Raw genomic sequence first — 267,194 nt, forward strand, 5'->3', positions numbered from 1 at the left:
CCACAGAGCAACATAGATCTACGTGAACATGCATAAAGTTCAATTTCAGTTGGTCTTTTGTGTTTGACACGACGTCGAAAGGGTTAAAAACTCCACCTATAGTTATGCCAATATGAACGCACACTGATATCAGAATGACATCTAACTGATGTGATTCATTTATCGTACATTTCGCTCGTACTTGTCCGTACGTGTACAGGAGCGGGCGAGACGCACGACGACTAAATGTCATTCAGAAGTCAGTGTACGTTCGAATTGGCGTGCTATTCAAATGGCACATTAAACTTTCTTGAAGTATACTGTGGCTATAGCCAAAGAGTACAGTCTCAAGAGTTTTTCATTTTAATACAAAATTGTGACAAACAGACACCTGCAGTAGTTGACAATATACGGCGGTATACAGGGTGATTTCGGGGTCGTGGAGAAAGAGAACAATACATCAAACAGAATTCAAAGTTGAGCATAATGATATTGCTCATTATTTATTATCACCAATAATAATAATTATGATCTTGTGAGGGCGAGTCACCGTCTGCCGGAAATAAGATTGAATACCGTTTTATTAGGCAGACGTCCGGTTTTTTATCCCATAGCCCAGTATTTAGTCCATCGCTTTCACCCAATAGCCCAGTTCATTTTAGATTCCATCAACTCTCAAATGGCCTGGCGGGTGCTGCCTCTGCGTGCGTTCCATGACGCGGGCAAGGGCAACATCCGCTAGGTGTACCCCTTACATTTCATTAAAGTGTCAAAAGGGCCTCTACGTGTTGGCTTCGGCTCCGCACACGCCTCCCAAAGGTCCGGAACACCATTGTTCCGTGATGGGAAAGACACACAATAATTATGATTATTTTTCAGATCACAAGTAGAAAAAAAAAACATTTTTGCATACAATTTGGTCACCCTACTCAATGTGACGTCTTGTCGCTTTCCGTACAGCGTATGTCGACAGTCGTAGGGTGACCATGATTACTTCGTATAAGATTAATTTTGCTTGAAAAATAATAAAAATTAAACTAATTATATTTTAATCAAATTATACCGTATGATAACGTGGATCATTTATAGAGTCAGAAAAAGTGTTTCTGGATCACGACTCAGAAATCATCCTGTATACATCGTGTCATTCACGAAGACGCGTGCTTTGACTCGTAATATCATAGTATTAAAGGTGTGAGTTGACAAATCTGCGCGTCATTGTGGATGACACGAACTATATATTTTTTATAACTGGATGAAACAGCAACTTTTGCAGCTAGCATTACCGCATAATGTATGGTGTACAGCGTCATCCATTTAGCTGCCAAATTAAAATAGTATTTTATACAACCGTGATATAATAAAGAGCTTTTCAATCGAGTACCGTGCTTAGGTAACGAAGCTTGCTGAGTTGCCTAATAAGGTATGAGATTGAAAAGCTCGATTATATCACTATTGTATACATTACTTTTTCTTTACAAGTTATCTAGAATAATACTTTTTTTACTATAAAACCTAAATAATTAATGAAAATTGGTAAGTATCTCAGTAGACAAAAATGTAATACAAAAGACATAAACGCGCGACTATATGTCACTCTGTCTTTTCTATGGGAGCGCGGCGACATGTGATTGGTTTTTTTTTTGTAATTGACTACACTGTATCGAAATAAATATTATAATTGGGTTGGGAGCCAATTCATGAATAGTACGCATTTATAGTTTGGTATACGAAATCTTAATTCAACCATTACAGTCTACGAGTAGAAAAACACACTTTGAGGACTGATAACATTTTGACGACTAAAAGAAGTTAGCTCACTCATTCACTTCACTCATCCACTCACTCACCTCACTGATGCGTCACCTGCGTGGCAGGCCCAACAGCATCCTGACTATTCTGAGCGTGTTTATGGAACGCGAAAATGCCCCCATGCGCAACCGTTGGCAGAGACTGCATGCAGTCACTGTTTAGTTTTTAGTTTTAGTTATATATACTTTTTATATTGTACTAACATTCAGATTCAGATTTTTTTCGAGTCATTAGTAATAAGATTTCATTTTAATGTTTACTAACCATGTCCTTTAGTCTGAAATAAATGTTTTTTTTTTTTTTCTATTTACTATACTAACTTGCATAACAACTTCAGGACTTCTCTAGCTGACTTCAATTCTCCAGTTTCTGTCTTGACATGTGAATTGTGATGGTGAAGCAAATTGGAGCGTCTCTCTATCGCCATCCAGCCTACAAAGGAAAATACGCTTTAAGATCATTGAATAAAGTATTATATTCAATGGTTACAATGCCAGACACAAACCGGTGGACCGGTGCACAATGTGAAGTTGGACTCTATGGGTATGTCAATAAGGTCGTATTTAGGTTCCGCCATGATCTGTGAGTTTGTCGTGTTCACTTCTCTCATCAGCACCAGATCTTGTATAACGGTTGTTATGGCGTCACAGTACTTGCCCGATAATGGTTCGAATAGATGACGCTCGCGGCAGTTAACATTCAAAACTAGACTTAAATTATATGTCAATAAGGTCACTTATCGGCTGCGCTTCCATGATCTGCGAGTCTCTTGCATCACACCCGATCGCATGCTAAAAAGTGAAATTGGACTCTAAAGATATGTTTATATTATAAGGTTACTTTTCGGCTACGCCTCCATGATTTGCGAGTCTGTCTTGTTGCTTTCTCTCATCAGCATTAGTACGACGGTTGTCCCGAGAATAGATGGCGGTTGCGGCAGTTGACAGCTAAAATAGACTCTAAAAATATGTAAATAAGGTCACCTTTAGGTTGTGCCTCCATGATCTGCGAGTCTGTCTTGTTCACTTCTCTCATCAGCACCAAGTCTTGTATAACGGTTGTCATGGCGCCAGATTTTTTGCCCGAGAATGGTTCAAATAGATGGCGCTCGCGGCAGTTAACGGACTTGTAGATGTGGTGGTCGACGGAGACGACGCATTTGCTCTCGGATTTTAGTACGGGCCACGTTTGGAAGCGCTGGGAAATGGCGGAATTCGTTTTAATATGGTATCGTTATTAGCAATTTACCGGCAAAGATAATTAACATCGCCTTGCAAGCGTTGTTAATGTTTTTGAACTTGAAAAAAATGTAATTCCTTTTCACATCACCTACTCGGAAAAGGGCTTTTTCTTCCCTGCTAGGAGGGATCAAATTTTCAGCTTCATCGGAAATAGGGAAGTGTGTCAAATTTAACTTGTAAGATTTAACCCGTACAAACATAGATACATACATACATCAAAGATAATTGATTGTAATAGAGAGGTAAAGTAAATAGTTGCATACATAGATACATTGCAAGTTAAATAAAAGCTTGTTAAAATTACTCACACTCTGGAAGTCGTAGCGCACGCTCTGCAGTATAGACATGTACTTGTACCGTGTTGTACAGAGAGACAGATCCCGTCGCTTCTCTAACACCAAGCTTGTGTCCTTCTGCCCGCGAACCGTGTAGTTCACGTTGCATGAGCCGTGGATGTCTTGCTGAAATGACAATCTACTTCAATACTTCAATAACCGGCGGTATATTACTAGAAAACAGTTATTGATTTTAAGATAGAGGTAAATTCTAAGATATAAAATTGCCTAGGAGCTATAGGACATTGTACTGCACTTTTATGTGTTGCGGTTACTGATTGCCAGCGTTATTGCTTAATGTATGAATCCATACAGCGCCATCTACGTCACCTGTCACATTCGAAGTCCGAATTTGACTATGACTTTACACATCTTACACAATTAATCGATCTTTGTTACTCCACTGAACTTGAAGGTGGAGATTCCAATCCAAAAGTTGAAAAAACCCTATTCCTCGTAAATAAACAAGTCTGATAACTGTCCTTCTATTTAAAAAAAAAACTTCATTCCCGGTTATAAAGCAGCCTGAGTTTGTGAGCTGAATCGGGCCTCCGCCACTTTCTTCAGTATATGAAATCACCGCCGGACGGAAGCCGTGGCTCCGGGCGCCCTGTACACTCCTGGCAACGGTCCGTCCTAAGAGAGCTAAGAGCCGGCGGGAGCTGGAGCGAGGCCAGAAGGCGAGCTGAAGATAGGAAGGCGTGGCGCGAGCTTGTGAAGGCCATTTGCACCTCGGGGTTGCCATAGACAACAACAACATATGAAATCTATTTAAACGCTTCGAGTTCTTATCGCTCCCGCGATCTGGAGGCCTACCGCGAAAATCGAAGTTCGTAAATTGCGGGCATTTTTCTCTGTCACTCTAATTACGTCTTAGTGAGAGTAAAATAGAAAGATCCCCGCAACTTGCGAATTTCGATTTTCCCGGTAAGCACCCTGTTGTAAAGCATGAGTGTCAGATCTGAAGTTTTAGTATCTGTGGCAACACTGACAACTCACTCTATGATTCCGGTGGCTGTGCTAAGTGTACTGAGTAATTGTTTAATAATTAATACAACTGTACTTAAACTAAGTCATCGTTTTAATTAACCTCTAAAACATGAGAAGGGAAGGGACCTCAATAGTTAGTACCTCAACAGCTATGTAAGTTTTCAATGTCTTAAGAACTTACCTCAACGCCCACGAAGTTGATATCAAACCGCTTCATGGAGTTTTGGAACATGGATAGCACGGCTCTCTTGAAGTTGAGCACCCATTCTTCTTCCGACGGATCGGGGCATACTTCTGATATGATGCCATCGTGGAACGCGAACCTGAGTTATTAAACTTAAACCTTAAGTGGTATGGAAAAGTATCTGTGTCATATAGTGTGTGTTAGTGTTGTGTGTGTGTGTGTGTGTGTGTGTGTGTTGTTTGTGTTTGTGTGTGTGTGTGTAATGGCTGACGATGGGTTGTGACTATGGAAGAGTTATCAATATCATGAAATAAATATCTGCAAGGCAATTTTTTTTAAATAACGATCTGACTAGCAAATAAAACTATCGTCACCGTGCATAGAAAAAATAGTTAAGTACCAACGTAATGGCACCAGTGACCTACAGGGCCCCATTACCCGATACTTCAATTTGTTTGATGGTTAAGATGTGATCCTGTTATCCCTCATTAGGGACATGATGCTCACAGAATAATTTTCCATTTGGCATGATCCTGAGCTAGATGGTGTTATATAGAGTACAACTTTAGCAAGCTGTGAAATTATATGTGTTGGTATACTTTATAGTAATGAGGTATTTTCTTGTCTACAAACTATAATTCCATCACCTAAGGTCATAGAGCGAGAGGGCATGTATGAACTTCTCAGCTCTCTCAACAGGAAAGCTCTCATCCTGATCAATGAGAGTCACGTCTGACAGCTGCAGCAGCCCTTCGCAGGGTTTGATGAACTGGATGTTAGCCTGGAAACAATTGTTACACAATACAAATTGGCATAAGGTACTTGCCTGGCATAATGGACCATACTAGGTTAATGTAAAGCTTTATTTTTAAATTTCTTATTTTAAATATAATCTTGCAGTTTTGTCTATGGTACTAGCGAACATGGACAGAACCCATTCACACTTATAACTCATAATATGTTTCTTTATTCTTGAAATGGAAGGAATAATATGTATTTATCGTATTTTCATCTACTAGCAAAAACGCTTCACTGATTTGAAAAGATTGATTCATATCTTTCACTTGTGGAAATATACATCACTCATTTTCGCTCAGTGGATCTGTAGTGTGTAAAAGAGATGGTTATACTACACACAGCTATAAGTGTGACTAAGGTAGTGAATCACACAATGAGATCCCACCATGTGACCGCTCCAAAATGGTTGTTACCCATATTCGCATTGTCTAACTCGTTTGGCTTGGTCAGCTCATTCAAATCATGAGTAGGAAAGAGCTAGCAAGTAACACTGAGATAGATGAATTACTGAGTGAGTTTTCAAGTAAGTTTGAGAGTGAGTGAGTTCAATCAAAAGTCATAGTTTATTTTAATCACTCACTCATGAATGATATATTGTGTCTAACATCTACATACCTCTGTTCGGATGTCAAGTGTAGATCTATTGTCACTGGAACCAGCGAAATATGTCTCCACATTCACTTTGTACTCATAATGGTAAATGATTTCTGGCAAGTATTTGAATTTCTCTGAAGCTGAAAACATGATAAATAAAATTAAACTATGTAATGAAAATGTTTTAAAATGTATAAACAGTTTTAAACTCAAATGTAGCTGTTTACTTTAATAAAAACCTAGTATCTCATACAGTTACTTAAAGTTGAAAGTCAAATGTAAAAATAGGTCCCAGAGCTCTTATGTCAGTGAATCAAGAACTATGGGGGACATATTTTTGAGTAATTTGTATATGTACTATGTATGCAACCATATTTTTATACTTGATTGAACCACATTTTTCTGCTTGTGAGCAATATGAGATAGAAGACTTACTAAAGTTTGGTTCATTGTTTTATTGAACTGAATCTCAGTGCACATTAGAAAAAACAAACTCGATTTATACCTGAGCAAGAGCTAATAAATTATATTCAAAGTAGAATTATTGCTTAGTGCGAAGCGCTAAAAAATACAAGATGCACCATAGCAAAATTAATTAAGTAATTGCACTACAGATTTTGCATTACAAATTGATTACTGAAATACAAACGTTATATTTACCTGCACATGATGGCGACCCGCAAATATATGGGTCTTTGAGCGAGTCTGAAATATTAACAAAAATAAATTAAAGAGCCGGCGAAAGTTTGTAAACAACAGCTTCCACACAACTTACACATATGACAGTGACGTGAATAACGTAACTAGTAGTGCTGCCAGATGATGGAATTACTACAAACAAGTTTGTCAGTAGAAAAAAACGCGAATTTCAAATTTTCTACGGAGTTATAAAATTATCTGGAACCCTTCATGCTTACATTTTTTAGCTTTGTCGCTTTTTTACTGACGGGAATGTCTTCACATACTATATTATAGGCACGTCTATAATGATTTGAGTATTTTTTTATGGTGACTGTACATTTACTCTCGGTAAGCACCTTTTGGTGAAGTAAAACTACTGCGGATGAAGACCACTAAATGGTTTATACTGTTATGTGAAGTAGGTTCCATTTTATTAATAATTATTTAAATAGCAAAGTCCTTCTCGATTATGTTTTCTACACCCATTTTTGCTAGAAATTGTATGCAACAGTGATGTGCCACTACCTAATAACTAAAGTAATATATATCGATAATATTTAATAGGTCCAAGTTTAAAAATATAAAACGTTTAAGAGTTTCAAGCATTATTCACTATACTATAATATCAACATACACAAGAAATCACATTAATTAACGCAATAACAAACTATATGCACAGTTTATTTGGAAAATCATTACCTAAACACACAACACACACTATCCTTAATATTCAAATTCTAATTTACGAAAGTATCAAGTTGAACATAAATCAAGGGATTTTGTTAGTAAATTAGGAAACTAAAGGCGATATTTGGTGAAATTTTCGAGATCCTTATCGCACCCTTGTCTGCGAAGGGTCAGGGATAACGGACAGAGTTCCGCGATAGGATAAGTGACGCAACGTTGTTTAGATATACGAGCAAAACTGAATGACCGCAAGCTTTAATGACATTTTTATCTTTTTCATTTAAAGTCTGATCAACAATACCCGTGCCGGGAAATTAGAAAAATGTAGGCGCTAAAAGTTGATCACTAATATATGGGTCCAGTTTTGGGTCTTTTTAGTGACGGACTAATTGACTCCACAAAAGTACCGTAATCGTCAGACCTAGTCTCAAAGCACCCAATTCTGACCAAAATGAACTCTTATCGTCGTGTTGGTACTTATTAGCTTAGTCAAAATATTGTAATAAACGTAGAAACATTGGAGCTTATTCCTAAATAATTTAGTATTCAATTTATGGATTATATGTAGTGGTTTTACTGTGTTTTTGGGGGTTTTAAATTAATCCAAAACCAAATCCTACAATGAAGTAAATCAAACGGTATCATAAAGTGTTTGTTTTTTATTTAATTCAATATAGTTGTCGCTAAACAACAAAGTTCCGGGTCTTGTTGATCAACCAATGACCCAGTCGGCATTCGTCACTGAGTAATGTAGGTACTGAAATGTAGCAATCATGAATTTCAATTTCAATTATCTTTTGATAATATATAAATAACTAATAGGTATTGCTAAGTAGGTAAGCCTGTGTCAATTGTCCACAACTCAACAAAAAAAGAATAACTAAGTAATTTAAGATTTTTAGTACTGCAATATTTCACGACACTTAATTCAAACTTAACGGCTAAGGAACTGGGGGCCTGCCGCGAAAACCGCAATTCGCAAATTGTGGGGATCTTTCTCTTTTACTCTTTAGAGGCACAGAGAAAAAATCCCGCAACTGACGAACTTCGATTTTCGCGGTTATAATGTCCCTGTCCTGTCTTCTTCCGCCTCACGTGTGTGTAATATGATAGTTTTAATGAAATATAATATGTAGCATATTATTATTAATTCTCCACAGACAATATAGGTAACTGTACGTACCTACCTAATATCGTATGTCTCCCACCATGGGGTTTTAAATGTAGGGCTCGATTCTAATCGCTAATTTGAGCTACTTTAAGTATGGAACCAACTCCGAAATTTTTTTTTGGCTTTTCCATAGAAAACATCGACATCTGATCAGCCAAAATATATGAAAAAGCCAAAATATTTTTCGCAAATTCGGGGTTTGTCCCATAATAAAAGTAGCTCAGTGTAGCTACTGGCTATACTAGAATCGAACACTGCGTTTTAAGCCCCATGATGGGAGACACATACCAGTGGTGTAGGAATCTAATCTTTTAACATTCTGTAATGAGTAACAGGATGCCCGAATTGCGAGAAATTGTGTCAATATATGACTTTTATACGCCTTTTCTAGACGCATCCCTTGGCATGTGTATGGACTAGCTATATAGCGTGTATATATAATTAATTATATAAATATAGATTAACGAACATTGGACTCCTCTAAATAAACAATCTTAGTGGGGTTCTAGTGCATCCTTGTTCTATTTTCTTATCGTAATGTTATAAATACTACCTTTTATGTATGCCTCTATTAAGTAATAAAAGTAGTTACTTCATAAAATGTATGTTAAATTATGGATCAAAATGGCAACAACTCTAAATTTAATAAAACATTTTATTTATTTTTCATTATAGTTATAAGGCATAGTTATCTACGAGTAAGCATAGTTACCCAAACTTTTTTTTAGTACCATACCGGCAAAAACATTCTTTAGACGAACCTATCCATTTAAACACTTCCGAATCATAATATGTAATTAAAAAAACATGCACAGAAACTAAAACATACTCCCAATTCCATTGACAGCACTTGCTAGGCACAAACACAGCACTAAAACACACAGCATTTTACACTTAGACCATGGTCCGACCACCCGTTTCGCACATCCGACTCCAAATGATAAAAATCCCAAACTAATTACACTATCGGAGGGGTCATAAGTAGGGTCAAATATTATCGCTGTTATCTTTTTAACGGAACTCGATGCAGAGACGTAGTAATCATGCGCTAGTAATGAATATTGTAAACCGATAGTTTGTTTGTGAGCAAAACTAATCCACAGTATTATGGTCGAACGGAACAGTAGTACAACTTTGTTAACATGTGAAGTCATTTTATGCAACTACCTACATTTTTTAGAATTGAAAACACTTGCGATTCACCAGTATACCACTGTGAAGTTGCAAAACGGTCAATAATAAAAGTAAAAACCTATTAAAATGTTGCTTATTTCATTACAAGAGTATCCACTCTTGTCTCTGTCAATGAACACATATGATAGAAGTGAATATTATATTTAAGATTCTCTAAGTACTCGTCTACTAAACACTGTGTTAAGACTAAATATGCAACGTCGTGAGAAAGATTAAACGTAGGCACTCTACAGATTACTCATATCCAGAAAGGCTATACCTGCATAGATACCAGCACTGCATCCAAAGATTTAGTTAGGTCTAATGGGACTTGGAAATGGGCCAGCGTTCTACCCTTACCCTCATGAATATGCGTAGCAATAATTCAGAAACAGGGTTCATAACAATTGGATCCGGCCAAAAATATCTGTTACCAAGCAGATTAAATTATGCAATTTACAAACTTGACAATGATATTTTATTTGCTATTTTGACCGTACTACCTAATAAAGGCTGAGAATAAGTTTTTGAGCAAAATCATTTATTAATGATTATTATAATACCAAAAATTATGCTATAACTGACGCTACATGTAAAAAATGTTGTGCTATATCTATATTGTACTAGGATAATTTACACTCTGTTAACAGAAAATTATCAAAAAAATTGTAACATATCCAAAATGTTCTGTCATGTCATGTTACATTTTAGTTTGAAATTTAATTATCAAAAACGGATATGGCAATAATAAAAATGCTTTTAATTCATGATATAAATAGTAAACATATGTGCCTAAACGATAAATAAATTAAATCTTTCCTAAATTAATTAACTATTTTTTAACCATAGAGACGATACATCTCTATTGTACTACAATACAAATAATTTTTTTATTTTGAGATTATTATAATAATGTAATGTTTACCCAGGTATTGGCTGTTGTATTTATAAATGTTGTTATGTGTTCTTCATGTCACTATATGATGTTACTATAAATGTTGTATTGACTTGTAAAAGAGCCCTTGAGGCCTACTTGCAGAATAAATTTGTAAACATTGAGAGTAAAGTAGAAAAGTGCGTATAACAAACTAAAAAAGGTCAAATATTTGCAATAAAAAAATCCTGCTTAAGCTTTCTTTGAGTAGCAAGCAAAGAAACCTCGCATTTTTTTAAAAGCGTATCTTGCCAGAGCCTTCGTAGTCTCAGGAGAAGACCGTTCCAAAGTCGAACAAATAAAAAAAAAGTGACAAGTCACAATTTATCTATCACCCATGGCGGAGCTTTGCGAAATTTCCGAATATCAAATGAATAAACAATTCTATACAAATATCGGAACAATTTACAAAATTTCACGAGTTGAGAAATGAAGTATACCACAGCACTTCACTGAAGCTGAAACGGAGACTGTCGCGACGTCGCTTCGCTCAGTCAATTAACAGGGCAATTCTAACGTACACTGACATCCGAATGATATCTAAATGATGTTATTTAGTTATCGTGCGTCTCGCTCGCACCAATACATTTACAGATAGTGCGATAACTGAGGGACATCATTTAGATGTCAGTATACGTTCGAATTGTCCTCATAAGTTCCAGAGTCATTTTTGCAGTTTTAAATTTGTAACCGTATCCTTTCATTCCATTATAGTTTAAAATGCGATTTGATTTTGTTGCTTTAAAAGGACATCAGCTTACGCTACTCGCTACTGCGACATTTATGTCATGTGCGCATTGTCAGTAGGGATCGGTCGACGGGAAGTCAGCGGAATCGTGCGGGCTCGGATTACGTTCCGAGTCCGTCAGGCCAATTCTGATTTACCAATTTGATATTGTTTTTATGATACGGCCTTGAGTCAGCCAGATGACACGAGTCAATATCGTATCAAATTAAGAACAAAACCTTATTAAATTGATACAATAGATTCAGGCTGCTATAACTCGGTACAATAACACGATTGACATGCAAAACGTAATCATTCAACAGAATTCTATGTAAGGTCCTTCAACGGTTGCAGGATCACTTTTATATATGTGCCTAATATTTGTACCTATGAACTGCTGTAAAAAGTAATGAAATAAACGTATTTGTATTTTGTATTTGTAAAGAAAACTTCGGCAACAACCCTGAAGGGGTCCATAGGTTACGGCAATCGCTTTCCATCGGCGGGCCATATACTTGTTTGCCACCGACGTGGTATGCAAAAAAAATATCCCTCTGCCAAGCCTCTGCTATTTCGTTATGAGTTCGAGAAAAAGTAAACCAATAAGTTCCGATCAAAAAATAATTTTGACTAAGTACCTACTTTTTCTAAGTAAAAATCTATTGTTAATATTGAGCAACATAGCTATGGTAATAAATAAGACGAAATCTCATTTGTTATCAAAATTGTTGACCTCAAGTGGTGTTACTAAGAATTCAAACGAAAACAATAACTTTACAATTAAGACACGTCATGTTCATTGCGATAACATAAATGGTTATGCAAACTCACATATCATTTGATGTTTTTCGCATTTTATTTAAAACGTAGCTTTCGGTCCAAAATATATGTGAAATCTCTGAATGAATCTAAACTATTCTTAGGTCATTGTGCTATGTTGACGCTTTAACAAATAAAAGAATCGATTTTTCCATCCGATCTAAATTGGATAGGCAATAGACGCGACAAAATTAGAAAAACTAGGGAGACTTCCAAGATCTAACATTAGACACAACTTTCCAATTTGCATTCTCATACATCCTTATTTGAACCCTGTAAGGTATAATTTCTAAAGTTACATTGGTATAGGTAATGTTGTAGAACGATACTTAATTGGCCCGGTTGTCCGACGGGACGCTGCCACGGGAGCATTGTCAATAATGCGATTGTGAGTCACAAGAGCCGTTCAGTCAAACAGTTCAGCTTTAATAGGTACCTATTGTTTACAGACGATGAAATTGATTAATCACCGTACGTAGGGATTATTCGGACCTTTGTAACGCTGTAGGATATGATTGGGAAATGACCGCTTTGGATCTGGTTGAATTGGATATTGATGCGAAAACTTACGCGATCGTTGCGTTAAGTTTCGCATAAAGAAGCGCTGGTGGCCTAGCGGTAAGAGCATGCGACTTGCAATCCGGAGGTCGCGGGTTCAAACCCCGGCTCGTACCAATGAGTTTTTGGGAACTTAAGTACGAAATATTATTTACCAGTAGCTTTTCGGTGAAGGAAAAATCGCGAGGAAACCGGACTAATCCCTACAAGGCCTAGTTTTACCCTCTGGGTTGGAAGGTCGGATAGCAGTCGCTTTCGTAAAAACTAGTGCCTATGCCAAATCTTGGGATTAGTTGTCAAGCGGACCCCAGGCTCCCATGAGTCGTGGAAATATGCCGAGACAACGCGAGGAAGAATAGTCATTATACAGGTAGTAAAAAGTAGTAAAAGTAGTTTAACATGTTCTTATAATCCAAAAGAATTTATTGGGATACAATTCTGCCCTAAGATTTGTAGATGGAAACAACCCTATTGGTTGATTTGAAAAGTAACGCTAGCTTAAGTTTAGAAGTAAGCACATTTATTTCAGTCTTCATTGATAGCAAGTTTATCTTGATGCCTTGACCTTACTATTCATTTCATATCTAACTATTTAATGACAGATACTGTTTATGAAACCATTAATTATGAATTAGGATTGGACCTTGTCAATTGGCATTGTTGAAGCGATTCGAATATCATGGTCTGAGGTTATTTTAATAACAAGTACACCAGCCAAAGTTTGTTACTCGGTTAGTGCCACCCAGGGGACACGAGCAGGGTGTTGGTGGCAATTCCTGCGGACGTAAACTAACTTCATCCCCCATAGCGAGATACACCGAAGTGCGACTGTGGAAAACCTGTACAGTTCATTTACTACATTGTCCACGAGTGTCCAAAAATAACTTGTACACAGGAGATCCTTTGGACTTACTTAAACTAAGCGAAAACGCAGCCCATTGAGTGAAGAAACTAGGTATTGATTTGTAAAGCGACCAAGAATTGTATTAATGCCATACGACTAAATAAATAACTTTGCATTGTCAATACATTTAAATAATAATAAGTTATACAAAACACAGGGCACGTCACAGGTATCCACGCCACGGTAAAGCCAAAAAATAAAATAAAAAAAGCGGTAGGTAAAGCCACGTATACATTATAAACATTTTTGTTCCTAAACCAGGTTTAATAAAAAAAGTTTCGTGATACCATAATATATATTTTCTGAGAAACTTTGTTTATGTACACTGTTTATAAACAAAATTGTTAATAGTGAATACTTGGCTAATGCCAAAGGCTTTTATCGATATATTTTGTAATTACATAGCACTGCACTACTTACATGATAACAAAATATACGCCTGTGACTTTGAATTTAGCAATGTTCGTTAGAAAAGATTTTGGTAAGTAAGTTTTTGGTGTTTGTTTTTAAACTCTCGGATCCGATTCGAAGAATGCTTAAGACACGTTTAAGATCTTGGAAAGATCGATAAGTAAACAACATGTCAAAATTGACATTTATTTCGATTCCGCTGTGATCCCAATAAGATCTATCTACGATATTTCTAACGTCAAAGTGACATTAGTTGCCCAAATCGAGCTGCTTCTTTCAATGAAACGACATACAAACTATATCTGAATGAGAACTTATCGTTATCTTATCTCATTCTTTGAATCGGGCCGTTTGTCCTTTATACATACCTCACTATGGCAAATAAATAACAATTTATGTCTGTATGTACGTGGGTGGGTATGTTTGGGTTTGTGCCGGATTTGATTAGATGAATGTGATGCAATCGTTTCATCTTCATCATCTTGGTCGTGGTGAACAAGAAAATATAAATAAGTACATTTAATTTAACCAACTTCAAAAAGGAGGAATGAATACAAAAAGTATTCGTTATCGTAACTTGTTATTTAGTTTCTGTAAATTACTTAAGTACCAGATTTAGGTATAATGACCTGACTATTTCCATATACCTATTGTTTAAGTTTCGAGTGGCGTTTTCTATCAACGGTTGTCATGTTGGCTAAGCCCCCTGACGGGTTGGTCCCGGACTGTCTAGAACACAAAATAACTAGTGTAATATTTTGGCTATATCCCTTTTAGTCTACATCGCAAACGGTCTAGAACACAAAAAGACTACAATTATTTAGACCTTTATAACTACGTATCGTCGATTTACCTTTACGTTAACGATGTCGACGAAGCCCCGCTGCCGCGGGGCTCCTATTTCTGTGCGGTTTGGCCTTCGGCCATTAAAAGATAACTAACTAACCTAACCTACCTATAAGTGGTCATTTTGTGTTCTAGACCGTTTGCAATGTAGACTAAAAGGGATATAGGCAAAATATTACACTAGTAATTTTGCGTTCAAGACGGTCCGAGACCAAAGCCCCCTGAAGGTGAGCCCAAACCATAGGTTCCACTGTGCTGACGGAGAGCGTGAGCAATCTTCATTTATAGTATTTATACGCGATACTCAGGCGCATGGCTCACTGTATCCGATTAACGCGCATAGCGTTTTCTCGCTCAAACTTCGGAGCGATGTGCGAATCGGATGTAGTGTGCCATGCCCCTAAGTATCATCAAGGGGGCAAGGGTTATGTTGCAACTTGCAAGTAAAACGTAGTGATTATATGCTCTTTGCTTGCAAGATGCATCCTTCAGAAAATATGCAAAATAGTCTTGGATAAAAAAATGATGGATTGATATTTTAAGAAAATGTCAGCCTTTGCTGACACCATCTGTATAATACTTATGTTATTATTATCACCACTTAGGTAATCGTACGAATAGTCTAATTATTATTTTTTACTACAAAACAAAACTAGAGACAGAAAAAACTTGTGCTGGCGCTAAGGCGCTATCGATGTAAATCTTTGACAGTTGCCAACCCCATTGGTGTTTTAGCACCTTTTGTATGCCAAGAAAAGCTTGACGTGAACACCAATGACTTTATCACAGTAATTAAACATGTTTAATTTTATATTCGGTCCTACAGTTATGTAATGTTATAAAAACTGGGAAAGAAACAGCAGCTGTAAGGAGTAAGAGTGGCCAGTTAAAAGCGCGCTTTTGCCGCACACCCATTTTAAATCAGATACTCGTAATCTACATAATGACCGTATATTGCTTTTCATTTCTCATGCTTTTAAAGTGGGTCATTGTTGTTCTAAAAAGTGTGCAGAAAATGATACGTTTCTGCTCTAGAGCACTCTACTTTCTAAGTACGTTTTTCTTTTTTTTTTTACGATAAGTACGATAAATAACAATATTTTTACCCAAAATTGTTAATTCAAAATAAAGAAATACTACTGAAGTTTATACTTAGCCGTGTTTATTTGAAATGCACATGTACTCGTATTGTATTTTAATTTCCTCGTAATGGAAATAAAAAGTACAGTGTTTAACTCGGGGAAAGGCACTGCACTCACTGCGTTCGAGCACCAAACTAACTCGACGGAAATTGGTGCCTTTCATCTCTTGGTTAACAATCTACTATTACGTGGTATATAAGCGCATTGTCATTTTCCTTACATCGCATGCGTTCAACGCTGCATTTATATATTTTAAGCTATATATTTGTCGTGCAAGATATTACGATGTAGACGACTGTACGCGTTCTTAGCAGATAGCGGAACACGTCAGATTTATCAAACACATCATTTCGTCCTGGCACCATGAAGCACCCTAGGACATCTAATTACAGACCAGATATCATTACGAATGTCAGCCAGCAAACGTGGCCCGCAAACATGAGCTGTACAGTGTACAATGCTCCTTCACCACCCAGAAACACTAGACACCCACATGCCCTTTTGTTTCGGCTCCCCGCGTAGGATAACTGGAGATCCAAGGGGTGAAGGAGCTCTACATATAATGGGCTAAAGTCCCTAGCTCTTCCCTGCACTCGGCGGCAAAAAGTCGAAACGTGTGGGCCTGCAGACGTACCCGTTTCTCCATACAAGGCACTCCTTGGCGACTCGCTCAACGCACCAGCTCACATAATATTGTTAGCCGATAGCTTTTTATGTCCAATGCATTATTCGATACTCATTTAAAATTCTAACATAAGCTTATAAAGAAAGCTCGCCATTTCGAAGCGGTCCCCTGCTGGTGACGGTCGTCGGAACAAAATAAATAACCGGCGTCTAAAGTAAAGATATCAGGCTATCTGCCCGTTTTATTAAGCAGATATATTACGCAAATAATTGAGTTTGGGAGCCGGTCTGCGCCTACGCTTCAAAAATCGCGGGGGCGATCGGAGGCTTCGACGCGTGCTCAAACGCGCAAGCGCACCGTGCTATACACACGCGTCATTAAAAAAATAAAAACAAAAAAAAACTTACGAACGTGTGACCTTTCTTTAAAGTGACAGTTAAAAAGTACGCGTGATTTGACGGTTCAAATTTCGAATTCGAATAAACTAGTGCTGGAGTTGGCGATAGTTATCGATGTTTTAGTTTATGAATGGAGTGTAGGAAGTGACGTCATGATTAGTGTTGTGACTGTGTGGATGACAATGAGCGACCATTAGAGCGGAAAGGTGAGTGGAATGACTAACTCATTAAAGCTAAGAAAATGTTTGAAAACAGTCATTAGTTTGCTTGTATATGCTAATTGCGCTTAATCCGAGATAATTAGACTAATTAAGAATGTTTGTTAGTGGGCTTTTCAAGCAATGGAACTTTTGCAGATCTTTCATAGATGTAGGCTGTCATTAGACGGCTAATCCTAATTAGGCATACTTAGCTACCTAAAGACTTATTATGAAACATCATATAACAACATTTTAAACAACAGTACTTTTCAAAAATAAAGAGATTCGTTACAGCATAAAAAAATTAAGTACTTAACTTATTCTCCTATGGTAACAGGCACATTTTAAAATATATTTAAACATGCTCCTAAGTTCTTGGCATAGTATGCATGCTGTTCAGATGTTTGTGAACACTTTGTTCGGGTCCCATGGAGGTCCTGTAGAAATAGAGAAAAATTGGGTATTTTTTTGTTGTAACTCCTGCATTTGCTCTCGGTAAGCTGTATTTTGGTGTAAAGCGGTGCAAAGGGATCTCTATTACATACGTAAGTAGGTAGGTACTACCTACGAAAATTTTAACATATGTAGGTATTTATTTATTTACAACCTTCGACCACATGTGCATCAAAATTTTTAACTCAATTCCAGAAAATTTCAAATTTCTCCCTTTACATTTATTTAAAAGACAGCTTTATCAATGGCTCTGGAACAAATGTCTTATTCAACGAGTGACCTCTTCGACAGGAACACAGTCATAATATATGTTACGAGCTTACGAGTACGTATACTTTAAGTTTAGTTTTAGTGCTTAATCTTAGTCTAGTTTTAAGATTACTTTGCATGCTATTGTGTAGCAAAATAAGTTTTTGTACTGGAATTTTTACTTACCACCACCATTGTACCATATTTTATATATTTTATGCGAATAAAGGACTTTTACTTTACTTTTTCGAATCGAATTAATGAATAAAACTGCTTAATATTTTCGTAGTCGTAGGCCGATTTGCTTGTTAGGAAATTATTTAACTGGTTTCAAAAAAAGGGAGAGGATCTCAATTCGTTGAAATTTATTTTTTAATGTATGTTCACCAAATATTGATGCACTATTTCACTTATCCTTAGCTTTTGGAGCCTTTATGTGAAGATTTGATATGTATTTGACAGTAAAGTAGGAAGGCTATGCGAATTCAATAATAATAGTGATTTTTTTAATAGTATCTGAAGTCAGGATATTAATTAACCTCTTGAGCGCCCTAGTATCGCACGTGACTAGTGATGGGCGGTGGCTTAATTCCTGGGATAACGAGATATCGGCTGAAATGTCGGATATATTTCGGAAATTTATTTACCCCGTATTTAATTTTACGGGTTAAAAGTTGTACTCATTCGTACATCTTAAACTAGTAATTCGCCCCGAACTGAGAACTCGCGGTTCGCTAAAAAGGTAGATCAGTTGAATGCACCTACTGTCGGCAAAGGATCGAAAACCGAGTGCGATTTATTGCAAGGTATGTGGAGCCCTTAACTGATCGATTTAAAGGCCATTCCAGACGGGATAGTCAGAAATCGGAAAAGAAATTGGCATCATTCACCAATTCAATTACCAAATTTAAATTTAGGGAGATATTTGATTGAGCGCTCTTAATTCAAAAATGCCTCCAAACGCGAATACTAGCGTCACAAATTGGTATTCTTGCGTTTGCATTTCGATTTCATCGGTAATATCGGTCATAATCGTCAAGCCAAATTGGCGTTTACGTCCACACCACCTGATTTTCAGATAATTTAACCAGATTGGCGAAAAATAGGGTTGTTTCCAATTTTTTGAAACGCTTGTATTACGTTCCATATTAACTAAAAGTTGCACTAAAATTCAACTTTTATACTAAAAACGGCTTTAAATTAACAAAATATATTTTGACAGATGCTTTCGCGCCCAAAACGCTCTTTGAAAATTGTGTGACGTCACAGTTTACGGTTTGAAACATAAGACACGTTTTGGGCGCGAAAGCATCCGACAAAATCTATTTTGTTAATTTAACATATTTAAAGCCGTTTATAGTATATAAGTTGAATTTTAGGGTAACTTTTAGTTAATATAGAACGTAATACAAGCGTTTCAAAAAATTGGAAACAACCCTATTCTGCCCTAAGATTTGTAGATGGAAACAACCCTATTGGACTGACCTTCAGTCACCATAGAGATTAAAATTAACTGTATCTGTGGTAAACCGTAATCTTTGTTGTCAGATGTCAAATACCTTTAAATATTATGTTAGTTTCTATCTAGCTAATTATTTTAAAATCGTAAATTAAAAATACAATATTATAAAATAATTTAACGTAATGTGTAAACCGAACACTTTTATTTGATACCAAACGCGACCATACTTTCATGCATTTGCAATATACCAGAATAGCAAGACCCCCCAAAAATTGCAGGCAGTCAGCTTTTTGGCCTTCTATAGACTGTTCTAGTGCCATAACCACATAAAAATTTGCAGGCAGTCATTAAATTAGCAGGCTCGGGATAGGTACTTAAATTAGAACACATTTGCTTAGGTACACTGACACAGTAGTCCATCAAACCAGGGATCGGAAACCGGTATTTTTTGTATGGGAACGGAAAAGGTATTTTTCGTTCTTTGTTAATTATTTAATTTTAATCGGGCAATCTAATAATACCAAGTCCTTATCTAAAAACAAAACTGAGTCCTACATATGGAGTATAAAATAAACCGTAATATATGGTTATTTGGAAGTTTTCCAAAGAAACCGGTACCGATCCCTGCATCAAACTATCCTCTGATAGTTCAGCTTATAAATATCGAAATGCCGGGACGTGCCCTAGCCAGCCGTGTGTTCCAAGTTGAATGTAAGAACTTTTCTTCGCTTTGCTAACTTGTCCGAATAATATAAATTAACTATGCTAACAGAGATCTTATACCTACTCGTATCTTAGGTTTAAGTATTTTCACTGAACAGTGTCTACGATGATATAAATAGACTCAAAGGACAATTAGGCAATTCCATGGTTATTAAACGCATACGTATTTAATACGTTGTTTTACTATTAAGTTAGTATATTAGGTATCTATTGCAGTTAATTTTAGGCATTCAGGACAAGGAAAACTATCGGCATCTTCACTGGCATGTGTTTTTGCATATTATTGCAAATAAACCGAGTTGCTTAATATCTGTAAGTTTTACACACAAGCTGGTGTACTTAAGGGTTAGTGTAAGTTGGGGTGACTTTGAATTTCAGTCATGACTCAGTGAATTTGGTTTTTACGGCAAAGTACTGGTTTGGCAGTGAAGAATTGTGGTAAGTAATTAATATAAGTATATTGACCGCAAAAACACGAATATTCCGAATTACCAGATAGATAAAGACATACAAATTTAACGGCATTTCATTTTTGGACAACAACAAATTAAAATTCATCGGGTGTTGGGATTGTGCATCCATGTAAATTAGTTAGGTTAGGTTAGTTACATACAGTTGTTTACTCCGCCAGCAGCAAAAATCAAAAGGAACAATCTAAACTTAAATCAACTTCAATTGCCCTCTCAAAGCTAAAAATAGTCACATCCAGCCCTCACTATATGCTAATTAAAATATACAACTACCTTCCGAACTCCCTAAAAAATATTAAAAAAATACTGATGTTTAATAAACATTTAAAATCATTTTTAGTCAACAAATAAATAAAATAAAAAATGTTATTACAACGTACATGTGCGATAAATATGATTATTAATGTAAATTTTATGCATGTTAGTTTTACGTATATTGCTGTGTCCTTGCAGGGTATCACATGTAAACTCACCTACTTATTAGCTCCACCTAATAATGTGTAATGTGATAAGTAATAAACATTTTTGAATATGAATTTGTTTAAGAAAGTCAGCAACATTGCGACATATCAGTTCACAACATAGCTTAGATTAGAACTCCGTTGTGGGCGGGCCAGTTTGTAATTTTACTCTGACCTCCGACAGCGTATAGTTTTTAGTTGTGTGCGTAATTCCATTCATAATTTATCCCATTCGCCTCTTCTTCAAGTGCTATATATATTGTTTTAGTCACCTCGTAGTTTAGTCGATATAGAGGTAACTATGCACATGGCATGGCAGAGTGGATTTTTAGATGGGTTAAGGCAGGGCTAGGTCTAGGGACAGCAAAGCATCAGGAAATATGTAATAAGATACGCTGTTTTGAGCTAACAGCAGGTGAACTTTTTTCGCCACTACCCCAAGCCGAAAAGTTCATTTTGATATTACTTTTTATAGGTACAGTCCCTACCGTAAGAAAGCATGAAACATAGTACTCATGTAGCATAAGTAGGTAAGACAAAAAAAAATTGTTTTGTTTGTTATTATAAAATGATTGAAGTTACAAAAACTGTCAATGAACTAGGTATAATAATATATTATTAATTAAATTCCCTATTATAGGTAGGTAAATGTGCCTTTGAGGTATGTTGCTAAGAATGATACTTTTCAAATTAGGCGACGTGCAATTTTTGATTTCCGAGACGAGATTTGGGCTGAGAAACGGGCATGAACATAGAAAATCGAAATTTTGCTATCATCGTTTCGTTATGCAATTATACGAGTCACAGAGAAGCAGATTTCCTATTTTCACAGTTCGCCGTAAGCTCTAGGCATATTGGAATAGAATAGGTAGTTACATTTTAGTTTTAGTCATCAAACATCGTTACAACCGTGTAGGCCCAGCTAGGCCACGCGTGGGCTCATTTAACTCCGAGCGGCCTACGACGTTCTAAGATATATAGGTTTGTTATGGACTGTTTGAAATAACTACTAAAATATCTTTTGTAAAGTAGATTCATTCAACATATGGAATTATATAGATACTTAATATACATATGTGTGATTAATGATATGACATATGACGATATACATTATTGAAAAAAAGTGCGTTATAGTGCGTTCTAGGTAATAAAAAATTACTTATTTATTTGTCCCATTATGTTTATAAAAAAACAGCCTGTCGCAAGTGGGATTCGCATATTTGTAAATATTTCTTTTAGCCTAATTTAGTGTCCCACAGCTGGGCAAAGGCCTTCCCTCATTTTCACCACTTGACCCTGTCATTTTCCCACCATTTCGGGTAAAATGCGTCTTTTTTTTTTTTTTTTTTTTTTTTTTTTTATTAACACAAAAAAATTATACATTCTCAAGATAATTCCAGCGAACAAAGCCTCCTAGGGCTTAACTGCCGCTGTAATCGCTCTTACACTCTATAATATTATATAAGTAGGTTTATTATTTACATTTAAAAACCATGGAGTGTTTCATATCACGAAGTCGGCAATCTTGATCCCTATTCTAAGGTGTTAGGATCTCGGTTCCGCTTAAGTCACATCATCTCCTTGTCGGTCTGCCGGGGTGTAGGCATCTATGGTGTTACGTGGGTCCCAATTAGTATCCATTTTGACCCAACTTTCCGGGTGCATGCGGCAGATATTTCCAGCTTATTCCCACTTAAACTTAAAAAAAGAAAGCCTGTTTGTCAATATTAACCGAATTAAGTTCATACATGATTTGTTAGTAGGTGACGAAGCCGTAACTGTAGTTTTGGTGTCCACTTGACGAAGCTAGCGTTGCTGATCACGAACTATGGATGCACTTGTTTCTATGAATGAATGAAAGTTTATTCACAAGAACATATGGTACAATACCTACTTATATTTTCTTTTTCTTACCCAAGTTCTGGATTAAGTACATAAGTATATTTTTAAATAAATCCGAATCATACCATGTCCATCTAATTCATTCATCCACGGCCTAAACATTTTATGAAAATATTTTTCCCACTTTAACCAGTTCCAGGCCATTCGAACAGCGGCGTGGGTGAAAATAATAGAGTCAACGCGTTGACATTTCGCAATTGTGGTCTGGCCTTTATTCTTCTACACAATCAAAAATATACTCTACCATGGGTTTAATAAGATCTAAATTACGTTATAAACTTTAGTGTAAACCTATGTATCGAAGACCACGTGTGGTTATTTGAGTTTAGAATAAATTAAGCGTCCAATGAATTTGTTAGTAGCGGACGGTTTGAGTGTTTTCTCAAAGGAGCGGTAATGAATCTGAAGAATGACATTTTGATTGTTTGTGGGCGGTAGAAATGCAGATGTTCGGTTTTGACGATAGATAAATTCAATTGATATCTAATAAAACCGGCCAAGAGCATGTCGGGCCACGCTCAGTGTAGGGTTCCGTAGTTACTCTTCCGTCACAATAAGCTAAACTGGAGCTTAAAGTATAGTAAATTGTTAACCAAGGGATGAAACGGTACCTTTCACCCGAGTTTAACAAATAGGCAAATTGACATAATCAGTATCTAATTAAAGTAAGTCTTTTACTATGAAGGGAAAACTTTTTGCGATAACTCAAAAACAGCTAAACTGATCATGTCCGCTATAGTTTTCATTTAATGTCTTTCTTAAGCTCTACTTCCACGATTTTTTTCATATTTTTTGGACCTATGGTTCAAAAGTTAGAGGGGGGGGACACATTTTTTTTTCTTTCGGAGCGATTATCTCCGAATATATTCACTTTATCAAAAAATGTTTCTTGAAAACCCCTATTGTATTAGTTTTGAAAGACCTTTCCAATGATACCCCAGACTCTAGGGTTGAAGCGAAAAAAAAAATTCACGCCCACTTTACGTGTAGGGGAGGTACCCTAAAAAAAATTAAATTTTTAGATTTTATTGTACGACTTTGTCGGCTTTATTGATTTATATATTCATGCCAAATTTCAGCTTTCTAGCACTAACGACCACGGAGCAAAGCCTCGGACAGACAGACAGACAGACAGACAGACAGACAGACGGACATGGCGAAACTATAAGGGTTCCGTTTTATGCCATTTGGCTACGGAACCCTAAAAAGGATCTAATTCAGATACATATGATTGTATTCCTAATAAGATGCCATAAAATCTAACAATGTTTTCTTTTATAAGTTTTATAACCGACAGTTGACAGGTAGGTGGGCTATTTTATGGAAAGTTTTACACTTATCTTTTTATTTTTATTTTGGGATTTCTCATGTATACTAAGGATTGCAAGCTCTTAAAATCCTAATAGGAGAAAAAAGGGCCCCAAGATTTTTATTTCCAACTTGTTACCCATTCCTCATAGACATTTTATGAAGGTATAAATAAATAAATAAAAAAATAAAAATACTTTTATTCAGTAACTATGATTTGGTATACAGTAGCTGTGCTGGTGCCTCTTTGTAAGTATTTAAGATACTTGTGTTAAGAGAACACCGCTCTTCCACAGGATGTTTTGCTTACAATATAACATGTTCGTATAGGTACATATATTATCTTTCGATGATATTGCATTTTAGCATTTTACTTAATAAAAACAAAAACAATAGAATTATAACAACTGCAACAACTTATGTATATATATTTTTAAGGTAGAATGTACAACAATTATCTTTTCTTGTGTGTTTGTGTGTGTGTGTGTGTGAATATATTATATTAATTTAACATCTCTTCAATTTCATTATAAGTTAAGTTTTTTAGCCAGTTACATACTTTGTTCTTACACTCTCTATACACGCAGGTAAGGGTTATAGATTGTAATGTGGTACGTTACACAATAAAAAAGGAAAAATAAATATTTACATTGAAGGTAACGGAATGGAAAGGAACGAAAATCTATGGAAATTTTGGGACACTTTTTTTTATTCGATCGACAAAGCTCGTGATTCTGAGGTGATTCCCGGTAAGGGCATTTATTTGTGTGATGAGCACAGATATTTTGTTCCTAAGTCCAGGGTGTTTTTGTATTTCAGTATTTGTATATTACATATATCGTTGTCTGAGTATCCATAACACAAGCCTTGTTGAGCTTACTGTGGGACTTAGACAATATGTGTAAGGATGTCCTGTAATATTTTGTTTATTTTAATAAGCACCTTGAAATAAAGCTAAGCTACCCATTAATGTTACCACTAGATTAGCATATAATTAAGCGCCAGCTGCAAGTGGTAATTACTTTAAACAACCCTAAAATGCAGCCTACTCGTTCCGAAGGCAACACAAAATAGATAAATTATAAAAACACTAACTCTTCGTAAGGCAGAGGGAAATACATTTTGAACTTTATCCTTAAGTGCTACGGTTCAATTTTGTGTGATTTTGACACCCCTATGCTTTAATATGCACCGAAATGAGCTTCAAAAACCGTAGCGAGCGGTCAGCAAGTCTTTTGTCTGTGCACAATAGCCCCGTGGCTCGTACGCATTCGCCCCGCGCGGGGTGATGCAGGCGTCCGTGATAACGCGCTGTTTACGAGGTAATTTGGTAACGTCAATGCGTTTCGTGAAGCAGGTGCGGGTTTGGAGCTGCAAAATATAAATAGTTGCTTGTAGAACAATTTTGAATCGGATCTCATATATTTTTTAGTAATTTTAATATTTCTCACCAAGCGAATAAAGGATGACTCACGGTAAAACAGTCTGGGTCCGGCCCGATGCTTCCGAATTGGAAGTTCCGACACTTCGTTTTCTATGATTAGTAATCAATGGTCACGTGATGGTTTCTATAGGAAACTGAAGCATCGGATGGCCGCACCTGGACCTATCCTGAGTCATGCTTAATAATGCGAAAATAAACTAATAAGCTCAACATGTCAAACGGAAGCGACGCTGCGACGCAACGCAATAACAAACCACTAAGCAATTCGTCTATAAGATTAGGTTTCTGGGCAATCCTGAGGTATGAAATATGCACCAGAATCCGGTCCTGTCCGTAATATTGCGCGCACGCTTAAAAGCTTTTGCGTATATTGTGTTGTTAATTATTAGCAAAGATAGTCGTGCTCCCGGGACCGAGGCGAGAGCGAGCGCGTATGAAAATTGAGGACTGTGGTCTAATAATTAAGGTTATTTTTACATTCTATAGTATTAACTATAAGCAACAAACAAAAAAATATGTTCCTTTCAATGTTTTTCTTTGCTATTAAGCACCGTGACTTTTCTATCAACAGCTATAGGATTATAGTTGTGCCTTTCTCAAGAACGTTCCCCGTTTGTATGGGGAATATTCTCGTGCGAGAACATTATATGTGTTTATTTGCAAAAAAAAATAGGTCATTGGTACACGTTTCCGGCAAAGGATACATTTTTGTTTCAGCTGCATAACGTGCCAGGAAAACAGACATACCTACTTATACAAAAAGTACACGTAAAACCCTTAAACTCTTCCACCAGTTGGTTAAAAATTGAGAAACGCATAAACTACTCAAACTCACAAATATCCAGCAGGCAAGTAAATCTACTATCAAACAAACTACTCGAGTGGACGACTAACATTTATTTGCAATACCAAGAAAACTACAGGCCGAACTTCCCAAACTTTATGATCGTCATAAGTTGCTTGTGCGAGTTATAACAGCTTAAATAGCTAGCAGTAACTTAAATCCATACTAACGTGAACTCTCCATCCATCCATCGTGCGATTCGTGCGTCATCTATTTTGGATATCAATGTATGTTTTTTCATTAAACTTTTACTTCTCCATTAGAATCAATTTTCTTTGCCCTTTAGGTATTCGATTTGTGTGATTTGACTAATTTCTTTGCGATTTCTGGCTAGGGAGATTCACTGTCAAAACGACCCAATTTTCTCACTGCCAGCTATGTAAACTGTGAATTGTGGGCCAAACTTCACCGTTTGAAGTTCCGGTAGCTCGAACGATGCATTGCTATACATACAATACAACTTGGCTAAATTGGTAGTTACCTTTAGGTATTGATTTGACTGTATTTTCTGTGGGGAAACTTCCAGTTAGCGAGATGATGCGTTGATGAGTCAAGTTTTGTTACTGGTTAGCTATGCTGACTTGCTGACCAAAGGATCCAGTTGCCTTAACTAAATGTTGAATACGTTCATGAATCCTATGATACCTCCAATTTATAGCGTAATTATGATTTAATGCTAGCTAAGGCGAAGTTATGTACTTGATCACTACCGTAAACCGGGGTTAATTTGATTTCCGGGTCGACTTTGATAACAAATTGCATCCGCTACTAAAGTATTTGTTTTAACGAGTTGAATAACACCTTAGCATTTATTTTTTTCTTTTTTGGCAACACTGATAGTTGCTTCAATGCATAGTGACCTGGTGGATGCGTAATTCTATTATTTCGACTAGAAAAAAAATTTAATGGGAAGTACGCTTTTCTTCCTGATTTTGTTGGCTAAGCAACTTTGATTGTACTTGTGTCAATAATTAATACATGTAATTTTATGGTGACTTACGTTAATCAGTATTTATTCGTGAGTTAAACAAAATACCTAAATTCGACAGCCCATACATGCGCACGTAGCCGGGGTTGCTTTGATCACTTATACGTGGTGAAAATGATCAAATGAATAATAACACCAGGAATTATTTTGGGATCTTCCGATGTTTACATGTATACTTTCAATACTTATATATATATATATATATAATAAATAGTTATCGTTTGTCTGTCTGTAGTCGAGGTAGACGAGGTAGAGGAAGTAGTTTGTATGTAGGGGTTGAACTCCGGGACTGCTTATCCGATTTCAAAAATTCTTTCACCTGTTTCTATTCTATAGAATGAGCTATAAAGCTGGAAATGGCTATATTTTATCATGCTGCTTAGCTTTCGTTTTTTTATTATATCCACTTGAGGCCCTCAGAGTATTAATTTAATAATAAATAAATATACATTGTTTTTTTATATATACCATGCCAGAGATAACAAAAAATGAATGGTACGCGAGACTACAAAAAATATCAAGAATAATAAATCTATGATGCACTCGCAGACATAATGTCGGGCAAAAAATATATTAGTGCCGCATCGGAAGCATATGCGATTTCTTAATAACTGCAAAGGCGACATATCTAAGACCCGGGTGCATATACTATATTTACTGAAACGCAATTCAAAAATCTGTTAATAAGTGCGATGATAAGTAAAGTTTCTACGTTATTTTTATAAATATAGCCTTGACGTTATTAATTTGTATCCTTTGGTAGGTAATATGTTATCAAAGTAGCCCCACACCATAAAAGTACTTATCCGACTTTTTTACGGGCTTTTCAGCGGGTTTACTTCAGATTATCAGTAAAAAAAGTAGTGGTTTCAAAGTAGCCCCATTTTTAATATAACTTAGATCGCGTTGTTCTTATTTATTTTTGAAAAAATATTGCTCTTCAGCTGTCTCTTAAATTAGCTGTTTTTTTTTTACTATGGTATCGGAAGCTATATAAACTAATTACTTTACATTTATTACTAATTACATATACCTTATCCTATTATAAGTAAAAAGTTTCAGAGTAATCTAGCTAGTCGTTATAAAATGAGAGCGTAACTACGTTTGTATGGAGAACCGAGCTTGCTGGAGACAGTAAATTATCAGATAAGACAAAGCATTAACAGCTAGTGCTGTCTTATGAACCCTTTGCAATCACTGGTGAACCTAACCTCTAGGGGTTTGCAAGGGCGTAGCCAGCCACTGAAGTGGAGGGGGGGGGGGGGGGCAGACGCCGCAGAGGGGCATACATTGTATGTAAAATTTGAGCTCCAGGGGGGAGGGCGGCTACCTGTACCTGCCTACGCTCATGGGGGTTTGCGTATTTCAATTGTGAAGTAGGTAGCTGTATACTACAGCTATTTTAAGCCATTAGGAAACTATTGTATTAGTTCAACTAATCGCCTAGTCCGGTGAAAGCATCGTCCTCGACCTAACGAGCCCTATTGTTGTCACAAGGCTTGTAGCCGAGAGCAATGTAAACTGTACTGTCTTAAACGTATCTACTTAGGTATCTACCTTCATAAACAAATAGTACTAGTGGGTCAGACACTAAATTGTGTTCGCGTCTTTCCTGTAGACATACCTAAAAGTTAAGAGCTATAAAATGTAATTTTCTTATTTAACCCTTATCCACATGAAAAGGTACTCCTTTTATTGGGATAAGTATGATCAAATCATTACCTACATGCCCAGAAGCTGTTAACTATTACCCACAGGAGAGAAAACTGTACAGTTCGGACAAACACACAAGTTTTTTCTCCTGTGGTCCGTCTAAGTGAAGATTGTACCGAATTGACAAACGACAAAGTCCGGAGCGTAGCTATAAACTTTCTTTTTCACCATAAAATGCTTACAAAAATATGACGTGTATAGTGGCGCTGTCACATCACAACACATTTGGAGTTGCAGGCGCCCATAGGCTACGGTGACTGCTTACCATCAGGCGGGCCGTATGCTTGCTTGCCACCGTTGTGGTATAAAAAAAAAAATTACCTATATACCTACATAAATCTTTAGACGTAGGTAGCCAAGACGCAACAGTGAAAATGTTCAACGTCTTCCGACTGATGGTCAACTGTAAAGGATTTGGGGACATTCATAAATTAAGTAGCACGTTTATGGAAAGGGGATGGGTCGACAATGTTTGGCAGGGTATGACATGATGAGAACAAGAGAAAGAGAGGTCATAAACATCGTGACAAGTTATCACTTAACCTACGCTAAACTTTGAAGCTCTCGATACGAGTACTCATAATCGTGTTTCTTCTACAACGTGTCCCAAAACTCAACGATAAGCCGGCACCAGAGGATGGAGCTGCTTATGATTAGTCGAGAAAAAATAAGGAAAAAAATATATCTCAATTATTTTAGAAATTACAGAAAAAAAATGAAATTCATCGAAAATCGACATCCCTAATGGTATTTTTAACGACCATGTCACAAATATTCAAATATTACTGTTTTTTTTTTTGTTTTTGGAAACTTAAGTAGCCCTGCTATCTAACACAGTTCTTAAAAATACCATAATACATGTAGTTTTTACACAAAAAATAATCAAAATTCATTTTGTCCCTACAATTTTGAAAGATTTTTTCTTACAGTCCACTTTCAATCATCATGGTGTAAAAAAATAGTATCGACACCACTATGGCAATTATTTTCAAAAGTTGACGCAACTAACCAAGATTCCAAAATGGTATAATACTTTAGGAAACCTAGTCACAAAAAAAAACAACGAATTTTTAAACAAGAATCGACATTATTTAATGTTGGCGGTAATCACTTTTACTGTACCCAAAAAAGGATTTTTGTTGTTGAAAAATGTTGAATAAATGCAAAGAAATGGTACAATTTTTTTTCCTTTTTTTTAAATTCATTTACTACATTATTAATACTACAGTAAATGTTCAAATTGCCTGCCACCGGCATTAATACAGACATGACATCGCCTTAAAAATGATCGTTTTATCCGTCGTGCATATCTTCTACCATTGATATGATCCGCAGCTTGTGTGATTTTTTGGCGAAGCTCGTCCAATGTTGCTATGAGTTTTGAGTATATTTTGTCTTTAAGACAGCCCCAGTAGAAGAAGTCCAGGGGGTTCAGGTCGGGCGAACGGGGTGGCCACAAGATAGGACCAAGTCGCCCGATCCAACGCCCTGGATACTCTTGGTTTAAGTATTCTCGCACTGCACGGGCATAGTGAGCTGGGCAACCATCATTTTGAAACCACATGTTTTGTAAATCACGTAAAGGCACGTCTTCTAATAATTCAGGCAAGTCGTTTTGTAAAAAGGTCAAATAGCCATCACCATTAAGGTTTCCTTGTAACTCAAAGGGTCCAATTACATTTCCATTTAAGATGCCCGTCCATAAGTTAACCTTGAATTGATACTGAGATTTGTCTTCTCTCATCAAGTGCGGATTTTCATTGCTCCAACTATGTAAGTTGTGTAGATTTGAATAGCCATCTTTTTTGCAGGTTGATTCATCCGACCATAGAACTTTGTCTAAGAATTGGGGATCTTCCCTGTGCTTTTGCAGCATCGCACGGCAAAATGCGACCCGATGTGGATAGTCCCGCGGTAGTAACGTCTGCACACGCCTGTAGTGATATGGGTGAAGTCTGTGACGTTTTAGAATTCGATGTGCAGAACTTTTTGGTATTCCCGTAGCTAGTTCTATGGCACGTATCGAGGTAGTTGAATCGTTTTCTATTTCATTGAGAACTTCTTCATCGCGTTCCAATCTAGGTCTTCCAGTGTGTCTCCTGTCAAATGGTAAACGACCTTCCGCAAAGGCTTGATGTACATTAATAAACACTCGATAATCCGGATGTCTTTGAACATTTGGGTACCTTTCTCGATACAATCTGCTAGCAGCGTTAGCATTGCATCGGCATTCTCCATAAATGAGATGCATATTAGCGTATTCCAACGGTGTGTACGGTAGCGGCATGATAAACGCTAAACAATCCAGAATACGGAAAAAGTCCAATACACAAAACTAGAGATGTGCCGACTATGGTTTTGGCCGACTAGCCGACTAGCCGACTAGTCGGCAGTCAGGTGGCCGACTAGTCGGCCGACTAGTCGGCGTAGCCGACTATGGTCTTCGCCTAAGTTCGGGCGTAATCGGGAACGTTCGGGTCGCCTGATTCGCTGCCGCACGTGGTTGCGTTTTCATGTTTTGACTAGTTTTGTTTACCTTTCCGATTCACTTGTTGCTCCGGTGTGTTATTATTAGAAAAACATACAAAACGAATCGTAATTGTTGTTTAAAAGTTTAAATAAACAAGTAGTGATCTTTATAAACATAATGTCTAAAAGAAAATCACGCGTGTGGACATTTTTTGACGATGTTGAAGGTGATTCAAGTAAAGTAATCAATGCCAAGTACTTATTTCGTGAGGTGGACTGGTACCAATCGGCAAACACTTCGAGTATGGTGGTTTTTTATTTTATTTCCTTATTTTTTTGGAAGATCTAGGCAGCCGACTATTCGGCTCATTTTGCCGACTAGTCGCCGACTAGTCGCCGACTATAAATGTAGCCGGATAGTCGGCTTTCCCGACTAGTCGGCGACTAGTCGGCACATCTCTACACAAAACACAATCACAGTCCAAAATAATGCCAGGTCAGTACAGTTTGCAGATCACCAGTCCAAAAAGCAAAGCCAAGAGTTGTTAGTATGAGAGCCACATCAATTAATACGGAACGGTGCACAGCGAACAAAGGATCAGAGTGTACTGACTTGAAAATTGTATTAACTACCCACATTTTCCATTGAAATTTTAAAACTTGCAACAACAACCCTTTTCAAAAGTGATTAATATCAAAATTTAAAAATGTCGGTTCTTGTTTAAAAATTCGTTGTTTTTTGTTGTGACTAGGTTTTCCAAAGTATTATACCATTTTGGAATCTTGGTTAGTTGCGTCAACTTTTGAAAATAATTGCCATAGTGGTGTCGATACTATTTTTTTACACCATGATGATTGAAAGTGGACTGTAAGAAACAATCTTTCAAAATTGTAGGGACAAAATGAATTTTGATTATTTTTTGTGTAAAAACTACATGTATTTTGGTATTTTTAAGAACTGTGTTAGATAGCAGGGCTACTGAAGTTTCCAAAAACAAAATAAAAAACAGTAATATTTGAATATTTGTAGACATGGTCGTTAAAAATACCATTAGGGATGTCGATTTTCAATGAATTTCATTTTTTTTCTGTAATTTCTAAAATAATTGAGATATATTTTTTTCCTTATTTTTTCTCGACTAATCATAAGCAGCTCCATCCTCTGGTGCCGGCTTATCGTTGAGTTTTGGGACACGTTGTATAAAAAATATTTTTCAAAAATTAAATGAAAAATAAAGAATTTAAATTTGAATAATGTATTCAAAAATACGTATTCAATCTTAAATTATTTCTAGATTAAAAGTGGCTAAATATGTGACGTCACAGAAGGAGAGGGAGGGGGAACACACAATTTACCAAGTGTAACTAGGACCGGGGAGTTATATTTTCACAAGACATTTCAGTCAGTAGAACGAGGCGGCAAATTGAAAGGTTGTCCTCCCATAAAAAATTAGATTTTCGCGCCTTTTTCAACTGACAAAGTGGGTTTGCCAGAGTATATAGGGTGAAATTTTAACATTCAATTTTTTTTTCGCAATGTCGGCGTTGGTCCCGTAATAAAAGTTGTTCAGTATTACCTATAAATTCACGCATATTATGAACGGTCGTTAAAATTTCACCTTGTATATCAAATCATGGAATTCGTTTGACGTAAGTTGTGGATGCCCCCTTTCCGGGGAATCCAATTAGGATTATGTATAATTGTTTATTCTGAGCCCCTACCGGCCCAACCCAACCAAGATAAACAAAAGTCAAGCAACTTAAAACCTTATCTTAAAGACGATAAGGATTTCGAAGTTGCACTTGTTATCTTAGCTGTAAGCTACCCTAACATTTTATATTCTTAATTCTGCGCTCATTTTCTTTTGGCAGTCGTATTTAATTCATAAGTTGGGGAATCACTTTATGACTTCAGTGTAGTAATTGTGTAAAAGGTACTAGTATGTGTTTGAGCCATATTACATTACTGTAGAGACCGGGAAAGGAAGGGTTGCAGGGTAGATATAGACTGCCTCGCTACGCTCAGCCGGATAGGGATACGCGGCCGGCAACCCCGTTTCTCACCGAGCACTATACAAATAGTGCTTTTCTCATGAGTTGCATGTACGACATACGTATGATGCATGCAAAGAAAAATACAAAGAATCCAAGGGGTCCCGTGATTAATATGTGATCCAAACATTATGAGATGAGTGCCGCCTCCAGCAGTAGCCGCGCATTAAAGAAGTTTAAACCAGTATATATTTTCGGTAAGTTGAAAGAGCTCAAATTGATTATTCCAAAACTATTTTTTATATTTTTTTAATAGTGGAAAAAAAAATTATAAAGGAAAATGTGAAACAATACCATCCCCCCATTATCTCCGAAGTTTACCGAAGAAAAATGATGAAATCTTTACATAATATTAACATTACTATAAATTATATAGGAAAAATATAGTCAGACCTGTATCTTGATAACTTTTTTTTATTAACAAAAATAACTTCCGAATTTAGTTTGCAATTTAACCAACTTTACGTGTGTTTATCACACTTTAAATTTCTATGAGATTATATTAATGACACCTTTTTTCAAATAACAGTTTTTGAAATCGGTTTCCATGATAGAGAATTATCGTTGAAAAACCAACATACGTGCATTACATCGCGCAAATTAGTTAGACAATTTACCGATAGATGACGCTGGCTGTACACAATTATAATTAGTATAGGTACTTCTGATCAAAAGTCTTTCGCCTTTATAGTTACACGAGATAATTCAAAGTTTGTACGGAACCCTCGGTGCGCGAGTAAAACAAACTCGCGCTTGACCAGTTTTTTTTCAGGGATAATTCTGATTTCAACAATTATTGTTTTATTTGAAAGAATGTGTCTTTAGTATCTTATAGGAATTTCCATGATAAACACCCAATGGAATAAACACCCGCAAACGGGATTAAATTATAAAATAATTTTTTGTTAATAAAAAAAATAGTTATCAATTTATTTTTTTCCTTTAATATTTATGATAATATTATTATTAAGTATAAAATTTCATTATTTTTCATTGGTAAACTTCGGAGATAAAGGGGGGTATTTTTTTGAATGTATATTCTCCTTCATAAGTCTTTTTTTTCACTATGATAGCCACCGTACACTGTCTTGTACTAACCGTACAATGTTAATCGTATTTAAAGCTCCTAATAAGTACCTTGATACCGAAATAGTCCCACTGGATTGAAGCCAAAATTTTAAAAGAATGAATAAATGAATATAATAAACCCTGCTACTTTAAAAAAAGTTAAGAACTACTCATGTTAAGCCCTTAATTGCTCAATGTAACCCACCGTTCCATTCAGTGAAATCATGATGGATGTGCCAACGCACGCCTACGTCTGACCCATAAATGCACAACGCCAAAAACGACACAAGTGCGTTTGCATATTGAACGCTTACGACCTTTTGTTTAACGGACGCTTCATAGGTGCATTTGGATGTATGAGGCTGTAACGCGCTCTGATTTGTTGAAATTTAGACCTTAATTTGAAAGTGTTAGAGATGACATTCGTTTTGATTTCTGGTGTGTGAAATTACTAGTATCAGTCGGAATTTGTGTTGGAGCAGAAGTAATGCGTTAATAGAATTAAATAAAAAAAAAACAATCTAATTGGACTTTGAAAGGATAATTTAGGTATGAAACGTGCTTACGAGGAACCCGAAAGATTTTAACAGTGTAGTCTGGATCATATTTAAATACTCTGTTTTTTTTTTTTTTTTTTAGCCTACTATAGTCACTGGTGGGCAAAGGTCTCCCCTCGTTTTCTTCACTTGACCCTGTCGTGTTCAGAGTTAATACCAATTTAAAAACAAAAAAAAACATTGTTTTTATTGTTAGTTAATGCCAAACGCCTTTGGATGGCGATGTTTCCACTATGAGGCCTAGTCTAAACATCCTTATTGACAGAATACCAAAAAGTGACAAGTAACACATTGCAAAAACTAAAGGAAAGGATAAATACATTTTAAGTAATAGTTTCGAAGAAAATTGCTACAGCTAAGTTAGTATGTAGCTCCATACATTTTTTTTTATTATCTGGGAACTTTGGTTGTAAAAAGTTGATGTTTGACAATTCAGTTATTTGCCTTCCAACATACAAAGGAGCCGTAATTATAGGGTCTTATATCTTAGCTGTCAAACTCGGTAGCACAATTTCTTTCTTAGACTTAACTTATCTATAGGTACATCTTCGTCATTTTGTTTTACCGTATTTTTTCTACTAAGTGTTACATTTCTAAACAAATTAGGTGCAAAACTTCAAAAAATTCTACTAACTTCAACGATAACCCTTCGCACGGATAGTACCACCAATTCACACAAAATTTTAATAAATTATACACCTAAACCTTCCTCAAGAATCACTCTATTATTCAGTAAATACCGCTTGAAAATCCGTTCAGTGGTTTTTGAGTTTATCGCGAACATACAGACATAACCGTCTTAGGGACCATCATCAATCGAAGCGACAAGTACACAAACATTGAATCTCTGCTTATGTCCCCAGTAGTGAGTAGTGAAGTCCATGGAACTTATGGAAGTGACTACGTGTATAGGTACAAAAATGAGCATGGCTCCCAGCTGGTCTATGTTAATGGTGCATTGACGCCGTGTGGGCGCTTTGTCTGTACGCACCATTCTTATACAGTGAAACCTCGACAGCACGAATCTCAAGGGAAACGCCAAAAACTTTGTGTTAACGATGTTTCGCCTTATAGAGGGTATAGGGAGGTTTTTATAGGTTTTTGTTCGTCTTAAAGAGTTACAGAGGGAAATAAATAAACAAATATTCGACATTCATACACAAATTGACATAGTAAGTTCAAAAAGACTTGTGTTGTGGATACTCAGATAGCGAGATATATAATTTATAAATACTTAAATACCTACATAGAAAATACCCATGACTTAGAAACAAATATCTGTGCTCACCACTCAAATAAATGCGGTTACCGGGATTCGAAACTAGGACCATCGGCTTCATAGGCTGGTTCACTACCCTACACTAGGCCAGACCGGTCGTCAAATTATACAAACGCGTAAAGTACAGTTTAAGTGTCTTATTAGAGTTACAGAGGTGTGTCAGTAAATAACTTGGAGATATAGAGGAGGTAAAGTAAAATAATACCCCTACTTTTTCAAATGTTGGTTACTTCGTCTTTAGAGGGAAATATACCACGTGATCGTCCATACAAAAAGAGAAAACGTTTTTCCACTTCTAAATATTTTCCATTCTCCATGATTTATTTGTACTTTATTGACACAACGAAAAACTAGGTATACAGGTTTTTTCAAAATTTGCTAAACAAAAAAAAATTAAGCCAAACTTATAAACCTATAATATATTATGCTGAAGCGATCGACATCAAAATTAAAGGGATTTGTTAAGATTTAGTTAGTAGATAACGTTTTCTACTCGTACCAAAATGGAATTTCATAGAAAATTACCGTTATTTCGTTAGATTCGAAAAGCTATTCTTCCCTCTTAATGGGGGTTAAGTATTTCGATTTATTGGAGTTTTGAGCTTTGAAGGGAAGATAATGCCATTTTATTTGGTGTTAACGAGGGTATGCCTATCGAGGTTCTACTCCACGAGGTGTAGCAGCAACGGCAACACTCTTAACTGAACATCGGTGATGGTGCACATTAATGCTTTGTTATTAGGCTTACGCTGATATGTACCTGCCTACCTGCTTAATTCTAAACACAAAAGTACAGATTCAATAAATAAATAAACATTATATATAGGAACATTCTTACACAAATTGACTACGTCCCGTGGTAAGCTCATGAAGGCTTGTGTTGTGGGTACTCAGACAACGATATATATAATATACAAAATACGATAACGACAACGATATATATAATATATAAAAACGTCCATGACTCAGGAAAAAATTCTCAAAGTCTCATCTAGTATTTCAATACGTATAAAATGCCTATTACTTTGTCGACAACTCGGCATAGGTTTCTGAAGGTTAATGCGCGCGCCTGCAGCCGCCATATTGCGCAGAAAACACAAATTGCTCGGGAAAATTTACAGGCGCCAGCGTGTACTCGACTGCGAAATTAATGAAGAAAAATATGAGCTTAAAGATGGCATCCGCCCGTGAGTTCATCCACGTACGGTCACAGATTTTAATTGTATATATATTTAGGATTCAAGCTAATATGGTTGTTAATAATAACGGTACAGTCACGTCTGAGAATATCGATACGAAAAATGTGCCAAAAATATGTATACACTACCTTAATATATGGGAAATAAAGTCATACATATTTTAGGCACTTTTTTCGTTTCGATATTTTCAGACGTGACTGTATGAAATGCCGAATGAATAAAAAATCCTAAATGACTCAACAATTAAAGTCCGGGAGTGTACAGGTCATTGACAACTTTCATTTTACGGGTTAAATTTTTCTAAAAGCGTTTCTTCATTAGTGGAGATTTTAAATAATATCATTCATCATAACATCATTCTTTTATGGGTTTAAGTTGTGCGTTGTCTGTCTGTCCGCGTCCGTGTTAAGCAAAAGGTGACAATGCCGCACATGATATGATAAAATTTTGGGCCTAGATTTTCATACTTTTTACAAACATCGAAAATAAAAGTGATTCACAGCAGCCAAGGCATAGCCACTATCACGCACACTGAGATGACTGCTAAATAGCGTAAAACGGAGCGTTAACCTAAATACCGGGCGATAACGAGCTCTAATTTGCACATTCTGATCGGGCCTACACATTAGGAATTCCACTCATACTTAGCTAAATCAAATATTACTAAGTCTCATCTAATTGTTTTGATAGCCGTCAATAGATAATAATAAACATCAATGCAGAAGTATTCCAATATGTTCGGGTAATTCCCAAAATGGACACATATGACATGCAATGGGTTGATTTTCGGAATTTTGGGTAATTCTGAAGTATTCAGAATCAGGTTAGAGTAGACAAAAAGTGTGGCAATGTCATCATTAATATCAAAGTCCTTTGAAAATGTTCTGTTCAGTACCCCTAGTGTAAATATTTTCGACAGCGAAACGTGACGTACGCGTTTGCGTTAAGTGTCATTTTGTATGAGATTTTTGACTTTCCAAAACGTCCCGCTTGGCGCGCTGTTCAAAAACCCATACAAAATGAGACTTAACGCAAACGCGTACGTCACGTTTCGCTAACGACTAAAATTACACTAGGGGTACTGTACCCCTAGTGTAACTTTGATCGACATCATAACGTGACGAACGCGTTTGCGTTAAGTCTCATTTTGTATAGGATTTTGAGGTTCCAAAACGTCCCGCTTGGCGCGCTCTTTCGAAATCCAATACAAAATGAGACTAAACGCAAACGCGTACGTCACGTTTGGAAATCGAATTTATTTACACTAGGGGTACTGGTCAGAGCAAAGTAAATTTAACGGACTCTATCGTAATATGCTATTAAAATGTGTATAAAAATTGTAATTGTGTATTTTCATTAAACGGCTTTAATAACGAAGAGGTATTAATTTGACAAGTATTTTTTTCTTCCATTACGATAAATCGGCGAAGACGTAGACGGTTGAGTATCTAATCTACTGCCTCAGATTTGATGTCATAATGAGTTCCGCAAGATATAGGGACAATAGTGTTCTTTGGTAAATATATACATTAATTATGTTCTTGCACACAAACACATTTAAAGTGATTTGTTTTACTTTTTTTTAAAGTACTATGGAATTGTCAATTTTCCATTGTGAATAAAAATGCAGGGGGAGAGGACAAAGTTTTTTTTAATAGTGCTCGTTGGTAAATAGACCAATTAATTATCTTCTTGAGACGTTTTTACTCTTGAAGATTTTATTATAGTCTTCGTCAAAAATTACTGAAAATTAATTTTCAAATAGCACGCATAGTAATTTTTGACGAGTATCTTTAAGAGTAAAAACGAGTTCAAGAAGATAATTAATCGGTCTATTTACCAACGAGCACTATTAAAAAAAACTTTGCCAATTCCATAGTAAGTACTTAAAAAAAGTAAAACAAATCACTTTAAATGTGTTTGTGTTAGCCTTTTCGTGAATGTAGATTTGAGTTATTAGTACGGTCGCCAAATCTCAAAAGCCCTCTAGAAACACGATTTAATTGACTCGGCTCGGCCTTACCCACAACCGGTATCAATGTGTTCGGACAGTTCTTCTGATCACCGTACATGCGGTAGTAAAGCGGAAAAATGGTGGAGGGGATAGTAATGACGTCACAAAGATGGCGGCCGGACCTATTCTTTTTGGCGGTGTATCTCGAAAACCACTTAACCGATTTTAATCATCGAGGTGTCAAATAATAGCTTATATTATGGAGATTATTTCCTTTTGTACAAACATTTACGTGAAACCTATAGGAAAAAAATAATCACAAAAAACAGTTTTTTTATAAAATTATTTTTTTTTATTTTGTAAAAATCTCCGTAAATATTAGCATTTCGCAAATTTTGTTTAATATAAAACATATTGCTTCATTATCAAGGAATATAATGAGCCTTAAAACATACAGATCGAGTAATAAACAATGAAGCTACACTCATTTATTTGCGCATGGGTAACGATAACTGGCTTTTACCGGTCGAAACTGTGGTGACTGTTACGATACGTATTGAATGGAATTTATAGAGTATCGGTTTTAATTACTGAAATTATAATGACAATTATAAAAACCAGACACAATAATGTTACCTTACTTCGACGTTTAGTCTCTTTTTTCGTCTTAATCATAGGTAGGTACATATTTCTTTTTACTTAAAAAATTTATACAGGGTGAACTTTTAACCACCAGTCATACTCTGCGCAGCGACTTTATAGGTCATACTGAACAACTTTTACTATTAGTGGTCCCCAAGCCGCTCCGAGGCCAGATTTAATTGACTCAGCTCGGCCTTACCCACAACCGGTATCAATGTGTTCGGGCGTTTCTCCTGATCACCGTACATGCGGTAGTAAAGCGGAAAAATGGTGGGAGGGGATAGTAATGACGTCACAAAGATGGCGTCCGGACCTATTCTTTTTGGCGGTGTATCTCGAAAACCACTTAACCGATTGTATTCATCGAGGTGTCAACTAATAGCTTATATTATGGAGATTATTTCCTTTTTACAAACATATACGTGAAACCTATAGGAAAATAATAATCACAAAAAACATTTTTTTTTATATATTTGGTTGGTAGGTTTGTCTTATGTTTTAAAGCAGTAAAATCTTTCAAGTCGAAACACAGTATAAATATACATTTTGTTGTCTAATCTAAAAGTATGATGTTCATTGTTTAAGACTGATTAGTGATTACTGAATTAAATAACATGCTATTTGTTATTTTTGTTTTATTTTTTAAATCAGGTATTAATTTATTCACTATGTATCACTATACAGGCAAAATGTGTATCATAGTTGGTCTGTAAGTACTTACTACTTGTGTCGAATATAGGTATAAGATGAAATTTTAACCACCAGCCATACTCTGCGCAGTGACTTTACAGGTCATACTGAACAACTTTTATTATGGGACCAATGCCGAATCACGCAAGAAAATTTGGATCTGGAATGACACCCACTGGCTGTGCCCTACCACACAAAGCGAGATGACATTCACAATGCCCATACCTCTCTTTTGGACGTAGTTTAAGGACGTACCCGGGTCCATGACGCATGCTCGCCACACCGCTGCTTAAAATAAGCTGACGCACCGTAAATTGAACTGCGTAAAAATCGCAAAAAATATTACACGGAGATCTTATGGCAGACACCGTACCGGTGACGTAAAAGACGCAACTGTTTTGCGAACAAAAAAGATTCGCGTGAAGCACGTCACTGCGATTCCGTACCGTCACCGTTTTTTAAACAGCGGTGTGGGGAGCATGCGTCAAAAACGGTACGCATACGACGCGTCACTGCGATTCCGTATCGTGATCGTTTTTTAAGCTGCGGTCTGGTCGCACCTTGTATTGTATTGTATTGTATTGTATTGTATTCGGGCGATTTTTCCGCAACTCGACGACTTGCGCCTATTTTGCGTGATATGTTGGGGGTGGGCTAGTCCTGCCAGCCCAGCTCCTCGAATCCTATCAAACCTTTGATGTTGAGTAGGACCTCGGGGAGGTCTCTCGGAGATCCGAGATGTTTCAGATGTTTAGCCCTGTATGGAGTCACTCCGCTGCATTCCAGCACCACGTGAGAGGCTGTTTCTTCTGTCTCCATGCAACCTCGGCACAGGGGACTGTCTGTGACACCTGTTGTGAAAAGATGTTTGTTAAATAGTCCATGACCTGTTATGACACTGGTTACCATACTCAGTCGGACCTTCCCTAGTTGCAGGAGCGCCCTTGTGAGTTTTCCGTTGATGCCAGGCATGGCTTCTTTTGCCTGTCTGCATCCAGTCTGGTTCAGCCAGTGTTCTGTGTGTAGTTTCCCTGTACGTGCCAGCAGCATTGAGCGTACCTTGCTAAATGGTATCGGAAGAATCGGTTCCGGACCAATCGCCCCCGCATTCGATCCTTGCCTGGCAAGCTCGTCCGCAGCATCGTTACCTCGGGATCCACTGTGTCCCTTGATCCATTGTAGGGTGATCTTGTTATTATGACATACCTCCATTAGTCGTTCGTGGCATTCGTGTATAAGTTTGGATGTAACTATATGGCTATTTAGAGCCATTAAGACTGCTCTACTGTCGGAGAGTATGCGGATGGAGGATCCTACTACCTTCCTTGCAGTGATGGCAGCCGCCGCGTTTATGATGCCCATGCACTCAGCTTGGAATACCGAGTTATGGGCTCCTAGCGGAGTGGTGATCGACATTTTCAGGTCTTCTGAGAAGGTTCCAGAGCCCGATCCGCTGTCTGTTTTGGACCCATCAGTGAAGATTCTCAGCTCCCGGGGATTGAGTCCTTCATGATTGTCGTCCTCATATAACTGTATTTTGTACCTTTTATCGAAGATAGCTTGTTTGTGAATCCGGTCCGTGCCTGACCTAAGCACTGGAAATTCGTCATACACCTTTTCCAGGCATTTTGTGTGAAGAGCTCCTGTGATGTTAGACCATATCTTGAGGGTTCGCAACCTTACCGCTGAGAGACTGGCCTCTTGCTGTATGTGTAGGTGCAGCGGTGGAAGGTTTAGCATGACCTCCATGGCTGCAGTCGGGGTAGACCTCGTGCAGCCAGTGGTGGCCGCGCATGCGAGCCTTTGAAGTCTTTGTAGTTTGTCTCGTACGTTGCCTAGGTTTGTTCTTGGCCACCAAACCAGAGCACCGTAACAGAGTAAGGGGCGGATTATCGTCTTATAGAGCCAGAGGGTAATTTTCGGGTTGAGTCCCCACCTCTTACCAATCATCCTTCTGCACTGCCAGAAGACAACTCCCGCCTTGTCTATCCGTTTGTTGATGTGGTTGTTCCAATTGAGTTTATTGTCGAGAGTTAGTCCTAAGTACTTAACTTCATCGGACAGCTGTAGCTCAGTTTGGAAAAGTGTTGGTCTGGTAAAGTTGGTCGCACATTTATATGGGACAGTCAAAATTTTTTTCGCGATTTCGGAATTGGTCCCATGGTAAAAGTTGTTAAGTATGACCTATAAAGTCGCTGCGCAGAGTATGACTGGTGGTTAAAAGTTCACCCTGTATAAAATTTTTAAGTAAAAAGAAATATGTACCTACCTATGATTAAGACGAAAAAAGAGACTAAACGTCGAAGTAAGGTAACATTATTGTGTCTGGTTTTTATAATTTTAATTATAATTTCAGTAATTAAAACCGATACTCTATAAATTCCATTCAATACGTATCGTAACAGTCACCACAGTTTCGACCGGTAAAAGACAGTTATCGTTACCCATGCGCAAATAAATGAGTGTAGCTTCATTGTTTATTACTCGATCTGTATGTTTTAAGGCTCATTATATTCCTTGATAATGAAGCGATATGTTTTATATTAAACAAAATTTGCGAAATGCTAATATTTACGGAGATTTTTACAAAATAAAAAATAATAATTTTATAAAAAAACTGTTTTTTGTGATTATTTTTTTTCCTATAGGTTTCACGTAAATGTTTGTAGAAAAGGAAATAATCTCCATAATATAAGCTATTATTTGACACCTCGATGATTAAAATCGGTTAAGTGGTTTTCGAGATACACCGCCAAAAAGAATAGGTCCGGCCGCCATCTTTGTGACGTCATTACTATCCCCTCCACCATTTTTCCGCTTTACTACCGCATGTACGGTGATCAGGAGAACTGTCCGAACACATTGATACCGGTTGTGGGTAAGGCCGAGCTGAGTCAATTAAATCTGGCCTCGGAGCGGCTTGGCGACCGTACTATATGCAAATAACTAGTCTAAATTTGAAATCGATAGCCCTCAAGATATTTAGGTAGCGCTGTGACAGACAGACGGACGGACAGAGATACACCATAAGGATTCCTATTTCCCTTTTTGGTACTACTGTTTTACAAATAGCGTTTCATATATTTCTTTTTCCTTCTTTTGGCCTCAGAAATGCGTGGTTAAAATCTCTCGCAATGCTCACGGGCACCGTGTACCTATATACTTCATTTATTTGAAACCTGTACCCCTAGTGTAAATTTTATCGACATCATAACGTGACGAACGCGTTTGCGTTAAGTCTCATTTTGTATAGGATTTTGAGTTTCCAAAACGTCCCGCTTGGCGCGCTCTTTCTAAATCCAATACAAAATGAGACTAAACGCAAACGCGTACGTCACGTTTCGAAATCGAATTTATTTACACAGTGTAAATAAATTCGATTTTTAGAAAAAGCGCGCCAAGCGGGACGTTTTGGAAACTCAAAATCCTATACAAAATGAGACTAAACGCAAACGCGTTCGTCACGTTATGATGTCGATAAAATTTACACTAGGGGTACAGATATGCTAATAAACCAACTTCCTAATGTAAAAACCCAAGAATAAATCAATAAAATACTAGCAAACTGTAAACAAGAGATGCTAAAATCAATCTGATAGGTATCAACCAAAAGTATTGTATGGAAATAAAATTTTACGAGCCGTGCGATTGAAATATAACAAAGGAGGAAACCAGTTTTGTGTCAATAAAATTTATGCAAAACATATGAACACATGGTACCCAGTCTCGAACTACATACGACGCTTGTCAAAATATATTGTATTTCATAAATAACCGGCCAAGAGCATGTCGGGCCACGCTCAGTGTAGGGTTCCGTAGTTACTCTTCCGTCACAATAAGCTAAACTGGAGCTTAAAGTATAGTAAATTGTTAACCAAGGGATGAAACGGTACCTTTCACCCGAGTTAAACAAATAGGCAAATTTGCATAATCAGTACCTAATTAAAGTAAGTCTTTTTACTATGAAGGGAAAACTTTTTGCGATAACTCAAAAACAGCTAAACTGATCATATCCGCTATAGTTTTCATTTAATGTCTTTCTTAAGCTCTACTTCCACGATTTTTTTCATATTTTTTGGACCTATGGTTCCAAAGTTAGAGGGGGGGAACACATTTTTTTTTTCTTTCGGAGCGATTATCTCCGAATATATTCACTTTATCAAAAAATGTTTCTTGAAAACCCCTATTAGTTTTGAAAGACCTTTCCAACGATACCCCACACTCTAGGGTTGAAGCGAAAAAAAAATTTCACCCCCACTTTACGTGTAGGGGAGGTTTAGAAATTTTATTTTAGATTTTATTGTACGACTTAGTCGGCTTTATTGATTTATATATCCATGCCAAATTTCAGCTTTCTAGCACTAACGACCACGGAGCAAAGCCTCGGACAGACAGACAGACGGACATGGCGAAACTATAAGGGTTCCTAGTTGACTACGGAACCCTAAAAAAGATCGGACAAGTGTGAATCGGTCGGTATATTCGTTAGATCTTGCAGTGTATTTATGCCGATGCCAATTTTTTTATACTACGTTGGTGGCAGACGAGCATACCGCCCGCCTGATGGTAAGCAGTCTCCGTAGCCAGAGGTGTTACATGCGCGTTGCCGACCCTAACATCCCGCACCCTCGTTGAGCTCAACCTTACTCACCGGCAGGAACACAACACTATGAGTAGGGTCTAGTGTTATTTGGCTGCGGTTTTCTGTAAGATGGAGGTACTTCCCCAGTTGGGCTCTGCTCTAGATCTGGAATGATTTCCGCTGTGCGTTGCCCTAGCACACAAAGCGAGATGACATTCACAGCGCCCGTATCTCTCCCTTGGACGTAGTTCAAGGACATACCCGAGTCTAAATATAATAAATATTTAAATAAATAAATATTATAGGACATTATTACACAAATTGACTAAGTCCCACAGTAAGCTCAATAAGGCTTGTGTTGAGGTTACTTAGACAACGATATATATAATAATAATATATAAATATTTAAAAATACTTAAATACATAGAAAACACCCATGACTCAGGAACAAATATCCATGCTCATCACACGAATAAATGCCCTTACCAGGATTTGAACCCGGGACCATCGGCTTCATAGGCAGGGTCACTACCCACTAGGCCAGACCGGTCGTCATAATTAATAATTTTTTTTTTTTTATACTACGTCGGTGGCAAACAAGCATACGGCCCGCCTGCTGGTAAGCAGAGGAGTTACATGCGCGTTGCCGACCCTAAACCCGCCCCCCTTCATTGAGCCTAAACCCGCCCCCCCTCATAATACAAATAAATAACAATAATATATTAATAGGACAATTTAAGAATCCATGCATAGATACAATCTAAGCTTCGTAATTTTGCGTACCTTAATTTTAAATATGATGCAATCTATGTTTACTGTTTCATTAGGTACCTACGATTAAACATGGATTGGAGCATTCGGGACACATATATGTGGCTTCCATCAGAGGAGGGTCCTTATGCACCCCTTCGGCCGCGTACGCGTATTATCATGAGTATCATGATAAAAAAATTGAAAAAAAAAACTTTAGGTAGATGGCCCAGACATTGGTTTCGTATAAGAACGGGAAGTGTTCGATCGTAACTGATAACTAGTAAGACGGAATTAGTTTTTGATCGCAACCGGTTTCGTACAAGGCAGAAATAGTTATCGATCGCATCTGGTTGCGTACGCGGCCGAAGGGTTATGCACATGAAGCATGAGGACCATTCTCTATGGGAAGCCACATATGGCACCGTGGATTGGAAGGGAGCGTTGTAATCGTTACTTACGGAACCCTAATATCAAGCAATATATTTTGTCCAATTTTGGCAACGGCAGCTATTATGTGAAAAACATGAATCATTGTTATTGGCTAAAATGTTTAGAGAAGACACATCAATTCAATGTAAAACTCAACTAGATTTTAATTAGGTACATAATTACTTACATTTAAGTAGTAGTAGAAGTTTAGAAAAATCTTTATTACAAAAACACATAATCAAAGTAAATTATAATTATGAAAAACTAAGCAAAAAGGCGAACTTATCCCTTTAAGGGATCTCTTTCAGTTAACCTTAGTAACAAATGCAGCATGCATGTGCAACAAGGTACCAGAAAGACAAGTGCATAATACATACAATTTTTTGTAAGTCCCTTGATTATACAACCGGCCGCTATAACTGTAATTATTTTTCGTTTGCAGCTAGACATAGTCTCCCTCCGTTGGAGAAAAGAAGAGCATATCTAGATGTTTTATTTTTATTTAAAATTATTAGAAATCACATAAATTCTAACCTTTTATTAGATAGCGTTTCCTTCAAAATTTCTCGGTTCCACTCACGCTCTAAACCCACATTTTCTATTTCCTCCTGTGGCACACAGTATGCTAAAAATTCTTTCTTTAGGCGCACTTGTTATTTGTATAATAAATCTCTTAACGATATAGATATTTTTGTTCAGTTTGTCCGTGTTCAAGAACAAAGTTCGGCAAATTTTGTTTTTTAAATATTGATCAATTTGGTTCCAGTCATATTTTTCATAGTTTTGTATGTTTTTAGGGTTCCGTAGCCAAATGGCAAAAAACGGAACCCTTATAGATTTTGTTACTTTTAGTTAGTACACAACTAAACCGGTAATTGCGTAATTTACATTTCTATGTAATAATTTTCTTAGTAACGTAGGAAACTTTAGGCCTATTTTTAGTTCATTTACTTTAGATATATTTGTAAAAGGCTGTTTGTTTTCTAAATAAAAAAAAATACGAAATTTATAGGATAAACAGGAATCTAACGATACGTCATTTTAAAAAATCCGTCCAGTATCCTTAGCTACAGGGTGTACTGAATCAGACATCAGTACTTAAACATATAACCCTACTTTCTGGTTAAGTCGCAGTCGAGTAAAATGTTAATATTGGGATAGATCACGTACAAATGTATAGTTAAAAGTGGAATTCATATTCCTCCGAGTTTCCTATTAAGATAATGTCCCCTGGAAGTGTATAAGCGTTAACCTTAGATTCAGCAAGTATTTTCTATAACAAGATGTATTTTTTCCGCAAAGATATCGTGAATTTTTTCGTGTAGAATTAAATAAGCTTTAATGTTGCATTACACTATATTTTCATAAAGAATGTAGATTTAGAGTAAAACGCGAATTTCTTCTGGATGGTACACATTTTCCAAGATAGCTGCGATTCCTCGAGGTCCCCAAATGTCAAATGGTGTGGGCATGAAAAAAGGGACTTTAATTTATATACATACCAAATTTCATGACTGTTCTAGAGATTTCGAGGTTGGTCTTAATCCGATTGTGCTATAAATGGGCCCGCTGATTACCAGTTCGCCGGACGGTTCGCGATTGTCAGGTTTTACGAATAACTGACAGGCCGATATCGTCCGACGAACTGGTAATCAGTGGGCTCTTTAAGATGACATTACATTACGAGATACGAGCTTTTTAAAGTAAGCTGCCAACAACCGTGAACAGTTAGTTTAAAAGGTCGTATCTCGTAACTTGTGTGTTGCTTCACATTGCGGGCCGAATTATTTTGTATGGTTAATATTTTAATTGTATTTCTAAGCAAAATTAAACAGATCTCTATCTCAGACCAATTGAAACAACGTTTTCGCCTAACAGTAACAACAAAGGTGGTTCCTATTACTGGTGATTTAAATTGCTGCGCTTAGCTCTCAAAAGTTTGTCGAACTCTGATATAATCGAAACATTTGCCGTAAGTAAATATCAGACATATGCTAATTTTATTGTCGGTAACTGACACAGATGCCGACTGTTATTGGTTAATCTCTGATTAGTGGCGTCTGCGTCTGCGGCGGCGTTTCATTCACATATTGTAGGGATGGGACACGCTACAGCGGATGACAGCCGCACATATTTTTCTTTTTAATTTTTTTTTGATTAAATAGAGGCGAATGCTGATAGTTAAGTATGAAGATTTTGTCTACCTATTAACTGTCAAGTAATACATTTCAAAACAATAGGGAGAATAGGCAATTAAACCATGATTTTTTAACATGTATATTTAATTGATGGTTGGGACGGTATTGCCTAAAACCGGCCCCCACGTAATACCTATTGACACACCAATGTGTTTTCGTAATGAAAATGGTTTTATATGGGAACAAAATACAATGAAACTATACATTAAAAATGTAATAAGTCTACAGTAAACAAACCAATACATAAAAATGCTGGCTGACAGTGTTACCTCTTTGGATGGCCAGGCCTGTTCTCTGACCGGGGTAACTGCTAATAGTGCTAACCTCTGGTTATCTGAGATATCTATTAGGCGCTGGGAAATCCGTGTTCTTAGCTTTTGGGTACAGAAAAAAAATATACATGTATTTTAGAACCTAATCTGTGTAAGATCCCCCATCACTAGTCTGATCCAAGCCCACACACGAGCGTGGGCGACGCGACGACGGTACACACTTTCCAATTTTGTCAACTGCTATACGTTTTACACATACATTTAATAGTGACGATTAATGTATGGGAATAAAAGTATAGTCTGAGGGCCTATCGCGAATGACGGTCAACGTATTGCCTCCCTGTCACACTTATGTACGAATTTACAAGTGCGACATAGAGGCATCATGTTGAACTTGGTTCGCGGTAGGTATCTGGTATACGGATGCTCTAATACAAATATTATACAGCATCATAAAATAGTACATTGTAGTCGAGGGATTGAAAGAAAGGCATTTACTGACCTCTTTATGTGGATCTTATTTTTTAAATATCTCGTTTTAGGGAGAGGTACATTGGATTCTATTAAAGGTACACTGAGGTACACTGAAGGTAAAATATAACTATATATATTTTGCTTAAAATAATGCAAGATTTCATAGGTCCACCCGCCATCCTGACATTACTTCTTTATCTATCTTACTGTCGATTGCACAAGATTTATTTTTTGAATGATTATAAATAATTATGAATGTGTCTATAACCCGACTGAGTAGCGTCAATGATATAAACAAAAATAGTTTTCGGCTTCTAATTTTATTCATTTGCAGCAAGAAAAGTTTATAGAGGAGAGTTGGTCTATCTAAGTAGCAGCCATACTGTAGGTTTTTCACCATCGCCAACGATATAAATGTAGGTAAATTAGCATTATTCAAACAACACTTCCTAGGGCGTCCGCTAGCTGTTGCGGGTGCACGCAGCGGGCGTACGCACGCGGGTGCCATTGTAGGTAAAATCCGTCGCACACGTCTGCGCCAGCATAGAGAAATAAGAAATAATAGAGTGCCGCGATATCTATTGTCGAGTAGCAGTACTGAGAGTTCCGCTACTCGATGCTAGATGTCGACTGCGTATATAATAAGCATTTTGGTACCAAAACTGATGTATGGAGTGAGCACTCTATTACTTCTTATTTCTCTATGGCGCCAGTTAGCGTTGCTCATACAAATTGTTCGTTAATCCTCTCACTCGCTCCGTGCAACCGCGTCATCTAGCCGACGCCCTGAGAGACATAATAATACATTTGCCATTTATTTTCCCAATATCTAACGATGTAAGCATTAATGAGGTCGTATTTAAGCTCGACTACGGCGTATGAAAATGGAAAACCATCGTCGAAACAGTTAAAAGAACAAATCGACCGCTCTTCAGTCTTACTACTTACAAGATAAGGTTTATTGTCGATCATTTTCCGTTGCTGTTGGTACAATGTGGTAAAGTCGAGTTCACAAACATCTTTACAAGCTTACGTTCCAAAAATATAATTTTCATCGCACTTGCTCCATAGGCGATGCGATCCGTAAATTCTAAATTTTAAATTTCCATATAAAAAAAATTCCATTAAAAAAAACGTAAATTTCCTAGGGCCGTAACATAATGTATCTACGTCAGAAATTATGCAGAAGTTTTATTTTTCCGTTTTCCTCACAAGTGTGATGAAAAACATTGTGCCACGGGCGCTACAGAATTTACGAACTCGTGTTATTTAAGCCCTCTCCTTCGGCTTCGGGCTTCAATACCTACTCGTTCGTAAATTCTTATTTACCGCCCTTAATACACAATCTACTATTTACACGCCTCTAAGACACAGACAGTAAGGTCGTGTAAATATAGTTTTGGAACGTTGACTTGTAAAGACGTTTATGGATTCGACTGTACAACGTGCTACAATGTATGGGAATGGAACATCATGCTGCGATCAGCCGTTATTATTTTAAATATCGATTCTTAAGAAATATCGATGGTCATCGATGTCTGTTTTATTGTACAACTTTTGTGCTGTTATGGTCGACAAAAAATAATTTCCTCAATAAGTATGCCAATTTGTTTAGAAATTAACATTTAGTACGATATAATCGATTGAAATGTTTTATGGTGTAAGTTTCTCATATTTTTATACTTAATGCGAAGTTGCATATGCATACTTTTGCATATAATCTTTTGACGACCGGTTTGGCCTAGTGGGTAGTGACCCTGCCTACGAAGCTGATGGTCCCGGGTTCAAATCCTGGTAAGGGCATTTATTCGTGTGATGAGCATGGATATTTGTTCCTGAGTCATGGGTGTTTTCTATGTATTTAAGTATTTATAAATATTTATATATTATATATATCGTTGTCTAAGTACCCTCAACACAAGCCTTATTGAGCTTACTGTGGGACTTAGTCAATTTGTGTAATAACGTCCTATAATATTTTTATTTTATTTTTTATTTTTTTTATAATCTTCGGTTATAATCGCCCAAATCTTAACAACACGGAATTTTCGCGGTTTTCTCGATTTTTGACAACGTTGCGTTCGGCGCTCGAGGTCTCAAACATAAATTATTATTCATTGGGCCAACATCATAAACAAGCCTGCAGAAAATCAGAACTACTGGATTTGACGCAAACGCTTTAAACATTTTAAAGTTACTGGAGTAATACAAGGTTTCACACTGCGCCTCCGATCCGCCACCGCAGCGGTGCCACATCGCTTCGTGGGTTCTTCGCCTAAGTGCTCCTTTACACAATGGCCCATTGTACGCCAGTCTAAGGGATGCAGCTATGCAGTGGAATGAGATAACAATATCACTTGCTCCCTCTAACGCATAAATGCGTCCCTTGGACTGGCCTACGCTGGGCCATCGTGTAGAGGAGCCATAAGCCTACTGGAACTCAGTGCAGTTGCAGTAGCTTCACGCACATGGATTCGGCCTTAAAATATCCGATCACTAAATAAATCAAATAAAACAAAAAACCTACTAATCTTCATTAAGTCAATGTATTCCCTAAACCGGATAGGAAATTCCTATCGGATGACATTGTCATTGCGCGTTCATGTAATGCTGACGCCCACAAACATACCTGTTCCGACTTGGTGCTATTACACGTTGTTCTGTGTATGATAGCTTTCGTGACATGGCCAACATGTCACTGGATTTGTGAAGTAAACCGTGTCGCAAACATGGATATATGTGGTCGAAAGCGAAGTCAAAGTATAGGATTGCATCTCGTTTTGATTACGTTATTAACGACGTAATTTGACATGAATGCTAACGTAACAAAATGAAATATGTCAATATGATACATTTTGTAAGTAAAACACAGTCAGAGGACTGTTAGAGGGTTAAATACTCTCTTTCGGACCGTTCATCTATCTAGTTCCCAATTACGATTAGTAAAAAAAAGTAGGTTATATGTATAAATACGAAACTTGCCTATACGAAAGAAAAAAAAAGAAGTGACCAAGGCATTGCACAAAACTAAAATAGTACATTACGATACAAGTGCGAAAAATAGGAAATTCGAAACGAGTGGCGATAAATTAAAACACGACCGAAGGGAGTGTTTTAAATCGACACGAGTTGTGAATTACCTATTCGCACATGTATCGTACAACGTTTTACAGTACATATGGCCCTTTAAATGTTCGACACAGTAACGTAATATGCTACTTCTCGCACTAGTGCTATAAAGTAGCCCCATATGTACTGTAAAATATTCTTTCACTGCTGCCAAAACAACAGTGTTCAGGAATGGTTAGGGCAAGTTTTGGGACTAACTGTCCCTCTTTAATTAATACAGTTAGAAAAAAAACGGTTGTCAGGGGTGACAGGGGTTATAGGTCCATCCACCATAGTTGCTTTTTCCCCGTTTCATATTGGTAAAAGTTAAAAGTATTCCATATTATAGTTCCTCTATTTTCCCCATAAACGCACGACTGTCATGTAACAAGCTGCCGATAAGGCAAGTCGTATTAGCCTCGAGGCAAGTCGATAATGTGAATGTGCATAACTTAATCCAACTTCGTAGTTTGTTGTTCAGAGCAGGTGTTTGAAACAATTGATGGTGGCTTTAGTGTATGGTCTGTAAGTGTATCATGAATATTCTAGCACGTACCAGTTGGGTACCTAACTGGCATGGCGGGGCTAAAGATAGGTACCTACCGTTCGGATTTAGACCAGGGATGTCACGAACGTCGCATTCTTCACATTCGCGAATGCAAATGTCCAGGATGCGATTGTCCAAATGCGAATGCGAGTACGAATGTTAGGGTTTTTTTTTTTTAAATATTACGTCTTTGGTAAACAAGCATACGAGCTGCCTGATGGTAAGCAGTCTCCGTAGCCTGTGGATGCCTGCAACTCCAGAGGAGTTACATGGGCATTGCCGACCATAACACTCCGCACCCTCGTTGAGCTCTGGCAACCTTACTCACCGGCAGGAACACAACCACTATGAGTAGGGTCTAGTGTTATTTGTCTGCTGTCTTCTGTAAGGAAGAGGTATTTCCCCAGTTGGGCTCTGCTCTAGATCTGGAATGATATCCGATGTGCTGTACCCTGCCACACAAAGCGAGATAACATTCACATTACCCATACCTCGCTTATATTTATTTATATTTATTTATTTATTTAGTTGTTATTGTCATTTCTAATTTAAAAAAATCTGTTAGTACATAAAACATATGTAACCTTAGAACGGGATGTTATAAAGCGTTGAGAAATGCTGTCTACTGGTCAAAATGCATTACTTGAAAACAGTTTGCGCGCACTGTCTATACGCGAGTCGACGAGACAGGACGCGACCTGCGCACATTCGCATTCGCAAAACATTCTTTTCAATGTTTAAAATGATGCGGATATTCGTATATACGAATGCGAATGTTTGTGACATCCCTAATTTAGACTACACCAGCATATCTGCTGCAGTATTTCTGAAGACGGCATTGCTGCCGCAAATGTCAAAAATCCGGGCAGCAAAATCGTTGAAATTTGCATTCTCACTGTTCCATATTAGTGCGACGGAGACAGTTGCGTTTTCGTTCTCTACGAAGCGTTAACGATTGGAATCTTGTCTACGCAACCAGAAGTAGTATGCTAGTAAAAGTCCTCCCAAATCACACACATCAGAATGTGGTTAGGACTCCCTATATGTATACAGGTATACTTGCGCATTAGCACACAATCGCACCTGACGTCCGCGGTGATAAAGATCGATGGGCGCATTCTGCCCGATATGGCACGGCGTCCCGGCCTCCTATGGGATGCGTGGAATTTATCGTTTATCGTGTCTCGCGTTATCTGACAGACGATAAAAGCATCATACCGGGTGGGGTCTGTAACACGAGTAAATAATTAAAACCTAAATTGTGTTCCTCAAACGATACGATATACACTTGTTCAATAACTTAAAAAAATTATGAAATCTTTATTTTCTATTTTTCATACAAATTAAATACCCAGTATCTTCAATGTACGCCATCATTCATTGTAATTGATGTTGCTTGTCACGCTTTAAACATAACAAAATTCACAATACATTGCGTCTTAGCATAAACTTTAAATTGTACTAAAAATCAAAACACAAGTTATTTTTAAAAGTAGCTGAACAAAATGTTAGTAATTTTGAAAAGTACAGCCTAAAGTTTAATTTTTGATCCTGTTATAGGCCCGGTATGATTTCGTGTCCGATTCAAAAGCGATAATTATTTTAGATAATAATTATCGTAGATAAGTAATACGCCTGCAGTAGGAGCTGCAGTCGAACTTTACAATTCGTGGTAATTTACTAAAACAAGTAAAACATATTTGTTCTACGATTCCAGGGTACGTAGCCAACATGGCGATCGTTTACTCTCCGTAGCGAACGAAACGCAACTGTCACTATCGCACTAATAAGGAAGAGTGATAGAGACACAAAAGTGTTTCTTTGTCGTAGCACAAGCGATTATGATCTTGGCTAGGAACCCAGTTCATTGACGCATCAAAGCCAAGTCACCAGCAATAAGTATTTAATATTTGGAGATAACTGTCATCAATAATGTGCGTTGTAAATAGCTCTGAGACATTGCCCCATTGCCCCACAATATCAATCCATAAACAAGATTAGACGATACGATGGCACGAACTATAACTCTAAGAACGTAACTTCAATTGTATGGAACCGGCTTTTTGGGGGCGTGTTCATGTGACTCATAGGGTCCACGAATGGTCACTTAAGAGTGTTGCTGTTAGAATTTTTTCCGACATAAAGAACCTTTTAGGGATTCGTATGAGTATTGCAAACGAATAAATACTTGGCTTAAATATTTCTGAGTCACTTTATAAGGCGTATGTCAATGGCATCGTTACCTCTCAAGATTAGGATGGTTAACCCTTTGAATGCCCAAAGCTGTTAAATCCGTCGTGAGTTATTGTGACCATACCACCAAGAACGGTTATATTAAGAGGAAAGTGGAGGACCCGGGCGAAATCACCTTTTCATACAAATGTAGTCCTCATTTTCCTCTCTGGATATTAACATTATTGAAAATATTTTGACACAATTTGTTGTATATCAACCACAGCTATGCTCCTACGTTTGATCTTTTTCGAATTTTTAATTATTATAGGAGGTAGAAGCATTAATTTTTTTGTATGAAATCTGTTTTTTTCGCTCCTCACTTTTATATAACACAAAAATTCTATTAAAATATTTTCTAAAAAGCGGCCAAGTGCGAGTCGGACTCGCCCATGAAGGGTTCCGTACCATTTATGACGAATTAAAAAAAAACTACTTACTAGATCTGGTTCAAACCAATTTTCAGTGGAAGTTTGCATGGTAATGTACATCATATATTTTTATTTAGTTTTCATTCTTCTCATCTCATCTTCAGTCATCATTCTCTTATTCTAGAAGTTACAGGGGGGGGGGGGGGGGCACGACGACGACGACGACATACATTTTACCACTTTGGAAGTGTCTCTCGCGCAAACTATTCAGTTTAGAAAAAAAATGATATTAGTTTACGTTTACGTTTCTAAGATTGTACTTGTCACATTTTGGCTACGACAAATAGCGTTCAACAGGTAAGGTTTAAGATGTACTAATTAAGAAATTCTGATACCTAGATACCTACGGATCGCAATCCGACTGCATGATACGAGATAACATGGTAGGTACATTGATATATATATCTAAGGACAGGCCTTACGGACAATAAGAATGAGTCGTGCAGTCTAACGCCGCAACGCAATTGGCTGATGAGTTCGCACCACGCGCGCGATTGGTCGCAACTAGTTCCGTTAGACTGCACGATTAGCTCGAATTCGAGAGTGACACCACTGAACTAGCACTAGTCTTAATGCCCGTAAGGCCCGTCCTTAGATATATATGTGAATGGTTAGGTATGTCTTTGACGCCCTAATCAAGCTTGATATAGGACCTACGCTGCCTGTCGGCCCAATTCGAACAATGAGTATAAGATGTCACATCGATACGATACCGATGTGTCAAAGTCAAAAGTGACATTTCTTCAACTAAAATCGTCACTTTTGACACTGGTAGATCGGTATCGTATCACTGTGAGACCTTATAAGTACTGTTCGAATTGGGCCGTGTGTCGTCCGTGCCGGCATTTAAGTAATTTAATTACCGCGGGCAATTTTAACGTAGGCTAGTGCTTAAGATGATGCGCTGTGATGACGGGGAGCTACGTGAGTGCATTCAGTAGCTGGCCATCAAGGGTGACCTTTATTTCTGATTCATGGCTGTTTTCCCACCAAAGTAATATCACCGTTTTTGAAAATTGATCCCCTAAGAAGAAAAGGGGGAAAAATTAAGAAAAAAACCGGACAGACCATACGCAATGCGACAAAATTAAATACACGTTTTAACTTTCCTGACAACATACCAAAAACAACCTACGTAATTTGGTCGGGTTATTTGTTACCCACCATAAACCATACTAAAATGTATGGTGGGGAATAAAAAATGAGACTGTGACAAGGACAAACAATAATAGCGCTTTCTCTGCTACTTCCACTGAAAGATACATTAGACTATCCCGTTAGGTCATTTCCCCCCACCGCTCATGCTTTATCCAGTTATACTAGATTCATGTCGTTACCATAGTTTTCATCCAAATATATCGGAACGAACGAGACGCTCTCAAAACACTGTCCGTGATTTATCGAATGTAAGTGCATGTCCAGATATTTTTGACCAACAGCCCACACAGATATTTTCGTCGGCGGCTATAATATAAACGTTCGTTCGTTAGTGCATTTCCTTCATCGGCATCTCCGGCATCGGCGGCAAAAACGGCTTCCAATCGATGTGTCAACGACCTATCAAGACGTGGGAATCTGCCTGGATGACATTACCATCGTGCATTGTCCTCTTTTTATTGTTTACATGTGACCAGTTTGAATTGAGCCCTCGTTTGGGATATTACGTGAGAGTATCAATTTTTCGTATATTTTTGATGTATTTACCTGATAAACTCACTCATCAATATACGGGTACTTTTAGAATAGAATAGAATAGAATATTATATATTAGTATAAGTACACAGTTATACAATACATATAGAGGAAGAAAGAGAAAAAATTACTTATAACTAACTTGTACACTGTATATAATTATACTGAAAAAGGTGAACACTCAGCATAATGCCAGGTCCTACTGAAGTAGTACGCTGACGCTGGTCTTCCGTGGACACCTGTAGGGAGCGTAGTTGCGCGCAGCTACCAACTACAGTTAAATTACTGAGATAACTATAATAATTACGACGGTAAACAACAAAGCGGCAATGAAGCAGTTGTCATCATATGTTAGCATGACTATCATGGTCCAGAAAATATATATATATATATATATATATATATATATATATATATATTGCATGCTTTTAGCATGAATGCTAGTAATTCTGCCACTTTTTAATAACATTTAAAAGAGTGTGTGCAGTGTTAGCTTAGACCAATGCACTAGAATACGTATAGAAGTCTCAAAAGGCTCAAAAATGATTCCACGGGAATTGTGGCGCGAGACTCAACTGTACAACACGCAAATATAGTAATGCCGCGTGAGAGGTTTGACTTAGGCGGGTCAAAATATTTTTGTTGTTTTGTTTTGGACCTATCTATTACGCTTGTATGTCTCTATTCTATAAAATAAATAGTTCACTCAGAATGGCAGAGCCTGGGGGAGGCCTATACTAAGGGAAGAGGTCCATAAAAACCGGACAAGTGCGAGTCGGACTCGCCCACCGAGGGTTCCGTACTTTTTAGTATTTGTTGTTATAGCGGCAACAGAAATACATCATCTCTGAAAATTTCAACTATCTAGCTATCACGGTGCATGAGATAGAGCCTGGTGACAGACGGACGGACGAACGGACGGACGGACGGACGGACGAACGAACGAACGGACGGACAGCGGAGTCTTAGTAATAGGGTTCCGTTTTACCCTTTGGGTACGGAACCCTAAAAATGATTATATTTAAAGTACCTATCCTATTTGTTAAAATTGTTGTTATTACACCATAATAATTTCTTTATATTTAGACAAAGAGAATTAAGAGAGGTCTTTTTAATTCTCTTTGATTTAGATGACTCCTATATCTTGCATAATCTTTCCATGATAATGTTAATGTTATTGCGGATATAATAGAATTTTGTTGAAATGGAATATTGGGTAATATTCAAGGCGGGGTATAATTATGGAAGGGATAACTTTCAGTATGTCAGATACAAAAGATATGACTGTCATATCATAGTCATAGGTGTAGCTTTATTTGACGTTCATAAGCGCATTGTAATATGCCTACTTGAATGATAAACTCTTTTTATCTTTATCTTATCTTATCATAAGGACCATTTTTCGAAGGCAAAAATGTATTACAGAGTGTCTTGTTTATATTACATATTTGGGCACTGGATACATCCTTCATTCAGAACTCATCACAGGCTTTTGCGTCTATTGCAGACGATTATGCATTGCTGTTTAGACAACGGGTTTGGTGACTGTGGAGGCCGATGCGTGAGCGGCACGATCTCCCACATTTTTGGCAGAGAAAGCTCATGCCACCTGAGGTTCCAGTCCCGGTTTGCTGGCTGCGACACCTAACTATCTATCTAACGCATTAAACCAGGCTTGGGCGCCTTCTCCCCCCCATAACACGCTTGCGCCATTCACCACGGTCCTCAGCTAAGATTTCCCAGGCATGGTGGACCACTTCAGATGCTGACAAGTCTCTCTTAATCCAGTCTTTAAAGCGCAGCATCGGTCTTCCAACGTTCCTTTTAGCATACGCACATTCAGAATTCCCTAACAACAAAATTGGTGTAAATATTTTTTGCAAGTTCCTTCCTAAAAACCCGCAGACCAACAACAAATGGTTATGCGTATCGACATGCAAACTTACGAAAGCATTTGCTATAACACTTATTCCGTAAGCAGTAAAGGTAATATTTGCTTGTGGAGTTCAGCTCATCGTTGGTTTTCCAGTATAAGTAAATGTACATACGATTGCGGTGTTTCGAGAGTGCTTCTTTGGTAATTTTCCAGAGCTTTCCTGTGGGAGACGTATGAAATTTACATTTAAATGAGTGTCGGTCAATTTTGGAACATTGCTATTCACTCTGTTTAGATTGGCATTAGGGATTCGAGTGACAGGAGTATAATCATATCGGTTTGACGGGTGCAATTGGTTTGACGTGCAAAAGTGCAAGTAAAAGTGAAAGTGAAGTGTCTGTAAAATTATCACGTAAGACTACATTATCGTTAGGTACTTAATTTTTATAAATATGCATACATACTATAATTGATTTGAATCACATCTTTTGTTATGATTTTGAATCTGATTTCTATAACAATTTATTTGATATTTAATTAATCTCTAGTATTGATACGTTTTTACCCCTAAAAACCGGGTTATGAACACAATACTTATGATTCTTATGAAACATCATCTGAAAAGTTTATGATTATGTCTTTACGATATTATTGCAAACGTGTAACGTAGTGAGTGTAGACTAGTAAACGACCGAGTAAACTGATTTTACTATTGACATATATCTAAGGAAGGGCATTACGGGCACTAAGAATGGTGCTAGATCAGCGGTGTCACTCACGAATTCGAGCCAATCGTGCAGTCCACCGCAAATACATAGTTGCGACCAATCGCGCGCGTGATGCGAACTCATCAACCAATCGCGTTGTGGCGTTAGACCACGATTGGCTTTATAAATTAAAGCTTCTTGCTTAGATACTATCGATGATGTTAGAACTAGTGTTGGTAGGAACTATTAGGTCCCACAATACAAGAAAAATTGACAGTCTATGAATCAACGGTATTAGAAAATAGAATTGAGTTAGTTTCGTTTCAAAATCGAACGGAACAGTAAAAAGCGACTTAATTCCGTTTAATAATGATTCAAATTTCACTGGCGGTAATTTGTACTAGTATTAGGACCGTGGGGCGCTAGAGGTTATAAGTTATAAAGGTAGTGGAGTGGAGTGAATAAGGCAGTAATGGGTTCAAACCGTGACTTGTTCCTGTTGGCTTATCGCATTTATTTATAAACAAAAACCTGCATATGTGTGTTAAAAATTATTGATTTGTATTGTATTTGACGACCGGTTTGGCCTAGTGGGTAGTGACCCTGCCTACGAAGCTGATGGTCCCGGGTTCAAATCCTGGTAAGGGCATTTATTCGTGTGATGAGCATGGATATTTGTTCCTGAGTCATGGGTGTTTCCTATGTATTTAAGTATTATACATATTTATATATTATATATATCGTTGTCTAAGTACCCTCAATACAAGCCTTATTGAGCTTACTGTGGGACTTAGTCAATTTGTGTAATAATGTCCTATAATATTTATGTATTTATATTTATTATTGTATGAGACCCTGTTTATAAAACGAAAAGTAAGATATAAAACGTTTTCTCAGCTTTCAGAAACCGGAAATGCGAAATTCAACCGAACAAAGCCGCTTTAGTTCATAGAATTAACGAGAAGTTTTCGTTTTTAAAACTTCCCAAAGGTAATTAAAGTAAAAGCACGATCCAAAAGAAATGTTGTCACAGCGAACCGATTGTATCGATATTTATTGATATAATTCGTAATGTCGCGATTAAAGATTAATCGGTGCCGATTATCGGCAGGAAGTTCTTTAATCACCATCAATTGGGGACAAAACAAAAGATGGGCGAATTATACTCCCAGACCTGTTTTAATGATAAATAGTGAAACAGGGCCAGATGGTTATTTTTTACAGAGCTGATCAAGCGCGTCATCAAAACGAAACTATAATTGTTTTTAGCCACATGGCGAGACGATTCATCGGTAACGTAAAACAAAATTGTTGTCCACCGCCTAGAACTACGAGTCATCATCTTCCTCGCGTTGTCCATTTTTACCACGGCTCATGGAAGCCTGGGGTCCGGTTGGGAACGAATCCCAAGGGTATTCCCAAGAACTTGCGTAGGCCCTAGTTTTAACGAAAGTGACTGCCATCTGATCTTCCAACCCAGAGGATAAACTAGGCCTTCTTGTGATTTCTTCACGACATTTTCCTTCGCTGAAAAGCGACTCTTCTTCTTCTTCCTCGCGTTGTCCCGGCATTTGCCACGGCTCATGGGAGCCTGGGGTCCGCTTGACAACTAATCCCAAGATTTGGCGTAGGCACTAGTTTTTACGAAAGCGACTGCCATCAGACCTTCCAACCCAGAGGATAAACTAGGCCTTGTTGGGATTAGTCCGGTTTCCTCACGATGTTTTCCTTCACCGAAAAGCGACTGGTAAATATCAAATGATATTTCGTACATAAGTTCCGAAAAACTCATTGGTACGAGCCGGGGTTTGAACCTGCGACCCCCGGATTGAAAGTCGCACGCTCTTAACCGCTAGGAAACCAGCGCTTCCGCCTAACTATGATTGATAAACATAATATATATCGGTCAATCGCGACGTTAGCGCGCTTAATCGTCTCGGGACAGCTTATCCTGCATTTCCACTATGTTGTAACGACAGTAATCGTACTATTCTATATGTGAACACTTCCATTTAAATACACTAGCCACGACAGGACGATTCCCGTTCTTTATGTGAACACCTCCATTTAAATATACAGGCCACGACGCATGAATATCTGTCGGTACGACAATAGTGGGGACACGGCCTTAATTTTGCACAAATCGCTTATAGAAGTGAAGCACAAATAATGGATTAATTATGTACCTACAAAAATTTAGATTTCCTTATCTATCAATATTTTACTGGTTAAATAATTTCATTTCCAACTGTTACTCACTGTCCAGTAAAATAAAAAGTAACTGGCAGGTAAAAAAATGCGAGTATGTGAAATTGGTTCACTAACCCAATCTGACTATTTCGCGCGGCGTGAGCTGTGGGCACCGGCCTAAATATTTTGGACTATGAGTAAACTAGTGTTGTGGTCAAATTTTGTCAGGCTCAGTCGGATGTGGTGGAAATATCAAAGCAGGTTCAGGAGAGTCCAGTAACAAATGAGGCTTGGAAATCGAAATAGAAGTTTCTATTTTTTATCGGAAAAGGTTGATATTTACGGCCGGACGACGACAGACAACAGAGCTGTGTTTTTAGCTGTGTAAATCTACGAATAAAACAAATTGATTACTTAAAAAAAACATTGCAAGTTTAAGAGAAGCACTATACAACTCTCGTCGAGAAACGGGGTTGCCGGCCGTGTATCCCTATATTTACTTGGCGTGCAACCCTTCGTTTCCCGGCCTCTATAGTAATCTAGGTACTATTCTATTATAAGTATTATTCCGGTCTCGGCCACAGAAGGGCTTGGACACTTTTTCCTATATGAATCTATTTCAGTTTATATCTGATGGCGTATATACAGGAAATCAGCCTGCATCCAACGCGCAATGAACCATCACTATTCTAAATTGTATCAGCGTGTCGTGTCAATAACTGATGTCCGCGCCAAAACCAATATCCGATATCATCCAATCATCGGACACAGCGCTAACGGGTTATTCACAATCACTTTCATGCATACAATAGCTGTTATTCTGCTGCATTGGTCTTATTTTCACGTTGAATCGGATCTCTAAATAATCCAGATTTTAAATCCATTCATCGCTTAACCAGGGGGTCTACGTGGTCCCGTTTTTATTGTCTGCCTGTGTGGCTAACATCTACTAACAAGCAGGTATGCAAGTTTAAGAGTACCTCTTACTCTATTATGCTAAATAGAATCATGATTCTGTGAATATGTATTACATACATGATCATCATCATCATCATCATCATCATTGTCTCCTAGCCGTTTTCGGCCACAGCAACTGCTTTCTACCGCGGAGAGTATCGCTGGTGCGCTCTCAGGTGACTGACGTAGCCAATCTTAGCAGTGAATGTGCGGCCACACTCGCTGCAGGACAGCACCCCTCCGGCGTAATTAAATGTTATGGCCATAGGTGGTCTACATGATAAAAGTGTAATAATCATGTCTGTATAGGTACAGGGCAACGTTTTATAAACACCTGTATATCTTGTACAGGGAAGGTTGAGCTGTTTTTAACTCTATTTACTAGCAAGGGACTTTGGCAAGGACTGCCTGACCATATTTGGGTCGATTTTTATCATGTTGTCGATTTTTTTTCTTTAACGATAAGACTTGGCTGGTTTTAAGAATTACTCTGAACGAGATAAATATGAAATCATAACTTGTCCCGCAAAAAATGTAAACAGGTTCCCTAGGTCCAATACTAATCGTCAATAAAATATTCGCCCGTATAAAATTTACACTCTGTATAGTTAAGTCACGAAAACATCCTATGTTTTCGTAACTCAGTGAATGTTTTTGTACGACATACAGTAAACTGGCGATTGTATTATAAAGAATAGGGAACTCTAACTCTACATCAAATTTTATACGAAAAAAAAAAAAAACTACAACAAAATAATTTCACCTCACGTAAAGAAGGATTATTCAACTTCATTATAATTATTATATTTACCAAATTTAGGGGTCAACTTATACTGGAAAAGGGCTCACATCGGTTTCATTGTTTTGCTAATAGAAACTTAGACAGGCCGACAGCAGCAGGAAAAGCGTCGACAATACTTTTTACAGGTAAATTCTGGAAAGCCGGCGATTCGACCGACCTAGTGAATGGTATGTGTGTTATTATGAGACTGTATGAGATTGTACCTGGCTCAAACACATTTTAGAAAAAGGTCCCTTCTGTGAACAAAACAACAAAAGTTAACGACCCGGGTGCATACAGTATCTAAACGTAAAGCAATTACTCAAACCCGTTAATTTTATAATGGGACCAACCCCGAAATCCCGAAAAAAGCAAAATCCCATAGGAAATTTCAACATCAGACCAGCAAAATGTATGAAACAGCAAAATTATTTTCGCGGATTCAGTTTGGTCCCATAGTAAAAGTTGTCTGAATGTTTTTACCTATACTTAATACATAATGGAATTTATATTGACTTAGATCATGTTTACTAAACCCGTTTATTCACCCAGGTGTGTGGTCCGAATCAAAATAAAAGTTCGTTTTCTCTCCCGAAGGACAGCTTTATTAGTTTTTACCTCGTCCAAACACGGACACGGACAGGCCGTATTCGATGGAAATTATTACTCACTATTGTTTTAGGGTTCATTATAGCGCCAGGGACATTTTTTTATTTCACATCGGTGGCAAAACACGCATACGGCCCGCCTGATGATGAGCGATTTTTTTTATAATTTCATTTGTCCCCGATCTATATACCTACAAATAAATAAAAACTATAAGCCAATATGGTGTCCCACTGCTGGGCAAGAGCGTCCCCCCACGATTTCCACTCGTCTCAGTTTTTAGCAATCTCCGGCCAGTCGTTGAGATATGCGTCCAGGTCGTCCCGCCATCTCCGTCTGGGCCTACCCGATCCTCGCCCGTCTTGCGGCACTCATACCGTGGTTACCTATATTGGCCCCACTTATGTAGGTGCATACGGCAGACATGGCCGGCCCAGTCCCATTTCAGCTTGGCGGTCTTAGCTCCAACATCAGTAATGCGTGTTTTAAATATGTAATGAATAAAGTAATAGGTAAATGAATATTTGGGATAATCTTATACAGGTCGACCTAGCTCTAAACTAAGCAAAGCTTGTACTATGGGTACTAAGCGACGATATACATACGTATATAGATAAATACATACTTATATATATTAAAAACCCATGACTCAGGAACAATCTGCATACATAGCACTCGTACCGGCATCAATTATCTCGCTATACTAGTAGAATGTTTTGTATTGGTGGTATAAAGGTGCATCCACACCGCATTTGTCATTTGCGGCAACGGCAACCATCCAGTCGACAGTAATGTCACCCCGCAATACTGCAGCAGTACCTACATCCCATTTGCTTTTTGTTTTTTGCCATTTGGTTACGGAACCCTAAAAATAGTTAAATTTGTACGGTACCCTACTATCGAGCAGAATTAGTTATTTTTAATTAGTTATCTATGGTTGAATTTTTTTGGAAGCCTAATACAAAACTCGGGACGCACGAGTCCAACTCGCTCTTAACCGATTTTAGTAAAACATTTGTTTTTATTGTTCAGCTCGCCAGTTCAAACGTATTTCTAGGATTCAATTTTGTTCAAATTGACAATGGCGATGGCGTTACGTTTTCGTTGCATATTACCGGCAGTTTTTGAAGCTAGATAAACTCGTTGGATTTTAAACTCTGTCTACTCTGTATTTAGGTCTAGAATTGAGAAACGGGAGGAGGACTGATGGAGTGGCCACTCTGCGACAGGTGGACGGATACGGTTCCGTTCTTTTCGTTTTTGCGAACGATGGATGTCTTGATTGAATAATGCTCTACGAGTATGTGTCTAAGTATGTGTCTAGTAGTTTAGTAACGTTTTTATGTTTATCAATATACATTAAGATTATCTACCAACTCATTACCAGATTTCCTCTTTGCGTAATTTATGTCAATTTATAAAAAAAAAAATTAAATGAATAACAATAATGCATTTAATCTGCAAGCAGCCGTGCATTTTTCTTACATATGATCTGATGGGAAAGTTGCATTTTATCTACGAGATACGCAAAGTAATTTCATACAAATTTTGAGTTATTTTTTATGTTGGCTGGTAGAATAGACTTTCAAGTGGTGATTTTGAATGTTAACAGCGTTCGTTTGGAATCCATTTGTAATGTTTTAAAGTTGGTATTTTCAACGCGTTGATGTGGTGAAGAAATTGTGTTCAATCGGCAGCAAAGTTTGTTTAACCCTCGTTCTTTGAAGCCCTTCGTAACGCTCAAGATTTCACTTTTCTTTGAATCTCTCAACCGGTAATATAGAAAATAACTAAGAATACATTTTATAAAGAAATATTAAGTTTATCTATTGCCCTTAAGCTGATTGCTTTTTGTAAGGGTCTAATACCGTCTGCCTGACATAAAAGTGGATATAAGTACCGAACCGAATAACTAAACAGTTAGTACATTCTAGATTCCATCAAATCTCAAAAGTCGGGTACTGCCTCTCGTGTCTATATTTAATATAATTAAAGTAATTAGTGTAATTTATTAATTGATTTTTTTATAGATTTTTTTTATACTATGTCGGTGGCAAACAAGCATACGGCCCGCCTGATGGTAAGCAGTATCCGTAGCCTATGTACGCCTGCAACTCCAGAGGAGTTACATGCGCGTTGCCGACCCTAATCCCCTCCCACCCTCGTTGGGCTCTGGCAACCTTACTCACCGGCAGGAACACAACACTATGAGTAGGGTCTAGTGTTATTTGGCTGCGGTTTTCTGTAAGGTGGAGGTACTTCCTCAGTTGGGCTCTGCTCTAGATCTGGAATGACATCCGCTGTGCTGTGCCCTACCACACTAAGCGAGATGACATTCACAATGCCCATACCTCTCTTGTGGACGTAGTTTAAGGACGTACCCGGGTATGGACCTGGAACATAATCATGGGATTATGATTATGTTTTTGTATATCTGTTTTGACGATCATAATATGAATTCTTGTAGATTGACATGCCTGAAATTTATAACGTAATCTGTATTATGACATAAATAAATCTATCTATCTACGAAGACCGAAACGGAAGCGACGAGAAGCATATCACCCACGCTCTCCCTCGACGACATAACCTGCCTTCCAATATTGGCTTTTAGGCTGCATAGCCGACTGATTATAACTATCCCTTTCCCATTCCAAGAGCGTGTCACTCCCTATAAAATTACGTCCCGCGGTATGCCGGATAGACCGGCGCAGACATGTCCCTGGCCGGGAGCGGCATCTCTTGTCTTGTCTAACCCAACACACTATCCCAATATTAACTCTAACTAACATTAAACTTTTTTTGACCGCTAAGCCATTTTATTTATAGTAACAGTATACATAATGGATATAAACAGTGGTGCTACTGTAAGTAACTTAAATCTAAAATAGGCCCTTGAGATATTGTACCAAAAATGCTCGCGACATTTCCTCGTTGTATCGCAATGCTGATACGTCACATTAAACTATGACATTTACGATATTTGCGTTCTTAAACTTCCCCTCCAGTTGAACTCCATATTAATTTATTTGTAAACTACAGCGAGCAATTTTCATACTCAGATAAGTTTCCGTTCCCCGCGGAGTATGGAGTATGTGAAATAAAACTGTAAACTAACCACGTACTAAGTAATATCCGGAGCTTCCAAATTTGTTACGACGGAGTTTCAAGTGTTGTTGGCGTCGGGGAGCGAGAGACGGTGAGAGATGGGTTAGCTTAAGTACACCAGTGTTTATGTGAGTATTTGTAACCTCTTGTTTTTGTATGATAAGCACCCCACACAAGCATCTTGAGCGTCGGCGTCTAGTCAGCGCTATCGCTATGGAAAATGGCGCAAATTTTGCGTCGAGCAGCAGCCATAGAGTTGACTACTTGACTAGACGCCGACGCTCGGGATGCACTATACAGTGGGGTAGCCCTAAGGATTCTGACTGAATTTCTTGTCACTTTCTTGCATTTATGGGGAAAATGAATTTAGGGCCAAATCATTGGGTAGTTTACCTAAGTTTTTTTGTTTAGGAAGGTTTTATGCTGTGCACAATCGCAATACATTATTAGGAGTATAAATACGGATCCCTTTGTTTGACATAATTATTGAAAGTCATAATGTATTGTCAGATTATCATTAGTCATTATTCTGAAACCGTTAAATTTTCAAAATTTTCGTAAGGTTATCCTATAGATAGCTTAGGTTAGGTTTGTTGTATGACAATCCTGAAACGTTACGCGTTCTGAGAAAAATCAAATTATGAACAACATTATGACTTAAAACTTTATGGGAAACAATGGAGGTCCGTATAAATACGAGTAGCATGATTCAAATATCAATATAAGTGTACGTTCAAATTAGGCTGATAATAGTGACAGATCTCGAGGTGTTCTTACACTGATCCGCCCAAACTCGCCCCACCGTTCCGAACACAGGCAGACGGTAGCGAAAAATAATTTCGCCTCGAATATGCACTTCCATTCGCGGTTAGAATCTCATCTTTCGTTCAGTATTCAGTTTAGAAAGCATTTAAATACGCTGGTTTGTTGGGTTTTGTAATTGGTTTGGTAGTTTTGCATAAAGTTGTTGTTGAATTTATTTTGCATTTCAATTTCACTGTGTGTTGTTGGGCGGTTCTCAATTTTTTTTCTTTTTATAACTGCGGATTGGACCAAAAATGCTTTTTTCGTTTTCTTTTTTAAGGACTACCTCATTGTTCAAAATTAGCTTAGTTAGACTGACTCTAGGTCAAATAAAATATAGTCTTCACCACTAATGGTTACACCTATGGGTATGGGTTAGTAACCGTATTTTCACCTCAGCTACCCTAAAATGATGAAAGTGTTGTTTGGTTTTGTGTTAAAGCGCCTGATAATATTATGAAAGCAAACGTCAATGGTCGCGTGTGCGGTGTGCTATTAATGTTAAGAGGGAAGAATAGCTTTTTGAATCTAAGGATATAACGGTAATTTTTCTATGAGATTTCATTTCGGGAGAAAACGGTTATGATAATAATATATTCCAGGTATATAGGTTTCGCTTTTTTGTAAAAAAAATTATTTATTTTGCAAATTAAAAAACAAGGAAACCTATAAACTTAGTTTTTCATTGTGTCAATAACATAGAAAAAAATCAACGAGAATAGAAAATATTTAGAAGTGGAAAAACGTTTCCTCTTTTTATATTGGACGATCATGTGGTAAAGTCATTTTTTTAGTAATTGGACGTTTCATTTTGATGAACATACGGTTACGTCTGTAAATACATATAGATCCGAACGACAAAGTGCCAAAAATATCTGTAGGTATAAGGTATAGTATAAGGTGTAAGCCTTAATATATGGGCAACTATGTCGTGATATTTTTAAACGTGAAAACAAGAATTTGCTCAGAAAAATTTAGGAAATTACATGAAACGGCTTAAAAACTTTAAATAGGTACGTAATTGACTTTTAGGTATACTAAACGGGTATGCAGAAAGTTACTTCATTATCCATATAATCTCATTACATTAGTGTGAATCATCGTCATAGCGTCCAGCGGCATGAATCCTCAATTCAAACTTTCTTCAAAACATATCACGCATTTACTTCTTATTGAATTACAAACATTATTCCAAAGGCATAAAGTAAAATTTTCAGTGACGCTAAATAGAAAGATACGAGCTTTTAAAAGGTATTGTTTAATTTCTAAATTACGTAGATTTGAGATTAAGCTCAACTCGGAGCAAACTAAAATGACACTAAAGCAATTGTAATAAGGTTTAGTTAGTATGTTGACTAGTGTTTTAGTTCCGTTATTATCTACATGCAATTTAGTTCATATTTAAAGATAGTGAGGTTGATTTTGTGCTAAAATTGCATTTAAAAATCCTAACCAAGGTAAATGTTAAAAATAATAAAAAACAGTTGCTTTGTATTTTTACTTTTATATAAACTTTCTTTTATTTGGTTTTCTAAATGTTTACTCTTAATACATGGTTAACTGGTTAGAGAATGTCTTTTGGCATTAAGTCCGCCATTTTTACTTTCAAAAATTGTGCAATAAAGTTTAAATATTTTTTTCTGATAGTAATAAAATAGCAATACCTTTTATTTAACTTGACTAACTTTTTTTAAAAATTTTGTTAACCATTTTTCAACCACTTCCTGATATCCGATTGAGCTGAAAATTTGCATACATATGTAAGTCGGGTTTGCATACATCGAGCTGATCTGATGATGGAGACAGGAGTTAGCCATAGGAACTCTGTGATAAAACAACGTTGCCCGTCGTAAGAAAAGTACAGCCAGCGACAAAAGCTTGTATATCAAAGTCATTTTTGCCAAAACTTTTTCTTTTACTTTATGAAATTTTGACGACTTTTCTTTGATCTAAACCTAAGGCCGTGCTTCCAGCCTTTTGCTCGCTTCTTTTGCTTTCAATACTGTTCCATCTCGTGATTGAAAATGTAATTAAAATTTGGATGATGGGGTGTCCTTGGTTCCTTGGAGCTTGGGACGGATGTTAGTGTGGGATGCTACCTGCGTAGACACACTGGCACCGTCCCACCTCCAACGGACCAATGTAAAAGCGGGCGCAGCGGCGGAAAGCGCCGAAATTTTGAAACGTAATAAATATAAGAGACTCGGTAGAGCGTACCATTTTGTACCATTTGGCGTTAAAACTCTAGGTCCATGGGGTCCCAGCGCGCACAAGTTTTTTGGAGAAATCGCGAAACGTCGGGTTGACGTAACTGGTGACCGAAGAGCTGGCGGCTTCCTCGCACAACGTATCAGTATTGCGATACAACGAGGAAATGCCGCCAACATCCTTGGTACAATGCCTCAAGGGCCTATTTCAGATATAAGCTAGTTATAGTAATCATCTGTATATATCCATTAATTATATTGTTATTGTCAATAAATATTATTCTTTCGTTAAAAAAACAAAAAAAAATTAAAATTTTCATCTTGGAACTTCCAACCTTGCTAATTATAGGATACAGTAAATAATCTAGTCTGCTTATTTAACTTTAACATCGAAATTTCGTGTGATTTCAGCGTAATAATTGGATTAAGAAATAAATACAGTACAGTGAACATTTTTAATGATTAAAGCATTAATTGTTACATTCATTAAATGAGCTTTTGATTATGATTATGAGTACGACACTTATACTGATATCTTATTCTATCGTAATTATAGGTACTGAATTAGTCTCCAAAGTAATCTTACTTCTAATATACATTTTGACTTATCTTATTAAACTATAGTCTAAATAAAATTGGCAGTGAAATGTAAAATTTGAGCTTAATATTTACTTACTTAAATATAACTCAGTGAAAAAAATTGCTCACAACATTTGGATGTAGGTACTTAACGTAAAAAAAAATACCAAATATTTTTATAAGCAAAAGAATTCTAAATAGCGAACTTCCGGCATCTGCTAAATGATTTTGTTAATAGGACTGAAGTTCTTGAACAATTTTTCCTATAATTGAACGGGAATTACGAAAATGAGAGATGCCAATCAAATGACGTTACATTTATAAGGGTACTGGCACGTGTAAATATAGATATATCGGTACGAAGAAGTGCCTATCAGTATCGAATACAGTGTGATCTGGGTCAAGATATAATCATTAATGTCAGGGCCTGATCTAGCATTTGGCGTCACGTCATCAATATCATGGCATGTCTGGAATTCAGTCTCTAGTTTAGCATGAATCTATGATCTATTTTCCTTTTATTATAGACCTGTATTTGTTAGTTTCTAACGTATAGCCTGGTAAATCGGGCCCTAATCATAAACTAATTCGTACCGATCAGAACGTGCCGGTACCCTAAGATTTCATTTGTCAGATGCATGGGGAGTATTCTCACGTTTTGTAAGACTGGAAAATTTTCGTATAATTCTACAAAGAAATGCGTAGTCACTATAGACAATGTTTGGCGAACGTCATACGGCACGACCTATTATTATTTGGGGAATAATACGAGAAGAGTGGAGAGGTTTATATTGAAGAATAGTTAAATTATAGAGGGTTGTTTGATAAATTAAAGGTTTTGTGGTTAAAATTAACTAGAAGATGGAGTATATAAGGTCACTCGTAGCTAGCAGACATACTAATTTTACTATAAAACCGCGTATGTTTATATCAGTTACGTCCACCGTTACGATCTGACGAAAATTGAGTTCTAGGGATAAACATTTCTAGTATAAAATGGCGTTTGAAGCAATACAAAAACAGCTCGCAGCGTATCTTTTAACAAGTAAAATTTTACTTCTAACTGCCCAGAGGCTTATAAAAAGGTATCTCATTCAATTACATTTTGAATCTTTATTTTAATAAATCAAATTTACATTCGTCGTGGTTACATTTGATTGGTTGACGGCTAGAGGAAAATATGGAGTTTATGTTCAGGTGCTGCTAAAATTTAGTGATTTCCCCTCCCGTCTCAAACCTCCCCCTACAGCATAACTTTCTTTGCGTTCCATAGAACTGGTGACAGTTCAATGAAAATGTGAAGTAGATGGAGCATGTAGAGTTAGCAACGCGACAGATCGGGCAGGCTCTTTTCCTTGCAGTAGGCGTAGGAGGTGGGCCACGCCTTGAAGCCGACGCGGTCGTAGATGCGCTTGGCGCACCGCACGTCGTCCGCTAGGTCCTCGTTCAGGAGATCTGCCGAAAAATGATATCTATTAGCATATCTATAAGTAAATACTAGTGTTGGTTAAGCGTCCTTTGAGTCCTCTGCTTTAAGAATCGACATGGTTATAATTAAATTGAAACTCAAGTCATTTCAATTTGTTAGACACCCGTCTCTTGTAGACAGTCCTTTTCAGACAATCCTCATTTTTTTTTACAAACAAAATTGCATTGTCTTTATGCAGTTAAAATGAATAGGTAGGGTTCACCATACTATAACATTATCAATTTTTTTTTCTTGCTACAAGTATTCAGATAAAACCTCCAAAATTGTTGACGGAACTTAAAAGACTCGGAAGTTTTTTTTTTCGCAGTGTTCCACCTTTACTAGGTTGATGAAACTTGAATTATGTAGATGAGATGTTGGTTCACGTTAAAAAAAGTGGCTGTGACAGAATCGGACAGACAGACGGACATGACGAATCTATAAGGGTTCCGTTTTTTGCCATTTGGCTACGGAACCCTTAAAATGGTGTTAGTACAACTAGCCGAACTTGTTATACAGAATGCTACATTATTTTTGAATTTTTTTTTAAGTGGGAAAAGGTTTAGAAGGCTCTTATTTTTTTTAAATACCTTTAGATGAAGTAATGTTTGTACAAAATATGAATAATGAATGCCGTGAGGTTCCAGTGGGTAGTAGAGGGTTAACAATTTGTATGAAATATTGTCTCCTCACGGGGCATCATCAGGTAATAGTTTTGAACAAAAATCACTGGGGGCAATTTTACAAAGGCTATCCTGCTACACCCTTTAGAATAAAAAAAACTCTAGGTCCTACAAACAGGAGTAAGTAAAGAGTTAAGAAGATTTTAACGGGATCACCCCAAGTATAAACACAAGGGTCAGGGATCTGCCATCATATTTACATGGGAATAATGTTATTATTTAATAGCTTCTTACTATAACAGAATTTGAAGTGGGGGAAATTATTAACTTACGTTCACAAGTTCAAACATAACTATATGTTTTGGTTATATCTGGAGTTTTTGCCTAAGAAATGCGGTTTTCAAATAATTACCACACCTAAACGAACATATTTGGGTAAAACATTGGCATCATATGATTACATGGTTTTCTTCCTCCATAAAATGTCTCGCTTTGTTTATAACCTTCAAATTGTGTTTATTTAATCAAATATAATTGTCATACTGGTTTTATAATTTATTGACAAGTTAATTAAACTAAAAAACTCCTATATAAAACTAAAAATCTAAATCTGAAATGGGCCCCCGTGGCAAGGTACCGAGGATGCTGGCAGCATTTCCTCGCTGGATCGCTATGCTCAAGCGTTGGGCGAGGAAGCTGCCAGCTCTCTTATCCCCGGTCCCATCCACCAGCCGTTTCGCCAATTGAAGTTAGTTAGTTTTTATTTGAGTTAGTTTTAGATCATTTTAGACTAGAACAGAATGGTTTTACGGTAATTCCCGGGTTTAAAATAAATAATTATGCAACTGTTACTGACATTTTACTTTACTAGTTTTATTTTATTATATTTATTTTAAAGTTCACCAACAGTTATTACATTGAAACATACGTCTATACACACATTGAAACATGCTGAATGTATAACTAATTACTGGTAAACACCACATGCAAGTAATTAAAAAAATAAAGTCAACAACAAAGTCGGCATTAGTGTATGATTTTACATTAATGAGTTGGATTGGACGCCACTATCGTGGCGTGAGGCGTGATCATTCTAGGTGTGCATTTTTCTGATTTTTATTTTACTTTCTTCCAGGTAATGCAAAAACTAGTACCATCACATTTGCATGGTGAAGCGAGGACTACGTTTGCATGGAGAAACAGCCGGTTTGTTTAAAGGATACCGGAGGTGAAAGGGCTCTTAAGCCCCAAATTTCTCTTGATAAACGCTTTAATCGATCAGATTAGCAATAACAAATGACTAGCTATTAGGTTCATTAGTTACTATTATTAGTACCTTCACACTTCATGTTGCAATGCCCTCCTTTGCGGCCCTTCTTGCACCAGTCTTTGTTGTTGATCTGAAAATTAACGTGCATTGGTTAATATCTTTAAAAACTGACTCAATAGATCAACAGTACCCTCCTTAGAACCAGTAGGTAGGTATTTAAGATTCTCGTATGTAAAATGGAGCTTCAAAAATTGTACATAATTTTATCAAAATGTTATTATGAATAATAAATAAGCGAGGTGTAATGAATAAGGAAAAACGCCTGGAGGTAAGTACGATTTTTTTTTAGGCTTTTTATCTCCTCTTCTTCTGCTTCTTCTTCGCGTTTCCTGGCATTTTCACCACGGCTCATGGGAGCCTGGTGTCCGCTTGACAACTAATCCACAGAATTGGCGTAGGCACTAGTTTTTACGAAAGCGACTGCCATCTGACCTTCCAACCTAGAGGGTAAACTAGGCTTTATTGGGATTAGTCCGGTTTCCTCACGATGTTTTCTTTCACCGAAAAGCGACTGGTAAATTTAAAATGATATTTCGTACATTAGTTCCTAAAAACTCATTGGTACGAATACGAACCGGGGTTTGAACACTGCAAACCCGCAACCTCCGGATTGAAAGTCGCACGCTCTTACCGCTAGGCCACCAGCGCTTCTTATCTCCTTATATAGCGCTTTATTTTATTATTTAATTCTTTGATTTTACGTAAACTGTTTGGTTTAGTTTCGTTTCAATATTGTTCATTTTGCAGATAAGATTGTGCACGATACATTGTATGAGATATTATTGCAGGTGACTGTGCCACACGCCACACCCGTACCAAATATCCAATGATATAATTTGAATAATTTCCAAAGTGTCCTAATATTCAAATTCCCGTAACGTTATCGAGCTCCGTCTCTTGATACGGTTCAGATTTCTATTACATTACGTTGCCAGTAAAATGTAACTGACATTGTATCTTGCTAGGGTTGTCTACTTTTGGGGCATTAAGAGGCTGTCAACACCCAATGTCCTTGAAATTGATGTTACTTAAACAGTTTTTTAAGAAAGACTATTTGTTTTAGTCACGTAAGAAAAATATATATGTTCATATTAATTATATTTCAAAGACCGTGGTCGTACTCGATACACGATTGAACGAAATCGGCTCGATAGAAAATAATTGCAAAGATTGGTCTTAAAATCACAATTAAACGGTTTTATGTCTTTATTGTTTTGACTTATGGGTCTGCAATTAAAATCACAATTTCAAAACATTTATATCTAAACCGTGGTCGAGTTAAATATTACACTAATAATCCACTTTTTTTTATTTAAATATTTTTCTTATTATTCCCTTGCCCAGGCCCAGTAACATGCGACATTGCTATCTCATTTACTCCGATACAAATAGACAGTGTGCGCGCTTTAGGTATTGACAGCCTCTTAAAGAAAAGTGTCGGAACGTGACGCAATTTTTTTACACTTCTAATACATCTAAGAACGTCACCATCACATATCACATGATGTGACGTACCCGACAAAGTACGTATAAACTTTTTGTGGAATGCTCCTTTTGATTTATTGTGTCGTAACAAATTTCACATGCGGTTTGAAACTTCGAAATTTGATTTCTGTTAATGTGGTTTTGTGTAACACCGTTGACGATTGTTTTCGTGTAAAACATTAAGATAAAAGGGCAGAGCAAAAAAAGGAAGAGAAAAATTACTGTCAACAAAATGAAACCTGGTATCTTATACTCGTAGTATGTTTGCCCGCAATTGCCTTCATTTATGCGTTGCATAGGGAATATCACTTATGCAAAACTCTTAAGGCAAAGTATTAAGTTAATATATGTTTTACGGTTTTTTGCTAATGCTGCCTTAGGCGGCAAAATATTACACTTATTACTCCCTTATATGATGTTTTTTAAATAAAATAAACTGGGGTCGCGGTGGTAACCCTAACTGCGCGTTATGTCGTTGTCGCTGCTTCGTCTGTCGACGGTGACAGCCCTAATTCAATACTGTTTTACTGGCGGAAAACTTGCAACCTTGTACAGAAACGGAGGGAAAATAAAAGGCTAATCGGGTCAAACGTGCATTGTGACCGAAACATAAATGGGTTTTTGTTGAGAGGTATTTTTTTTTCTTCTCTATAAGTAATACTTGTGTGAAATGAACTGACAGAAGTATAAAATAGTACTTTTTAAATAATTATTAAATTGACATTTGACGACCGGTTTGGCCTTCAAATCCTTCAAATCCCGGTTCAAATCCTGGTAAGGGCATTTATTCGTGTGATGAGCATGGATATTTGTTCCTGAGTCATGGGTGTTTTCTATGTATTTATAAATATTTATATATTATAATATATATCGTTGTCTAAGTAGCCTCAACACAAGCCTTATTGAGCTTACTGTGGGACTTAGTCAATTTGTGTAATAATGTCCTATAATATATTTATTTAATATTTATTAAATAAATATTAGCGGATGTACTGATGTATGTATAACTATAAATATAACCTATAGTACAAGCTTTGCTTAGTTTGGGGCAAGGTCGACTTGTAATGTGTAAGATTGTCCCCAAATATTTATATTAATCTTAAATATATAACTGCTATGAATGCTACTTACGTAAAAGGGTCAAAACTATTTTCGCTATCTTGTTTTTTGCCCCCAAAAAATGTGACGGAGTGGAGCTTTTTGTAAGAGATGAAATTTTGTTTTTATTTTTTCTCATGTAAAATATAATCTACAGTTAGAAATACATACAGTAGTACTCGTCTTTTTTTATTTATTTGATAGAAGACACAGATACAATCGTGACAGAGTGGTCAAAAACAAGACAACGAAAATAATTTAAACACAAAAACAAACTCACAGCAAGCTTACTTTACGTCTTTTGTACGAAAATACGACCTGTCTGGCCTAGAGCATACCCACAACACAAGCCTTATTGAGCTTACTGCTTACTTACTTTAGTCAATTTGTGTAATAATGTCCTATAATATACCTATTTATTTATTTATTTCAAATAGCATATAATTGAAAAAGGCTCATAAATTGACCATAATGAAATAAACCGTTATAATTAATCTTTTTTGAAATCAAGAATCGTTTTAGTTTCATAAAGAGAAGTAAGTAGATAAGACCTACCTAAGTAAGTTCATATAAGAAACGAAAAAAACCTTTTCCTGTGCTTTAAGTTAGAAAAAGTTCTTAGCGCTCAGACGAAGCTGCAGTTGTTTTACGACCATTCTCGGAGCTAAAGCTTCGACATAACGACTATAGTCTAAAGAAAAAAAGAACCGTTTTCTCAAAACTTTTAAATGTCATCATTTAATGCCATCATATGGTCATCCACTTCAACGAATGTCTCTTTCAGAGACCAAATGCGAGAGTCGCTATGAAAAATACTCCAAATTCTTCTTCCTCGCGTTGTCCCGGCATTTTTGCCACGGCTCATGGGAGCCTGGGGTCCGCTTGACAACTAATCCCAAGATTTGGCGTAGGCACTAGTTTTTACGAAAGCGACTGCCATCTGACCTTCCAACCCAGAGGGTAAACTAGGCCTTGTTGGGATTAGTCCGGTTTCCTCACGATGTTTTCCTTCACCGAAAAGCGACTGGCAAATATCAAATGACATTTCGTAGGTACATAAGTTCCGAAAAACTCATTGGTACGAGCCGGGTTAAATGAAAAATACTCCAAATTATATGCTTTTAACTTGTAGAGTACCAGTGTCCTGTTATCCCTCATCAGGGACATAAGGCTCTCAGAAGATTACAATTTTTCACGGTCCAGCGCGGCCTCTTCCAGCTCCGCCCAGATCCACCGTGCACCTAAGGCTAAAAATGGTACGTGGACGAACTTGCCTTCTTTTTCCGGGAATTTTCCAGGTTAGCCCTTGCTTGGGTAGGTGGTTGTTTGGTGCTACTGTCCTATTAAATAATACTAGTACTAATTACCTACAATGAAATTATACATTACTAAATGGAACAGAGTTGCTTTTGTTTTATTTCGTTCGATTTTAAAACCACACAAATTCAATTCAGTTTCTTTTTTTAAATTTGACTTTTTAGAACTAGAGGCTAGAGGTTTGAAGAGTTTGATTAATTCATCAGAATGCAACCTGATGACATCACTACTAGAACCAATAGTGAAGTATATGCCCTTTCAAACAAACAAAAAAATCCTTATTCTGTCCAGCCATCTTTATTTTAGTTAAGATCATAATTATAAAAAGAAAGATCCTAACGAATTATAAGAAAGTCATCCTCCGACAATTTGAAGTCGTTTAAAAAAGCTTAAAAATAAAAACTCCTACGACTGAAGTCTTTAAACGCTTATTTTAAATAGTAATTAAAGCAAATGCATAGATCGTTCTACTCGTATTGAAGATATGATGACTTGATGATGTTTAGGAGTGAGTCACTCGTGTATATGGAGAAAAAAAGGATTAGTGTTCCTTCGGGCATAGTTATAAAAAGTTACTTTATAATGACAATAAATAGTATTTAAAATTATTATGCAATCTTAATTCATTTTCTTCCTCCGGATCCATTTTAATATAAATATTGTTACATTTTGTATGGTATGCGGAGTGTGTATTGTCTCTTGATTCAAACTTTAGCTGAAAAGATACACCATTATTGGCTCGAAATTGCTTGGTAAAGGTTCAAAGCCAATATAAAAAAAAAAAAACAAAAACAAACAATTTTTTCACAATGTCACATTTTACGAAACTTTCATCTAAAATCCGTATTAGGCAGTAAAAATAAAATAAAAAGCCGTATTGTTCAGTAAACAAGTGTTGAATATTTAAATTTTAACACGATCAAAAAATGTTCATATAACACCACTGTCAATGCTGTTATAATTACAAAAACTGTTTATTATTTGGCCAATGAAATAAACACGTATCCATAGGTAATACGCGTGATTTCATGAATTCCATTACAAATGCGGTACGGTCAGCAAAAAATGATGGTCGCTCATTAAATGCGGCAAGTATTAATCGTCAGCTGCCATACATTATTGCTGACCACGGGGATAAGGACTCAACTAGGATTTCCGGATTTAATTCGTGTTGAAATAAAACTTTGATGTTCACGAACGAAGTACAAGGAATTAGGAAAAGAAATCTCTGACTTCCAAACCCTGAAGGAAATTATGATAAGTTAACTTAGGCTTGGCTATAAAAAGTAGGCTTCTTCATTATACCATTTCCATTTAACAAAAGCTAACCATGTTATTATTATGTATTATCTAGTTGACCTGTTGATGTAGCTCGGAAGGCAGCCAAGCTAAAATGGGACTGGGCTGGTCACGTCTGCCGAATGCCGAGTGAGTTGTGGGGCGAAGACACTACAGAGTGTGAGTCCGAAAACTCAAATCGAGGATCTGGAACACATCACCGACGATGGCGGGATGAATTGGACTCCTTCTTGAAGGAGTGGCCAGACACAGCACTGGACAGAGATCAGCCTTTTCGCACGATTACCTATTCGCACGTGTATCGTAAAACGTTTTTCAGTACATATGGCTCTTTAAAGTTTCGACATAGTTACATAATGTGCTAACTTACGCACTAGTGCGGAAAAGTAGCACCATATGTACAGAAAAAAATGTTACTATTTACCATGTCAGAAATAGTACATTATTATACAAGTGCGAAAAGTAGAAAATTCGCAATAAGTGGCGATAAATTAAAACACAACCGAAGGAAGCGTTTTAAATCGACACGAGTTGCGAATTAACTTTTCGCATGTGTATTGTACAGCGTTTTATAGCACATATGGCCGTTTAAATTTTCGACATATCGTGGGTATGTGTGTTGACCCCGCGATACAACGCCGTAACGTTGCACGACGCCGCAACGTGAGACGACGTCGTACACGTGCGTATGGGCCAACGCTGGCTAGTTATAGTAGTTACCGCACTAGGGCGGTAAAGTGAGAAGGCTAAAGAAGTGCTAAGGTTTTAGAGCTCCAATAAGAAAGAATTTCTTGAAATTCAACTCCTGACGGGGTAGAAATGAGGTATGTATTGCAAAATATGTCCTACGTGTGATTTTCGTGCCGCAACTGCCAACATAATTAAACACGGTCCAAATCGCTTTGTCAACGAACACAGCTAAAGGCGAGTCAATTTCACGAAAACACAGTTTCAATTTTTTGCAACACGCCCGTGATGAAAATGCAAATTTCGACGGTTTTGTATTTAGTCAGCAAACAGGTTTTTAATTAATTCGCTCATATTTGAGCGTCACGCTGATGACATCGGCGATGGCGTAGTGTTGTGCCAACATTGCCGGATATTTTACCCTAGGACCGTGGCAAGCAACGACGATCTGATAATTTGACGACCGGTCAGGGGGCCTATCGCGAAAACCGAAATTCGCAAATTACAGGGATCTTTCTCTTTTTACTCTTACTAACACGTAATTAGAGAGAAAAATGCCCGCAATTGACAACTTCGATTTTCGCGGTTATAGCCCTGGCCTAGTCGGTTGTTCCTACGAATGAAGCCGATGGTCCCGGGTTTGAGTCCCGGTAAGGGCATTTATTTGTGTGATGAACAGTGAACACAGATATTTGTTCCTGAGTCATGGGTATTTTATATGTATATAGGTATGTATTTATCTATGTATATGTATGTTTATCGTCGCCTAGTATCTATAGTACAAGCATTGCTTAGTTTGGGGCTAGGTCGTGTACGATGGTACTCAAATATTCATTTATATGGTACTGCCAGCTGAGCTTTAGGAATATAATCAGTTAACAGCCAAAGATCTACATAGAGATTATATGTATATAAGTATTTATGTATATGTAACCACATATTATTTTATATATTTATATTGACATCAAATCGATATTTGAATGATATTGGAATCATATCAGTTAGCTGTTATTCGCGCGGGCGTCTCGCTTGGACTAATACCTGTACGGACAAGTCAGAGTGGAATGAACGCGCGAGTGACAGTTATTGGCCTGTCAAAGAGAGACAATTTTCAGCCCGCAGTGTGCCATGCCAAGCGCAGAAATGTGGGATAAACGATGCTCCCCTAAAACTTCTCGAAGCCCAGAAATGTGGGATAAACGATGCTCCCCTAAAACTTCTCGAAGCTCGTTGTCAGTACCCATATAAAAAGTTTTATAATTAATTTAACCTATAAAAACTATACTGGCCACCTTATTTGCAATTTCCGGGAATATTGTCATACACAATATTGGCAACGTCACATCGCTACTTAAATTGCGTCACACGACATTACGTTGCATGTTGCAATTTGCAGTTATTTGTTTTGATAGGAATAGGGACCTGCGTCCAAATTTACCTATGTAGCTCATTTGGGGAGTGGTATGTTTTCTGGAAAAATACGTGTCTGATAGACTTGATGGTTGTTTTTAAACATGCGTCCCGCCGATTTTCCTGCGCTGGTATCTTCTCGGGGCTGTGGTAGGTATAGGGTTAAAATCGTAGTTTTTGACATTCATAAGTGCATTCTAATATGCTTAAATTGGAGAATAATCTTTCACTAGTCTTTGCCGTTTACTTCTTCCCTCCCATTTAGAACTCATGTAATTCTAAACCTTCATTTCATCCCCTGAAATCCGCATGAAAGTATCCGTGTCATTTTACAGGTTAAAATCTATCTTCTTTATGATATAGAAGACAAACGAGCAGACGAATTACCTGATGGCAAGCAATTACCGTCGCCGAAGGACACCTGCAACACCAGAGGGGTTGCGAGTGCGTGGCCGGTCTTAAAGACGTAAGAACGCTAAAGAAGGGGAGTACATTCGTTTTTCATTGAATGTTTGAAAGTCGCATCGATTCTGAAATACCACTGAATGCCTTTGCAATAAGTTACATAAAGTACAGTAAATAATAAAATAAATCCCAAAGTATTTTTACGCCAGAACTTCATCCAAATTAAAACACCAATTAAATCACATTTGCGAAGGACGCGGAAAAAACATTTAATTTAGTAGAAAGTTCAATCGCAAGTAATTGCTGCAATGTTGCTTCTCATGGGTCCCAAGGGTCACATCGCTGGGCTGAATGAAGAGTTAGTGCTTTGGCTGTCTGTGTACAATACATATAAAACAGCTCCGTTGCTTGATGGTGACATACTAATGCACAGCTTAAACCATTATAGGAGTTGGAAATAAATTGAAAATACATATTTTCTAAGGTTTTAGAGCTCCAATAAGAAAGGATTTCTCGAGATTCAACTCCTGACGGGATGGAAATGAGGTTCGAAATTTATATAAGAGTATGATTGCTGTGTTCTTTGCGGGTAAAGTCGCGACCAATAGACAGTAGGTCTATAAAACGACCAGGTAATGAGCGAACCACAGTGAAATGTCATCTCGCTTGAATCTGGAGTAGCAGTAGTTTATGTGATTGTTTCATAATGCTTAATCCTGTAGTTACATTCCGCTTTATCTAAATTATCTACACACACATCTCGTCGCCACACTCCTTTTTTGAACAACCTCATACTGTAGTCCCTAAGTCCAAAAGCTCACAAAATGGTCCAACATTAATCCGAATAGCTTCATTCAGAGGTGACTATTATTTGAAGTCGTAGTTCAATGAAAACATATTTTTGTAAACTGCATTACTGTTACGGCACCGCTGTTGCCGCCACTGGATCTGTCATTTCCTTGATAAAATGAGTGACATTCGCATTATGACGTATAATTCCATCACTATTTTTTTTATACCACGACGGTGGCAATCAAGCATACGGCCCGCCTGATGGTAAGCAATCACCGTAGCCTATGGACGCCTGCAACTTCAGAGGTGTTACATGCGCGTTGCCGACCCTTTAAAAATCTGTACACTCCTTTTTTGAAGAACCTCATACTGTAGACCCTCGGGAAAACCTCGGCAGGTAGCTTATTCCACAACCGGAAATCAAATTCAAAAATTCGAAAATTTTATCAAATTGACAGATACAGCGCTGCGGCAACAACGATACCGCAACAGTTAATACATCTGCAGTTGACATCCGAATGTCACCTTAAATGGAATTTAAACCTCAGACAAAACCAAAAAATCATCAGTATTTATACTTTTGCGTTCGTAATTTACTTGTGGACCATATTTGTAATTTTGTACTCGGTGGTTTTATGGTAACATAGATAGATACAATACTCTTTATTGGCACACCTCAGTAAGAGATACAAAAGAAAAAAAAGAAACAATTAATTAAATGTAGAGGCAGATAACAGGTTGTCTTATTGCTAAAGAGCGATCTTCAGTATTCAGTATATTAATTGCATCATGTTGTTCTTTATAAAGTGTTAAGCTTTTAAATATAAGTAAAGAGCTACTTTTAATTTTGATAATAAAATTTCAGTAATATTACAATAATTCTAAAACTTAAAACTTAAGGACTAACAAATAAACTTAACTATAAATAAAACTAAACGTAAACTAACCTCTAAAAAAAAAAAAACTAGTAAACCCACCCCGCGTCGCTCCCGACGCAAAGGTGCCCATCACGCTTGCTGCGTTTCCGCGTTGAACCGCGATGGACAACCTTTGCGCTAGGAACGACCCGGAGGTGTTAAGTATTACATTTCTGGATCAGACATGTACCCTGTTAGGGCACAGCAAATCTTATAACTAATATCTCATATAATTATGATAGTTTATAAAATACAATTCTCGAATAAATTTTTAAAACAATAAAAATACCATTTCCACATATCATATTAAAATTTGTTGCAAATAATATTTTAAAATAAATTTTTAAGTATTGGCTTACGCTAGATTATACATTAATATTTCATGGAAAATTCAAATTTGTCAAAATTGTACAATGAAATTATAGTGCTAATTAAATTAGGTATGAGAATAATAACATAGGCATACCTGCCTACCCACGACTAAAGTTAAAAATGAATTTGCAATTATCCGAAAAAAGTTCTTCTGTAGAATAAAAGTTATTCTGTAGCAAGTATAATCTTAATTGGGTCTTAAATTTGGATAGACTATTCTCATTTTTTAGGTTAGCCGGCAAATTATTGTAAACTTTGATGCACATTGCAAACGGACCGTTGTGTACCATTTGTAACTTTTTTTTTTGGTTTTTCCAATTTACTTCGTGGACGTAAGTTTTCTGGTCGCGAATGTTGCGGAAATAAATTCATATTTCCTTTAACAAACATGCTCGCCTCTAAGATATAAATTGATGGTAGAGTTAAAATTCCCAGCTCTATAAAACGTTCCTTACAGTTGTCTCTCATGCCTCTATTACAAATTATTCTAACGCACCGTTTTTGTTGGTATCCTAAATAAATGAATAGAATCTGTACTGTTTCCCCACAGCACTATACCATACGACAACCAAGCATGTGCGTAAGCATAATAGGCGCACGTGGCAGTTTTTGTTCATGAAGTGCGTAGATAAATTCTATTTAGTTTTTACATTATTTTGTTAATATGTTCTCTCCAGTTAATTGTGGTGTCTATAATGATGCATACAAGAGGGAGTTTGTCCACAAACTCTAGTTGGGTCCTCTAGACAACCTAATAAATGTAATGTACATATAATTATATTCGCCCTAAATAATACCGCAGTAATCCTTGCGCGGTTATTATAAACCCAATCCATCAACTACGTCTGTTGTGATACAGACCAGTCAGGCATTAATCCCGATAAATGCAGTATCGAGCCTTGTTCAGCCGAAGTTAGTTTTAATCTCGTAATTAGGCTGATTGTTCTGATTGGCGGCACGAGCGACGGTGATTTAAAAAAAAACGTGGGTATAGCCTAGAGGTAAGAGCGTGCGACTTTCAAACCGGAGGTCGCGGGTTCAAACACCGGCTCGTACCTCGTACCAATTGAGTTTTAGGAACTTAGGAACAGGATGGATTTTCTTTTTGTGTCAGTGAAGGCAACTACCAGATCCCGTGCTGCTACTCGAAAACGTTCTTTGAAGAACTTACCTCGATTTCAAATGAATGAAGATTGGCTTTTACAGATGATTTATGTCATTGTATCCATGCCACATTGCAGGTTGCTAGCACTAAGGATCTCGGAGCAAACCTGCGTACGGACAGACAGACATAGACTACGGAACCCTAAAAACAAGTCCCCAATATATACATAAATTTTGCTTTCCTTCCATTCCGATACCGTCATGCAAATTGTATGAAAAATGATAACGGGACGGAAATAAAATCTTACAACGCTTGGGAACTCGTGATTATAAGTACTTATTTAAAAAATTTAAAATCAGAAAATGAATATTAGTTTGAAACTCGAAATCGCGAAACGTCTGGTTGACGTAACTGGTGACCGAAGAGCTGGCGGCTTCCTCGCACAACGTATCAGTATTGCGATACAATGAGGAAATGCCACCAGCAATGTATATTGTTATTGTAAATAAATATGTGTTTATAACTTTCAATAAAATGGTTCAACTGACAATTTGGCAAGCGGTCGGAACGACACCTTTGTATATTGGGAATTCATCAGCGTAATTATGAGTTTCGGTTATTTGACACGCATTTGTTAATAAATGCATTACAATGCCTGAATTAGTTAATTTGTTTTGTCCCTTTTTTACAAATTATATCTGTCAGAATGACAGTCATAAATTGATGCTTGTAGCGCGTATTTGGAATAGTTTGTACAGTCGCCATCAGATATATGGGAACGTTCAAGGTGTGCAGAAATATCTGAACACGCCTCTATTGTCAAGAGTTCAAGGCGATAGAGGGCGTTATTATATATTTTTGAGCACCTCGGCTGCTCGGATATATCTGATGGTGAGTGTACATAAAAAAGGCGCTACGCTCATGTCGCTCATCTTCCTCTGATTTTAAAACTATCTTCTATTATTTGCAGATCTTTTAATTGTAATTAGTTCAATCGTCTATGTATTGATACATTATCTAGAATAATATTCCATCTGCATTCCCAAGGGTTTGTCATATATCGCAATTGGTATTATGCACAAATCACGTCCGCTCCCAATTGCACGGCGGATGGCGCGTATTAGGTGCATCAGTTCGTGTCGAATCGGGGTCGTGCATCGACCCTTCTGGCACTGATAACTTCCTACTGTTCATGGTGAATGTGAGAATCGAAATTTTACATTTTTTGGGGAATTTACATTAAAAGCTAACCAGAAATATTGAACTTTTGGGCCGTGAATACCTTTTGGACAACAAGTGCTTCTTATTTTGTATAGTTTTGTGTCGAGTCTTTCCTGAGGTTACGAGTGCAACTGATTTACATAAAGGGCGCGTGTTAGTTGCATCATTTCGTGTCGAAACACTGGTCCTTCCTTCTCTCAATGGTGAATGTGAGAATCGAAATTTTACATTTTTAGGGTTCCATGTCTCAAAAAGAAAAAATGGAACCTTTATACTCTTTATAGCACCACTCGTGCGTCTGTCTGCCCACCTTTCACAGCCGCAGCCTACGGAAATACTGGGTCAACTAAGTTGAAAACTTTGAATTTGGTACACAATATGTAAGTACATATGTGACTCAGAATAGACATGTAACGTAAATAATGAAATTTAAACATAGCCCTAGCACTTTTGGCGGTAAATTGAGAAAATAAATAAAGTTTTAAAAACTATAACGTGTCATATATCAAATGAAAGTCAATGAGTGTAATTTTTTTATAATTTTAAGATAAAAAGTTTAGAAGTTATGGGGCGTATTTTAAGAGAATAGTCCCCATTTTAAGAAACCTTTCGAACAACTACCGCTTCAGTTTTCGTATACATATTATTTAAATGTTCTTGCATTTGATAGGCCTACAGATCTCGGTCTTTTGATAGGCTTACGTGGGGATAGTAGGTACTTAGGAATAAATATTTATTCAAAAATATCGTAAATATGGATAACGCTAGTCTGAACGGGTGTAAGCGTTGTGTGAGTTACGGGTTTAAATAACGAACTCATCGGTTTAATAAACAAGGTGTTATGTGCAGATTTACTCTGGTTAATTTAGATGAAAATGGGTCAATGCAGTGACCGCATACTAGATTTGGTCGGCTTAGCACCGAATAAATAAGTCCTGTTTTTAGTTAATGATAAATTTGTCGCTAATAATGTTGTGCCACAATCGACAATTATATCGGTATCATGAGTTTTGCTATTTATATTATAGTGTGTATTGGACCTGGGTACGTCCTTAAACTACGTCCAAAAGAGAGGTATGGGCATTGTGAATGTCATCTCGCTTTGTGTGGTAGGGCACAGCCAGTGGATGTCATTCCAGATCTAGAGCAGAGCCCAACTGGGGAAGTACCTCCACCTTACAGAAAACCGCAGCTAAATAACACTAGACCCTACTCATAGTGTTGTGTTCCTGCCGGTGAGTAAGGTTGCCAGAGCTCAAGGGTCGAGAGTCTCCTCTGGAGATGCAGGCGTACATAGGCTACGTAGACTGCTTACCATCAGGCGGGCCGTATGCTTGTTTGCCACCGACGTAGTATTAAAAAATAAAGTATTTTTTACATAGTATAGTTATAGTTGTATTGAGATGACAGCTGTCACCGTACCATTTCTTTTTTAATCTTGGCTAAGAGCTTGCAAAACGAGCTGCAAAATCACATGGACACATTATATTAATGGAATTGGTTTATGTTCAAAAGAAATTGCAATCAGAACGTAACGGTAATTTTTTCGATGCCCCTTACATTTTTAAATACTTGAGACTATAATGAGTAAAGAATGATACAGTCAGACCAAGATAAGTTGGCAGCGATTTTAACAGCCCAGACAGTGTAAGTGTTATTTAAACGTCAAACTTCCATGAAATTATGACGTTTACTCAACACTTGCACAGGCTGGGCTATCAAAATCGCTGCCAACTTAGCTTGGTCTGATTCTATACATGTACCCGGAACGTTCACTTTTGTTGTATTCGGTTGACAAAAGAGATCTTTTATATACACAACCACAAATTAGTCCAAAGCGTAAGGAACCAAAGGGAAAACTGAATAGTATCTAGTTAACACGCAGTCATATCGCGCTCACTATCAAAGTGGGCAAGGATTGGCCGAAATGAAGCGGGCTGCGCATTATGGGCCGTTCATTATAATGGATAAATGGATAACGATAACGCGTTACGTTAGTTAAACCAGTTAGTTATAGTCTATTATTATTTACGAAAACGGAACTTCATCGCGTATAATCATCATTACTAACATAATATGGATGTTTTTGTCCGAAATAAATGCTTTCATTTCATTTCATTTCATAATTGAGTTTTATAATTTCGCGCATCGAGGACGGCATTCTCCCCGTAGTTTTCTCCTAAGACAGTCTTCTTTTCTCTGACGAAACCACGGGAACAATGCTGTCTTCGAAACATCGGATGTATTTCGTAAATCATGTGTCAAAATTGTTAAAATCCTAAGAATTTCACCAATTATGGTCTATTGGCTTTGAAATAAAAATCAATATCATTATGGTTGTTTCTCATGTTGGGTTGTTGAGCCATGTATAAATTCAATACGGGCGATAGATTCACCCAGATATATAATTTATCTGTGCAATCATTAATAAAGAAGTAAGGATAGGAACGTTTAAATTCCGTAATTCATTCCTGAAAAAACGAGCAGCAATGTACTCCTAGACGTAACATGACCCATAACTGACATAACATTACGAGATACGAGCTTTATATAGTAACTGCTGTCAAGCGTTGACAGTTACATTAAAAACCTCGTATCTTGTAACTTGTGTGTTGATTTGCAATTATCGCCGAATTATTTTGAATGGTTAATATTTTCAAATACCAATACAAATACGTTTATTTCATTACTTTTTACAGCAGTTCATAGGTACAAATATTAGGTAGGTAAGTAGTCCATCTTAGGTACAAAGTGTGGGTAAGTATTTATCTCAACAATGTGCAACAATTTGATTTTTTTTTTTTTTTTTTTATTTTTTTTTTTTTTTTTTTTTTTTTCACCTCACAAAGGATACATTTAACAATTAGTATTATATAGAGCAAAGGCAAATTCGATTATACCCTTTGTGAGAGACTGGAGTCTGAACTAGGCGTAAACCTGTAATACAGATCTCCAGGCCCTCACCCCGGAAACTAGGAGTAAGATTTACTCTTAAGAAATAATTTGCAATGTATTAGAATTACATTAGTGAGGTTATTAAAATAACAAAAACATCAAATCGGTATAAAAAAGATGAAAGTTAACTAAAAGGAATTTGAATTTGCATGCTAATGTATGTTGTATGTGTGTGTGTGTGTGTGTGTGTGTGTGTGTGTGTGTGTGTGTGTGTGTGTGTATGTGTGTGTGTGTGTATATATATGTGTGTATGTAGGTGACGACAAATATGGCATACATAATTTCATTTTACAAGATCCTCCAATTCATCATAGGTTAGGGTCATCAGCCAGGTAGTAAGTTTTGACTTGCATTCTTTAAGTGTTAATTTATAAATATCATTTATTTTATTAATACGATTATATAACTTTGGGCTCAGGTAGTGGAAATGACGACCAGAGTACTTCATCCTATAATTATGCACAAGACAGACATGATCCGAACGTCGCCTATTGCGTGTTAGTTCTAGGTTAAATGGTAATGTTTTATGTTTCCTACTTATCACCTGCCGAATAAATAAGCCTCGCACAGTTAGCACTTTACAGTCCCGATAAAGTTGAACCGTTGGAAATAAGAAAGGTTTTTTGGACATTACTTTTAAAACCGCTCGCTGAGCCCGTTCTAATGGCAGGAGTGACGTCTTATGTGCACTTCCCCAGACTCCAACACAATATGTTAGGACGGATTGCGCAAGTGCGAAGTATATGGTTTTAATTGTCTGCTGTCCGACCACAGATCTTATGTTTTTAAATACGTATATAAGTTTACGCATTTTTGCAGTTAAATTTTTTATATGATTCTGCCAGCGTAAATTAGAGTCAACCGTTATACCCAGATATTGGACGGTTTGGGAATGAATAAGGGACGGGCATGTACACGCAACAGAACGAGGAACGGAATTGGGTATGTCAGATGTAGCATTTTCGGTGAAATCAAGGCAACTATGGGCGGCGATTCTGAGTGTACTGGTGTGAGGCTGGGTGGCTGATGTTGGTGAGAAAGTTAAAAATTTTGATTTTGCTACATTTAGGGTCAGTAAGTTAGCCGTAAGCCACTCGGAAATGGTCTGCAAAGAATTTTCAGCCGTCTTTATGGCAATGTCCCAGTTTTTGCCACTCACAATCAGTGCAGTGTCATCAGCATATGTGATTATGTGACTATTGTTAAGTTTCAAAGAACACAAATCATTGATATATATTAAAAATAGGGTAGGCCCAAGGACGCTACCTTGTGGTACCCCATAATTAAGTTTTGTTTCAGTACTTTTTATTTGATCAATAGTCACACATTGTGTTCGCTCCGATAGATAGCTTTCGAATATGCTCAGTGCAACACCTCTAATACCAAGAGCAGACATTTTGTGCAGTAGAATAGGAATAGAGACGGTATCAAACGCTTTTGATAGGTCTAAAAAGACGCCTATGGTCTTATGTTTATTCTCTAAGTGTTTAATGATCACTTCCGTCAGAGACATTACAGCGTCCTCGGTCGACTTACCATTTCGGAATCCGAATTGGTTAGAAGCTAGGATGTCATTTTTATTTAAGTAGTCGATTAGCCGTTTGTTCAGGATCTTTTCAAAGACTTTAGATATGCAGGTCAGAACAGAAATGGGACGGTAATTGTTAACATTGTCTCTGCATCCGCTTTTATGTATAGGGTGGACCAGGGCCTTTTTAAACACAGCGGGGAAGTTACCGGTGGAGATAGACATGTTAAAAACAAACGTTAAAATCGGGATTAGTTTATTTCGAGTGGCTTTTAGTACAGCAGTAGATATACCATCATAACCGACAGAACAGTTATTTTTTAGACCGAGTATAACTGCTTCTACTTCAGTATCGTCGGTGGGTAGGATGGCCATTGAGTTGACTTGATTTTTAGGGACTTTAAGTTGATATTTTTTTGACAAGTCCGAATAATTTGAAGCAGTGCTTATATTGCGAGCGAGAGTACTGCCAATGCTAGAGAAAAAATCGTTTACTTTGTTAATAGAAGAGGTGGGGTCAGTGTTTAGCGATAACAATTCACGTGCTGATTTTTTAGAGGGTTGGATATTAGCTATTTGTTTAATAGTAGTCCATGTTTCTTTTGGGTTACCTTTAGTCTTCGCAATAAGTTGTTGTTCATACGACTGTTTAATTTTCTTTAAAAGTTTATTACAAAAATTCCTATATCGAGTATAAGTAGTTTTTAGGATAACATTGGCAGCATCCCTCTTGAATTTAGTATGAAGTTTATCACGATTCTTAATGCATCGAAGAAGGCCAGGTGTGATCCACGGTTTGATGATATTTTTTCTTCTGGGTACTATCTTATTAGTTTTATGTGATGAGATAATTGATGACAATTGGTTAATTAGGTATTTAGCGGCTAGATTCGGGTCTTGGTAAGCAAAGATAGGCGAGAAGTCTGCGCCCGATATATCGTCAACTATAGCCGTCAAATTGATCTTACTCAGTAACATATTAGAGTCAGAGTGAGTCGGAGTACAGTTATAATAAAAAACAACAGGAGCATGATCGGTCACAGAGGAGTTAAGTACCAACACAGTAGCTTTCTTATCGCCCCTTAACATAACATGATCTAGACAGCTGTCGTTACGGGTAGGAAGTACATGTGCTGGGAGAAGTCCATGTGTCGCTGTAAGTAAAAGATACTCATTGGCTCGTGGATCACTAGAATTAGGTGAGATATTGATATTGATATCTCCAATGATAGAAACTGACCGAATGTTAGACAGAAGTGAGAAAACATTATCCAGACTTTTTATAAAATTTTCGATGGAATGAACAGCGGGAGAACCGTAGACAGCTAGTATTGCAATGTTCCCTTTAACCTTGATCAGTAGACAATTTGCATCAGATACTTCTGGTTCTTCAACAGAAACTATCAACTCGTTTCTTACATAAACTATTACGCCATCATTTTGATTAGTATATTTAGACTTGTGTGATTCATAGCCAGACAAAATAGGTATAAAGGGTGATGAGCTTAGCCAACACTCTGAAAGTATGATTATGTCACATTGTACATTCGTCCTTGATAATAAAATTTGTAACCCATTAAAATTGCAATTGATGCTTCTAATATTTAGGTGAAGGACTTTGAGATAATTGTTATGGGGTTCTAGGTAGTTGCTACAGTCTTCAGGGGCACATGTATAGGAGTTGGCAATAGATAAAGTATCAATTTCATTCGATATTGTTAGTAATTCATTCATTATAAAATGGAAGAAACTGCAAGGACAATTTACCAAGGAGAATAATGTTGTCGGAGTAGATCTCTAGTAAATACAATAACTTATGTGTGGGTGTCGACTTGTGTATAAAATTTATATGTGAGTGTGTCAAGTTGCTAATAAGGTGGGATAAGTGTGTCAGAGTGTATGAGTGTATGAGTGTGCAGAAATGTGAACTGATAACAATTGAGCAGTCATAATTATACATTAATATTTTAGTACATTTAACTAGGGAAAAATACATAAACATGCAGCTTAATGATAAAAAGTACACCAGATCTAGTCATGTTGTGCGTGCTTTCAAGAGGTCCATTTTAAGGTCTGCCTCGGAATTAATCTGCAGTGGAGGTCCCCTTTCTGTAAGCCGGATATACACTTCTCCGCGGTAAGTCCAGTAAGCACATTTATGGTCTCCTGCAAACACACGAGTAAGGTATAACAGTCTTCTTTTTTTTTTTTTTTTTTTTATTGTGTAAGTAATGAAAAAGGTGCGGGAACAGCTTGCTGGATTTAAACCCGCCCTTGGTCAGCTAATTGAAGAGGTACCGCGATTATTTAGCGAATTATACATATTTTCATTATATTTCTAAGCAAAATTTTCAATATAATACCTAGGTTCAATGCTACCCACCTGTAGCCGCCGTGCAGGTCAGGATCTCGACGACTTAAATAAAACTTCGATTTATAATGAAGTGAAGTATAATCTTCCCAAAGGTACTGGTTTACAAGGGTTCTTGCCAAAACGGTTCAATGTAGAAAGTAGGTGTTGATAGTATGGAGGATGATGAAAGAGTGATTTGCAATATTTGATTTGATCAGTACAAAAGGTTTAGATTTAAATGCTTCCAATTGGCCGCGATACAGACTATGTGGAGCGCTCCTATTGGTACTTCCAAAAAGCCTCCGAACACTAGCCGAGCCCGACGGCTGCGTTTAGCTACTGCATTGATTTTTATATAATAATAAGTTGCATTCGCAACACACCGTTTAAATATTCGCCCGTATTCAATTAACACACTGTATTCCTTCTGCCTATTGTTATCGATACTTGTTAGTCTTATTCCTTAGATCAGTTAGAAAGTTTTTGGAACGGACTAATTGGGAACATCTGCCCAATTACAATTGGCGCGCGTCGATGTGCTCTTTGATCGCATTGACGTGGGTTTAAGCGTTTTCACATAGTCCGATCCGATATCAGAAGTGGGATGACCTTTAAAGAAAATAAGCTGCAAGAAAATGCTCTGTCTTCAGGTCCTTTCTTTCTTTCTTGAAAAAATGACCAATGCCTCCAGTGCTCAGGGTTGGAATCGATCCAGCGTCCTCCGTACGCGACAGATGCCTGAACCACTCGGCCACATGAGCTCGGTGGCATGAATCGAAATTTCCAAGTGCTTGTGACGTCCCCCGTATGCCCTTTCTTTCTTTGTTATTGACAATCCCACATACGATGGAATCAGGTAATGTGCATGGAATCAGTCAGAAGCGAATTTGCCTATCAACGAATTGAATTTAAATAAATTTGGTAAAACTAGGGTTTTTAGCATGCAACCGGGATAGGACTATGATGAAAAGACAGGTAAATCCCATCGATTGTTGCGACTGATAATTGATTTTGATTGATTTATCAGTCTGATAAAATCTAGGTTGAAGGGTCGATTTGACAGTCGTTATTTTAAAAACTTGCTTAAGCTAGCTCTTTGGATTAGGTTGCCAAAAGTGGATCCCATGCATCTAGGTATAGAATACGTTTGGGACTTTCTTAGAGCAAATGTACGAGATACTATTTAAATGAAATGAAATAAAAATATTTAGTTCAGTCACCTGATATCCATATTTTTGTCTACAAGTTATTAATAACAAAGAAAAAAAAACTTTAATAATAAACGTTGAACCAAATCATATGAATATGGTGCGAAGTTGGCCCGAGGGCGTCGTAAGACTCGTAAGAGATTGCATGTATATTTGAGAAAATTCGCCCTATACCACCGCCGTGGTCCGGGTAGCCAAGTGATCTAGGCATCTGCCGCGAATGCAGGAAACGCTGTCTTGTGTCGGAGGCCAAGTCTCATTTTGGGTCGTTGAGCCAACGGATTAAGTAAGTATATATTTGTGCAATAAAGTTAAAATAAATAAAAAAGATGAATTCTCCCAATTTCTCCAGTCGCCTTTGAGAAATCGTAATTGCAAAAAACCTTAATTTTCAAGTACTTAAAGACAAACAAACGTAAGGTCGTAATGTACTGAGAAAGATCATTATGCCGTGTCAACATGCAGCTCAAACAGTGCACTTCATCAGGCGGGATTAGCCCGAGAGGAAAGTATTAGCTCCAGACGTTATTTACCGACGGCTGATTTCAATCGGGGCTTCGATTTGCTGAGTCTTGAAGTGATGGACTAATGTCGATAAAGTTATCGGTGTTTTAGAAGTATTTATTTATTTACTTAATCTTTATTGCACAAAAGAAAAACAATCTTATAGTACAAAAGGCGGACTTAATGCCACGAGGCATTCTAATAGGGCATAATAAGGCAAGGCATAATAATAAGTATAGAAGTGTACTTTTAAAAGGATTTTTTGTATCCATCTGATGACACTGGATTAGTTAAGAATTTCGCTTCTGATGCAAACTTTTTATTGCTGGGTGTATGTTTCTTAGGCTATATGATACAATCATATTATCACAAGAATTACGGGAACTGGTCAAATGGTTTCTTTTAAAATTTGACCGAAACAAAATTCATAAGTTGGGATTAACCCGAGAAGAAAGTGTTTGGTCCAAAATAATCGAAAGTAATGGAGAACCTCAGACATTTTCAACTTGCGGCTTTCGAAGAACGAGATACGATAACGATAAGTTCTGGTTTAGATATCGTTTGTATGCTTTATTTGGGCAACCAATGTCACTTTGACGTTAGAAATATCGTAGATAGATCTTATTGGGATCACAGCGGAATCGAAATAAACGTCAATTTTGACATGTCGTTTAGTTATCGATCTTTTAAAGATTTTTCCAAGATCTTAAACGTGTCTTAATCTGTTGGTTAAAAACAAAATAAACGTACGTGATGTAGTCATCAAGAAGTGCTGCAGCTCAAACAGTGTACTTCGTCAGGCTGTGTTATTTACTGACGACTGATTTCAATCGGGGCTTTGATTTGAAGAGTGTCGACAGTTTGTCGATGTTTTTGAGGATTAAAAGTCAATAATTATTGGATCAATAAATTTTTTTGTAAGCTTTATAATAAACCAACTTTAAAAATGACAGAATATCTAATTTTGTCTGTATTTATGGATTTTGTACATACAAAAATCTATCGTATATCTGAAATAGGGAAAACGTATGTTATGGATGTATTCGCTTGTATCCATATATATTAAAGAAAAAATGATAATCGTTTTTTGACCGCGAGATTAAATAAAAATTGAAATCCCTAACAAGAAATTTGTCATCGTCATAATGATACAGTCTTATCAGGGTTAAATCCAATATTCTGTGTCTCAATGCTATCTGAATATGGTGCCCTGTATGCTCGCTTGCATTCACAATATTCCAAAATAACTCAGCTAACTGTAAAATCCCAAACCTCGCAAAACGAAGCAAAATTATGGAATATTTAATTAATGAAACGAAGTAAAAATTAATGCATATTTGATACGATCTCGATGAATGAATAAACGGCTGGTAATGACCAGTCATCCGGCTATTATTATGTGATAACGATGTAACAATGACTTCCACATATTTCACCCTTGTTTTAAATCTACATTCCGATTTCTGTGAAAGATTGATTGAGCTTTAAATGGAGGATACGTTTTTATTACATCCGTAAATTAAAAATAAAAATGGTCACAATATCAATACAACATTCGTTGGCTGCTATTTCATTCATGATAGATCGAAAGTTTAAATTAATTCAAGGCTTAAACTCAACTTCTTTGAGATACAATTGACGTATTCGTATTGATTTTGCGATTTACTAGACGACGACTAACTCACAAGGATCAATCAATTTAAAATAATGTAGATACATAAACTAGGGTTTTAATATCTGTCTATATCTTCAGATCTAAGTACATGTTGCTGAATCTTTACTAAGGCCAATATCATATCAAAAGCTTTTAATAAATATCGATACATGTGGTCACTTCACTATCCAATCCAACACAGATAACTTCGAAGCTCCGCGCGTGACAATGCAAATACATCGAAGTCGATTCCATCAAAACTATCGATATTTGTATTACCATCACAGCACTGGCCCCTAAGGCACAGACGGATGGATCTGAATCGATTTCGCGGTCCTCGTTACTCGTCTCAGGTGACAATGCAAATCGCAGCCTGCCCACAAAGCACCCAATACCCATTGATGAACTATTTTAGAATTAATTTCCCAGGTATTGGCGTTGGGGCTAGCTATTCTATATTTGATCTTCAATAGTTTGCGGTGTTCGATTCTAGAGAAGTAATTTCTGAATTCGATCAAATAAATTAGGATTTCAAAGCACAAAATTTGATATTTATTCCTGTTTGATCTTTGTTTGAGTGATAAAACTGCCTGTTATCTAGCAAAGTTAAATTTATATGCTTAATTGGATTTGAATGTCATGTGTCTTTGTCAATGTATTGTATTACTTTGAACTTATATTTCGATATCAAAATGGTTTAAATTTGTTAAGATTCGAGCATATATTTTACTCGTAGGTAAATGTATTGGTGCAAGCGAGATGGGTAATGATAACAAAAATTTCATCATTTCCACTTCAAACTGTAATTTCAAATTGGCCTCATGTAGCACACTCGAACTTTTAAAAACTGTACCCCTAGTGTAAATTTATTCGATGGCGTAACGTGATGTACGCGTTTGCGTTAAGTCTCATTTCGTATGGGATTTTGAGTTTCGAAAACGTTCCGCTTGGCGCGCTGTGTCTAAATCCCATACTAAAATAGACTTAACGCAAATGCGTACGTCACGTTTCGAAATCGAATAAATTTACACTAGGGGCTCTGTTATTCATTTATTTGTTATCAATGTTTATTATTGCTCGATTGCAATACTATACAGGATGATGCATGAGACGTGAGCAGGACCAAGCCTACACAATCAGTAAATGTTAATGAATCGATCATCGTCACATTAAATAACACAATCACGCTTTTTCTGTTATCTAACTTTTGTAAGGACAAATTTGATTATCTACAATCTCAATATTATGGACACACACATGTAATTAACAAAGATAAAGCTTCTTTAACAGTTATGACAGCACTTTGATTATGAAGAAAATAAAATGTCACACTTGATTGAAATTTTTCAAAAGTAACCAGACTCCGATGACATTCAATTTGTCACCTGTGATGGATAAAACAAGGAGGGTGACCATAAATGTCGTATATAAAATAAATATTTTTATGAAAAGAAAAAAATAATTTAACGTGAATCTCACAAATACCGGTACGAAATAGTTACTGATAACTTACTGAATACGCAGGCTTGATCCTGCTCACGTCTCCTGAACCATTCTGTATATACGTATAGGTACGAGCAAGGTGCTTGAACAAAATGAAATGAAATTCACATTAATTTGCAAGTCTAAACCCGCCCGGGTAGGATCCCTGTTTTCGGCTCGCAATCAATTTATGATTTGTCAATGTCAATTGGAGGAAAATCTCCGTACATTGGTAGTTCAACAAGTAAACATTGACGCTAGACATCGTTACCATCCCAGAAATGTACAAGAAATTGACATTGTCAGATAAATTAGGCGCCAGTCGCTGGCAATAGGGTTGTTTCCAATTTTTTGAAACGCTTGTATTACGTTCTATATTAACTAAAAGTTGCCCTAAAATTCAACTTTTATACTAAAAACGGCTTTAAATATGTTAAATTAACAAAATATATTTTGACATATGCTTTCGCGCCCAAAACGCCCTTTGAAAATTGTGTGACGTCACAGTTTACGGTTTGACACATAACAACATACACACGTAGAAGATACGAACTGTCATCTGACATTTGTCATTTGTTGTTTATCGCCTAACTGTCAACAGTGTCAATCCGAGTGTTGTGACGTCATCAGAATCTTCAATGACGTTTCGAGTTTGGTCACGTGACGTGTGCCAAAAGATATTTTAAATTCAATATTTACAAAAATATAGTCATTACAGGTCCCCTAAAAGTAGTTTAACATTTTTTCGGGATACAATTCTGCCCTAAGATTTGTAGATGGAAACAACCCTATTCCGCTACGGAACTCTAAATATGTAATCATGTAAAGTCAGCATCAAGAGAAAAACCGGACAAGTGCGAGTCAGACTCACCCACCGAGGGTTCCGTACCTTTTAGTATTTGTTGTTATAGCGGCAACAAAAATACATCTGTGAACATTTCAGCTGTCTAACTATCACGGTTCATGTGTGCCTGGTGACAGACGTACGGATGGACGGACAGCGGAGTCTTAGTAATAGGGTCTCGTTTTACCCCTTGGGTACGGAACCCTAATAAATATCTACAGTTCGCTGTTAAAAGTATCTGTAAGAGTCTAATAATGTAGGTATTTAAGCTTTTTCTTTTTAGAGAATGATACATTATGGACTATGGTATTAGGACGAAAAGTAGAAAATTCGCAACGAGTGCCAATAAGTTAAAACACGACCGAAGAGAATGTTTTAAAACGACACGAGTTGCAAATTACCTTTTTGCACGTGTATTGTAGCACGTTTTACAGTACATATGGCCCTTTAAATTTTCGACATACGCACGTATAGAGCTAGTTACCGCACTAGGACGGTAAATTACCACTATATGTACTGTAAAAGTACATTGTGAATTAAGGGCAGTAAACAAGATTTTACGAATGTGTGAATTGAAGCCCGAAGCCTGAAGTCAAGGGATTAATTAACACGAGTTCGTAAGTAATTCCTGTACAGCTCGTGGCATACACAATGTTTTTCATCACACTTGTGAGGAAAAAGGGAAATAAATAAAACTTTTGCCTAACATTATATTACATTGCCTCGTCCGTACATTACAGCCCTAGGTCAAAATCTAGGGTTTACGGAGAGCATTCGCCTACCTGCAAGAGTGATGAAAATACTTTTACGATCAAGTGTGTTGAAAATATTTTTGACGCGTTGTTTGAATCGCTACGATTGATACTGACTATATTCCTTTCCACACATATGTACCTGCGTATATAAGTAACATAGACAGTTGATTCAGCCTATGGGGGATTAATTATTTCTGGGCGTTAATACGATACCCTTATACCGTGGACTAGGATTATTAAGATAATAATGGAGCCTGGGAGTGTATTCAGAAACGTACATTGTGATATCAATTTAATTCCAATATCTACGTCCTACTTGAACACAATTGCTGTAACTGTAGAAAAAAGTTTATTTTTCTATGGGACAGGTCATCCAAGTCAGCCAACCCGCCAAACATTTTTCTTCTACTTTTTCCTAGTGAGATCATGATGCCTACCGAATATGCCCTTAAACTGATTCCCACTATTTTTGTTACCCCTTGTAGAAATTTGACTAGAGAGATTAATGTGGGCAGCTTGACGTCAAATATTGTCATGCCGTGGAATACGTTTGACAATTTACATTATTTTCGTCTTTACCGTCTCCATGTTTATGTATATTGTATCTTACTTTAATAAACTTTTAAATATTGTTTGACATAATATATATATATTTTATTTAAGCCAATCAAATTTTTTGTAACAAAATCACAACATTTTTTTATAGCAGGAAATTGTGTATTGTGTTATATTCAAATCTGAGGGAGGGGTATATTTACGGAGAAGCGATAACTGCAGTGATACGTGTCAGGTAAGTGTCAGTAACCGTTTGGTGAACTCAAAAATGTACCTACTAAAAGCTTCGTCCAAATATATTCCGTCGCTGGTATATATCAATAGTAAATCAAATTATATTGCAAGCATATTCAATTGTGTATATTGTTCTTATGCAATAAATTCGAAGACTGATTTTCATACCTTAGGTTTTTATGCGTAATGGAATACCTCACTAATCGAGAGAAACCTTAAATACTGATTTTAACTCTCACTTTTTGTAGGCATTATTGATTTACGGAAAATAAAAACAATAACGACGAAACGAAACAAATCGAAACGAAATTTTATGAAACTTAAAACATAAAAACTTAGGTCTGTAGTCTTTAATGGGGATAATGTCGTCCTCGAAACTTCAAAGGTAATTTTAAAACGTAATTATACGCAATTAAGTTCCGTTTTTGTAAATAATAAACCTCAAACAAATTCCAGACCTCTAGGCGAGGTGATATTAGATTGACATCATATTCTATTATTCTGAATAGGCCCACAGGTCCGTTTTATTTGATACGCACTATAAATCATTAACGAAGGTGAGGATTCGGGGAAATGTGCTTAATTTTATTGTTAGACTGCGGCTTATTATACTTAATACATTTCACGAAGGCGAATGTGAGGTTAATTATTATGACAACGGGTAAGTATGACTGCTTTTCCTCTGGGGCGGAGATTAAAGGCGACGTGCGGGAAACAACCAATATTTTTTATTGCGGGCGCAGCAGCTGAGCTGGGCTGGATCGGCCGAAAAGAGGACATTCGTACTTTTTTGAGAAAATATATATTTTTTTAATGGAGCAACACATCATACCAACCGCCAATGGTTTCTACAGTAAGACGGAAAAATATGTTCGTCAGCGCCGTGTACTTCGCCCGCTTTCGAACCGACGCTACAATATAAGCTGGATCGGCTGAAAAGAGGACATTCGTACTTTTCTGAGAAAACCATTTTTTTTGAGAATTGTGTAAGGAAGACTAAATGTAGTATACATTTTTTCAAAATAAGGCATAATGAAAGCAAAAAAATTAAGGCGTTCTTTTTGGTATGGTACGATAGAAAAAAATCACGAACATAGGTCTAAAACGTACCTTACAAATTTGTAACAATTTTTGCACAAAAGCTAAAAATGTGAAAATTGCTTCTAAAAAATGCGCAATTTTAATTGTGAATTTACAAAAAAATAACATTCAGAAACATAATATCCGCGAATTCCGCGAACCCGAGCATGCACCGTCATTTCGCTAGTGCGAGAAGAACCTGGCTGTGTAGCCGACGTACCAATCGTTAATTCATTACGCGCCCTAGACTAGAGTTCGAATGCCGATGCCGCTCCTAGTTAGGCGAATGAGTGTCACCCTAGCAAAACGTCACACAATCAGTCATTTCGGCCCGGGTTTGATTAGGAGCCGCACGCGGACGGTGATTGGTGCGTGCATGTCCTAATCAGTATCGGTCTAATCTCTCACTGTGTATCTTAATTATTCATGTGCTGCTGGAAAGTTTAAAGCGATTAAGCGCTTGGTTAAAGGATGACTTACGTTAGACCGGCTGGGGGCCAGAGGGCCTACCGCGAACCACGGAAGAAAACGAAGTGTCGGTGGCCCCGGCGTGAGGGCCTACCGCGAACCACGTTCGAAGTGTTGCCTCTCTGTCGCACTTGTAAATTTGTACGTAAGTGTGATAGGGAGGCAACCCGTCGAACGTGGTTCGCGGTAGGCCCTCAGGCCGGGGCCTCCGACACTTCGTTTTCTACGACGGGTGATCGGATTCAGACATTACTGCCGACTGCATTGCTGCTGCAAAAGTAAATAAACCGGGCAGCAACATCGATTTTGAAAATTGCTGCTGGTAATGTAGCCGGGTTCGGAGACCAATGCGTTAAAAATAAAAATGCAAGCGCAATTTTTACTGACTTTAGAACAGCTGGTATTTTGATTCATAGTAAAAGCGTTCCTGAACACTGCCTATCTTTCTGCAAGACCTATTTATGAAACAACATGCAAAGGCAAGCAAAGGAATAAAGGAAATCCGGTAGAGGAAGGATAATAAAAATAAATTGCTTCTACTTTACATGCAAGACGGTACAAAATAAATACTAGTTGGTAAAGTAATGCCGCTAATAAAATAATCTGTGGCAAAATTTAGTTAAAAGTCAAGAAGGGTAAATGTGACATACAAGTAAGGGTAGAGGGGTGTGGGGGGGGGGGGGGGGTGTGGCGGCGAGTTCATACTCCAGGAGTCAGGACATATACAGGTTGAAATTGTTATGTAGGACCATACTCTGAGGGGTGAATATATTTTTTTTTTATTTTGTTTTGTTCGGGATGCTTACTGCCTAGGATCACGATCGACCAGGCCGGGGTCGGGCCGAAGCGTCCGGCACGTCATTTTCTATGACAGCTGTTCGGTGATCACGTGGTGCTTTCCATAGAAAAGCGAAGCGCTGGAAGCTCCGGCCCGGTCCCAGGTCATTCGTAGCGTTAGGAGGGATCCTAGCAGGGAAAAGAAGCTCTTTTCCGAATAACTGACGTGGAAAGTTATAGATCTGGGTACGTCCTTTTGGACCCGGGTACGTCCAAAAGAGAGGTATGGGCATTGTGAATGTCATCTCGCTTTGTGTGGTAGGGCACAGCCAGTGGATGTCATTCCAGATCTAGAGCAGAGCCCAACTGGGGAAGTACCTGCACCTTACAGAAAACCGCAGCGAAATAATACTAAACACAGCCAAATAACACTAGAACAAATAATCTACTCGTAGTGTTGTGTTCCTGCCGGTGAGTAAGGTTGCCAGAGCTCAACGAGGCGTGTGGGGGGGGGGGGGGGGGTTTAGGGTCGCCAACGCGGATGTAACTCCTCTGGAGTTGCAGGCGTACATAGGCTGCGGAGACTGCTTACCATCAGGCGGGCCGTATGCTTGTTCGCCATCGACGTAGTATAAAAAAGAAAAAGAAAACAGCCAGTAAGGGAATACCATAAACTTTCCAACCTTTTTGTTCCGGGCAAGCATGATCGCATCGTTCGTTAGCATGCTAATGATGTATCGTTGCCGCAAATCTAAACCGGTTAGCGGTCGGGTCCAATCGGCATCGCAAATACGTGCAAATTATTTACGCTAATGACAGTTACAGCATGTGAAACACTGTCACCTATTTGTTCGTTAACTCATTGATCAGACGTATTATGGATGGTTTTATCCACGTGATAAAATATCTGTCCCTTTTTAACACCGCGGGATAGAAAGTGACGGACAAAGTTTTTATTACTCTGTCACATAGGCAAGAACGACCATCATATCCGTACAGTGCTTCAGCGACGGAATATATATGGCCCGAATCGAACATTAAGATACGTAAAATATTAGGTTTTTCTTCTTTTATAATATGACCTCCATAAAATCTATGATGATTTTGCCAATGTCAAGTGTGCTCGTAGATATTTGAGTATTAAATGGTTTTAGTTAATAAACATACTGAATTAAAGTCGGAAAAATACCCTAAACAGTTCATACAATTTATCCCTATCAGACTGGAAAAGTCTTGCTAACTTAAAAAGAAGTCCAGAGACTGCAACTAGGTCAAAGGCGCCTTTCAAAGATTGCATACACTCGAGCAATTGGGACGGGAGCCGGAAACGTTAGCCGCAAAGCTAAAGATCCCGTTACGAATCCTGACTCGGGCACTGCAGGCCTTGGTCACTTCTTTAGTATAAGTAATTACATTTATTTCAGTTATAGTCTAGTGAAAATAAACGAAAATAGATGTTATATGATGATGATGATGATGTCAAAGTGAAAGTCAATATATTCTTTATTCAAATAGGCCTAGTAACAAGCACTTTTAAATAGTCAAGTTTTACAAATATCATCTTAATCTAAATATCAGAGCAATTTATTGCTGCAGTTATTATTGTTCTTAAAAAAAATTGATAATAAGAAATTCTCAAAAGGATCGTCAAACACCAAAATTTTATAAAAAATACTAGTCTAGAAACTTTCTAGAATAAAATCAAAATGTCAAAAATACGAATTACCTAATATGTATATACATGGGACCGTGCGAATTGCATGGTGGGGGTAAGTAAAGCGATCCCAGCGCATAAGGTGGTAAAATTAGAACTAACTGCGGATAGCGTCTTTAACATTTCGTACAAGTTATATGGTTCGAAATGAAACTTTAATTTACGTTTTCTCCTGAAATATTCATTTAAATTCTATGGTGTATGGGACCATTGTAATCTGTATGAAATGTTTAATATAATATAACTTACGCATTTAATTTGATAATTGTTAATAATGTATCCATACAAATAGCTTTGCAAATGCCACATATTACGTGATCTTTTTCTAAAAGTTAAGAATGGGTAAAGTAAGTTATCCTTAAAAGATAGACATTTAACATCACGGACTTTTTTGTATATCTATGAATGAGAAACAACCCCACCATACATTGTGTTGTTATAGCTCAAACGGATTAGGCAGCGTTTTCGATTAAAGCTCCTAGCTAGCGTGATTTTTTCCGACAACATCGCTATATTCCAACCAATTTACACAAAACCTTAACAAGTTATATACCTGAACCTTCCTCAAGAATCACTCTATTGATAGATGAAAGTTGTATGAAAATCCGTTCAGTAGTTTTTAGTTTTGGAGTAGTTTTATAAGATGTAGTGAATTGACTTTTTTCCCCTAGACTTGCGGACGCTAGGTTGCGTCACAGTCATGCACATAGCGAAAAACGTATTGCACCCGTTAAAATTGACACTTAAATACTTAAAATCAAATAGTTGCATTGGACGGGTCCAAAAGGATCATGTAAGTATTGTTAAGCTTATCATTGACAATCACATGATTTAGGAATCCCAGGATTTAAAGCACTGACAACCATCAAGTATATTGTCCCATACATTAGCGTGATTTAGCGTTCTAATCACGGTGTCGCGTCCAACGCGGCACGTGACGCAATCTCTCATCGACGTGCATGGAAGTGCCACGGCCAAGTTCCTTGCACAACTTTGCAAAGCCACCAAGCGCCCGTAAGTAAGTTTGTATTTCAATTCAAGTTTCCTATTGATCTATAGTATAAAAGAAAACTGAAATGCGTTAGCAGGTAGAAGAAATTGGAAGTCGCACGGGGAGTCTGGCTTTCCGAGCCAACGTTTCAATAACGACAGACAACTTTAGAATTTTATTCTTGTAGTTTTATAGTTATTTCTTTTTGGTGTTTTTGTTGATTTTATTTTATAGTTAGAAATGGACTCCACATGAATTTTTAAACCATAAGTTAAAGGTGATTGTAAGGTTAAACGAGCAATACTAATTTATCTTTATCTTTAGGTACATGACATGTATAGCAAAAATAGCTGTTAGAAACTTAATCAGGTGAAAGGTACAGTCTCCAGCAATAATATGTTACACGAAGGCCGCAAAAATGTCTGACACAATTTTATTTGTGGAGCCATAAGAGCGTGTCACATAAATATTTGCGGCCTTCGAATAGTAACATAATATTGCATATCACTGTACGAAAAATATAAGAATATATTTAAATTAAGTAATTAGTTTGACGACCGGTCTCGTACCGGTCCTAGTGGGTAGTGACACTGCCTATGAAGCCGATGGTTCCGGGTTCAAATCCTGGTAAGGGCATTTATTCGTGTGAAGAGCATGGATATTTGTTCCTGAGTCATGGGTGTTATCTACGTATTTAAGTATTTATAAATATGTATATATTATATATATCGTTGTCTAAGTACCCACAACAAAAGCCTTATTGAGCTTACTATGGGACTTTAGTTAATTTGTGTAATAATGTCCTATAATATTTATTATTATTTATTAAGTAATATAAAATATATATTTTTAAATGGACTTATTAGGCACTGATAATATGTGTGTCTAATTATAATCATAAAATATAATCCTAGCGTTGTTTTAATGAAATCTAGTAAAAACTTAATAACTGAACAATAAAATTAGTTAGGTTAGGTATCTTATTTTTGGTATAATATAAAATTTTAAATATGAATATCAACTAGAACTTGGCTTCATTTTTCACAATAACGTGCCTACTCATTCAAACTCGTATTACTCATTCGCGTAATGAGTGTTCTTAATTTAGGCTATGACTATGCGAGTCCTGCATGTGCAATGTGTGCATATTGTGAATTTAAAATGCCTATGTATACTCTGTATCTTTAGGTATTTAAATAAAAGTAAACAAACAATTTGTACATTTTCGGGTAGTTATAACATTTGTTGGTTAACCAACCAAATACAAAACTGCCTGGATCTGTCACTGAACAACCTGTCTTTAACCTACATTATTTCATCATGTAACGTTTCTATCTACTCTCAACTGGCTATGGAGAGTATGGAGCCATTTGAGGGTACATTTTTCTTACTTTTATTTAAATACCTAAAGATACATAGTATAGCAAGCAGTAATGGGATGAGTAGTGGTATGTTGGCTAAGTTCTCATTTTAATGACATATTGAAAATCGAACAATGTAGCCGCCGTGCAGGTCAGGATCTCGACTACTCAAATAAAACTTCGATTTTGAAGTAAGCTGATGTAATATTCCACTGGTTTACAAGAAGTTTCTTGACAAAACGGTTAAATGTAGAAAGTGGTGTTGATCGTATGGAGGATGATGAAAGAGTGATTTAGCAAAATTAAACAGTAAATAAGTTGGTTTAAATTTAGGTGCCTAATTGGCCGCGATACAAAATATATGGACCGCTCCTATTGGTGGTTTTGAAAAAACCTCCGAATACTAGCCAAGCCAGACGGATGCGTTTAGCTAATGCATTAGGAATATATTGATTTTATACTAATAAAAAGTGGCGTTAGCAACAAAAAATATGCTGTAAATGTCTGAGATCTGGGCATTGACACTATAATGCTGTTGGTTGCATTACTGCAGAAAGCGTCAAGTAATTTTATCGAAGTTTATATTAGGCGTTTTCTGCAGTACAGCCTTCGGTAGCTGCTTTAGAGTTTCATATTCAATATGAAAAACTAGCTAGGAACATTTTCAGTTTGTCTGTCTGCTTGTGTTTTCTTCTTCTTTCCCCTAGACCGGTAGATCCATTTACTTGGGTTTGGTTCTCCTCGTCCGCATCCTCCACTGAGCATGATTTCGTGCGGCGTTTGTGTCAACTTGAGTTTCTTTAAGGTCTCTTTCGACCGTCGTCAGCCAAGTGGCGGGTGGACTTCCACGTCTATCTGCTTGTGTGTCTACATTATATATGAAAAATACTTACTTGAAACAGTCCATAGCTAATGTAAGCGTTGTTGTGGTTGGTCACTTTTTCAGTCGTCCGTCCGCTTGCATGCTCGATCACGCATACCCCTGCGGAAAAAAAGAATACAATTAAAATATTTGCATGATTTTTTAATGGGAATTGACTGGGACATTACCCGCCTCAATGCCGCACGAATAACTTTGCTATGACGTTGTAAGTAAGACCCGTACTTGTACAAGTAAAAAGTGAAAAATTCAATTCAATTTTTGAACTCAGAAATAAAAGACAGTTCGAAACCCAAAAATTGGCTTGGGTCTTAATGGGGATAGTAATGGTGCTGCACTCCTAAACTGAATGTTACCTTTAATTCCAAGGTTTAAACACAAGTTTCACTACTATCAGCAAATGTCAAACACGATAATAATTTTTTAATTTTATGTAAGTAGTATGTAAAGGAAATACAAACAGCCTTACACACCTAGGCCTGTAAAGCAACCTTCTTTTATTTTTAAATGTCAAATTTTGAGACAATGTCTTGGCATTTAGCCATCAATTAGTAGTAGATTCGTAATGTGTTTTTACCTAAGAATGAATAAATTGTTTTTTTTTTTATTATAAGTTTGAGAATATCACTACAAATCTCGGCATGAAACAGGGTTGACGGCCGCGTATACCTATCCAGTCTATATCTACTTGGCCTGCAACCCTTCGTTTCTCGACCTCTATAGTAATGTACTCACGAATTATTAAGTCGAATAAACGCTCGACATGTTTCGATCCGTTATTGAGGATCTTCAACAGGAGCACCAACTGCACTATCTCTACATATCGACCGCGCGACGTGTATACTAGTTATATTAATTTACCGTAGACCAGATACATGTTAGGAGGTGAAAATAACCTCGTTTAACCGTGAGCCAACCTGTGTGCATACAAAGCGTCCCGTTACACCGAAATGGCCGTGTTAGCTCAAATTAAACAGCAATTTATGTGGCACCCGCCGAGCTAGTGCATGCTGGAGCACTAAGTCTTACTCCGAAGCGCTAAGGTGTCTGCCAGACACGTTTTAGGCGTCCCTACCCGGTGTCTACTATGTAAATAGATGTCACAGATATTTGTCTAAGTTAGATCACTCAAAGCATTTCGACGTGGGCACCAGCGGTTGAAACAATTCAGGTAAGAGTTCTTTTAACAAAATTCAAAGTGTTTTGGATGTATTATTTATGTTTGTCTAAGAAGAATTGAATATACGTTACAATTACACTATTAAAATAAAAATCCTGATTATATAATTTCTATATTTGTATGACTGCCAGTTTAATGCACAATCCACAGTTCCACACTACTCATATATATAGATATAGACAATAGACATAGATATAGACAATAGACAACGTGAGTTTCAGTTTAGATTAGTTTGCACTATAAGCGTAAACTACATCTCACGCAAGCGTATTTGCACCGTGTCATATTGTAACGCATTTTCGGTGCTATATTTGAAGGAATGTAAGCGCTTAAAAATTAGTCATTTACCTAGTAAATTATAAAACCAGAGGCTTCAATACCATGGTAACATCAAAAATTTAATAACAAATTATTAAAGTATTAATGCCACATCTAAAGTATTGTCTCAGTATTGATATTGAAACCAGATAAGCGGCGTCTATTTAAATATACATCTTTGATAGACGTATGTGCATTCAGATAGCCTTATACGACCCTTTTGCGCGTTGATTGCTGACTCTGCTCAGTTTGATTTGAATTTTGTATGAGAGCGTTGCCGGGGCTTGTATGATGCTAATGTATGATAACTATCATAAGGCGATGAAATGGCTTTACTAGAGCTCTTGACAACTACACGTTCTGTTATGTAATTTGAATACTTATTTAAGCGCTTGTTTATATAATCGAGTCAGCGTAAGGTCGAGATACACGCAGCGCTCGCTCAATATATGGAAGGTTCAATATAATGACGCGTTCAGGGTGCTGTTGCGGCTGCCGCAGCATTGCAGCGCGTCCGACGGACGCGCACGTTAACGGGTGCCATGCGACGCTGTGCAAGCGCTGCGCCGCGACGCTCCGCAGAGTCCACAAAAGCCGCCATTAGCTCCTGAGCGTAGTAACGAGGAGGTGGGACAGTTGTCTAATCAGGCACTGGTCCTGGCTTCGCTAAAGTTTAGGTACTAATATAGTGATTTAAGTATTTTCTTGTTACTAACAAACTGTGGACACTTATTTGTCTGAAATAAAGGCATTTTATTTAATTTTTGTTTTTATTTATAGTGATAAGATGCCAAACCATCTTGTTAAATTAACACATAGATCTCAATTATTTTGCTGGCGAGTCAACAACGAGACATATTCTTAACATTGAACTTGGCTCTTATTTATGTGTTTTTTGGGATTAGTCTATCGCGTACGGTCAAGGAATTTGATTTCTGTGCCCATTGTCCAGTCCCAATATGAGATCCCTGGCCACTTTCATATAATATTGATTGTCACTGTGACAAGGTAAGAACGAAGCGATACAGAAATCAAATCTCCTTGACAGTCAAGGATTAGTTTATTTAGGTAAACAAGTTGTGTGGTCAATCAACCCTCTACCCCAAAACAAATTATGCCGCTTACGGCATAAATCACGTACAGTCGCATAAACGTTCTTTTTTTTCGGAAAATAGTAGCTTCTATCCCTCTCAAATCTACGGAGATTACTAGAGAATCCACATAAGCCTAGCATATTTCAGAAACGCATCCGACAAAAAACGCTAACACGGACACAGCAAACACAAACCACTTGCTTAACCAAATTGAATTCCGCGACTTCCGAATTCTTAATTCAAAATAATAACATTAAAACAAGTCGGCCGCAAACCGAATGAATTGCCGGTCTTAATAAGCCTAAACTCGGATCTTAGGGTTTATTAGCATAAAAAGGGGGGCATTCAGATGACAAAACATTCCGAGATCCCTTTCATTTAAGTTTAAAATTGTTAACAGAAACGGCATAATTGATACTGTACAGGCCGCGGTGTCCTAATCCGGAATTATTCAAATGAATGCGAACTCGCGAATCAAAAGTCGGTTATTATCATAATCGATTGTGTTGTTTTGATTGAAGTCGCACGTTTACAAAGGAGTCATTTGTTTTAGTATTGTTTTTAACGATGGCGGATGTGGGTTGGTTTCATTTGTAGCCTCATCATTAATTCCGTAAGCTGGAGTGAGTCGCTGAGTTATTGAAATAGTCATGGTTAAGTGAAAAAAGATAATTTCCAAATTCTATGAAATCGTCAATTATCATGTATAAGGTTGTAATGAAAATTCATCACATTACATGAGATCTTCCATAGTAAATCTTTAAGACTACGTATGTATATACATTACACGAAATAAAACCGAGCCTGTACCATTTTCAGAGTCAGAACACAAGTGTACATGAGCCCGATTCAGATATAACTACTTGGTATGGTTTTGATCTTATTTTGAAGATCGTTCACACTGATTGGTGCATGCGAAATGAAGTGAGACAATCGTCAAGGTATATCAAATCCAGTTAAAAACTATAACTAGTTGTTAAATGTTGGCGATTCCTAAACCTTATTGCATGGACATAAGGTTTACGGATGAGTGAATGCTTTAGCAAACAGATAAAAAAATATAAATGGGATATGAATGTTAGTGAGTGTTAAAATCGTTGTCTTATTTTTACCCGTGTCTTATATTTACCCCACTTGACCCCAGTATATTTATAACGCATAAAAGGCATGTCAAAAATTAGATCTAGATCCGATCCATATCGTAGCCAGAACTAAGTTTGACTTATATTAAAATTAGAATCAGGCGGTTATTGCCCGAACCGTCACTTGGTACTGCATCAATTATAACTATGCAATCCATCAATACAGTAAGATACTGAAAAACAGAAAAGCACTTTAAAACACTGAGAAGTTGATTGTTGATATTAAAATGAGGCACGATTGCAACATACTTTACTGAGCACGCAAACAAAACAAAAGTGGAAGCATTGTTTGGCTTTTGTTCTGGCAAGTCGGTTTTTACAAGCGTTATGTTACGTAGCCTCATATTCTGCACGTCAAATATTCTTTATTTGAATATTTCAGTTCATTCTTTGTTTGAATTATATTTAGGTATCTCTGGTTATAGGGACCGTGCGCGTTGGAGGGTCTGCCATCTTGTGGCCTTCGGAACCATAAATATGTACTTTTACACGTCACGTGTTTTCTTGTGCATAGTAGGTTCTGCCATCTTTTGGGCTACATCGGAACAATAAACATCACATATACGCCTCGCGCCAAAAATCTGACCGCTCCTGTGCTGCCTCCTATAGTTCATGCACGCTCCCTATAGGGATTCGAATTTAATTGAATTTATACCAATTTTTATTCTTTGTCACTGATATGCAGAACTTCAACATTCAAAGTTGGTTATGTTAAGCACTGGTGGCCTAGTAGATCGCATGGTCAGGAGCATATTTCGTCAGTCATCGCCTCCCGGCTGATATTTGTCAGATGATGGTTGAGATGCTGTTTTAGATTTTGAAAACCGTCAGCCGGTTGTATCGCGGTGGAAAGACCGTCAGCTGTAAAATGAACATGTAAAAAATATGCGCCTTATCACTTTATGTGCGGCAAAGTATGCGTAATGTGTAAATTGCGCAATCCGTTGATAGCTTTTCAGGGGTTAACGTCTGTGGAAATGCTACATGCAAAGTTTCATGATTTGTTTTTGCTATTATAAAAGGTATAGCGTTTATTTCTTAGATGTTCATGCGACCAGCAACTGATGGTCGTTTAACTTAGAGGTTTTCGGTCTACCTTTATATTGTCAGAAAACAGTAAAATTGCACTCGTAATAATAACAAAAAAAAAAATATATTAACATGTATTGAACGGTACCTACATACTCGTAATTGAAAATCTCATCTTCAATGAACTTTCTCTCTTTAGGTAATTTAATCATTTTACAACGTGGAAAAAACAGAATTATTGTAGAATTGTAGAAGGTTAGATACATTTCCAGTTGTTTTCCATGCGACGTTGCCAAATCTTTTGAAAACGGTAACATGCTGGCAACGTTTGGTTGTCTACAAGTCGCTAATAAATATGCTTAGTCTATTATAAAACACCCATATATAGTAAAGTCACGTCTATAACTAAAACGTTAAATAATCGTCGTCTTGTTATCAAAACACACGTTAATGTCAGTAGAATCTCCGTTTCACCTATCAACCAATTAGCGCCGTCCGCACCGTCCCGAACTTGCACAATGGACCCGTACCAAAGTTACACACGCTACGTCAATAGGGCTAGCTAAGATCCGAATAACCAACTTAGACGAATTGATTACGCAAACTCGGAATTTTGATCTAACCTCAATTAAATTTTAACTTAGAGGTTTTCGGTCTACCTTTATATTGTCAGAAAACAGTAATATTGCACTCGTAATAATAACAAATAAATAATAATAGTAACATGTATTGAACGGTACCTACATACTCATAGTCATTGAAAATCTCATCTTCAATGAACTTTCTCTCTTTAGGTAATTTAATCATTTTACAACGTGGAAAAAACAGAATTATTGTAGAATTGTAGAAGGTGAGATAAATTTCCAGTTGTTTTCCATGCGACGTTGCCAAATCTTTTGAAAACGGTAACATGCTGGCAACGTTTGGTTGTCTACATGTCGCTAATAAATATGCTTAGTCTATTATAAAACACCCATATATAGTAAAGTCACGTCTATAACTGACAAGTTAAATAATCGTCGTCTTGTTATCAAAACACACGTTAATGTCAGTAGAATCTCCGTTTCACCTATCAACCAATTAGCGCCGTCCGCACCGTCCCGAACTTGCACAATGGGCCCGTACCAAAGTTACACACGCTACGTCAATATTGGCTAGGTAAGATCTGAATAACCAACTTAATCGAACTGATTACGCAAACTCCAATTTCGGAAAGTTAAATGCAATTGAGATCTTATCTCAATTGAAACTTATTGCGGGAAAGGAATTGAATTCAGAGGTTTTGCTCTACCTTTATAATTTCAAAGAACAGTGAGTAATATTGCACTTTCTTTACTGCAGTGGAGTATCCAGTCATTATCACCAGTCCGCGGCAGCAGATCATATTAACCGAATCTCATTTCGATTAGAAACGCGATGATAAAAATACAAAACGCCGGTAAACTGTGCCATGTTATGGCCTTGTAAACACATCTTTCATGTTTTTTTTTTATACTACGTCGGTGGCAAACAAGCATACGGGCCCGCCTGATTGTAAGCAGTTTCCGTAGCCTATGTACGCCTGTAACTCCAGAGGAGTTACATGCGCGTTGCCGACCCTAACACCCCTCCCTCTCCTCGTTGAGCTCTAGGAGCCCGGATGACCTACGGAGCTTTGACGATGTGATGATATTCTTCATGGTTTGCTCTATACCATACGATGAGGGGTGAATATGTGGGTCATACTGAAGAACTTATAAGCCAACCCCAAAATAGACGAAAATAATCAGCAGCTCAATAGAAAACATTGACATATGATTGACCTGAATGTATGAGACGCAGATTTTTTTTCGCGATTTCGGAGTTGATGCCATAGTAAATAGTTTTCTTATATGTGTATGTAGACATGTTGTGCGCACATAGACGTTATAAGTTATAACGACACCCGTACTATGACGTGTCTGTTATATGGTTAAAACTACCTATAAAGGTACTAAAAATATAAGAACAAAAGGTACCACGCCATGCGACAGCAGCTATCTTGAAAGTATCTTCTAAGCTACGCTTGTTAACATTGTTCATCGTATGGCGATTCATTAACGAGTGAACTTTCATGACAATGGCAAACGAGTTGATTATAATTTTCGCGTATATCACTGACATATTTAACTAACATATTTTAAACCTTATTACAAAGGAATTAGGTTGTTAGCGGCAGTGAGTTGCTAGATTCGCGAGAGACTCTGCTGATTAGCGAGCTAATGCCGAAATGCAACTCGCGACGGTCGACTCACGATGTCTCGTTTACACTTTGCGGTTTTAAGCCGGGGCTCGTATCAATGAGTTAACTTATGTACGCTATATCTATTGATATTAACCAGTCATTTTCGGTGAAAGAAAACATTGTGAGGAAACTGGACAAATCCCAAGTAAGCCTAGTTTTTCCTCTAGGTAGGAAGCTAGAGCCGACGCAAATTCTTATTATTATGATTATTAGGATTAGTTGCCAAGCGGACCCCAGGTTCCCATGAGCAGTGGCAAAAAACTGGGACAATGCGAGGAAGATGGTGATGAGGGTAATAATACGGGGCGCATACCTCTCGACACCCCTGGCCGCGTAACCAACGATACAATCGTTAACGCTCCGTAGCGTAGCGTAGTCATCCTTCTCTATCACTCTTCCATATTAGTGCGACTGTGACAGTTGCGTTTCGTTCGCCACGGAGCGTAAACTATATGCACGTTGGCTACGCGGGCTGAGCTGGCGGTATTGCTTCTGGTCGTATTTACATTGAGACACCAGTTTCAGAGGCCCATTTTCTCAGCGGCGAGTCACCGTCTGCTTCGATCACATGTAGTAACATTGTTATGGCAGGCGTCCGGAGCTCTTTTGACCAGCCTAACTTCGATACCATAACTGGCACTCTTCTCCAAACTTTGCAATAGCTCCTACGCCAGCTGGGAGCAATTTACGGATATCTATTTGAACCCGTGAATGGGTTCTAGCTGTTATGGTTTCTATTGCATAACATCAAACTTGTTACTGTTACCGAAAGGTCTGGGACCTGATTGGTCCTGAGATATGGAAATACATATGTACTAATAATAGTCGTAAACTGAACGTGTAAGTCGGCTTCTTGGCATTTCTGAGGGCGCGCCTCGGGGACCGCCTGCATCTCAGTTAATGCAACTTTGATATGTGTCAACTGTATTATGAACATCATTCTATTTCGGGGCTTAATGTAAACACATTAAACACATGCATGTTCCCATAACAAGACTGGCGAAAAGTTTTCTTTTTATGGGGTAAGATATGACAGTATATATCGTGGTTTATTATATACGCTAGCAACTCATGCAGTACGAGAGGTACTTTCATCTGAACACTTTTCTTAAGGCACATTTTAGATATTTTCAATCGTTTTTAGATTTTTCCACATTTTTGTCAAAGCTCCTGTTTGTTCTGATCATTTAATAGTGGTCTCAGATATCTACTCAGTAACAAAAAATGCGGATAGGTTACGGAAAGCAGTTTCCGAAATGCTGTTGTCTCACGGTTTCAGGAAGTTTCTTACGATGTTGTACTGGGGTAAATTGCACGAGCTCGCAACGTGTAAGCGTCCTTCTATTGCCCTAGGAGCTGTGCACCAAGTCATAAGAGCTGGTGCCAGATTAATACAGAATTTTTGTCTCCAGTATTGTCATACAAAATCGGCGCCAGGATTCGTGAAACAATATTTACGTGTACTTACACTGCGCTATGAGGCTTCTCGGAAAGTTGTACCGAAGTAGCTCCCGGGAGAGCTGGCAACGTGTGAACGTACGTGCATGCCCGTAGGAGTTGTGAACTAAGCACGCTGCGAGCAGCAGCAGTAGGCACGGACGGGGCATCTGCAACAATGGGCTTTTATTTACAAAAGGTATATTTCATGCAGATAAAATTATATGTATAGAGAGCAGCATTTTTTATACCACGTCAGTGGCAAACAAGCATACGGTTCGCCTGATGGTAAGCAGTCACCGTAGCCTATAGACGCCTGCAACTCAAGAGGTACTAAATGCACGTTGCCGACTCTTTAAAAACCTGCAGACTCCTTTTTTGAAGAACCCCATACTGTAGACCCTAGGGAAAACCTTGGACCCGGGTACGTCCTTAAATTACGTCCACAAGAAAGGTATGGGCATTGTGAATGTCATCTCGCTTTGTGTGATAGGGCACAGCACAGCGGATGTCATTCCAGATCTAGAGCAGAGCCCAACTGGGGAAGTACCTCCACCTTACAGAAAATCGCAGCCAAATAATACTAGACCCTACTCATAGTGTTGTGTTCCTGCCGGTGAGTAAGGTTGCCAGAGCTCAACGAGGGTGGGAAGGGGTTAGGGTCGGCAACGCGCATGTAACTCCTCTGGAGTTGCAGGCGTACATCAGGCGGGCCGTATGCTTGATTGCCACCGACGTAGTATAAAAAAAGAGAGCTCATTCCACAGCTGGAGCGTCCGGGGGAGGAAGTGCCTCTTAAACCGCACAGTACACGCACATTCAGGTTCTAGGGCGAGAGAATGAGCATCCTGGCGACGGCTAGCGGTGCGGTAATAAAGAATAATTAAAACCATGGTGATTGTAATGTTAAAGGGACCGACGCGTCCGGTACACTTCGCTCGCATGGCTGACGTTGGCAAAAACACCACCAGGCTAAAATGAGACTGGGCCGGCTACGTCAGTGGGGTGACAATCATAGCCACCAAGTGGATGCCGGTAGTGAAGCGTAGGCGTGGTAGGCCCAGGCGGAGATGGCGAGACGACTTTGACACTTTCCTTTACAACTGGCCGGAAGAAGTACAAAATCGGGAATTATGGACAACAGGGGAGAAGCCTTTGCAGTGGGACACTCAAATATGTAGGCAAAAGAAAGAAGTAACTTAACAGAGGTCCAGTGGCGTAACTATACCAACTGAGTTACGTGGAATATTTATTAAATGTGGCCTATGGCATTTTGCCGCTTTATAGATCCTGTCATCCACGAAGTCGCTACCCACCATTTTTTGATTGAGTGGATGACAGGGTGCGAGGGGTTAAGTAAGTAAGTAAGTAAGTAAATATTCTTTATTGTGCACCATACATTTAAAAATAGACAGGAAATGAAAAAACACGTAAAAGTTAGGTAACAACAGGCGGTCTTATCGCTAAGAAGCGATCTCTTCCAGACAACCTTTGGGTAGCAGGAAACAATGAAGTTACAACATTGAACGGGTAGTGCCGATATACATATAATTCAACAAAATGAAGACGCAAACAATATAATACATACCTACATACTAATAAAATAAATACATATATACATACATACATATATTAGGGGTTTGATAAGAGAATGATAAGATGCACACCAATAGTGACGTTACACAGATCTAGACTAGTCGAAAATGTTGATCCACCTCATATTTTTTTAAATATCTAAATGAAATAAACCGCTTACTGACGCGCGGTAATACGACACTTGTATCTTTTTACAATTATGACACTAATTATTATTCCTTGAATGTTAATAGAAAATACTTGCGTCGAAATATCACAAGAAATTGTATAAATCAAGTAGAGCATCTTTCCGGCTGTTCCTAATGCTCTCTTCTGATTATAGTGTAGGAAATAAAGGTAGTGGACCCCGCTGTAATTCCTCTGCCAGAAAAAACTTTACAGTATGATAAAGTATCAATAAATAAAAAGTATTGTCTTAATTTCCAACGAATAATAATAATAGGATTTAAGTAAATACCTAAAGTATTAAATCGTTAATATCTTTTTACGGAAAAATGTTCCGTTAAAACTTTCTTCACCAGACATATTCATGTAACGTATTACAACAATATATGAAATATCCAAAAAAATATCCCAGCAGAAATACTAATATTAATAAAATATAATTTTTGGACGTGTCTTGGACCGGAAAATTACTCCATCTAATTTTTTCACTGAAATGCCATTTTATTGCCGTTTTATAGCTACTAAATGAAAATCTAAAAAAAAATCCATGTAACTTTACTATTTTCAGAAATTGCCTTTTAACTCGCTGTGAAAAATTTCTCTATCCATTTTATTTATTGAATTAAGATCACAGTTTTATTTCCATCCAACTATAAAAACATCCAAAAAAATAACGAGCGTATTAAAAACTTAACATATCGGGGATATATGTAGGGAGCGGGGTGTACAAGCGGGGTGCGGGAGCGGTACCGGCCGCCGCCAGCGCGCGCGCCGCGCCTGCCCGGCGGTGGCAGCTTGCTACTTCTCTATTCATTCGCGTATCGCCTAGGTGCATAGGTTACTGTTTTTAAAAATATTGCTACTTGTTTCTTTTTTGAGCTACCTAATGCCTGCCTGTCTGTGTAGTACCTACCGTAAGTATAGTCTCTATCGTACCTACAAATGAAGTAGGTAGGTTATGCGATGTGTCTAATTTAAATATTTATATTCTTAAATTCAATTTATTCAATTCGAGTCGTACGTATTAGGCCACCAAACGAAGGAAAAAACGGGGAAATAATTCGTGTATAAGCGAATTTTGGCATAGTTGTAGATAAAGGTACCTTACATAACATACTGAAAGTACTGATAGATGGGGGTGGCGCTATTGTGTACGGGGGAGGGAGGGTTTAAATGTCCCTTTTTTAGTTTATCTTAAATAACTCGTAAACGGTGGCCCATATCAAAAAATGTTCTTTCACGCAAATCATCTAAATAAAATTTCGTACAAGAAAAATTCAGTCCACTTTTTCACTAGGATCAATATTTAAAAAGATATTAAAGCGGGAAAATTAATTAAAATCAATTTTCTGGTCCATTTTTCTATATTTTCGTAAACGGTGGCAATTAGCAATAAACGCTGTAAAATGTAAATAATCTACACAAAACTTCTACAAAAAAGATTCAGTACACTTTGTGAAAGGATCAATATTTAAAAAGATATTAAAAAGGGAAAGTTAATAAAACCAATTCTAAGGTTCATTTTCTTTAGTTTTCGTAAATAATTTGTAAAGTATGACCCATAGCAAAAAAAATGTCTTATACATAAATATATAAGTAACATAAAATTTTCTATAAGAAATATCTAGCACACTTTTCGCTAGGATGAATATTTAAAAAGATACTAAAGCGGGAATGTTAATAATAATCAATTTTAAAAACCCTTTTTAGTTTTCGTAAGCAACTCGTAAACGGTAGCCCGTAGCAAAACACATTCTTATACATAAAGAATGCACATAATATTTCCTACAAAAAATAATTCGATCACTTTTCTCTAGGATCAATATTTAAGAAGTTATTATAGGGGGTAAATCAATTCATAGGTACTTTTTTAGTTGTTCGTAAATAACTCTTAAACGGTGCTCCAGTGCAATAAGAATGTTAAACATAAATACTTAACATAAAAATTTCTGGAAAAAAGATTTCTTACACTTTTTCTTTAGGATCAATATTATTGAGATATTAAACGGCGAAAGTTAATTTTAATCAATTCTGCACATTATTTGTGTTTCTCGCTTTAAAAGCTTAATAAATATTGATCTTAGGGAAAAGTGTTCCGCATGTCTTTTGTAGAATTTTTTATTATAATTGTTTATATACACATATTTTTTTTTTGCTATAGGTCATACTTTACAAATTATTTACGAAAAACTAAAAAAGAGACCTGAGGATTCATTGTAAGTAACTTTGCTCCTCTTTGACTAAAAAACCGGACAAGTGCGAGTCGGACTCGCCCACCGAGGGTTCCGTACTTTTTAGTATTTGTTGTTATAGCGGCAACAGAAATACATATAAATATAAATATTTCTGTCATAGCATGCCAAACTATAATTCTAAACGTAACCAGCGACAATGATATCGCTCGGAGCGCACGTGAGACAATTGCATGGACGCGGCTGCTAGCTTTAAATGGCCCTTTTTTAGTTTATCTTAAATAACTCGTAAACGGTGGCCCATATCAAAAAATGTTCTTTCACGCAAATCATCTAAATAAAATTTCGTACAAGAAAAATTCTGTCCACTTTTTCACTAGGATCAATAAAAGCGGGAAAGTTAATTAAAATCAATTTTATGGTCCATTTTTCTATATTTTCGTAAACGGTGGCAATTAGCATAAAACGCTGTAAAATGTAAATGATCTACACAAAACTTTCTACAAAAAAGATTCAGTACCCTTTGTGAAAGGATCAATATTTAAAAAGATAAGAGAGGGAAAGTTAATAAAACCAATTCTAAGGTTCCTTTTCTTTAGTTTTCGTAAATAATTTCTAAATTATGACCCATAGCAAAAAAATGTCTCATACATAAATAAGTAACATAAAATTTTCTATAAGAAATATGTAGCACACTTTTCGCTAGGATGAATATTTAAAAAGATACTAAAGCGGGAATGTTAATAATAATCAATTTTAAAAACCCTTTTTAGTTCTCGTAAGTAACTCGTAAACGGTAGCCCGTTGCAAAACACGTTCAAACATAAATACTTAACATAAATGTTTCTAGAAATTCTTTTTCTTTAGGATCAATATTATTGAGATATTAAACCGCGAAAGTTAATTTTAATCAATTCTGCACATTATTTGTGTTTCTCGCTTTAAAACCTTAATAAATATTGATCTTAGGGAAAAATGTTCCGCATGTCTTTTGTAGAAATTTTTATTATAATTGTTTATATTATATATTTTGCTATAGGTCATAATACTTTACAAAATTATTTACGAAAAACTAAAAAAGAGACCTGAGGATTAATTGTAAGTAACTTTGCCCCTCTGACTAAAAAAAACCCAACAAGTGCGAGTCGGACTCGCCCACCGAGGGTTCCGTACTTTTTAGTATTTGTTGTTATAGCGGCAACAGAAATACATCTGTGAAAATTTCAACTGTATATCACGGTTCATGAGATACAGCCTGGTGACAGACGGACGGACGGACAGCGCAGTCTTATTAATAGAGTCCCGTTTTACCCTTTGGGTACGGAACCCTAAAAAGGACCTGGAAACTGATTATAATGAATTTTAATATCTCATTAAATATTGATCCTAGCGAAAAAATTTACGGAACTTTTGTTGTACAAAATTAAATTTCTATTATTAATGTATAAAGAACTTTTTGCATTGGGCCACTGTTTACGAGTTATTTACGAAAAACAAAAAAAATTAGGGACTTGTAAATTGTTTGTGATTTACTTTCCCCCTTTAATATTGTTTTAAATATTGATCCTGGAGAAAAGTGTTCTGTATGTTTTTTGTAGGAAATATTATGTTAATTATTTATGTATAAGAACCTGTTTTGTTATGAGCTGCCGTTTAAGAGTTATTTACGAAAAACTAAGAAGTGACTTTAAAATTGATTAGTATAAATATTCCCGCTTTAGTATCTTTTTAAATGTTGATCCTAGCGAAAAGTTTCATATATCTTTCCTGTAGAAAAAATTATGGTTAATATTTATGTATGAGAGATTTTTTGCTATGGATAATACTTTACAAATTATTTACGAAAAACGAAAGAAAAGGAACCTTAGAATTGATTTTAATTGACTTTCCCCCTTTAATATCTTTTTAAATATTGATACTTTCAAAAAGTTTACTGAATCTTTTTTGTAAAAAAAAATGTGTAAATTATTTACGTTTTACAAGGTTTTTGCTATTTACGGGTTATTCACGAAAATATAGTAAAATGGACCATAAAATTGATTTTAACTAACTTTCCCGCTTTAATATTTTTTAAATGTTGATCCTAGCGAAAAAGTGCACTGAATTTTTCGATTAGGCAATTTTATATATATTATTTACGTTAAAGAACATTTTTTGCTATGGGCCACCGTTTATGACTTATTTAAGAAAAACTGAAAAAAGGGACCTTTAAACCTATGTCATTCTATGTGGGCGTCTAAAGAAGGTAGCTGGTAGGGACTGGATGCAGAAAACGGGAAAACGTGCTTTGTGGCGCATCTCGGGGAGGCCTATGTCCAGCAGTGGACTGCAACAGGCTGACGATAATGATGATGAAGTATCTTTCAGCTTATAGTACAAGTTTCATCAAAACTGGTTCAGTAGTTTTAAAGATCTCGACGGTTAAGTTTTAAGATATCGCAATTTATTAACGATAAGCATACAATAAGTAGGTAATCTTTATTACGTGGCAAAAATTCTAGAACCTAGTTGTTTTTGACGTCGGTTGTTATTAACGTCTTTAGCGTGATATTATTCTAATCAATGTTATATAAAACTGCGTAAGTATATATTATTCGGTACAAAGAAAACGCAAAAATCACTAAATGTAGTGTAAAGACTCACACATCAGTGACAACGACAACTCCCTTCTTAAGTGTGGACTGCGGGTCACGCGGTCGGGTCGTACTAGTAGCATAAGGACACTAATCTGCATTTAACTGCTAAAGGAAGACGGTACATTATTGCGTAACCGCGGGATGGATTTATCTTCGCTTCAAAAATTTCGGTGTTCTGGATGATATTTCTTTTGGATATTTTGAATTTAAGTGTATACGTGACTACTTAGTATATATTTAAAAAGAATACAGGCTGAGAAATTTTCCACTCTCAGTTTTTAATAGTTGTAAAATACATACATTTGGGTATGTATTTTTTTTGGATATTCTTACCCTCTACGCCAAATTATATTCTAAGATCATATAAGAAGAAAAAAATGACAGAGCAATTTTCCGATGAAAATGAGCGTCAAAAAAAGGAATTATCATTAAAAAAAAATCACATGTTTGACAAATTTTTTTGATTTTTTTCTAGTATTACATACTGATACAAATAACTTATTTGGTAAAATAATTTTGGACAGAGGAATTACTCGGTTAAAAATATAAACAGATTTATATTTTTACGTATAAATACCTAACTTAGAAGTGTTTTTTTTTTTGGATATTTATATGTTAGTTTCGACTCATACTATATAATAACCAAGCAAAATTTCATCGACTGAGAAATTAATGCATGGGTCTCCATACAACGACTTGCTTCATTTCCTACACTATTAGTCGATTTATCTTAGTGTGCGTATGCACTCACAGCTAATTAATGTGTATAGACATAACTACTACATTGCTAAAAGGTTGCCCACTTGTAATGTAAGGGATTAGATTATTAGATATGGCATGGTCTATAGAACCCAATACTTTCACAAACAACAACTGATATACAATTTCTAAATAAAACTCGTTAATCTAACCTAAACGAACATTCTGTTCCTAATTTTTCGTTTAAAATAGTTTCACGGTCCGGTTTCTGACGAACTTTGCAAAAAACACAAAAACTTAAAATCAGATCGCTTTTTAAAGCAGACAAAATATTTTGTTTATTTTCTTGAAGTGAATGCGCAATCAAGTATTCAAATAAGCTGGCTTCTGTGAAATGCAACTTTGCCTGCCGCTATTCCAGATTGTTTCGTACATAATAAGTTGCTCCAAACATTATTGTTTTTGCTGGTTTGTTTAGTAATGGCAGACTTCTTACTGTGGAATTGTAAATTTGAAAAGCAGAGATACTTGGGTTTTTGAACAAATTTTATTTACAAAAACAGAATACATAATGGAATACAGTGGTGTTAATATAACTAGCTTAAATATAAAATAGGCCCTTGAGGCATTGTACAGTCAGCATCAAAAGTAGCGGATGAAACAACCTGCCAAAAGTATCTGATATTCCGGATAACTTATCCAAATATAGAAAAATTGTTAAAATTCGCGCTGAAAAGTATATCTTTTACAGTCTTAGTTGTTCTATATTAAAGACACCACTTTTTGTTAAGCCGTTACAGATTGGTAGATACTTATGAAACGTTATTTGATCCGCTACTTTTGATGCTGACTGTACCAAGAATGCTGGCGGCATTTCCTTGTTGTATCGCAATGCTGATACGTTGTGCGAGGAAGCCGCCAGCTCTTCGTTCACCAGTTACGTCAACCAGACGCTTCGCGATTTCTGTAAAATCTAGTGCGCGCTGAGACCCCATGGACCTAGAGTTTTAACGCCAAATAGTACAAAATGGTACTCTCTACCGAGGCTCTTATATCTGGGTTCTTATTTAGATCATAGATTTAAATGATACCTAATTGTGGCGTATTCAGCGTATCCTATGGTTCAACTAGAGCTTATTTGGTTTGCTATTTTTTCGAGAATTTATTTTGGACATTTTTTTCTTTCAACTCTGAAGATATCTTAAACAGACCGATCTATCCGAATGGAACAGCTACGACTTTGTGTCTACGACGAATTGTAGCAATCTACGAGTACCTAAAGATTATCTTTCATGCTCTGCGCCTGTAGCTTGTAGGTTACAAATATTGCCCGCTTATTATAAAGAAGTGTGTGCAAAATATAAAAAACGTGTCAATTAAATAATTATGTACGTCTGTCACTAAGAAAGTAAGATAAAATATATTTGTCATATACCTATACGTCTTTTGAGAACCAAGACACATTAATTATATTTTAAGAATTGATTAACTATTTGTTCACCACATAATTTTAGCCTTTGTTAGTGAGGTAATAATTTAATGAATATGTCCAAAACCGACGTACATTATGAACGACCGCAATTTGTAACTGTAACTAAAACCAAATTTCATTTTAAACGTATCATGTTTCGTACTATTTATATATCGAACATTGGTTACTGTAGAATAGTATTTTATGCAACAGTTGTATAAGAAGGGTCAAAAAAGGCGAGTGGCGTGAGTTACATTGTAAAGGAATACGCCACGAGAATTTTTTGACCTACTTATACAACGTTGCATACAATATTTTTCCTACGTGACTCGTGACAAAAATAAATCTTAATTTAGGTAAACAAATTACAGCAAAAGTATATAGCCAAGACGCGCGAGCATACCTTGTTACGCGCCCGGCCCGCCCCGGGCCGCGGCCGGCCGGTCGGCGACACCTCCTCGTAACTCATGAGGCCCTGGTACTTGCTACTTCCTAAATTAATTTTTTGGACAATTTTTTTGGCCACCGTAGCCTACGGAGACTAACAAGCAACGCTAAGCGGTCTTCGTAGTCTATGGGTGTTGCTATATTACGGGTGTCACATACGTGTTTCTGACTTATGAAGTAATTATTTTTACTATGCAACCAAATGAATATTTTGTAAGTTGGCAGCAATGCACTTAGTTTAAAACTGTATTCGTTTTGTTTTTGTTAGGTTGGTAGTCATTAATCGCAGTAACGTTATAGCTTATAAAAGCACAAGAGCTTTTATGAGGAATAGACAATATAGACTTTTCTTGAAATCTTTTATGTATGTTCTTATATTCGTGTTAATGAATGCATAAATGACAGATAACAGTAGAGGAGTAGGAAAAATTAATAAATTTACTCTGGAAAGTCTTACGTTTTGCAATTCGCAACATACCATCTTCCTTGCGTTATCCTGACTTTTTGCCACGGTTCATGGGAGCCTGGGGTCCACTTGGTAACTCATTCCAAGAATTGGCGTAGGCACTAGGCGTAGGCCCCTACCATCTGACCATTCAACCCAAAGGGTAACCTTCATTCTCGATAGATCCAGTTTATAAATCCAAAATGGATCTAGTGATTACGAGTAGCCCTTATTGGGATTTGTCCGGTTTCCTCACGATGTTTTCCTTCACCGAAAAGCAACTAGCAAATATCAAATGATATTTCGTACCTACATAAATTCCGAAAGATTCATTAGTACCTACGAGCCGGGTTCCGAACCCACAACCTCCGATTGAAAGTCGCGCGTTCTTACCGCTAGGCCACCGGCGCTTCAGTTCAAAATTAAAATCTTTAATTTTTTTCTTCAATTTAGTTATAATTACTAATGGACCGCGACCCAGGAACAGATTTCCGTGACCAATCGTCTCCCGGGCGAAAACTCGTATACTGGAAAATGGCTATGTATGATGAGCCATCGTGGACGTCAGCAGCCGTTCCGTTGGTGGGTTGAGGAATGGCAGCTACAGGAACACGTATTTTTTTGTCGTCGCCTCCCATTTGATACTTTGTCAGATCATAGTTCAGATACTATTGCTAATTAAAAAAATCGTCAGCCGTTGTATCGCGGTGGCAAGAACTTCAGCTGGTCGCATGAACATTAAAAAAATAAGCGCTTTACCTTTTTATGGTGGTAATAACAAAATCATGAAACTTTGCATAAAGCATTCCATCAGACGTTTCAAATAAATCAAATAAATGGATTACGCAAATTGTCACATAACGCATACTTGACGGACATATCGTGGTAAGGCGAAAAACTAGCGTTTTTTTTTAAATTTAAAACAGCATCTAAATTATCATGTGACATAGTATCAGCCGGGAGGCGATGACTGACGATATATGCTCCTGGTCCGCGGTCTATAATGATTCTAATCTACATACACCAGAGCCTCAAGAAGATTCCAGTGAAATAAACTCGAAGGTACCCTTGTAACTATGCATTTAAGACTTTGGGTGATTTAATTGGTAATTATAATGCTTCAAGACAGATGCAAGCGCTTCTGTAACATGAGCTTTGTTTACAAACTGGAGAAATTGCAAGACGCAGAATATACATGAGAATAATAAGCCCTAGACCAAAGGAGGTGGTCGGGTCATTCCAAGCTCGTCCATAAAAGTAGATTTTACGACCCGGTTTATATTTTAATAAATAAATATTATAGGGACATTCTTACAAAAATTGACGAAGTCCCGGGGTAAGCTCAAGAAGGCTTGTGTTGTGGGTACTCAGACAACGATGTATATAATATTTAGTACATTTACTTCGGTAGTATGTTTGTATATTACTTAAATACATAGAAAACATCGATGACTTAGGAACAAATTGTGCTCATCACACAAGTATACATGGCGCTTCTCATTCCCTAGCTATAGCGACGTCGTCGCGGAAAGCAGCGCGAAGGCGAAAAAACGGGAAAATTCGTACTTAATGTAATACAAAATGATTACTTTAAAAAAAATCGCTTTTACCCAATGATGTAGGATATCGTTATATACGTCTTAGACAACGAACATGGATCTCCAACATATTTTTTTTTGATAAAGTGAATATATTCGGAAATAATCGCTCCGAATGAAAAAAAATATGTGTATCTACACTGAGCCTGGCCCGACATGCTCTTGGCCGATTTTTGAAGTATAAAGAGAACCTTTGTGAGCTGCTGTAACGATAAATTTAATTCTCGCTAATACTGATTGTAAAGCTAAGTAAAATAGGATTAAAAAAAATAAAAGAACGTTGAATCCAGAAGAGCCCGTTAACTAGAGGTTCTTTGAGATGGAATGAAATTTCTTAAACAAAGCTTGCTCAGCCGGAGAGCAAAAGTAATTGGAATAATTATTGAGAATTATTCGCTACGTGAATGCAACTTGACTACAACCAGAGACTAGTAAATAATAGAGACGGGAAGTCTCCACTGGAACGCTCGTTTTAGATGTTGTCATATATCTAAGCTAGCTTTCAGTGATGTATGACCGATACGACCAACAAACCTTCAAGAAAGCTTCCCATCTTAAAGGCTGGCAACGCACTTACAACCCTAACTGGTATCCATAAGGCCGGCAACGCACTTACACCCCCTCTTGTGTTGCGGGTGTCCATGGGCGGCGGTAATCGCTTACCATCAGGTTGTCCGTCTGCTCGTTTGTCTCTTATATCATAAAAAATGTATACTTTGTAAAAATAGATATCTAGTTTTTCTCTTCATAAGTACACTCTAGATGGCATTAAGGTGTTTTCATAAAAAAACTAAATATGGATTGTATGATATGAAGAGCTACATTTAAATTCTAGAGCCTTCATAAAGGTCATCTTTCTATAAAAATATGATATAAATCTAGACACGCGGTAGCGTGTCCAGCCAAGTTCAAATAAAAAGGAACTGGCGTGGCGACGCAACCGTGTGTAATATTACACGGACCATTTCGAGCTACTTTTGACCCCTTCATTGAAACCTATTTAACCTTCATTGGCACAGTTATTCAAACCCCTTAGCTTGTCTAAAATACAAAATTTCATAGACGTAGCTCAATCAGTTATTGATATATTAGAAATAATTTTCATTGACCTTTTCAAGTCTCGTGTAAAACTCACTCACGCTAGCACGATCTGGATCCGGGGCGGGTCTTGGATCTTGTTCCGACACTTCGTTTTCTATGTTGTGTGTATGATCGGTGATCACGTGATGCTTTCTAAATGGTATGGTCGGACACCTCGGCCGTTCTAGTTTGAGTCATCCTTTAAGACATTTAAGAACTTTTCGATGAAACGTGTATCGGCCCGATTTAACTTTCAACATTTAAAATGATATTTATATTTTAGATTTTTATTATTGTATGTATGTTAGTCTGTTATAGTTGCCATAGTTGCCTGAAAATAAATGATATTTAATTTAATATAATTTAATTTGCTAAAGATACTATACGGATTAGATAAATATGTCAGTGTCAAAAGTGATCTTTCTTCAAACAAAAACGGCACTAATTCATATCGTATCTTTAGGAAATTTATTAGGTATCTTAAAGTTCGAATCGGAGCTTAAAGCTGGCTTTTATATATTTGGGGACAATCTTACACTTGTAACCTTAGCTCCAAACTAAGCAAAGCTTGTACTATAGGTGTCACCATAACACCCATGACTCAGAAACAAATATCTGTGTTCATCATCTTACCGGGATTCGAATCCGGGACCATCGGCTCCATAGGCAGGCTCACCTACTAGGCCAGACCGGTCGTTGCTTTATTTATCTGTCTCTCGATAATCTTGCTTAGAATCGTATTTCATAGTACTCAGTTATTATTCCAGTTTGCGAGAATAGCTTTAATTAATACAGTTTAAGAGTACGTAGTTATTATATATACATCATGAGTAGTAAAATCTAATCAGAGCTCGGAAACCGTTTTATGTTTCAAACCGGTTTCGTTCCTTCACCCGGGAACGTAAAGGATGTCGTTACGGTTACCGGTTAAAGAACTATTCTATTGAGAAACCAGTACATACCAATTCGTTCGCCTTTTGTTTTTCTGGAACGAAATTAACCGGTTAAATTGAAACTATCGAAGCAAGATAGAACGAGTAAGCTATTGTTGTCTGTGTGCATGCGCATGTAACTTTGTCTGTCTGTTATTTTTTCACGCTTAAATTTCTGAACCGATTGAGATGAAATTTGGTAAGGAGATATATTTGAGGCTCGAGGAAGGAAATAAGAAGTATTTATCAGTAATAATAATCTCTTCTTTCTAGCGTTTTTCCCGGCTGATTGATACGGCTCATGGATGCCTGGCATCCACTTGGCAACTAATCCCTAGAATTGGCTTAGGCACTAGATTTTACGAAAGCGACAGCCATCTAACCTTGCAACCCAGAGGGGAAACTAGGCCTTAATGGGACTAGTCCGGTTTCCTCACGATGTTTTTCTTTACCAAAAAGCGACTGATAAATATCTTATTGGTACGAGCCGGGGTTTGAATCCGTGACCTCCGGATGGAAAGTCGCTTTTGCCACTAGGCCACCAACGCTTTATCAGTAATAATTCACCACCACCATAATTCCACGCTGACAAAGTCACGGGCTGAAACTAATGATTACCACGTCATAAAGTTTATCCGATTAAAAACAACGAAAGTTCTAAATTATGAAGTTTTAGGAACTCGTATAATGAAAAATATCTGGGCGAGCTTTGCTCGGAAACATAAATAGTTAGATCGATTTTTCGCCCCGGAAAACCCCCATATAGCAAATTTCATCGAAATCATTAGAGCCATTTTCGAGAACCCCGAAATATATATATACAAGGATTACTCGTTTAAAGGTTTAAGATAAGATAGTGCTTTAACAAAAGTATGAACCCAACTCGCAACAGGGTATAGGTACCTATATGCTTTCTAAGGATATTCCTACAATCATAACTACCTATGAACCTCAGATGAAAATAATATATGACACCAAAAACTTGTTACCTGAAATGCATCAGAATCTTTTGAAAAAACATTCTTTAAAAACTTGCCTCTTCAAAAACTAGCAACCACAGACGAAACGCTCTTCAAAAGCGCATTCCTCAAATGGCGTTTTTGTTTCCCGCGTTTCAATAAATAGCCGAGGGTCGTTAAAAAAACAAGAGATGCTACCGGACTCGGAGTTTTCTTGAGATTTAATAAGACGGCGGTGGTACCGTGGGATTTTGTTCGAGTTTTATGTGAGATTTATTATTGGCCGCCGCTAAGTCAACTTATAATTTCTATGAATTTAGCGACAAGTAGTAAAGTTTGTAGGTTATTGCCTCGGCACCGCTTCGTAAGTGAGACAAGCCATAAAGAAGGTCTATTTTGTCGGAAACGTGAGGTGTGATTAGCAATATGATAAAGAGAATTTTCATAAACTGCAAAGTTCTCATGAAATGTTCTAGTTCAATATTTTCTTCTGCACGTTTATTGCCAAACCTTATTACAGTTAGTTTCGATTTCTATGACATATGAAATAGACGCCAATGAGTGACGTACACTACCGTCAAAAAGTTTAAGACCAAAAATAATTTTTAGTTTCATTTTCGAGAACACGTTTGATCGGTGTGACCCATTTGTTTTGCAAGAAGACAACTATCTCAAGCATTCGGTCAATATCTGTAGAGGCTACACAGCCAATAAAGAAAAGCAAGGTGTGTAGAAAAATATGATTTGTCCACCACAATCACCAGACCTTAACCTGATCGAGCTTTCATGGAATGAACTCGTCCGTAGGGTGCGAAAACAATGTCCGACATCAGCAAAAACCCTATGGGAGATACTGCAATATGAGTGGAAATCCATAAGCCAAGAAACGCTACTAAACAAACTTGTAGAAAGAATGTCAAGATTACTCTGTAGTGGAATAGCGTCAACAATTTTACGATGAGAAACTTTGAAAAAAAAAATTATTATTATATGCCTTTTTTACTAAATTCTGGTTAATAAATTGTTTAACGCTTTTTTTTTCGGATTGTAGGTATCTACTGCAAAGTAGTATTTTCATAAAAATCATTAAAATGTTGATTATTCGTATATTCTGTGTTTGGTCTTAAACTTTTTGACGGTCATCATCATCATCTTTGTAAATGTTAAATGAAAACGTCGTCAGCAGTTCAGGACATTGAGTAATAATCCCTTATCTGAACGGGAACTTTCTAAGAGGAAACTTGCATGAGAATTTTCTCATGAAAGTTTCCAGAATTTTTGAGAAAGTCTTGCAACTTGCTCATTAGTAGTTGTTACGCTACCTTAATAATCTGCAGAAATCTGTATATACCGTTGAATTAAATTTAAAATTATCAAACGTTATCATGCTAAATATCGGCCTTTTAGGGCCCGGCCCCACTGGTACATTGCGTTACGTTCCGTCGCATTGTTTTGTTGCCTGTGTCGACTATCGACATCTATGACATGCCTAATTAAATGCGTAGCGAAAACGCAACCCAATACACCAGTGGGGCTCCCTTAGCTTTATCATAAGTGTAAAAAAATAGCATCACGTACCCAACACTTTTCTTACCCCAGGTACTATACTTGCCGCAAAACTAAGTGACGAGTCAGGTCATAATGTCATCTCTAACCCTTTGTTGGTGTTAACAAGGGTAAAGGAGAAGAATTATGATCTCAGTCGCTAGTTACTTTTGCGGCAAGTAAATCTAATAGGTTGTACCTAGGTACTCTTGTGTTTATACTATTGAATACCTATCTTCTCGTCAAATGAGCGAGCGAAACAAAGTTCTTACATTCAACTTGGAACACACCGGCTGGTTAGGGGCACGCTTGACATTTCGATGTTTTTAAACTGAAGTATCAGAGGATAGTTTGATGGGCAATAACTTAAGTATTTGTTCTTATTTAAAAGAAATTTGGTAAGCGTTTCATTATATTTTAGTCATCAGATTATGATCATATGGAGCTACAAGAGCCTAGAAGGCGAAAAAGCTATTTGTGAGGGGTCTTGCTTTTCTGGTCATTTTGTGCAAGAAAGTATGGTCGAGTTTGGTATCAAATTAAAGTGCGCGGTTTACTAATTTATAATATGGTTTATACATTTAGTGTTTAATAATAATTAGCAAGAAAAAAAATATAGGCATTTGACAAGAGATCGAAATTACGGCTTAAGTACCACAGATACGGTTTATTTTAATCTCTTTGGTGACATCAATCTATCAGTTAAGGGATCCACAGACCTTACAATAAATCGCAGGTTTTCGATCCATTGCCGACTAAGGAGGTGCAACAAATTTAACCGATCTATCTTTTTGGCGAACCACAAGTTCTCAGTTCGAGGCGGACTACTAGTGTAAACTTAATTAGACAAGATTCCTGTATTAAAATATCCGTGTACATAATTATATTCAAGGTGTACTGTTCAAATTGTTTTAAAGTGTGCTCCCAAAACCGTATGGAGAATGTAAAACTTCATCTAGATAGTTAAAACTAGTTGTGCTCGAGTTTTCAGAGTAGCGCCAGCCATTCACAGTATAATTTTACGAAACTTAAGTTATAGTTTTGAAAAAGCATTTGAGAATGTTTCATTGGCGAATGCGCAAGATTTAATCAACGTCTTTCCGAGTCTGATATTAAAACGTTTCTAGCATTAAGATGTAGTTTTGTACCTCCACGTTTCTGCTACCTTTCTGCTTTGCTATAGTTTTTTTTTCTGTTCCGTAGAAAAGTATGACGCTTACATCTACAACTCTAGTTCTGGAGCGTAATTCCGTGTTTCTGTTTGATCAGTTCTACGAACACATAACTACGCTCCATCGCTCGCTGGCAAACCTTGAGTTTCGATTTTAGAGCCTCAGTTAATGACCAAGTTTGTGCTCTGTAGGTCAGGATGGGCAGGAAGCATGTGTCAAAGAGTTTTCGCTTAAGACACAAGGGCGCCCTTTCATGCATTAGCGCTTTCATGGACCAGAAGCTCTTCCAGGCGTAAAATTAAATATGGCCGACGAAGGAGTTGGTTCCTATCAAAAACTTAAAGCTAACAGCTGCCCGAAAAAAAAATTGGTGCTTTTATCCAGCGTGTCCACATTTACGACATTTTGTTCGAGCACTCTTATTTTACATGTACCTATAATTAATTATGAAGCAAAATAAAATTCTGATTCGGATTCTGAGAATTAACCTCAGTGTTTTCATTTATCAGTGAAGTTCATGGAATAAGTTTTACATTTCAGAAATTAAGCATTAATGAAAAGAGAAGGTAAATAGTTTTAACCTAATTAATGAGTAGGACTAATAAAATTAATTACTTAAAAAAATTAAGAAAGGGCAAACTACTAGGAATATTTAATTTTGCTGAAGTCTTGATTAATTATATTTGCTCAGTAGATATTAGATATTTTTATAAGGTCAAAGTAAAAGTAAGTAATTGCTTTTTAATATAAGTATACGTAGATGGATCAAAAATTCATTTTTTTTTTCGTTGTCTTGTTTCTGACCACTGTCATGCTTGCATTTGGGTTTCTATCAAATAAATAAATAAAAAACGAGTACTATACTGCTACTGTATGTCTTTCTAGTTGCAGAATTGCAGATTATGTTCAACATGAGAAAAATTAGAAACTAAATTTCATCTCATACAAAAAGCTCCACTCCGTCACATATTATTGGCACAAAAAATGAGATAACGAAAAGAATTTTGACTTAGGTAATGATTTCAACTACCTTATTGTGGTAAACAGTACGTAACTAGGCATCCATAGGGTGCGGTGACTGCTTACCATCAAGCGGGCCGTATATTTGTTTGCCACCGTCGTTGTATAAATAAACTAGCTTAGGTTACTAGGTTAGGTGTGCAATGAAGAATACTACAAAGAAAACCAAATACATATCAACTTGTAGTAATATAATGTATGTGATTTAAGTATTTTCTCAGTTCTCTGCATATATATATATATATATATATATATATATTTATATACATTTACGCTTTTGTTATGTACGCTATAAGCTTACACTATTATTATTTTTTCAATTGTAGGTACATCGAATAATTTAAAATTAGGAAACTATAGGTCTATAACGAAATCAATGCATAGCTATTAGCTAAGTTGCTCATATGTTTATTTTAAGACTGTTTGTTTCTCAATAAACATATATAATCGTATCGTTGTATATATATAATCGTGCCATTCACGAAGACGCATGCCTTAACTCGTATTGTCATGTGAGTAAAGGATAGATTTGACAAATCGGCGCGTCATTGTGGATGGCACGAACTATAATAGGTACACAGCTTGTTTTAAAGGAAATGTTTTTCATCTCTCCTGTTCGGAAAGTTTACCTTTCATAGGCTGATAGTCGGGTGGAAATCCCACCCTTGGGTGGAAAGTAATTTTTTTTTAATTTGTACTTCGAGCAACGGCTAACAGCCATATAATGCCATACTCACATTAGCTTTCGCATTTTTAAACCAAGTATTATCGACTATATTATAGATATTTAATAAATGTTGATTTCATAATCAACATAAATGACGATGAATGTTTGAAATATTACATTAAATTCATTCATTCATTCAGTTTCACTTTTTTTAAGGCGCGTATACATTAAGGCCGTTTCAGACAGATCCTAATTAAATATCGTATTGTCTATTATGGTTTTGGATTTTTTTTCCAATCAAAATGTAAATGGCGCCAATTCCAGTCATAACCTACATTTCTTGAGTTTCACTTTCCTCATAGTCAAAATGGAAAGTAGAGTGTTTAACTCGGGTAAAAGTAACCATCTCACCCTCGAACTATTGGCGCTCGAAGTGAAAAAAATATCTCTGGTGATATGGTTCACTTTCCACCCTTTCCACTTTCCCAGTCTATTATTGTTTCTACGTTTTTGATAACTATACCGTGGTACCCGACTAAGCGGTAGCTATAACAATAGAGTAGAGAATGCCTTAAGGCATTAAGTCTGCCATTTGTACCTTCATGTATTGTGCAATAAAGATTAAATAAATAAATAGTGGGGTAAAAAAAATGTTGCAGCCTGCTCTTTAAAACCTCTTTGTTCTCTGTGTAATTTCTTGTATGTATATTTGCAATGATAGTTATTTGTGCAACAAGAGAGCAAAGTTCGATGTTTCTTCCAGTGTATTTTTTAATAAATAAAACATCCTTGGCAAACAAGCATACGGCCGGCCTGATGTTAATCAGTCTCCGTAGCCTATCAGTACCCGTAGCCGTTTTGAGTCCCTCGCAAGTAAAAATTTTATAATCGCTCAATATTGAGCGAGCAAAAGCACATTTTGCTCACTGATTTTAGGCAGCGCAATACCCTTGTTCGAGATTCTCAGGTGAAAAGTGTTTGTATTGTATAGTAATATTACATGAGCGCACAAAAAAACAAAATGACATAAAATAAAATAATAAGTTTGAAATAAATCTGCTGTTTTTCGTCTGCGTACTAAAGCGTACGGATTACTACAAATGGGTTGCTTAAACAGATATTGCCGTTCATTATTGGACGATCGTTTCCATTTTGCGACGCATTGAATACCGTTAATATTCAACTGCTAACGAATAGGCTAGTAAAACGTAACGTGTTTCCATTGCTATATTAAAATTAAATTGACCCGCTGACAAAACTTCGTAATCTGATAAAACATTCATTTTCTTTTCTAAAACCACTCCAAGAGCTCAAGATACTTATTTTCAAGAAAACAATTTAAAAAGATAGTGGACATAGATGGTAGGATCGTATAGATGTACTATACGAGTGCGACCGTGAGGGACAGAATATACGCAATGCGATAAAATTAAAAACCCATTTTAATATTCCTGACAACATACCAAAAACAACCTACGTACTTTGGTCGAGTTATTTGTTGCCCACCATAAACCATACAACAATTTACGATGAGGAATAAAAAAAATTGAACTGTGACAAGGACGAACAATAATAACGCTTTCTCTGCTACTCCTACCGGAAGATACATAAGACTTCAGTTCTCCCGTTCTGCCAGTTCTCCCACCACTCATGCCCAATCCATACTAAATACTAGATTCATGATAGTGAACGACCGCTCCTCTATACATCAGTCTTTAGAAAAAAACTATGGAGACAACGAGAGAGAAAGAGACAACGCTCCACGAAGTCGAAATTCTGATGTGCAATATTTATCGGGAAACTACTGTACAAAGGTCGTCTCCATTTTCCTCCCTGTATATTGATTTAAGGGAAAATATTTTTAAACAATGCGTTGTATTTTAAACATAGCTATGTAAAGAAAAAATACCCATTCGTGGACTTTTTAGAATTTTTGATTATTATTAAGAGTTAGAAGCAAAACACAAATTCCATGTACATTTTTAAATGCTCCAAACTCTAATAATATTTAAGGAATCTAATAAAGGGGGCATATTTCCTTTTAAATCGTGTCTGTGAAGACCCTCCTTCTCTTCCTCTTGTTTGGAAGATTTCTGACCAAATTTTGCGTATTTTTTTAATTTTTTTTCGAGAACGACTTTTTCCCAGCACAACCAAGGTTTGACTCCATGATTTTTTAACCACGTTACGTTATAATATAAAAAAAATGCAGCAATGGAAACAAAGGAATGGTACATTTCTGAGCACAATCCCGAAGCCTTTAGGAGTATAACCACAATACTTACAGATATGTAAAATGAAAGTTTCAATTAAAACCAGAGAAACAAGATATATTTTAATTAATGCATTACGATATTCCGGTAAATATTGAAACCGCTTTAATTCGTTAGTCTGTAAACTACGTGAGGAATTCATGATTACTGGGTACTGAAGAAATGAAATAATAAATACGTCCCACTGCTGGGCACAGGCCTCCTCTCATGCGCGATAGGGCTCGGGCTATAGTCCCCACGAATTTTGAATTTCTTCGCAGATATGTGCAGGTTTCCTCACGATGTTTTTCTTCACCGAAAAGCTAGTGGTAAATAGCAAATGACATTTCGTAAGTTCCGAAAAACTCATTGGTACGAGCCAGATTTGAACCCGCGACCTCCGGATTGAAAGTTGGACGTCATATCCACTCGGCTACCACAAAAAAAATGAAATGATGAATGAAGAAATGAATTCTGATATAATATGGTACCAATAGGATATCCATGAAACTGGTAGATTATTCATTTTTTTTTAATGAATTACAAACGGAGAAACATGAACGCTCCCGGAAAAAAGCGCTCCCGAAAAAAACGTTTAAATTCTTGGAGGATTGAACAACCGGAGTCGCCTTTAGAGCTTACCCCTCTGTCGAAAACCTCGGCCTATGGTCATGTGTATTGTATGGACCGACGTTTATCTGACATGGCCATACATTTGACTTTCCCTTCCCCCGCAAAAATCGGCACTGTTTTGTACAGAAAATTACAGACAAGACAAGGTCTCCAGTTGTTAAATCCTCCATTTTTATCCGTCTATTATAACATTTGTAACCTATTTGGAAACTTTAGACTGATGAATATTTAATAAAAGTATGTTGTAGTTACTGAAATACCACCGAAAAGTTTCCGAAATTAAAACATATCATATATTTGTATGGTTATCGAAAATTTCGGATTATGAGTTTTTCCTTAATTTCTTATGATTTTTTCCTGGAACTTCCGTGAACTGTTCCATATTTGTATGGGGATCGAAAATTTCCGATTATGAGTTTTTCCTTAATTTCTTATGGATTTTTCCTGGAACTTCCGTGAACTGTTCCATAATATTTGAAAATTTTCGCAATTTGCTATAATTGTAATTGTTTCCAGCAATGTGCCAAAGATAATATTCAAAAATTGCAAACTTCTCATGAATTTTTTTAAGAATTTCTTTCTTCACGTTTCTTATCAAACCTTCTTAGAGATAGTTCCGATTTCTAAGACACTTGAAGTAGACGCCAAAGAGTGATGTAAATGTTATCGAAAACTTTCTAAGTTGGAAACTTGTATGAGAATTTTCTCATGAAAGTTTCCAGAAATTTCGGAAATTACAATGTTCTGCTACTTGTTGTTAGTGGTTTGTCCTTAGTGTAGGTTTACTAACCTTAAAGTGTGTGGATATATGTGGACTGGGCTCCGCCGCGTGCTTGTCTGACTGCAGACGGCCGGAGGGCGCACAAATTGACAATTTTGTTGTTAATGCGTGCGTGTTGCAACGCACTTAAGAGGGATATCGCAAAAAGCAAAAAGAAAACAGTTCCTTAGGTAATCGCGGGTGAAAAAAAAGCGGTTGTGTGGTATGCTTTTTTCGACGAATTTACTGTTATGTGTATTGTAGAAAATAAACTGAGTTTAATTGAGTTATTAATTATATAAATTGAAATAGAGCTAATTTAAACTTCTATTTCTCTGATCAACATTAGTCAACAATTTCATAAAAAAGCGTAAAAAAAAGAGTGAAAAATAATATAACAATCAAATCAAAGACTAAAAATTATTGGAATCTGTTAAAAAATGTTTTCTTTGAAATCTATAAGAAACTGTTTTCTATCTTATCTAATAAAAAAGTTGCAAAGCCTTGTCTGTCAACCACTAGATGTTATCATAAAACTTTACCAAGTTATATTACTTTAAATATGTTTGACTTTCTTTTACCAATAATATTAAAGTGCTAAAAATAAAAAGTAATTATAACTATTTAAGGTTTTTACACTTTTTAGGGTTCCGTAGCCAAATGGCAAAAACGGAACCCTTATAGATTCGTCATGTCCGTCTGTCTGTCCGATTATGTCACCGCCACTTTTTTCCGAAACTATAAGACCTATACTGTTCAAACTTGGTAAGTAGATGTATTCTATGAACCGCATTAAGATTTTTACACAAAACTAGAAAAAAAACAATATATTAACTTAGAACTGAAACTCAAAAAATCTTTTTTCATCAAACACATACGTGTGGGGTATCTATGGATAGGTCTTCAAAAATGATATTGAGGTTTCTAATATCATTTTTTTCTAAACTGAATAGTTTGCGCGAGAGACACTTCCAAAGTGGTAAAATGTGTCCCCCCCCCGTAACTTCTAAAATAACAGAATGAAAAATCTAAAAAATATATATGATATACATTACCATGCAAACTTCCACCGAAAATTGATTTGAACGAGATCTAGAAAGTAGTTTTTTTTAATACGTCATAAAATAAAAAAAAATAAAAAACATCAAACCCATACGTGTGGGGTATCTATGGATAGGTCTTCAAAAATGATATTTAGGTTTCTAATATCATTTTTTTCTTAACTGAATAGCTTGCGCGAGAGACACTTCCAAAGTGAAAAAATTTGTGTCCCCCCCGTAACTTCTAAAATAACAGAATGAAAAATCTAAAAAAAATATATGATATTGGTTTGAACGAGATCTAGTAAGTAGTTTGTTTTTAATACGTCATAAAATTAAAAAAAATTGTTTTTTTCATCAAACCCATACGTGTGGGGTATCTATGGATAGGTGTTCAAAAATGATATTTAGGTTCCTAATATCATTTTTTTCTAAACTGAATAGTTTGCGCGAGAGACACTTCCAAAGTGAAAAAATGTGTGTCCCCCCCCCCTGTAACTTCTAAAATAACAGAATGAAAAATCAAAAAAAAAATATGACATTACCATGCAAACTTCCACCGAAAATTGGTTTGAACGAGATCTAGTAAGTAGTTTTTTTTAATACGTCATAAACGGTACGGAACCCTTCATGGGCGAGACCGACTCGCACTTGGCCCCTTTTTATATAATGGCATGAATGTGTGAATAACTTTCGGCATCGTGTCAGTAACAGGCCTTTAAATTTGCTTGAGAAAACTGTTGTACTAAAATAAATTTAAAAATATAATTATTTTGCCGACTCCGCTCCGCTCCACTTACTAAACATACCTTATTTTATATATGTATCTAAAAAGGAAATCACTTCACCGAACCAAGAGATAAATTCAGGCAAACCCATTAATTAATTATGTCACAGGGAACATGAAAATACTCCGCTATTATGAAAATAATACAAATAATATACAAAAATCCCTTTCACACAAAAACCTTTTAAAGTACTCATCACAAGCGGTAAAGGAATCCAGTCCCTTATTAAAATACCCTTTACACAAAGGACATAACCGGCGTTTTTACCGACCTTTCATAATTCTAAATCGCACTGCAAATGAAAAGGGTCCCTTAAACATTGTTTGTAGGGCAAACTGTAACAGCAACAAACTTTGACCATAGGTATACCTTATTTCGTAGTAATAGGGTTGAAGTTAGGTTAACAGCGTGGTTTGTACTTCGCACGGCCCATGTCAAGCGCAATGCCTCTAGCTGATATATGAAAGCCGTTAGCCGATTTCAAAAGACCTCTTAAGGCGACTCGTTACTTACATTTCCGTTTTCTCACCGGACGGAGACATTATGTTATATTTATACTATAATTTTGACACACGATCCTGATTCAAATTTTACTACTTGCTACGATTTTGAAATGAAACGATGAAAAACGGATTATATCGCGTATTAAGCTAATTATTTTGGCCAGAGATGTAGAAAATATTTAGTCCCTATGATCTATAACGAGTTACCATCGGATTTGAAGACCAAAAGGATAACAAAACGAACATTTAAAAAGAAACTTAGCAATAATCTATTAAATAAAATAAAAGGTAAAATACAACCGCTATAAATTGTATACATGCACTGCATTTTTATACTGTATGATCAGATTGTAGCGTTAACCCCTTACTTCATGTCGTAAACAAAAGTATTATATCTGTTTAAAAATAAACTTTAATAGCTATCAATAGAATTGAATATTATAACTGCCATATAGGGCTGCGCATGCGGTAAGGGGTTAAATAGATAAAAATATAAGTAACATATAGACTACCTAGCTTGCATATTATAGGAGCTTCGTCTGCCAACAAACCACTCTGTGGTTTGGCAGAAGTATATTGTAAATATTTAAAGGGAATGAAACGTGAATAAACGTTTATTTATTTATTTATTTATTTATTTTTTAGAATAAATTTAAAAGTGGAAAAATTACTGTCTTGGGTGAGACTTGAACTCACGGCCTCTGGATCGATACTCCAGCGCTCTGCCATCTGAGCCACCATGACCTCATCCCTAGGCAGCAAATTTTTCCACCATATGGGTCTAGGGGACCCTAGCGACATCTACCGTAGGAACGTTACACTTCTTAGACAGCTACCGGAGTTCCAAGTCATATAATGAATTTAAATTACATCCCAAAGTTTCCAACGTTTCGTTTCGTTTGGTTTCTCTTTACTTGGAAATAGTTGTAATGTATTACTAGCCTTACTCGTATTATGAATTGATTTTGCATGCATAACCAGCCTTAAAATTTCTATTTTATTATGGTTCATAATACTTAAAATATAAATTTTAAGATTATTATTTTTTTGTGTCAGAGGCCAAGATCCTGTTTGGGTCACTGAGCCAGTGAAATAAGTAAGTATGGTTCATTATTTTTGTATGTGAGTAGTTTTATACATTGTAATTTGGCCTCAATTACCCATTGATCACGAACGATATAGTAATAATATAACAATATAATAACATCTATTACGCGATATAATGCATTTTTCATAGTTTTATTTTATAAGTAACTATCGCGGTATCCGCAGACAATATTTTGCTACAGTTTTGTTCTTATTTTGATACGACCTTGACGATCGCTCACGCTGATTGGTGCATGCGAAATGAAATAAAAGTCGTGCATCAATCACTAAGAGGATCAAGGTCATATCAAAACCAGTTCAAAACCATAACAATCGTATCGTATGTAACTTTTAAAGGAAATATATATATATATATATAGAGAGAGAGAGAGAGAGAGAGAGAGAGAGAGAAAGAGAGTTATATTCAGAGACTCTTTGTTAAAGTCACTTTCGATTATTTGTCTTCTAAATTCAAGTCAACGGCTCACAGGTCACCAAGCTTGGGGGACAATAACCGACTAATCTTTTGTCCAGAATTTAAAAAGAAACTGTCATTTGGTTCATAAAATTACCGCGCCAAGCGCTACGCGCGGTAAAAGCTTGTATTCTGTACTTATAGCTAAAAAAATTTTTTATTTACGCTGGCACCATGCCTTCTTAATTAAATTCTTTCATAAATACGGTCGACTCCCGTTAATTCAAACCACCGATAATTCGAACCTCTTTATAATTCAAAGTTATCACCAGTTCCCTAGAACATTTCTTGATACATATACTCGTATTGTTATATAGCTGTCAGTTTATGAAATAAAAATGTTTTATTCCAGAAATAATTTTCCATATGTACAATAAAATGAAACTAAAATCTACGAGTAATTAATACAAATAAAATAAATAAGACGTTAAAAATTAAATTGAAACCTCATGGTGACAGGTTTGTGGCAGGTCCTCCAGCGCTCATTAAGCAGGCTACCGTCCCACTCCCTCACTGCGGACAGCAGCTTATTGGTATTTGTAGCGGAGTTTAATTCTCTTAATTATAAATATCAAACTTCCAACGTATCCCTTTCGCCCCTTTCTCTTAACTTCTTGTCTGTAAAAACCTAGATCCGCGGGCCGTAGCTCATTTGAAATCGGGCGCCCTTTAGGAACTCCATTACGCATTTTGCAACTTTTGTTGGCCAGGCTTAACAAAAAGGTGGCTGAAACACTTACAGGCCACATTGTTTGCGGATTCCGTTAATTATTCATCGCTGGTGACATCGAGGGGTAATTAAGCCGGTAAAAAGAGACGATAAAAAATAAAGAGTGGAGACGGACAAAGAAGTTCCCGTTGTTTTTGTAGATGGCGGCAAGATGCGCGGCTTAGCGAGATCTCTGAGCTGTTACTTTTTCCAGCACTTAACATCTTAAAACTATATAGTAAGTCATAATAAAACAGTGACAATAGATAGAGTTATAAATGGCTATGTGGTACGTTAAAAAATGTGAATGCGACGCTAGATTCTACTTTTTAACAGATGTTTGATAAAAACGAATATATCTGGGAGCAACCAGGGTGGCAAAGCCTATAGTTATCGAACTAAGAACTCGCTATTACGTAGAGATGTGAGCGCCAGACCTAATGGTCTAGCAGATGTGTCTAGTAAACATAATCTGTGATAAAAACGAATAAATAAATATTAAAGGGCATTATTACACAAATTGACTAAGTCCCACAGTAAGCTCAATAAAGCTTGTGTTGTTGGTACTTAGACAACGATATATTTATAAATACTTAAATACTCGTACATAGAAAACACCCATGACTCAGGAATAAGTATCCGTGCTCATCACACAAATAAACCTGGGACCATCGGCTTCAAAGGCAAGGTTACTACCCACCAGGTCAGACATGTCATCTGATTTATGAATATCTTTATTTCAGGCACCTAGTGGCCCATAATATGCTTATTATATATTAGGTAATATTTTAAAAATAACTATTATTTTACTGTGGTATATTGTAGATAATTTTAAGAAACGTGACAATAATCCGTTTGTGTATCAAAGCGAAAAAATATATATTACGAGTATAGGTTACATTGTGTCTGCCGAAGATTTGTCCACAGATGCATGATTCCCGCCATGTCTTGACAGATTAGTCTGCCATAAACACTTGCCAGACAGGCCCCTGTTTCACCATTACTACGCTGTCATTTTTCGCCTGGCATTGACAATTCGCCGTACATCGCTGGTCTAACAAGTAAACAATGATGCTACGAGTATGTACTGTCGTTACTTGCTGACCCAGAAATGTACAGGAAATTGTCAGTATCACGTGTCTTTGTCAAGTTGGTGAAATAGGTGCCAAATCGAATGGTCACAATTGACAGTCTTTCTTTTTTATTTAGTCTCCGATAAAAGTTTACCATGTTTCAGCGCGATCTGTTTAACCAGATCATTTATGTATGGTCGGTTTTAATTACGTCGGCTTTTTAATCAATTAGCGGCTTTTCAATTACATAATTAATCTTTATTTGGTTTTAAAGACTTTAAAAAAAGTTTTTGTATTATTAAGTTTAATCTTAGGTATCGTTTCTTTGTGTTTGAGTTACGGAACTTTGTTATACAATTTTAGAAGTTTAATTTAATTCAAGGGAGTCATATTTTTCTGTAGGTAGGTTTATTATGAATGGGTACAATCTATAATAAGTATTATCCTCAACCCTTTTTTTTAATACCATGTCGATGGCAAATAAGCATACAGCACGCCTGATGGTAAGTAGTCATCGTAGCCTATAAACGCCTGCAACACCAGATATATTACATGCGAATTGCCGACCCTTTAAAAACCTGTAGGTGCACTACTTTTTGAAGAACCCCAGCATGCTCCTCGGCAGGGATGTCATTCCACAACCATTTAGGTAGGTTTTAGTGTGTGAAGATGGACACCCTGCCGACGGCGAGCGGTGCGGTGATGGAAAGCGGCCGTTGGTATCATGTCAAACAATTCTTCAGAGCACAGCCCATTGTACATTGTATTGTATGTTTATGCTTAAGTTGTTGACCCCGTATTACCGAATCCGAGATTTTGATCATCATTCCACGCTAGGGAATGCTCTCGGCACTAACCTAATACCTGGACCTGAGCTCATTTTTCAGCTGTATTACTGTAAATTCCTGTAAATCCTCCTCCCTCGTGCTTTCCATGTTTCAAGATTACGCCGATGTTCATTAATTTATTCGAAATATTACGTATTTCTTTTATTTTATGCCGAATATTAGACGTATACTCAATTTTTAGTAACACTTTAGTACGATAATTGCTTAAAAACTTTAGATTAAATTTATTTCTCCGATTTGTCCGCGCAACATGTAAGATTGAAACAACGTTTTCGGCCATAATACATATATTTCTTTTTCATCTTACTCGTAACTTAATTCTATTTCTATCCCTTTCATTCGATCAATCATTCTTCTTTTTCTTTCTGATGTATATTCAAGCATACTGTCTCGTTCACGCAATACGTTTCTTTCTACACAGCACCTTACAGTTGGTATGGCGAGAATCGGGAATTCCCGGTTCCGGTACTGTATTTGTAAAGAAAATCTGTACCCGGAGCCGCAGAAACAACCAGTACTGACAAAGCGTCGGGAACCTAACATAGAAATTTCCAAAAGAAAAAGTACTTACCTCCTAATTTTATTTGCGCCAATAAATGTTCATAAAATCGTGGTATCGTGGTTTTCATCATCCAACAATACAAAAGCACTACTTAACTGACTTGAGCTATAATTTCCAAAAGCATAGTTTTATACACAAAACCTTGAAAGCGTTGCGTACTTGCGTATAAAGTGCAGGTACCAATAAAATATGAGAAGTTCATCCATAAAGAGAAGTTCCTCATAGACATTCGTCATCCAACATCCAAATCACTAAACTCGAAGTGGTCATATCTTATAAAATCAGCTAGATATTGTATACAATAAATTGCGTACAAAGAGTATCAATAAAATTTGAGTTCATGACATGGTTATTAGTCATTGACATCAGTACTAAACTCCAGAAGTAACCTCGGCTCATAAAGCTCAGCTAGAATTTTCTAAAAGCGTAATTTTATACAATAATCCCCCACCGTTGCGTATAAAGGCGGGTGGAGAGGCCATTCGGGCGGTAATCTGTAGTACTTGTATAAGAATCGCCGCTGCAACGCGTGTGGCGACGACGTAATGGGACATTTCCACTGAGCGACGGTCGAGCAGACCGGAGGACAGTCCGAGGGAAGAGAGAATTGCTCTTGAACCAAACAAAATTCTAAACTAAAATACTAGTAGATGTCATATTAGTATATTTTTATATGATGAGGGATAGAAGGGTACCGTCTGGAAAGGTCACGAAATTCACGACAACGCGTGGTTCCAAGACCTTGTCCGAAACCGCGCGAAGAGGCACAATCCATCTGAAGTTGTTGGCGACATGGCTCCCTCCTTTAGCTACAGAATTGGCTTATACAGCCACGAGAGACGTTGTCCCTCACATACAAACGCTGCGTAAATCATCTATCAAGATGCTTAAGGCCTATGATAACATCTATTTCAGTTTATAATTTATATACTTGTAGTAGTGTGACTACTCAAAAAAACACAAATCAAAATATTTGATAAATATAAGTAGATTTGTTCTCTAAAAGTTGCAATCAAAATTCTTCAACATTTAAACAAAGACTTATTTATGTCTCCTTGGATTTCACGCGCCTATAAATCCCAGTCTTTTGATAGGCTTGCGTGGGGATATAGATCCAACACGTAGATGCCTCTTGGAGAGCTTTAATGTCATGTAGAACGCCTGCTGGAACCCGTTCACGGGCGCAACAATAAACACCCATGTCGCAACAGGCATTAGGCAGGCATTGGGACTATTGTAGTAAAGTGAACAGTATAACAATATGTTATTATTAGACAGCAAGTTAGCAAAAGCGAGGCGACTAAAATATACTACAAACCTTTAATACTTATACAGAGAGCGGGAGAGTGAGGTTATTCGAGCGAAAAGAATTTGATCATTGATCTTAGGACTTGCCTGTCAGCTAGGAACATATCGATCCGCGCACCTCGAAAGCTTATGATAGTTTGTTCCACGCTTACTTAGGAAAGATTTTTCTCTTTTCAATGAAACCTGGTAAAATTATGTTGATGATAATTATATTTATGTTCTAACATTAGAAAATCGAGGAGTTTTGAGTTTCAAATTTGGCATGTTTATCGGAACACTTGAGACTAGAGGCACACACAAAGGCGCTTTAATAAAGTTTCTTAATTTTTAACTATGAGCAGTAGAATTATTACAGTATTAATATGACTCAAGAAAATAACTCGAGGCTTTCTTATAACTTGAACCTGCCGCCACACTTCGAGAATAAGGCCGAGCCACGGGACTATTGATAGTAGTGGGTGACGGACGAACGTTGACTTATAGAGTGGAACTGTCCCAATGTCCCTTGGTGTCCCGATTATCTAAATCACTTGAGATAATCGTTTTATGGACGGGAATGATACTTGGCTGAGGATTTAGGTGATATAATGACGCTTGAGCGAGTATTATCGTATTTATTTTAGCCCAAATGCATATGTCTGACGAGTTCTGGAGTTTAGTGATTTGGATATTGGATGACGTATATCTATCAGCGCCTTTTCAAATTTCGTCAGGCGAAAACCAAAACTAAGTAACCAACACAAATTCAGAGCTATACTAGTGACAAAACAAGGTTGATTTTTGTTTATAATTTTTATGCAATTAGTAAGTTTTGGTTGTCACCTGACGAGTTATGGATAAACTTCTCAATATTTATTGGAACTTGCACCTTATACGCAACGCTCTCAAGGTTTGTTGTTTATAACTATGCTTTTGAAAGTTCTAGTTCAAGTTGGTTTAGTAGTGATTCTTGATTGTTGGATGACGAAAAACACAAGAAATTGTATGAAATTGTATTGGTATACTTTATTATACTCAACGCTTTGATCGTTATAAAACGTATTACAACAGCCACTGAAAGCGGGGTGGTTACATGTTATATAGGTCATGCTGAGAAACTTTTACTACGGGTGCAATCCCGAAATCGTGAATAAAAATGAATGTAGACACTTTTTCCTTTGGTAATTTCTTGACGACGAGGATGACGCTTTGTCAGTCCTGCAATGGCAGCATGGTTCCATTTTTATCGCTTGTCACTATGTCCGTCACTTTCGCACTTACATACTTGTTAGAACGTGACAGGCATGGTGACAAATGATAAAGAGCCGACCATCTTAGCCCTACTGAGTTTATTAAACAGTAATGATTTGGAGTACCCCGTTTGACTCTTTAGAGTGCAGCAATAATACTATTTATATAATTATATAGCGTAGGTACCTAGTGTTACTACCTTTCTTGTAACCCATTTGGTGTAGTAGGTGTCCATGGGCAAGTTGTAATTGCTTACCATCAGGTGATTTGTCTGCTCATTTTCCTGGTGATAAATGATAAAAAAGTGTTTCTGGGACATACGAGCTTTGCAACGACATGTTTGTAAACCAAATTTGTTCTATTAAGTTATCCAATAAGTAAATACTGAATTAATTTCTTTTTGTATATTTTTCATTAAAATTAAATTACCTCCCGCGAATGCTCTGGCTGTGGAATGAGCTCCCTGCCGAGGTCCCGAGGGTCTACAGTATGGGGTTCTTCAAAAAAGGAGTGTACACTGTACAGATTTTTAAAGGGTCGGCAACGCATATGTAACACATTTGGAGTTGCAGGCGTCCATAGGCAACGGTGACTGCTTACCATCAGGCGAATACATGTTTGCCACCGATGTGGAATAAAAAAAGTTTTTTGGCTGAAACCGAAACTTCGGCCAAATCATTATTTTCATTAAGAAAACTGCCGAAACTGAAACCGAAACCTCGGTCTAGTAAGTTCCATACCAAATTACAGGTTTATGTATACGACGTATTTCTTAGAAGTACTAATTTAATTGGACATCGTGTCAAGTTTTCCTATAACAAGCTAGGACTAAATATTATTTACTTTTACTCTGTACTTTATTATCAGTCTATTTCGAAATTTCCGAAAACGTTTTGTCAAACATCCTTTATGGGTATTTACTCTAAAGAGGTCACAAAGGAACTGGGCGACGATTTGAGAAGATTATGGCCCGTTAGATTAAGCTCGGTAATAACCTTGAGGCCAATTCGAATGTATATGTTGATATCAAAATGTGTCAGTTTCACGTGCATCCATCTCGCGTGCGTGCATCTCGCTCGCGCCAATACATGTATGAACAAGTACGAGAAATCTTCAGGCGCGAATGATAATTTTGACATAAAAATGTAAACAACTTTCGGGAACAAATATAATTATTTTATTAAATATTTTTGATTTATGTTTTTAAATAGTAAACAACCCGGCCCACTGCTGACCATAGGCCTCTCTTTTAGTACGTCACTTGTCCCGGTCCTGATATTCTCATTAGCTAATATCATGCTGAAGTGACCCACAATTTTCCAAATGTCGTCCACCTAACGAGACAACGGACGCCAGGGGCTTCTTTCATCCGAAAGCGGCCACCACCCACCCGCACACACACACACACATCAGTAACACTACTATAATATATAATCTGAAATTGATGTCTTTGGTATACTAACGAAGAAGTGATCATCAAGCTCTCCTGGCTGAGGGTGGATTGGAGGTAAAAGTTTTAAGATTGCATATACTCGAAAAATTTGAAAGGCTACCGCCTGTGAACGACGTTGTAGCCTAGAGGTCCAGGGCGTTAGAAAACGCCGGGTTCGTATTTATTCCCCCCCGCCACTGGAGGGCTTGGCATTCCGTAACGACATCTTTTTCAGTTTATAATCGATATGTAAGTTCGAATTGGGTTCCTGAGGGAATGGATCGTTCATTTTCTTAATTCTTTATTTGCTTTATAGAGGGGTTAAACGGTCCTGCGTTGGGGTTAGACGGTTTTTATTATTTCGTCGTGTTTATGTAGATTGGTCGTTAGAATGGTGAGCGACAAACCGTCGGTGCGAATAAAAAAATCGCTATGTGTTTTTTTATGATTTTTTGATTATTTCATATTTTAATTCCTTTTTTAATTCCCCGTCGACCCATGAAACACTTTTTTTGATATCTTTATTGGTTTAAAAAATAACTAATTCCGCTATGTGCTCGCAGAACAAAGTTGGGAAGAAAAAAGTAGCTATGTGATTTTTGGCACATAGCGAATTTAAATGCACTGTTTTCCGTCGAGGGTCATGGCAATATGTTGCACATGGCGAATATTTGTGAAGTGAATTACCTACCGTAGTCCTCATTTTCCTCTCTGGATATTAAAATTATTGAAAATATTTAGACACTATATGTTGGATATAAACCACAGCTCTGCCCCTACGTTAGAATTTTTGTGAATTTCTAATTATTATAAAATTTAGGAGTATTTAAAAAAAAAAAAATCTGTTTATTTGTTTCTGTCTGTTTGTAAATATATAGGTACCCAATTTGTCACATTATTAAAAAAAAAATAGAAAAAAAGTCAAACTTAGGGGTATAGATATGGTTAATATACATCAAATTATTTAAACATATTTTACAAAATATCAATATCCAGAGAGGAACCGACCGTCCCCTTTTCTCTTAGGAATTTAAAGTTCCACCCCAAGTACCTCTTAGATACGTAAAATTAATAGATGTATAATTCCAACATCAACACCTAAAATTTCTAAATGTAGATTTGTAGACCCGTGGCTAGAACAAGTGCCTGTTGTCCCTAATCATTTGTAGACGAGACAGTATTTGGACATATGTTGAGAGAACCTTTTTGGGGTCAGTTACACGTAAATTATTTATTGAAAATTTAGAAGAAAAGAAAATGACTATTTTCAAACCGAGGAAAGATGAATGTGATCCATGCATAGGCTATAAGGAAGATAATGTACCCCAAGAAACCTACGATTTACATATTCTTCAACGGTTCTAGTAGTCACAATGGACATGCAGAGTGCCCTTCCCTGCCCTAAGCTCTTGGTGTCTGAGCAACAAACTGAACGATGAACAGAAAATGGCAATACATAACTAACATGAATATATATGTATAGCATGAAAGACAAGGCGGTGTGTGTGCAACTTATTTTGTGGCTGAACAACATAACATGTTGTATAACGTAACACGACTTCTTCTTCTTCCTCTTTGTCCTCGCCTTGTCCCATTTCAGTTAGGGTCGGCTCTCCTAATCAATCTTCGCCAGGCCATTCCATCCTGGGTCGTCTGTGGATCTAATTGGGCTAACTTTAGATCTTGGTTTATTTTTGATGTCCACGTGTCTCGGGGCCTGCCTCGTCCGCTCGGTCCGGTTTCAATGTCAAGCACTGTTCTCTTTTGGGCGTCTCATTCCATGGCCGTACCACCTGAATCTCCACTCACATATTTTCTCCGGAATTGGTCTTAAATACTCGGAAAGTATGTACTCGTTTCTTAGTTTGTCGAGCAGAGTAACGCCTCCTGACCATCGCAGCATTTTTATTTCTGCTACGTGCAGTTGATCTTTCTGCTTCTTTTTAAGGGGCCAACATTCCGCACCAAATAGCAAGGCTGGTCTGACCGCAGTCTTGTAGACTTTTCCCTTTACCTTTTTCTCTCCACTTTGTCCATCCGAATCTTTATGCGAATCGAGACGTCGGGTTCTATGGTTCCATCGCTTGCCAGGATAGAACCGAGGTATTCAAAGGACGCAACCTTTGATAGAGGAGTGTCTTGCATATGTATGGCTGCGTTACTCGGAGACTTTGAAAAGTTACAGTGCATGTACTCCGTCTTATTTCTGCTTATTTCCAGTCCAGCATTTCTCAGAGTTTCTCGCCACTGCTCTAGTGTTGACTCCAGTTCTTTCAGGTCTTTACTAACAAGTACTATATCATCCGCATACAGAATGTTCCATGGTGTTTTTTTTGGATATCAACAGTGAGGTAGTTCATAAATTAACACGACACTGCTTATAAAAAAGTTTACCTTATATCTGATGGTTGTTCTTCCTAGCAAAAGAAACAAAGTCTTGAGCATTGCTTCGTCTAATTTTTCGGCTTCTTCGAGTACCTATCAAAATTGAACAACTCATATTGGAGAAAGGCCACACTATGATGGAAGTTGACAGTGTCCAATTTGAACCTAAAATTTATTAATTTAACATAATTCAAACCTCCAATTTATGCACCAACTGACTAGGTACATAACCTGCATGGGGCACGCAAGGCCTACTCAATCTTATAATTATAAATTATTTAGATCCCATATTTTTTTATTATTATGAAACTTTGCCAGATAGTTTCTTGAGTATTATGCCTGATAAAAACAAAATGCGACAAACCGCCACATTCAAGCTCTTACCACAGCGAAGACATGAATAGAATGAAGCTAATGAACCAGTAGGTACCATATTATGCTCGTCCAAAAATTGATCCAGCGAGATATAGTGGCTTACAATCATTAAAAACATATATAAGTACACAAAGATTACCATTACTTTTACGATAATCTTAATGTGTAAAAAATGAAAATCAATTTATAATAATAATATTATTAAATACTAAAAAAATAAAGTGTGATTTGTTCAATGATTTTGAATAAGAATACGGAATTTCTTAAAATAAATATAAATTATATATAGGTACCAGGTATCTGGATTTATTCCTCTAGTTTGAGTATATATCTTACATTTGTTCTGACAGTAATGATACTTTTACTGATTTAAGTAAAAAAGGAAAACTTCACTTGTAATTAATAACTAAAATACTTTAAAATGATAAAAATCAAGCAACAAAACTTGTATTAACTCATTACAATATCCGCTATGTAACATCTCCTGTGCTACAGAACGTTGGCAATAAATCGCCATGTATCAATTTCGCACATGACTATTTTAAGTGAACCAAACTTAAATCGCTATGTAGCCAAATTCTGGTTTTTAATTCCTATAATAAATTTCTACGAAAAAACTGTTTATTTTCTTCATGTTTACCATGTAAAAACTATAGATCGTTTATATAAAAAATAAAGGTGTAACAAATATGTTACGTACAGAGAAATAAACAGTTTTTTTCGTCTCCTGAAAAGTAGCTCAAAAACACATAGCGATTTTTTAATTCGCACCGACTTAATTATCATCCTGCAGTCCGGTATATTTTTATCTCTATTGTAGGTACCTAAAGGTGCATTGGGGTAACTTTGAAATTTTTAAAATGGCCAATATTTTTAAAACTAGAAGCGTTGATATATGTAACTCATTTTAAGATAAATAAAGTCTAAGAAAAAACGTGACCCGAAAAATTAAGAAAAAATTATGCTCGAATAGCTGGCGATATACTTTGGCCTATACTCAAGTAGATGGCGACACCGTTTGATATTTCACACATATCAGTGAAAGAACGTGGATCAACCAGCCGTATGTTATTCTAAAAGTTTTAGTCCTGTGTCAAAAGATGGCAGTAAATTTAGATGGCTACAAAAAGAACTCCATACATTTGCGACACTTACGCTAGGTACTGAAAAACTTAACTTACCAAGGCATGCCTAGGAAAAAGTGCTCATAGTTAATTCCTCTTTATTTTTAACTGTATCGTGCACAATAAAAAATATTTACTTTCTTACATTTCAAGGTCAAACATTACCAGAAGCACACAAAACTAGATATAACAGTTTAAGTCTTTCTTATTGACCCGTAACGTAACCCTACTAAGGGTCATTAACCTAGAACGCGCGTTCCAGGGTTAGTCAACTAACTTAGAGTTAACGGTTAATACAGTTCCCTTTTACCCTGTATAAACTCCAATTAATATTATAATATGGAGAGTGAACACTGCGCTGAGTGTTTTCGCCGCACGCGTAACAGCGACATCTCCCGGACAATTCCGTCAACGATGCCTCATCAATTTCTTAATGCTAAAACTAACGCTATTATACCAGTACCCTTAGTGTAAATATTTTCGACAGCGAAACGTGACGTACGCGTTTGCGTTAAGTGTCATTTTGTATGAGATTTTTGACTTTCCAAAACGTCCCGCTTGGCGCGCTGTTCAAAATCCCATACAAAATGAGACTTAACCTAAACGCGAAAGTTACGTTACGCTATCGAATGGAAGTTACACTAGAGGTACTGGCCTCAACCCAGTGGTGAATTAGTACCGATCGGCTAGTCTTTATTCACTGTATTTGCTCATTCATTGCAAAGCTCCGAGGCCGAATGCAGCTTTGAAATATAGCTCTTACTAACAACAGTTGATCATTTGTAGGGCTTATGACGTTGGGATAAGGCTAAGGATTGGTCAACAGTACGAACGAACGTTTAAGCGTTTAGGTACGTTCATTACTCGAGCAATGCATGTGTTCTCGAATGGAAAATTGACTATTATTGGATTTTATCATGAATAATTAAGATACTCTACTAGCCTCGAAGTTAAAAATACTTATTTAAGTCGTTACCGCATTATAGAATGATTCTAAAAATGCTTGTACAATATTTTGTATGTACATTTGTGGCTCTTCCTTTTGTGGAAAAACTTTTGTTAGTTTAGTTTAGTTAAATGATTCAGGAGACGTGAGCAGGATCAAGCCTGCATATTCGGTAAATTATCAGCAACTGTTTCGTACCAGTATTTGTGAGATTAACGTTAATTTAATTTTTACTGTTAAAAAAAAAGAGTTTTATTTTATTTACGATATTTATGGTCACCCTCTTTGTTTTATCCATAATAGTGACAAATTGAGTGTCATCGGAGTGTGGTTACTTTTATAAAATCGTATCTCACTCAACTGTGACATTTTATTTTCTTCATAATCAAAGTGCTGTCATAACGGTTAAAGAGGTTTTATCTTTGTTAATTAAGTGTTGTAGGGTGTCCATGATTGTAGATAATCAAATTTGTCCTTAAGAAAAAGTTAAATAACAGATAAAAAGCGTGATTGTTTTACTTAAACATGATGGTGAACGATTCATTAACATTTACTGATTGTGTAGGCTTAGTCCAGCTCACGTCTCATGAATCACCCTGTATATTTCGGAATTGATAAATTAAGCGAAATAAAGAGGCCAATTCGAACGAAGGTACACTTGATGCGTTAATTACGATCGGACTTGTCCGTACATGTGAGACGCACGGGCGAATGAGAAAAAAATGACATCATTTAGATATCATGTTGATATCCAATGTAAATTTGAATTGGCCTTAAAATTTGTAAGCCACAAGACATGAAATTATTGAGGTTAAAGAAATACCCTATTTATAGAATAAGCAAAGCAATCAAACATTTTTTTTTGTTTCAGAATGTGGTTAATGTTGGGTGTGGCGCTACTGGTGGCGGGCACGGGCGCGGAGTGGCGCTGCCCCGGACTGAGCGCGCGCCCAGCCGCCGAGTGCTCCTGCGATCTGCCACACACGCTGCGCTGTGCTGGCGACCATACTGCGCTGCAGGTAAGGGGCTGGTGGGGTGAGGAGTGGCGCTGCCCAGGACTGAGCGCACGCCCAGCCGCCGAGTATTCCTCCTGCGATCTGCGGCACACGCTGTGCTGCGCAGGCGACCATACTGCGCTGCAGGTAAGGGGCTGGTGGGGTGAGGAGTGGCGCTGCCCCGGACTGAGCGCATGCCCAGCCGCCGAGTGTTCCCGCGATCTGACTCACACGCTTCGCTGCGCAGGCGACCATACTGCGCTGCAGGTAAGGGGCTGGTGGGGTGAGGAGTGGCGCTGCCCAGGACTGAGCGCACGCCCAGCCGCCGAGTATTCCTCCTGCGATCTGCGGCACACGCTGTGCTGCGCAGGCGACCATACTGCGCTGCAGGTAAGGGGCTGGTGGGGTGAGGAGTGGCGCTGCCCCGGACTGAGCGCATGCCCAGCCGCCGAGTGTTCCCGCGATCTGACTCACACGCTTCGCTGCGCAGGCGACCATACTGCGCTGCAGGTAAGGGGCTGGTGGGGTGAGGAGTGGCGCTGCCCAGGACTGAGCGCACGCCCTGCTGTCGAGTATTCCTGAAATCTTCCGCATAGGCTGCGTTGCGCTGGCGATGAAACTGCACTGCAGGTAAGGAGCTGGTGGGGTAGTTAGGTGAGGAGTGCGGCCATGGACTAGGCCGACTATAAAAAAAAAAACTATTTATTTCAGATCATTTGAGACCCATAATAGTGTTAGTTGCATCCCTATGCCTAAAATTAAACATAAAAAGAAATAGAGACATGTGGGGCAGTTCCGGCAGAAGGACATTACATTTTTTACATTTTTTTTTCTATAATTTAAGGCTTCGCTAAAAGCATTTTGCAACACACTAATACTTCAATCGCGTTTCTTCATAGATCTTCATTGAATATGTTTTTTTTATTGTATTTTCAAAGGAAATTTTGAGTGTTATGACACAACCATTGAATAGAATTAATGTAATTTGTCTCCTCAACACGCAATGTTTTATGTCTTCAGTATTCTTATAAAAATATAATGAAATAATGGATACGTTTTCTAGAGGGTAATAAGGTGCTTGTATCCCTACTTAATAATAAATGCGATAGTAACTCTGTCTGTCTGCCTGTTAAACTGCTGAACCGATTTAGAGAGGTTGGGAGATAGCTCGAGTCCCGGAAAAGAATATACGATAGTCATTATCCCGGAAAATTTCCCTCGAAGAGATGAAAAGGGGGAAAGAATTTACGACGGAAATGGGTTATGGAAGTACTTATTCTACTCAGATTTTGATGTACCTGTCTCTATCGATGACAGATACTTGGCTTACTCGATGTATTGACATAATCGGACAAACACACACACACATAGTTTCCTTTTGCATGCTGCTGCAACATGCAGTAGCCTTTCATGGAAAATAGCCTGTATTCACGATGCAAATGGGTGGCCAGAATACAAAGTTACTCAAATAACTAGAGGTGAATTGTGGGGCTACAGAATTCTGTAGTGGTTGGCAAAGTACCGAAGTATCTAAGCTATAAAATGGTATGTATCATTTTCTGAATTTTGAAGTTGAATATTTGAATGGGCAAGCAGAAACCCATAATTGACGACCTGTCTGGCCTAGTTGGTAGTGATAGTAACACCTTCTGTGATCTGAGGTAGTGACCCTGCCTATGAAGCCGATGGTCCCGGGTTCAAATCCTGATAACTGCATTTATTCGTGTGATGGACATGGATATTTGTTCCTGAGTCATAGATGTTTTCTAGGTATTTAAGTGTTTATAAATAAGTACCATGAGCTTACCGTGGGACTTAGTCAATTTGTGTAAAATGTCATATAATATTTATTTATTTCTTCATAATAATAAAAGTACATTTTACATAAGAATATTAAAAGCTTATGCTCTAGGCGCCCAGGAATCAAAACTTGCCATTATAAATGCAATTTTGATATGTAAAAATAAGGATTCAAAATGCAATGGAATGGAAGGCCTTTTTATAGTCCTCTGGGTTGCTCAAATACATGGAATTTCTTTCTAAAATTTTCCTACTACTCTTTGAATATGCACTAGAATATTTACAACGAACAGTAAATGTATGAGCCTGGGGTCACTATCCCAAGAAAAATGTTAGTAGACTGATTCAACATTTTAGCTACTCAGAACAGCTCCATCTACTGCACTGTTTATAAATTATTTAAAACAAACTCATTTTTTGTCATTTCAACTACTTACTTACTGCATTTTAAGTATTTGGATTGGAACTGGAGCCCTCCCTCAAAAGCAATAAAACAGGTCACATCTATATATGTAAATTATAGTCATAGCTTCAGTGTTTGCTAGCGTAGTTCCGCGAATCTTTGATTTTCATCTTGAATTCCTTCAGAGTTTAATTCCATAGGTAGGAACGTCGGGACGTGCGACGCGAGGAACCCTCCATGCGTGAGTGTCGCTAAGTCTACACGGCTTATATTTGCTTTCTCCGTAGTATAATGCTGGGCTTACACGCGTAGACTAGTGTTTAGTACTTACTACTTAGCTGGTACAATGACTCAAAATGAGTCTTAGCTTGCGACAGAAGAGCACGCTACTTTGCTGATAAATAAATAATAATAAATAAATATTTGGGACTATCTTACATGGACCTAGCCCCACACTAAGCAAAGTTTGTACTATGAGTCCTAGGCGACGATATATGGATAAATACATACTAATATACCTACAGAGAAAACACCCATGACTCAGGAACGAATATTTGTGTTCATCACACAAATAAATGCCCTTAGGATTCGAACTCGGGACCATCGGCTTCAAAGGTAGGGTCACTAGTCATTACCCCTAGGCCAGACCGATAATCAATGGATGCCAGCTGCGGTGACTGCTTACCATCCAGGCGGGCCGTATGTTTGTTTGCCACCGACGTGGTATAAAAAAGTCCAAAATCGTTTATGTTATTATTTGAATGACATAACTTTGATGCAAAATATTTTCATTAACTGAAGAAAATAATTAAAGTAAGAATAATAATCATTAAAGTAGTAATTGATACTAAATATTCTATGCATTAGTAATACTGAAAAATACTAGCTTCGTGTAAGCCGAACATGTGAAATAAGCTCTACTTGTCGCATCTAATGGTTCAGGAATATGCTACACTGACATTTGGAACACATTTTCACGCAATAGATAGATCTCGCCGTAGTTTTCTAAAAAGCCGTTAAGCAAAGCTTTCTTGAAGGTTCAAAAACAGGAAAAATTCTTGAAAAACAAAGTTCTTCTGTTTTTGGCTAAGGTTGACTGGCAGAAAACGCATTAAATTTGCATCTTGTAAGTTAAAGATTTTCGATTTCCGAAGTCAGACAGATAGTAGTGCAAATATTGACTTAGAAAAGCTTTTCAATTTCCGTAAAAAATCTCATTACAGCGTATGTACTAGTACTATTGACTTCGAAATGTCAAATATTTCTAATTGGCGATGAGCCGATGCAGACGGCTGCTGCTGGTCGGTCGTGTCAACATCACCCTTTTTAATGTCCCTTAGACAATAAACAGTGGACGACATTATACAGTCTATTGATATTCTACTCGTCGACTTTAATCTTTGAATTAAGATTTCATCAAGACCAAAATTGAGTTATGTTGTGTAGGTATTTTACGGCACTTGCGATTAATCTGAAATATTTATTTCAAATCTCGTACATTACCTTAAATACGCTATCTACTTATTAAAGTAGTGCTAAGTTTGTTGATAATAAAGCAATTAGAGCATAGACTGAAAACAAAGACATAAAAGTAACTGCTAAAATTAGTTTTGCGAGGCCTGTAGGTAATAGCGTAATCCCACATTACTCCCATATTACTTAGAAATTTACAAGCTCAATACGTATCAATATCTATCTTTTTTTAGGTTTTCTGAGATTTTCCTTCCGTTTATATAAAATTATTTTACCTTAGCACAGCGGAATTTAAGAATCGTCACGGCTGAATGAAGATATTTAAGTAATTCAAGATATAAATATCTTCATTACATCGTGCTAGAATTAACCTCAAAGTGTCAAACAGTTCTAATTGGCGATGAACCGAGAAGACGGTTATTGCCGGCCGGTTGTGTCAACACCACCCTTTTCAATGTCCCGCCACGCAGGTGCCAATCGATGAGCGTTGTTTGCGGAACGCTCTGTTGGATTTGGGTTACTAAGGATGCTCGATCGACGCTCAATAACGGTCTTTCTTATCTTAGCATTCTGCTGCAGCTTAAAGGAAGTCGGACTTTTCTAATCTTTTTTTTTTATACTACGTCGGTGGCAAACAAGCATACGGCCTGCCTGATGGTAAGCAGTCTCCGTAGCCTATGTATACCTGCAACTCCAGAGGAGTTACATGCGCGTTGCCGACCCTAACCCCACCCCCCTCGTTGAGCTCTAACGTATCTATTCTCACACTGACAATCCTTAATTGAAAACTATAATCGACACTTAAATAGTGTATGAAAATAGTCACGTGACTTTCCGTAGCATCTGTCATCACGAAAATTTTTTTTGGTTTTGTGTTTGTCGATGTACGATGGTCATTTTGGCTTTTCCCTTCACTCACATTTAAGATAATGTTATATCTACTAAAAAAATCTTTAACTGTCAACTCTCCCGCTGTCGACTGTGTCAATATTTATTTCCAAACTAAACTTGTTAGGCAATACAGTTAGTTTCGGAAATTATGTACTAATAGTTGTAAGTATTATAATCGACCCTTTTCCAACAAAACGTCAGGATTTCTTGTGATAGCCAATAAAAGGCGTAAAGACTAGATGAATACCACATTAATAGGTACATATAATAATAAATTTTCTCTATTAACAATTTTGTAGCAGACACTAGTAGGGGCAAGAGATGGGTCAGGTAGTGTCTGGCGACCACCGGCATAGAATAAACACGGTCTTAATAAACACCCGAAACCCTCCCCGGCTTGGATTTCCGACAACGGTCTTCTGCTTCGGAGATTACGGTATTGCAATTGTACAATTGAATTTATTAACAGTATTCTATTGCGGGATATTGGAACCAACAGCATTTAGATTTAGCATTAATTTAGCTGCGGTTGAGATCATAATTGTCTTGTCAATTTTAGGTGGTGTGTTGAAAAGGTGAACGGTAAATTTAAGATTATGACAGGTAATTTGTGATTTATAAAAATTTACTAGCCAACTAAATAGGCTACGCTTACATTGTAGGGCATTCAAATACCTAAGCACATACTCGTACTCTTACGCATAACTGCGTTTAACAGAACCGCAAAGGCTGGTCAGACTCAATATGTAGATCAGAGTATGTGTTCTTCTTTATCATTGTGTTCACTCTATTCATCTCATTCCTTTTTCAGATAATCGGCCGTCATCTACGTGAACAGCGTGCCAAGAACAAGAACACGACGGTATCACTGCTCGACTGCGCCTTACGTGGCGTATCAGCGCTAACGGCGGCGTCTGTCACCGAGTTGGCTGGCGTCGGACTGCACGGATTAGTTATATCCTCGGGGGATATAAGGAGAGTGCAGTCGGGAGCCTTTAACATGGTCGCTGGGACTTTACTAGCACTTGGTAAGTTTTGAAGTTGTCAGTTGACTGCAGCACGGTGTACGGGCTGGACCTCAGGGGAACGGTGTAACTCCTCGACTGCGTCCTGCGTCGTGTATCAGCGCTAACTGCGGCATCTGTCACTGAGTTGACCGGAGTCGGCAAAGCTGGGACTACTATTAGCATTGGGTAGGTTCAAAGGTTACCTTGATACATGACTGCTAAGGTTGGACTGCGCGGGCTGTTCAGGGGATATTAATACAATTATAATGAGGGCACAGCAAAGCGCTTCCAATATGGTCTCTGAAGTTTTGCAAAGACGCGTGTTTTCGTCGCCATATAGCGCTCATGTAGTAATCAATAGTAGTAGGAAAGTGGTATATTTGTTATACATATCGTACTGTATTTTTCTTTCAAATTACACATTATGAACGCGCGCAATACTTATAATATAGAATGCGTTCAAGATGCTAATGCTACTGCACCGCATCTGCAGCGCATCAGAGATGTTTGAGGGAGCTAGAGTTGACTGCTTTTATGCAACACTCAAAAGGCATCAGCATCTTGGCCATGATAGCAGATAGGATTCATTGGCCTTACATACGCTTATTGTTGCAGCTTAGTGTGCATATCTCTAACAACAGCTACAACGCACAAGTCTGCTGATGTGCGCATCACAGTATAATTAAATTACGCTTAGATATACCAACTTAGAGAATAAGATGATGATGATGTGATACTAACCGTCTCATAGATTAGGGCAGGTGCCATAGTCTTTTCCATATACCCGGTTACCAGTTACACTAACATCGTTGAGATAACACACGAAACTGTGCCTTGGGTTGCCAATAGCCTGGTTTATTTTGTTTCTGTTCATCGCAATGGTCCTACACTAACCGGGGCTTTTCCTTGCACTACTATAATGCATACAGGGATAATCGTCGGTTGGTGTCGCATGACCTTTTAGAGTTAATTGTATTTTTACAAGCGGCATCTGTGTATCGGTTCCACACACGCCTTCCAAATGTCTGGGACCCCATGGCTCCGAGATTATGTAAAGGATGAACGTAATCAAATATTCTTTATTGTTGTATGTATGCCCAATTAAAACGAGATTAAATACAATACAATTAACATAACGAGCTAAGCAACAACAGACCTCTTAATCATCATCTTCGTGAGCTTTTCGAAATTAATGATGCCTGAATAAAGCATTTATAGAGCACACATACGCCACTCAGTTTACACAAGTTTAAACTACAGCTAACCATATTTACCTCGGTAAAGCAATTGTGTTGATGTTTTTAATTTACACGAGTACACGTCACAGGAGACCCAGCTGAAATGTGCTATTGTGCTACGAAATAAGATTTTTCAGAGTGAAGTATGAACTTAGATAACTGTTTTACTTTTTTATATATTTTTCCCGTGAACAGGTGCGGTAAAAATAAAGGTATGCATAACTATTTTATTCTCCTGCTAATAAATTCAAGTATGATTGATTTTTGATTCTTACTCGAGAGGTTGATTCTAGTTTAATAATTTGGTATGGGTTTGAACTACTATTGGTATGACGTGACGAGCGTCTTGGTGACTGGCATGCATCTCAGGCACGACTTTCATTTCGCATGCACCAATCAGCGTGAGTGATCTTCAAGGTATCAAATTGAGATCTAAACACGACAGAAGTAGAACAAATTGTTTAATCTGAATCTGGCTCCAGGTTTCAATAAATTAATTAGTATTACAAGACATTTGTAAACAGAAGCGATGGTGGCCTAGCGGTAAGAGCGTGCAACTTGCAATCCGGAGGTCGCGGGTTTAAAGTGTTCAAACCCCGGCTTGTACCAATGAGTTTTTCGGAACGTATGTACGAAATATCATTTGATATTTACCAGTCGCTTTTCGGTGAAGGAAAACATCGTGAGGAAACCGGACTAATCCCAACAAGGCTTAGTTTACCCTCTGGGTTGGAAGGTCAGATGGCAGTGGCTTTTGTAAAAACTAGTGCCTACGCCAAACCTTGGGATTAGTTGTCAAGCGGACCCCAGGCTCTCATGAGCCGTGGCAAAATACCGGGACAACGCTAGGAAGAAGAGAAGACCAGACATTTGCACACAAATTGACTACGCCCCACAGTAGGCTAAAAAAGGCTTGTGTTGTGGGTACTCAGACAACGATATACAGGATGAAATTTTAACCACCGTTCATACTATATAGTACTTTAAAAGTCTAACTAACTTCTACTATGGGACCAATGACGAAATGACCACAAAATAATTATTTTGGCTGTCCAATAGAAATCGGCGCGCCATCATATCAGCCGGGATGTATGAAACAGTCAAAATATTTTGTGGTCATTTCGTCATTGGTCCCATAGTCGAAGTTAGTTAGACTTTTAAAGTACTATATAGTATGAACGGTGGTTAAAATTACACCATGTATATAATATAAATACTTATTTACATGAAAAAAATTCGTGCTCATCACATAAATAAATACCGGGATTTGAACCTAGAACCATTGGCTTCATAGACAGGGTCACAACCCACTTAAGTGTATGTATATTTATTTATTCTCTAGGTAATCCTTTCGCGTATAATTGAATCTTTCCACAAATGCAAGTTTTCAAGAACGCAATACTCAACAGTGCCGTCTGCCGTCTAAAGATTGTAGCGGTGTGAAATATTACAGCTCCTTCCACTTTTATCCGGCAACCGCAGCAAATAAGACAGGTGCTATTTGAAAAGACTAGGCGTTATAACATGTTCTTTATTTCCTGTACAAGATTCAATTTATAATATATATATTTTAAATAAATAAATATTATAGGACATTATTACACAAATTGACCAAGTCCCACAGTAAGCTCAACGAGAACGATGTACTCGTATATATAATTTATAAATACTTAAATACTTAGGAAACATCCATGACTCAGGAACTACAAATTGGGGACTTCACATACATCATTGAATTTCTTCGCAGATGTATCTAGGTTTCCTTACGATGTTTTCCTTCACCGAAAAGCTAGTGGTAAATATCAAATGATATTTCGTACATAAGTTGCGAAAAACTCATTGGCAAGAACTAGGATTTGAACTCATGACATGAATTTTATTGGAAGTCGGACGTCATATCCAGTCGACCACCACCGCTCAAAAATCAATGTTACCCCAAGATTCAAAGGAACCCCAGTTTATGTTTATGGAATGTGGTATTATGTATATAGAACGTCTACCCGACACGTCACACTCGTTCAAGAGGGGCTTCATAATTTTTTTTTTGACTTTGACTTCGCAGTTTGATGAAGCTGTTTTGTTGTTTTTAGTCTTAGCAATAAAAAAAAATGTTTTTTTTCTATTTCAGGTTTACCAAATAATCAGTTGCCTTCAGTACCTACGGAGGCCATAGCTCATTTGTCAATATTAGACCGTCTGGATTTGTCTAACAATAAAATACATGTTTTGGATCGGACTTCGTTTAAGGTAAGAATCGCAAAACTAGGGAGGTATGAATTTATCATGACGTTATTTATTCCAAATTAATCCAAATTAAAAAAAATAAAAATCCCCTACGCTATATAATAATTCGGTCAGTAACCTAAAGCAACACACAATTTTGCGTCGGTGGTTAAAGAAGAGGTTTATTTTGGACTTATTCAAAATTCTATTCCAAAATATAGGTAACAAACATGCAGTCATAAATATTGAACTTACGCAATCTAATAATACTTACTTATCACGCTCAAAATACCAGTAAAAAAAGCTTTTAACGCTAACTGTACTTTTCTTTCCACAGGTAACTAATGCTTATCGTGACAATTCTAACAATCCAGAACACAATTAAGTAGTTTGCATTTTATCACAGAGTGTCTCCATCATCAAATCAGCTCCATGTTATCATAATATTGCATTGTCATCCGATTTCCAAACGTATGCAAAATTTTCAGCTCAATTGGAAATCGGGATGACAACAACAATATACATAATGGATATATACAGATGATTACTATAACTAGCTTATATCTAAAATAGGCTATTGAGGCATTGTACCAAGGATGCTGGCGGCATTTCCTCGTTGTATCGCAATACTGATATATTGTGCGAGGAAGCCGCCGCGCCGTTTCGCGATTTCTCCAAAAAACTTGTGCGCGCTGGGATCCCATGGACCTAGAATTTCAACGCCAAATGGTACTAAATGGTACTCTCTACCGAGGCTCTTACATTTATTACGTTTCAATATTTCGGCGCTTTCCGCAGCTGCGCCCGCTTTTACATTAGTCCGTTGGAGGTGGGACGGTGCCAATGAGTCTAGGCAGGTAGCATCCCACACTAACATCCGTCCCAAGCTCCAAGGAAATAAGGACACCCCATCAGGCCTCCTGCCATCATCCCTGATAATGCCAGTTGTCTCAAGAAGAGCAGGCACATTGATGGTGGCAAGAGATCGACGGATTATGACATTAAGCGACGCATATCTTGAAAAACGACCTGCGCTTTTTTGAGAAGATAATCCATGGTGTCCCAGTCGGTCCACGTCCGTGCCGCAAAAGCATACTAATAGGGCAAGTTAAATAAAAGCTTGTAATGAATTCAGTCACATACCTAATCCGTATTAGCACAATCTTAGGTTTCGGCTTAACAATGTGAATTTAGGGTAAACATCAGGAAAGTCTGGTGCAAATTCATAAATGAAATGAAGATACCTGGAGAGGTATTTTGATTGTAATAACAGGGTATGAATTTAGTTTGAATTTCTTAAGAAACGTCTATATTATGTGTAAGTATCAAAATAATATTATTATGTGTCTTCAACCAGAAGTAAACATGACGGTTTTCGACACCCCGGGGGACATTTCGGGGAAGGCAGTCTTTAAATGTGCAAAGCAGTCTTTACAAACGTGTATAGCGCTTTCTCGTACACATACCTCATTAGTGTGATACCTAATGTATAAACGATGTTTGCAGGGTATACAGAATTTGACATACCTGGATTTAAGCGACAACCAGCTGACCGACATCGCGCCGGGCGCGTTCAGACCTTCGGAAAGGTTGGCGGTACTGAAGCTTCGAGGGAATCTGCTGAAAGTGGCGGCGCTGGCGTCGCTTAAGGTTCGATTAATTCATTCTGTGTATTTTTTCTTATTTAATGCATGTTAATTATAAGATGTAATGTTTTGAAAATATGTGTACGAGTTTCTTGCCGGTCCATGGGATACCCTCCTCCAATTGATGGGGGATTAAAATCTTCTTGGGTCAGAGGTGTAGGGTTAGAGCCAGTGTAGCGTAGCTATATTTGACGTTCATAAGCGCATTGTAATATGCCTACTTGAATAATAAACTATCTTTATTTTCATCTTTATCTGAAATCTGCCTAACCTAGTACATATTTTACAGTTAAAATGTCTTATATCTACGGTCGTTTTACTACATACATCTTTTTGTATTTAACTGCTATTTTCTTGTCATTTCATAGGAAGCCCACTTCTTACGAGACTTGGACTTATCCAGTAACGCCTTGGAAGGCCCGCTGGGTCCCAACACCGTACCACCTTTGCCGTACCTGACCAACCTTCAGCTATCCGACAACACTTTTGCGAGCATACGGCGAGGAGCATTATCAGGTCAGTGCCAACTTATATTGCAGAAACTCATAAGACTTGGACTTGCCTATCGACTTATTGGCATGCCCCTTTTTTTAAATACTACGTCGGTGAAAAAAAAAAAACATACGGCCCGCCTGATAGTAAGCAGTCTCCGTAGCATATGGACACCTGCAGCTCCGGAGTAGTTATATGCGCGTTGCCGACCCTAACACCGCACCCTCGTTGAGCTCTGGCAACCTTACTCACCGTAGTAGGGTCTAGTTATTTTGCTGCGGTTTTCTATAAGGTACTTCCCCAGTTGGGTTTTGCTCTAGATCTGGAATGACATCCGCTTTGCTGTGCCCTACCACACAAAACGAGATGACATTCACAATACCCCTACCTCTCTTTTGGACGTAGTTTAAGGCAGAAAGAAGAGATTAGACCTATCCAGGAATGGCCTAGAAAATCTTCCGAACAGTGAACACCAACACCATCCCAAAACCAATCTTAAGCTGTACAGCAAAATGTTCGCCCAAAAGAAAAGGAGTGTACGAATATTGTATGGAACAATGTTTTATTTTAAAGTGGAGTTCAATATAAATGACAAATAATGTTAATGACAATTTACCTTCATTTCTTCGTAATCTTGCACTTTTTGTGGACAACTATGGTTGTATCAACAATTTATATACTTAAATCTTTTATGTGCATCAATGAATAGATCAATACGTATATGTTAATTATTTATATTTCAATGATTACAACCACAACTTTTAGGTTATACGTTAAATAAAGAAAAAAAACTGTGATATTTATTTAATTTTTTTGTCATTTCTATTGAAATCCACTTTGAATTTTATTTATTTTAACAAAATAACATAAAATGACAAATTGATACTTCAACTTTCGATCTGCGGTTTTTGCGGATAGCAAAAAAACACAGTTTAACACATGAACAAAGGACTTTCTTGAATATTATAAAGTGAATACAGTTAAATAATATCTTCATGCAAAACTATAAAAATAGCTGCAGTTGTTCTAAGGTTTCCCGTGTGACCTACTTCCGTTGTTTCAATATTTGGACAGACATACGGGCCTATTCCAATAATATAATGTGATAATGTGTGGATCTGACATCATTCCAATTTGAGATGGTTCCAATTTCCTCTAGTGTAAGGCCTGAGTGGACGTTTGAAGCGGAGCTTTCGGCGGGGCGTGCAGCGTGGCGTCGGGCTCACAAGTGATTTGTGCAGCGTGCACTAAGGCCACCCTAATACGTTTGCATTTGTTTAATATGCACGCCGCACGCCCCGATGCGCTGCACGCCCAACTCGAGCGTCTACTCAGGCCTTGCACTTAGAGTACTGCTGAATAGCGCATTATGCGCAACCTTTAACCAAAAACGTTACTTTTGACACCGATAGATCAGTATCATATTGGAATGAGATCTAATAATTAAAACTCGAATCCAAGAACGTCACTCTTAACTAACAGATCAATATTAGATCATTATCATATTGGAATGAGATTTAATAACTAAAACTCGAATTGACCTGACAGATTGGACGCGTATAGATAGACGAGCAGGGGATCGATCCGAGATGTTATCTAAGAAAACAAACTATATAAAATTGCGACAGTATTGAGTTTGTGTTTCATCTATAAATAGAGTATAATATTTCCGAATTACAGGAAGAAAAATATGCTGGCAGACTAATTCCAATCAGGTGATTGGTGATAAGTAGGTACTAAGTAATTTCGAAAAGTTCCAAAGCCAGGGTAATTCCAAAACGGTAAGTACTCTAAAATGGTGATTTTCGAAATTAGCCGACATTATGAAGTAATCGGAATTAACCGAATACACCCTATTATAAGTATGTTAAATATAATTCAATATTTCCTTAATTTATCTAAGGAAAACTGGACTGATCCCAATAAGGCCTAGTTTCCCCTCTGCGTTAAAAGGTCAGAAGAAAGGCAGGTGTTGTATGGAAAAATTAAGCGTTGGGGAATTCAGACCAACTCCATAAAGACTGGCTTATTCTGAAGAAACGGACCACCCACGTTGGAAGTTCAGGGGGCGTAGATAACGTGCCAATCGCTTACGCTCCGTAGAGAACGAAACGCAACTGTCACTGTCGCACTCCGGTTTGGCTAAACAGCGCACACACTGAAAAGGTCGATGTCCGACTGCGAAATACCATGAGGTGTATAACGGGGATGGTCAAGTCGACGCCTGTTCGTTGGCTGCCAGCTTTGAGCCACATTCCACCTCCTTACCTCAGAAGACAGCACGCCTTGGTAAGGGAAAGTGAGAAAGTAGTCCAGCACCCAAACCTACCCGTCCATCAAGAGTTCCTACACCCACCAAACTAGCACCGCCTGAAATTTCGGAACCCACCATACGAAACAGCAAAAATTCACAACAGTAACATTTAACATGTATGTATATACTTAACATGCACTTCTTCTTCTTTAAGTGCCTTCTCCATCCCGGAGGTTGGCGACCTTATGTCTATATGCCATTCTATCTGAAGTCATGCGAATTAGTTTCTCTGTACTGCCCACGTCCAACCAGTCTCTTATGTTCCTTGTCCATGATATTCTCCTTCTCCCACGTCCTCGTTTCCCTTCAATGTTCCCTTCAATAATTAGTTTTAATAAGTCATATTTTGAGTTTTTATGTATATGTCCGAAATATGTAGCTTTCTTTTCTTTAATAGTTGTTACGACTTCCACCTTTTCCTTCATTAATAACATGACTCTTTCGTTACTAATTTTGTCGGTCCATTTTATCTTAAGCATTCTACGATAGATCCACATTTCAAAAGCCTGTAATTTACAGATCAAATGTTTCCTTAGCGTCCAGCTTTCGGAGCCATACATGAGGATTGGAAGAATATAGCATTTCACCATTCGCCATCTTAAGTTTAAATTAATCTTCCTGTTGGTCAATAGTTTCTTCATATTTTGAAAGGCGCTCTTGGCAATACCTATTCTAGTTTTAACTTCCTGCTCAGGATCCCACGTTTCATTAAGCCAGCAGCCGAGGTATTTGTATTTACTAACTCTTTCCAGACTATGTGATCCTAGTTTTAAGGGGGGAGTTTGTGCACTTGTCTTACTAACGACCATGTGTTTTGTCTTTTTAGTGTTGATTTTTAAACCATACTGTTGAAGTGCATCATTCAATTTTTCAAGCATTATTTGAAGGTCATTGAGGTTTTCAGCCAGAAGAACAGTATCATCGGCATAGCGTATGTTATTTATAAGCTTACCGTTCACACGAATGCCCACGTCGAGATCCTCGAGTGCCAATTTGAAAATAGTCTCCGAGTAAATGTTAAATAAACAGGGTGAGAGAATGCATCCCTGTCTCACACCTTTTTCTATCTTTACTTCTTTTTATATGTTATTGTTTACTCTTATCTTTGCTTTTTGATTATAATATAGGTTTTTAATAAATTGTATATCTTTCCCATCCCATCCACTCGATTTTAGAATTTGGAATAATTGATTGTGTTGTACGTTATCGAAGGCTTTTTCAAAGTCTATAAAGCACAGATGGACATCCCTCTGCACATCTCTGCATCTCTGCATTAAGTTTACTACAGCTACTAAAGCATCCCTAGTACCAAGGCCTGCTCTAAAACCAAACTGCGTTTCACTTATATTCTCTTCAATTTTTCTATATACTCTGCTATGCAGTATTTTCAAAAACCACTTAAGGAAGTGACTCGTTACACTGATCATTCTGTGGTCACCGCAGGATCTCGCATTAGTTTTTTTGGTAAAGATGTGAATAATGAGACTAGCCAGTCTTCAGGCAGCACGTCGTTAGAATTATACAACTTGTTAAATAAATTATTAATCTCTTCTATATTATATTCGTGCATGAGTTTTAGAATTTCCACTATTAAACCATCCGGACTTACTGCCTTTCTAAGTTTCATACGTTTTAGAGCGATTATCAGTTCAGACTTAAGTATAGAAGGTGCTTCCATATTGTCTTCCTTTGTCCATGTACCCTCTCGTTGGTCATCTTTAAATAGATTCTGCACATATTTTTCCCACACCTCACATGCTTCTTCTTCATCAGTTAGTTACTAGTTGTTCTTGTTCAATAACACATTAGGTGTGCGTTTCTTATTTCTGCCTGTAAATTCTTTTACTCTTTTATGCAAATTATAGCTATCATGTTTTCTTTGTTGTTCTTCTATTTCTGTACATTTGTTTACTAACCATTGTGTTTTAGTAGCGTGAATTTTATGTTCAATTAGTTTATCTATATTTTTATATTTAACAGGATTTGAGTTTTTATACAGCCGGCGTTGGTCCATTAGCTACATTAACTCATCTGTCATCCATTCATGGCGCTTTATGTTATGTTTTGGAGCAAGGTGTTCTACTGTAATTTCTTTTATTTTTGAAGCCTGCATTGAACATATATTTTTAGGGTACTTTCCACTTTCACATATTGGGTTAATGCAGTTATTAAGCTTTACGCTAACTGTTCTTTTAATACTATCATCCTTAAGGCGGTCTATATCTACTTTTGGAATTTGGGTGTTCCTTGCTTTTAGCTTTTTTAATTTGATTTTAACATTAGCGACAAGAGGGTTATGGTCTGATTTCACATCTGCTCCGGGATAAGTTTTTACATTAACAATAGAGTTTTCAAATGTATCATTTATCATTATATTATCTATTTGGTTTCTGACTATATGAGATGGTTTATCGGCAGGTGATCGCCATGTATAGAGTCTCCGAGGCGGATGTTGAAACCAAGTGTTCGTAATTACCAAATTATGTTCAGTGCAAAAGTCAATAAGTCTTTCTCCCCTTTCGTTTCTTGTACCAAGTCCAAACATTAACATGCACACTATGCCAAATAATTATATTCTATTTTATTTCGTGAAATTAAATGCAAAATAACGTATCTAAATATGTGTAAGGTGTGAGGTGTGTGAAATATACATGTGTAAGGAGTGTCTATTTGCAGTATTTGCACATATATATTTCAGAGGGCATGTAAAGTGCATTGGTTGCTGTGTAGAATGAAACGTATTGCATGAACGAGGAGATACTTCCCCAGTTAGGCTCTGCTCTGGATTATTTCATTCAAAATCCAAGGGCAAAAGCTTGTATGTGATTAATCCCTTATTAAATTATCACGTTTGTTGCAGGACTCACCAATCTGACCCACCTGAGTCTACACAATAATCAAATTGATGTTCTGGAAGACTACGCGTTCCGGCATCTCCTGAACTTAACGCATTTGGACCTGTCCCACAACGAGATCGTGGCAGTGTCAGGTAAATTATTTTTACAGTACATATGGTGCTATTTACCCGCACCAGTGCGGGAATGAGCACTTTCCGTGCCAATGTCGAAAGTTTAAAAGGCTATACGTACTGCAAAACGTTGTACGATACATGTGCAAATAGATAATTTGCAACTCGTATCAATTTAAAACACTCCCTTCAGTTAATTTATCGCCACTTGTTGCGAATTTCCTACTTTCCGTATACTTGTTGCGAATAAAGTTAGTAGAAACAGATATGTGGGCGAGGTGTTTAAATAATCTTCATATTCTCTTATTATCTCAACAATAAAATAGTGTCGTGGAGAACTTTCCCACTGAGATATTTCTACTGTTGAGCGAAATTAATATTCGGGAAAAACTCTTGATAGTAACGCAGTGACATTCCATGTGGGGAACTTCGAGACCAGTACCGCAGTGCAGTGGTCATATAGGAACAACGAAGAAAAGTATTTAACTAGTTCGAACATTAACAATGAAAGGTAGAACTTTTATGAATACATACTCCTTTTTTTGAATTTATTTAATTACGCTTTTGGTCTCAGAAAAGCAAATGGCCCGCTATTTAGTTTTGTCCTTAAGTTAAGAAGCAAAATCTACCGATAGCGTAAGCTCAAATGACACAAAGGTTGGTGATAACGACAAACGACGTTTTTTCCGAAGCCTAAGACGTTCCAATTTCCGTTACACACGAATCTCAGATACGTAACGGAAAACGGAAATACAGAGAATGCTTTGTTATCTTTTAAACCTTTGTTGGGTTGAGTTGTTTCGATCTACGACGCTTAAGGTTCAATCTTGACAAGTCTGGTTTATTTCCGAGTTGTTGTTGATTTAGAGATTTCCTGCCACATTTTGGATTTAGATGAAGAACTTACCTACAATTTTGTTATCGTCAGCTGGCTTCACAAGTTTACTTAAGTAAATCTGAGAAAGCGTGTTTGAAAATATCTAGGAATAAAATATAGCATTTTATTATTGCAAATTGCCCGGTTCTCAGTTTTATTTTTCTAGTAAAATCTGGGGAGCTATTGTTAAAAATCTAGGTAAGTTTAATAAGTTTTCTCTTGGTTTAGGATCGTATAATCTACTCTTGTTTGTTTAGAGTGAAACGGGTAGCAGATTAATATAAAAATATAACAAAAATATCTTCGCTATCATAAAATACAAAGACGATCGAATTATCAAACACGTTTATATCTAATTTCACTACTTTTACTTTTTTTTAACTTGTTATAACAGGATTTAATTGCGATAAATAAATGTACTTTTCCAACTAATATAATATATATAAATATAATGTCGAGCTGGAAAGATAAGGACTAGTTTTTTTTAATTGTAGACGCAGTTTAGGTTCAATATATTCGTTATTTAAATCACCAGCATCATAACTTCAGAGCTCTGCTTTTGTGGGGTAATCGCCAATACTACTACCTATATATGGGTCAGTCTTTTGATTTCCTCATACGACGCATACTTTTCCACTTGGTTGGGATATGTAAATATAGGCTTCCCTCAGCTTTTCGTCTCTTCAATTTAGCGTTTCTTTTTGTTTTAATAATTCATCGTATTTTCAATGCAGGCTCATCATTAGCTCAGTTAGTATACTTGGTGCACTTGGACCTCTCCCACAACTTCCTGCGATCCCTGTCAGCGGAGCCGCTGAAGGGCCTGCAGCGGCTCTCCGAGCTGATGCTGCACGACAACGACATCTCCATCATCGACGACGGTGCGCTGGCGCAGCACCCTCAACTTACGAGGTTCACCATCGAGGGTGAGCGAACTGTTCAGTTTTAGCTCACGAAGAACTTATTTATATAATACTATCACTATTGATAAAAAAAAAATGATTAGTCTTTAATAGAAGATGGGCCAATTATTCGTTTGAAGTGCCGAATATTTAGCATTTAAAAAAAATATGTTTGTCTTATTGCAATACTGTAAAATATAAGCTGCTCCAAAACTTTTTAATTAGGTACTCTATTCCACCAGAGCCCCTAGTGAAAATTTACTCGATTTCGTAACGTTACGTACGCGTTTCCGTTAAGTCTTATTTAGTATTGGATTTTAAGCAGCGCGCCAAGCGGAACGTTTTGGAAACTCAAAATCCCATAAAAATGAGACTTAACGCAAACGCGTAGAAACGTCACGTTACGCCATTGAATAAATTTACACTAGGAGTACTGTGTGTAGTGATAGATAGATAGATAGTGTAGGATACGCAGGTGGAAGATGGATAAAAACTAGATTTTTAAGTGAAATGAAAAGAGAGTGCTCGCGTGTCGCGTGGTGAGCAGATAGGCAACGGTACATTCGCAATATGTTATAGGTTAAGTATACACGCCAGCGCCCTCTGAGACTTTATTTTAATGTTTACACTATAGGTCCAACAGATGGAGTTAGCATGCACGAAATAAACCTTAATAATTAAAATTACGACTAATACAATGACGTAATGAGTAGCCAGGGATTTTTGAAAACTTTCGTGTACATTATAAATAAATCTTTGGCTTTCTTAATAACAGGAATAAATTTATATATTTTAAATGAATAAGATTGTACCCAAACTTACTTTAGATATAAAATAAGTATCTATCGCCTACATCCCCGCCCCTTAGTGCTGACAAGCACTAGCCATCAACTGGGGACAGTAATGCAACGCGTGTGGCAGGTCTGCGCAGTTGACCTAAGCGTGTGCGCACATCTACCACTCGAATACGGCCGTCACGGCCAGCGTGCGCCGCACTCACTACACCGTGTCGCCAGGAGCCGCGCTCTAAATTAGGATCGACCAGTACTACATAATCTCCTACTTTTAACGATCTAGATTCCCTAGTCCATTTTTGACGAGGTAGGAGCGTAGGTAAATATTCTTTTATCCACCTAGCCCAAAACATATCTGTAAGACGCTGAGCTACGCGCCACCTTTTGCGGAGGCAAAGGTCAGAATCGTCGTACTTACCGATAGGAGCTCCAGTAGATGAACTACCAATTAAAAAATGGTTAGGCGTTAACGCTTCCGGGTAACCGGGATCCGTCGATACGTGTGTGATAGGACGGCTGTTTACGAGAGCCTCCACTTCTGCCATCAACGTGGACAGGGTTTCAGGATGCGGTGCGCGCTCCTTCATGACGACCTTGAGCGCCGTCTTAACTGTACGGACCATACGCTCCCATGCGCCGCCCATTTCAGGAGCTCCGGGAGGGATAAATCGCCATTCTATCCCTCGGACGGCTCCATCTTCGCGCAGTTTGTCTACATTCAGCTGCTGAAGACTCATCTTCAGCTCGTTATCAGCTCCTCGTAGATTTGTGCCATTATCTGAAAATAGCACCAGCGGGGTGCCGCGGCGAGCTGACATACGTATGAGCGCCATGATGGCGGAGTCCGTACTCAGAGATTCCGTGATCTCAATATGTATAGCACGCACAGTGAGACATGTAAAGAGCATGCCATATCTTTTTTGTCTTCCTCGACCAATGGTCGTCTCCATAGGACCGAAAAAATCAACCCCAGTGTATGAAAATGGCCTTCGACTGTACTGTAAGCGCGCGGCAGGTAAATCACCCATTCTTTGAGGCTGCGGTCTGGCGCGCCGGTAGCGGCAAAACAAACATTGCGCCGCGACGCTGCGTACAGTCGGACGTAGATTTACGATCCAATACGACTGACGTAATTCATTTACGACATATTCATTCGCCACATGCATGGCGCGTCTGTGGTAGTATTCAACTAACAACCGAGTGGTTCTGTGTTTTCCATCTAAGATCGGTGGTCGTGTAGTTGACAGTTCTACCCCTGCAGTTTGATCTATGCGGCCGCCAACACGTAGGATTCTATCGTCGTCTAAATATGGAGTCAGTTTTAGTAGACGACTGTTTGACGGCAGTGGTTTGCCTTGTGTTACACAGGCAATCTCGGCAGCGAAGGTATCACTTTGACACTTTTTTATTATATGTTTTTCTGCTATCTTCATCATGGCAGAATCAAACTGTATCGTATCTTTATTCTTTTCATTCTTCTTTCTTCTTTGATTTAGTTTTCTTTCTTGACACTTCTGTCTACATATTTTTATAAAATATATAACTCTTGCAGCAGTGCGTACAAGTCGGATCCAGTTCGAGAAACGTCCTTCATCGGGTACAGGTAAGTGTATTTCAAGTGTACTAACCACATTAACATTTCTTTTTTCACAGGTAGCCTCTTCGACGATCTTCGCATTCTTCAAGTCCTTCGGCCACTGGTCTTCGGGTTGACGCAGGAACGCTGGACCTTGAAACCACTCGTGATTATAGTTCAGTGGAGGACTATCCGTCTTAGTAGCAATGTCGGCTATGTTTAAACGAGATGGCACGTAATGCCATTCGTTGACATTAGTCAGCTCATCAATTTCCCCAAGCCTATGAGCAACGTAAGGCTTGTAGCTCCTGGGATCGCTTCTTACCCATTGTAAGACAGTACTGGAATCTGACCAAAAATATCGCTTGCTGGGCACTAGATTTTTTTGCTCAGTGGCAATAGTCTTTGCCAATCGTGTTCCAAGAAGACATCCCTGTAATTCGAGTCTCGGGACCGAAATCGGACGTAAAGGACTTACGCGGCTTTTACTAGCAGCCAAACAAATGAGTACGGAACCTTTAGCGCGCGTAAAACGCCAATATATTACCGTGGCGTACGCTTTAATCGATGCGTCACAAAAAATGTGCATCTGTATATCCACTATCTTCTCGCAAGACGCAGACGTAGACGGTGAATCATAACACGGCGTCCAGGTGCCGGCCCGCAGGTACCAGCGCGGTATACGCAGCGAGTCCAGCTGTTTCAACTCGTCGAGCCAAACCTTCCAACGAGTATGTTCTTCAGGCCGGATATGGCATTTCCAGTCGACTCCACTTCGATGTACGTCTTGAAATAAAATTTTAGCCTTTATAACAAACGGAGTGAGAAAACCATGTAAGTCATAAATTGACATAATAATGCTTAGCATTTTAGCCTTTGTAGGCGGGACGCTTCCATTTGAAATCTCGGGCGAGATCTGCCCAGTTGACACTTTTACGCTAAAGGTGTCGTCAGCAGGATGCCACATTAAACCGAGAGCGCGCTCAGTCATATTCGTAGCTCCGTCCTTGAACTGAACAGCTGACTGAGCCAGCGCCGTGGCTGGTAACGCGTTCAAAACCCTTTTACTGTTGCTAGACCAACCACGTATCTCGAAGCCGCCCATGCTATGTATGTACGTAATATCTTTAATTAATTGAATAGCATTTTCCTCACTATCAGTGGAATAATAACAATCGTCCATATAATGGGAGTTTATAATCACTTGCACAGCTTCGGGATACTGGTCTTCGAATTTAAGTGCATTTTTATTTTTTATATGTTGCGCGATAAAAGGCGCGCAATTTGCACCGAAAATAAGGCTTTGCATCACATATGTTTTAATCGGATCGGTAGCTGACGCCTGCCATAGAAATCGAAAGACATGTTGATCTTCTGGACGAATTTTAATACGTAAAAACATGTCCTTAATATCACCAATAATGATGAACTCCTTTTCGCGCAATCTCAACATTATACCTAAAAGCGAGTTATATAAATCAGGCCCGGTCAATAGATAATCATTCAAACACATGTTATTCCTAGCGCGTGCGCTTGAATCAAAAACCAATCTTAATTTACCGGGTTTATTTACATTTTGTACGCCAAAATGTGAAATATACCATACGTGCTCGACTGAGAGCTCGTTTTCCTGTAACTCGCGCGCATACCCCTCGGATAATAACTTATTTATCTCCTGAGCATACCTATTCGCGTAAACATGGTCATATTCAAATTTACGTAATAAAGATTGCAGGCGAGATAATGCATAGTTATAAGTATCGGGCATAGTAAAGTTATCCTGTTTAAACGGTAAACCTACTTCCCACCGGTTATCAATCAAACGTGCAGTTTCGTCTAAAATCTGTATAGCACGCAGATGTGCTTTATTCTCGCGACATAAGGTCGAAACTCCTATGGCGTCTAGGCAATACGATTGCTTTATTAGGTCATTAAGTGCACTGTTATCAAGATTAGTAGTACTGTCGATCCCATCATAAGAATGAGCGAGATGGCAAACACTGTGACTTACCTGAGACGCGGAGGAGTGAGCGCGACTGCAGTAGCCGTGGATGCACCATCCCAGCCGACAGCGGGTTCCATATGGAGCATTTCTGCCACCATGAATGATCTCGAGCGGTGCTATTAGATAATAATTATCTTCACCTATAAGCAAGCGAGGCACTACACGTTCTTTACAAACAACATTTTTAATTTTAGATAACTTGTTGCATGAAATTTGATTTACGGCTGATAAATTTTGCGGTGGTAAATTTAACTTAGAACTCTTACGTAAATTTATATCGTAAAAAGTATTGTCCAGTCCAGATATTTTGGCGCGAACTTTAGGCGCATCAGGTTGATACACTTCAAGGCCGAACGCGTCTATGAATCTTATCGCACTAGGACGCTCACTTTGTAGACCAAGTTCATCGGCTAGACTAGAGTCCAACATCGAAACTGAAGCACAATCATCAAGTAACGCATAAGTCTGTATTTCGCCACGGGGTCCATACAATTTCACGGGCACTACTTTTAATAACACGTTCTCTTTCGAATCGGTTGTCACATTGTTGGGCGTCGCGACACTCGCGACGTGAGCGATCGTAGCATCGGCATCACTGGCAGCGCGGCGCGGTTGAGCAAGCGGCGGGTCCGGCGGGAGCGGCGTGCTCGGTTGCTCGTTACTCACGGGAGTCACGGGATCCGATGATAATGTGCTCGTAGAAGATGTAACTTGTTTCCAGTGAAGTAAGCGGTGATGTTTTAGTCCGCATTCCTCTATATCGCAGTCAGGTGCATCACAGGTGTTTATATCGTGGCGTGCGGTCAAACATTTGAAACACAATCTTTGTGTTTTAACAAACTTCCATTTATCTCTGCGCATCGCACGTTTAAATACACGACAGTCGGGTAGTGAATGCGCGCCCTTCTTACAAAATGAGCACGAAATATAATCAGTTCGCGTACTGGTGGTAAGTATGGGGTGCGTATAACGATTTTTGTCATCGTTTTTATCACGTTTAAAATGGGGCTCGGTCGGTGCTGGCTTTTTGACTTCTCGCGGCTGCACAGCTCCGGTGACCAGGGTCATGTTGGCTTCTTTCTTTAGAAATTGTGCCAGCAATTCTAGTTTTGATTCTCCTGCTAAAATCTTCTCGTAGGCATATTCAGTCCACTTTCCCAAAAGTGTGCTCGGTAATTTGCTTGTAATAGCGGACGCGAGCTCGGGATTACGTAAATGATCACTTTGTTTTAATGCACGTATAGTTGCAACGCAGTTGTTTACTTTTGTGGCGAAGTTAACTAAATCTTGCTGATAATGTGTAGGTAATGGGTGCAACTTACGTAATTGTGCAGTTATGTTGCAAATAATAGTTTCCGCTCGTCCATATTTAAGTTCGAGAGCATCCATGATGTCCTTGGACGAAGTATTGCCAATCAGTAGGTCGGTGACAGCTTCTTTGGCTTCGCCACGTAGTGCTCGTCGAAGTCTGGACAGAGTTTCGTATTCTGAGTATTTGCATGACGATAAAGATTCATCGTAGGCATTTTTAAAATGCAGCCATTCTAGACTGTCTCCGCTAAATATAGGTAGGTCGCGCGGAGTGGCCAAACGGCTGAGTAGACGTTCCTCGCGATGCGATGATGATTGGCCCATCATGTTCTTTAGGGCGTTCGCCAACTCCATGATGCTGCTAGCGGTGTCCACATGCTGTGCTGGTGCTGCACGATCGGAAACTGGTGTGACCGGCTCGGGGGGCACAGGTGGGCGGTACTCGGCAGCATGCTGTTGCTGGGTTAACCAGTCCGACACTCGATCTTGATGCACTTCACTTGAACTAGCGACGTCTGACTTTTCTTGATCTTCGGCCTCGACGGCGGCTAGGTCAGCTTCTAGGCGCTTATCGATCAGCTCCATCTGAATTCGAGCCTTTTCCTCTGCTGCTTGCAACTCCAGCTGTTTACGCCTTGCTATGGAGGATGCTGTAGATTTTCTACTGCTTGCAACCGAAGGTGCTGAGGTCTTGACTTCATTTTTGGAGTTAGATGTACCAGGTAACACGTCGGCTGTAGGCGGTGGTTCCGAATTCGCCTTCGCTGCGGCCATTTCTTTTTGTCGTCGAGTTATTACCATCTTCGGTGGCGTAAAAAACATTTATTGGCACTGTTCACATGAGATCCGGTTTGAAGAGACCAGCTTATTGTAGGATACGCAGGTGGAAGATGGATAAAAACTAGATTTTTAAGTGAAATGAAAAGAGAGTGCTCGCGTGTCGCGTGGTGAGCAGATAGGCAACGGTACATTCGCAATATGTTATAGGTTAAGTATACACGCCAGCGCCCTCTGAGACTTTATTTTAATGTTTACACTATAGGTCCAACAGATGGAGTTAGCATGCACGAAATAAACCTTAATAATTAAAATTACGACTAATACAATGACGTAATGAGTAGCCAGGGATTTTTGAAAACTTTCGTGTACATTATAAATAAATCTTTGGCTTTCTTAATAACAGGAATAAATTTATATATTTTAAATGAATAAGATTGTACCCAAACTTACTTTAGATATAAAATAAGTATCTATCGCCTACAGGGTACAGGTTATGTGGAGCGTAGACTAGTAGGGTTGCTGAAGAAAGAAGCCCGTCGATAGCACACGGGACGCTCGAAGACTCGAAGCTGGAACGCGCTGGCTGAAGACTGGAACCTTTACCGCATACCGCCAAGTACCATTACCGGGTAGTGTTTTGGGAGATTAAAAACACATACTTTTGGTTTAAGAACACTGGGTAGTGTTGATAAAAGTGGATGTAAAAGTGGAATGAATTTGTTTTTTTTTTTTTTTTTTTTTGAGGTTTGGTTTGGGAGTTTAGAGGTCCAGTTCCTCTATCATATCCCTTGATTGACGCCGGGATGTCCCGAAGGGACATCCCGGGGGAAAGAAAGGGGGCCTGGTTCTTGAGGAGAACTCAGGTCTTTCACATTGTATTGTGGTAAGTGTTGTCTAGTACGTATGTTTAACTTGATAATTAAGATTTGAATGTAATTATGTTATATGGTCTGTCAGTATGTCCTGCGGAGGAGAGCGAATCAGGACTGATTCCCACCAGCTTGGCGTGAAGTCATAAGCGGCTCTTAGATATTTTTACTAAATATTAGCCAGAGCGGCCGCCGCTGCAGCCATCTCTTCGGCGGTGATGACACCTGAAAGACCTGCAAGTGAAGGGGTACACCCACTCTTTGGTTTATTTTTGAGATGACGAGAAAATGTTTGTAGGTTTTGTAAAGCTGTAGTTACTTCTGCGTCTGTCAAGTTTGTCAAGTCTATTTTAAAAAGGGCGTCAGGTGGGAAAGTCTCTTTGGGTGGGGGATCAGTTTTCTGTCGAGTCGTGATGTCATCGTCTGGGTCTGTCAGTATATGTTTCGGTCTTCGTCTGCCTCTTTTAGGGTCTTGTCTGGGAATGTAGTCAACTGTTTCATTAATTAATGGGTTAGGGTGATGAGGGGCACGGTCAAAGTAACGTCGGGAAGCCATTTGAAAAAAGTTTTGGATAGATTGAAGATTCATGTCCCTATGGAGGTCAATGTTCCGTACAAACCATGGAGCATTGAGCGCTCTCCTTAGGAATTTGTTTTGCAATGTTTGGAACGTGTTTAGCTTGTATTTGGAGGCATGGGCGAAGACCACACTGGCGTACGAGAGAACGGGGCGTACGCACGTTTTGTACAAGGTGATTTTCCCTCTGATTGACATGCTGCTCTTGTGGTTTAGTAGAGGGTGCAGCCGACCCATAATGAAAGCTGCCCTGTCCCTGACTATTTTGATATGCCTATGGAAGTTTAGGCGGCTGTCTAAAGTTACGCCTAAGTATTTTGCACTATCGCTCCATTGGATGGGCTTGTTAAAAAGATTTATTTTGGTATAGGTGTTCTGGGTGTGCTGAAGATCACAGCCCGCTTTCCTAGTAAAGAGGACTGCGACACTTTTATCTGGGTTAACCTCAATCCTCCAGCGGTCGAACCATTCCCCAAGAGAATCCGCCGCTCGCTGGAGAAGTGAGGTGAGCCCATCCGGGGAGCGAGAGGATGCGTAGAACGCCGTGTCGTCAGCGAATAAGGCGTATTTGACTCCCACAACCTTTGGGATATCATTTACGTAGAGGGAGAAGAGTGTGGGTGACAGCACCGAGCCCTGCGGCACGCCTGCCCTCACGGGATGAAAGGTCGAGAGGGACCCATCCACTTTGTAACCAAAGCATCTGTCCGTTAAAAAGTCTTTTATAATGTGGAGGAGACGAGATGGCACATCAAGACTGGCCAGCTTGTAAAGCAAGCCAGTGTGCCAGACCTTGTCAAATGCTTTGGCCACATCCAGGAATACTGCACCCGTTGGGATGGGTCTCTTCCGCTCCGTCAGCCCGCAAAGTATGTGCTCTGTGATTCTATGCACTTGGTGGACGCAGGAGTGGTCCGCCCTGAATCCAAACTGCTCCTCCTGCATTAGGTTGTGAGAGTTTACATGCTCTAGAATTCTGGTGAGGACACAGCGTTCGAAAATTTTCCCCATTATATTTAGAAGGCTTATGGGTCTGTAACTAGTGGGTATATTACTAGGCTTACCCGGTTTTGGTATTCCAATGACGACGGCCACCTTCCAAGATGCTGGAAAGTGGCCGCCGCCCATGGCTGCGTTGTAGATCCTAAGCAACATGTCGATCAGTGGGTCGGGGAGAAGCTTGAACAATCTGTTCGGTATGCCGTCTGGCCCTGGGGCCTTATTGGGTTTGAGGTTTTTTATTATCAGCTTTAGTTCGATGAGTGTAATCGGCCGGAGCTGAGGGCCTGACGGTGCCTCACTGAGGAGTTCCTCTATTTCCTCTTCCACAAGGGGGATGTGGTCTGGGTCTGATGGCTCCCTACCAGGAGAACATTGGTCTTCGAGGCTCTCTGCCAGGCATTCAGCCTTCTCAATATCAGTGAACGCTAGTGAATGGGTATCAGAGCGGACAAGTGGTGGCATTGATGCTATTGTGTCGGATTTTAGGGATCTGGCCAGTTGCCAGTAGGCTTTGTGACCTGGCCTGATCTCCTCAAGTAGGCTGCTCCACTTGTCCTCTCTGTGCGCCCTTAGTTTATTCTTGATTTGTCTCTGAAGCCTGTTGACAATGTTTTTGTTCTCCCGGGAGGGAAACTGATCATAGTCTTTGAGGGCTGCGTTTTTGACGTTAATTAGGTTGTTGATTTCAGGTGGGAGCTGCCATCGTCCATCATTATCCTCTGGGACCTCCCTAGAGCAGTCATTCATGATTGTTTGGAAACCACCTGTTAGTTTGTTAATAGAATCCTCTATTTCCGCTTTCGAGGATAGGGGAGAGTTGATTAATTCTAGGAGAGGACAGTCATCTCTGGTCAGTTCCACCCCCACGTTTACCCAGTTCACCACTTTTCTAGTGGCTTCTGGATCCGTCGGAGGAGGTCCTAACCTGAGGATGACTGGCCTGTGGTCTGAGTCTAACATGTGGGCCACCTCCACTGAGCGCATCCTAAGAGATACACCCTTCATCAGCGCCACATCTAGAATATCTGGAAGGAAGTCGTCTTGGAGGGGATAATGGGTGGGTTCGAGGTGAGATGATGTCAATTGGAGAGTCGGAGTTTTGTAGGTAGTTATGGAGCAGCCTGCCGTTACCATTATTCAGCCTGCAGTTCCATTGCACGTGCTTGGCATTGAGGTCACCGGCCAGTATGACCGACGCGTCCATGCCAAACACGGTCTCTAGGTCCTGCAGGATGAGGTTTTTGGTGGCAGGCTGATAGGCAGATATTATTGTAATTGGAGGGTGTCCTGTAAAGGCTATTTTACACGCTGAAATCTCTAGGTTGGTTAGGGTGGGAGTAGGAATGGTGCAGCAGTGGAGCCCTTTTTTGTAGTAAATTAGGGTGCCTCCCTTCACATTACCGTGTCTATCGTTTCTAATGATTTTATAATTCGCTATACTCGGATTTCTGTGTGACGGTTTTAGAAAGGTCTCCTGGACCAGAAGAATGTCCAATTGCAGCGATTTCATGGCCCCATCGAGCTCCTCCTTTTTACCTCTAATACCATTAATGTTATAGAATCCTATGTTTAATGATTTCGGCTTTAGTCTTTTAGTGGGCGTATAATCCATTGTTGTTATGGCAAAGGTTTTTAATGTTTGATAGTAGGTTCGCATGTTGCGCCATGGCTAGCAGTTGCTGGGCAGTGGAGCTCGCGTTGCGAATTTTGGATGCCAGTAAACAGACCTCACCTATGTCTAGGAATGAATTTGGCCCGACCTAGCATCAATTTATAGTCGGGCCACGCCCATTTGTCACGTGGGTGTTAGGTGCAGAGTGTACTAGTTGTTTATTGACCAATCAGAGCACGTTATTACATAATAAGGTATTTACAGTATATTCTTAACCTAGTTTGTAAAACTTATGACTAACACAGTAAATTACACGTTATTAAGACAAATGAGGCATGGAAATAATTTGTAAAAAATAAAACTTAAAAGCAGAACGTAAAACTAAAATTATACATTAATTAACTTATGAGCTATATGCGACAATTTCCCCCGCGTGTGAAAACACCGTCTATATGTTCGAGGAGCATATAGGTATAAGTCTGGAAACTGGGCGGCGGACGTCACCTGCACGAGTACGAACAATGGCTACTCTTACGTGGCCATCTGGGCCGGGAAAGAGTTGTGCGATTTCGCCTCTAGGCCATGTTCCTCATGGCATGGAACCATCTGCTATGATGACGATGTCGCCTGTATGCAGTTTCTGTACGTTCTGGTGAGCACCTGGCCGAGGGAGAAGGCTGGGTCGGTATTCTTTTTGCCAGCGCCTCCAAAAATGATCGGCGAGTGTCTGCGCTGTTTTCCACGACGATAGTGACATTGCTGTGTCGGTGAAGACGCCCAGCGGTGACATGGCGCTTGACCGGCCGATGAGAAAGTGGTTCGGTGTCAAGGCTTCGACGTCTAAATCTGGATTCACCGGCGTCAGTGGTCTGGAGTTCACTATGTGCTCGGATTCTAGTAACAGCGTATGCAGGACCTCTTCATGGGGTGCTCTCTCTTTTAATATAACTTTTAACGCCGTTTTTACGCTGCCCACGAGTCGCTCCCAGGCACCGCCGGCGGAAGGGTTGCCGGGCGGTATCTTCTTCCAGGTGATCGCTCGTTCAGTCAGGAATGGCTTTAGACTGTCTGGCAGCGTCCTTTTGGCCTCGGCTAGTTCTCGCTCCGCTCCGTAAAAATTAGTGGCGTTGTCGGAGTAGAGAACCGTAGGCGTGCCGCGTCGAGCTATCATTCTGCGCAATGAAAGGATCATAGAGGATGCCGAAAGTGAGGCGGCAAGCTCTAAGTGCACAGCTCGAGTGGTGAGACAGGTATAAAGTACGCCCCATCTCTTTTCGCGGCGGCGGCCTATTGTTATATTCATAGGGCCAAATAGGTCTACGGCTGCGGCGGTAAATGGCGGTTGATTCGCCTGGAGCCTCTCTGGTGGTAAGTCGCCTACAGGAACCTTGAGGGTGGTTCCCTTATAGGTCCGACACCATTGGCACTTATTCGTCAGATAACGAATGCTACCGCGCAGACCGATAATGTAGTATCTTTTTTTTAGCTCGTTTATCACCGTCGAGTGGTTGCCGTGGTTAAACAGAGCATGAAAATGATGAATCAGCAGCTTGACGAAGCCCTCTTTGGCGTGTAGAACGGGTATATGCACATCTTTGTCTATTCTGGCATTTAACACGATGACTCCGTTTTTATCTAACTTCACTGCGATTTTATGTAGAGGAGATTTCTTCGGCAAAGCTCGCCCAGTTTCCAGTAACTTAATTTCCTCTGGAAAGGCTGCATGTTGACTCCTTCTGATTAGCAATATCTCTGCTAAGTTTAAATGCCCCTTATTTATTTCTGTATCTGTTTTCTTAGATAGCAGTGCGGCTTTAAATACCTCGGCGGCAACCAGAATCCTAGCGGTGGCGCGAACTAAGCGTACGAATTTTGAGAACCTACTTACCTCCGGTAGGTACTCGAATTTATTTCTAGTTATGCCTATCGAGCAAACGAGCTTATTAATACGTTCCTCGCCCGTATCGGCGACGGGCGCGGGCGTTTTCTCTGTCGGCCAATGCTCCTCACTTTCACGTATGAAATCGGGTCCTATGAACCACTGATGGGTCGCTCCGAATTGCGCGGGAATACCTCGCGTCGCGTCGTCGGCCACGTTAGCCGCACTAGGCACCCAGCGCCAGTTGGCGGGGGTGGTAGTGTTCTCGATTTCCGCTAACCTATGCGCGACGAACGTTTTGTATCTACGCGGGTCGGAACGTATCCAAGTGAGGGCCGTTTTTGAGTCAGACCAAAAAAACTTGTCCTTTATTACGTAGTCTGACTCTTTGACTATAGTTTCCGCTAGTCTAGTAGCTAGTACGCAGCTTTGTAATTCCATCCTCGGAATACTAACTACCCGGAGAGGGGACACTCGGGCCTTAGCGGCCACTAATGCAGAGGTTCTAGTCCCGTCGGGGTTCGTACTAACTAGGTACACGGCCGCGGCATATATTTTTTCACTCGCGTCGCAAAAAACATGCATATATGCCTCCCTATTAAATGCGGGTACGTGTCGCGGAATTTCTAAGTCCCTTAATTGCTGTACGTTTTCTATGAACGATCGCCACGCGGGTGCGAGCGAGACGGGTATAGGCGTATCCCAATCGATCCCTGTCCGCCATACCTCTTGCATTAACGCCTTGCCTAAGACGGATATGGGGCTAACGTAACCGATAGGGTCGAATATCGACATCGCGCTGCTTGTAACCTGTCGCTTTGTAGGTAATTTCTGACCGTTGAGTACGTCCTCGGGCGTGTTACGAAAATTCACGTTAAAGCCTAGGGTGTCACGCTTGTGATTCCATTTCAACCCTAATGTACGCTCGTTCTCGTTCGCGCCTAACAGAGACGTCTCCTCTTTACTGTTTACTACGTCAGATATTACCGCAGGATTATTCGATGCGAATCCGCGGAGCTCTAGTGACGCGCGCATATTTAACTCGTAAATATCGTTTACTACGTGTCTCGCGTCCTCCTCGCACATGTCTAGGGCAATTAACATGTCGTCCATATACGTATTTTTTATTGTTTTTTCAGCGGCGATCGGGAATTCGTTGCTGTGCGTTTTTGCGTTTTCGTTTTTGACGTACAGAGCGGTTGTCGGTGACGCTGCCGATCCAAATATTAGCCGCTTCATTCTGTATTCTTGCGGTGGAGAGGTACGGTCCTCCCCCCTCCAAACGAAACGTAACGCATCGCGATCTCGCTCTATTATTTCAATCTGTTAAAACATCTCTTTGACGTCGGCTATGACCGCGATTTTGCCCTCGCGGAAGCGTACTAATACGCCAAAGAGCGATTCTAGTAGGTCGGGGCCGGCCAGCAGCGCGCTATTTAGCGATCGTCCGTAGGCTGTGGCAGCCGCGTCCCAAACCAACCTCATTTTACCGCGTTGCGGATGAAAAGTGGGAAAATGCGCTAGATACCACATTCGCGGCGCGTCGAGGGGGGGCGGCGAGTCCATTTTCTCCGCGTAACCTTTTTCGAGCAAATTATTCATATGCTTCGCATATTCGGCTTTAAGCTTCGGGTCTCGGTCTAACTTTCGTTCGAGACTGTATAGCCGTTTTAATGCGTGCGCTCGGTTATCGGGGAGTACTTCGTCATCGGTTCGCCATAGTAAGCCCGCTCGATACCTATTTTCCCCCGGTATTTTCTCGCAGGTGGATTTTAATAGGTCTAGCGCGCGTTGATCGGGATCGGCCCGAGGCAAGTTTTTTGAGACGCCTAACGACTCTATATCGAAATGCTGTTTCATGAGTTCGATAGCTTCGTCGTCCGCGGTTTTAGGCCGTGCGTGCCCTACGAAATTGACCGCGGCGTGACATGCTCTATCTGGGCCATGTAAAACCCAGCCTAACCTGGTTAGGCTTGCGACGGGAAGGTGAGAGGGTCCGCTTAAAATTTGCCGTGAAACTATGAGGTGCCAATTGTCTTGGCCTATCAAGATAGTAGGTACCGCGGGCGGGTACCAAAGTTCGTCCGCGATTTCCGATAAATGATCGCATTTTTCTACGACGTCACGTGGTACGCCCTGCATACCTACGCCTATCTTGCCTATCGTAAGTACCTCCATCATTTCCATATGTCGGCTGCAAAAACCTCTTATAGCGACTCGTAACCTGTACGAATCCGGGTCGCTCACTCTGCCGCCTATTCCTTCTATCTCTAACGATTCGCCGCGTACGCGAGGTGCAACTTTATCCGCCGTTTCGTGAAGCATCAAAGTCATAGCCGCGCCTTCGTCTAACAGCGCGAGGGTTTGCACGGTGCCTAAGGGCCCCGACACCTCTACAGGCATGACTTTGAGGTACGTTTGCGCGAATCTAAGAGTGTTTACTGCTCCCGCCGCAGTACTAGCCGAAGTATTATTACCGTTCGCGGGCGCGGCCGCGTTTAGTCCGTGTAATAATCTATTATGTCCGGCCTCGCATTGGCTCATGCCACACGCGACGTACTTGCATTTATACGGCTTACGGTGAGCAGCATCCAAACATCTATAACACAATTTTGCACCCTTTGCTAGGTCCCAACGCTCAGATATCGTCGCGGCTAAAAACTTCGAGCACGCACTAACTTTGTGCTCGCTGCCGCTCTTACATATGGCGCACGTACTGCGCGGGACAGAGACGGACGATATCTGCTTTGGTCTAGCTCCGGTTGACGCGGGTTTCGCGGGTTTTTTTTTATTGTTATTATCGCGGTGTTTTACCTGAGCGATAGTTGGGTATTGATTACGCGTTGTATTATTTGTTTCGCGTGTATAAGTTTCGCGGACATCTGACTCCGAGTCAGTGCTACTGTCGCGCGAGAACGCGGGTGCGCGAGACCTAGAGAGAGTGTCACTCGATCGCCTAGGTTCGTGCCCAAAAGAAACCGTGTTTACTCGCGACTTAGCTGACGGCCTATGTCGGTTTACGCGTTTGGACGCAACACTAATCTCGCTCAAGAACTCCGACAACGCGACTAAGTCGGGAGTTCCGCTATTAGATTGCCTATACTTTGCCCATTCGTAACGCACTATCAGATTTAATTTGTCCACGATTTTGTTTACAAGTTCAGGCGCGTGTAAGTATTTATCTTGCCGTAACGATTTTATTGTAGCGACGGCGTTAGCAATATGCGCGGCGAAAGAAGCTATATTGCCGTTGTCCTCGGCCAATCGCGGCATACGCTTCACGTTATGCAACTCGGTGAGTACTATCTCTTCCGGGTCGCCGAATTGCCGTTCTAGCGCCTCCATAATTTCGTACGGATCCTGAACTGTGTACATTATTGACTTTACGGCTGTCCGAGCCTCCCCTTTGAGTGCGCGCCTAATCCGACTCACGTTGTTGACGGCACTAAACATGGGGGCGGAGTCTTCGAACTCCGCTCTAAAAGCGATCCATTCCGTTATATCGCCTGAAAACGCGGGTAACTCGGGCGGTTTGTGAAAGATCGGCGCGTAATTACTATGCGGTACCTCGTAAAATCGCGGTTGTGGTCGGCTAGGCCGGTCGACGGCGGCGGCGGGCGGCGCGGTCTCTCTCGGTAGAGGGAATTTATCGTCGTTCGCGATCTCGTGTGGTGGTCTAGCATGTCGTCCTACCCAATTTCTAGTTCGTCGCTCAGAGTCGTCAGCCGCGACACTGCCGCCGTCAGACTGCGCCTCTATTTGCGCAATCTGCAGCCGTACTTTGGCAGTTTCGGACTTCGTCTGGGCGACGGCTAGAGCGGCTTTATGGACCTCCAGCTCGGCCATCAACACGGTTATCTGACTATCGCGATCCCTATTTACCGATTCGCGGTCTCCATTCGATGCGCGAACGGACGGCGCGCGCGGCGGCGGCGGTGCGACTACGGCGTCTTTGTTGACTAGCGTACTCGACCTACTGCGGGGTATAACCGTATCTTCTAAATCGTTTTCAGAGTCACGCACTGATTCCCTATCTCCACTAGTATTCCGGTTGCCGCTGGTGCCTTTGCTCCACGTATTTGTCCCGCCGGAAGTAGTCTCACCTGGCGACGGGGTCGGGGTAGGCGCGGGGGCAGACGGGCCCGGGCGCGTGCGCGGACGTAGAGATCTTCCTGTCTCCGACATCCTCTTCTTTCTTGTTCACACGCGGGGGTTCCCTAACTATATACAATTTACCTGCCTAACGCCTATGCGCTGACGTCACAGAGCGCAACGTCAGTGCCCCTAAGCGTGGATCCCTCGGTGCACTGAATCTCCCGCAATGGCTAAGTGCAAGGCCTAGAGCGTTCGAAAGCAGTGTGTTGGTATCACCGTGTGACACATGCAACGAAAGTTGCCAGGACACGTGAGTGGAGGAAAAACCTACAACACAGCACGGTCCGACCGGCAAGCCGGTATGGTGGGGTATGGTATGGATAGGGGTAAAGGTTTGAGCCGAAGCGTACTTCTAGGCTCAGCGCGTTCGTGTTTCTTGTTTCTTTCTTCTTTCTGAGTCAAGTAAAATTTACTTAAAACTCAGCGCGTACTTGTTTCTTTCTTCATCCGGCTCTCGAAGGACCATTGTTGTGGAGCGTAGACTAGTAGGGTTGCTGAAGAAAGAAGCCCGTCGATAGCACACGGGACGCTCGAAGACTCGAAGCTGGAACGCGCTGGCTGAAGACTGGAACCTTTACCGCATACCGCCAAGTACCATTACCGGGTAGTGTTTTGGGAGATTAAAAACACATACTTTTGGTTTAAGAACACTGGGTAGTGTTGATAAAAGTGGAATGAATTTGGCGAGTGAGTGAGTGATCTGTCGATACCCCCCGTCAGGGGGGTATGAGGGGCCGCTACCGCACAATGGCTGCGGCGGCTGTCGCGGGTCGCTTCCCCACCGACTGGTGGGGTGGTCTGTTGGCCGTCATTTTGGGGACGGTGTGGGCAGCTGAATGAATTTGGCCCGACCTAGCATCAATTTATAGTCGGGCCACGCCCATTTGTCACGTGGGTGTTAGGTGCAGAGTGTACTAGTTGTTTATTGACCAATCAGAGCACGTTATTACATAATAAGGTATTTACAGTATATTCTTAACCTAGTTTGTAAAACTTATGACTAACACAGTAAATTACACGTTATTAAGACAAATGAGGCATGGAAATAATTTGTAAAAAATAAAACTTAAAAGCAGAACGTAAAACTAAAATTATACATTAATTAACTTATGAGCTATATGCGACAGGTTACGTTTTTCCATTATCCTTCAAACATAATTTGACATTTTGTATACGATTGATTATAATATAGAGACAGTTGAAGATTAGTGTGCGCGTCTAATAATGCTTATATACCTGTTTGTTTCTAGAGAATTGCCCAGGAAGCGATGCATCTTTAGCTGCTAATGAAATTGATGCATTTTCAAATGATTTATTAGAAAGACACAGAGGAACCGAATAATTCAGCCAAAAATTCGGTTCAGTAAGATCTGACCGGAACATACGGCCGACTATTATTCGGTAAACTCCATTATCGGGCCATCTCTGATCCTCTAACTTCACAAGTTAACCCCTGCATTATAAAATTGATAAAAAATAACATATTTTTATATAGTTTTATTTTGATGGGATCCAATTTCAAAGCCGAAATCATATTTTTCAACTTGACTATTTGTTTCGCAGTCATCAAGAGAAAATAAGTTATAAATAAATCTCTCGGTTACGCAGTTTGCACCCAATTTTGTCACCATAATTTTGTTTTAAGTTTGCAATTTTCTTTATCACAAGTTCACAACCGCATAAAAAAACCATTAAGAACTTAAGACACCAACACCAGAAATATCTCTCCCTAACGACCTATGCAGTTATCCAGTTATCACCAAACCTGCAAACTGCAAAGAAAAACTCTTAAAAACTGCTATAAATTCCGAATCTTCCACAGATAACCCACTTAATTGCGATTGTCTAATGGCCGGCTACGCTCGATGGTTGCGGGAGGCGAAAAACCTTTCTCAAGCGGACAAAGCCGCTGCAGTCTGCACAACTCCACCACACTTAGAAGGGGCGCTTATATCCAGACTGTCGAAAAACAAGTTGTGTGACGACTTTGAACATGTTGAGAAGATTGAGGTGGATTATAAAATTGTCAATACTGTTGATGATAAGGATGAATATGAAGATAAAGGGCTGGATGATGATATGTATGATGATGAGATGGGCGTGCCGGCGGAGGAGGATTTGCCCATTTCTAAAGCTAAGGTAAGTTTTCAGTGGGTGAAAATATAAAGCACCCAATACCGGACTTGAGCCCTTTGTTTCAACGGAGTTAGAATTTTGGTTTTAGTTCAAAAGTTTTTTTTTTTTTTTTTAATTAATATACCTAACCTAATTTATGTAATTTGTTTACAATAATTGTGACTGCCGTTCAAAAAATGATGTTTACAAAATTCGACTTTATGAAATTTCTATAAATGCCTATTTAACTAATAGTAGGTAAGTATTCTATTTGTGGTACCCACGCATGGAAAAATTTAAATAATTAGTATGAAATATTAGGCTAGCATTTGCTTTCTATTAAGCTCCAATAAAGTAAACGTTATTAAAATAAAATAATATTTATACAAGAATTCATTCTTTGATACATTTGATATTTTTATTATTGTCACATTTTATTAAGGCCTGTCCAAATGATTCAACATTTATTTTTGCGTCATATATTAGCTTTGCGAATTTCGAGCGACGTTAAATCCAATTTTCCATTTCAGTGAAATCTATTAGGTATTCGCGAATATCGAAAGTTAAAATTTTTATTTCGTATTCACCCTATTCGTGTATGAGTGGGACAAATGAAATGTTTAACTGTCATATCGGCTCGTGTGTATTTCAGTCGATATCAAACGTCCGGGCTGTTTGATTGGGGACTGCTGTGTGCAAATAACGTACCTTTTTTGTTAGACAAATAACTACATAAAAGGGCCAGAAAGAATTATTTTTAGAGAGATTTTCAGTCGATACTTGAACCGTTCACAACCTTATTTGTATGTTAGTCCACCATGAGAGACGAACGATTTTTATGAACAAACCCCAGCCATCAGTTTTAAAGTATTTTCTAGCCGTACTGTTCGCGCCCTTTTTCATTCATTATCATTCATATTCATCCATCTCGCTCGCTTTTCTTTCATACTATCTACTCTATTCAACCTCATTTTTATTCTCATATCACCCGCCTTTTTGCCGACCTACTTAAACGCAAAACAAAGAAGCTAAAAATTTAAATACATGTCAATTGTTGGACAACGTCAATGAAGTGAAAAATCAATATACTTTTTTCCTGATAATATGAATAGAATAATACGATGAAATAATTATAATAAACGAGAGTGATAAACGTGAGTGTGAAGGAGTAAGGAGAGAGAAGAACGAACCAAAAATTAAATACGGCGGCCGCCGTTAACAAATCGGAATCTATATCCAGGTACGGTCGGCCTCATAATTAACATCCTTTTAATTTTATTCTCATTTTTAGTTTTCTCATAGCCATAGTCCCTCTGTATTTCTTGGACTGCGCTTTTTCTCTGGTCCTTCGGCATTCCTCGCGTTAACATTTCTGGTCTTCGAACCGGATTCTCTTTTCTTTTCCTTCTCTCCTCATACATTCATTGCTAATCGTTCTCCTCCCGCACCGCACCGCCCTTATAAATATTACCTAAATTATTCTATATTAATCGCTCCCGCAGTTTAGGTATTTATTTATATGAGTATTACTATTCGCCGCGCCGCCCTTATAAATTAATTACCTAAATATAATTTCTTAATCGCACCCGCAATTTAGGTATACGTTTATAAGAGTTAATCCTTATTCATAGGAACATAAATTGTTTTACCGCATAAATAAAATTAAACTACTTAACCCGTCTCCTGCATTATGGCGAAAGATACAAGAAATATCGAAAGCGTCGACAGCGCGTATTATGAAGACGAGCTGTCGATGCTTGAAGCAAAACGCAATATCTTCTTTGAACTCGTCCAGGGTAGGTATTTACAAAAAATCGCTAGTTGTCGATACCGATTTAGCCAGTCGCGAGAGTTTCCTTGATGCTGCTGACACTATCGACGAACTCCGATCAGAGTTCAAAGAGGTGGTTAATGAGTATAATCGTACGTTGCTAAGAGCTAGGGCGGCTGCTGTCCCTAATTATCAGCCGATTATAGCCTTCGAAGATTTGTACTGCCGCATCAGGAGAGTGGTTAAGCGGCTGCAACCAGCCGCACCGCCGGCCTCTTCGCTGCCTTCTATAGTGGAGAGAGCCAGACCTTCTTTGCCAACGATGGAACTGGTAGCGTTCGATGGAGATATACGTAACTGGCCGCTTTTCTACGCTAGTTTTAAATCCAGAGTGCACGAAAATCTGTCGCTTACTGATGAAGAGAAGCTCTTCTATCTTATTGGGAAATTGTCACCAAAAGCTCAAGCCGTCATCGCGGGTATAACTCCGAGCGCTGAAAACTATCAGCTTATCATCGATAGTCTAATTGACAGATTTCAAGACAAGCGCACTCTTGCCTCGACCTACATGGATCAAATGCTCAATTTAAAGATTAATGGTCCCGCTTCCTCGTCTAATTTTCAAACATTTATCGATAAGTTTGTCTCAGCTGCGAATGCGCTTAAGTCGCTTAAGCTCGATGATTTATGCGATTTCATGCTCCTTCATATGGCATTAAAGAAGCTAGACCAGGAAACTCTTCGAGCATTTGAAATGTTACACCGAGATACGAAATTGCCTAGCTTCCGCAATTTGACAGATTTTATGAAGAGTCAGTTTAGGATTTATCAAAATGTGCAACCAAGCACCGTCGTCGTCTCCGCCGCAGCAAATCCATCGCGCGAAAAAGGTGTTAAGTCGTCTCAGCCGCGTAGTGCCGCACCAAAACTACAAAGTTATGTTGCTTGCGCGAGCACTACTAAATGTATTTGTGACAATATTGTTCATGAACATTTATTTAAATGTCCGTCCCTCAACAGTTTAACGCCTTCTGAACGCTTCAATCGCGCTAAAGAGCTTAAGGCATGTGTTAACTGCCTAAGTATCAAACACCGCACCCGCGAGTGCAATTCCGAGGTGAAATGTCGAGTTTGTCATCAAAAGCATCATACTCTGTTGCATTTTGACAAAGACAAGGATGAAAGAGCTACGACGTCTGATGTGTCAAGTGCATCTGCGAGCGCCGTAGCTAAGTCGTCTTCACCGCCGCCGGAAAGCACATCTTGTAACACGTCTATCGTGACTCAAGCACTAGCGGCCTCTAACAATAAGATGTCAAAACAAAACTCAACATCTTCGTGTGATACGGTATTGCTGTCCACCGCAAAGGTTATCGTCCGCGATAATAAGGGTGGCACGCAAGTCGTCAAATGTTTACTTGACACCGCGTCACAAAGTAACTTCATTACTGAGGAGTGTTGTAAGCGCTTAGGTTTGAATTTTGATAAAAAGCCAAGCGCTGTATTTGGCATTGGAAAAACTAAAAAAATTGTTAAGGGTAACGCAGATATTAAAATATTTTCGCGATTCGACGAAAACATCAACTTTGACGTTTCGAGTTTTGTGGTCGATCGCATCACCGACGATTTGCCATCAGTGCCGGTGGACATGTCAACCCTCACACATGTTCATGGCCTCCCTTTGGTTGACGACACGTTGGATACGCCCGTCGCAATTGATGTACTGGTGGGTGCAACTATATTTCCACATTTGTTACTGCCGCACATTGTTAAAAGCGATGTGGACTATCTGCCACCGGCTATTCAGACAGTATTGGGGTATATTTTAATGGGTTCGGTCCCTGCTTTACAGTCACCGCGTAAATATACTTCGGCATGTTGTACTTCTGTTCAAGACTCCACAGACAACCTTCTCAAAAGGTTTTGGGAACTTGAGGAAATATCCGCTCCGCCCGCTCAAAGTCAAGATGACCTTGAATGCGAGGATTATTTTCGCGCCACCACTACGCGCGACGCTAGTGGTAGATATACTGTCGCATTGCCTTTCCGAGATGACGTGTTCAAGCTCGGAGAGTCGCATTCTGCTGCTAAGAGGCGCTTTCTTTGCCTTGAAAGAAAGCTAGAGTCATCGAGTGTGTTACGTGCCGCCTATGACGATATCATTCGTGAATACGTCAGTAAGGGTTACATATCGGAGGTAACTATCTCCATGAAGGCCTCTCCAGCTGTCGCATACATAATTCCTCACCATGCTGTCATACGCGAGGACAAATCAACGACCAAAGTGCGCATGGTCCTGGATTCGAGTAGCAAGACAAGCACAGGTCTGTCGCTGAATGACGTTTTGCACTCAGGGTCCAATCTTCAAGGGGATTTGTTTTCAATCCTTCTGAACTTTCGCTTATTCAAAATAGCGCTTTCGGCCGATTGTCGCCAAATGTTTTTACAAATTGGTGTTCGCGAAGCGGAACGCAAGTTTCAACGAATCTTATATAGATTCCGCCCGGCAGATCCCATTACCACATACGAATTTAATCGCGTGTGTTTTGGTATGAAGTCGAGTCCCTATCACGCGCTCCGCGTCGTCCGTCAGCTAATTGCAGACGACGGGCATAAGTACCCAACGGCAGCGGCGATCGCGTCCTCTTGTACATACATGGATGACGTATGCTTTAGCATTATGTCAGATGACTCGCAGCAGCAGGATGAGTCTGTTGCTATCGCCGCGGCTAAGGAGCTGATTGATTTATTCAAATGCGGTCAATTTGATCTTGTGAAATGGACCTGCAATTCAGACGCCGTGCTACGCGAAATACCTGCTTCGCATCGGGCTTCCGTAGACATTGAAATCGACCCAGGGGTCTCCCAAAAGGTCCTTGGCTTATGTTGGAATAAATCTGGTGATTACTTTCATTTCAAGGTGACAGAGCCAGACTCAACGTGCACTAAAAGGACGATCTTGTCCGCAGTGGCACGTCTATGGGATAACGTGGGCTTAGTAGCTCCAGTTGTCTTATACGCAAAACTCCTCATCCAGGAGCTTTGGTTGATCAAATGCGACTGGGATGAGACTCCCCCACCCCATATTGTGGATTTATGGGAACGATTCTGTTCGGAGTTGCCAAAGCTCAATGGAATCCAAATACCGCGCCATCTTGGAGTAGCACAGGGTTGTACTATAAACCTTTTAGGCTTCGGTGATGCATCCGAGCGTGCATATGGAGGCGTCGTATACCTTCAGGTTCTAAAGGGAGACGAAGTGGCAGTTCGGCTGGTGTGTTCCAAGTCGAAGGTCTGTCCCCTTAAAACAGTCTCCGTCGCGAGATTGGAACTGTGTGCTGCGGTCCTCCTGGCAAAGCTCATGCGGAAGGTGCAAGATAACTTCGAACCTCGTTATAACATTAACGAGGTCTACGCGTTTACAGACTCGAAAGTTGCTCTCTGCTGGATTCAGTCATCCCCCCACCGCTGGCAAACGTTTGTTGCCAACCGGGTAGTTAAGATTATCGAAGCTATTCCGGCCAACTGCTTCCATCATGTGGCGGGCTTAGAAAATCCCGCGGATTGCTTGTCCCGTGGCCTGACGCCTTCTAAGCTCGTGGACCATCCTTTGTGGTTCACGGGACCGGCTTGGGCTTCCAAGCATCCATCGGAATGGCCTTTAAGGGAGCTCGATCGAGAGTCCATCGGTGAAGTGCCGGAGCTTAAGCCTCTTGCACACGCTGCAACTACGGATGTGTCAGAGTCACCACTTTATTCACTCGCTCAGCGAATATCGTCGTGGTCTCGATTATTGCGCATCGTGGTATACGTGTACCGCATTCTTAAACCGAAACCGCGCTTCTCAGCACTTTCCCGAAATGACCTAGAGTTCGCTGAGGGTAAAATTATTTCATCGTTGCAAAGTGAACACTTTAGCGACGACATTGATAAAATAAAGAGCAAAAGGTATTGCTCACCTGCCTTGCAAAAGCTTAAACCATTCTTAGATAAAGACGGGCTGATTCGTGTTGGAGGCAGGCTGTCAAATGCTGACATGAAATATTCGCAGAAACACCCAATTGTGCTTCCACGACGTGATCATGTAGTCAATATGATCGTCGACTATTTCCACAGAAAACATTTGCACGCTGGTCCTGAGTCATTAATGACTATACTTAGGCTTCAGTATTGGATACTGTCGGCTCGTCGTGTCATTCGCGACCGCGTTGCCAAATGCAACACGTGTTTCAGAGCGAATCCACAATCGTCTCTCCCGCTCATGGCAGACCTACCGAGCTGTCGCGTGAATCAAGTGAATAAACCGTTTACACATACGGGGTGTGATTATGCAGGTCCCTTGCAGTACACTCCTACTCGAGGCAGAGGAGTCAAGAGTCGTAAGGCTTGGTTATGCATTTTCACTTGCCTCACGACGCGCTGCCTTCATATCGAGATAGCGACGGAATTGAGTACCGCCAATTTTTTGGCTGCTTTAAAGCGCTTCTTGGCGCGGCGTGGCCCCGTACAATGCATATATTCGGACAATGGGACTAATTTTACCGGTGCCAACTCTTACATGCGTGACCTCTACAAGTTTTTAGACGGTCATCGTCCACATTTGGAGATGGAGCTCGCGGAGAACCGCATTGATTGGAAGTTCATTCCTCCCGCTTCTCCACACTTCGGAGGTGCATGGGAAAGCATGGTGAAAATAGTAAAAAATCACCTTTTCAAGGTAATCGGTACGCAAATACTGTCATATGAGGAGCTTCTGACTACGCTTGCGCAGATAGAGGCTCTTGTAAATTCGCGACCACTGACAGCTCTGAGTAGTGATCCCGCTGAGCCTTCAGCTCTCACCCCGGCTCATTTCCTCAACACTGCTCCGCTGTTGTCCTTACCTGCTCCATTGGTCGAGTCAGGTAATTTGCGTGACCGACATGCACTTCTGGATAAGATAGTGCAGTCCTTCTGGCAACGTTGGCGTGCAGAATATCTGCATCAGTTGCAGTCTCGAGCTAAATGGACCACGCCATCAGTTCCTATCGTAACTGGTACAGTGGTTGTCATAAAAGTAGATAATGCGCCGCCATTTTCATGGCCTTTAGGCGTCGTAGAGGCAGTACATCCTTCGAAGGACGGCTCAACCCGCGTTGTCACTGTCAGGACAAATAAAGGAAGTTTCGTCCGTCCTGTCGTGCGATTATGCCCTCTGCCTAACCAATAATTAATAGGAGTATACTTCGTTAGAATAATACTTTTTCTTTAGTTCATTATTTCGCTATATTATTGTGAATGTTCGTTTAATTTGATGATAAGGGTTATTATTTATTATATTTAGTTTTTCTTTCCTTTAAAGGAACCCTTTAAGGTCGGGGGGAAATGTTCGCGCCCTTTTTCATTCATTATCATTCATATTCATCCATCTCGCTCGCTTTTCTTTCATACTATCTACTCTATTCAACCTCATTTTTATTCTCATATCACCCGCCTTTTTGCCGACCTACTTAAACGCAAAACAAAGAAGCTAAAAATTTAAATACATGTCAATTGTTGGACAACGTCAATGAAGTGAAAAATCAATATACTTTTTTCCTGATAATATGAATAGAATAATACGATGAAATAATTATAATAAACGAGAGTGATAAACGTGAGTGTGAAGGAGTAAGGAGAGAGAAGAACGAACCAAAAATTAAATACGGCGGCCGCCGTTAACAAATCGGAATCTATATCCAGGTACGGTCGGCCTCATAATTAACATCCTTTTAATTTTATTCTAATTTTTAGTTTTCTCATAGCCATAGTCCCTCTGTATTTCTTGGACTGCGCTTTTTCTCTGGTCCTTCGGCATTCCTCGCGTTAACACGTACCTTTACTGCGTTTTTTTTTAATTTTACATACTACAACTAATAAACTACTACTAAGTACTAGTAAGTAGTAGTATTTAACTATTTATATATTTTTAATATTATTTGACTTCACGTTTAATTTTTTCCTTATTTTTGTTATTATTTTTTCCTGCACCAACATACACAAATGTCTCTGTTTGACCCAATGGTACATTTTTCTTTATGTGTGCAATAAAGTTTAAATAAATAAATAAATAATAATACAAATACCGGCATATACAATTCGTTACAGGGAAGACCGTTATAGGGCAAAAACTCTCGTATTTGTAACTTACAGTCAAAATTTTTAATATCAGTACCATTTTGCAATGAAAATCGCTAGGAACTGTGACAAGGTACAAAATGGTCGATCAGACACAGCTTTGCTACTTCTCTACAGACCTTCTGTAAGTGGAGTATGTGGCCAACCGCACGATTTAAAAGTAACGAAAGAGCTTGCAGACGGTCCACTTTTACCGTAATAATATATGTTTCAGATCCATATATTTAAGTTACAAGACACTTATAAAACTATATTAGTAATTTACCTTATATTAACAGGTTGCATAAAAATACTTATTTCTTAGGTCGTATGACATGAAGGTCGGTCGGTATATCGGTGGAGAAAATTTGAATTCCACCTCTCTGCTATCATTTTTGCGCCCTCCCTCATCTGCATCACGGCAGACACCGTCTTCTTTGCTCCGCCTTAGTAGCAATTTAAAATGTAACCATTTCCACCAGGTTTCTCTCCTTGATGCGTGGTTCGACGATTCAGAGGTCTACCTGTCCTGGTCAGTGGACCCGCCATCACCACATCGTTTAAGATGTACTGGCGTCACAGTGGCGCGAGGAGGCGGTCTGCCGAAGCAAGTCGCTTGTCACAGAGCCGCGCCCGCCAATGTGGTGCTAAGGGGACTCAAGATAGATCCAGTGGATCAGTATACGTGAGTACATAAACATGCATTATAACTAGATCTCTCTCTCTCTCTCTTTTCAATAAGTGGTTCAGTACTGTACCTATCATGTCCTGTGGACCCACCATCGACACATCGGTTTAGATGTACTGGCGTTACAGTGCAAGTGGCGCGTATAGGCGATCTGCCTGTCGCAGAGCCGCGCCTGACAACGTGGTGCTGAGGGGATCCAAGCTATTTAGATCCGGTGGATAAATATACGTGAGTAGCTGTAGCTGGAAACATGCATAACCACTTTATAAATGAATTCCATTCATAATGTGTCCTCAAGTAATTTTGCAGCTCGCTAGGTAGGTATTTCTCCTCGCGTGGTTCAAGAATTGTAAGATCTACCTGTCCTGTGGACCCGCCGTAAAATACCCGTTTTAGATGTACTGATGGCACAGTGGCGAGAGAGAAAGGTGGTTTATCGAAGCAAGGCGCTTGTCACAAAACCGAGTCGCTGGCGCTGAGTCCCCCAAGATAGACCCTGGTGGATCAGTATACGTGAGACTTTTAATGGTCGGATTGCATTAATTTTTTGTAAACTGATGTAGTTCCTGGTCTAACACAATAATTTAATACACTTATAATATCACAGTGAAAGAGATTTTTAAATTAGATTTTTTGAAATTAAATTAAATAATTATGCATCCGGATAGGTGGGCTAGCGTAGCCACCAAGTGAATGCCGGCAAGGGACATGGGCGGAGCAGTCACAGGCGGAGACCTAATAATTGGCCGAAGGAAATACTAAATCGGGCGTCGTGGGAATTAAGGGGACCTTTGGCCAGCTGTGGGACACTCAAATTGGCTAAGAAAAAAAACATAACAGAAAAGCCTGGCAACAGAGCCTGTCGTTTGGTTCTGACGGGACTCAAGGTCGACCCTTACATTGCCCTCATCGCCTTCTTATGTGCTCTATAGGCGCAGTTGTCAGGGTTTCTAAACACTGGGTTTGGGTTTTTGGGTTTTATCAGTACTTTAAGTAGACAAAAGAGAAGACAAAGACAACTTGTTACGGACTTAAAGCAATAAATAATAAGTCTAGGTTGGAAGACCGTAACAACCGTGTTTTTCCTGTTTTACTCTGATTCCATTAACTATTTATAATATAATCGAAGGAACCTATTCCTATTAATTTGTGGTCAAAATTTCCTGTTTATTGAATCTTGCGGCGTGTTACGGGGAAAAAAATCTAATTTATATAATTAACTGTTCTGTAAACGAAAAGAAGAGCGACACGAGATTCGTATTAAAGAAGCAACATACTTCAAGTTGTTTTTAGGGTTCCGTACCAAAAAGGTGCAAAAGTAACCCTTATGGTTCGACTTTGTCCGTCCGTCTGTCTGTCTGTCACATCGCTAAATATCGAACCACTTAAGCTATCTAGCTAGCTCTAATATGGGAAATGCCTAATATGAAGGGGGTAAAACTTGAGTTTAAGCAGATATAACAAAACACGTGCTCATTATTTTTTCCTGCTCTCAAACATATATGTACACCAGCCATTAACTAGCAAGTTGCTTAAGAGCATCATTTTCTATAGGAGTTAGAAGGTTTAGTAATTTTTTAGTACTTTGGAGGACAATTTCTCCCAATAGGGCAGCTAATAAAAATACGCGCCTGTTATTTTAGACTACTCTATAACATATATTTGCTTGTTAGTTTTATTTTGTAAAATTCGTTGTTATTATTGGAGGTTGTATATGTGTATGCTGGCACAATAGTAAACTTATTACGACACATATATGACACCCGTTTGAATTTGTTATGTTTTTGTACAGCTGTCTGATGTCAATCACTTGCAATATAATATTCACCACGAGAACTAGTGTTTTAACTATCAGCTCCACTATTCTGCTTAAAAGCCTAAACTCGGGTACTTCTAATAGTTATTATTAATAGAAATTGTCCACTAAACTAAACGAAGTGATTCTATTTATTCTTAACAAACACATCCTTCGCTACGCATCCTCGCCAATCTCTGGTGGAAAAACATCCAAAATTAATTTGGGCATTTCTAACTTCTAAAAATATTCTCAAGTCATACAATCAAAGCCTTGTGATTTAAGTTCAATTTATGCAAGTAATACGTCTATGGTCTCTTTTCCCAGGTTCTGCATAGCTCTGGAAGAGATGGATAGCAACGATATCCCCCTGTCTCTCGTCCTTGGTTGCGGAGCTCCTCAGGTGGTGCGGCAGCGGGCCCCCTTTGTTACCCCAGTGCCAGTCCCCGTGACGCTTCCTGTTACCAGAGAGAACTTGAGGTAGCTACGGCACGAAACTTTCTCCTATCTGTTTAACTTAAAGGTTCTACATGATCCACATTGAGATATACATCACTTATAAACCGGAGGTCGTATGTCAAAACAAAACTACTGCGCATACCCTATAGGACTCTTCGATGACGAAAAATATCGTGAGGAAACCGGCATATGTGAAGAAATTAGGATATCTGTGTTGTATCTGATCTATTTTAGACTAGCGTGGTAACTATTTCCTATAGGTATAGCTCAAGCCTGCCATTTTTTTTTGTGTTCGAACGAGTAAATAACTAAACATGTATCTAACATAACTACTCTATTACAGGGTAACTGAAGTTCGCTCCAACGTGACCAGCGACGGGCTCCTAACTGTCGTCATATCAATGATGGGCCTGCCTACTCCTCGCCCGTTCATCCTTCCACGCTCACAGAGACTCTCGTCAACCACAAGAATACATAACTGCTACATAGTTTTAGCTGTACTATCCAGGGGTTCCTTGGTAGCTCAGAAAGACACGCCCTGTCAATCGACTTTAGAAATTTCTATGGAAGGATTCTTGAGAGGTCCTTATGAAGTATGTGCGACTTTATCGAAATATAAAGCGCATGATAGCAGATCTATCTGTATAGTGCCTCAGGTATTGGAGTCAGGGTCTTTAGAGATGAAGGCAGGTTTTAAAAGTTTGAATATGGCGTTGGTTGGAGTAGCGTTAGGGTTAATGGTGATTGTGGTGGGCTTAGTATGGTTTGTTAGGAAGATGTTGAAGAAACCAACTCAATTTGAACCTCACAGATGTTTTAGGCAGGAACCTGTGCCGGAAGAGAGTCCTAGATCTAATTATGTGATGCTGACTGCTACTTCCAAGGTTTAATAGCTTCATAAATATATATATCGGAGCGGCGAAGGTGGCCAAAAATATCAGAACACGCACTCTAGTCTTGATAATAGAAGTTTTGTTCAGATACTTATTTGAAAACACCTGGGCCGCTCTGATATAATAATCTGATTTCTAGTGTACAGGAAGTGGACAGGGTTTCTCGCGGTTTCATGCACCTGACTTGAAAGTCGAAATGTAGAAAAAAACATGGTCGACACGTGACAGTTAGACGTGTAAATAACTTGTAAAGTACGTGTAAATATTCGCTATCTGAGAGTTTACAGATGTCAAATAGTATGATATTGTCCCATGAAAGTTTACTTTTTTCCAATACTATGCGTTGTCGACTTTTCTTTGCTTGTATTTCTTCCACGGTGCACTTCGAAATTCCTGCATTTCTACAAGTAGCTCGTGTTTCAAAAGATTTTAGAACGATATTTGACTTTGATTTTGATAGCTCATGACATTGATGTGACACCGTTACTATGTACCGTTACATACCACAATTGCATACTGATTGACTGCAATTTTCCATCAATTTGACATCGGTAACATCGTCACTTTTTCTACTTACTGTGACGTGTCAAGCCATCATTAACAAGTCGAATTCACAGCGCTTCAGTTTTCTGTGCAGTCACCATAATGGGGACAGAAATAACACCTTCAACTCTCGACAAAATGCCATTCCAACCTCTTACCAAGCGCGGGAAAGGATCCGTCAAAACACCTTAATTAAACAGTGGCGCCACAGTATATCTAGAATGTTTGTTAAAAAATTTCAAATCATTGACAGCGCACTTCACTCCGTTAATAACATAAGTTCATCGCTACTCTAGCGCCACTCTGGAGAGATTTGGAACTGTTATGTATAGCTTTTGCAATTGTTCTCCCATAATTCTCATAACAGAATTTTCTCCATACCTGTAATCTCCATAGTACAAACAATCTGTAGGTCTAAGATGGTCGGCTCTTTATCATTTGTCACCATGCCTGTCATGTTCTAACAAGTATGTAAGCGCGAAAGTGACGGGCATAGTGACAAGTGATAAAAATGGAACCATGCTGCCACCGCTGTACTCTTTCAGTAAGTATAATAAATTTAATACCGCTTTATTTTACGAGCACTCACTGATCACACATGGTTATCTAATGTTGTGTAAGTTGAAGAAAGTTTCTAAAAAGTACCGACAGTTCTCAAAAACTTTTGAAATTTTTCAGAGGAATTATAAGGAGTGTTTAGAATATTGTCTGGCTATAGGAAATCTTTAAAAAAAATCGAATTTTTCCATAGGGAAAGATTTAAAATTCCAAACTTTCGGTCAGCAGAAAATATTAGTACTTATAAAGCTTTTACGGGTCTAGAGCTCTTGGCTCGCGCAAACAATCAGAATACAAGAACAGACGATATTTATATAGTGCACAATGCTTTAGTTTCTGAAGTTAAAACTACAAACATTATACAAAGACTCGACGAGAAATAAACTTATGTTGTGAGTTATAAAAATAAGATGCTTTTATTGTGTGTTCAAACGTATCAGTTTCTGAGAATGGCCTGTAAAATATTTTTAACGGGTGTCGTTACTTGTAAATATTTTTCTCAAATTCACAGCATTCTGAAAAACATAATATGCATTATTTTATCGACAACACAATCGGCTTTCGAATATATAATTCGTATTTCAGGCAAAAAAACCCAAATGAATTATAAACCGAAATAAAGCCAGAGGGCGTACCTCGGAACACGATCGACGTATTACCTCCCTGTCACACGTACGAGATTGCAAGTGCGACAGAAGTAGAACCAAGGTCTGACGCTAACGATTCCACTGGCACAGATGTTCCGATCCTAGCTCAGCCCTGAGAGCATACCGGGAACACCGAAGTTCATAAAATGCGGGCATCTTTCACTGTCACACTCCAACTAAGGCGTAGTTAGAGTGACAGGGAAATATGCCCGCAATTTGCAAACTTCGGTGTTCGCGGTAGGCCCTCTGGGCACTGGAGGTCACTTTTTTGTTGTATTAGGTATATGACAACTATTTTAGTTTATAATTTATGTCGTAGTATTGAGTTGCACAAGTCAATATATTTTCGTAAAATAATATCAATTGTTCTTGAGTAAAACACAATTAACTGTAAATTCAAGCTAATAGAGCTAAACCAAGATAACCTTGCAGCGATTTTGATAGTATAGACCAGACCAAATGGCGCACTCCAGTTTCGGAAAGCCGACCTTTTTGTGCTGTACATTACATTTGATTATTGAATAAAATCAAGTAGAAACGGTTCGCAAAGATCTTTATTTTAAAACCCGGACTGCTGAAGAGACTAATTGGTATAGACTGTGCAAGTGTTATTTTAAACGTCACACTTCTATGATATTATGACGTATAAATAGCACTTACAGTTAACTAGGTCTAACTAGTATATAATTAGTATATAATTCTCACGAATATTTTAGATAAACCATTACCCCGAAGACTTCTTGACATTGGTTTAATTATAATTAAAATCTGTGCTGTTTATGTATTCGTATCAAGTTTCTCGGAAGAATTCTCAGTAAACATTAATTATCTAATCAGTCGGTATACTCTTAAGTATTGCGTAATTTATTGGCAGACTTACCTTAAGTAAATAATAGCTCTGCAAATTGGGATCAATTTTATCATTTTTTATTTGTTTGTGAGTCGGCACACAACAATATAAATTATACACTTAGAATATGGCATAATAATAGATCATATAGATCGGACGAAAGAAAAAGTAACAACTAGGTTACTTTTCAATAATGTATACACGTCGTTCGTGACCGGTGCCGCGTCGTGTCCGCGGTGCAAAATAATTAGGCATAATGTTATTATGATACGAGCTTGGTTAATTCCACGAGACTGTAACGTCAGTTACCAATTCTTTCGTGTGTTCTGACATTAATTAAGAAAATTTAAGTATCCAGATATCTACCTGTAGGGCTACGCTAGACATACATACACTTAAATTTGCTTAGTTAATGTAAGAACAAACGAAGGAATTGGTAACTGACGTTACAGTCTCGTGGAATTACCCGCTTACGGAAAACGAATTCGAGTGTGTCATTTATTTTATTTGTTATTTTCTAACAATAACTTTAATTCGGAATAACGACTGTTAATCGTTTTTTTATATTTATCATTAAGGGTTCCATAAATTGCAAACAAGGTTATAGGGTGTTTGTTTTAAGTATAGCTACCTGTTTTATTTTAGTATGAACTGACGTATTCAAGTCTTAAAATTATGATATTGATTTGTTATCCAGCTGTCTCGATGCATCTGGTTTGAGTAACCATATAATAGAAACATTCGAATGTTTCATTTTTAAAATTTCAATACGGAGTTTTAATACTCTAAGTAGTGTAGTTGTAGTTGTGTCATATCAAATATGTATTTGCAAAATAATGAAAAATAAGTATTAACGTACTTAGTACTAATTTAATAAATGTATATACAATGGCGTCAATGCTCTTATTTGTATATTTAACAATAATATAATGTGATGTTTAACGTTTTATTTTAATTAGAATTTAACAATGTAATGATAAAATTATTGACGTTAAGGCCGATACACACCAGATGCATATGTAGAATAGCTAGTGCTTTGTGCGAGGTCACGTGCGTACGAGTATATGTGCGTGTTTTTATGCAAGGTATTTAAATATCGGACGCCATCGCACTGGACTCGTACCCGTGTTGTATTACCCATCTGGTGTGGTGCGGAATTTACGCAAGGCAAAGAGCTCTTAAAACTTTCATTATTTTTACGATACAAATAAAAATGAGTAGATTTACAACTTGTCACGGTTTTGATATGATTTTGGCAAGACTTTAAAGGTCGCTCGCGTAAAGACTGATTAGTGCATGCGAAATGATATGAAAGTTGTGCGTGAGATACGGGCCAACCACCAAAACGATCTTTAAGGTCATGTCAAAACCAATACACACGATTATCAAATTGTGAAATCAGAATCGACCTCTAGGTTAGTTTTTTTTACGATCCATATTTTTTGAGTAGTTTCAAGGGCTCTTTCTTAAAATTGTAATATCTGACTGATGTTAAAAGTCTAATAGATGATAAGATTTCCTGTACTAATGATAACTAAAACTATGTCTTCTGTGAAGATTTAAGCTCTAATAGTTAATCGGGTGGCTACGATTGATAGTTGAAAGTGACAAAGTCGCTTGGCAAAACTGACCAATGGCAAAATATAACCAGAGAATAGAATTAGAGTGAGCAAGAGGGCGCTGTAAGCCCTTAAGATTGCATTTAATTGAGATCCGTTTCCGCGATAGCATGGGCTTGTGGCCGAGTGGTCTAAGCTTCTGCCGCGAATGCAGGGGATGCTGGTTTGATTCCAGCCCTGGCATCTATTTCAGTTTACAATATGACCATGTTCATAGCCTCAGAATCCAATAAACTATTTACAAATGTACAGTAATTCGATTCTGATAATAAATAATTTGTTAAAATTATGATCTTATTATGATACACCTTGGATACGAATCCAGTGTATTTCACGCCCATCAATAAATACGCGAATAACAATAATGACGCGAATCCACAATCTATCTCACATGCACCAATCAGCGGAGCAATCGTTATGGTAGTCTCATAACAATGTCAAAACCTTACCGAAAACAAAAATCAGAATCGGCACCCAAGTGTTCTTCGTCGCTCAATCGTCAGGTGACAAGAAAAACTCACTAATTACCGCCACAATGAACCATATCTCTACTAAAATAAGGTTGATTTGCGTGCGTCCCTGTGACGAGAAGGGACAGTTATTAAAAATTTATGAAAAAATTATAGTGGTCAATTATACAAAATGATGTATAAGAACAGTTTCAGCAAACTCATAATCAGTGGGCCTCTTAAGGGCAACTCTGCTTATTAAATTTTACATATAATAAATAAATGAAGCCTATTTTGAATAAAATATGTACTGAAAGATCTTCGGAAGATTTCTAACTACATAATACGAATAGCTACTGCCATTACGAGTATAAGCGCTTATGTTTTTTTTTTATACTACGTCGGTAGCAAACAAGCATACGGCCTGCCTGATGGTAAGCAGTCTCCGTAGCCTATGTACACCTGCAACTCCAGAGGAGTTACATGCGCGTATGTTTAATGTTGTGAAAATTTTCGAAGAAACACTTAATAATAACTGTTTTATGGGCACAATTTTAAAAACTGTGAAAATATTCATAAATATTTTTACACGGACTGTTGAGAAATCAATGTAAATATATAAAAAAAAAAACAGAATTATACTTCATAAAGTTAGTAAAATATTTATGTCATGCGAGGATATTGGAGTTCACGGAGCCATTTTCATTTTGCCATTGATCCGTTGAACTTTCCCAAATATTAACGATATTTTTCGCAATAAATATTTTCGTAATAACTGGGATTGTTGCAATGCCCGTTAAACGTAATCTACGTGTTTACATTAATAAATTCTTTAACATTTGTTGGATTAAGCTTAAGAATTATTTTGGCTATTTTGTTTAAAGTTGCACACGATACTTTTTTCATTTTGATATTTTTATGTTATACCTATTGAGAATCACAAGCTATTTAGATTATTATATATGAAAGAAAGTTCCCCGTGATTTTATTCCATGTTAGACGTTAGTGCAGTCGAGTTCATAAATATGTATACATTTTTTCACCTTATTGCAATGGATGGAGGCGAAGAAATGTATACATATTTATGAACTCAACTGTACACATGTAGGTTAGTGTGAGTATTGGTCAAATCTTGGAAGCTAAATTTAAACCACTACCCGATTTTCGATTAAGCTAAAAATTTGCATACATATGTAAGTCGGATGCAATATTACCATCGAGCTGATCTGATGATCGAGACAGGAGGTGGAGGAACTCTATTATGATGAGTATTAGTTGCCTGTGGTAAGAAAAGTACAGTCAGTGACAAAAGCTCGTACCCAAAATTAAATTTTTGCTAAAAAATTATTTGTACCTTGTACGAGTATGTATGTATGTATGTATGTATGTATGTATGTATATACTTTATTGTACATAGAAATAAAAACACGAAAAACACAGTTACAGAGTAAATTAAATACAACAAAAGCGAACTTATCCCTGTATGGGATCTCTTCCAGTTAACCTTTGAGGAAATGAGTAAAACAGAAGTAACGGTGAATGAATGACAAACACAAACAAAAGTGTACAACGGTGTACACGGTGTGGGTGTGTGTATAACGGTAGCGAATCCTAAAAAAATATATGGAAATTTTGGAAAACTTTTTTTCCCCTATGGCATCGCAAGAGCTATTGATTCTGAGTAAAAGTAGGTAACATAAAAATTACCAAATCTGAAAATAACAGTAAATGTGCACTATAAATAAAATGGCCCATATTATAAATTGTATTTTAACTTTGCCATATCGCCAGTGTAAAAAAAAGAAGTTTGGTTTTGCTTTAATTAGTTAAGGTTTGTTGTAAATAATAATTTATGAGTTGCATTTTTCTATTAAAGAATAACAGATTTTAATGGTTGTTTTTGTATTTTGTTATTTTAGAATCCCGTTTTTTATCTATTAGCTAATGGGGTTATAAAACTATTATTAAAGGCTATTAAAAATCTTTTGAATTTCTATTACATATTTAATTTAGTTTCTAAAATTCAAGTGAAACCTAAAAGTCCTCAAGGTGATTTTTTTCCCAGTTTAGGCGGTAGTGCTGAATGCTACGCTGAGTCAGGCGACGCTACGGAGCCACGCTGTTACGTCATCGTCCAAATTGTATTTTGTTATTATTTGTGTTTTCTTGTATCTTTGTTTTTTTTTTATTTATTTATTATGTTTCGTCGTTTGCAGTGCCTTGGTAGTAATACTGTAATGCTGTGTAACTATAATTTGAATGATAAAATAAAATATTTATTCTGATCTCAGTATACTTTCGAATTGGCCTGTATATATTACATATAATATTCTGTCGCTGACCCCACCAGAATAGGTACAGTCACGTCTGTAACTATCGATACGGCCAAAGTGCCAAAAATATATATACATGACCTTATTGCCCATAACTTAAGGTTTTGTATACATATTTTTGGTACTTTGTCCGTATCGATAATTTCAGACGTGACTGTACGCCCGAAATGTTTAAGATTCATAGTAAAGCGTCGCATCTGCTAGTATAAAATTAGTTCTCAGGTTCGTTAAGGAAAACCTGACGCTTTTGCGTAATGTTGTGTTATGGGTTTCCCTGGTTCTACGACTTTATGCATATTGCATTATTTCAATGAATTTATAAAAAGGCGAATGAACTGTTCAGTAAGTACTACTTTGTTTTGCATTTGACAGATAGTAAGAACTTAACACGAATAAAAATGTTTAAAAAACACGTCATAGGTACCATCGTATGATTATGAAAAAAAAATCGGCCAAGTGCGAGTTGGACTCGCGTTGCAATGGTTCCGTATATCACACGATATTTCTCTCTCTGCATCTCTGCAAACTGTAAACCTCACAGTGGACTTCATATAACTAAAAAAGTTAAATATTAAGTATTTATGTATAACATTTTTTTTCACTGGAGCATCGTTTACATATCGTTTACGAGTTATTTACAAAAAGTAAAAAAAGACCAATGAATTGATTGTTATTAACTGACCCCCTATAATATCTTTTTAAATATTGATCCTAAAGTGTTCATAATGTTTTTTGTAGGAAATATTATGTGAATGAAAGGTGTTCTACATGTTTCTTATAGAAAATTTTATGGTAAATATTTATGTAACAGACATTTTTTTGCTAAGGGTCATACTTTACAAATTATTAACGGAAAACTAAAGAAAAGGAACCTTAGAATTGATTTTAATTAACATTTCCTCTTTAATATCTTTTTAAATATTGATCCTTTCAAAAAGTGTACTGAGTATCTTTTATAGAAAATTTGGAGTAGATTATTTACATTTCAAGTTTTTTGCTATTGGCCACCGTTTACGAGTTATTTACGAAAATATAGAAAAATGGATCATAATAGTACATTACGATACAAGTGCGAAAAATAGGAAATTCGAAACGAGTGGCGATAAATTAAAACACGACCGAAGGGAGTGTTTTAAATCGACACGAGTTGCGAATTACCTATTCGCACATGTATCGTACAACGTTTTACAGTACATATGACCCTTTAAATGTTCGACACAGTAACATAATATGCTACTTCTCGCACTAGTGCTATAAAGTAGCCCCATATGTACTGTAAAATTAATTTTAAGTAACTTTCCCGCTTTAATATCTTTTTAAATGTTGATCCTAGCGAAAAAGTGTATAGAATCTTTCTTGTAGGCAATTTTGTATAGATTATTTTCGTTTCAGAGTCATAAAAATTCTTTTTATATCAATGCATAAATGTAAAAAGGTTTCACAGCGGGCCAGGTATTTAGTTGTTCGACAGTACCTACATAAAGCCTGGCCAGGAATATATGATCATTATCAAATTGCGGACTTCTCTGTCACTCTATTACACCTTCATTGAAGTAAAAGAGAAAGACCCCCCACAATCTGCGAATATTTGTTTTCGCGGTAGGCCTTCTGTTCTTGAAAATGGAAACCTAAGCTCTCCGAAACATGTGGCACGAGTGGCTAAAAAGCACGTGAGTGAACCCGTAAAATGATCTTAACCTAATCCTTGAAAAAGTAGTAAGTAAACAACTTTCCTTCCTGATATCCCATTTAACCTACGCAAATTCCCACACAGGCGGATAAGGCATGTAAAAACCCACTTCCCGAATAAAACCGAAATGTCATAGGTCAGTCTTTATCAACTGCCGACTGTCCACTCATTTAGCCAGCATAAGTAGATCTCCAAGTATGTGTAACCCACTTCACGTTTTTAGGGTTCCGTGGTCAATTAGGAACCTTTATAGTTTCGTCATGTTCGTCTGTTCGTCCGCCCACGGCTTTGCTCCGTGATCGTTAGGGCTAGAAAGCTGCAATTAGGCATGGATAAATAAATCATGCATTGCGATTTTTTTTCACTTTAACCCACTGGTTCAGCCGTTTTAAAATTATTGCAAAAATACATCTCTTCCTAGTAAAAGACGTACAAAGCGGTGTAAGGGTACTCCCTTATGCTTATAATGTATGTGATATTTATTACTAGTCCCCGTTTAGCTTATTCTAACAGAATGGTAACTACGGAACCCTAACACTGAGCATGGCCCGACATGCTCTTGGCTGATTTTATTTTTTGTACATTTGTTACCTCGATCATGTAGGAGCCGATTTTTTTTTGCTCAAAAGTATACCGGCTGTGGCCTGTAACACGAAAAATACTATTTCACGTCAACAGCTCGAATAAGGGTAATTTGCTTCTTAAAAACGGTGAGCAAAATTGCAGTCTTAAGACTTCCTATTTTTCATGCAAACTTAATGTTTATTTTATAATTACTTATATTGTTATAAATATTTGTGTAAATCTATACGACCGTGTGATCCTGTCATGAGTATAGCCCGGGATTTTTAGTGCAGGAAGGATTTCAGATAGGTATATTTATAACTTCTATCTCTATAAATTAAAAATAGGAAGGTAGCTCCAAATGTGCTTAGAAATGTTATAAATGTTATAATAGTGTCAGTTTTTACCTTTTTGTTGGCCGCTGTATACCATTCCTGTACCCAAAACCTCGGCTTAATGCCATATTGAAATTTTTCCATAATTATGATATTATTTGATATTGTGAATAATTTATTTAGCTAGTCAAATTTGATGATGATATTTATTTATATTAACATTTTTTGTATATAATAAATAGTTTACGATCATAATACAAATTCATAAGAGATTAGCTTATAATAATTTATATTATAATTCAATAGTACAAAATAAATAAATCTAAATGGTTATGAGGCGATCACTCGTCCGTTGACGAAGAATACAATACAATGCGCGCGCGCATCTCATTAAAACTCAACACTGTTTACTATCATGTCAGTCGGCCGCCAGCCGTCCAAGATGGCGCCGCGATGCATGCTAGCGTTGTGTTTTGTTTTGCTAGTCGTCGACGCTAAGGTGTTCACGAGGTGTCAACTCACGAGGGAGCTGCTGAAGATTAATTTTCAGAGGACATTTCTTAGTAATTGTGAGTAGATTTAGTTTAATAATATTATATATTTAACGAGTACTGGGGAAAGTAGAATAGTAGTAGAACCTATACATTTTTTAAAACTGTTTGTCTTTTTGGACTAAATATCGTATCGTATTCAGGAAAAAGGATAAATTACTCACTTACTTTGTCTAAGTGCTCCGTAAAAAAATTGTTCACGGAGCATTTATGGGATCACTTAGGTCTGGAAAATCAGTTGAATTCGTTTTTGATTCGAAGGTCCGTTACGTGCGTTTTATAATGACAAAATTATGTAAAGGCTGTCTGCTCAGCTAAGTCAATAATTTATTTAATTTTCTAAGCTGGACAGTCATTATTTTCCGCTGGACATTGGTATTTAATGTTATTAGGTATACATGTAGTTTTTTTAAACATAGTATGTTTTTAAATATGGTCCTGGTTTCTTTCATTCTTATCCCGGTATGCCGCGAAGTGTGTTATTATAACCTACCAGGCATTTTAGTTACTAATCAAGATTATAATTTGAAAAATTTTGGTGTATTCCCAACTGTCCCCGCCGAGCACCGATGGGAATAGGCCCTACATACAAATCATTCCCATCTGTGCCCGCCTCTTGTATGGCGGTGGTTACGTGGGGCGGGGAATGATGGGAATACACCAAAATTTTTGGCTAATGGCAGATTATACTAATAACTTTGGAATAGACCGAATTATTTTATTAAATTTTCCATTTTATTGTAGTAATTTTACAAAATTGTAGTTAATGTATTATAATTATTATTGGGGCGTTGCCGGCCTTTGAGTGCCACGTCGACCAAGCAGTAATCTACTGTGACGGCCCTTTAAAGTTCATTACTAAAGCCCATGGAATCCAGGAAGTTCCAGATTCTTTGGGCCGTAATGTTCTGTATCTCATAGGGTTGCAATACGTGCCGCCTTAAGTAGGTAGGTACTTCTTTTAGACATTAGTGGTCCACAGGAACAGAGAATGTGCATTGCAGTTTCCTCGGACTCCTGGCAGAACCTGCATGTCACATCTTGTTTCTTTTCTTTAGTTAATGTAGATATTTTTTTGAAATGAAAAAAAAATGAAGTATAATTTTTAAGTCATACCCGAACAATGAACGCTATAGAAGAATGTTTTGACTACGTTCACCAAATGCATCTTAATTTAGTGCTAATCTAACTTGACCTAACCTAACTTATCAGCACGCACTTCTTGTTATTTTATACTTCCCTATACGTTTAACCAAATGGGTAAGACTGAGATGAATGTTTGCATCTGGAGAGTAATCACGTAACTACTGTGTATGATGTTTTTCATGAGAAATTGCCTCTCATCTGTTCAAATAGGTTAATTTCAATGTTTGTACGTAATTTGTGAAGTTAATATGTAGGTCATATGTGATGCAACTAAGTTGACAATTGGAAGATTGGAACAATACCGAAAAAAAGGTGATCTTATCTTTTCAAACAACATAGTTGTAGGGGAAAGAGGGGTGAAATCTGATATCGAGTAAAACCAGATAGCTCTGTTTTTGCATATATTATAACAATCGATGATCCACTCTGGAAAATTATAACAGAAATCGGTGGATGCTCAAAAAGTACTCAAAGGACGGACGGTTTTATCATTCCTACCCTGAATAACATAGTAGTATAACTTGAGTATAAAATAAATAATAATTTACGTATATAGGTATTCAGAGTTATTGAGATAAAAGGTAAAAATCCGCGCGTCAGCCATATCTTCCGCCGTAAGTCTCGCGCGGCGCGCAATATCCTTTTTGTCACACTTGCTCGAAAAAGATCTTATTTCATGCAGGTGTACTGAAGGACAAAGGCCTATATTGATCCCGTGGGAGTTATGTATTGTGAAAAAAAAGTTTTTTTTAGTGACTAATTCATACGAACCAAGTAAGTATAAATGAGTTTTACTTTTGAAATACTGACGTTTTTATATATTTATTTTGTCGTGTATGTGTACAAATATTTAATTTGATTAATTTAATAGAGTTTTAAAATATTAGTACACAATTTTAAAGCATGGACGAATATGGGATAATATGGGATATGGGAATATGGGATGAGTCTATGCCTTCGATGCCTAACCTGACAAAAAATGACAATATCGCGGACGATTTGAAATATTATCGTATTTTAAAATCATTTCGCTTAAAATTTTTTTTTTTTTTCAAGTGTGATGAACATTGCACATTGTGTGTAATTCTGAGGGTAAGAATATTGCAAACTCTGGTCTTTAATTAACACCGTTTCCAATATTTCACCTACCCTACCCCCCTCGTTGCACAATGTACTATTGTTCCTCTGTAATTTCCTGGCTTTACGCCCAGTTTTTAATCAAATCTATATCTAGCTAATCAAAAGAACATAGCAACAACACATTTTACATTCAGTCTAAAATGATATCCAAGGTCACTTTTGTTTACTTTAATAATACTGTTCACTGGCACGGCTTTGTTCTGATAAACTACCTATTATTTGTGAGGTTATGTCACGTTATGGTTTAATGACATTCGCAGCAGATGAGCAGGAAGGTGATTTTCATAATTTTTATGTACAATCAGTGTATTGTTGTGTATAGAACTGTATATATTATACTCCATCGGTGGCAAACAAGCATACGGCCTGCCTGATGGTAAACAGTTTTTGTAGCCTATGAACGCCTGCAACTCCAGAGGAGTTACATGCTCGTTGCCGACCCTAGCACTCCGCACCCTCGTTGAGCTCTCGCAACCTTACTCACCGGCAGGAACACAACACTATGACTAGGGTCTAGTGTTATTTGGCTGCGGTTTTCTGTAAGGTGGAGGTACTTCCCCAGTTGGGCTCTGCTCTAGATCTGTAATGACATCCGCTGTGCTGTGCCCTACGACACAAAGCGAGATGATATTCACAATGCCCATACCTCTCTTTTGGGCTTAGTTTAAGGACGTACCCGGGTATATAATCGATGATCTTTATGAATAAAGTGTAGTCTTATTTAGAATCTGTATGTATCAATTCGCCTCCCGAATTGCAATCTCATAGTATCAAACTATGCGCCAAATGCATACGGTTACGTCTAAAAATATCGATACAAAAATTACAAGTAAAGTCCCAATAATATGTATGATGATATGATGATGCATTTCTGTTAACCCTCATTAGGGACATAGGGCTCCCAGAAAAAATCTCCAGTTTTTGCGATCTTGAGCGGCTACTTCCAGCTGTTTCCAGCCGAGGCCATCTGAGCCAGCCTCCTTCTCAACTGATCGCATCCATGTAGTACAGTCAGCATCAAAAGTAGCGGATCAAACAAGGTTTCAAAAGTATCTGTATGTAACAGCTTAACAAAAAGTGATAGTTCTATATGTAGAACAACTAAGACTGTAAAAGACATACTTTTGAAGGTGAATTTTAGACATTTATCTATATTTGAGACTGATAGGGCCGTCCGTGCGCCCTTCAGACCGTGCTATACACGATCTTATTATCCATATATTAAGGTGTATACACATATGTCTGCGACTTTTCAGACTTACCATTCTCTAATAGCTTAACAAAAAGATATATGTCTTTATATGTCGAACGATTATAATGTGGCATATACTTTTGAACGCGTACCTATGTAGACGTTAAGATCTACATGGAAAAGTATTCCAGGGCGCCAAAGCACAGACAGCTGCTGATTGACAGAACTAAATTGAACAAATGACTATCGGAGCGTTAATATTATTTTTTTATTGACGTCACGTGACAAGACAATGTCGACCACGTTAGAGATAAATGGTACTTCTGTACAAGGCGAATACGCCACGCTACAGTTTAGGTGCATTAACCTACGGCAGTTACTTTGCATAATTTTCGTATTTAGAATTACGGCCACATTTGAACTTTAAGATATCATATCATATCATATCATATCATATCAAATAATTTATTCAGTAATAGTCATACATTGTCATTTATATATACATTTCACTTAGCTAAGGATAATATAGAATTAGATAGAAAACGTCAAAGATACGTCAAATACTAGATCTAGATCCATATCGTTTCCATTTCGATATCATCATCATCATCCTTTTCAAATTATGGCTTCAGTCCAGTGGGATTATTTCACCAGTATCAAGGTATTACGAGCTTTGCAACTGGTGTAGTTCGGCCTTTAAGCTAACAATATCAGTATCTTCAAAAATCTCTCAAGAATCGTGTGCTTAAACAAATACCAAGGTACTATTAAAGATAATAACTAGATGTCATATATTTCTTGCAAAATGTCTAGATGTTAGTTAATCTGCATATTCAAATCCAGACAATAAGACCACTCGCTTTCATACTGAACTAAAATATACTTATAAGGTATATTGGGGTAGTTTTGTGAGAGGAATAATTTAAATAATCACAAATTTCTGAAGATAAGATAAGATAAGATTTATTTATTGACAATATTGTGTTCTTAGGTACAACAGGTCTCATAAAATATCATAAATGTGTATAGGCTTGCCCATTTCTTCTAAGCACAAAGTACACCTATCTCTCACAACACCGTACGTTTGCCGTTCGCTCCGGTCGCTAGTCGTTGTATGTATGCTATGATTGTATGATAAAATCGTAGTATCTATCTGCTGTCCGGTGATTTTTGATTTAACATGTTACGTTACGTGTGTATCTGAACTGATTTTTTATAAAGAAAAAAGCATTCATCAAAGTGAATAAGTAATTTAATAAAAAACATCGTCGTCAGTAATCTAAAATTATATAACCTATGACTACCGTTTGTATCTATAATACTATCGCAAGAACCCCAATACACCTTACTAGCAAAATATGCAGACTTTTATACATGTCTCAAGCAGATGAGTGTTTAGGGAATATTTCCAGCAACGAAATTGAAATTGAAACGACTCGCTTACGGATGGTGCACGAAATAGGTTCTAGGTATTTTATTCATGTAACGTGTCGTCAGAAGCGTACTTAGTGGCTATTTATAGTACATTACAAAATGAATCTAAATGTACATAAATGCATTTAGCAAGAGAACTATAGTCCTAAGTTTATTTTGTATGATACAGGAGGTAAACAAGCAGATGAATCGACTTCTAATGATGATGTAATTGTAAAGTATTTCATTGTGAAAATATATATGAAATTAGGTTGTGCCTTGATTGTTATCAAGTGTATTATTTGCTTCAGCAGCAATAAAAATATTACAAGATGACGCTTAGCGAGAGCAAATACATAAACTATTCAGAAAAAAGAAAGAATCTGCAATTATATACGTCCGCTTGGATATATTAAAATAATAATGTCTCTGTCCGGTTCAGTGTTGCCCGAACGTTAGTTAGAATTGAAAATAAACCATTACAAATTGAACCGTAACCTGTAACCGTCCGTTATGGTTTAAGGTTCAATTTGTAATGGTTAATTTTCATTTTTTTCAATTCTAATTAACGTTCGGCCAACTTTGGTCCGGTTAATAGGTGTCTATTGTACCTGTGAACGGGTTCCAGCATTTTTACATGACTTTAAAGCTCTGTAAAGGGCCTCTCTATGTGTTGGTTATATATCCCCGCGCAAGCCTATCAAAATACCTGGATTTATAGGCCCGTGCAATCCAAAATGTCTTTGTAAACAATAAATGCGTAATGCATATGTAACATAGGTAATTAAGAGTTTAGACGTCTTTGTGAGTGTCTTTGGAATTTGTGGTATTATCGATAAATCTGTATTTATGGAGCAACAGAAAGTATGTAGGTACAATACTGTAAAAAAAGCGAAAATCACAAAAAATGGACTTACAGTATCTATTATGCCTCACAGGTACGTACATTTGACAAAACTATAATTCTTCAAGAGAAAGCTGGAGCCATGGGCCTGGGAATCAATCTACGTAAGATATGCGAGTACAATCAGATTGAACGGAACCTTTGTTGCTCAAAAATGATCGCCACACCTGGAGGCGGAGCTGGAGCTGCGAGCCGTAGGACTGAGCTGGAACGAGGCCAAAATGGTAGCTCAAAAATAGGCGTGAAAGGATCTTGTGCAGGCCCTATGTACCTACGGGGTGCCCTGGGATCAACGAAATAGCAACATAATTCAGACACAGTGAATCCTTACTAATATTATAAATGCGAGACTCGGCCCGATTCGAAGAATGATTAAGACACGTTTAAGATCTTGATAAGATCTTTAAACGCTCGATAACTAAATGACATGTCAAAATTGAGATTTATTTCGATTCCGCTGTGATCCCAATAAGATCGAACGTCAAAGTGACAGTGGTTGCCCGAATCGAGCTGCTTCTGTCAATTATACGACGTACAAACGATATCTAAATGAGAACGTATCTAAACCAGAACTTATCGCTGTCGTATCTCATTCTTCGAATCGGGCCGTCTGTTTGTCGGTATGTTACCTAGTCACTCTTTACGCTTTAACCGCTGTAAACCGATTTACATGAAATTTTGTATGGAGATAGCAAAGGCCCGAGGAAAGACAAGATAGTTTTTATCCGGCATAATCACTATAATGTCCATCATCAACGCACACAGGCGAAGTCGAGGGCAGAAGTATGAGCGTTCCTCTTCTATCCCACTTGTTTTATATGACCTTTTTTGCCACTTTTGTGTTATTCCTAGACAGGATCGCGAGCCCTTTCCATCCTTATAGGAGAAGCGTCTCAAAATTTCCATAGAGGTTGTTTATTTAGTCACCTGCAATAATTTACGGGGTGAACATATAGTTCATACAGAGCAACTTTTACTATGGGACCAACCAAAATATTTACTCTCCCTTAGAAAATTTCAAGGTCAGACAGCCAAAATGTATGAAACTACCTTTTTTTGTGAAAGTTGCTGAGTATGACCTATATATTCAAAATTTAAAGCGCAGAATGTTTAAAAAAAACTTAAAATGCTTGTGGTAATATATTAGTACTATTAGTAGTAGTTAGTATTTTCCTATGCATGTTTCAATCACTTAATCTATTAATGTATAGTTGTAGTTAATAATGTAGTGTAAAAAGCCTCGAACTGTTTGAGTGTTGTTGCACACCTGTTATTGGTGCATAGATATTATACGTGGCCACTATACTTGTTACTTTGCTAGCTTTGTTTATGTACTGTTGGTGTGTTTTATAAAATAAAATAAATAAATAAATAAAATATTCACCCCGTAAATAGGTAAGTGACTATAACCACTCTGTATTTCAAACTTTCCTTTTTGTTGCCACCATACAAAATTAATGAAAGTGGCATTTTAAAAAAACGCTCGTATAATGCTCAACGCCCTTGTAATATCGTTTTAGGTGTAATTATTAGGATATGGCTGCCCTCTACGATCTGGCGGGTCGTAAGTTGTTTGTCATGGTATAGAAAAAAAAACATCAAATGGAAACAATAGAACACGGGGAAACCCGCGACGGAGGCGTGACGATGAAACGCAATTTTGTCATGTAACATGGAGTTGTGTTATCATGCGTCGCGCGAGTCAAAGTCAAGGTCTTGCGAGAGCTAAAGGCAGATAATATCTGTTTAATTCAATTTTTTATTCAGATAACAAGGCGCATATTATAACACGGTTTGAAATACAACGCTGCCAAAAGCGAGTTCATGATTTTTAGGGGTAAATTAAAGTGTCCAGCCTACACGCCCAAAATAATGTTGAACGGATATCCTTTGAATCGTGTCACACATTTCAAATACCTAGGGCATATTGTGACCGAGGACCTGAAAGACGATCTTGATATCGAGAGGGAGCGCAGAGCGTTGTCGGTCCGAGGTGGGATGCTGGCACACAGGTTCGCACGCTGTAGTGCCCAAGTGAAGCTGACTTTATTCAAAGCTTACTGTCAAAGTTTTTACACGTGTGGCCTGTGGGCCAGTTTCAGGCTGAAGACTTATAATACCCTGCGTATCCAATATAATAACATTTTCAGAATGCTGTTTGGGCTTCCTCGATTCTGTAGCGCCTCTGGAATGTTTGCCGATGCCGCTGTAGAGGACTTTTATGCTATAGTGAGGAAGAAGACGGCATCTGTGGTGAGGCGGATGAGGGGGAGCGCAAACAGCATCCTGAGAATGATAGCAGAGAGGTGGGATTCGGATATTCTCCACCGATATACCGACCTCCATATCATACGACCTAAGAAATAGATATTTGTATGAAACCTGTAATATAAGATAGTTTACTAATGTAGTTTTACCTCTATAAGTGTCTTGTAACTAACAATCTATGGATCGGAGGAATCTGAAAATAAATAATTTTTATTTTTATTTATTATTTATTTATAAATACTGTAAAGACTAACATAAGATCTAATATATAAACTCCATTAAACTAGACTGACAGTTAATGACGGGTCAGAAAATTAGCTTCTAAGCGGTTAACAATGAGTAATTCTCAAAAAAGTGGCATTTTAACCAATCGACCAGTTTTTGAATTGAATGTATGCTTATTTTCTCTTTTTCACATGAAACAAAAATGTTTATAGATATACAAAACAGTGTGTTTTGAGGCCAAGTCATTATTTTAATTTAAATACTTATATTTTTTAAAAAGTAGCTTTTTTTACTGTAACCTGTCTTGTCCAAATGTATCGCTCTTCCATTTTTAGTTCATTAGATTTTATAAACACCTTCTTCCTCGCGTTGTCCCGGCATTTTGCCACGGCTCATGGGAGCCTGGGGTCCGCTTGACAACTAAGCCCAAGATTTGGCGTAGGCACTAATTTTTACGAAAGCGACTGCCATCTGCCCTTCCAACCCATAGGGTAAACTAGGCCTTGTTGGGATTAGTCCGGTTTCCTCACGATGTTTTCCTTAATCGAAAAGCGGCTGGTAAATATCAAATGATATTTCGTACATAAGTTCCGAAAAACGCATTGGTACGAGCCGGGGTTTGAACCCGCGACCTCCGGATTGCAAGTCGCACGCTCTTACCGCTAGGCCACCAGCGCTTCTAGATTTTATAAACACCAATTTATATTAATACAATAGCATGCTATATAATGACATAAACAATACCTCATAAAATGTGCGTTGCACAGGTCTTATATGTAATTTTTGTACAACAATATTCACGCACAAAAATTATCCAAGGATATTTTCACTGTAACCAGTACATCCACGGTATTATATCTCACTCACACACAGACAAATATATTTAGATCATAACTATGGCAAAATATTAGGTAAGTATCAAGCTAACCAACGTAGGGAACCATCATGACCCAAGTGTCGTAGTTTCGTAGAAGCAAGTTTGTATCAGAAATGTTAACTTTAACTTGTCTCGATTATTTTCATGTTAATATTGTATGAAGGTATAGGTAAATCCACCTATGCTCAAAGCGAGACATTCCTTTTAGTATCCGTTTTAGAGATAAAATCTTAAAAAATGTATTTTTCACTGTAACCTGCTTAACTTTAACCTATTATCAATGTACAGTTTAATGTAAGTCATGGCAGGTGATTATGACTTCTGACTCAATCCATATATTAACAAGACCTTTCAGTCTACATATGACCGCTTTCACTAGCATAATATCCTCAGCTTGTGCAGGCTGTCTAGATGTTTAGAAACAGGATACGCAGCACGTAATTTTAGACTTGACTCTTTCAATTTTATTCGTGTCCGTAACCTTCTTGCAGGCAAAACCGAAATTCATAGTTACTCACTTAAGGGCTCTTTCTCACGGAACATCCCGTTTTATGTGATTACGGTTTTCTGCAGTATTCCGTTTTAGTAGTATACTGTATCACGTTTTAGTAAGGTAGATAATGCCTCATGCATTGCATTAAGTCAGTCTTCTGTACTGTAAGGTTTTCTTTTGTGCAATAAAAGTTAAATAAAATAAAAAACCGGCCAAGAGCATGTCGGGCCACGCTCAGTGTAGGGTTCCGTAGTTACTCTTCCGTCACAACAAGCTAAACTGGAGTTTAAAGTATAGTAAATTGTTAACCAAGGGATGAAACGGTACCTTTCACCCGAGTTAAACAAATAGGCAAATTTGCATAATCAGTAAGTCTTTTTACTATGAAGGGAAAACTTTTTGCGATAAAAAAAATGTGTCCCCCCCACACATTTTTTTTTCTTTCGGAGCGATTATCTCCGAATATATTTACTTTATCAAAAAATGTTTCTTGAAAACCCCTTTTGTTATATTAGTTTTGAAAGACCTTTCCAACGATACCCCACACTTTAGGGTTGAAACGAAAAAAAAATTTCACCCCCACTTGACGTGTAGGGGAGGTACCCTAAAAATTTTTTAGATTTTATTGTACGACTTTGTCGGCTTTATTGATTTATATATCCATGCCAAATTTCAGCTTTCTAGCACTAACGACCACGGAGCAAAGCCTCGGACAGACAGACAGACAGACAGACAGACAGACAGACGGACATGGCGAAACTATAAGGGTTCCTAGTTGACTACGGAACCCTAAAAATGAGTGAGGTTAAATATTACATATGGCATATTATTATACTGGTATCCTTGATGCAAATTGATTCGTCTTCTCGTCTAGCGTTAGTAATTACATCCATGTGGAAAATCCGTAAATATTAGAATAATGGGTTCATCACCTTGTCTAATTTCGACTTTTACAATAATAATGATTCTGCGAATAACGTTTCCAGTGGAAAAATCCATATAAAGTGGTAAAATATGTAAAAGGTACATTTCTGAACATAATTGGGCATATTTTGCTAGTCATGTTTTACTCAGTTCTGTGAGAGCGCTTGGCTTGATGCGTTTGATATTGTCGTGTCGTGTGCTTAAAAATGGCTTATTTATGTTTAACTCATCATCAGTACCCCTAGTGTAAATAAATTCGATTTCCAAACGTGACGTACGCGTTTGCGTTTAGTCTCATTTTGTATTGGATTTCGAAAGAGCGCGCCAAGCGGGACGTTTTGGAAACTCAAAATCCAATACAAAATGAGACTTAACGCAAACGCGTTCGTCACGTTATGATGTCGACCAAAGTTACACTAGGGGTACAGATACATATAGTAAATCAGGTTCGCGTAGCAACCACTCAGAATAGTATTTATTATAAGACAAACGGCTATCAGTTTTTCAATCTTTTATCTCCATTCTTATCAAGAAAATAATACTTTTTTTTTCTGTTTTTTTTATCAATCAATCAACCCATTACAAATTGAACCGTAAAACCGTCCGTTTATGGTTTAACTATTTTTTTTATCTAAGTTTAAGGACATGAAGAACTGTAAACCTTATTTTATCCTTCTCTTTTCTGAATTTATTTGGTTCACTCGCATGCTTGGCTTAGCTAAAATAAAAGTTTAAAAATTACCTCGTATTTTCAACATTATTGTGACGATCTGATATTAGGGACAGTGTTCTTAGGTTCGGCCACTACTCAACCTAAAAGTATAACTAAATCCCTCGTGGGGACCACTCTTATTAGCTTAGCCTGCTAGACCCTTTTCACGAGAATTGTCACTATCTTTTAAATAAGACCGCTTTCAGAAAACTTTGTATTACATTTTGGTCTCTAAATGCGGTCAAGAATACACCACTTAAATCTGTCAGGTTACTTGTTCGCGCGGTGTATATATAAACGCAATATTTCACCGTTCGAATCGTAATTTTCTTGTTTTCTATACTTTAAGGGGTCTTGAAATTGATCGTGACGTCATGTCACGTTCAAGTAGCGTTTAATAAGGGGCGTTTCGCGCGTAGAGTACGACTGTCAGACTTTGACTGTCATTTCTGACTTATATTGCTTTGTAGCTTAAATTTTGAGTCTATTAAATCTTTAATTTTTATCACTTATAATATTTTTTTTCCAATTTATTCTGATAAATTGCTTATTTTCTATCTTATTAACTGGATTTTTTTTATAAAATTCAACATGTGTCATTATCCCTATTTATAGTAAACATAATTATCAACTAGAGAATGTAAACCGGTTTTATTTGCATGAAATTTCGGTTACTAACCGGTTTTTCATACAAATTAACACCGGTTTACATTCCCTAATATACAGATCCAACCATCTCCATAGACTACTTTAAGCGTAAAATATGTTTCATTACTACCTAAGTACAGTCAGCATCGAAAGTAGCGGATCAAACAAGGTGTCAAAAGTATCTACCATTCTGTAACAGCCTAACAAAAATTAATAGTTCTATATGTAAGACAATTTAGACTGTAAAATATTTACTTTTGAAGGTGAATTTTAGAGAATTATCTACATTTGGAAAAGTTATCCGGAATATCAGATCCTTTTGGCGCGTTGTTTCATCCACTGCTATTGAAGCTGACTGTACGTGTTCGTAGACAAATAGGTACTCAAGTTGTTATCATAATGATAAAGATGATAGACGTTATCTCAAGTCGATTGAGATTCTCGACGACTTCCCATGAATACTCATAGATAACCTATCCTGTCGGGTACTTCAGAACTAGACTATAGATAGGTTTCATAGATATAGACAGTCTATTACCTGGCCAATCTGGCCATGCTTTGTGTATTTTTGATATAACTGCAAACTTAAACTAGATGTAAGTTTTGGTGCTATAAAACAATTCTGAAAGATTTTCTTTATTAGTCGTGACTACCAAGTAGGGCTAAGATGGTCGGCTCTTTATCATTTGTCACCATGCCTGTCACGTTCTAACAAGTATGTAAGCGCGAAAGTGGCGGGCATAGTGACAAGTGATAAAAATGGAACCATGCTGCCACCGCAGAACATAATTAATTTTAGAATTTTTTCGACCGGCAATATATTTCGTACATCAAGGTCACTTGTGACAATTGGCTACTTTACAGGTTTTTGTAAATAATGTCGAACGATCTCGATTTTCCTGAGGATCAAATGTTTATATAGGACTCATGACATTTAAGCAACACAAAGATCAGAAATGAGAGTTAAAGTCTGAAGCTCGCACTCGACGATTGAAACGCCTCTAACAAAATGATAATGTGAAGTGACGTCACATCATATAAGTCTGTCCTAAATGTATGGAAGATCAAGGAAATTCCCATTTTGACTCTGAAATATTGCGTTTATGTGTATAGTTGTCATACAATTTATTTTTCAATAAAATGTATGGAATCTTATGGTACCATTTTTTTATCTCTTTTTGAAAGACAAAAAAAATATATTATTTTAGAGTTTGGAGCCTTATATTTTTTTTAAATCTCAATGTTTTTTTAAATCCTTTTTTTTATAATGGATGGCGCATTTTCTATCCATTTAACTAGATTTTGTTATAATATTCAACATGTGTCAAGTACCCAATTGTGACATCGCATCATAAAATGCGATGCATAATTTGACCGAATCATAGGCAAGAACTTCGGTCGTCCTTGAGATTCAAGATGGCGAAGACGTCTCGAGAATATTTTCTTTGTGTTTCGCATGGACCTAGAATAAGGACGTAGTTTCGCTAAAACACAAATAGGATTCCATCATCCACCAATTTCCTAGTATTTATGCGTCACACACACACATTGATAGTTATCTCTATGGCCTCATCCACCAATCTGCCGTCAGTCGAATTGAAACGTCAGTGCGTTAATTGTTCGAAGAAAAAAATTTAATACGCCGGCATACGTGGTCGAATGTTGCAAAAATTATACCGATCGAAAGAAAAAAAGAGGCAGGATAAATTTTGATACATAAGTCAATCAATTAACACATTATCTTTCGTAAAATACGATATTAATCCATGAAGTTGTACCTAAAGTGGACGGCGCTCTCACTTCTTTTGCCATACTAAATTGAACCTTATCCCCGAGCTAGAAAGGTGTTCGTACCAAACTAGAGAAAATGTACTCAATCCGCCTAGGTATACACGCACACATTGAATCCTTCCGCCATTGCAGTGTCACAGCTGGTCGTCAATTGCGCGGCCTCTGTCAAATTGTTCATCTATGGTGTTTCGCTCATTCATGTTGTTCAAAGTGTAATATTGTTAGCTTATTATGCAGTAAACTATCGTGGAAGTGTGCAGCTAATAAAAAACTAATCTTGATACGCGTTTAACCATGTTTTAATCAACACCCGGCCCATCGTGGCTTTTAGTAAAGTCCAGCTATCTCTTTAATAGAAGCAACTACCGAACAACGTCATGCTCTACGAGCACACTTAAAACTTATAACGAAACTTGACATTCTCAAAATCATCATAGAATTGATGGAAGCCATATTTTAAAAGAAGAAGAAGGCAAGAACTAGGTACATTATGAATAATTATGATGGTTGTTGACTTCACGAGTGTTAACGTTTTGTATTGCTTTGTTTCAGGGGTGTGCATGATAGAGCAGGAGAGCGATAGAAACACCGCTGCTTTAGTCACTAAGTCAGCGCGAAGAAAGTATTATGGTTTGTTCCAAGTAAGCATTATTTTATAAAACGACTTTTCATTGAAATACATTTTGAACAAGTACTCATAAAGCACTTCACGGAAACTAGTTTTGATAAAAAAAACAATTAAAATTAGTCTTATGGAGAAGTAGTTTTAACTAGTGAAAATGCGTTTTTACTGTGGCGATACGGGAAACTAGGTATATCGCATTTTCACTAGAGACAAGTTTTTACGGTAACAACTGATGTTTTAATCAAAAACATGCTTTTTTAATATTTTTTTATACTATTGTCATTTATTTATACATGATGTTTTGAACTCGTAAACGAAGCGTTTGTTATTATAATCATAAATATGTATGTATAACTGATATTTTCTGTTCTGCAGATCGGCAGCGAGTGGTGCAAGGAAGGAAAGAAGGGCGGGAAATGTGACATCACTTGCGAAGGTAAGTTTGAGGTCGTGCCGTGTAGCATGGCGGATGTCTAAGGGTCCCCAGCAAGCTCGGTTCACCATACAAACGTAGTTACGCTCTAATTTTAAATCGACAAGCTAGATTGCTTTAAAACTTTGTTTGTACTTACAATAGGATAAGGTACCTATATCTAGGGCTGTAACTAGTTTATGTAGCCCCAGAAACTATAGTTAAATTAATACAGCGCATTTAAGATTTTCATACAAAACTTGATTTTGCTCTATTTTGTTTGTTTTATAAGGTGGAGAAATATAGACTAATAGCAATATATTTTCAGCCATTGCAATGTGCAAAGTTTCATTACAATCCAACACATAGTTTTAAAATGAAAACGAAACTATGCTTGTATGGGAAGGTGAAATTCGGCCTAGCTTGCCGAGGACACTTAAGGTGCCGTTCCGATTCAGACTGCACCAGTATTGCAGTCGCGATACCAATGCAGTACCAATGCAGTCGGCAGTAATGTCATGCCGCATTACTGCAACAGTAATAGGCTATATTCTGAATCTGAACGGTACCTTAACAATGACAGTCAATACAAAAGCAGCTAGGGGTATTAGGGCTCCTCTACACGGTGGCCCAGCGTAGGCCAGTCTAAGGGACGCAGCTATGCGGTGGAATGAGATAGCAATATCATTTTCTCCCTTAAACGCATAAATGCGTCCCTTGGACTGGCCTGCGCTGGGCCATCATGTAGAGGAGCCATTATATTATTGTAAATCCTAGTTAAATGGTATTTAATAATTTAAATGCCAGAAAAGGTTTGGTTAATAGGTACCAAACATGCATTTGTATTTTTTTGTGGTTATCAGCCCTTTACATAATTAACCATCTAAAATACAATAATATAAAGAGTTCTTCTAACAAACTGCTACTATTTTCGCCTGACTGACAGGACATTTTTTTTTATACTACGTCGGTGGCAAACAAGCATACGACCTGCCTGATGGTAAGCAGTCTCCGTAGCCTATGTACACCTGCATCTCCAGAGGACAACACAACAACATACAACAACACATAATAACAACAAGAAATAATTGATTCACCCTTTTAATATGTACGTGTATAAAAACCATATATTTTTTTTAATGATTTCAGCATTACTGGACGATGACATTAAAGACGACAGCGCATGCGCGTTGAAAGTGTTCGAGCAGGAAGGATTCAAGTACTGGTCGAAATGGGAGGCTCGGTGCAAGGGACACGTACTACCTGATATTGAAAAGTAAGTTAAGATGCGTATTCGCTCCGTGCATGACTGTGGCGCCGCCCTGGTGGGTGTCGGACAATTCGGACATATTATTGAAACGAAGTTCCTTACCACTCTATCAGGCGGTTGGCGAATGTGGGCTAGGCGAAAAAAAGTGTAAAATTTTACTTTCACGGCCTTCTTTTGTTTCAATTCTTACTCGATAATAAGTGGCTTAATTTCACCGACGTATATCCTATTGTGGCGCAGTTGGCAAACAGCCGCTTGGAAACTGGTAGTAACAGCGACGATTCGGGTTCGATCCCCGGACCTGTATGCATATTGTTTTTACACCATCAAGTTCGCACATATCCAATGCGAAAAGTAGGGCAGTTTAAAATGTAATACTTACGAAGGTACTTGGAGAAGTAAGTTAAAGGTACCGTTCGGATTCAGACTACACCCAGAATTACTGCTGCAGTATTTTACTTTATTTATTTTATTTTTTATTGTGTAGTAATAACTTTGTCAACAATCCGGGTAGCAACATCGATTTTACAATTTGTGGCAGTAATGCAGTCGGTAGTAAAATCGCGCTGCAATAATTTTGCAGTAATGCAGGCGACTGCGTTGCTGCAGGAAACATAGTCATAATTTGTTTTCATTATAATAGGGACAGCACGGATTCACATATTAGATGCACAGACGGTTGATGTCAAAATGAGATTCAGAGCCTCGGCCTTAGTAGTCAGACTTAGTTAGTATGAATGACTATTCTAGCAATATTGCAAGTTTCAGTTTATATTCGCATTTGTGTTTGGAGAGTTTCACCAGATTGTCCCTAACTATAGTGCATTCGACACTGGAACTTGGGTGTATTGGTTTTACGAGTTGTTATTGTGTTAGCTGGTTATCGTACTGGAAACTTTTGAACTAGAGTTTCGTTTTTTTTCGTTTTTTTTAAGTGTATCAGACAATCTGGTGAAATTACCTTGATATTGAAAATATACCATACACTGTGTATACACTACCCTTGGGTTTAGGCTTCAATGAACACACTTCCATAGGTTTTATAAAAAAGTGGCGGTGACATAATCGGACAGACAGACGGACATGACGAATCTATAAGGGTTCCGTTTTTTGCCATTTGGCTACGGAACCCTAAAAACGGACAACTTTTATTTTTCGATATAAAATAATTCAGCGAGCTAGATAAAAATATAAAAGATAAAAAAATATGTTTATTGCACAAGAAAGGACACAGAAAAAGTATACAGCGGTTGTTTTTAAGAGTTGGTGCATAACTAGATTGACAACAGAGTTTCCAGGAGTCCCCGCACTAGGCTAGGCCTGTATCGCGGGAGACCAGAAGTACATATAAATGTCATGCAAGTCAACGAAAAACGAAAATTTATTTTTATATAATAAATATGACATTCAGGTTTATACCTAAGTTGATACATGCAGTTTTCAGTATTAAACTATTTATCTAATGCTTCATTCTTTATAACTTCGGTTCTATACTAATCTTTTAGTCTAGTCTAGCTATATCACTACTTTTTTTAAATTCAAAACGTCGCACTTAACGACACGACGGCGACGTCACAATCACAACTGTTACAAATGACTGATGTACGAAGTAGATTGCTGCTCGAAAAAATGTCAAAAGTTATTTATGCTCTGGTAGTTAAGACTAAGTAAAAATAGTACATTACGATACAAGTGCGAAAAATAGGAAATTCGAAACGAGTGGCGATAAATTAAAACACGACCGAAGGGAGTGTTTTAAATCGACACGAGTTGCGAATTACCTATTCGCACATGTATCGTACAACGTTTTACAGTACATATGGCCCTTTAAATGTTCGACACAGTAACGTAATATGCTACTTCTCGCACTAGTGCTATAAAGTAGCCCCATATGTACTGTAAAAAATCTTTTAGTATTGTTTTATAGCACTGAAACCTACGTCTAGTTTAAGTTTGCGGTTATACCAAAAATACACACAGTATATTAGGGCTTGTGCACAAATCACGCGAGGTTTTTTCGGCTACTTTTTGACCCCCTCTCCCCCTTGGTGATATTTGATGAGGTTCTTGGCGAACCCCTCCCCCCCGCCCCCCACATAACCTCACGTGTATTTTTTTTTAATTTTTTCTTTCGACCTAATTTTAAGATAAATTGTAATGTATAGAGTAAATCTTGTTTAGACTCGCTATTTTGAAGTGCCAAGTGAAGTTATGCTTAACAAAACCGATATAAAGTATGTGGTACATATTTTTTCTTACTTTCGTCCACCATAGAAAAAAAAACGTTAGGTTTTCTTATACCCCCCCCCCCCCCCCCCCCAACGTGATCTCTCGTGAGTTTTTCGTGACCTCCTTCCCCCCCTCTCGCACTTCGCGTGCTTTGTGCACAAGCCCTTATACAGTGTGGAAAAATGATGGACCTTGGAGGGAATGTGCCTAAAACCTTACGTTAGCTCGTTTTACTTAAAGGAAACATTCTATTATTTTTAAAAAGAAACAAAACTGTATTCAAAGATTTTACAATTCGCTTGTCTATAATTTAATAGTTTTGAATACGCTCAAAGCTCCCACATAATAATATTTTTGACATTATATACCCCTATAATCTGGCATTAGAGCTTAGTTGTCAGCCAACATGGAACACCGCTAATCTCCTTATACAAACAGTTTGAGCTTGATGGAGCCATAATGCAATCCGGACATCTTGCTAAATACCTTATCGACCATCGCACCGTCACAGGGTTAACTAATTCGGTTAATTTTGACGTAGCATTATACACATCTATATATAATATACACCACCGATAATATGTCGTCATAAGCACAATACGGATAAGTTATGCGGGCCTTCACATTAGGGCCTATTTACACATTGATTAGTGTCTGGGCCTAGTTTTTTTTTTTTTATACTACGTCTGTGGCAAACAAGCATACGGCCCGCCTGATGGTAAGCAGTCTCCGTAGCCTATGTACGCCTGCAACTCCAGAGGAGTTACATGCGCGTTGCCGACCGTAACACCCGCCCCCCCATCGTTGAGCTCTGGCAATCTTACTCACCGACAGGAACACAACACTATGAGTAGGGTCTAGTGTTATTTGGCTGCGGTTTTCTGTAAGGTGGAGGTACTTCCCCAGTTGGGCTCTGCTCTAGATCTGGAATGACATCCACTGGTTGTGCCCTACCACACAAAGCGAGATGAAATTCACAATGCCCATACCTCTCTTTTGGACGTAGTTTAAGGACGTACCGGGGTCCGGGTACCCGGGTCCGGGTCAATAGTTCATACATTTTCCACTAAATGCAAGTAGGTATAGGTACCAAGTAGATAATGTGATAGCTACACTTACCTATATGTCACTCTTAACCGCATCGACCTTATGTGTCAAGTCTAAAGCTGATCATATTTTTCTTTAAATAATTATGTTTTTGTGTTGAAATGGAACCTGTCTATTCGATCAGAAGTTATATTCGTACATGTAGATGCATATGCGTTTGACTGCATTCGAAAATGTCCAAAAAGTAAATATAAATAATACTTTCTTAAGTCTGCAACAATAAGATCGGCGGTTTTGTACGGATCGGAGTGCTGGGCTACAAACAAATAACACCTTAAAAAGGTACACACTGCCAAAATGCTTATGCTACGATGGTCAGCTGGCGCGACACTATCAGATAAGATCTGGAATGAGTATATTAGGGGAAGTTTTAGAGTCGCGCTAATAATCGACAAAGTCAAAGAAAACCGCCTTAGATGGTACGGTCACGTCCAAAGAAGATCACCCGGTAAAACTGGCCTTGAACCTGCCTGTAACCCAGCCACGCGGCCATGGAAGACCACCCGCCACTTGGCACACGACGATCGAAAGAGACCTTAAAGAAGCTCAAATTGACATAAACGCCGCACGAAATCGTGCTCAGTAGAGGATGCGGACGAGGAGGACCGGCCCCAAGTAAATGGAACTACCAGTCTGGGGGAAAGAAGAAGACTCTCTTAAGTCTTCAGGCTGCAATACTGTTGCAGTATTGCAGCGTGACTGACTGCATAGCTGTCACTAATGTCAAAATTCCGAGCAGCAAGATCGTTTTTGACATTTAATACAGCAATAATGCTTGTTCAGTCTGAATCCCAACGTCACTTTTAAGTCTAATACAAACGTCTTACATGGCGTACTATTATATAGTTAGTGTCATTCACGACACGCAGATTCGTCAACCATAACCTATAATGATATAACAATACGAGTCAAGGCAGGCGTCTTCGTGAATGACACGATCTATATTTGATCTTCTACTAATACTACATAACATGGTATACTACCCTTTAAGGATTCTCCAAACGTCGCCGTTACCGTATGCAATATGCAATATATTGCGGATTTGACCGATTGATTTAAATACTTATCAAACAATTACATAAAACCGCATGCCATTTGTTGCAAAGTGTGTGAAGGCCTTTATAAAAATAAATAAATAAATATTATAGGACATTATTACACAAATTGACTAAGTCCCACAGTAAGCTCAATAAGGCTTGTGTTGAGGGTACTTGGACAACGTTATATATAATAATATTTATAAATACTTAAATATATAGAAAACACCCATGACTCAGGAACAAATAACACCTTTACACAAACAACTTGTGCTTGAAGCCATAGTGCAACCCGGACGTCTTGTTAAATGACTTATCGACTATCACGCCGTCACAGGGTTAAGTAATTTGGTTAAGTTGAGAACGTTCTACATTGTTGTGAACAACTTTGGTTACTGAGTTATCATAGACGGTTATCGCATCGGAAACCACATGTGCATGTTTCAGAAAATCCTCAAATTTCCCGAAATTTTTGGGAACTTTACAGATAAGGGAAACTTAAAACTCAATATTCTCAACTGTTGACTGTTTCATTTAACATTTACGTTACTTATTGTCTATTTCATGACATAGAAATCGAAACTAACTGTAAGAACGTGTAAATGTGCAGAAAAAATACCGAGAGTATTTCAATTCGAGACTATTTGTATTTGTTTGCAATGTTTTAAAATTCGCTTTGGCACATTGCTACTTAAACATATTCTTGACGTGTCAAATGATCTATAATAGTAGTTTATTTTACTGCTACATAATAACAAATTTACATACAACAAGATACATTGCTTTATCTACCTACACACACACGTACACAACCTCTCTATGATGTGTTTAGGAACTGCATGTTTCGACCGCCATTGCGGCATCTAGTCACACACTCAATAAAACGTTTTTTAGGGTTCCGTAGCCAAATGGCATAAAACGGAACCCTTATAGTTTCGCCATGTCCGTCTGTCTGTCTGTCTGTCTGTCTGTCTGTCTGTCTGTCTGTCTGTCTGTCTGTCTGTCCGAGGCTTTGCTCCGTGGTCGTTAGTGCTAGAAAGCTGAATTTTGGCATGGATATATAAATCAATAAAGCCGAAAAAGTCGTACAATAAAATCTAAAAATGTAATTTTTTTTAGGGTACCTCCCCTACACGTAAAGTGGGAGTGAATTTTATTTTTCGCTTCAACCCTAGAGTGTGGGGTATCGTTGGAAAGATCTTTCAAAACTAATAGGGGTTTTCAAGAAACATTTTTTGATAAAGTGAATATATTCGGAGATAATCGCTCCGAAAGAAAAAAAAAATGTGTCCCCCCCCCTCTAACTTTTGAACCATAGGTCCAAAAAATATGAAAAAAATCGTGGATGTAGAGCTTAAGAAAGACATTTAATGAAAACTATAGCGGACATGATCAGTTTAGCTGTTTTTGAGTTATCGCAAAAAGTTTTCCCTTCATAGTAAAAAGACTTACTTTAATTAGGTACTGATTATGCAAATTTGCCTATTTGTTTTACTCGGGTGAAAGGTACCGTTTCATCCCTTGGTTAACAATTTACTATACTTTAAGCTCCAGTTTAGCTTATTGTGACGGAAGAGTAACTACGGAACCCTACACTGAGCGTGGCCCGACATGCTCTTGGCCGGTTATTTTTATGTAGGATAGGCAGGTATTTGACCACTATCACACCTGATGGTAAGTGATGATGCGGTCTACGGCGGAGCACGCTTACCTATGAGATACCTATTTACTCTAGCCTTGAAGAGATCCAGATTGTACTCATGCGGAAACACAGACTCGGGCAGGGTATTCCTCTTCTTGGCAGTTCGCATAAGAAATGTTGAAGCTACGAACGTCATCTTAATTGACACTAAAAATGAAATCAAATTCCTTTGCTTTTATTACATAATAAAAAATAAAAATAATTTAATACAGACTAAAGGTTAGTTAACATTAAAATCAAATGTCATTACTAGTGTTATTACAATATAAAAAGAGACATTATTAAAACTAAAAGCTAAACATAAATTAAAAGCTAAGGCATGCATGCAGTCTCTCCCAACGATTGCAGAGTTCCATAAACAGAATGAGCTCAGAATGCTGTTGGTGCATAATTACATTTAGGCGTTATTATTACGTAATAATTCAATTATAAGAAAGTTGTAACAAAACGGTTTATATTTATGTTAGCCGTAATTTGCGGTTTTTAACGCATAATCAGACAAAATAATGTTAAAGTATGTATAAGGGATATTTACTTAAGTTAGAGCTACAAAACGGGACTCCCTCTGGTCGCATAATAACTTTTATTCATATTTTTTATTCTCCTAATACTTTATGCATACAATTGTAAGTCATAAAAATCGTTAGTCAGAATTATTCCTGAGCATAACTGGGTATTTGTCACAAATGAGTTATGTCATATTTCTAATGTAACAAATTTAATTCATATTAAATTTTAGGTTAGGTTCGTTAGGTATGCACAAAAAATATGACAACTGCTTTGTATGTCATCAAATATTATGGCTAAAAATGTATGACAAAATATAATATGACTTTTCATTTGTGTGCGCAATGATGATGGGGCAATTCAGTCCTATCATATTGCTAAATATCTCGAGAACCACTTACGCTATCGATTTGAAATTTGTAATAGTCCCGAACAAGGCAAACCATACGCATTGAAAATTTTTCTGTTTTCTAGGTGTCCAGACTGGCAATTCCCTCCATCCAGATCATCAGTGTCACCGGGCAGAGACAAGCGAAGAGTCAAGCGATCAAAGCGATCAAAAAACGGTTTGAGAAGACTTCTGCGCATTCCAAACACCAATGCAAAGACTTTGTAAATAATGTTAATAAAGTACCTGAGGCTTAACTATTTTTTATTCATAATTTTTTTCCTGAGCCAAAAAAACTACCGACTAGGTATCAAACAGTGCAGCGTTACGGCAGACCACCGAAAGAGATGATGACATGACCTTGATGTTTTTCCGAGGCCCCCCGTTACCTGTTTTCAGTACAAAATTAAATACTCAAGCCGTAGCCATTTTGGTGGTGGGAAAGCTGGGATGTGTACTTGTCGATTTTAATCATGTTATACATATATCGATAATCTCTACTCAGCGGAACAGAATAGCGATTAATTAAAGCTTTGATAAATTCACTAAAAATTAACGTGTGAGGCTACGGTTATAGCTGGCTTAGACTCCATTTTTTTATTGAGATTTCGCTGTCCGTCGGTCCGTCCGTCCGTCCGTCTTTGTTTTAACCTATATGGCAAGTAATTATTCGTTTTATTATGTTTGTTTTTGTTTATTTTTCCGATATGTAATTAAATAATAAAAACCACAAATGTCTGGATAAATACCATAAATTTACTCACCTGTACTTAAGAGGGAAGTATAGCACGTACTCGACCACTAAATATTTTCCAATATCCATGATTTTTTTTGTATATTGACACAATGAAAAACTAGGTTTAAGTATAGATTTTTTTTTTCACACTTAGCAAACGAAAAAAAAACTTTTTTCTCAAAAACGCGGATCCTATAATCCTAGAATATATTATGCCGAAGTCATCGACTTCAAAATCAATGTCATTTTTTAAGATTTCGTGAATGATTTTTTTTCTCCCAAAATGGAAATTCATAGAAAAAGTACCGTTATTTCGTTAGGATCACAAAGCTATTCTTCCTTCTTAAGTAGTTTTTAGGGTTCCGTACCCAAAAGGTAAAACGGGACCCTATTACTAAGACTCCGCTGTCTGTCCGTCCGTCCGTCCGTCTGTCCGTCCGTCCGTCCGTCCGTTCGTCCGTCTGTCCATCCGTCTGTCACCAGGCTGTATCTCATGGACCGTGATAGCTAGACGGTTGAAATTTTCACAGATGATGTATTTCTGTTGCCCCTATAACAACAAATACTAAAAAGTACGGAACCCTCGGTGGGCGAGTCCGACTCGCGCTTGTCCGGTTTTTTATTTATTTATTATTAACTCCAACTTCAACTACATATATATGTAGTATATGTTTAAATTATACTTAACGTCCTTCCCTCCTTTTTCGTGATTTCCGTGAAATTTTCCAGAATTTTATCATTAAATCAAGAAATAGTACGTTAAGATTCCGGACGAAAATGTGATTTCAAATAAATGTAATCTAAAGAGTAGTGATTTACGAAGGAGAGGAATGTTCTGATTAAATCCATAAAGTAGACGCCCAATCGGAACCTGGGAAGCCTTGAAGATGGAGGACCGTGTTTGATACTTTACGATTAAGGCTTGAGGATTGAACTCGGGGTTTATAAGCATTTTTAGGGTTCCGTAGCCAAATGGCAAAAAACGGAACCCTTATGGATTCGTCATGTCTGTCTGTCTGTCCGTCCGTATATCATAGCCACTTTTTTCCGAAACTATAAGAACTATACTGTTGAAACTTGATAAGTAGATGTATTCTGTGAACCGCATTAAGATTTTCACAAAAATAAGGAAAAAAACAATACATTTTTGAGGTTCCCTTACTTAGAACTGAAACTTAAAAAAATTTTTTTTCGTCAAAATACGTATGGGACGTGTGGAGTATCAATGGATAGGTCTTCAAAAATGATATTGAGGTTTCTAATATTATTATTTTTCTACACTGAATAGTTTGCGTGAGAGACACTTCCAAAGTGGTAAAATGTGTGCCCCCCTGTAACTTCTAAAATAAGAGAATGATAAAACTAAAAAAAAATATATGATGTACATTACCATGCAAACTTCCACCGAAAATTGGTTTGAACAAGATCTAGTAAGTAGTTTTTTTTAATACGTCATAAATGGTATGGAACCCTTCATGGGCGAGTCCGACTCGCACTTGGCCGCTTTTTTTATATCTATACTACGTCGGTGGCAAACAAGCATACGGCCCGCCTGATGGTAAGCAGTCTCCGTAGCCTATGTACGCCTGCAACTCCAGAGGAGTCACATGCGCTATGCCGACCCTAGCATTCCCCCCCTCGTTGAGCTCTGGCAACCTTACTCACCGGCAGGAACACAACACTATGAGTAGGGTCTAGTGTTATTTGGCTGCTGTTTTATTACTGTCGAGTGTATAATTAAATTAATTATTTTTAGATTACCAATGGCAAAACCGGAACTTTAAGGTTATCGTAATTATTCCTAGCTAATAACATCAAACGGTACAAAAGTCGACTGAATAGCGAAATAAAGCAATAGCAAAAACCCTGTGAAGGAATTTCATTAAAATGGAAAAGCAGGGTCTGCTTTGCCCGTTGGCTGTTGTGTTACTTTTATGGTTCCGTACCTGACAAGGAAAAAAATGGAACCCTTATAGAATCTCTATTGTCTGTATGTCTGCTTGTCAATTCCGTTTATCTCGGGAACGCGAGGAGGAATCGAGTTGAAATTAAAAACTATATACCGTAAAACCACCCAACTATAGTCCAAAGCTCCCAACTATGGTCCACATATAAACTAAATTTTTCTCGTTCAGGTGTGTATTTTACTATATTTTTGTAGTTCTAAGGCAAAGTATGTTTATAAATGGAAGGTAAAACTAGGAGTAAACCACAAGGAACATTGGTATAGATACTTAATTTCCTTTTGAACTTGTGGACCATAGTTGCAGTATTGGACTATAGTTGGATGGTTTTACGGTATTCAAATCTGCAGTCCCTTGAACATGTGAAAGAAACTATCTTCCAAGTTAACGTAAAAAAATACGGCGGTTTATGCCGCAGCAAAAAACGTATAATTCGACACTCTCAAGGGAATCAAATTATAGGTTACTTCCTGTTGACCTAGCACTATGGAACTTGGCAAGTAATATCGTCTTATACTACAAGTACGACGACCGGTTTGGCCTAGTGGCCCTGCCTACGAAGCTGATGGTCCTGGGTTCAAATCCTGGTAAGAGCATTTATTCGTGTGATGAGCATGGATATTTGTTCCTGAGTCATGGGTGTTTTCTATGTATTTAAGTATTTATAATTATTTATATATTATATATATCGTTGTCTAAGTACCCTCATAAGCCTTATTGAGCTTACTGTAGGACTTAGTCAATTTGTGTAATACTGTCCTATAATATTTATTTATTTATTAAGTTTGTTGGACCCGGGTATGTCCTTAAACTACCAAAAGAGAGGTATGGGCACAGTAATTGTCATCCCGCTTTGTGTGGTAGGGCACAGTTCAGCGGATGCCATTTCTATTCCAGAGCAGAGCCCAACTGGGGAAGTACCTCCTCCTTACAGAAAATCGCAGCCAAATAACACTAGACCCTACTCATAGTGTTGTGTTCCTGCCGGTGAGTAAGGTTGCCAGAGCTCAACGAGGATGTGGCGTGTTGACGACGGGGGACCTACGGAACTCCTAATACTGCAATTGGTATGTGTGGGCGCGGAGTACAGGCGCGGCTATCAGGGAGACCCGGTGAAACGGCTGTCCGCTGGCCGCCCGCAGGTCAGTAGGGTTCCCGAACCCAGGGACTACTTAATCTCCGCCCTGGGAGGCTGAACCACCAACCTCGCGCAAAATCCCTGTTGTAGTAGTCGTGCCGGAGAAGGAGACCGGAGTGGACCCGGCTGCTGTAACAGGGGGGGACCGGGGGCCCTTCCGTACGCCGCGCCTGTGGAACGCAATACCCTACATAACCTTTTGGCAGATTTGTTCCATTATCTTGTCCTCTAAGCCGTCAACACGCCGAATCCTCATTGTACACTTAAAAAAAAATGGCTAATAAGAGTAAAAAAAGAAACGGTTTCTCGGCGGCATCCCCTTCCACGCAAGTGGACTTCTGTAATATCAGGGGACTGCATTCAAATTTAAGCGCAGTCCATTACCACCTAGAATCTGCGCAGCCGACCATTCTTTTTCTAACGGAGACACAGATATCCTGCCCGGTGGACATTTCATACCTATTGTACCCCGGCTATACACTGGAACACAAGTTCATGAGACACGCCGGTGTGTGTATGTACGCCCGGCAGGATGTCTGCTGTCGCCGCCTTCATGCCTATGAAGACAGGGACCTGTCGGTTCTTTGGGTGCGTGTGGACTACAGCGGCCACACTCGTGTCTACGCGTGCCTGTACAGGTCTCACAGCGGCAACACGGAGACGACTCGGCTCTTCGAGCACCTACAATTAACGGCTGACAGACTTCTCGAGCAGTACCCTTCCGCAGAGCTCGTGATTTTGGGGGACTTTAACGCCCACCACATTGAGTGGCTTGGTTCCCGGTCCACTGACCACGCGGGAAGGTCTGCTCACGAATTTTCTCTGGCCTATGGACTCTCGCAACTGGTACGTTCTCCCACGAGAATACCAGATATCGAGGACCATACAAGCTCTCTACTGGACCTCCTGCTGACCACACGTCCGGACGGATATTCCGTTTCAGTGAACGCGCCTCTCGGTTCATCCGATCACTGTCTCGTCCAGACTCGGGTACCATGCGCGCGGCCCGATCCACCACGGCCAACTAGCTCGCGACGCGTGTGGCAGTATAAGTCAGCAGATTGGGATGGATTGCGTGAATTCTACGCGTCGTACCCGTGGAGGCAGCTCTGTTTCACATCAGAAGATCCTGACTCCTGCGCAGCCAGTGTCGCCGAGACAATACTGATGGGAATGGATTGTTTCATTCCCAACTCGGTAATAGCTGCGGGAGCGAAGAGACGTCCTTGGTTTAATCGGCCCTGTAAAGAAGCTACAGTTCGCAAGCAAGCCGCCTACAGGGCTTGGACCAAGGCCGTAGCTAATAAGGATCCGAACGTTTCTGATGTGAAACGCAAATTAAACGCTGCCTCGAGGTCCAGTAAGAGAGCCATTGCCAGGGCTAAATACGATTTCGTCGGCAGAATTGGTGAGAAACTAGCGGGCTACCCCACTGGGAGTCGCGCGTTCTGGTCGCTTGCCAAAGCTGCCGAGGGAAATTTTTGTCAGTCGTCCTTACCACCACTGCGGAAAGCTGATGGTGATCTGGCCCATAGTGCAAAGGAGAAAGCCGATCTTCTTGGTACTCTCTTTGCCTCAAACTCGACCCTGAGCGACGACGGTAGCGCCGTGCCGCCCACCATCCCGCGGTGCGTATACTCCATGCCAGAGATCTCATTCACGCAGAGGGATATTCGGCGGGAGTTGCTATCGCTGGACGTTCATAAGTCGAGCGGGCCAGACGGCATACCAGCGATTGTACTTAAGCAGTGTGCTCCTGAGTTGTGTCCCGTGTTGGCGCGCCTTTTCACACTCTCTAGCAAGAAACGGCATGTTCCATCTTCGTGGAAGACGGCCCTTGTGCACCCTGTGCTTAAAAAGGGCGACAGATCGGACCCATCGAATTACAGGCCTATCGCTATTACCTCTCTTCTCTCAAAGGTCATGGAGCGTATAATTAACGCAAAGCTCCTGAGATACCTAGAAGAACACGACCTGATCAGCGACCGCCAGTATGGTTTCCGCCACGGTCGCTCGACTGGTGATCTTCTAGTGTATCTCACACACCGCTGGGCTTCGGCCATTGAGAGTCAAGGTGAGGCATTGGCAGTTAGCCTAGATATAGCGAAGGCGTTCGATCGGGTCTGGCATAGGGGTCTCCTATCGAAGTTACCATCTTATGGACTGCCGGAGGGACTATGCAAATGGATCGCTAGCTTTTTGTCCGGCAGACGCATACGAGCCGTAGTAGACGGAAGCTGCTCCGATAGCATGGACATTAACGCTGGCGTTCCGCAAGGTTCTGTGCTATCCCCAACGCTGTTTTTGCTGCACATCAATGACATGTTGTCTAACGACGACATTCATTGCTGTGCGGACGACAGTACTGGGGATGCCTATTACACAGACCGTGCCAATATCCCTCGTTCTGTGGTGCTGGAGAGTCGTGAAAAGCTTGTGTCGGATATTGAGAGCACTCTATCCAGAGTTTCGGTGTGGGGTCGGGACAATCTAGTCCGATTCAACCCCACCAAGACACAAGTTTGCGCGTTTACCGCTAAGAAAACCCCATTTACTGTGGTCCCACAGTTCCAAGGCTCAGTTCTTACCATATCAGGGAGTATTGGGATCCTCGGTGTCGACATTTCCAGTGACGTCCAATTCCGTAGCCACCTGGAAGGAAAGGCTGCGCTGGCATCCAAAAAACTGGGTGTGCTCAATAAAGCGAGGCGATACTTTACTCCGGGGCAAAGACTGCTGCTTAATAAATCGCAAGTCAGACCCCATATGGAGTATTGCTGTCACCTTTGGGCGGGAGCACCTGCATGCCAGCTTGGACCATTCGACTCAGTCCAAAGGCGCGCTGTACGAATCGTCGACGATCCCAAACTCACAAGCGGTATTGAACCTTTAAGTCTAAGGAGAGACTTTGCCTCCTTGTGTGTGTTCTACCGCTTGTACAATGGGCTGTGCTCTGAAGAATTGTTTGACATGATGCCAACGGCCGCTTTCTATCACCGCACCGCTCGCCATCGGCAGGGTGTTCATCCTCACACCCTAGAACCTAAATGGTCGCGTACTGTGCGGTTTAAGAGGAATTTCCTCCCGCGAACGCTTCGGCTGTGGAATGAGCTTCCTGCCGAGGTTTTCCCGAGGGGCTACAGTATGGGGTTCTTCAAAAAAGGAGTGTACAGGTTTTTAAAGGGTCGGCAACGCGCATGTGATGCCTCTGGTGTTGCAGGCGTCCATAGGCTACGGTGACTGCTTACCATCAGGCGGGCCGTATGCTTGTTTGCCACCGTCGTGGTATAAAAAAAAAAAAAGTACAGGGAAAAATCTGAAAACAATTGTAAAAAAATAAGTTAAATTTGTACGGAACCCTCAGTTGGCGAGTCCGACTAGCATTTGTCCAGTTTTTTCAAATCGGGAATGGAAAACGTTGTGTAATTTGAGTCTTGATGAGTTTATGCAATTCGTACCAATAACATTGTGTCTCGATGACAATGAGTTTTTCGGAACTTTTCGATACCTTCTAAGAGCACAATCGGAATAGAACAAACCTCAAAATTTCTGGAACAGTCCTGAAATTTGGCATGTATGTAAATTAAAGGCCCCTTATTCATGTCCATACCATTTGACATTTGGGGGCTTCGAGGAATCGCAGCCATCTTGGAAAATGTGTACCATCCTGTAGAAATTCGCGTTTTACTCAAAATTTACGTTATCCAGGAAAATATGGTGTAAGACAATATTAAAGTTAATTAAATCCTACACAAAAAAGTTCCAGATATAACTTTGCGAAAAAAATTCACCTTGTTATAGAAAATACTTGCTGAATCTAGGTGTGGCGGACATGAATAAGGAGCCTTTAATTTACATATATACCAAATTTCAGGACTGTCCAAGAAATTTCGAGGTTTGTTATATTCCGATTAGCCCAATCGGTATACTGAGGAAAGGATATAAGTATACTGAGGAAAGTGCAAAATCTTCGTACTTGCGTTATTTCATCCGCTACTATTGATGCTAACAACTGTACTAAAATGAATATAACTCATATTTATATAGTTCTAGTTAGTAATATGTAAGTGCTACAGTAAAACCTGGCTTATAACGATAAAAACCAAATATGCCGAATACTGCACAACGAAGCGTGGTTCATCCTTTATCCGTTGACCTAAAAATAATACCGCCGTTCACAAAATACTCGAATACCGGGTGCTGTGGAAAAAGGGCTGGAAATGTTAATACGGGTCAAGCTTGCCCGAGCACGCGCGCATATTAATTCATAGAAAAGAATTATTTGAAAAGTTGCTTCAGATCGAGGCCGATTCTGATTTAAGAATTTAATATGGTTTTAATTGTGTTTTGATACGACCTAGAGCGTGAGCACCATTCAACGCGGCTAAAGCTAAATTTGTTGTCTCGTTATTAGTGGTGATACTTTTGGGTCATTTTACAGCACATTACACATCTCATTCCCCTGGCTATACCTAAACCTAAACCTAAACTCCCAGGAGATTCCGTTTAGCAGTTATGGAACGGAACTGCTGAACGGAACGGAACTGTAGATGAAACTTGGCACGGCTTACACAGTTACCAAAAAATGAGATGTTAATAAAGCGGCAATTTGCGAATGGGTATGCCCCAATGGGCTATGAGATTTTTGCAGAATTATCCTTTTTTGAGACCAAATACGAACCTACCTGTTTAAGTGATTAATTAAATATTGATATCATAAAACAAAAGAAAAGAGTTATTTCTTTATTACCCATTTGCAAATCTCTTTGATTTATTTTATTCTTATTGCAATTGTAAATATCCGACACTGGCACTGTCTGAGTACAGTAACAATAATATAATGTAATATAATGTAATATTATGACAATAATTAATTACAATTACATCGAGTAATAATTTAGCTAATTTAATTGTAAAAGAGATTATAATATTACAGAATTACACACCATTACTGTCTCATATAATTTTTTTTATTGATATCGATATAATACTGTTGACGAACATTAGTTTATTTTGCTCGGGGTAAGACAAACAGTATGAGGATTCCATTCTATTTGCTGGTCTCGCCCCGGTGATAGTGTTACCCCGCCTTACCTTAGTAAGTTTCACTTGTCCTCGCAATTTTTAAACGTCAAATCAACATGCAACTTGCACCTATTAGAGGGTATGCTGATGACACGACTCATGGTCATTTCAAAATGGTATTAAAACAATATTAATTTGTTAAATGACATTCTTAAGTATAAGTACCTAGCCATATTGTCATTTTTCCGTAATTATGCTATTATTTGATATTGTGAAGAATGTAACATTTAGTTATTGATATATTGATGATGATTTTTATTTTTATATGATAAGCAGTTGACGATCATATATTATAAATTTATATAGGTATATTAGCTAAAAATTATTTATAGGTATTGTAATTTTATATTATGAAATAAATAAATCTAAAGCAAAATCGGCCTCGTGGGCTCAGTTATTTATTCAGCGATCCCTTACGAGGGATTTTGAGACAACCTTCGGATTGTTTGAGTAAGAAGGACTGCTTTTGAAAAACCGGTCCAGACATGTCTGCTTAAAGTATCTGATTATCCATCTGGGTCTTATTATTTTTATTAGAAGTGGACATTTTACCCAGTTGTATATTTGTGATAAAGACAGAAATTTTTGCATTTTTTTTGAGAACGATTTTTTCTGGTCTGTGCGGTACACAGATATAAAATTCTAAAGAGGTAGCTTTGAGCGATTATTTCATGAAACCGATGCTGCCAAACATACATGCAATGCATGAAATACCATTTTTTACACACCAGATTTTTAATTGTTCTTACCTCACAATTTCACGAAACAATAATGCCTTTTTCAATAAAGACTCTCTCGAGCTAGCCATATGTTTCTAGAACGACCTCGGGCCGCAGACTGAAGTTAGCAACGTGGGCGTGTTTCGCAGATCGAGTCAAAAAACCATATGCGTGGCAGAGGGGTTGCCCGTATGTTTTATTTAAGCTACTTTATCATTGTCACATATCGGTCTTCACTGTTTATGTAATACTTTAAGTTGATAAACAATCTCTGTGTCCAAGTTTTTCCGTACAAAGTTTCACAATTACTTAAATAAAGGCAACATTTACCCTATTCGTTGATTATACGTTTTCTTGCACTACGTTCCTATTTCAAACAAGAAGTTCAGAAGTTCCCGCCTTTCCCTTGCGGATGCAAGACTTAAACCAATATAAACTTGATAGGAATTGGTTTGTGATCCTAAGAGAAACGTCAGAAAATAATGAGAAAATATAGCTGGAGAGTTAGTGGTAACGCAAACACTAAACTTTGAATAATAATCACAGAAGTACAACTAAACTCGAATGATATCAACTGGCTTCATTAAAAAAACGAACTCTAAAAGAACTTAAACTTGTGAACTTTTTTGCCAATTTTGTGTTATATCTAGTTAGTAATCTAAAGGTAGCATACGGTTGGCGACTGCAGAAGCGTCGCCGTGGCAGCTTTACTGGTACAGCGTTGACGGGCGACATCAATTCACTGTAAATGGTAACGTTCGCATGTTAACTGCAGCTGGGGTGTCATTGTTGCAACCGCTGTATTCATCAATTTCAGAGTGATAGAATGACGTAATAATTGCAGCAGTAATGCGGTGGCGAACGTCGCTCATTTTATCAAGGAAATTGACAGATACAGCAGTGGCAAAAACGACACCGTAACAATGCAGCAGTATAGAATTAGCGGCAAAATGATTTAGCCGTGGCTCGAGCTGAAGCATGTTGCTCATATTTAAGAGGGTTCGTAGTAGAAGGAAACAAAAGATATGGCTGTCGCGCGGATTTTTACCTTTTATCTTTTCACTCTAAAATATACTTCTATTAAATTGTTTGGAGTTTGCCCTTGCAAATACAATCTAGTTTCCGTGTGAATTTTTTCACGGTATTTGCCCTTAATTAAACCATATAAAAATTCTGTTCTAAACCTAAAATTTTGCGTTAGTTACCTGTTAATCGTCAATCGTTTGAATGGCTCTTAAAGGTATTTGGCTGTATTCACAGCTCATTTGTTTACAGTTCATTACTGAGACGTTACATATCCTAAGACCTGACTTGTGCACATTTAGCCTCCTGCGTATCACGCTTTTCATGCCCGCCGCCCACACCTTCCTCAGTCCCCTCAGTCGTCACCTCCCCGCCGCCCCCGTACCACGCAGGCGAGGACTCATCAAAGCGGGCGGTCTATAGTAGATATAACCTAAAGAGTTCCCAAATTTTTTCTTTAAAAACTCATTAATTACTCAAGGGAAATCGTATATTTTTTGTATATTAAATTTTGGTGAAAACTTTCGTATCTCAATTATTAATAAAGTCCCGAGCGAGGTTTTCTAGCGAAGTAGTTGGGAACAAAAGAGCTTTTTAACTTTTAATAAAGACACTTAGTTTATCCTCGAGTCCGAGGAACTATCTTTGAAGCGCTTGTAAAACTGTAATATTCCGGGTGGGTACAATTCATTACTAGAGTACTTAGTAAATGTACTTCAAGTCAAAATGAGTTACTTGAATTGCAATTAAGAACGAGATAGTTACCACAATTGTGCTGTGGAAATCAATTATATATGATATACGAATTAATATCTTATATTAATGTAGATAAGTAAGAGTACCTTTCGCTACAAGCGCTTTGTTCAGAGCAGGCAATTTTTTTTATTTAGTACCCAAAAAATTTGGTTAGATCCACGGGCCTATAAATCCCGGTCTTTTGATAGGCTTGCGTGAGGATACAGATCCAACACGTAAGTAGAGGTCACTTGGAGAGCTTTATTGTCATGTAGAACGCCTGCTAGAACCCGTTCACAGGCGCAACAATAGACACCCATGAACCGGTCGCAGCAGGCATTGGGACTATTGTAGAAAGAGTGAACAGTATAACGGTCTATAGATTGAAGTTTGGGAGGACAATAAGACTGGGTTATTGCAAAGATGTTCGGACACCTGCCATAACAATGTTTTCACTTTACACACTAACTTATTATTTCTATAATTTAAACAGGATATTTTAAGGAATGTGATTAATTCATCAAATTATTGCTAAAATCCGTTCCTAAGTATTTTTTTTAGTATTTAGTTAGGTTGTTGTTACAAGTTAATGTTAGTATAATTTTAATAACAAACAGCTTGGATATTTCATGAAGCCGTCAGGTTTTTGAAATCCTCTTCTCTAAAATCCAAACTTCAAAACCAGATACGTTCACCAGGACTTAGATAAAGGCACAAACACACAAACAGATGCAAAGGTTAACACAAATGTAACCGCGCCGACCACATAATGCCTTCCGGACCGAATAACATTTATAAATTAGGGTCTAAGAAGGGTTCGTAACTGCGTTTTAATTAACGAGTACGGGGTCTAAATTGATTCGATTTGTTTAACGGCCAGCTATTTGGCGTCCGTGTGAGTGGGACACATTGTCGTGGAAAATTACATGCTTAAATGTATAATTCCATCTGCATTGAGACGACAGATGGACCATACGAACAGTAAAGTGGTCTGGGCCGCAGGGCTCAAGAGGCAAAGGTCGACCACGTGGCAGATGGTCAGATGAATTAATAGCAATTGCGGGACCAAAATGGCTAGAGATAGCCCAAGATAGAGAGAAGTGGAATTCCTTGGGGGACGCTTTTACCCGAAAGGGGCCCACATATTTTTTAAATTAAATTATTTTATTTTAATATTCTATATTTATTTTGTTTGAAGCATGTGTGGAAGTAATAAAGGTCTTTATTATTATTATTCCTTTATTAATTTATAGTCTTAGATCAGGTCATTTATAACATGAATTTAAAAATAAAACATAAAAACACTTACGAAACAATACCTACAAAAAATATAGAATATTATAAAAAAACTGATTATTATTATATAATGTATAATTATTAAAGTTATTTATTTGTAATCGTCAACTTTAATCTTTTCTTCATTTGAGGACCTGTCTGGCCTAGTGGGCAGTGACTGCCTATGGAGCCGATGGTCCCGAGTTCAAATCCTGGTAAGGGCATTTTTTTGTGTGATTTATTTATGTTGCCAAAAGATAGCCACATCATGAAATGGTTAATTCTAAGAACTGGCCATGGAAAAAGTGGACAGTTTTCACAGTTTGATACTCCAGATGCCAGTGTGTCAATACCAAATTTACTCTGTACAAATGTTCGCGTGTAACAACTTAATAGCAGCTAATTGCGATGTAGGTAATTAGCCCGGTCTTACTGTTCATTGTCTTGCTTTACTGTATCACTTCAGAAGTCACATACTTAATGAACTCACGCTAGAATGGTTCGGGTCTGGCCCGCGGCGTTCGACAAAACAATTGGAACCTTGACGCCACGCTCACACTCCGCTGAATGCTCCGATTTACGCTCGCCACATTTTGTACCTAAGGCTCAGAGAACGCTCGCTTGGAGTGCGAACGCTTGACGCTTTGACGGCGTCTACCATTTGTTTTATACAACGTCATCATCACACACGTTTATGCACGCTCGGAGCGAGAGTTTCATGGTCGAGCCATTAAAGGCGCAGCTGGCGAAGATTCTTCCGGAATGTGAAGGATATAAGGGCCTATTTTTATCTTGTCGATTTATTTTTTGTTAAATTTGGATAAAATTTGTCTGGTTTGAAAAGTTAATCATTCTGGGTGGAACAAATACGAAATCCTAATTTGGACGCGCTTATTATTTACAGAACTAGCGACCCGCCTTAGCTTCGCACGGGTAGAACCTTAACAAATTATACACCTAAACTGTCCTCAATAATCAGGTAATTCAGGCTAATAAATCAGGCTTATAGGTAACATGAAAATCCGTTAAGTACTTTTCGAGTTTATCGCGAACATACATACATGTAAGCAGACAGACGCGGCGTGGACTTTGTTTTATAACGTGTTAGTGATACGAATTTTTTTCTGTGCACTGAATATTATCAAAATCTGACAAAATAAAACGAGTACTCACCACGGTAGCCAGAGCTTGGGAAACTCGATTGGTAGAATGGTGGGCAGAGCCAATTCCAATCTCACCCGAAGCGGTCGTATCTTATCATTATCTTTTTATTTAACAAATGACATTTATTTTACTGATGGAGTTAATCAGATTTTTTTTATATTTAATTAAGTTTATTTTCAGTTAAACGTTTTTGAAATTTCTCCAGGATCCCATTATCAGATCCTGAAATGATGACAAAGATGTTAAGTACTCTTGTACTTACAAACAAAAATTAAATACTATTCCAATTTGGTTCAGCCGTCATCGATAATCTGTACCCCTAGTGTAAATTTTATCGACATCATAACGTGACGAACGCGTTTGCGTTAAGTCTCATTTTGTATAGGATTTTGAGTTTCCAAAACGTCCCGCTTGGCGCGCTCTTTCTAAATCCAATACAAAATGAGACTAAACGCAAACGCGTACGTCACGTTTCAAAATCGAATTTATTTACACTAGGGGTACAGGATACATAATGTGATCTAAAATTATATTTATATACCACCTCTGTAAGCATTATGTACAATAAATGTATTGAGTATTGAGAAATTAGGGAAAAACATAAAGATCCTGCAGGATTGAAAAAACATCCTTCGAATTCTGAAGTCGGTAAAAAATGTTGAACCGACACGAAAACATTCTTAGTAACGGAAATCAACACAATGACGTAACAAAAACGTCATTGTACATTAACCAAGCCTTCATGGAAACCCCTAAAATATCAAAAGGGGAACGAATGTAGGTACTTTGAAAACATGTACGTTCTGATCTTTAAGAGGAATGGAATAAAGTTTAATTTCGAACGAATAACCTAATAGTGATGTGCTATACTCGGTTGTAGGTGCTCCGGAATATTATACAGTATACAGAACACTTATTATCCGTAAAGTTCCACGCAGGGTCAGATAGCAGTGAAATAATGTTCACAATCACACAAGACACATTACACACAATACAACATGAAAATAAAATCATTACTTCATATTTGTAGGCTGTTGGGCTGCCGCGCTGGTGATGAATGAAATGCACATAACTTTCGCAAGATAATTCTAATCTTATTTTGTTTAAAATAGATGTAAATATGTATTTTCTAAATATGTTCTCATGTCACTGATGTTAGTATATTTATGATAATGAATATCTTCGAACTTAAACCTAAATCTATAGTACAATTATAAACACAATCACATATAAATTACAAACGATGTTAATGCACATTTAATGCACAAGGCAAAACATCTCGGATCTCCGAGAGATCTCACCGAGGAGGAGGAGGAAGTTCTCGACATCAAAGGTTTGATAGGATTCATCGAGGAGATGGGCTGTCTAATAAACTAAATCACATAACAAAACACATTTTGTATACATGTAGCGTTTTGTTTAGAGAATATTTTTGTAAAAAAGAAAATATTCGGGATATATATATTGTATTACATGTGCTTTTGTATCTAGTGTGTACTGTGTAATTATATATCCAGTTTCTTTTTGCGAATTCCTATAATTGGCTCTATATTGCTATCTAAAAAGTTTAATTTATCTTTTATAGCTGTTGGAATTCCTTGTAAAAATAAATAAAATAAAATATGCTAATTCCCGGATTCGTGATACTTCCATAGCGCAGCACTATTGTCTGATTCGTTCGCCAGGGAATAAATTCGTGTTGATTACACGACACGAAGTCGTCAGCGCCGTGTCGATATTGTACTTGTTGACGGGTTATACTCGTGAACAGAGTAGCAATGTGAGAGAGTATAATGCGTCTTACGTTTTGAAACAATAATTACAACTTAACTATGTATAATATATAAATTTATTTAAACTTTATTGTACAAAAGAAAATCTTACAGTACAAAATGTGGACTTGATGCCATTAGGCATTCTCACCAGTCAACCTTAAGGCAAAACAGAGATTGTGGAAGGTAGGGAGTTCGGTCCGACGCAGACAACGGCAACCCGTGCTCCCGTTGAAGCTTCTCTTTAAGGAGCGAAATATGAAGAGCAATCTTCGACTTAAAAGACGGTGGTCTGTGGAGTGACCCGTTTTAACATAGTTCGTGTCATTCACGACGACGCGCAGATTTTCCAAACTAACCTTTTATTACATGACAATATGAATCGAGGCACGCGTCTTCGTGAACGACACGATCTATGGTTTTAATATGTCTGTGTCTCACGGAAGTTTAGTAAATATATGTTGAATTATAATTATTAAAATATCTAAATAATCTGTCATGTGTTATAAAAGAAACAATAAAATGACTGGTTATAGTACTCGTGAACCGACTACGAATATGCTCTTTCATCGAGTGAATGGGAATTCGTTAGGAATGTACGATATTGCAAAGTTTTATATTGATTAAAACAAGTGCATCCGTCGAATGCGTGGAATAATTGATTGGATTCGTTTATTGATGTGTGTAAATATCTTAATTCCATGGCGTGGGTACTATTTTTTAATGGTACTAAAATTACCTTTTTCCACTCGTCGAATGTAATGGCTGAATAAATATTTCGTATACCAAACTATAATTGCGTACATTTCATGTATGCGCTCCCACTCGCCTATTAGATTCATTTCAATACGCTGTAGTCACCTGTAAAAAAATTACCAATCACGTGCCGCGGCGCTCCCGTAGAAAAGACTAAACGGGCGCGGGGCGGGAGACGCGCGTTTATGTCTACATTTTTGTCTACTGAGATACTTCATCAATTATTTAGGTTTTATAGTAAAACAAAGTATTATTTTAGATGACTCGTAGAAAAAGTATTGTATACATAAGTGATATAATGATATAATCAAGATTTTCAATATCTTACCTTACTTAGGCAACTCAGCAAGCTTCGCGGCCTAAACACGGTACTCGACTGAAAAGCTCTCTATTATATTACGATTGTATAAAATACTATTTTACACATACAATCCTAATTAATGCTTTTAATCTCAACATCTACTAACTACAAAAGAAAAAACACTCTGTCCAGGGGTACTCTGTGCTTGTTAAGAAGAGTCCTTGTCGCACAATGCAGGTCCCGTGAGACAAAAGACCGATACTCGGTGTCAAATCGTACAGAGTATATGTGATAGTAGAGGTAGGTATAGCACATTCAAGTGCATTTAAGACTGAAACACGGAGTGTTTTATATTGTATTGAATTGTCACACGTTTTAATCAAGGGAATATAAAAAACACACACCGAAAATAGAATAGTCAAGGGCAGACTTTAATTAAAACCTGGAAAACTTTTTACAAAGTTTGTTTGATATTAAAAAAAACACACACACACACACACACACAAAAACATATCTAATTTTCGTTACCCTGCATACCATATATAATTTTCAGTATCAAATAGTGATATTGCCGAGGAATCTGTTGAGCAAAATTTAAACTGAAGTGTAACAACACCACTTCCAATACGGAAAGTTCACCCAATTGCTCGCTTGATGGCGCTAGCGTCGAGTTAGATCGCGCAAACGTTAGTCTTTACACAGTTTAATGGCATGTATTAGATATTAGTATGCAAACCGTTCGCTAGATGGCGGTGGCGTCGATATAGAACGCGCAAGTGTTTGTCTTCCATAGAATAATTAAGTACTAAGTTTGATTATTGCTTTTTGATAGAATCTATAGTACCTAGATTTTACTAGGCAATGTACTCAGTTATTTTGTGTACTTTCTTAGTAGAGATGCTCGGAGACCGATTACTAAGCTTTGAAACTTGTGGTTTAGTTCATGTTGAGTGTTTGCTCCTGCTTCTGCATACTTTTGTCTATGGGTCTACACAACAACGGTTACCTTTTCTATGCATTGTTAGCAAGTTTGAAAATAAACTACTAAACTTATCGTTAGACTTTCGCTGATTGGAACGTTCCATCGATCCCGCTACTTACAGAAGTATGTTTTCATAAGTAATTAAGATAAAAGGTAGAAGAGCTTAAGAGATCTTAAAGGCAGGCAACGCAGACAACCCTTCTGGTGAAATGGGTGTCTATGGGCGACGGCATGGCGTCGGTAATCGCTTACCATCGGGTAGTTTGCTCGTTTGACTCCTAGGTATTTCTTCCATCGCAAGTTTTGCGCGGCGCGCCACATCGTCGCTATACTTACTCAAACTCGTATCTGATATACATACCTAATATATAGATACGAGGTTACTTACTCAGTATAGCGACGATATTATTTGTACCCTTCTAAATTGACTACTATATGGGACTCAAGCACTGCATTTAAGTAACACAAAGGTTAGAAATGAGAGTTAAAGACTGACACTCGCACTCGACGATTGAAACGCTTCTAACAAAATGATATTGTAATGTGACGTCACATTACATTAGTCTATCTTAAATGTATGGAAGATCAAGAAATTTGCTTTTTCGACCCAAAAATATTGCGTTTATGTACATAGTTCACACACAATTTATTTTTCAATAAGAATTTAGAAATCGAATGGATCAAATGGATGGATGGATGGATGGATGGAATGGATCGTTTCTTTAAAAAAAATAAAAACTTTGGAGCCTTGTATTTTTTATACATATACTCCCCTTATATTTTCTTAAATTCCACTTTTTATAATGGATGGCTCATTTTCTATCCGTTTAGTTAAATTTATTATAATATTCAACATATGCCAAGTACCTAATTTCTGACTTTACGCGCTCTCTTAACTTTAGGCCATAGTATGCGTGGTAAGTATTTTGGCCATACTGAATAGCTTTCCAATTAAAAAAAAATATTTTCAGAATACGTGTACGTTCCATAAGATTGTTAGAAACAAAATAATCAAGATACTTATAAGCTTCTGTTAGCATTTTAAAATCATAATGAATAACAAATAATAATAATTAAATCTACAAAAAAAAACTTTTAACCTACCTACGTGGAGCGCGAGACATGGAGCTGCGTCCATCGACGCGTCAACGCGACGCTCTGGCTAGCCCCACACTAGCCACACACACCGTCCCCCAAATGACGGCCATTTGACCACCGGTCGGTGGGGAAGAGACCCGCGACAGCCGCCGCAGCCGAAAGGCGGTAGCGGCCCCTCATACCCCCCTGACGGGGGGTATCGACAGACATCCAGTCCAGTCTGGCTAGCAGGGAGGCGCACCGCTTGCGCATTATGGCAGCAAAATCGTCGGTCCGCGCCTCCGCAAACATGCCCGACGCACTGCAGTGCAGCGGCAATCCCAACTGAACCCTAAACGCGTTGTTATATTGGACTCGCAAGTCGCTGTATGCCCGCTGCTTTTATCTTCCATTAAACTTTATCCAGAAAATTAGCCATTCAAATACGGTCCGTAAACTACATTATCGCAAGCCAAGTTCGGCGACAGCGAGACGGTGATCAAGTCGACCCAAAATCACGGCTAACAAGATTCAATTTTCATATTTCAGCATTGCAGCGCAGATGTAAGTGCGACGCGACTGCCAAACGGGTGATAAAGCGGTGTAGCGACACGTTGACCGCATTTGAACTTTAAGTATTTGATTTATTTGACATTACTAGTTCAGCTCGATTGTAATATAATTATATAAATTGCATTTTTTTTTCAGATTCCTCAAACTATTTTGTGTTATAAACGAGCAGATAAAACACTTGATGGTAAGCATTCGGCTGCTTGCCGCGCCGCGAGCCGCTTGCGTCCAATCCAGAACCTTACTGTCGACCATGGACACTTGCAACACCAGAGGCGTTGTTCCAAGTGCTCGCTTTTAAGATAAGAGTACGCTCTTTTCTTGAGAGTTTGAAGGTAGTTTAGCTGTGCGAGGCAGGAAGTAGAAGGAGGCGGCTAACAAGATTTAATGTTCATATTTCAGCATTGCAGTATAAATGAAAGTGCGACGCGACTGCCAAACGGGCGATAAAACGATAAAATAAGGAGCAGCAGGTTCAAAAACCGGATTTCAAAAAAGTTGTAGAGCATTTTTGGACTACAAAACGGCTGCAATAAATTTAATTAGAAGCTGAGTCTAACATGCACTTAAAACATTATAATAAACTTTGCACAAAAGCTAAACATATGAAAATTAATTCTAAAAGTGAGTAATGTTATGCTTGAGGGAACTCAACGATTACTTTATTCATTTTAAAAACACACAAAAAAACAACATTAAAAAACATGATATCCGACCTACCGGACGCACTTCCATCTCACTCATGCTTACGTGAAAGAAGAACGCGAACTTACCGAACATTTTATTCATTTGACATTACTAGGAGTTCAGCTCTATTGTACTATATACATGGTTTTTTTAGCTTCTTCAAACTATTTTGTGTTAGAAACGAGTAGACAAATGATTGATAGTAAGCAATTAGGCCGCTCGCCGCGCCGCGCGCCGCTTGCTTGCGACGAGCCCTCAGCCTTACGGTCGACCATGGACACTTGCAACACGAGAGGGTTTGCGAGTCCGCCTTTAAGATACGTACGCTCTTATATTGAAGGTAAAGGTGGTATCGATCATCCGGTAATACCACAAGCGACAGTTGGTTTCACAGTTTAGCTGTGCGAAGCAGGAAGTTCCTGCACTAGGCATTAGAGATTTTGGTCTTTTTTACTTTTCTACATCAGTATAAATTGTTGAGAAGAAATTATTTTAGCTTTTCGCCAGTCACTATGTTATCAATTATCATATAATCTAACCTCTGATGGGTTAAGTAGGTACTTAGTTATTACTCGTATAAATGATTAAACTTAAAAATAATAGCAAGTCAGTGCAGTCAATACTTAGTAAATAAAAGACTGTCGACAATATGCCGTTAGAAGTGAATACTGCGAATGGAAGCATAAATAAATTGTCGCCTTAATAAATGTTTCTTTGTGTTATGTCGAGCGAATAATACGAAAACGTAAAAAATAAATGGGAAGTATAAAGAGTAGCAGTAACATCTGACGCGAAACATTAATTCCATATATCTAATTTTATTTTAAAATTATAAATCATATATTTATTTGTAAAGGTAGGTTTTCATAGATCATACGAAAATTGGCTAGATGGTGCATGGTGCATTTTGACGCTTGGAGAACCTTTACACCTCCGATCTTATAAGTACTTTACTCTGACATTGGCGACCGTTTACATCTCCAAATTTTATGTTTTATGGAGGAATAGTCTCACCTCTGTTATTATATTGCAGTAATTATTTATTTTAAGATCATTATCATTTATTGTTTACCCAGATATTGGCTGTTGTATTTATGAATGTTGCCACCTATGTATTTTCCATGTCACTGTAAAAGTTCTATTGACTTATGAAAGAGCCTCTGAGGCCTACTAACAGAATATTTTTTGAATTTTAAATGTTTAAATTTTTGATCTGTTTGCTATTTGGTTAACTTTAGTTTGTAATGTAATACAATGTTTTAAATGATGAAAACAAAAAAAAACACTGCCTCGGGTAAGACTCTAACTCGGGGAAGGCTCTACCTAGTTTAGAGCTGTATAGCTAGTTCGTTAATTCAAAATTATAAATTTATACATATTTAGCGGTACCCAAGTATATTCTAAGAACCGTATTATCAAGCCAATTTGAGCTTTAAATACTTACTTATTGTTTGTTTTATTTTCAACGAATTGCGAGAAGGAAAATAACGTTGTTAGGGTACTCATATTACATATATTCAGTGAAGTATTCGTTTACTGAGTTATTACTGAGTTAGCTGTAATTACTGAGTTATTAGAAAACAATGTTGTGTTTTTATACAAAATTAGCTCCTTTTTATATATTATTATTATTTATTTTTATTTATTATTAACATAAAATGATACATCTCATACAGATACGGAGTCCCATAAAACAGTTTACACGGTTTGACTTTGGGATCGTGCAGTCTCTACTCTCTTATATGTATTTATATTTGATCTTCTCCACACTACAGGCTAGTGCAAAATGATAGTTCATTATTATAGGTATTAATAAAAGTATATTTTATTGTTACAAGATCTACCTATTATATGTGAATTCAGAGAAATTGCAAATTAAAATGCGTCCCAAGGAACGAACGTATAGTCGTAACTATAGAGAGATGTTACATACCTTCACTTTTACTGTTCTGTACCCCTAGTGTAAATTTTATCGACATCATAACGTGACGAACGCGTTTGCGTTAAGTCTCATTTTGTATAGGATTTTGAGTTTCCAAAACGTCCCGCTTGGCGCGCTCTTTCTAAATCACATACAAAATGAGACTAAACGCAAACGCGTACGTCACGTTTCGAAATCGAATTTATTTACACTAGGGGTACTGTAGACTTACCACGACTGCCTTATTAGTGTGAAACTGACATATTTTTGCTAACGTCTGCGTAACTTAAGTACTTTCTTAACATCTCGCTTGTTATTACAAGCTCTTGTGTGTGTGTGTTGTGTGTGAGCGAGATCTATAGAAAGTGAAAGACGCTTACGCTAGCGAATATGTCATTGTCAAAATGTGACATTATCTATGAAAAGGGATCTTATTGTCGATGGCGAATATGCCGCACTGCGTAGCGCGGCGTTGTTTATAATATGAGAGAATCGTTGATAATGGCGAAAGTGCCACCGACAATAAGGTCCCTTTTCATAGGTAATGTCACAAATGGTGGTAGCAGTAGGTACTTAATGAAATAAGAAAATTACGGAGGGGCGTTTGGGCGCTCTGTATAATATCTTCTACTAACAATTTCGAGTGCCAGAACATGTACATATATCTGTCGACAACGTCGTATTGTATATAAATCATATGGCTAAATACAAATATACCTATATTTTACTGCATCTGTTGAATCAATATTATACCAGTATGAGCGAGATCTATAGAAAGTGAAAGACGCTTACGCTAGCGAATATGTCATTGTCAAAATGTGACATTATCTATGAAAAGGGATCTTATTGTCGATGGCGAATATGCCGCACTGCGTAGCGCGGCGTTGTTTATAATATGAGAGAATCGTTGATAATGGCGAAAGTGCCACCGACAATAAGGTCCCTTTTCATAGGTAATGTCACAAATGGTGGTAGCAGTAGGTACTTAATGAAATAAGAAAATTACGGAGGGGCGTTTGGGCGCTCTGTATAATATCTTCTACTAACAATTTCGAGTGCCAGAACATGTACATATATCTGTCGACAACGTCGTATTGTATATAAATCATATGGCTAAATACAAATATACCTATATTTTACTGCATCTGTTGAATCAATATTTATCAATTCAAAAATATTTTTCTCGATTAGAACTTGACTTTGTTGCATTGTATTTAATGTATTTACTCTGGATATTTGGATATTGGTTTGGTTTGTTTATCATTTGATATTTACCAATCGCTTTTCGATGGTTAAAAACATGGTTAGGAAACCCGACTAATTCCAATAAAGCCTAGTTTCCCCTCTGGGTTGGAAGGTCAGAGGGGAAACTAGGCATTCGCGTTCATAAAATCTATTTAGTGCTTACGCCAATCCTTAGAATTAGTCATCAAGCGGACCCCAAGCTCCCATAAGCCATTGTTCCTCAGTCACGCAAAACAGCTGAAAGGCTTTCGATGAAACTTGGCAAATAGCAGAAATTTTGATGAAAATTGTCCTAAAATCTTGTTAACTTATTACTTATTTTTCCCGTCTATTACTTTCTGCACGAAATTACTTTATTTTAAAATAAAATTACGCAACCTATGATTAACGGTATCTTTTGTATCATTTAATTGTAAGTCAATTAAACGATCGGTCCAACATGTGCGAGATATCTGCAAAAATGTTGATCTCATAGCGCTACAGGAAACATGGCTATTACAACATGATCTAAACTTCATACATGAAATCGATGACGACTTCGGTTGCTATGCCAAATCGTCTGTAGACTCGTCGGCCGGTGTACTACGTGGGAGACCATACGGCGGGCTCGCGCTTATGTGGAGGAAATCGGTCTTCAAAACGTGTCCGTTGTGGACTGTGGTAGTGACAGAATCATTGCCGTGCGTATTCAAATCGAGGAGAACGCATTTCTAGCCTTTAGTGTTTACATGCCGTATGATAGTAACAACAGTGAGGACCTAATAAATTTCACGGACTGTCTCGGAATAATTAGTGCTGTTATTAATGATAGCGAAGTGGAGAACGCGTTTATCTTAGGTGATTATAATGCACATCCGAATTCACGGTTTGGGCAAGAACTCGATAATTTTTGTAAGGATGAGCAATGGGAGTGTGCTGACGTGAAGTTCTTATGTGGTCAACCGGATACATATACGTACTTGTGCGAGGCGAGTGGCGCGCGCCGGTGGCTCGACCACTGCGTGGCTACCTCTGCGGCCTACGAATTGATTAAGTGTGTGCGTGTGGACAACGACGTGTGTTGATCGGATCACTTTCCGCTGTACATTGTACTTGACACGACTGTTATGATTAAAAAACTTAACCAAGACCCTTCTAATAATCTAAGTAAAGTACTTTGGAACAACAAAAGTAAAGAGCAGTCATATAAGTATGCGGAAGCTTGTTATTATGAATTTAAAAATGTGATTTCTCCTGGTCATTGTATTGCCTGTGATATTAGCATAAGTAATAATTTTAATAATTATAAGTTAATATTAGATGGTAGATATAATGAGATAGTGAGGACTTTACAGAATGCCGCCGCTCGTACCTGCCATCGCCGTCCTCGGACCGGTTCAACGCGGAGGAGGCAGGTCGCCGGGTGGAATCATCATGTCAGTGAATCTCATGAGATTGCTAAAATCCATTATAAATGTTGGGCGGTAGCTGGCAACCCTAGTTCCGGTGTTTATTATGAAAATATGCGAAACAGCCGTAAAGTGTTTAAAAATAAATTAAAATGGTGCCAGAAGAATGAGGAACAAATAAAAATGAACATTTTAACTTTAAATCGGGCGAATAATAATTTCTCGAAATTTTGGAAAGCGACTAAGTCTCTTAATAGTAAACAAGGGTTGCCAGTCTCAGTCAACAATGTTAGTGAACCTAAACTGATAGCGGATATGTTCGCCTCTCATTTCAAGGTTACGCCGTTGAACGTGGAGGGTGTGCCCCCGTCGGGGCTTTCGGTACCGGTGACCCCTCACGACAATAACATCTTTTTTACAATGAAAGATATTTCTAATGTTGTAAAACATATGAAGCGTGGGAAGTCCCCGGGGCACGATGGACTTAGCGTGGAGCACATCTTCCACGGCAGTGACGAGCTTTATCGTGTCCTAGCAGATTTTTTTAATGCATGCCTAGCCCATTGTTATCTTCCTCCTGACATGATGAAAACAATAGTTGTCCCTATTGTTAAAAATAAAACTGGTGACCTGTCTAGTCTTAACAACTACAGGCCTATCTCGCTGGCTACGATAATCGGCAAAGTACTCGAGAGGCTATTACAACCCGAATTGACTAGGAATCGTACAATTGATCAGGCGCAGTTTGGTTTTCGCTCAGGACTTTCAACGGATTCTGCAATATTAGGTCTGAAGTACACAGTGAATCACTATGTCAAAAGGGAAACGTCAGTGTACGCGTGCTTTTTAGATCTCAGCCGCGCTTTTGACTTAGTCAACTATGATTTGCTGTGGAAAAAGCTATTCACGTCTGGGACACCTCCTGAGGTTATAGGTCTGTTGAGGTTCTGGTACGAAAACCAAACTAACAATGTAAAGTGGGGTGACGCACAGTCTAACGATTACAGGCTAGACTGTGGAGTGCGCCAAGGCGGGTTGACATCTCCGGACCTATTCAATTTATATGTCAACGATCTTATCGGGGAGCTGAGAGGCTCCAACGTCGGTTGCCATATTGGTAACGTATGTGTTAACAATCTGAGCTACGCAGACGATATGGTGCTTCTCAGCCCCTCGATTAATGGTCTTATGAAGCTGCTTAAGATCTGCGAACATTATGCCAGTACGCATGGCCTAAAATATAACGTGCTTAAGACGGAAATGCTCGTTTTTAGGTCAGGGAAGGGTCCGGAGGTGATACCTACGGTGTGTATGAGTGGTGCGCCAATTCGGGTTGTAACGAGCTTTAAGTACTTAGGACATATCCTGGACGAGTACTTGAAAGATGACGCCGATATGGAGAGGGAGCGCAGGGCTCTCGCGGTTCGGTGCAACATGTTGGCTCGACGCTTTGCGCGTTGTTCGAGTGAGGTAAAGGTGACCCTGTTCAAAGCCTTTTGCCAATGTTTTTATACTTGTCAGCTTTGGAACAGGTACACCAGGCACTCCTTCAACGCGTTAAGGGTACAGTACAATAACGCCTTTCGTATTTTGTTGAAATTACCCCGTTTCTGCAGTGCGAAGGGCATGTTCGCGGACGCGAGGGTCCCTGACTTCTTCGCCATCCTGAGAGCCAGGTCGGCTGCCTTCCGGGCGAGATTGCTAGCCTCCAACAATGAAATTCTGTCACTGGTAGCTAAAGACTACAGTGACGAATTTAACAAACACTGGCGAAAACTGCACCGGTCCGAGAACGGCCTTTTTTAGTGCATAAGTTTTGTAAATGTTTTATTTCATTGTTTTAGGTTATAAGCATTTTTTTTTTTTTTTATTCTTTACTGTATTTTATGTTTTCTTTTACACCTTTTATTATGTGCATTGTAATTATTATTTTTTTTTGGGTTTCTTGCCTGCCAAATAAAGAATTTATTATTATTATTATCTCTTTATTTATCTTGTGTCTTAGATTAGGCATTTTATAATATGAATATAAAAGTAAAATACAACAAATCATACAAAAATAATACAAAATACATATAAACACATTATAAAAAACCTAACCTAGGGTGCCGCCAGCAGCGGGGCAGGGCCCAAGCTGCCGGTGGTCAGGGCCGCAGAGAGAGGAACCGGCGGACTATCCGCGCCGTGTCCAAGATCACCGCCTTCTGCATCTGACCCTTGATCCAACCACCTAGCGAGAGTCTCTCAAGGTGTTGGTCGAGACTCTTCGCTATGAGACCGTTCGCTGAAACGACTATCGGGACAATGATCGTCGAATCAACATCCCACATGGCGGTTATCTCGTGAGCCAAGTCTAGGTACTTACTGGACTTGTCCTTCTCGGCTTTCACGAGATTCTCATCATGGGGGATGGTGATGTCGACGAGCACGGCCCGGCGTTGCGATCGATCTATTATCACGATGTCAGGTTTATTGGCTACAATAGTCCTGTCAGTGATAATAGATCGATCCCAATAGAGCGTGGCACGACCATTTTCGAGAACTGGCGCAGGTGAGTACTTGTAGTACGGTACTTCGCGGTCCACAAGGCCGTATAGAAGAGCAAGTTGCTGATGAATAATCCTGGCTACGAGATTATGTCTGTGCAAGTACTCGCCGTTAGCAAGATGAGAACAACCGGAAATTATATGCCTGAGTGACTCTCCGGGACGGCGGCATGCCCGACAAATGTCGACCGTACCGTCCTTCAGGATATATTTCCGATAGTTGTTCGTCATCATCACTTCGTCCGCAATTGCACAGGCAAAACCCTCGGTTTCTCCGAAGAGGTCCCCGAATCGTAACCAGTTCACCGACGCGAGCAGGTCCACGTCGGGTCCCGTGAGGGCCTTGTAGAACCGCCCGTGTAGCACCTTACTCTCCCATGCCGCCTTGCGATCCGCAGTACTTAGTACCACAGGTTTGCGCCAGTTCTCGTTTGCCAAGGAGAGCGGCGTGAGGTTCCTGTCTACTGCCACCACATCACGATGCATCCCACACTCGTTGTTAAGGAAATAATTCCTGAGATTGCACACCTCGCGGTTGTGGAGATCTTTGGCGTTTAGGAAGCCTCGACCTCCACACTTCCGTGGGATGTACAATCTCATAACTGACGAGCGTGGGTGTAGCATACGGTGTGTGGTTAGCAGTAGTCGGACCCTCCGATCCAGGGCGTCCAGCTCGGTCTGAGTCCACCTTAGTATGCCAAAGGTGTATGTGAGCAGGGGCATTACCCAGGCGTTGAAGGCGCGCACTTTGTTGCCTCCTGACAAAAGACTGTATTATTATTATTATTATTGTATCTCCTTGGATTTCACGGGCCTATAAATCCCGGTCTTTTGATAGGCTTGCGTGGGGATATAGATCCAACACGTAGAGGCCCCTTGGAGAGCTTTAATGTCATGTAGAACGCTTGCTGGAACCCGTTCACAGGCGCAACAATAGACACCCATGAACCGGTCGCAGCAGGCATTGGGACTATTGTAGTAAAAATGAACAGTATAACGGTCTATGGATTGAAGTTTGGGAGGACAATGAGACTGGGTTATTGCAAAGACGTCCGGACACCTGCCATAACAATGTTTTCACTAGTTATCGAGGCAGGCGGTGACTCGCCGCCCACTATTATTATTATTATTATTAAGTCAAATAATTACCGAATGTGCACCAAAAATAGTGCTTTTTATCATTTTTAGAAGTGTAAAAATGTAGTGTTAGGTGTTTCAGTGACACGCCGATGTAGATATCTTGTTTGGTTTTATCTACGGATACCCAAGAACAATTCTGTTTATCCTATGTTCTTGTTATAGTACCAACTTGGATGAAATAAGCAAATCAGCACCCTGCTATTGAGTAAGAAGAAAAAACTTATCCTTTCTGTGGCTTAGAGGATTATTTTCCTAGTTAATGGGTCCGATTCTGTTAATGGAGTTGCCTCATAAATATTATCTTGGAACTGGAATAAATCTTTATTAGGCGAGTTTATTTATCGTGGATAAGCGAAGATATTGCAACACACTTAATGTATTGAATGTTGTTTTCGTTGTATGAGTTATTGGGGCCATTTTTAAGGATGAGAGGTTTATTTCAAGAGTGTTATGAGTATGTAGGAAGGCCCACGCTCAGCAGTTGCACGCAAATATCAATTTAATTAATGTGATTATTGGGACGACTACGTATGTTTATTTGTGCATACACTATACATTTGGATTGATATAAAATCGAGTAAATTGTAAATATTTTTTACTACTATGTTTTAGCTTTGTATAATTCGTACCTTTTTACCTTGACACTTTAGGTTATATGTATTTTCATAGCCGAAGTGAAATGATAGTGATTTACAGATGTTGTTTAGGGTTCCGTAGTCAACTAGGAACCCTTATAGTTTCGCCATATCCGTCTGTCTGTCTGTCCGAGGATTTGCTCTGTGGTCGTTAGTGCTAGAAAGCTGAAATTTGGCATGGATATATAAATCAATAAAGCCGACAAAGTCGTACAATAAAATCTAAATTTTTTTTTAGGGTACCTTCCCTACACGTAAAGTGGGGGGTGAACCTTTTTTTTTGCTTCAACCCTACAGTGTGGGAAAAAAAATATGTCCCCCCCTCTAACTTTTGAACCTAAGGTCCAAAAAATATGAAAAAAATCTTGGAAGTAGAGCTTAAGA

The 267,194-nt window shown here is 38.2% G+C and overlaps 2 protein-coding genes and 1 pseudogene across 2 annotated transcripts; 2 read left to right on the forward strand and 1 right to left on the reverse strand.

Annotated features, from left to right (window-relative positions):
• Positions 1 to 16,156: 16,156 nt before the first annotated feature.
• Positions 16,157 to 206,867, forward strand: LOC133516546 (slit homolog 1 protein). Its single transcript, XM_061849537.1, has 12 exons — positions 16,157 to 17,215; positions 156,029 to 156,176; positions 161,531 to 161,747; positions 165,093 to 165,211; positions 166,694 to 166,837; positions 167,202 to 167,349; positions 172,500 to 172,628; positions 174,219 to 174,410; positions 192,769 to 193,085; positions 201,450 to 201,652; positions 203,778 to 203,930; positions 204,253 to 206,867. Exons 2-12 carry the CDS (start codon positions 156,030 to 156,032, stop codon positions 204,797 to 204,799), a joined length of 2,316 nt encoding a protein of 771 aa, XP_061705521.1. The 5' UTR covers positions 16,157 to 17,215; position 156,029; the 3' UTR covers positions 204,800 to 206,867.
• On the reverse strand, positions 71,532 to 139,510 carry LOC133516544 (lysozyme). The gene is made up of 5 exons (XM_061849536.1): positions 139,304 to 139,510; positions 117,036 to 117,174; positions 108,555 to 108,643; positions 75,097 to 75,160; positions 71,532 to 73,124 (listed from the first exon to the last, which is right to left on the reverse strand). Exons 2-5 carry the CDS (start codon positions 117,172 to 117,174, stop codon positions 72,991 to 72,993), a joined length of 426 nt encoding a protein of 141 aa, XP_061705520.1. The 5' UTR covers positions 139,304 to 139,510; the 3' UTR covers positions 71,532 to 72,990.
• A 7,927-nt stretch (positions 206,868 to 214,794) lies between the features above and the next one.
• LOC133516545 (lysozyme-like) lies at positions 214,795 to 238,215 on the forward strand (annotated as a pseudogene).
• The last annotated feature ends 28,979 nt before the right edge of the window (positions 238,216 to 267,194 follow it).

This window comes from Cydia pomonella, chromosome 3, assembly GCF_033807575.1.
Source record: "Cydia pomonella isolate Wapato2018A chromosome 3, ilCydPomo1, whole genome shotgun sequence".
NCBI classification, from domain to species: Eukaryota; Metazoa; Arthropoda; class Insecta; order Lepidoptera; family Tortricidae; genus Cydia; species Cydia pomonella.

Coding starts and splice junctions, on each gene's coding strand:
- LOC133516544 (XM_061849536.1), bottom strand. CDS start 117,174: ATGCCCCGTCCGTGCCTACTGCTGCTGCTCGCAGCGTGCTTAGTTCAC. Junction 75,161..108,554: donor TTAGCTATGGACTGTTTCAA/GTAAGTATTTTT, acceptor GTTAATTTTCAG/ATCAACAACAAAGACTGGTG. Junction 73,125..75,096: donor TTGCAACATGAAGTGTGAAG/GTACTAATAATA, acceptor ATTTTTCGGCAG/ATCTCCTGAACGAGGACCTA.
- LOC133516546 (XM_061849537.1), top strand. CDS start 156,030: ATGTGGTTAATGTTGGGTGTGGCGCTACTGGTGGCGGGCACGGGCGCG. Junction 165,212..166,693: donor TGGATCGGACTTCGTTTAAG/GTAAGAATCGCA, acceptor CGATGTTTGCAG/GGTATACAGAATTTGACATA. Junction 193,086..201,449: donor TGCCCATTTCTAAAGCTAAG/GTAAGTTTTCAG, acceptor CATTTCCACCAG/GTTTCTCTCCTTGATGCGTG.